Source organism: Hyperolius riggenbachi, chromosome 5, assembly GCF_040937935.1.
Source record: "Hyperolius riggenbachi isolate aHypRig1 chromosome 5, aHypRig1.pri, whole genome shotgun sequence".
Taxonomy (NCBI): Eukaryota; Metazoa; Chordata; class Amphibia; order Anura; family Hyperoliidae; genus Hyperolius; species Hyperolius riggenbachi.
In genome coordinates this window covers 282,955,257-283,213,537 of record NC_090650.1, presented here as the reverse complement: position 1 = coordinate 283,213,537, position 258,281 = coordinate 282,955,257, and the positions used below count along the sequence as shown (strand labels likewise).

General features: G+C 44.1%; 2 protein-coding genes across 4 annotated transcripts; both read right to left on the bottom strand.

Annotated features, from left to right (window-relative positions):
* Positions 1 to 26,528: 26,528 nt before the first annotated feature.
* On the bottom strand, positions 26,529 to 61,103 carry LOC137518763 (biogenesis of lysosome-related organelles complex 1 subunit 4-like). Of its 3 annotated transcripts, none has more exons than XM_068237004.1 (5): positions 60,816 to 61,101; positions 55,177 to 55,248; positions 45,366 to 45,467; positions 33,491 to 33,631; positions 26,529 to 26,830 (listed from the first exon to the last, which is right to left on the bottom strand). In XM_068237004.1, the coding sequence occupies exons 1-5, from the start codon at positions 61,056 to 61,058 to the stop codon at positions 26,741 to 26,743; spliced, it is 648 nt and encodes a 215-aa protein (XP_068093105.1). In that variant the 5' UTR covers positions 61,059 to 61,101; the 3' UTR covers positions 26,529 to 26,740. The 3 variants fall into 3 exon arrangements, with proteins under 3 accessions (XP_068093105.1, XP_068093107.1, XP_068093106.1); XM_068237005.1 differs by lacking the exon at positions 26,529 to 26,830 and adding an exon at positions 31,648 to 31,721 and having other exon boundaries at positions 60,816 to 61,103; XM_068237006.1 differs by lacking the exon at positions 55,177 to 55,248 and having other exon boundaries at positions 60,816 to 61,102.
* Positions 61,104 to 115,584: 54,481 nt separating this feature from the next.
* Positions 115,585 to 227,301, bottom strand: PARD6G (par-6 family cell polarity regulator gamma). The gene is made up of 3 exons (XM_068238344.1): positions 227,074 to 227,301; positions 219,932 to 220,154; positions 115,585 to 117,956 (listed from the first exon to the last, which is right to left on the bottom strand). The coding sequence occupies exons 1-3, from the start codon at positions 227,299 to 227,301 to the stop codon at positions 117,094 to 117,096; spliced, it is 1,314 nt and encodes a 437-aa protein (XP_068094445.1). The 3' UTR covers positions 115,585 to 117,093.
* Positions 227,302 to 258,281: the final 30,980 nt, after the last annotated feature.

Genomic DNA, 258,281 nt, shown 5'->3' with positions numbered 1-258,281 from the left:
CTGGGGCTTCTATCAGTCTCCTTTAGCTGTTATGTCCTACGCCATCCACCTCCGATCACTCGTTCGCTGGCACCGGGCAATTATTCGTTTAACGAGACGAATAATGCGCGCTCGCGTCTCCGGAAGCTAACTGCGCAGGCGCGTACAAGGTTTTCTTGTACTGTGCCTCCGCGTAAAGCTCCCGGAGATGAGAGCCAGCGCAGATGCGTGACACGTGTAATTAGACCAGGACCGGCGGCGGGCAACGAATGATCGGATGGAGGACGGCACGGGACATTACAGCTAGGGGGCTGATAGAAACCCCAGGTAGGTGGCTGTTTGTTTATTGCAGGACTCTACAGAACCCCTTTAAATAGGGTGCACCACTAGCTACTTAATACTGATGGTACCTCTGGCTGCCTAATGGTAAGGGACACCTTTAGATACCTATGACGGGCAAGAGAAGTAAGGAAGAAGTGGCAGCTGGGACAGCCAGCACACTTGCGGTGCAATTTGCCGGGGGTTTGTAGGTTCATGGAGGGAAAAGTCTAGGGTGCCAAAACATCTGTGCCCATAGGCTTCTGTGATATAAATCCAAGCCTGCTTGCTTGTGAATTTAATGCAGCTTTCTTGCCACGGGGAATTGTGCCAATGAAAATTTGCAGGTGCTGTATTTGGCAATAATCCACCATGCTGCAAGCAATTTGTTTATAAATCTTTTTGCAAGCCAGAAAAATGAGCAGTTCAGTGATCATCCTTTGTGTTCCTCAGTTTTAGCTGGGTGGTGGAGAAATGGGACACGGGAGCATTTGTGTCCTAAGAAACCTGTACACATGCAATAACACATGCATGCATTTATGTTTTGGAGGGATGGGAAAAAAACTCTCTGAAAAACTAACTACTAGAATAACCTATACTAGTAAAGGTAACCAAGGAACTTAGTTAGGGCCGGTTCACACTTGCGGTTCCCTGCCAAACGGACCGGATGACCTGACCGGATCCGGATCGGAACCGTACGGTTCTGATCCGGATCCGGTCAGGTTGCATCAAGTGTTCATCAGGATGCGATCCGGATCCGTTTGGCAAAAGATAGTAGAAACCGAATAAAAATGTTGGGGTCTGGGAGGTCAGCAGAAGGTGGACCTGTGGAATCAGGCCCTCTGCTGTTTAGCACTCACCTCCACCTCCGACATACTGCCAACATCTCCAGCACGTTTAAAATCACTGCTGCTCCACTCCAAAATGCTTGCCCATGTGTCCCCATCCAAAATCGCCGCTACAATACGCATAGGAAGTGGGGTAGAACATGCGGATTTTTAGCCAGTGTGTTGTGCGCTCTCCGGTTCTCATTGGTTTGTATTGGCCAGATGGTGCAGTCCGGATACGGCTGCCGGAGGAGCCGGACCAAAAAATAGCGCATGTTGGGTCTTATGCCGGAGTCCGGATCCGGACGAAACGGATGCATGTGAACGGACGCATAGGCTTTCATTGCTATGCCGTGCGTCCGTTCCGTCCGTTCTGCATGCGGTCCGGCACGGCGATTCCGGACGGCGACCGCTAATGTGAACCGGGCCTAACCTTCCAAGTGAAGTGAATTTTAACTCTCTAAGCTGCCTGTCCGCTACCTACCACCCCTACAAGTAAGGTGGTCCTGTAGGAGTTCACCGTGGACCAGAAGTATAAATCCTTATACACACTCTAGAGGGAATTCGGCTGAGGCAGCCATCTCTTCTGAAAATGTAACTTGTGTACAGGAGGAGTCCCATGACATCAAGATCTGGCATGCCTAAGAAAAACACATTTGCAAACAAAACAAAAATTTACTAATGATTTTAGTAAGCATAGTTGTAAGTTAACCAGGTAAAATAACTTTAAAATGTTGGCCTTCTGTACTAAACAAGATGCCCTCCCCCATAGTGTTTATGTGAACTAGTCTCTGGTTAACAAAAACTCTTGTGTTAATCACCTGTATGTTGTCTACTGCTCCACCTTTGTTACGTTGTTACCAGCAGGAAACTGTTGCTATTTGTCTCAATGTTTCTTGGAATGTTCTTCACACATCCTCTCTCAAAGTATATCTTCCTCTCCTGTGGTGAGCTCTCCCACTCTATCCTGCAGCATATTCTAGCATGTTCCTTCCAGCTACTTACACCTCTTGCATTTTCACAGCTGTTCTTGATCTATAATGCATGTTTGCTCCGCTCACCTCCTGTCTGCTTGGTAGACATTGTTCTCTTTGGCCCTTCACTTATGCCTTCTGACTGATGCTTCACTGTGCCCTGAGGCTGTGCTGTGTATGGGATGGGCTTGAGCTAGATAGCTGCTGTTTCTCAAGAAGTCAGCTGGAAACTTTGGTAAAAATAGTTGTTACAGAGTTACTTGTCCTTTAACTGTTTTATTTGGACTTGTGATGTGCTACCAGATTTTTAAAGAATATGTGCTGCTCATTGAGATGTACAGGCACCTGTATCACAACTGTATCTGTTATTTTCTTCTCTACACACTTTTTCCTTTTTTTTTTTTTTTTCTTCTGTATGTGGTTTTGCTGATGCGTTGATGACACACCTTGTACCTTCCCTTTAGGTTTTCATCTGGCATTTTCAGCTCATCTGCATACTGGGTGGAGCATCATTTATGCATCATTTTGGGTGTACTTAACAAAACTATTTTTTCCAGTATGGAAATTCTGATTTCTGCAGTTCATTTTTAAATGTGATACAGGACAATTTTATATTCCTATATAAATATTATATAATTTATTAGTAACGTTGGGAAATCAGGAACCCCTAGTTGTAGAAAAGGCTTAATATGGTGCCAGTTTGGTACCATCATTTCTACTTTACTGTATTATGTCTAGTATAAAGAATATGTTGCCAATTTGGACTTGCTTTTGTTTAAAATAAACCTTTTTAAATATGCACGGAGTACAGTATTCTTTCCCAGTATGCTACAATAGTTATATACTGACTTGTATTCGGCTGTAATCTTCAGAAGCAATTGCTAGAGAGGTCTTCGATCCCCTCAGAAGCCACTAGATTAGGTAAGATGAGTGCTGGACAGCTAATTATACGGGGGGAGCAGAGAAACAAGTGGGGGGTGGGGGGGGTGTCAAGGGTTACGAACCACAAGGGGAGCAGAGACACGAGCATGTGTTATAGACATACTCGCAGGGAGCGGACCACGGGGAGCCAAGGATTTTTTTTTTTTTTTTTTTTTTTTTTTGGGTAGAAAGTTTGTTATATAGCGGAAATATGGTACTTGTCACAATGACTATAGGTTTGAAGGGAACCTGAACTGAGTAAAATTATTTAAATTAAGCACACGATGCAGCTGCAAATGGATATCACATACTAACCTCACCTTCAGTTCCTCTCAGAAGCTCACCCTTTTCTTACAGTGATCCCTTCCAGTTCTGACAATGTTTTGTCAGAACTGAAATATACCAGTTGCTGTCAGTTATATATCAGCTGCTGTCAGTTACAACTGCAAGGTAATGTCCATGCTCCCCTATGGCTCAAGTGGGTGATATTACAGTTTAAGTGTGCTGACCAGGAAGCTGTTATGGGGTTATGACCATTTTCAAACTGGAGGATAGACAATTCCATTGATAACAGTGAACAGGACGCAGGAGAGGAGAAAGAGATTGATGAGTAGACTACACAGGAGGGAAGTATGACGTGTTTGTTTATTTTGATCCATTAATTTTCTGTTCAGGTTCTCTTTAAAGGAATATTGTCGGGGGGGGGAAATGAGTCGGACTTAACCCGGGGCTTCTAATAGTCCCCTGCAGACATCCTGTGCCTGTGCAGTCACTCACCGATGCTCTGGCCCCGCCTCCAGTTCACTTCTGGAATATGTAGAGGGTGCACTTTTCTTGCAGACAGAACTCTCACGGGACCTGGTACCAGAGCTGGAGAAGAGTGAGGACAGTGGCGTGGGAACGATCCGCTGGCATGGGGCTGGAGGAAGCCCCTGGTATGTAGAAAACTTTTTTTTTTTAAATAAGTCTCTGGTTTCCTTTAACCCTAACCATCATTTTCAAAATAGTTTAGCTACAATCAAATTGTCTCACATATAATCTGAAAACTGAATGCTACTGTTACATGTATTAGCCCATTGAACATGTTTCATCTCTGGGACACTATCCAATAATACAGCTAGATTTTTCTCCAGCTGTCATAGATGACAATTGGAGATCTGTGTTTATCTCCTGTGGAAACACCAGAGCATGTAGCAGTTAAAAGCTCCCGCTCTCTAATCCTCAGGTCATCTTTGTTTTGATCCTGGAAACGCCCCAAAAAGATACTCCCTTTTATTTATCCCACATGTCAACACTGGGACCGGCCAGCGTATTACACGCTGGCATCCAGTGTGCAATATGCTGGCACGCTTGATGTCTTGTGATGTCCTGTTACCAAGGAAATGTGACACTGGGCGGTAATCAGGTGAGTTTTCAGTAACCCCCCCCCCATTACTGCTCACTCGCGACTACAGGAAAGGAGGGGGAGAATTTTAAGAGTGCGGCCCGCGGTTTGCAGCATGCGGCCTAGTCTGCTCAAAGTTTGCACAGCCCTGATCTAGAGTAGCATCAGGAGGTTTCTGTTCTGTCCATTTAGAACCAGGAATTTTTAAAATTTCCAGTTAGGGCCCTGAGACACCAGTCGGTTTTAGCTTAAAAAAAAAAACTTCAATTGACGTATCTAAATTGTGGTAAAATTGTGATGGCATTGGAATGGAAGTTTTTTTTTTTTTTTTTTTTTTTTCTCCTTTTTAATGCTTTCCAATGTGTCAGGGCCCTTAAAGGGAACCAGAGATGAATGTTAAACATATCAGTCCATAGCTTGTAAAGAATAAATGCTCTACCTGATAATTTTGCCGCTCTGGTGTGCCTTTTTTTTAGTGTTTATTTTAATTCATTATTCCAGGAAAAATCCAATCTGACCGTCCGCTCATATCCCTTCTGCTTCCGGGTTATGAGTTGTGCTCTCTAGGCTATATGAGAAAGGCGGCTGCAGCCTTTCATATGTGTGCTTTCATTTTGGTATGATTGCTCCTGCGATTTTTACTTTTTATTATATTCCTCAAAAAAGACATGAATTTTGTTTAAAAAAAGATTTTTATTTTTTTTTTTAACTTTCTGTGCTTACATTTTTCAAATAAAGTAAAATTACTGTATACATGCAGCACGAAAAATGTGGACAAACATGTTTTTGATTAAAAAAAAAAAACCCATTCAGCCTATATTTATTGGTTTGGGTAAAAGTTATAGCATTTACAAACTATGGTGCAAAAAGTGAATTTTCCCATTTTGTAGCATCTGACTTTTCTGACCACCTGTCATGTTTCATGAGGGGCTAGAATTCCAAGATAGTATAAATACCCCCCAAATGACCCCATTTTGGAAAGAAGGCATCCCAAAGTATTCACTGAGAGGCATAGTGAGTTCATAGAAATTATTTTTTTGTCACAAGTTAGCAGAAAATGACACTTTGTGACAAGAAGAAAAAATAATCTGCCATGGACTCACCATGCCCCTCTTTGAATACCTTGAAGTGTCTACTTTCCAAAATGGGGTCATTTGTATGGTGTGTTTACTGTCCTGGCATTTTGGGGGGTGCTAATTTGTAAGCACCACTGTAAAGCCTAAAGGTGCTCATTGGACTTTGGGCCCCTTAGCGCAGTTAGGCTGCAAAAAAGTGCCACACATGTGGTATTGCCGTACTCAGAAGTATGTTTTTTTGGGTTGTATTTTTTACACATACCCATGCTGGGTGGGAGAAATATCTCTGTAAATGACAATTTTTTTTTTTATTTTTTTTTTACACACAATTGTCCATTTACAGAGATATTTCTCCCACTCAGCATGGGTATGTGTAAAAATACACCCCAAAACACATTCTACTACTTCTCCTGAGTATGGCGATACCACATGTGCGGCACTTTTTTGCACCCTAAGTGCGCTAAGGGGCCCAAAGTCCAATGAGTACCTTTAGGATTTCACAGGTCTTTTGTTTCAAGACTACTCCTCACGGTTTAGGGCCCCTAAAATGCCAGGGCAGTATAGGAACCCCACTAATGACCCCATTTTAGAAAGAAGACACCCCAAGGTATTCTGTTAGGAGTATGGTGAGTTCATAGAAGATTTTATTTTTTTTTCACAAGTTAGCAGAAATTGATTTTAATTGTTTTTTTTTCACAGTGTCATTTTCCGCCAACTTGTGACAAAATAAAATCTTCTATGAACTCGCCATACTCCTAACGGAATACCTTGGGGTGTCTTCTTTCTAGAATGGGGTCATTGGTGGGGTTCCTATACTGCCCTGGCATTTTAGGGGCCCTAAACCGTGAGGAGTAGTCTTGAAACCAAATGTTGCAAAATGACCTGTTAAATCCTAAAGGTACTCATTGGACTTTGGGCCCCTTAGTACTTAGGGTGTAAAAAGTGTCACACGTGGTACCGCCGTACTCAGGAAAAGTAGTACAATGTGTTTTGGGGTGTATTTTTACACCTACCCATGCTGGGTGGGAGAAATATCTCTGTAAATGACAATTGTTTTTTTTTTTATTACACACACACTTGTCTATTTACAGATAGATTTCTCCCACCCAGCATGGGTAGGTGTAAAAATACACCCCAAAACACATTATACTACTTCTCCTGAGTACGGCGGTACCACATGAGTGACACTTTTTTTTTTTTTTTGCAGCCTAGGTGCGCTAAGGGGCCCAACGTCCTATTCACAGGTCATTTTGAGGCATTTGTTTTCTAAACTACTAACGGTTTAGGGCTCTTAACCACTTCCCGACCGCCTAACGCACAGGGGCGGCCGGGAAGTGGAGCCCTTAAGGACCGGCTCACCCACAGAGGCGGCGGTCCTTGTAAGGGCATGGGCGGAGCGATCGCGTCATCCGTGACGCGATCCTCCGCCGGCGCCTGTCACCGCTCGCCCGCCGCAACATCCCGCCGGCTATACGGAAGCGCCGGCGGGATGTTAACCCCGTGATCGCCGCATACAAAGTGTATAATACACTTAGTAATGTTTACAAAGTGTATTATACAGGCTGCCTCCTGCCCTGGTGGTCCCAGTGTCCGAGGGACCACCAGGGCAGGCTGCAGCCACCCTAGTCTGCACCCAAGCACACTGATTTCTCCCCCCCCCGCCCCAGATCGCCCACAGCACCCCTCAGACCCCTGTTTGTACCCAATCACCCATCAATCACTCCCTGTCACTGTCAACGCTATTTTTTTTAATCTCCCGCCCACTGCCCCCTCCTGATCACCCCCCCACCCCTCAGATTTTCCCCAGACCCCCCCCCCCCCCCTGTGTACTGTATGCATCTATCCCCCCCTGATCACCTGTCAATCACCCCCTGTCACTGCCACCCATCAATCAGCCCCTAACCTGCCCCTTGCGGGCAGTCTGATCAACCACCCACACTAATAGATCGCCCGCAAATCCGACATCAGATCACCACCCAAACGCAGTGTTTACATCTATTCTCTCCTCTAAACACCCATCTATCACCACCTGTCACTGTTACCCATCAGATCAGACCCTAATCTGCCCCTTGCGGGCACCCAATCACCCACCTACACGCTCAGATTGCCCTCAGACCCCCCCTTATCAATTTGCCAGTGCAATATTTACATCTGTTCTTCCCTGTAATAACCCACTGATCACCTGTCAATCACCCCCTGTCACTGCCACCCATCAATCACCCCCTGTCCCTGCCACCCATCAATCAGCCCCTAACCTGCCCCTTGCGGGCAATCTGATCACCCACACCAATAGATCGCCCGCAGATTCGACATCAGATCACCACCCAAGCGCAGTGTTTACATTATTCTCTCCTCTAAACACCCACTAATTACCCATCAATCACTCCCTATCACCACCTGTCACTGTTACCCATCAGATCAGACCCTAATCTGCCCCTTGCGGGCACCCAATCACCCGCCTACACGCTCAGATTGCCCTCAGACCCCCCCATTATCAATTCGCCAGTGCATTAGTTACATCTGTTCTTCCCTGTAAAAACCCACTGATCACCTGTCAATCACCCATCAATCACCCCCTGGCACTGCCACCCATCAATCACCCCCTGTCACTGCCACTCATCAATGAGCCCCTAACCTGCCCCTTGCGGGCAATCTGATCACCCACCCACACCAATAGTTCGCCCGCAGATCCGACGTCAGATCACCTCCCAAGGGCAGTGTTTATATCTGTTCTCTACCCTAAACACCCACTAATTACCCATCAATCACCCCCTGTCACTGCTACCTATCAGATTAGACCCCTATCTGCCCCTAGGGCACTCAATCACCCGCCCACACCCTCAGAATGCCCTCAGGCCCCAGCCCTGATCACCTCGCCAGTGCATTGCTTGCATCTATTCCCCCCTCTAATCACACCTTGAGACACCCATCAATCACCTCCTGTCACCCCCTAGCACACCTACCCATCAGATCAGGCCCTAATTTGCCCCGTGTGGGCTCCTGATCACTCGGCCAAACCCTCAGATCCCCCTCAGACCCCCTTCTGATCACCTCCCCAGTGCATTGCATCTGCATCTATTTTCCCCTCTAACCACCCCCTGAGACACCCATCAATCACCTCCTGTCACCCCCCTAGCACTCCTATCCATCAGATCAGGCCCAATACAACCTGTCATCTAAAAGGCCACCCTGCATATGACCGGTTCCACAAAATTTGCCCCCTCATAGACCACCTGTCATCAAAATTTGCAGATGCTTATACCCCTGAACAGTCATTTTGAGGGTTAGGCTGGGGGGTGACAGGAGGTGATTGATGGGTGTCTTAAGGTGTGATTAGAGGGGGGAATAGATGCAAGCAATGCACTGGCGAGGTGGTCAGGGCTGGGGTCTGAGGGCGTTCTGAGGGTGTGGGCGGGTGATTGAGTGCCCTAGGGGCAGATAGGGGTCTAATCTGATGGGTAGCAGTGACAGGGGGTGATTGATGGGTAATTAGTGGGTGTTTAGGGTAAAGAATAGATGTAAACGATGCACTTGGGAGGTGATCTGACGTCTGATCTGCGGGCGATCTATTGGTGTGGGTGGGTGATCAGATTGCCCGCAAGTGGCAGTGACGGGGGGTGATTGATAGGTGATCAGTGGGTTTTTACAGGGAAGAAAAGATGTAAATAATGCACTGGCGAATTGATAAGGGGGGGGGGGGGGGGTCTGAGGGCAATCTGAGAGTGTGGGCGGGTGATTGGGTGCCCGCAAGGGGCAGATTAGGGTCTAATCTGATGGGTAACAGTGACAGGTGGTGATTGACAGGTGATGAGGGGGGATAGATGCATACAGTACACGGGGGGGGGGGGGGGTCTGGGGAGAATCTGAGGGGTGGGGTGATCAGGAGGGAGCAGGAGGCAGTTTAGGGCATAAAAAAAAAATAGCGTTTACAGATAGTGACAGGGAGTGATTGATGGGTGATTGGGTGCAAACTGGGCAGGGGGGGGGGGGGGGGGTCTGAGGGGTGCTGTGGGCGATCAGGGGTGGGGGGAAAATCAGTGTGCTTGGGTGCAGACTAGGGTGGCTGCAGCCTGCCCTGGTGGTCCCTCGGACACTGGGACCACCAGGGCAGGAGGCAGCCTGTATAATACACTTTGTATGCGGCGTTCCGGGTGCTAGTAACCCGCCGGCGCTTCCGAACGGCCGGTGGGTTACAGCGTGAGGGGGGCAGAGCCAGTCGCCGGTGGCTGATCGCGTCACGAATGACGCGATCGCTCCGCCCATGCCCGTACAAGGACCGCCGCCAATTGTACATGCGGCGGTCCTTGCGGGATCCACTTTCCGGCCGCCCCTGTGCAGTGGGCAGTCGGGAAGTGGTTAAAGGGGCATTATGGTGAGAAAATTTTAAAAATTAAAATGTGTGCAAACAGATAAGTACATTTTTTTTTTCCCCAGAGTAAGGCATACATTTATCTTCTCCTATGTTGCTGTCCCTTACAGTAGGTAGCAGAAATCTGACAGAAGTGACAGGTTTTGGACTAGTCCATCTCTTCATAGGGGATTCTCAGCAAGGCTTTTATTCTTTCTAAAGGTATTCCCTAAAACAATTAAACTATGATGCTCGCCAGCTTCCCTGCTTGCTACAGTTTTTGAGCAGTTGGACAGAGCAACTGCCATTCACTAAGTGCTTTTGAAAATAAATAAATCCCTGAGAATCCCCTATGAAGAGATGAACTAGTCCAAAACCTGTCGCTTCTGCTGTCACTTACAGTAAGTAGTAGAGATCTGACAACTTGGGACAAAAATAAATTTATGGCTCTTACTCTGGGGGAAAAAAATGTTTCTTATTTGTATGTTTGCCCATATTTTAAAATTTTTCTGCCATAGTGTCCCTTTAATGTTGGAGATCATCCCTGGCTGAAGGTACAGTTAGCAGCTTTGCATAGTGGCTACATGTTCTAGGTGCTCTACTTTCATTAAGCACTAGAGTGGACATCCTATTTCAACAGGACTTTTCGTTTGACAGAAAGGTGCTTTAGTTTGTGATCACTCACTGAGAACTGGTTTCCACTTGAATGGAATATGCAGTATTTCCCTGCATTGGTGTCGCATGAGGCAATGCTGCTTATTCCAGCAATAGCCTGCCATCTGACTTACATGCAGCAGTTTATCACTTCAGGCCTCTGAATCCCTATAGCTGTGCATGTGTAATCACATCTCTGCAAGTGCCGACGTGGAAACTGGCCCTACGTGAGCCTTGGTTTACTTGCTCATCTCCGTAGAGTATGACAGCTGGAGAAATGCCTAAGTTGGGCCAGGGATGTTGAACTCCAGTCCTCAAGGACTGGAGTTTCTCACACACTTGGCACAGTTCAAATTGATTGGACTGAATCAGGAACAGTGTGGTTCATCTAGTACAGGGTTTCTCAACTAATCCTCAAGTACACCCAACAGTGCATGTTTTGCAGAAAACCACACACCTTCACAGGTGTGGTAATTTAGTGTCAGCAGAGCTCATTAACTCTTTCTGGATGTTGAAATCTACACCCTGTTTGGGACCTATTCTCCCTGCCAGGGTATAGATTTCAATTATTGTGCCACGTGCTACTGCTGCTCGTGCCTTTCTCCTGTTGCTATGACAGTAAAGCTCCATGAGCCATTTAACCACTTCGCCATATCTGGACGCATATATCCGTCCAGATAGGCAGTGGTGCTGCAGCCGTGTGGTGTGTGCGATCGGGCGCGTGCCCGCGCGCGCCCCCGCTGCCTCCCGCTGCCCCCCCGATCAGTGAATGGGAATATAATTCCCATTCACCGATCCAAGTCCCCGGCAGAAATACCGACGCTTTCTCATCAGAGAGCGTGGTATTTCTGCCCCCAGGAAACAACTTCTCTTCATTTTAGTTCCTAGATGCGACATCGTTCGCATCTAGGAATTTTTTGAATGTGGCCATCTTGTGGCCAAATAGTAAACTGCACCCACATACCAGTATTGAATAAAAAATACATTATATTACATCTAAAATTGGCTATTTACCTCCCAAACTAAAATTACCCAAATACATTTTTGTATTAAAAAAATAATAAAAAAAAAATTACAATAAAAAAAAAAAAACTAAATAGTTACCTAAGGGTCTGAACTTTTTAAATATGCATGTCAAGAGAGTATCTTATTAAATTTTTTAAAATTATAAGCTTGTAAATAGTGATGGACGCAAATTGAAAAAATGCACCTTTTATTTCTAAATAAAATATCGGCGCCATAAATTGTGATAGGGACGTAATTTAAATGGTGTAATAAGCGGGACAAATGGGCACATAAAATGCATGGGTTTTAATTACTGTAGCATGTATTAATTTTAAACTATAATGGCCAAAAACTGAGAAATAATGATTTTTTTCCATTTCTATCTTAATCTTCCTGTTAAAATGTATTTACAGTAAAGTGGCTCTTAGCAAAATGTACTACCTAAAGAAAGCCTAATTAGTGGCGGAAAAAACGAGATATAGATCAATTAATTTTGATAAGTAGCGATAAAGTTTATTAGCGAATGAATGGGAGGTGAACATTGCTCGGATGCATAAGATTTTCGAAGCTGTAGGCTGAAGTGGGTTAAGAGTGGATTTCATTGGCTCACCCTGTGACTGCTGTCCGAGCAATCAGTCTGTATGGTGTGATGTTGGTGAGCCCTGTTTTTGGGACAGACTGCTGGTACTTAAGTGATTAACTACTACTGTGGCTATCCACTATACATGCACTGTTGGGGTTCTTGGGGACTGAGTTGAGAAATCCTGATCCAGTAGAACACATTTCTCAGTCTATCCTAACCATTGGCATGGCTATGGCCATTGAGAACTGGAGTTAGACACCTGTGAGTTAGACTTACTGGTAAAGGTACTGTGGGCCAGATTTATCAAAGCATTGCCAACAGCTTTTTGGTCTTAAACTGTTCTAACCAGTAGAGCAACATTTCTGCATGATAATAAGAATCTTTTTAAATCCTACTTAATAGCGGCAGTTTAGTGTGGATTTCTAGAGCTGCACTACAGTAAAAAAAAAAAAATTAAATCCATCCCTAAACTGTTGCATATTCGGAAGTGCTTAATAGCAGTTCTACAGATAGTGCAGCAGAGCAGGTTAGATGTGATTTGTGAAGGGCTCCTTTCCCCTGCTTGCAGGTGTCCTGTGAAGTTGCTCTGTGCTTAACACCTTAAGTGCTGGGTATTGATGCAATACAGCAAAAGTATTGGTTACCTCAGCAACAGCAAATTCCCTCACAGTGTTCTGTCTGAAAGACCTTCCTAACTCCTATTCCTAACAGTTTAAGAAGGAATCTGCACTATTTAGTGATTTCTTAGGATGTCTGAGACAATTCTGCACGGATTTCTAAAACCCTGCCAATATTCTGTCTCAGACATTCTTGATAAATGTCCACCTGTATTTTTTGAGGTCATGGTACAAGCTCTATAATCTCATCCTTATCCTACACATCTGTTGGTATTTCTCTTCTTGCATCCAAATTTCATGTAAATTCTATGAAGCCTGATATTGGATCAATCTTTTTCGTTTTGTAGTGAGTATATCAGCTCTGGTCTGTACTACAAGTGAAAGCATCAATAACGGGAAGAGGTACCCAGGAGTGTGTACAATCCTACTATGACAGTACTTTTATGGGTGATTGCAAAATGGAAGTGTTAACACTGCATCCTCTTATGTTCACATTTCCTCCCACAGGCTGCTTATTTGTACAGTATATCCAATGCCATTCTTCTTGTCTTACAAATGTTATCAGGCATCAACTCGCCTGCAACCAGCCTGAAGAGAGCAGCAGACCATGCTCACTCACACATGCTGCACTCACCGTTCAATATATTCAGTCAGTGTCAAGAAGGGGCCAACCAAAAAAAAATGTTTACTATAACAAGTTTTATTACATCTGGTTTTACTATTTTAAAGGAATACTATCGTTCTATGAATTTATTTTTAAATGCTGTATGTTGTAGCACACATTAGGACAAGTACTAGGAGCAATTTGATTCCTCACACTGCTGTTCCTCTCAGCTGTAAAATCCTCCTTCAGTTTTAGATACAAAATGTATCTAATACTGACCGCTCCCAGAGGGCTAGACCATGTCTCTGCACAGGGGAGTTGCTATCAACTCCTCAGTTTATAGTTTAATTATCACCTTGCTGAAAGAATCTTATTGATATGGTGGTAAGGGGTTAAATATTCTAGCAATGTGTGTTTATTATCTTTTCTTCTCTTGACTGATAAAGATAGGAAGAATACTAATTGTAAACAGTGGTCTGCCCCTCTCTGCAGCTTGTAAAGTGGATGTGAATCATCCTCACAAGCAGGCAACCAGTCTGAATGTAAACACAGACTAGTGTTATAGCTAGTTGTTTCCAGGGACGGATCTAGACCAAATTACGCCTGGGGCAAGGTCAGGTTTTGGCGCCTAAACTGCCTTTCCCTATCCAGTTTTGGCGCCTTTTTAGGATTTCAACAAACTGCGCCTGGGGCAAGAGACCCGCTCGCCCCCCCCTAGATCCATCCCTGGTTGTTTCCAGCAATATTACAGCTTATTTAGTTACCTGTTACCACCTCAGATCAGCCTATTTCTCCTTATGTCTCCTGCATGCTGTGAGTGACACAGTGAAATATATTTGTGAGCTGTGTGAGAAATGAATTTTTAAACAGAGATAGAGGGAGGGAGAGATCTGGGTGAATAAATAAAGTGCCCCTAGCACTAGTGGTAATGTGTACACTAATATAGAGTATTAAAAAAAAAGTTGTTTCAATCAATAGTATTCCTTTAAGTGTTGCTCCCAGATTATAATGGAGATTGGCAGGGACCTGGAGAGGTTGTTTACTATACCAGAATTTATTATAACCAGATTATATTGAATGTCAGCACATACTCATTTCTGGATTTTAAAGGCATCTAAGCAGCAAAAGAAATTTATATTTTTTTTGAGTTTATAAATAGTTTCAGGGTTCCTTAAATAAATCTGATTTATTTTATATAAAACAAAACAGAACAGAAATCCTATAATAATCACACTGTTGGAAGAACAATCAATTAGAGAGAACACTTTGCATAGCTCTTACAGTAGATACCCAACCACACAAGGCCTCTAAATACTTGTGCAAACTGTTAATAGTGTGGAATAACTGTCTTTATGGGGTATATTCAATAAAGATCTGTAAATGTCATGTATGCACATGTCAAATGCAGTCTATGAAACACACATTACATAATCCAGGTCTATTTTAATGTGTATTGATTGCATTTTATTGTTAAAATTCCACACAGTGTGCATACATAACGTTTACCAATCTTTAGTTAATACATGACTGTCTGGTGGATTTTCTAAATAGATTTTCAATAAAGATGCTTGTTAGACAGTCCAGCTTTAAAGGCCCGTTTCCACTTGCGAAGTAATGCGAGTGCAGCTACCTAGCCGCATTGTATCACTTCCGCGTCTCCTGATGTGGAAGTGACTGGAGGAGACGATGCGGATGTGGCTGTGTGTGAATTTGTGGCGTGCTGCAGATTCTCAGATCGCACCGCTCCACATAACCAGCATGCAATGGAAACCCTTCCATTGCCATGCATTGGTTACAGTTTGGCCACATCCCAGTAACCCCGGTTAACCCAGTAACCCTAACAAAAATCCTTCGTACCACAGAATATGTTGGCGCTTTTAAATCCATAAGTACTAATGTAATCTTAAGAAATGCTGAAATGTAACAGTGCAGAGCCTAGCATTGGGTCCAATTAGCTGTAGAGGATATGAGAAGGTGAGACTGACCAAGGTGGAAGACTTCTGAGAATTAGTTTGTTTTCTTGAGACAGTAAAAAAAAAAAAAAGTAGGAACTATAGAATATGCTATTGCTATATGTGGGCTTGGTATTAGCTAGCTCTGCCTTTCACATAGCTGAATTATGTGTTAAAGCCATAAACATCATTACCTAATGATATTTCACTTAGAAGTTGATATAAGTTTACAAATCTGCGAATAATGAAAGGCTAGGAGCACCCAGTATCAATATTTTCTAGTATAAATTGTACAACACAATGCTGTATAAGAAATACAGACTAAGAATTGGTTCCCATCTGCCCCCAGACTTCCCTGCTGCAAGCAGGAGTGGACAGTGCAGCATCTGCTTTGAAGTTGTGCCTGGAGCCAGGGTAGCTGCGATATCCCCATAGGCTATATGGGGAACGCCTCCTCCTGTCCAGGAGTACCAGGGGGTGCACTTACTGCAAAGGATCCAACAGGAGATCTCAATTGTTTAGGTAAACAATATATACAGTGGCTTGCAAAAGTATCCGGCCCCCTTGAAGTTTTCCACATTTTGTCACATTACTGCCACAAACATGAATCAATTTTATTGGAATTTCACATGAAAGACCAATACAAAGTGGTGTACACGTGAAGTGGAATGAAAATCATACATGATTACAAACATTTTTTACAAATAACTGCAAAGTGGGGTATGCGTAATTATTCAGCCCCTTTTGGTCTGAGTGCAGTCAGTTGCCCATAGACCTTGCCTGATGAGTGCTAATAACGAAATAGAGTGCACCTGTGTGTAATCTAATGTCGGTACAAATACAGCTGCTCTGTGATGGCCTCAGAGGTTGTCTAGAATATTAGGAGCAACAACACCATGAAGTCCAAAGAACACACTAGACAGGTCAGGGATAAGGTTATTGAGAGATTTAACCACTTCCGGATTTCGGGTGGTTTGGCTGATCTGTGCTGAGGGGGCTCTTCAGCCCGCAGCCCAGATCAGAAATCAGGCGGGGGCAATCAGACCCCCCCTTTTTTCCCCCACTAGGGGGATGTCCTGCTGGGGGGGGGGTCTGATCGCCGCGCTGCTGTGCCTAGCGGGGGGGGGGGGACTCCTCAAAGCCCCCCTCCGCAGCCCTATTCCTCCCTCTGCCCCCTCCCTCCCCTCTTCATTATGGGCTGCGCAGGACGGAAATCCGTCCAGCGCCGCCTCAGATAGGCTTCAGCCTATCAGATGCCGGCCAATCAGAGGCCGGGGATCGCCGATCTCCTTTACGGTGCTGCTGCGCAGCAGCGCCATATATATGTAAACAGCGGGGAAGATGTTCCCCTCGTGTTTACATTTAGCCTGCGAGCTGCGATCGGAGGCTCGTAGGGTGTTCACAGAGACACCGTCCGTGAACTGACATGGAACGTTTCCATGGAAACCGCTTCAGGATTCAGGGGCGTACTTATGCGTACGCAGAATCCTGAAGTGGTTAAAGCAGGCTTAGGCTACAAAAAGATTTCCAAAGCCTCAAACATCCCACGGAGCACTGTTCAAGCGATCATTGTGAAATGGAAGGAGTATGGCACAACTGTAATCCTACCAAGACAAGGCCATCCACCTAAACTCACAGGCCAAACAACCAGAGCGCTGATCAGAAATGCAGTCAAGAGGCACATGGTGACTCTGGACGAGCTGCAGAAATCTACAGCTCAGGTGGGGGAATCTGTCTATAGGACAACTATTAGTCGTGCACTCCACAAAGTTGGCCTTTATAGAAGAGTGGCAAGAAGAAAGCCATTGTTAACAGAAAAGCATAAGAAGTCCCGTTTGCAGTTTGCCACAAGCCATGCGGGGGACACAGCAAACTTGTGGAAGAAGGCTCTCTGGTCAGATGAGACCAAAATTGAACTTTTTGGCCAAAATGCAAAACGCTATGTGTGGCGGAAAACTAACACTGCACATCACGCTGAACACACCATCCCCACTGTCAAATATGGTGGTGGCAGCATCATGTTCTGGGGGTGCTTCTCTTTAGCAGGGACATGGAAGCTGGTCAGAGTTGATGGGAAGATGGATGGAGCCAAATACAGGGCAATCTTGGAAGAAAACCTCTTGGAGTCTGCAAAAGACTTGAGACTGGGGCGGAGGTTCACCTTCCAGCAGGACAACGACCCTAAACATAAAGCCAGGGCAACAATGGAATGGTTTAAAACAAAACATATCCATGTGTTAGAATGGCCCAGCCAAAGTCCAGATCTAAATCTAATCGAGAATCTGTGACAAGATCTGAAAACTGCTGTTCACAAACGCTGTCCATCTAATCTGACTGAGCTGGAGCGGTTTTGCAAAGAACAATGGGCACGGATTTTAGTCTCTAGATGTGCAAAGCTGGTAGAGACATACCCTAAAAGACTGGCAGCTATAATTGCAGCATAAGGTGGTTATACAAAGTATTGACTCAGGGGGCTGATTAACCACTTGAGGACCTAGGGCTTTCTACCCCTTAAGGACCGGCCACTTTTTTTCCATTCAGACCACTGCAGCTTTCACGGTTTATTGCTCGCTCATACAACCTACCACCTAAATGAATTTTACCTCCTTTTCTTGTCACTAATAAAGCTTTCTTTTGGTGCTATTTGATTGCTCCTGCGATTTTTACTTTTTATTATATTCATCAAAAAAGACATGAATTTTGGCAAAAAAATGATTTTTTTTAACTTTCTGTGCTGACATTTTTCAAATAAAGTAAAATTTCTCTATACATGCAGCGCGAAAAATGTGGACAAACATGTTTTGGATAAAAAAAAACCCCATTCAGTGTATATTTATTGGTTTGGGTAAAAGTTATAGCGTTTACAAACTGTGATGCAAAAAGTGAATTTTCCCATTTTCAAGCATCTATGACTTTTCTGACCCCCTGTCATGTTTCATGAGGGGCTAGAATTCCAGGATAGTATAAATACCCCCCAAATGACCCCATTTTGGAAAGAAGACATCCCAAAGTATTCACTGAGAGGCATAGTGAGTTCATAGATATTATTTTTTGTCACAAGTGGAAAATGACACTTTGTGACAAAAAAAAAAAAAAATAGTTTCCATTTCTTCTAACTTGCGACAAAAATATGAAATCTGCCACGGACTCACCATGCCTCTCTCTGGATACCTTGAAGGGTCTACTTTCCAAAATGGGGTCATTTGTGGGGTGTGTTTACTGTCCTGACATTTTGGGGGGTGCTAAATTGTAAGCACCCCTGTAAAGCCTAAAGGTGCTCATTGGACTTTGGACCCCTTAGCGCAGTTAGGCTGCAAAAAAGTGCCACACATGTGGTATTGCCGTACTCAGGAGAAGTAGTATAATGTGTTTTGGGGTGTATTTTTACACATACCCATGCTGGGTGGGAGAAATACTTCTGTAAATGACAATCTTTTGATTTTTTTACCCACAATTGTCCATTTACAGAGGTATTTCTCCCCCCCAGCATGGGTATGTGTAAAAATACACCCCAAAACACATTGTACTACTTCTCCCGAGTATGGCGATACCACATGTGTGGCACTTTTTTGCACCCTAACTGCGCTAAAGGGCCCAAAGTCCAATGAGTACCTTTAGGATTTCACAGGTCATTTTGAGAAATTTCGTTTCAAGACTACTCCTCACGGTTTAGGGCCCCTAAAATGCCAGGGCAGTATAGGAACTCCACAAATGACCCCATTTTAGAAAGAAGACACCCCAAGGTATTCCGTTAGGAGTATGGTGAGTTCATAGAAGATTTTATTTTTTGTCACAAGTTAGCGGAAAATGACACTTTGTGAAAAAAAACAATTAAAATCAATTTCCGCTAACTTGTGACAAAAAAAATAAAAACTTCTATGAACTCTCCATACTCCTAACGGAATACCTTGGGGTGTCTTCTTTCTAAAATGGGGTCACTTGTAGGGTTCCTATACTGCCCTGGCATTTTAGGGGCCCTAAACCGCGAGGAGTAGTCTAGAAAACAAATGCCTCAAAATGACCTGTGAATAGGACGTTGGGCCCCTTAGCGCACCTAGGCTGCAAAAAAGTGTCACACATGTGGTACCGCCGTACTCAGGAAAAGTAGTATGTGTTTTGGGGTGTATTTTTACACATACCCATGCTAAGTGGGAGAAATATCTCTGTAAATGACAATTGTTTGATATTTTTTTTTTACACAGAATTGTCCATTTACATAGAAATTTCTCCCACCCAGCATGGGTATGTGTAAAAATACACCCCAAAACACATTATACTACTTTTCCTGAGTACGGCGGTACCACATGTGTGACACTTTTTTGCAGCCTAGGTGCGCTAAGGGGCCCAACGTCCTATTCACAGGTCATTTTGAGGGATTTGTTTTCTAGACTACTCCTCGCGGTTTAGGGCCCCTAAAATGCCAGGGCAGTATAGGAACCCTACAAGTGACCCCATTTTAGAAAGAAGACACCCCAAGGTATTCCGTTAGGTGTATGGCGAGTTCATAGAAGATTTTATTTTTTGTCACAAGTTAGTGGAAAATGACACTTTGTGAAAAAAACCCAATAAAAATCAATTTCCGCTAAAATTGACAAAAAAATAAAATCTTCTATGAACTCGTCATACACCTAACAGAATACCTTGGGGTGTCTTTTTTTCTAAAATGGGGTCACTTGTGGGGTTCCTATACCGCCCTGGCATTTTACGGGCCCAAAACCGTGAGTAGTCTGGAAACCAAATGTCTCAAAATGACTGTTCAGGGGTATAAGCATCTGCAAATTTTGATGACAGGTGGTCTATGAGGGGGCGAATTTTGTGGAACCGGTCATAAGCAGGGTGGCCTTTTAGATGACAGGTTGTATTGGGCCTGATCTGATGGATAGGAGTGCTTGGGGGGTGACAGGAGGTGATTGATGGGTGTCTCAGGGGGTGGTTAGAGGGGAAAATAGATGCAATCAATGCACTGGGGAGGTGATCGGAAGGGGGTCTGAGGGGGATCTGAGGGTTTGGCCGAGTGATCAGGAGCCCACACGGGGCAAATTAGGGCCTGATCTGATGGGTAGGTGTGCTAGGGGGTGACAGGAGGAGATTGATGGGTGTCTCAAGGTGTGATTAGAGGGGGGAATAGATGCAAGCAATGCACTGGCGAGGTGATCAGGGCTGGGGTCTGAGGGCATTCTGAGGGTGTGGGCGGGTGATTGAGTGCCCTAGGGGCAGATAGGGGTCTAATCTGATAGGTAGCAGTGACAGGGGGTGATTGATGGGTAATTAGTGGGTGTTTAGGGTAGAGAACAGATGTAAACACTGCACTTGGGAGGTGATCGGACGTCGGATCTGCGGGCGATCTATTGGTGTGGGTGATCAGATTGCCCGCAAGGGGCAGGTTAGGGGCTGATTGATGGGTGGCAGTGACAGGGGGTGATTGATGGGTGGCAGTGACAGGGGGTGATTGATGGGTGGCAGTGACAGGGGGTGATTGATGGGTGGCAGTGACAGGGGGTGATTGATGGGTGATTGACAGGTAATCAGTGGGTTATTACAGGGGAGAACAGATGTAAATATTGCCCTGGCGAATTGATAAGGGGGGATCTGAGGGCAATCTGAGTGTGTAGGCGGGTGATTGGGTGCCCGCAAGGGGCAGATTAGGGTCTGATCTGATGGGTAACAGTGACAGGTGGTGATAGGGGGTGATTGATGGGTGATTGATGGGTAATTAGTGGGTGTTTAGAGGAGAGAATAGATGGAAACAATGGATTTGGGAGGTGATCTGATGTCGGATCTGCGGGCGATCTATTGGTGTGGGTGGGTGATCAGATTGCCCGCAAGGGGCAGGTTAAGGGCTGATTGTTGGGTGGCAGTGACAGGGGGTGATTAATGGGTGATAGGTGATTGGCAGGTGATCAGTGGGTTATTACAGGGAAGGACAGATGTAATTAATGCACTGGCGAATTGATAAGGGGAGGGGGGGGGGGTCTGAGGGCAATCTGAGCGTGTGGGCGGGTGATTGGGTGCCCCGCAAGGGGCAGATTAGGATCTGATCTGATAGGTAACAGTGATAGGGGGTGATTGATGGGTAATTAATGGGTGTTTAGAGAAGATAACAGATATAAACAATACATTTGGGAGGTAATCTGATGGCGGGTTTGCGGGCAATCTAATGGTGTGGGTGGGTGATCAGATTGCCCGCAAGGGGCAGGTTAGGGGCTGATTGATGGGTGGCAGTGACAGGGGGTGACTGATGGGTGATAGGTGATTGGCAGGTGATTGACAGGTGATCAGTGGGTTATTACAGGGAAGAACAGATGTAATTAATGCACTGGTGAATTGATAAGGGGGGGGGGGGGGGTCTGAGGTCAATCTGAGCGTCTGGGCGGGTGATTGGGTGCCCGCAAGGGGCAGATTAGGATCTGATCTGATAGGTAAAAGTGACAGGTGGTGATAGGGGGTGATTGATGGGTAATTAGTGGGTGTTTAGAGGAGAGAATAGATGTAAACGCTGCGCTTGGGTGGTGATCTGATGTCGGATCTGCGGGCGATCTATTGGTGTGGGGGGGGTGATCAGATTGCCCGCAAGGGGCAGGTTAGGGGCTGATTGATGGGTGGCAGTGACAGGGGGTGATTGACAGGTGATCAGGGGGGATAGATGCATACAGTACATTGGGGGGGGGGGGGGTCTGGGGAGAATCTGAGGGGTGGGGGGGTGATCAGGAGGGAGCAGGGGGCAGGGGGGGATAAAAAAAAAATAGCGTTGACAGATAGTGACAGGGAGTGATTGATGGGTGATTAGGGGGGTGATTGGGTGCAAACAGGGGTCTGGGGGGTGGGCGGGGACTGATGGGTGCTGTGGGCGATCTGGGGCAGGGGGGGGGGGGGAAATCAGTGTGCTTGGTGCGACATAGGGTGGCTGCAGCCTGCCCTGGTGGTCCCTCGGACACTGGGACCACCAGGGCAGGAGGCAGCCTGTATAATACACTTTGTAAACATTACAAAGTGTATTATACACTTTGTATGCGGCGATCGCCGGGTTAACATCCCGCCGGCGCTTCCGTATGGTCGGCGGGATGTTGCGGCGGGTGAGCGGCGCCAGGTGGAGGCGGAGGATCGCGTCACGGATGACGCGATCGCTCCGCCCATGCCCCTACAAGGACCGCCGCCATTTGTCTATACGGCGGTCCTTGCGGGGTGCACTTCCCGGCCGCCAATTGTATATACGGCGGTCGGGAAGTGGTTAATTACGCACACCCCACTTTGCAGTTATTTATTTGTAAAAAATGTTTGGAACCATGTATGATTTTTGTTCCACTTCTCATGTGTACACCACTTTGTATTGGTCTTTCACGTGGAATTCCAATAACATTGATTCATGTTTGTGGCAGTAATGTGACAAAATATGGAAAACTTCAAGGGGGCCGAATACTTTTGCAAGCCACTGTAGATGGAGTTTTACACTTAGCACTAATATGTCAGTGATGGTATGGAGGATTGCAATAGAGGCTAGCCATTTATTTCTCCTCTCACTGTACAAGGCAAAGCAAGGTAATAACTTGCTGCTATGATATAGCACTGAAACCTTTGCAGGGTACATAGTCATGCCACTATTGTTCCTTAAACAAGCTCTAAATTGAATCCCCTACACCTCACAGTATAATGTCTTTAATAGTCTAATTGGGGATACAATAAACACATCAGTGGGTTGTTGAAATGCAGAAGAAAATGAGTGCTTGGAGGAAACCCATAAACTTCAAGTATAATGTTCTGAGATTTAAACCTGGAACCCTAGTGTTTTAACCACCCTGGCGTTCAGTTTCCCCAGGATTTCCGTGCAAAAAGTGTTTCAATTAATTTCCAATAATTTGCAACCATTTTTTTTTGCAACCATTTTTTTTTAATATTAAATTTAATACAGATTATTGTATTGAATTCAATTTAAAAAAAAAGTGTTTTCTGCAAGATGTTGATGACGCTGTGTGACCCTGGTGTCATCAACGCCGATCAACGGGGGACATGTGATCGCTGAGGAAGAAGCAAAATCCGCCAAGGGACATGGAAGAAGACACTGGGGAAGCTATCAGAGGTACGCGACGAGGGATCAGCATGCCAATGGTGAGTATAAGACCCAGATGTATAGGTAGAAGATGTGCAGCCAGGTATAGTTAGCCAGATGTGCAGCCAGGTATAGTTAGCCAAGTATAGTTAGCCAGGTATATAGCGAGCCAGATGTTTAGCCAGGTATATAGTGAGCCAGATGTTTAGCCAGGTATATAGTGAGCCAGGTGTTTAGCCAGATTTATAGGTAGCCAGATGTCTCCCTCCCGATCCTCCCCCCCCAGCACGCTGTGGGTAGCGATCTGTGCTACCCACAGCGTGCAGAACAAGCATCCAGCCACCCTAGGGAATCCCTGGGCAGCCAGCGGGGCAGAGAATGTGCGGGGGATCCCCCTTGTATGTGGAGGCTGTGCTGGCGGGGGATCCCCCTCTGTGCGGGCGGGGGGGAATCCCTTTATATGGTGGCTGTTGCGGGCAGGGGATCCCCCTCTGTGCGGGCGGGGGGATCCCCCTTCTATTGTGGCTTTTGCAGGCGGGGGGATCCCCCTCTGTGCGGGTGGGGGGATCCCCCTTCTATTGTGGCTGTTGCGGGCGGCCTATCTCCCTCCCGATGTCCCCCCTCCCGATCTCCTCCCCCCCCCCCCCTCTAAGCCCATTGAGTAAATAGATTTACTCACCGAGGGCTTTCTCCAGCGACGGCAGCAGCACTTCCTCCTCCATCTCCGAAGTCCCGGTCTCTGTACAGTTACATTACGAGACTTGGTGACGTCACCAAGTCTCGTAATGTAACTGTACAGAGAACGAGACAGAGAACTGTCCATGCTCGGAAGCCATCAAACCTGAATGAGCTAGAGATGTTTTGTAAAGAGGAATGGTCCAAAATACCTTCAACCAGAATCCAGACTCTCGTTGGAACCTACAGGAGGTGTTTAGAGTCTGTAATTTCTGCAAAGGGAGGCTCTATTAAATATTGTTTTCATTTCTTTTTTGTGGTGCCCAAAATTATGCACCTGCCTAATTTAGTTTAAACTGTTATTGCACACTTTCTGTAAATCCAATAAACTTCATTTCACTTCTCAAATATCACTGTGTGTGTCTCCTATATGATATATTTAACTGACATTTTTTATCGTAACAACCAATGTATACAGGAAAATCATGACGATTAACAAGGTTGCTCAAACTTTCGCATCCCACTGTATATCCATGACAATTACACAAATGTCTGAATGACGTTAAACGCCGGCCCCTGGCATAATCTTTTACCGTCATTTGTGTAATTACTGTATTCAATTCCATCAGCTCATTTTATCCTGGACGCTACATGGAGCATCCAGGATTGGCTAACCGTGGCACTTCTGTGTCCTCCTGCAGGGTTAAAAACACGTGTGTGCTGAACCGCGCCGAAGGTTGCCAATTACTTTTATGCTCACTACCAGAATAGAATTTGACAGTGTGAGTGGTTCAGACACCAATCTCAACCAGCCCTCAGGCCTGGTGCACACCAAAAACCGCTAGCAGATCCGCAAAATGCTAGCAGATTTTGAAACGCTTTTTCTTCTTTTTCTGCAGCGTTTCAGCTAGCGTTTTGCGGTTTTGTGAAGCGGTTTTGGTGTAGTAGATTTCATGTATTGTTACAGTAAAGCTGTTACTGAACAGCTACTGTAACAAAAACGCCTGGCAAGCCGCTCTGAAATGCCATTTTTCAGAGCGGTTTGCGTTTTTCCTATACTTAACATTGAGGCAGAAACGCCTCCGCAATCCAAAATCTGCAGCAGCCCGGGAGTATGCGTTTCTGCAAAACGCCACCCGCTCTGGTGTGCACCAGCCCATTGAAATACATTACCCAAGCGGATCCGCAGCCGCAAGCGGATAGCAAACCGCAGCCGAACCGCTCTGGTGTGCACTAGGCCTACGAGTCCTTTCTGCAAGAAAAACAGCTCTCCCTTGATAACAGCAATAGCAGTACAAGTTAAACAATGGACTTTATACAAGACATGGCAACAAACACCATCCAAGAACTGTTCATAAACAGCTCTTACCTGGGGTTTGAGTTCACTCATTGGCTTGAAGATGTGTTTTAACCTCCTTGGTGGTATGGACGAGCTTAGCTCGTCCATAACCGCCAAAGGGCGCCGCTCAGGCCCTGGTGGGCCGATTTTCTTCATTTTTTTTCTTTAAAACACGCAGTTAGCACTTTGCTAGCTGCGTGTTTAGGACAATCGCCGCCCATAGCTAGCCAGCACTAGGCTAGCTACATGATTTAGAAAAAAAAAAAAAATACTGCTGCACCGCCACCCTGGCGCATTTAATAGAAAGCCAGGGTGGTTAATAGCTCAAAGCCACATTTGGCCAGAGTGTTTGAGTGCACGCATTGATGGTTATAACCCCAAACCGCTTTTGGCCGACGTTTGAGTGCGCTCATTGGCTTGAATACAGGCAGCGATAACCCGAAACAAAATCTTGGCCAGTGTCTGTCGCCATATTTTGATGATGTCCATGATGTGCCTTGTGTGCTATTGTTGCTGCTAAGTGAGGAGCTGGAGCTGCTTTTCTTACAGAAAGTCATGGAAATGTATGTAGCCCAAGGAGACACGCGAGGGCACAGAATGGCTGCAGGGGGCTGGAAGATGCCCCAGGTAAGTGAAACTCATGTTTTTTTTTTTTGAGTTAAGGTTCCCTTTAAGGAATAAAGGAATACACTTGTTTTAAAAGCTGAAATACTGGCCATTGTTAAAACAGATCTTTTGTGAACATCCACCTGTGCTTGGGAGATACGTACCTATAATTAAGCCACCCTGCTCCTGCAAAAGTCCTGGCGGCATTAATTACTATTTCCCATCCAGGTCGCTGTGGAGAGTGGGGAAATACGTAATTCAGCTTCCAGCTATTGCTGGCAGTCAAATTACGCAGTTTTTAGAGTAATTTGGGTGCTGTCAGACTACTGTCCGAGCGCCGTTTAAGCCGTAATTCCTATTACAGTCTATGGCACCACCAGCTATGCAGAAATCTCCGGTGCTACTTTTACTTGCTACTTTACAGGCACTTGCTTTTACTTTACAGGCACCTGTTACAAGGAGGAAGGTGTGTGCACTAACATCTACTATTCCTCCTCATTTTTTTTAAGCCCTGAATTTAAAACACAAAGCAAATATCTCCATAGCGATGTAAAGTGGGAAATGTGTGCTCTCGTTTGTAATTGCTAATATAGTGTGTTTCCACCAAAAAGAGGCAACCAGCTAAGTGTGTATGTACTGTATGAAAACATTTATATAACAAAAATAGCTTTATAAAGAGCTTGGCTGGAAGACTTGGAAGATATTAGTGTCTAACTACAAACTGAAATTTAAAAAAAAAAAAAAAAAGAAAAAAAAGAAAAGAAGTGCAGACATATTGTCCATGGCAATGAATCCAGATGCAGAACTTCGTCTATAGCATAACTGCAGTGTTAATCAGCTGCTACTAGGAAAGTAATCTTCGGTCTTAAACATTGTGGGGGATTCATATCGGACTTGCTGTGGCCTTGGAGAGGATGCTGTTTTCTAAACAAAGAACGTCAAATGTCAGAAACAGTTATGACTCAAGACAATATTTCTGTTTTATACTAACACCCATACACGCGCACTCACACACACGTATTAGGCCTCTTTCACATTAACAACGCGTGCAGGAGCTGTTCTCCTGCACGCGTTGAATAGGCTGCGGCATGTCGTTGGGAAGCTGTGGTGCGACGCTGAGTAGTGGCAATAGTAATTAATTAACCCGACGGGGAAATGCCGATTCTCGACGATAAAATGCTCCCGGGTGCATCGTACTGCAATGCATTGAAATGCAGCATCGGGTGTGAAAGGTAAAATGGAAGTCTATGGACCTTGGTCAACGCAAAGTTTCGACTTTGCGTTGAAACGTTAAAAAAAGCTTTAGTGTGAAAGAGCCCTTATGCTGGGAATACACAGTTTGTACCGCTCGATCATGTCCGATCATCCGCCGGATCGATTCCACGCTCGATACCGCGGGCAGGACAATGGAAAAAGATAAGGAAAATGAGCGGAAGAAAAGAGAATCGCCCGCTGGGACGAGCGGGAATGGATCCGGCGGCATAATTGAGCCGCGGAAACGCACCATGTATTCCCAGCATTAGGAGTTTATGCAATGATGCTGGTCATCAGAAGTGAAAAGTTGAAAGAATGCAGTTAAGCATAATAGTCAAGTCCGCGGCAGTGGCTGCTATAGCCACTGGGACATCCATGCACTCCTCCTGGGTGCCATACATTATCGCACGTGTGCGATCCTGAAGCAGGAAATCCATGCCGGTTTAGTGAGAATTATTGCTATAACAGTGATCATTCTCTAAAAGTACATGCAGGAAATACATCAGTTCCTGTGACAATCGTGCACGTGACCCACCTAAAGCAGCACTGATTGGTCAAAATGGTCAGTATTTTAGGGTTGAGGGCTATTTCTTGTAAATTTTTAGTGACAATCTGAATCGAAAGCAATAACATTTTTTATTTTCTGTACCAAAATAAAAAGCTTGTAAAAAGTGAATTTAAAATAGAATACATAAATTGGTACCTTAGGGGCTTTTAACCACTTCACAACTGAGGGGTTTTACCCCTGGAGCACCAGAGCAATTTTCACCTTTCAGTGCTCCTTCCATTCATTCATCTATAACTTTATCATTACTTATCGCAATGAAATGAACTATTTCTTGTTTTTTTTTGCCACCAATTAGGCTTTCTTTAGGTGGGACATTATGCCAATAATTATTTTATTCCAAATGTGTTTTAATGGGAAAATAGGAAAACATGTGGGAAAATATTATTTTTCCGTTTTCGGCCATTATAGTTTTTAAATAATGCATGCTACTCTAATTAAAATCCATGAAATGTATTTGCCCATTTGTCCCGGTTATTACACCGTTTAAATGATGTCGCTGTCACAATGTTTGGCGCCAATATTTTATTTTGAAATAAAGGTGCATTTTTTTCAGTTTTGCGTCCATCCCTAATTACAAGCCCTTAGTTTTTAAATATTTATGTCAAGAGGGTATAACACTGTTACTTTATAGAGTTCAGTCCCTAAGGTAACTGATTTTTTTTTAAATCTTTTTATTACCCCCCACCCCCAAAAAACAAATTGGGGAGTGCGGGAGGTAATGAGTTAATTTATTATATAAAAACTATGTATTTATATATGGAAAATGTTTTTGAATGTAGTTTTACTATTTGGCCACAAGATGGCCACAGTAATTTTTTGTTCATGCGACCAGGAAGTACGCTTACAGGAAGTTCATTGAGGCTGGGAAACATTTTTTTTCACAATGATCGTGCAGCTTCTCACGGAAGCATGCCGATCATTGCTACGGGGAGTTAGATCAACAAACGGGAACAGGTTTCCCGTTCATTGAACTCCAGGCGAGCAGCTGGCGGCGTGCACAAGCGCAGGAGCGTGCGGGAGCGCAGTCAGCGGCGGGGGGTGCGTGTATCTACGCTCCTGGTGGGGAAAGGATGTTAAAAGGAGCGTAGATACACGCACCCGTGGTGGTAAAGTGGTTAAAATATGTATGCCATAAGGGTATATTACTGTTTTTGCAAATAATGGCTTGCAATAATTGCTAGGGTACAATAAAAAAACAAACAAAAAAAAAAATCACAATATAGGAAAAAAATATACTTTTATTTCAAAATGATATATACATACATTGCACTAAGGACATAATTTAAATGTTGGGATAACCAGGATAAAATGGCAAATACAATGCGTGGGTTTTATCAATGGTAGCATTTTAGTTTTAAAGTGTAGTGGATGGAAATGGAGAAGCTGTATTTTTTTTTTTTTTTAAATATTTTTCCCCCTTTAAAATGCACGGAGAATAACAATTACTACAAAAAAGTCACTTTAAAAAGCCTAAATTGTGGAAAAAAACAAAAAAAAACCCAAGATATAGAACATTTAGGTGTGATAAGTAATGTTAACTATTTTAGGACCGAGGTGATTGAAATCTATGCCCTGTTTTGGTGGTTACCTGGCTGGCAGGGCATAGATTTCAATCACAGCCGCAGCGTGCATCCGCCATTTTCGCCGATCTTGTCGCTAAATCCCCGTCTCAACTCACTCGCTCTGCCTGTCTCTATGACGGCAGAGCCCTGTGAGCCGGTTAGGAGACAATTTAACCACTTGAGGACCCAGCCTTTACCCCCCCTTAGGGACCAGCATGTTTTTTTTATGATCTGTGCTGGGTGGGCTCTGCAGCCCCCAGCACAGATCAGGTTGCAGGCAGAGCGATCAGATCGCCCCCCCTATGGGGATGATGTGCAGGGGGGGTCTGATTGCTCCTCAAAGCCCTCCTCCGCGGCGAAATTCCCCCCCTCCCTCTCACCCCTGGTGATCGGGGCTGCACAGGACGCTATCCGTCCTGTGCAGCCTGTGGCAGGCTGTCATCTGTCACATGGCAGCGATCCCCGGCCGTTGATTGGCCGGGGATCGCAGGTCTGCCTTACAATGTAAACAAAGGAGACAAATGTCTCCTGCGCTTACATTTAGTCTGCGAGCCGCGATCAGCGGCTCGCAGGCTATTCACGGAGACCCGCTCCGTGATCTAACAGGAAATGGCCGCTCGCGCGAGCGGCCTTTCCTGATTAATTAGGGAGGCACCTGGCGACGCAGATGTGCGTCGCTGGTCCTCCAGCTACCACTTTGCCGCCGCACGGTATGAGTGTGCGGTCGGCAAGTGGTTAATTGACTCCTGGCCGTGTCCATCAATGTAAGCAACTCCCATAGGCATACATTGATAGACACGGTCAGGAGCCAAAGTGGCTCCTGAGCGGCTCACATAACTCTGCCGGCAAACGACAGAGTGGATGTCCTGAGGATCCCGATGTACGGCGGTTGCGACGGGTATATGCGGCGATTTGTCAGGATTCCGTCGTTATTGTACCAGCGGTCTCTGCTCCTTAAGGGGTTAAAGTAATTGGTGAATGAATGGGAGAAGCGCTGAAATGTGAACTATGTTTGCATCCATAAGGTGATTCATTTGCTAGGTACTGAAAGGTGTTTTTTATAGATAAGATAAACAAGAAAACAAAAGATAAAAACCCCACTCTCTTTAGCTTAAAAACCAGTCTTTACCTCTGTTCACACTCGCAAATCGCGTTCTTAATCGTCTAGCAGTTGCATTGCGAATTTGCATTACTTTTTCAGCAATTCCAATTTGCGTTTCTCATACTAGTAAATAGGAATACAATGCAATTGCCATGAAAATGCAGCATGCAGACTGTTTGCAATGGGTAACGATCGCAAATGTACCGAAATTGATGTAGTCAGAGTAATCCCTAAGATTACTTGTGCATCTGCATTTTGCTGATCGCAGGCAATCAGCGAGTCACGGGTAAAAAAAAACACCCAGGTGTTAATGGTACCTAAGGGTTTTTTTCCCTTAAAAAACTGTAATTTTCACATATCAGCGTTGATTCCATTCATTCGCCAATAACTTTATCATTGATTATCACACCTAAACGATCTACATTGTTTTTTTATGTGCACTCTACTGTAGATAAAACTGATTTTGTTTTTGTCCATTTGTCCCAGTTATTACAAAGTTTAAATCCCATCCCTAGTACAATGTACAACAGTATTTTATTTGTAAACAAAATTGCATCTTTTCCATTGTGTTTTTAGTTTTCTCTCTGTATTGCAACAATAAATACTAGCCCTTATTTGCAAAAAATAATAGTAATACACCATCATTGCATATATACTGTAATTAAAAAGAAAAGTCCCTATTCATGTATTTTTTTTTTTTTAATTCCGCCGCTTTGCCTTTTCTTTTTTCCCACAAGTGTATTATATGGGACAAGGAGGGGTATAAGGGGTTAATGGGCTTGTAATAAGAATAGGAAATGTATTTTGTATTATTATGTCCCCACACAGTCTTCTGTCTGGTTGGAATGTTGAATCAATGCGTTCCAGCCAGCAGGAATTGACATGTAAAAACAAAGAACCGAGAGCCCAATATAGTGTAGTATGCACTGGAATTGGTGAATTGAATGTAAAAGTATAAGTGTTATACTCACAAACCAGGGTTACCGCCAAGGCAACCACTGTAAAGGCAGGTGGGGAGAACAAGCCTGTCCCCACTCAGGATTAAAACGTCGCTCTCTGTGGATAGAAGGAAAAATAGGGTGTGTCACCCTTCCACCAAGGGTGGATTCTTGATGAGTAGAATAGTACAGAGGCGCCAGTAGGATAAAATACACTAAAATGTTTAAACTTTTCGGGAAGCGGTGGTGGACCAGCAAATCCCAAAAAACAGACAATGGTACTGTCTATTATGGTCAAAGATAATTTAATCACATACTCCTAGTACAGGTTGCAACGCGTTTCACAGGCAAAATCCCGCTTCATCAGGCAATAAATAACCGGAGCAAACAACTGAAAACGACAGAGATACAAAGCGATAATCAGAACGTGTGTGGCAATAAATCATCGTCTTACACATGGTATTTTCAAAATGATCTTAAACATATGTATAGAAACTGTCATGGTTGTGATCCACATGGTATAAATAAGGAATATCCTGTTAAAATCAAATGGTGCTTCTTCTATATCAATATTAGTTTTATGTGGATTTTACACTACGAGACCACATAAAACTAATATTGATATAGAAGAAGCACCATTTTATCCTACTGGCGCCTCTGTACTATTCTACTCAGCAGGAATTGACAGTTTTTTGGTTTTTTTCCAGGACACAAATGGGGTTTAGTTCTGCCCCTGAAGCCGATAGGACAGTCAACTTATAAATTAAAAGACCCCCCCCCCCCCCATTCTTTTTCTGTCCTCGAATGGACTTAGTAAAAAAGGTGACAAGGGAAAAAAAAACCTGTTACTGTTGCTTGTTGCAACCGTGATCATTTACACATTAGACACATTGATTGGCATATGTTCCCATTTTCCAATCTGTGTACTACCGCGTGATCCTGCAGGGGCGCATGCCACTTGAAAACAGGAAGAGACAAGTATCTATGTCCCTGGGAGCTCAAGTGCAGTTTCCAGGGACGTGGATTCTCATCCCGCGGGAGGGCAAGAGGTTCAAATTTAAACAACTGTCAAGAAGCTGCAGTGAGAGAGAGTTAGATTTCAGTGTCTGTGGCTGCTCTTGGTGTCTGGAGTGCAGGATTTCCATAGTTCAGAATACAAAGGGGCTGGCACAGCAAGATTGCAGCTTACTGAATAGGCAGTGACTAGTGCCAGAACTGGACAGTGTTACCAACTATTTGCATTACGCTTTACTTGTCATGCGTAAGACTTTACGCACGTTGGTCGATTCACCACAGTTAGGCCCCGTTCAGACTTGCGTTTTGGCAAATAAACGGACCGGATCCTGACCTGATCAGAACCGTACGGTTTTGATCCGGATCCGGTCCGTTTGTATCAGGCATGCATCAGGCTGCCATCCGGATCCGTGGGCAAAAAAAATAGCGAAATTAAAAAAAAAAAAATGTTGGTGTCAGCAGAAGGTGCACCTGGTGCACCTGTAGAATCAGGTTCCTCCGCTGTAGGCCTCACCTCCACCTCCGACATTCTGCCAAACAGCTCCAGTACGTCTGTCACTGCTGCTCCAGTCCAGACATGCTTGGCCCATGTGTCCCCATCCGAAATGGCCGCTTGCATACGCATAGGAAGTGGGGTAGAACGTCAGGTTTTTGTAGGCAGTGTGTTCTGTGCCTTCCGTTCCCCATTGGTTTCTGTGTTCCTGATGGTGCTGGCAGGCTCAGGTCCGGCTCCGGTCCGGGTGGGTGGGCCGGAGATCCGGACCCAAAAAATAGCGCATGTTGGAAAAGAGTCCGGAGTCCGGATCCGATCCGGCTCCGTACTGTACGGAACGGACACGTGTGAACGTCCGCATAGACTTTACATTGCTATGCGGAACGTACGTTCCGTTTGTACAGTATGCTGTCCGGATCAGATCCGGAAAATCCGGATAGCGAACGCTAATGTGAACCGGGCCTTAAGTGAATACACCCCTATGTTCCATCAAAACATTATTATAGGAGGGCCTGGTGCCTAGTGAAAGTAAAAGTAAGTTAACATAATTCTGGTAAAGGGGATCAAATTAGAATATAGGTGTTATCCTTTATGGATGCATGAAAGGAACGATTTCCAGTTTCCAGTCACCTTATACCCCAAGATATACCTACCGTGGGAGAGAAGAGAGGTGAAGAACTCAGGTTTTGGAAGATCTTCTTAAGAGGATTTGGAAAGGTTCCTAGGTTTGTTTCAGCTTGTGTAACCTGTTCTTCCATGAGAGCAACATCGCTTCCAACCTTCTTCACAAAGGTCTGTCCATAAATGGATAACACATAATGAATGTTCATGCTCCTCTAAAAACATATTTCAAGTTAAAATTAGCAAAAGCCTGTATTGTTCTGACTCTGGAGGAATGACTAAAAAATTAGCTTACAGTGGTTTGCAAAAGTATTCAGCTCCCTTGAAGTTTTCCACTTTTTGTCATATCACTGCCACAAACATGAATCAATTTTATTGGAATTCCACGTGAAAGACCAATACAAAGTGGTGTACACATGAGAAGTGGAACGAAAATCATACATAATTCCAAAAATGTTTATAAAAAAATAACTGCAAAGTGGGGTGTGCGTAATTATTCAGCCCCCTGAGTCAATGCTTTGTAGAACCACCTTTTGCTGCAATTACAGCTGCCAGTCTTTTAGGGTATGTCTCTACCAGATTTGCACATCTAGAGACTGAAATCCTTTCCCATTCTTCTTTGCAAAACAGCTCCAGCTCAGTCAGATTAAATGGACAGTGTTTGTGAACAGCAGTTTTCAGATCTTGCCACAGATTGGATTGGATTTAGATCTGGACTTTGACTGGGCCATTCTAACACATGGATATGTTTTGTTTTAAACCATTCCATTGTTGTCCTGGCTTTATGTTGAGGGTCGTTCTCCTGCTGGAAGGTGAACCTCCACCCCAGTCTCAAGTCTTTTGCAGACTATAATAGGGTTTCTTCCAAGATTGCCCTGTATCCTCCATCCATCTTCCCATCAACTCTGACCAGCTTCCCTGTCCCTGCTGAAGAGAAGCAACCCCAGAGCATGATGCTGCCACCACCATATTTGACAGTGGGGATGGTGTGTTCAGAGTGATGTGCAGCATTAGTTTTCCGCCACACATAGCGTTTTGCATTTTGGCCAAAAAGTTCCATTTTGGTCTCCTCTGACCAGAGCACCTTCTTCCACATGTTTGCTGTGTCCCCCACATAGCTTGTGACAAACTGCAAACGGGACGTCTTATGCTTTTCTGTTAACAATGGCTTTCTTCTTGCCACTCTTCCATAAAGGCCAACTTTGTGCAGTGCACGACTAATAGTTGTCCTATGGACAGATTCCCCCACCTGAGCTGTAGATCTCTGCAGCTCGTCCAGAGTCACCATGGGCCTCTTGACTACATTTCTGATCAGCGCTCTCCTTGTTCGGACTGTGAGTTTAGGTGGACGGCCTTGTCTTGGTAGGTTTACAGTTGTGCCATACGCCTTCCATTTCTGAATGATCGCTTGAACAGTGCTCCGTGGGATGTTCAAGGCTTTTTAATTTCTCAATAACTTTATCCCTGACCTGTCTAGTGTGTTCTTTAGACTTCATGGTGTAGTTGCTCCCAATATTCTCTTAGACAACCTCTGAGGCCGCCACAGAGCAGCTGTATTTGTACTGACATTAGATTACACACAGGTGCACTCTATTTAGTCATTAGCACTCATCAGGCAATGGCTATGGGCAACTGACTGCACTCAGACCAAAGGGGGCGGAATAATTGCGCACACCCCACTTTGCAGTTATTTATTTGTAAAAATGTTTGGAATGATGTATGATTTTGGTTCCACTTCTCACGTGTACACCACTTTGTATTGGTCTTTCACGTGGAATTCCAATAAAATGGATTCAGGTTTGTGGCAGTATTATGACAAAATGTGGAAAACTTCAAGGGGGCTGAATACTTTTGCAAACCAGACAAAGAGCAGATAAAAAGAAAAGGTAATGGAGAGAGCTTTGAGTTTGAAAAAGAGATGAGGGAGGCAGTAATGAGTATGAAGAGACAGTAAGGTGTAAAAAAAAAAAGGGAGGTGTGTGACAAGAAGGAAAAGGAGAGACACAGAGAAAAAGGGGCTGTGGTGCACAAGAAAAGAAAAAAGGGATGGCCACGAATAACTGATAATTATTGCATAATTGCTAAGATAGTAGAGTGGGCAGCAAACATCTTGCAATAAGTATTAAGAGCTAGCAGCACGGGTATAATTAGGAGAGGAGCCATGGAGGCCCAGAGACTTGTGCATGAATACATTGAACACACTTGAGTACTGTCTATTCTCTATTGACAGAGCAGGCAGGTGAAAGAGCAGCAGTTGGTATTTCACTATCATTACATTGCACTCAGGACCCCTTGTATTCCTGATATATTACATGCAACAAACATCCCGGTCCCTTACTATGCTGATTGATTGCATTCTTATTACAAACCCTGTTCATACCCTGCATCTAATAGTACTTTGTATCCCTATTACATAGCAGCAGAACAACCTCTGTAGGCCCTTGATCTTCATAGCCCTGATAACCACTGCCACCTCCCCAAACGGCATCGCCTCTCAGGGGTATAATCAACAGTGGTACTTTGTGCACTTACAGGGGTAGAACTAAAACCAAGCAGGAATTTAAAGACATTTTTTGATGGGGCCTCTTCAGCTGGGATGTACAAGAATGGATTTGTGAGACGTGAAATCGACCCGGAGTGTGCAGAGGGTTCAGGGTGTGTAAGCAGGGGTTAACTCACCTAAGCAGCACACACCAGACAATCTGTGCACCGCTTCCTTAATCACTTGGTTTATTTTCCGTGTAAAACATCAGCAGGTATCAAGGCATTAGTCCCGTGACAACATTCTCATATACATTTGTATTGTGCCGGTCTGACCTGTGCCATGGACGGGTGCGGGAGGGTGACCAGGGAAAGAGGAGGACCGCGCGACAGCCGTTTCGCGCCGGTGTGGCGCTTGTTCACGTGCAGGTATCCTTGGGCGCCCAAGGATACCTGCACGTGAACAAGCGCCACACCGGCGCGAAATGGCTGTCGCGCGGTCCTCCTCTTTCCCTGGTCACCCTCCCGCACCCGTCCATGGCACAGGTCAGACCGGCACAATACAAATGTATATGAGAATGTTGTCACGGGACTAATGCCTTGATACCTGCTGATGTTTTACACGGAAAATAAACCAAGTGATTAAGGAAGCGGTGCACAGATTGTCTGGTGTGTGCTGTATATGAATTCATGTTTCAAAGTTATCTGTTTGCACGCTTCTACACGCAAAATCCGAGGTGCAGCAAGGAATAGGACGGGACTTTTCACTTTATATGGTGCAGCAGACCCTATTACCTTCCCCCTACTGAGTGCCGGGCAAACCAGCATCTTTTGTGTACTGACTTAACTCACCTAAGGCCACCGCCTCCTTTCCGATGGAAGTGGAAATGGAAGTGTCAGAAGATGGAGAGCAGCGTGGTACGAATCAGAAAGGGACAGCAACTTAGGGGAGTTGACCCCTGCATATACAGCCCAACACCACACACTCTCGGACTATTTCGCTTCTCACTCATCCCTACTCTTTAGTCAACCATGTAGGAAAAACACAGGGAATTGGACGAGGGGGCATGGCAAATGCTACAAACTACTCTGCTTTCTGCTGCTCCCTAGAGGAGGGGGGTTTGGCTTTGTGATGGTGTGATGTGGAGAGCAGGGAGTCAAGGCAATATAGGGAAGAGCAAAGTGGTCAGAAGTGAAATAGCAGTAAACAACCAACTTCAAGAATAGATACTGTATATTTGTGAAAGCTGCAATGAAAGTATGATTTACATGCAGCACTCCTGTTTATAGTGATGGGAGGGGGCAGGAAGGGAGGTGCTGCAGCAGTCACATGGAAAAAAATAATCCTAAAAAAATGATGCCATTTACCAACTTTGATTCCAAAGTGCATCATTATAATGAATGTGTTAGGGCCGTGTTTCTCAACATTTTATTGGTATGTACCCCTTTTAAAACCCTGTACTCACAAAGTACCCCCTAGCATAGTAACTATTAACACATGTACCCCTTGACAAATATATATATATATATTTCATCGTAGTACATGATAATTGGTTCTAAACCATTTCCAAGCATTTACTATTGCTAAAATACTAATTTGGTGTTGTTTAAAGAAGATTTATCATTTTCTAAAAATCTAAAATTTGTTATTCTTAGTTAAGTATATCAAGCCCGAGTACACCTTGGAATCATCAGAAGTACCCCCTGGGGGTACGCGTACCACACATTGAGAACTTAGGTGTTAGGGGATGGGGACAATATTATATATTTTCACCACTTCCCTATCACAGTTTTTTTCCCCTCCAAGACCAGAGCAATTTTCACATCACGCTCCTCACAGTCATTCGCCAATAACTTTGTTGATCACACTGAAACTATATATTATTTTTTGCGGGATAAACTAGGCTTTCTTGGGTAGTACTTTTTGCTAAAAATTATTTTATATGCATTTTACAGGGAAGAAGAAGAAAAAAAATTGCAAAAATTCATCATTTCTCAGCATTCAGCCATTGTAGTATAAGAAATAAAATGTGCTATTGTAGATAAAACAGACACATTTTAATTTGCCCATTTGTCCCAGTTATTACAAAGTTTAAATTGCATCCCTAGAACAATGTATGGCGAAAATATTTTAATTTGGAAATAAAAGTGTCTTTTTTATATTTAGTGTTTTTTTTTTAATACTATATAAATAATTATAAACCTTTTTTTACAAAATCAACAGTAATATACCCTCATGACATACATATTTAAAAAGTCCCTAAGGTAACTATTCATGTAGTTTTTTTTTAAATGTTGTAATTTTTTTTACAAGTTTTATTTTGGCAACTATGGTGTAGGGGTGGAAGGGGTTAAAAAATAATAAATATTTATTACATTTTTGAAAATAGGTGTCTTAAAGAGAGACTCTGTACCAAAAAAAGAAAAGTCCTTGAGGGGGGGGGGGGGGGGGTATTTACCTCGGTAAGGGGAAGCCTCAGGGTCCCAATGAGGCTTCCCCCTCCACTGTAGCTGCAGGCAATCCAGCGCTGGCTCCCCTGAAGTGTCTGGCAATCCTCCCTCGACAAGTGCTATCTATTTACCTTTCCTGGCTCCAGCGGGGGCGCTGTTGCGGCAAACCGTACGGAGATAGGTGGAAATACCCAATCACTGTCGGGTCCGCTCTACTACGCAGGTGACTTGTGCCTGCGCAGTAGAGCGGGCCGACCGATCGGGTATTTCCGCCTATCTCTGAGCAGAGAGCGGATACTGCGCCTGCACTGGAGCCAGGGAGGTAAATATTTACATGCCCGCTGTTCGGAGGGGCACAGCATCAAGGGACACAGGAGGCTCACATATGACTTGCTAAGGGTCACGATATGTGCACTGTATTGGTGGTAGAATAGCTGCACATGCTATGTTGGAGGACATACTACCTGCACATGCTGTGTTGATGGCATAATATCTGTACTTGCTGAGTTGGGGGCATAACATGTGCTCTGGTTAACCACTTCCCGACCGCCGTATGTACAATTGGCGGCCGGGAAGTGCACCCCGCAAGGACCGCCGTATTGACAATTGGCGGCGGTCCTTGTAGGGGCATGGGCGGAGCGATCGCGTCATCCGTGACGCGATCCTCCGCCTCCGCCTGGCGCCGCTCACCCGCCGCAACATCCCGCTGGCCATACGGAAGCGCCGGCGGGATGTTAACCCGACGATCGCCGCATACAAAGTGTATAATACACTTTGTAATGTTTACAAAGTGTATAATACAGGCTGCCTCCTGCCCTGGTGGTCCCAATGTCCGAGGGACCACCAGGGCAGGCTGCAGCCACCCTAGTCTGCACCAAGCACACTGATTTTCCCCCCCCCCCTGCCCCAGATCGCCCACAGCACCCATCAGACCCCCCCCTGCCCACCCCCCAGACCCCTGTTTGCACCCTATCACCCCCCTAATCACCCATCAATCACTCCCTGTCACTATCTGTCAACGCTATTTTTTTTTTTATCCCCCCCCTGCCCCCCGCTCCCTCCTGATCACCCCCCCACCCCTCAGATTCTCCCCAGACCCCCCCCCAGACCCCCCCCCCCCCATGTACTGCATGCATCTATCCCCCCTGATCACCTGTCAATCACCTGTCCATCACCCGTCAATCACCCGTCAATCACCCCCTGTCACTGCCACCCATCAATCAGCCCCTAACCTGCCCCTTGCGGGCAATCTGATCACCCCCCCACACCAATAGATCGCCCGCAGATCCGACATCAGATCACCTCCAAAATCCATTGTTTACATCTATTCTCTCCTCTAAACACCCACTAATTACCCATCAATCACCCATCAATCACCCCCTATCACCACCTGTCACTTTTACCTATCAGATCAGACCCTAATCTGCCCCTTGCGGGCACCCAATCACCCGCCCACACGCTCAGATTGCCCTCTGACCCCCCCTTATCAATTCACCAGTGCATTAATTACATCTGTTCTTCCCTGTAATAACCCACTGATCACCTGTCAATCACCTGCCAATCACCTATCACCCATCAATCACCCCCTGTCACCCCTTGTCACTGCCACCCATCAATCAGCCCCTAACCTGCCCCTTGCGGGCAATCTGATCACCCACCCACACCATTAGATCGCCCGCAAACCCGCCGTCAGATTACTTCCCAAATGTATTGTTTACATCTGTTATCTTCTCTAAACACCCACTAATTACCCATCAATCACCCCCTATCACCAACCGTCACTGTTACCTATCAGATCAGACCCTAATCTGCCCCTTGCGGGCACCCAATCACCCGCCCACACGCTCAGATTGCCCTCAGACCCCCCCCCCCCCCTTATAAATTCGCCAGTGCATTAATTACATCTGGCCTTCCCTGTAATAACCCACTGATCACCTGTCAATCACCTGCCAATCACCTATCACCCATCAATCACCCCCTGTCACTGCCACCCAACAATCAGCCCCTAACCTGCCCCTTGCGGGCAAACTGATCACCCACCCACACCAATAGATCGCCCGCAGATCCGACATCAGATCACCACCCAAGCGCAGTGTTTCCATCTATTCTCTCCTCTAAACACCCACTAATTACCCATCAATCAACCATCAATCACCCATCAATAACCCCCTATCACCACCTGTCACTGTTACCCATCAGATCAGACCCTAATCTGCCCCTTGCGGGCACCCAATCGCCTGCCTACACGCTCAGATTGCCCTCAGACCCCCCCTTATCAATTCGCCAGTGCAATATTTACATCTGTTCTCCCCTGTAATAACCCACTGATTACCTGTCAATCACCCATCAATCACCCCCTGTCACTGCCACCCATCAATCACCCCCTGTCACTGCCGCCCATCAATCACCCGCTGTCACTGCCACCCATCAATAAGCCCCTAACCTGCCCCTTGCGGGCAATCTGATCACCCACCCACACCAATAGATCGCCCGCAGATCCGACGTCCGATCACCTCCCAAGTGCAGTGTTTACATCTGTTCTCTACCCTAAACACCCACTAATTACCCATCAATCACCCCCTGTCACTGCTACCTATCAGATTAGACCCCTATCTGCCCCTAGGGCACTCAATCACCCGCCCACACCCTCAGAATGCCCTCAGACCCCAGCCCTGATCACCTCGCCAGTGCATTGCTTGCATCTATTCTCACCTTGAGACGCCAATCAATCACCTCCTGTCACCCCCTAGCACACCTACCCATCAGATCAGGCCCCAATTTGCCCCGTGTGGGCTCCTGATCACTCGGCCAAACCCTCAGATCCCCCTCAGACCCCCTTCCGATCACCTCCCCAGTGCATTGATTGCATCTATTTTCCCCTCTAACCACCCCCTGAGACACCCATCAATCACCTCCTGTCACCCCCCTAGCACTCCTATCCATCAGATCAGGCCCAATACAACCTGTCATCTAAAAGGCCACCCTGCTTATGACCGGTTCCACAAAATTCGCCCCCTCATAGACCACCTGTCATCAAAATTTGCAGATGCTTATACCCCTGAACAGTCATTTTGAGACATTTGGTTTCCAGACTACTCACGGTTTTGGGCCTGTAAAATGCCAGGGCGGTATAGGAACCCCACAAGTGACCCCATTTTAGAAAAAAAGACACCCCAAGGTATTCTGTTAGGTGTATGACGAGTTCATAGAAGATTTTATTTTTTGTCAAAAGTTAGCGGAAATTGATTTTTATTGGGTTTTTTTTCACAAAGTGTCATTTTTCACTAACTTGTGACAAAAAATAAAATCTTCTATGAACTCGCCATACACCTAACGGAATACCTTGGGGTGTCTTCTTTCTAAAATGGGGTCACTTGTGGGGTTCCTATACTGCCCTTGCATTTTAGGGGCCCTAAACCGCGAGGAGTAGTCTAGAAAACAAATGCCTCAAAATGACCTGTGAATAGGACGTTGGGCCCCTTAGCGCACCTAGGCTGCAAAAAAGTGTCACACATGTGGTACCGCCGTACTCAGGAAAAGTAGTATAATGTGTTTTGGGGAGTATTTTTACACATACCCATGCTGGGTGGGAGAAATTTCTATGTAAATGGACAATTGTGTGTAAAAAAATCAAACAATTGTCATTTACAGAGATATTTCTCCCACTTAGCATGGGTATGTGTAAAAATACACCCCAAAACGCATTATACTACTTCTCCTGAGTACGGCGGTACCACGTGTGGCACTTTTTTTTACACCCTAAGTACGCTTAGGGGCCCAAAGTCCAATGAGTACCTTTAGGATTTCGCAGGTCATTTTGCGACATTTGGTTTCAAGACTACTCCTCACGGTTTAGGGCCCCTAAAATGCCAGGGCAGTATAGGAACCCCACAAATGACCCCATTCTAGAAAGAAGACACCCAAAGGTATTCCGTACGGAGTATGGTTAGTTCATAGAAGATTTTATTTTTTGTCACAAGTTAGCGGAAAATGACACTTTGTGAAAAAAAACAATTAAAATCAATTTCCGCTAACTTGTGACAAAAAAATAAAAACTTCTATGAACTCACCATACTCCTAACGGAATACCTTGGGGTGTCTTCTTTCTAAAATGGGGTCATTAGTGGGGTTCCTATACTGCCCTGGCATTTTAGGGGCCCTAAACCGTGAGGAGTAGTCTTGAAACAAAAATGACCTGTGAAATCCTAAAGGTACTCATTGGACTTTGGGCCCCTTAGTGCAGTTAGGGTGCAAAAAAGTGCCACACATGTGGTATCGCCGTACTCGGGAGAAGTAGTATAATGTGTTTTGGGGTGTATTTTTACACATACCCATGCTGGGTGGGAGAAATACTTCTGTAAATGACAATCTTTTGATTTTTTTACCCACAATTGTCCATTTACAGAGGTATTTCTCCCCCCCAGCATGGGTATGTGTAAAAATACACCCCAAAACACATTGTACTACTTCTCCCGAGTATGGCGATACCACATGTGTGGCACTTTTTTGCACCCTAACTGCGCTAAAGGGCCCAAAGTCCAATGAGTACCTTTAGGATTTCACAGGTCATTTTGAGAAATTTCGTTTCAAGACTACTCCTCACGGTTTAGGGCCCCTAAAATGCCAGGGCAGTATAGGAACCCCACAAATGACCCTATTTTAGAAAGAAGACACCCCAAGGTATTTCGTTAGTAGTATGGTGAGTTCATAGAAGATTTAATTTTTTGTCACAATTTAGCGGAAATTGATTTTAATTGTGTTTTTTCACAAAGTGTCATTTTCCGCTAACTTGTGACAAAAAATAAAATCTTCTATGAACTCACCATACTCCTAACGGAATACCTTGGGGTGTCTTCTTTCTAAAATGGGGTCATTTGTGGGGTTCCTATACTGCCCTGGCATTTTAGGGGCCCTAAACCGTGAGGAGTAGTCTTGAAACGAAATTTCTCAAAATGACCTGTGAAATCCTAAAGGTACTCATTGGACTTTGGGCCCTTTAGCGCAGTTAGGGTGCAAAAAAGTGCCACACATGTGGTATTGCCGTACTCAGGAGAAGTAGTATAATGTGTTTTGTGGTGTATTTTTACACATACCCATGCTGAGTGGGAGAAAGATCTCTGTAAATGGACAATTGTGTGTAAAAAAAATTAACAAATTGTCATTTACAGAGATATTTCTCCCACCCAGCATGGGTATGTGTAAAAATACACCCCAAAACACATTATACTACTTCTCCTGAGTACGGCAATACCACATGTGTGGCACTTTTTTGCAGCCTAACTGTGCTAAGGGGTCCAAAGTCCAATGAGCCCCTTTAGGCTTTACAGGGGTGCTTACAATTTAGCACCCCCCAAAATGTCAGGACAGTAAACACACCCCACAAATGACCCCATTTTGGAAAGTAGACCCTTCAAGGTATTCAGAGAGGGGCATGGTGAGTCCGTGGCAGATTTCATTTTTTTTTTTTTGTCGCAAGTTAGAAGAAATGGAAACTTTTTTTTTTTCTTTTTTTTTCCTCACAAAGTGTCATTTTCCGCTTACTTGTGACAAAAAATAATATCTTCTATGAACTCACTATGCCTCTCAGTGAATACTTTGGGATGTCTTCTTTCCAAAATGGGGTAATTTGGGGGGTATTTATACTATCCTGGAATTCTAGCCCCTCATGAAACATGACAGGGGGTCAGAAAAGTCATAGATGCTTGAAAATGAGAAAATTCACTTTTTGCACCATAGTTTGTAAACGCTATAACTTTTACCCAAACCAATAAATATACACTGAATGGTTTTTTTTTATCAAAAACATGTTTGTCCACATTTTTCGCGCTGCATGTATACAGAAATTTTACTTTATTTGAAAAATGTCAGCACAGAAAGTTAAAAAAATCATTTTTTTGCCAAAATTCATGTCTTTTTTGATGAATATAATAAAAAGTAAAAATCGCAGGAGCAATCAAATAGCACCAAAAGAAAGCTTTATTAGTGACAAGAAAAGGAGCCAAAATTCATTTAGGTGGTAGGTTGTATGAGCGAGCAATAAACCGTGAAAGCTGCAGTGGTCTGAATGGAAAAAAAAGTGGCCGGTCCTTAAGGGGTAGAAAGCCCTAGGTCCTCAAGTGGTTAAATGGGAGACATGAGGGCTTCCCATGTTAATAGGTGCTGTCTACAATACCTAGGCACAATGTTATGTTTTTCTACATCATTTCATGAATAATCCCCCCCCCAGCAGCCTGGCCCCCCTGCAGTCTGAAGTATGTTGTCGGCCCTTGACCAAAAAAGTATGGGGACCCCTGCTCTATACAAATAGTGCATCAGTCACAATATACGGGCAGGACTCCCTCCTCTTGTGTGGTTTTTAATGTTGTGCAGTGTGGGTACATTTTTTTCACTTATGGTATATGAACGGTTAATAAGCTGAACTGTTGATTTGTGTGTTACTTTGTGTAAGGCCAGAAACCCACTAGGAGCGATTTTCTGAACGCTTTGCAATTTGAAAACTCTTGCTAATGTAATGCTATGAGAGTGATCCGACTTGAGCAATGTGATTTTATAAAAATCCCCCTATAGCATTGCATTAGCAAGAGCTTTTTCAAATCACTAGCGATTCGAAATCGCTCCTAGTGCGTTTCTGGCCTTATACCTGTACGCCATCATTTTTTTGTATCTGTATATACTCTGTGTTCTCTAATATTATTATTATTATGTACATTATACTGTACAAATCACATCCACTATATAATGCTGAAAAGCCTTGTTTCTTGTGGTTACACAGCCTTTCACACATTTCCAAATGCTTGCCACACTCCCTTCATCACACAGGTCAAAGAGACCCCATTACTACTTCACTGAACACATTATCCATGCTGAAATTAATGCAAAACCAAGATTATGCAGAGCAAACTCAATACAGTATACTGTACACTATACATTTCTTTAAAAAGTCTTGAAAAAGGTCAATTTAATTTACTTTCCTACCTCTAGGACGTCTATTTTCTGGTAAAGTCTTCTCATTTCTGCAGCTTTAGTATAAATCTGAGGTACTTTCTCATTAACCACTTGAGATGTATCATTTCGAATCTGTATAGAAAGGAAAACATCAGTTGTGCAATGGTTAGCCATAAGGACAGATTGCATATAAATATGCATCTTCAAAAGAAAGTGCGCAAAGTATGACAGTACAGTAGTACACTTACTGTATTTTTTCGGACTATAAGACGCACCTGACCATAAGACGCATCTAAGTTTAGAGGACAAAAACCAGGGGGAAAAAAATAGATCCTAAACCTGGTGCATCCATGAAGGGGCATCTTGTGGATTATGCCCCCTTTGTACCTCTTATGTCTCCCTGTGTCCTCCTCTGTCCCCCTTGTGTCATCCAGTGTCCTCCTCTATGCCCCTTTGTGTCTCCCTTATATCCTCCTCTATGCCCCTTTGTTTCCTCCTCTATGCTTCTTTGTGTCCTCCGTTTGTCTCCCTGTGTCCTCCTCTGCATGGGCACAGTACAGAGAGACCCTGACATTGCGGCACGTTGGAGGTTTGTATTGGCAGGCGTTCACAAGTGAAGAAGTCCCTGCATTTGGACTATAAGATGCAATGACTTTTTTCCCCCACTTTTGGGGGAGAAAAAGTGAGGGTCTTATAGTCCAAAAAATACAGTACATTTGTTTTGATGGACACACACAAAATAAGGGAGGAATATTAAATACTGCACATTATATGCACTGTGTATGGAAACGTTTCTATCAGAGCTGGTGCACACCAAGAGCGTTTCTGAGGGCTTTTAAAAACGCTAGCACCTTAAAAAGTGCTTGACTGATGCATTTGTATGGAACGGATCACACCAGAGCGATGTGATTTTTTTCCAAATGTAAACGCGGGTCTTGCAGCATTTCTGCTGATTTGTGAGGCGATTCAGCCTCAATGTTAAGTATAGGAAAGTGGAAATTCGCTCTGAAAAGCGCTAGATCAGAGCGATTTTCCAATTGTTTTTGTTACATAACCAGTACACTAGAAGCTGTACTGTATCTAAAAAAAAAAAAAAAAAGCTACACAAAAACATTCCAAATATCGCTAGGTGTAAATAGAAAATCACTAGTCACATGCTTTGAAAAATCACTTCACCTGAGCTTTTGCGATTACGCTAGCACTTTTCAATGTGCACTGGCCCTTAGAAAGCATTATATAGCAAATAGCGTCTGAATGGTAACCTATACCAGAGTGACCTCATGATGCTCGGACTCTGCTGGCCAGACCTCTGCAGGGATTATATCTGCAATGCACCTGTGTTACCTGGATCTAGTACTGTTTCCAGCCTCCCTGATCTATGCAATGAATTACACCTTCAGGCGTCAGCCCAAGTTTAGCTGTACCCAGGACTGCCTGCTAATGACGTTCAGTCTATTTAAAGCGGATCTTTGAACTGCAGTAAATAGCCAGGTGTTTTCTCTGGGGAGAGAGGGGAGGCGGGGCCAGGCACCGGAAGTCAGGAAATGCGGGTCTTCTAGACTGCTTCACGGGACAAGGTTTCTCAGGTAACTATAACTTTATTTTACAGGGAGGCGACAGGTTTTTTTTTTCATTTAGTCAGAAGATCTCCTTTAACCTCCCTGCCGTTCTGATTATTTGCGGCGCACGGCCGCGGGAGGGTTTTTTGCCTTTTTTTTTTTTAAGCATGTAGCTAGCCTAGCGCTACCTACATGCTTCCCCCCTCCCTTCGCTATCCCACCCGCCCCTCCGATTCCCGCCGGCGCAAATACCCAACAGGAAATCGCGTTCTGAACGGGATTTCCTGTATGGGCTTCCCCCGTCGCCATGGCGACGATCGGACTGACGTCATCAACGTCATGATTGACTGCCTATGCCTGGTTATCTGCCTCTAATACTTTTAGCCATGGACCCTGAACAAGCTTGCAGCAGATCAGGTGTTTCTGACATGTTTGCTAAATCTGACAAGATTAGCTGCATGCTTGTTGCTAGTGTGATTCAGGCACTACTGCAACCAAACAGACCACGAGGGCTGTCAGGCAACTGGGATTGCTCACTTCAGCTGTCCTTTAAAAAACAGAGCAATTTTCACCTTTCAGTGCTGGTCCTATTAATTTAGCAATAACTTTATCACTACTTATCACACCGAAATGATGTATACATTTTTTTTGCTTCAAATTAGGCTTTCTTTGGGTTGTACTTTTTGCTAAGAATTATTGCATTTTATGTGCATTTTAAAGGGAATTCTAATTTTAAAATAATATGTTCTGCTGTAGATAAAACACACACATATTACTATGCTTAAATTATGTCACTAGTACAATATATGGCGACATCATTTTATTTTGTTTTTTTCATTGTACTATCAATAATTATAAGCTCTTATTTGCAAAAATAACAGTAATACATCCTTATGGTATACATGTATAAAAAGCTAAGTCCGTAACATGACAATTTACCGCTATGTATTGTCTTTTAACCTCCCTGGCGTTCTATTAAGATCGTCAGGGCGGCTGCGGGAGGTTTTTTTTTAAATTAAAACTGAAAGTTGGCTGCATGAAAGCCCACTAGAGGGCGCTCCTAGTGCGTACTTCTGATCGCCGGAGGGTAACAAGGAAGGCCGCAATGAGCAGCCTTCCTTGTTTCGCTTTCCTCGTCGCCATGGCGACGAGCGGAGTGACGTCATAGACGTCAGCCGACGTCCTGACATCTGCCGCCTCCGATCCAGCCCTTAGCGCTGGACGGAACTGTTTGTTCCGGCTGCGCTGGGCTCGGGCGGCCCATCTTTCGCCGCTGCACACGGCGGATCGCCGCTGCACGCGGTGGATCGCCGCGCTGCGCCGGCGATCAGGTAGCACACGCGGCTGGCAAAGTGCCGGCTGTGTGTGCTCCTTTTTATTTGAAACGAATCGGCCCAGCAGGGCCTGAGCGGCACCCTCCGGCGGTAGTGGACGAGCTGAGCTCGTCCAGACCGCTAAGGAGGTTAAATTTGGTCACTTTGGCTTTTTTTTTACAAGTCTTATATGGGGAGGGAGGGGGGGGGGGAAGAGGTTACATGGACTTGATAGAAGTATAGGAAATGTTTTTTGTAATATTTGTTATTGTAATTTTTGTACATTGCGAGGAAAGGAACAGCGTTACTTAAAAACACATTGTAATTTTTGGGGGTCCATTAGTTTTCCAGCCAGCAGGAAGTGACAGGTTTTTGTTTTGTTTTTTACAGTGTAATGATCACTGTTGCTCGTTGCAACAGTAATCTATATATATATATAATAGAGTAAGTGCCTCAACCTTCAAGCAAGAAGAAGAAGTACTTTGCATGAGAAAATGTATGCGTGCTCAATCACCAAGTTTAAGGCCTCTTTTCCACGGACTGTTGAGCTGTGTGCGCAGCAAGCAGTTACCAGGCAGCAGCAAGCAGTTACCAGGCAGCAGCAAGCAGTTACCAGGCAGCAGCAAGCAGTTACCAGGCAGCAGCAAGCAGTTACCAGGCAGCAGCAAGCAGTTACCAGGCAGCAGCAAGCAGTTACCAGGCAGCAGCAAGCAGTTACCAGGCAGCAGCAAGCAGTTACCAGGCAGCAGCAAGCAGTTACCAGGCAGCAGCAAGCAGTTACCAGGCAGCAGCAAGCAGTTACCAGGCAGCAGCAAGCAGTTACCAGGCAGCAGCAAGCAGATACCAGGCAGCAGCAAGCAGATACCAGGCAGCAGCAAGCAGATACCAGGCAGCAGCAAGCAGATACCAGGCAGCAGCGAGCAGATACCAGGCAGCAGTGAGCAGATACCAGGCAGCAACAAGCAGTTACCAGGCAGCAGTGAGCAGTTGTGAGAGTTTGAGAGGCATTTCACTGCCTATCAACAGTCCATGGAAAAGAGACCTTACCCTGGCAAGTCTGACTTTGCAAATCTGGCCTAATTGGCTATTCATGAGGCAATGCTCATGCAAATGCATGCACAAACCAATACCGCAAAGCGGTCACACCCTGCTACATTAGCACTATCCAGGAGCCCCATGTATAGGATTCCCAATGCCCCCTTTTTATACAACCGGGGGGACCGCAGGGTCCCAGGCTCTCCCACTGCCTGGAAACCACAGCGGCATCCCGGAGGGGGAGGCTGGGTGGGAGGACAGGCGCAGCAGAAAAACTCACACCACCAGAGCAAGCCATCCACCACCTGCCTCCAAAGGATACAAACTGCACAAAATGCTTTCCATGAGAAAATGAATGCGCATGTAGCAGAACGCAATGGACGTTAAGGTAAGTGCCTGTTTTTAATATTAGGAGGTGGGTGCGGACGGCTCTCCCCGGCGCTGGCCACGCTGGGGGGGGGGGGGGGGGGGGGGTTAGCTGCGCTACCTAGCCTCCCCCTCCGGGGTGCCGCTGTGGTTCCCAGGCAGTGAGTGAGTCTGGGACCCCGCGATCCCCCCGGTTGTATGGGGGCATTGGGAAGCCTCCCCGTGGCGCTCCTGGATAGTGCTAATGTAGCATGAACTAATTCCCGCAGGGCGATCGCTTTGCGGTATTGGTTTTTGGACCCTGCATAGTTTGGCATGCGAAAGCAAATGCATATTTGCTTGAGCATTGCCTCATGAATAGCCAATTAGGCCGGATTTGCAAAGCCAAACTTGCTAGCGTTAAACTTGGTGTTTGAGCACGCATACATTTTCTCATGGAAGGCCTACTTCTTCTTGCTTCAAGGCTGAGGCGCGTACTCTATTAGATAGATGCGGCGTATGCTACGACGCGGGTTGGCTAGTCATTATATATTAGACATTTAAATTGGTTAAAGGGAACATATGTTCCTTACGCCCGCAGCATTGCGTGTTAGTGCATAGATTGGCTTTAAGAACATAAAGTGCCGCCTGTACACAGTAAGGGACGAGTATCTACGTCCCTGGGAGCTCAAGTGCAATTTACAGGGATATAGATATTCGGCCTGCAGGAGGTCAAGTGGTTAAGGTGAACCTTAAGTCAGATTAAAAAAATGATTTTTACTCACCTGGGGCATCCCTCAGCCCCCTGCAGATGATCGGTGCCCACGTAGAGTCGCTCCGATCCTCCTGGACCCGCCGGCGGCCACTTCCGGTTTCGCCTTCACCGGCCGTCAGGCTGGGAACGCGAGTGATTCTTTGCATTTCCAGCTACAATAGCATCCCCTATACTGCTATTGCGGCCTTCCTTGCCATTTTTTTTATCTGACTTAAGGTTCGCTTTAAAATGTAGCCAAACCTTTTGCAGTTCAATTAACTCCACTGGTCTTAGTCTTACAGGCAAGCTATGTGTTCTGTCCACAAGAACATATTGCTCTGTACTTTGAGAATGGCAGTATATCAGACCAAGCACTGAGCAGTAGTGCACCTTCGAAAAAATGTCTTCTCTCCGTCATCACTGCTTTGTGCTGTGAGGCTTATTTAAAGACATTTTCGAATGCTCCATTTCAGACCAGGCAAGGCTGTTTGTCTGTATGCTATAGCCTTAAAGGGGAACTGAAGAGAGAGGTATATGGAGGCTGTCATGTTTATTTCCTTTTAGACAATACCAGTTGCCTGGCAGCCCTGCTGATCCTCTGCCTCTAATACTATTAGCCATAGCCCCTGAACAAGCATGCAGCAGATCAGGTGTTTCAGTGGTTCAGACTTATAAGTCTGATCTGACAAGACTAGCTGCATGCTTGTTTCTGGTTTTATTCAGATACTACTGCAGAGAAATAGACCAGCAGGGCTGCCAGGCAACTGGTATTGATTAAAAGGAAATAAACATGACAGCCTCCATATACCTCTCTCTTCAGTTCCCCTTTAAAATACTTTTTCTAATCCTCATCCTCACAGCTGGTACCTTACATCACGGGTTCTCAATGAGCCTGATTTACTAAAGCTATGTACCCACCGTGCGATTTTCCCGATGACCGGCGATTTTTACAGGTTGCCAGAAGCACGATTGCGAACGTCGCACGGTGAGTAAAGACCGACACAGCGGATCTTTCAGATACCCAACGACACCATGCTAAGTACCACGATTGCTGGAAGTCTTGCTCACGCCACCGTGTGTCACGTGACCTTGCACTTAACCCACCGACAGAAATAGTCATCGCTAGCGTCTTTGGAAAATGAAAGATCACAGACCAATTTTACCCCCTTCCATGTAGTATAAGAGCCATACCTACACAGTCTATTCTATGGAGCTGAACTCCCCATCAGAAAAAAAATCTTTGCAAGTTGCTGCACACACAGATGCTGTATACCAGTGGTCTTCAAACTAAGGCCCGCGTTCCGAATGTGGCCCCCTGAGCAGTGGCGTAGGGCCCGTGGTCGCAACGGTCGCCACGGCGACCGGGCCCGGCTCCTGAAGAGGCGGGGGAGGGTCCCGGGGGGCCCATGTCCGTTTGGAGAGATCCGTGTGCGCTATTGGGAGGGGGGAGCTGCAGCCGTGGGGAGGGCAGCCCGACATCTCCCTCCCTTCCTCTCCCCGCCCCCCTCCTCCCCTCAGATGGAGAGTGAGCGGCGCACGGAAGCGCTGTAGGCAGAACTCACCTCTGTCCCTGCGTTCCAATCGCCGCTGATCTCCTCCCGCTGTATAGATGCTGATACACACTGCTTCCTGTTTAGCCGGAAGCAGTGTGTATCAGCATCTATACAGCGGGAGGAGATCAGCGGCGATTGGAACCAGGGACGGAGGTGAGTTCTGCCTACAGCGCTTCCGTGCGCAGCTCACTCTGCATCTGAGGGGGGGGGGCCCGGGGAGAGAAAGGGAGGGAGAGGTCGGGCTGCCCTCCCCCCAGCTGCGCCTCCCCCCTTCATTATGGGGGGGGGGGGGCACCTACCTACCTTCCCTATCCTGGGGGGCAGCTACCTACCTAACCTATCCTGGGGGGGCAGCTACCTACCTAACCTATCCTGGGGGGGGGGGCAGCTACCTAATCTATCCTGGGGGGGGGGGGGGCAGCTACCTACCTAACCTATCCTGGGGGGGCAGCTACCTACCTAACCTATCCTGGGGGGACAGCTACCTACCTAACCTATCCTGGGGGGGGGCAGCTACCTACCTAACCTATCCTGGGGGGGGGGGGGGGCAGCTACCTACCTAACCTATCCTGGGGGGCAGCTACCTACCTAACCTATCCTGGGGGGCAGCTACCTACTCTAACCTATCCTGGGGGGCAGCTACCTACTCTAACCTATCCTGGGGGCAGCTACCTAATCTATCCTGGGGGGCAGCTACCTAATCTATCCTGGGGGGCAGCTACCTAATCTATCCTGGGGGAAAGCTACCTAATCTAACCTATACTGGGGGGCACCTACCTCATCTAACCTATACTGGGGGGCACCTACCTATCTAACCTGGGGGCACTTACTTGTCTAACCTGTATGCAGGGCACCTAGCTAGCCTATACAGGTGGCAACTATACTGGCTACCTATATTGGAGGCACCTACCTAACTAACCTATACTGGGGGCACCTACCTATCTAACCTATGCTGGGGGCAACTATTCTGGCTACCTATATTAGAGGCACCCACCTAGCTAACCTGTACTGGGGGCACCTATCTAACTTATACCGGCGGCGCCTGCCTATCTAACCTATACTGGGGGCAACTATACTGGCTACCTATGCTGGAGGCACCTACCTGGCTAACCTATACCGGGGGCAACTATACTGGCTTACCTATGCCTGGCTACCTATACTGGGGGGACCTATAGCTGGCTATAGGGATTCGGATATGTGTGTGCGTCGGGTGTTGCCGGGGGAGGGGGGGGGCTGTTGTTGCTGGGGGGGGGGGGCCACATTTAGATTCCGCATCGGGGCCCAGAGGTTTGTAGCTACGCCACTGCCCCTGAGGCTTTTTTACCGGCCCCCACACATGTATTATAGATGCTGTCAGCTACATCTTTAAATATTGGTGGTCTGCATATAGAATGAAGCCAGAAAGCAGTAATTCACTGGTTTCCAATCAAATTCCACATCAGGTGACACTGTTGTCCAATTGGACTGCAGGTTGTCACCTGGGTATGCTTCACTGTCTGGTGCACAAAGACTTCTACATCATTTTCTGTATACCACGGCCCCCCAGCAGTCTGAAGTATGTTGACCCGGCCCCCACCCAAAATGTTTGGGGACCCCTGCTGTATACATTGAAAAGATCAGTATCTGCAAAAGATCCGTTCCTGCAAAAGATCCGTTCCTGCAAAATGCATTCAGAGTCTATGGTATCTGCAGATCCCCTACACACCTTGTTTAACAGACATTCATCTGCAGATCAGATCCACCAGGATTGATCTTCAGATCTGCAGATGAATGTCTGATCTACAGATGAATGTTCGTTAAACAAGGTGTGTATGAGGATCTGCAGATATCATAGACTATGAATGCATTTTGCAGGAACAGATCTTTTGCAGATATTGATCTTTTCAATGTGTACAGCATTTGTGTGTACAGCATCTTGCAAAGATTTTTTTCTGATGGGGAGATCAGCTCAATAGAATAGACTGTGTAGAGTATGGCTCTCATACTACATGGAAGGGGGTAACATTGGTCTGTGATCTTTCATTTTCCAAAGACTTTTATCTCAGATAAAAGTCTTTGGAAAATGAAAGATCACAGATCTTACCACCTTAAGGCATCTTCAGTGACTCAGAGATCACCTGAGGAGACATCATGAGTGAATACTAAAGGTCCGTACACACGCCGGACTTTAGGCAACGACGGGTCCGTCGTTGCCTCCCGCTGGGTGGGCGCGGATCGCTCAGAAACAGCCGTATCAGTCTGACGACAGAGCGTACACACGCCGGACTGTCGCTGGCACGCCCACCCAGCGGGAGGCAACGACGGACCCGTCGTTGCCTAAAGTCCGGCGTGTGTACGGACCTTTAGTGGTTATGTCACACAGTTACAAGCAGGATCCACATCAAGTTTTTTTGGGGGGGGGTTTGCTCCAAGATAGCTTGAGTTTCTTAAACAAATAAAATGTTTTTACTCTAGAATAGGACACTTGACCGCAACCATACAACTGCTAATTTGCTAAGCATTGAGCAATCCCCACTATGTTCTAATATGAACCAGGCAAGGACTGCACTCTGTTACCACCTAACAACAGACAATTTTTAAAATATCCAGTCTAGGTTTATTGGATCAATTTATCCTCTCTAGGGATCCTTGGGAAAGACTGGATAGGTTTAAAGGGAAACTGTAGTGAGAGTTATGTGGAGGCTGCCATATTTGTTTCCTTTTAAGCAATACCAGTTGCCTGGCTATCCTGCTGATCCTCTGCCTCTACTACGTTTAGCCATATCCCCTGAACAATGCAGCAGATTAGGGGTTTCTGACATTATTGCCAGATCTGACATTAGCTGCATGCTTGTTTCTGATGTTATTCAGACACTACTGCAGCCAAATGGATAAGCATGGCTGCTGGGCAACTGGTATTGTTTAAAAGGAAACAAATATGGTAGTCGCAGTTCTATTCGTCTAGTTAGACGAATAATTAGCCCGGTGCCGGCGGCGGGGAACGCCACATCGGAAGAGGGTGGCGCAGGACATTACAGCTGCAGGGGGCCTATAAAAGCCCCAGGTAAGTGTCAGTTTTAGCTTTTTTTAAGGTACCGGAGAACCCCTTTCAGTAAATCATACCCATTGTGTGGCACAGCTATCCTAGGAGATACTTATGAAATGCTCAAGGGTTTCTTTACCACTTCAGGTTTTGCATGCTCATTTAATGTCAAATTAAGCACCCTTTGGGTTCCTGGATGTTAATAATGTTATGAAACACTCACATGACTTGCACAAATATAGCTAAATATATGAACTTACCATATCCAACATTCCAACAAATTCATCAACTCTAACAAGCAGGTCTTCCAGACTCTTCTCCAAATTCTCAATCTGGCCAACACACACAATACAGATATTTAGGAAAGAAAATCATCCAAGAAATAGCAGCACAGTGGACTGCAGTCACAAATCTTTAACTTAAAGCGTACCTAAGATGGGGCCCCTTTAAAAATGTATAGAAACCTGAGGCTTCTTCCAGCCCCCTCCGGCCTGATCACTCCCCCTGCATGCGCAGTCCGTCCAGGTGCGCTCCCGTCTTGCTCCTGTCGCCGGGAGCATTCTGCGCCTGCACCGTACGCTCCAAGCGACGTGAACACGGCACGAGCTTGGCCTGGGCCCATTAACAATCCAATTTCCAGGACAATTTACCACCCAATCCGATCACTGCGATCGATTGGAAACAATCTTTTGGGCTCACCAACAGAGAGGAATATGATAAGCAATCTGAAGACTAAAAGAACTGCTCCAAAATTAGGATCAATGGAACGATCGCTATCACTATTGTTTGTCAATGATCTGCTCCATTAGCAGAATGCAATCGAACGCACAGTCGATCATATGGGAGACTGTACACCTTATAAAGGATGCGTTGGATAGATACAATGCAGAAGCATAAGCAGAATTAGTGTATAGCCAGCATTGATTCATGTATAAGCAGTATTAGTGTAGGCAGGGCTGTTTCAAGCTGGAACTCTAGTAGAAAACAAAAAAAAAAAATACCTAGGTTACAAAATTTTATTCACTTGCAAAAATTGAGGATATTTGTGCCCAAAATGGATTGCGTACAACATTTTGTACTAAACCCTTTCACCAGCATTGAGGCTCATTCCATAGAAGTAGGGACTGCTTTACCTATACCAGTAAGTAAGCAAGAAAACATTTCATGCTCAGACTCTGGGTCTGTTATATCCCAAGTTCATAAGATCTGATAGAGGAATGGCAGACTAAAAGGTACATGCATTCAATCAGTGTCGCCTGATGAGGATCGGAAACCCATCCCTCAGGTGAGTGACATTGCATGGCCAAGGCTGTGCAGACGCATCGCTCACTTGCAATAAGTTCTGTTGTGTGTGGGGCGGAGCGTCACTCACGGGTGGGCGGGGTAAATTTCATCTGGCATGTGTACAGCCTTAAAGGGAACCTGAATTGAGAGGTATATGGAGGCTGCCATATTTATTTCCTTTTAAACAATACCAGTTGCCTGACAATCCTGCTGATCATTCCAGCATCAGTAGTGTCTGAAACAGGACCGAAACAAGCATGCAGCTAATCTAGTCAGATTTTTTCAGAAACATCTAATCTGCATGCATGTTCAGGGTCTATGGCAAAAAAAAAAAAAAAAGTATTAAAGGCAGAGGATCAGCAGGACTGCCAAGAAACTGGTATTGTTTAAAGGGACTCGGAGACGGAAAAGTATAATAAATGTATACATACCTGGGGCTTCCTCCAGCCCCATCAGCATCGATCGCTCCCACGCCGCCGTTCTCCGCTGCCTCTATCACCGGTATCGGGTCTCGTCACTTCCAGACACGGCCAGTTGTACGCATGCACAGGGACTCCCTCTGTCTCACCGGTGCCTGCTTTACACCTGCGCACTACAGAGGGAGCGTACTGCGTTTGCGTCGACTGGCCCTGACTGACCGAAGTAATGAAACCCAGTACCGGCGATAGAGGCAGCAGAGGACGGCATTGTGGGAGATATATATATATATATATATATATATATATATATATATATATATATCTCATGTTACAGTATACTACAAGTATTTATTACATAGTGAATTATCTGCACTCCAGTCTGGGATTAGTCACAGTTTCTCAGCATGTGACAGGCAGCTCCTTCCCCCCTCAGCCTCACAAACTGCATCACAGACAAGCTGAAACTGAGAGCAGGAACGCTGTCTGTGAGGAATAAACAAAGCACAGAGCCTGGAGAGGGTGTGCAGGGGGCATGCACAACTTGTCCCCATTACAACAGAGGCAGCCCATTCCTTCCTGGGTCGACAAAGAAAAGAAGATTAGATATATTACAGCAACAGTGCAACTAGAAAAGGCTGCAGTAATCCAGACCACATTAGAACAGGTTTAGGAACTTATAGGATAGAAGAAATAAGGCTGAGCATTTTGTTACAGAGTCTCTTTAAGTTAAAGATGCAAACTCTTCAGTTACGCCAACCAGTTAAAATATACCAGAGCTGACACACATTTTAAAATGGGGAAGCAGGTATATATCTGAAGCAATCCTTATGCCCATCGCTCCCAGTTCACCTCCACCCCCTCAACACTCACCTAAAAGCCCACACGCTTATTATAAATGTTTTTTTTTTTTTAAAGTGTACCGAGATGGCAAAAATGATACATACCTGGGGCTTCCTCTAGCCCCCTTCAGGCTAATCGGTCCCTCACCCTCCTCCTTCGCTGCCTGGATCCTCTGCCCGTGCCCCCATGGCCTGGAGCGCGTCGAGGCACTCATGCAAGGCCAGGCCACGCATGCGCAGTATGCCCAGATTTGCAGAGCTAACGGGGCATCTAGCAGAGGGATCCAGGCGGCGGCGGAGGACAGCGAGGGACCGATTAGCCTGGAGGGGTATGGAGGATGCCCCCAGTACGTTTATTTTTTTTTATTTTTGCCATCTCAGGTTTACTTTAAGTTATAACAGAACATTTATCTCAACTACATCAACAAGTCCTATAAAATTGACATTAGTTATATTTGCTGCCTGTGTTGACATAGGACTCACTCACTTTCTGTTTCTGATGATACAACAGGAAGTGAAGGGAAATCCCCCTCAATTGGGACACTGGCTGCAGTTAAAAGACTAGAAACAGAAATGACAGTTTTGGCTGTACCACTTCTATATCAGCTTGCAGAGAAAATAATTCAATTACAGACTACATTTTGGTCCAGAGGTAGGAGGAGTAAATCAGAACTTTGCACTCCTGAATCTGATTGACCCCCTGCATAATTCCATAATGCAGTTAAACACTTATTTGAATTGCATGGGTTTTAAGTAGACATGCATACAAAACTGCATATAATGTGAGTTTATGGGCCGCAAAAACATTGTTACTTATTGTATGTGCGTTTTAAAAAATCACACAGCAATTTTCTTTTTTCCCCACACACCGTATGTGAATTGCATGCGATTCTCATACAATCATTTCCTTCTCATATAATACTTGTTGTGAGCTCATCGTCCACCATAGACTGCTGACACCTGCTGCCAGCCTATGGAAATCGTAGCATGTTTTGTTCCTCTAGATTTTAAGCTTTCGGGCAGGGTCCTCCTTATGTCACCTACCTGTTCATACTGTACACCCATCCTATGAATCTGAGTGAACTCGACTTGCCTAATCTCCATGCTTCCATACAGTGACTGACTAAGCATTACCTTGTACTCATACTGTGCTGTGTGATCTGGTTTGCATGTATTCCTGTATTGTCTTACTGCCGTATGTCACCCCTAAATATTGTCTGTAACCTTAAAGAGACACTGAAGCGAAAACAAAATTATGATATTATGATTTGTATGTGTAGTACAGCTAAGAAATAAAACATTAAAGGATACCACAACTGACATGTGGCATAATGAGATAGACATGGGTATGTACAGTGCCAAGCACACAAATAACTATGCTGTGTTCCTTTTTTTCTTTCTCTGCCTGAAAGAGGTAAATATCAGGTATGTAAGTGGCTGACTCAGTCCTGACTCAGACAGGAAGTGACTACAGTGTGACCTTCACTGATAAGAAATTCCATCTATAAAACACTTTCCTAGAAGAAAATGGCTTCTGAGAGCAAGAAAGAGATAAAAAAGGGTAAAATTCTTATCAGTGAGGGTCACACTGTAGTCACTTCCTGTCTGAGTCAGGACTGAGTCAGCCACTTACATACCTGATATTTACCTCTTTCAGGCAGAGAAAGAAAAAAAGGAACACAGCATAGTTATTTGTGTGCATGGCACTGTACATACCCATGTCTATCTCATTATGCCACATGTCAGTTGTGGTATCCTTTAAGATCAGATACATCAGTCTAATTGTTTCCAGTACAGGAAGAGTTAAGAAACTCCAGTTGTTATCTCTATGCAAAAAAGCCATTAAGCTCTACGACTTTCAAAGTCGTGGAGAGGGCTGTTTTCTGACTTTTAGTATCTCAACTGTTAGTGAACTATTTACTTTTTCTCTGCCAGAGGAGAGGTCATTAGTTCACAGACTGCTCTGAAAGACTCATTTTGAATGTTGAGTGTTGTGTAATCTGCACATATTATAGAATGATGCAATGTTAGAAAAAACACTATATACCTGAAAATAAAAATATGAGAATATTTTCTTTGCTGCTAATCTTCTAGTAATTATTCATAGTACACAACCAATTCACTATATCATATATTTTTTTCGCTTTAGTGTCTCTTTAACTAATATCTAGCACTGTGTAATATGTTGGTGCTTTATAAACACAATAAATAAATAGATGTTTTTATGAATGATTACTGTTACTGCCTGTACCAGTCATCATTCAAGTACCAACCACGTGAAGATGGACTGGGGGAACAGCGTTGACCAGCAATCGTGCCCCAATCCATCTTCATTACCACGGTAATGATGACAAATTATAATGTCACTCAGTGATCCATCACGATGGTCACGATTGCCGCTAAACATCATTTATCTAATTTTTGTTAAATAATGCTCTCAGAATGCAGTTCTGTGCGCATTTTTTTAGGGCTCAAGTGTGACCCCCTGCCTCAGGGTTTGCACTCACACTGTACAAATGAGTGCAGTCAGCCGCTGTGCCTACACAAACACACATATTTTAAAGAGAAACCATAACCAAGAACTGAACTTCATCCCAATCAATACCCCCTTTCACATGAGAAATCTATTCCTTTTCACAAACGGATCATCAGGGGGCTCTGATATTGTGGTGAAACCCCTCTGACAGGAAACTGTGAGGACCATGGTCCTGGCAGTTTCCTGTCTGTGAACCTTGTTGCATTGTGGGAAATAGCGGATTACAGCAGTTTCTAATTGCCAAAAAAGAAAGCAGCAACTACTTCCAGGGTCATCACCTGCCAGCAGTAAAAATGTCACCATGTGAAAAATGTCAGAATGTAAATCAGGAAGAGGAAAGCTTTTACAACAGGCAAACTCTGACTAAATCATTTATACATCATCATCATTATTGTAAAAATGAAGCACTTTTTTATTACATTATTTTCACTGGAGTTCCTCTTTAAAGGTCCTTGAAAGTGTTAACAGGTGACACCGCAAATAAATAGGCAGAAATGACAGTTGGCATGCTGGTTTCATGATTGCCAAAGAGACTGTTGGGTTCACACATTTTTCCTTCCTCAGCAGTTGATAATTCATTAGTATTAAATAAAAAAGCAAAACAGAGACCATGGATATGTATTTTTTAACAGCCTTGTATTATTATTATAAATATTATTCTAAAGCATAGCTAATAACAGCAACTTATTTAAACGGATTTCAACACTGGTAATGTACGGGTAAAGGTGTTTTCATTTGCTTTTTCTGCCCATAGTACAGAGGTTACCCATCACATGCAGTGGTTTTTCTGTCACATGACTGACTTGAAGCCCCGCCCTCACCTCGGTCTTGTGATGCGCGGGGAGGATGTATGTGGACAGCTGATTGGCAGTATTTCTCAGCGTGGAATCGGAGAAGGCTACTTCCTCATCGTATAGGAGAGCGATGGAGGCAGCGCTGCAGACGCTGTGACTCTGAGAGACATGGCCGCTGTCTCCCGGGCTCCTGTGTGCAGCCCCTTCTCCCTCCTCCATCTCCATTGCCGCCTGCGCCTCCCACAACCCCGCGCTAACATCTAACGCCATCCGTGCTGTGTCTGTCTGTGCCCAGACCACGTGACGGAGAGCTGCGCAGAGTTCTAGGGACAGGCGGCGAGCGAGGTCAAACTTGACAGCAACGCGTTTTTAAATTGCTTGCAGTTTGTTTGGTATCTAATAAAGCAGTAAATTTGTCTTTGTCGTACAATAATCTGTTTGTACAATTTATTCCCTACATAAAGTAGTGCAAAAGCACTTGATAGTTTTTCGCAGGTCTTGGAGTCGGAGTCGGGGCAATTTTGGGTGCCTGGAGTCGGAGTAGGAGTTGTGACAAAATGCACCAACTCCGACTCCTAATGAATTTAAACTGTAATTAAAATAGAAAATATGATAAAATGTTCTATTTCTCAGATAATAGTCATCATAAATAATTTATACATACAGTAATAGCTGTGCTTAGTCCACAAAAATGAAATAAACCAATCAAAATTAGTTACTTGTGCTGCTTCAGTAAAGCAGTCCCCTATTTTTAAAGTCAGATATACACATCTGATTGTGACTGTATATATGATGTGTACACAGAAATCTCTTATATATACGAAATAACATCTATGCTGTAAGTATAAAGCCTGATGTGTAGCCGTGTCACTATAGAGATGGTCAATGAGATGGAAATAATTCTGCGTTGATTCTGATTTATGCAAATGTACGCACTCTCTTTTTCTCATGAAATCAAATAATTTGATATGTTGTTAAAATTTGGTTTGGTGATTATGAATTAAATGGTACCCGAGAAGGATGAAAAGAAAAGTTTTATGCCGGGCATACACGGCACGTTTTATGCGCCGGATCGAGCCAGCGGCTCGATGCCGGCGCATCCTCGCTCGTCCGCGCGTGCGCGTGGATCGATTGCCGCTCGGAATCGAGCGGGCGCGGGTCGAGCGGCATGATCGCGCCAGCTGAATATTATCAGCTGGCCGGATCAGCTGGTCGATACACGGTACAGACACGTACCGTGTATCCCCAGCATTATACATACCTGGGGCTTCTTCCAGCCCCCTTCAGGCTAATCAGTCCCTCGCTGTCCACCTCCACCACCTGGATCTTCTGCTATGAGTCCTGGTAATTCAGCCAGTCAGCGCAGTCCGGCCGCATGCCATTTCCACAGCCAGGAGCGTTCTGCACCTGCGCAACAGTGCTGTGCAGGTGTAGTACGCTCCCGGCGGCATGCGCACTACGCCTGACTGGCTCAAGTACCTGGACTCATAGCAGAAGATCCAGGTGGCGGAGGAGGACAGCGAGGGACTGATTAGCCTGAAGCGGTCTGGAGGAAGCCCCAGGTATGTATAAAATTTTAATTTCATCTGTCTCAGGTTTACTTTGTTACACAGTAGTACAATACTCTACATATGCACTCTCCACAGAGCTGCAGGGAATCCACTGAGAATGTTGTGCACATTGAACACATAGGTGTTGTCTATCACCCATAAACCTGGTTCAGATTGTGCATGAAGAATGTGTAATAGAGGAAGAATCCCCTCATTCCCCTGCAGAGTACCTGCACATCACTCTTACATGTACCCACAGTCACATTGCCTAGGGCCTGATAGATGTTCTTTGTTCCGGCCTGTACTTTTTACAAGTACTCTTACCAAGGACTAGTTTTAGTCTATGACTAAAGGGAATAAATATAGCAGTCTCCATATTCTTCTCACTTCAGTTGTCTTTTAAAATTCCTAAGCGTTGGCAGTTATGAGACGAATTTCATGTTACATACTTTCAATCAACAAGATTGTAATATGCAAATTAGAGGAGTCGGAGGAATCCTAGACTGAGGAGTTGGAGTCGGTGGATTTTTGTACCGACTCCACAGCCCTGGATTTTTGTAGTACACACAAGGCTAGTCTAGTTGGCTAATAATTTTTAATACATTTTCTAGAAAACTAGTTCCTGAGCAGTGGCCGTACAGAGGGTATTTTACACCCAGAGAGAGCCATAAACGCCACATATTTTAAAATGTAATTCCTTGAGAGACATACAATATGTTTCAAACTGGGACAGTGCATGCGCAGCAGAGGGCTCAAGTCCCTGTTGCCATGGTGATGTGTACACAGTTGATGCTCCGGGCAGCGGAAGTGTCAAACACGTCCTCAGCTTCTCTTGGGTATCAGCAATCTTCCCGAGAGCCATACAGGAGAAATGCCGACTAACAGCTTGTACAATTAGCTAGCTGACTTGGGGGTTGATTCACATTGTAGGACGAGTTCCCTGCACTTTGGCCCAATAGGCTGCTTGTCAAGTGACAGACAGCCTATTGGGCCAATCAAAGTGCGGCGATCTCGTCCTACAAAGTCACTGGACCTGACAGGGTTCAGGGTGGGACGATTGGAGGGGTGGAGCACAAGTAAGTTAGTAGTGCATGCAGGGCCGGTCCTGTACTTTCTGCTGCCTGAGGCAAAGATCGTAAAGGCGCCCCCCCCCCCCCCCCAATATTTCTACATAACATGAGCGGCGGCTGGCGGCAGCCAGCCAGCCTTATCATCATCATCGTCACGTCGGCGGCGCTCGCTGCTCAGTGACTGACCGTGACAATCAGCCGCAGCCAGGGCAGCAGAGCGGGCGGCAGCCGCCGCCATCAAATCAGCAGGCTTAGGCACTAGGCAGCGTCACCAGCATGCAGCCTTGGAGGAGACAGGAGAGGCCGCAGAGCTCAGAGTCATCGGACTCGGAGGCCGGCGGCAACAGTGCAGTTTCTAGGCTAAAATGCACCCAGGGCGAGGGTGTAAAAATTGCGCCCCCCCCCGGTATAGGTAACCAGCTATAGGTCACCCCCGAGTATAGGTGGCCAGGCATGGGTGAGCCAGTAAAGTTGCCCCCAGTATAGGTTAGCCAGGTAGTTGCCTCCAGTATAGGTAGCCAGTATAGTTGCCCCCAGTATGTTAGATAGGCAGGCACCCCCCCCCCCCCCCGGTATAAGTTAGATAAGTAGGTGCCCCCAGTACAGGTTAGCTAGGTAGGTGCCTCCAATATAGGTAGCCAGTATAGTTGCCCCCAGCATAGGTTAGATAGGTAGGTACCCCCAGTATAGGTTAGTTAGGTAGGTGCCCCCAGTATAGGTAGCCAGTATAGTTGCCACCTGTATAGGCTAGCTAGGTAGGTAGGTGCCCCCAATACAGGTTAGATAAGTGCCCCCAGTATAGGTTAGATAGGTAGCTTCCCCCCAGTATAGGTTAGATTAGGTCGCTGCCCTTCAGTATAGGTTAGATTAGGTAGGTGCCCCCAGTACAGGTTACATTAGGTAGGTGCCCCCAGTATAGATTAGATAGGTAGCTGCCCCCAGCATAGGTTAGACAGGTAGCTTCCCCCCAGCATAGGTTAGATAGGTAGCTGCCCCCCAGTACAGGTTAGATTAAGTAGGTGCCCCCCAGTATAGGATAGATAGGTAGCTGCCCCCAGTATAGGTTAGATAGGTAGCTGCCCCCCAGTGTAGGTTAGATAGGTAGCTGCCCCCCAGTGTAGGTTAGATAGGTAGCTGCCCCCCAGTATAGGATAGATAGGTAGCTGCCCCCCAGTATAGGTTAGATAGGTAGCTGCCCCCCAGTATAGGTTAGATAGGTAGCTGCCCCCCAGTATAGTTTAGATAGGTAGCTGCCCCCCAGTATAGGTTAGATAGGTAGCTGCCCCCCAGTATAGGATAGATAGGTAGCTGGCCCCCAGTATAGGTTAGATTAGGTAGGTGCCCCCCAGTATAGGATAGATAGGTAGCTGCCCCTAGTACAGGTTAGATTAGGTAGGTGCCCCCCAGTATAGGATAGATAGGTAGCTGCCCCCAAAACAGGTTAGATTAGGTAGGTGCCCCCCAGTATAGGATAGATAGGTAGCTGCCCCCAAAACAGGTTAGATTAGGTAGGTGCCCCCCAGTATTGGATAGATAGGTAGCTGCCCCCAAAACAGGTTAGATTAGGTAGGTGCCCCCCAGTATAGGATAGATAGGTAGCTTGCCCAGGTAGGTGCCCCCTCATAATGGCGGAGGGGGGAGCCGGAGCCGCGGTGAGGGCAGCCCGACCTCTCCCTCCCTCTCCCCGGGCCGCCCTCCATGCTCCCCCCTCGGACTTTAGGCAGCAGAGTTAGCGCGCAGGGAAGCGCTGCTGTACACAGCCTGTTACTCACCTCCCTGGATCCGATCGCCGCTCCCGCCCTGCTGGTCTCCTCTCTGCAATGTAGCCGCTGCTGATACACACGCGGCTGCTTCCTGTGTAAACAGGAAGCAGCCGCGTGTGTATTAGCCGGCTAGGCAGAGAGGAGACCAGCAGGGCGGGAGCGGCGATCGGATCCAGGGAGGTGAGTAACAGGCTGTGTACAGCAGTGCTTCCCTGCGCGCTAACTCTGCTGCCTAAAGTCCGAGGGGGGAGCATGGAGGGCGGCCCGGGGAGAGGGAGGGAGAGGTCGGGCTGCCCTCACCGCGGCTCTGGCTCCCCCCGCTCAGTCACAGCCACTTCATCTGGTGCCGCCCCTCCACTTCCTGCCGCCTGAGGAACCCGCCTCACCCCGCCTCATGGGCGGGCCGGCCCTGAGTGCATGCTACTGTAGTAGCATGCCTACTTTGAAAATTTGAATTGCGCTGTCACACTAAGCTGCGCTGCTTGAGCAGTGTAGCTTAGTGAATCAACCCCTAACTGTGAGCCAGATGTAGCCATCAAAAGAGCCACATCTGGCTCCCGAGCCATAGGTTCCCTACCGCTGCCCTAATCAAACATTTTTTCAAGGGCGTGGCGCACTAAGTTTGTTGCTGGCAAATTGTAGGGAAAATAAGTGATCGCGGGTCACTACAGTGAAAAATGGGCATGGCCATGACAGGATGTGGGCAGAGCAGTGTAACGCAAAGGCACTGGGCCTGAGTTTCCTCCCAAAACACAGACAAAGTGAACCCAAGAGCCCTGACACACTAAATAGCGTTTTGTGCGGTATGATTATTTCTGGATTTTAGAGTCTTTTAAAAAGGCTTAAGACCCTAAAATCTGGAAAAATTCATGCTGCCAGAACGCCAGCAGCAGCCCCTTCTCTCACTCACCTCAGTGGGCTCCAGTGCTGCAATTTCACCTCCGTCCTATGGGTGGCGCTGTACCACTTTGGTGAGATCAATGATGGCGATCTCACCAGAGTGATTCAGAGCCTCAGAGGACAGGCTGGGGAATTGCTACCAACGTCTGGATCCCACAGGAGGTGAATAAATGCTCTCGCTTCGTGCAATGCTCTGCATAGAGCTCCCGGCAGTTAGCCCGAGCGTAGCTTGGGATTACCGCCAGGGAGGTTAAAAAAAAAACTTCCATTAACTTACATTGGAATGACGGCTGTAATTTTTTGAAAAATTGCAATCGCAGTTACTTTGCCGCAATTTTACGGGGATTTTTATGTAACTCAATGGAGGCGTTTTTTTAAAAAAAGCTGAAAACAACCTGCAAAATGCTGTTTGGTGTGTCTCACCCCATGCCCGGAAAAAAACAAAACACACATAATAAGGCAGTGTTTCATCTCCACACCCAAAAAACCCCAAGCACATAAGAAAGAAAGCAACATTTCTTCATGATGTGGTGGAACGGGAGTGTCGCATCATGCATGTGCAGACGTTAAATCTCCAGAAACTGCATGTTGCTGTTATAATTTAAGTAGGCCTCAGTTACTTGGCCTGAGTTTTATGTAAAAGGCTTGTCCGCAGTGTATGCCTTTAAAATAGATAGAGGTTTGGTGATGCAGGCAGAGGCATCTCAGGGTCTGCGTGTAGCAGAAGATACACGCAGATACTGAGAACATGTTCCTAAAGAAGGCCATCGGACTACTCTGACCTCAACCACAGGAACAGAAAACATTGGCCATGTTTACTAAACATCCACGGTCCTGCATCTGGGTCAAGTGCCTCATTGATTATTAATCGAGTAGGCGGGTATGATGACACCATGAGTGGGTCCACCAATAGACTGATATAGGGGGTGGCGAAGATGATGTCATATTTAACTCTTTCCTAGTCGGTATTAAATCTGGAGCGAGCAATGGAGAAGGCACTTCTGCTTCTTCCTTCCTCACTAGCTCGCAATACTGACTGGAACCCAATTATTTCTCTAAGCATGTTCTTCCTTTATGTAAGCTGATATAATGTATGCTATGTACATAGGTAGTTTAGTGTAACGTAGGTAGGAAGAAGGTACCTGATAGACTTCGGTAGGGAGTCTAATCAAGAGCTTGTAATGCAACATGAAGATCGGCATAGCTAGGATATGATGACTGTATCTATCTGTCTTTCTGTGACTTGAATAAATAACGGAAACATTGAAGAAGCCTGAGAAAGTCTATTTCCTGTTTGCTGTGTGGAGAGTCAAGTGATCTCACAGTCTGTGAGACGATGGTGTCGAAGCAAGGTGATAAGAACAGTTTATAACAGTGGTGCCTGAAATCCTTCCCTGCCTAACAATACAGGCAGACGGGGCCGGGGCCGAAGGAAAATGGTTTCAAGATATTCCACAGCAAAACAAGCGGAATAGACGGACACGGACTGTAAAGCTTATCAAGCTGAGACTGATAAGCTGGTGTGAGTAGTGTGTGGGAGCCGAGCACACACGGGCTGCAATTCGAGAGAACCAGCGGCGACACTCGTGGATGTTAAACTTAGACTGAAAGTGCACATCAGTCCTAGCCTAAACCGGATCGCAGGTGTCTGGAAGCTCCGAGGCCGGCTGGCAGCTGCCGCTGGAGATTGATCCGCTGAGCCAGTGTGGGTACACAGAGCTGACGCTCAGTAGTTCCAGAGATCCACTCAGTGTCGTGGAAAGTTGCCAAAAGCTGGTCGAATTCGCAGGCTTACAAAGTCTTCTGCTCAGGCAAGTATGTTTTACGTTGTTGTGTTGCATTATCTTTATTGTATGAGAGGAGGATAATGTGTTAATGTGTACATTCTGTGTTAATTGCAGCATGGTGGCTGCGGGCTTCTCTTCTCTCTCGTGCGTGGTGGGAGGGGGGAGGCTGCTTTCAGAGTTTAGGTGCTTGTTTTTTTTTTTCTTCGGATTCAAGCATGTATATTTACGTAGTGGTTATCTCTGCATTTGTCTCAGGCATGTTTTTGCTGGAAAGAAGTCGATTGGGTTTTTTTTTTCTCTTCTCTTCTCTCCCCGTCTCTACAGGGGCTGGGAAAAAAAGGGGGGGTCCCCCGCAGCAGGAGATAAGCCAGCGGTGCTTCTGTTAGTACTGGATGGGAGGGAGAGGTGATAGAGAGGAGTGTAGTGAGAAGTGCAAGCTTATCTATTTCCAGTCAGAGCTGCTAACATGCTTGTAAATATCTGCATCTGTTATGTTGTTCAGCCAGCTCGTCTGTTGTTCTGTTGTTCTGATGTTTTGTGAGGAGAGAGAGGGTTCCACGTTCCTGGGTGATGCTAGGATGTAAAATATTTAGCATTGCAGCTGTGACGCGGTTTGTCTCAAGTTTGGCAAGCATCCCAGAGAGTATAGGTAGCGGAAGGCTGACTCTCGGTAAAATGTATAGATGCTGTGTAACTATGAATAACAAATGTTTGTTCTGTCTGAGTTTTGTTTTTTCTCCTGAGGTCTATAGGAACAAGAGGCTGCTATGGGAGCAGCCATCTTAGCTGGCAGTCCAGGACTCAAAATGGCGGCAGTGGAGAGAGCCCGCCCCCGAGAGTCATGGCCCCCACACGTCATGGCAGGGGGGGAGGAGGGGCTGGGGGATCCACGTCACGTCAGGCTGTGCTCGCGGCTCTGGGCAGAGCAGCTGAAAGGGAGGGGGGTAGAAATACAGAGACAGTCTACTGTGTGTCTCGGTTCTCAAAGTATTTCCGCAGAGCTTTTCCCTGGGTCCATGGAAAGGAATGCCAGAATAGGAAGTGTTTCCCAGCTGGGTGCAGGGACACACGTAGCAGTACAGATCAGAAATGGGTCTGTACTGTGTTGCTTATGGGATTATTCCTGTAAGTGGGGCACCTTAATGGGTGGTGCAGCATGAGTTCCCAATAGAGTATAGGGGGGGACAGTGCATCAGGGGGGTGCTGGAGTTGGAAAAAAGGGAGTTGACCAATTCGGATTTCCGTCGCCGCTTCTGCAGAGCGGTAACGTTTTTTCCGGTTTTGTCGTGAACAGGGCCAGAGCTGGACTGAGAGGTCTATGCTGGGCTGGAGCTGTTTTTGTGTGCGTTTTTGTCGTCCACTGATTGGTCAAATATGTTTTTTCCAGCTCCTATCAATCGTAGCACAAAGAACAAGGACTGAAAACAGTTCATGGGGCAATTATACAGATGATAAAATTGCCGTTTACAGAGTGACAGTGTATCAGTACGCTGTTTGCCATGTGACTACCTTCCATGTGGGCATTCAGGGATCTGCATACAGGCATGTGACGCTGGTATGCTTAGCCCTGCACCCTGTGTAGTTTAAGTGTAAAGTGCTCCTTCCTACAGGGAGGCAGCCGTTTTTTTTGTGAAGTCTGGGGGTAGTGGCACGGCAAACATGGATCAGAGGGTACAACACACAGAACTTCTAGCAGAGCTGGTATCGCGATGAAGTTCTAGATAAGTAAATGCGATAATGAGTAAGAGCATTGCAGGCTCACCTGCAAAGCAGCATCAGGTGTGGCATCCGTAATCTGTGCATGCGACGGCCGCGCATGGACAGATAAGGGGGGATGTGGAGTGAGCTGCAATGGGGTGAGAGCTTCCAAAGGTGAAGCGAGCTTCCAAAGGTGAAGTCCACGGGAGCATATTTAAAACAGGTAAGTACTGAGGATAGTACTGAGGTAGGGGGGTGAAGTTTAACTCCAATCTACCAATAAGAGTAAACAGAGTTCATGAGAACCATAAAGCAACGAGATCAATTACGATATATATTGATCAATCTAAAGTGTAAAGAGTACAAGCCGCAGGGCGAATCCCAAATCATTAATAAGAATTGATTTGTTTGTATTTCGATTTCAGGTGTTTGGCAATATGGATTTGAGACAGATGCCGTGCTGGCAGCAAAGCTGGAGATGTCAGTCGGATACGCGAAAGGTTCCAGATGCCAATCTAAGCTTGGAGAACAGCGAGATTCCTGAGATTGGAAAGAGACTAAAACACGAGATTCCTGAGATTGGAAAGAGACTAAAACACGAGATTCCTGAAATGGGAAAGAGACTAAAAACCGAGGTTCCTGAGATCGGAAAACGTCTAAAAAAACTGTCTGAGCAAAGCATAGTGCAAATTGCTAATGTTTTTCTTTCCCAAGGTGGTGCTTTTATAATGAGGAGTACCGTGCTGATAGTGATCCTAGGTTGCCATTTCGTCCTAGGAGAACGAAGAGAGGACATTCTCATGTATAATAAGGGGTTAATGAGAATGCAAGGCCCAAGCATGTTAATGTTTGGTGACAAAGGTACTAATCCTTTCACACCTCCCTCCGCTTGGCACAGACGGACCATGCAGGGACGGAGGAAAAGAGCACTTGTGCCAGGAGAAAGCAAATTTCATGGCACAAGGTGGGTGAAAGGTCTGAAGGGTCAAGTGTGCGGGCAGTGGGAATTTAATGGCAGTGTAAATCTGCTATTGAATGCCACACTCCCAGAATCGATGCACCGATCCAAAGGTTTGTTAAAAGGTACATTGCAGTACAATGGGTACATGCAAAAGGTGGAGTGTGTGATTCAGGGGTACCTTGTCTTGGTTATGCAGAGTGAGATGGTTCCAGATTGGAGAGGAACGAGTAGGAGGCGTCAATTCTCTTACCAGAGAGACGCAGGGGACAACATCACACTCTGGAGCTACCAACAGAGAGTGCCTCTGAAACAACTATACACACGTAAAGGCTGGAAAGCCAAGGGTGGGTGGTTCTCGAAACAAGAAGTAAAAATCGAGATCAAGCCACATTTCCAGGTGACAAAGAGGGTGGGGAGAGCGGTCCCGGGGGAGGGAAAGCCCACACAGGGAACCCCATTCACACCACACGGGTCACAACAGGGGACGATATTACACAGTCCATATGCAACAGCTTATCCTCATGATAGTTGGGTAAGTGAAGAGGTACTCTTAATCGAACGATTGCAGAGAGTACCGTCTTCCCGACCTCAGGTACATAGTGTGCCTCAGGACATAAGGGGGGAAGAGGTCCAATCAGGACAGCTGGGGACATATTTTGTCAGCGAGAGATTGGACAAGGGGAGGTATATTAATTTTTCTGGAGAAGGATCTTTTGCATGGCAGCTTCGAGATGTTTGGGTGAACAAATGGAAACGGTGCAACATTCCTTTAGGCACCGCTACTTCCTTAGTTCCCACCTCAACCCGTGTCTTACACCAGGACCTGAGAGGTCAACCTTTTTTGGTGCTAGACGGGGAGGTGAAGCAAGTAGAGTTGTCCTCATGCGGGCAATTCTTGCAGAAGTATCTGCGTTGGCCGGGGCAAGCCAAATTTAGTGAAGAAGCCTGCAGGCTCAATAACGCAGAATGCGAGGCTACCATTCAAAAGATCCACCCTGAAGCCAAACCAATAGTTCCGGTGGCTGAAGGAAAGGTTTGGTTTTTTAACATAAGGTCTAGTGATACATTCAAGGTATATTCTCATAATTGTTCCGATAAGGGGGAGTTTCCAAGGGGAACATATTGTGTGAGTGGAGATCCCATATGGATCCTGTCATCCAGGTTTGATGACGTTGTTTCTCAGATTGTTAAGAGAACTCTAAAGGTCAAAGTTTCACGGGTAGTTCCCGTCCTGAAAGGGAACCCGACATGGGACAAAGGGGAACAGGGTTTGATCCAAGATGACCACATTTTGTTACAAAGGTTAAACAAACAGTACACTAAGTTAGAGGTAAGATTTCACCATGATACAGGTGATCTTAACGAGGTAGAACACAAAAATGAGCAGGTGAGTTCCAGTCTGCCCTGGTGGACAAAGGTTCCGGTGATGTTCCAGGGACACTCGGACGGGGCATCTGCAGTTCCAAATTTCTTTCTACACCCACTGGTCGTCTGGATGGGGATGACAACTTTAGGCATCATTGTCCAGGTGAGGTTGCGGGTTAAAATTACGTAAAATAAATTAACCTGGTCCAGAGATTGGTGCCTCATAAACAATCTACTGAACCAATAGTTTAAATTAAGGGATCTACAGGGTTACGGGTATAGGTTTAGTAGTACCTGTGATGGAGCTGATTGTATAAAGGCGCTCTTTTAGAAGGCACCTGGCACTGCTCCATCGAGTAACAAACAAACGAGTTTCACTTTTCTGTGGTCATGCAAGTTTGTGAGTGATACGCAAGTGACGCAAATGCTGAGCATGTGGTATTGAGGGACTTAGAAGTAGGGCCTCCCCAGAGAGTCTGGTTACAGGAAGACCAAGAGGTCTTGCTCTCTCTCTTCCAGGGGTAACCGCCTAGAGCAGAGAAATTGTGTGAGCACGAACATCGAAAAGTGAAACATACAAGAAAGAAACCAGGTACTGGGAGGTTCAGACGCTGGGATCTGCGGGTCAAGCCGTTTTAGGGGGGATTGTTATAATTTAAGTAGGCCTCAGTTACTTGGCCTGAGTTTTATGTAAAAGGCTTGTCCGCAGTGTATGCCTTTAAAATAGATAGAGGTTTGGTGATGCAGGCAGAGGCATCTCAGGGTCTGCGTGTAGCAGAAGATACACGCAGATACTGAGAACATGTTCCTAAAGAAGGCCATCGGACTACTCTGACCTCAACCACAGGAACAGAAAACATTGGCCATGTTTACTAAACATCCACGGTCCTGCATCTGGGTCAAGTGCCTCATTGATTATTAATCGAGTAGGCGGGTATGATGACACCATGAGTGGGTCCACCAATAGACTGATATAGGGGGTGGCGAAGATGATGTCATATTTAACTCTTTCCTAGTCGGTATTAAATCTGGAGCGAGCAATGGAGAAGGCACTTCTGCTTCTTCCTTCCTCACTAGCTCGCAATACTGACTGGAACCCAATTATTTCTCTAAGCATGTTCTTCCTTTATGTAAGCTGATATAATGTATGCTATGTACATAGGTAGTTTAGTGTAACGTAGGTAGGAAGAAGGTACCTGATAGACTTCGGTAGGGAGTCTAATCAAGAGCTTGTAATGCAACATGAAGATCGGCATAGCTAGGATATGATGACTGTATCTATCTGTCTTTCTGTGACTTGAATAAATAACGGAAACATTGAAGAAGCCTGAGAAAGTCTATTTCCTGTTTGCTGTGTGGAGAGTCAAGTGATCTCACAGTCTGTGAGACGATGGTGTCGAAGCAAGGTGATAAGAACAGTTTATAACAGTTGCTATCATGTCAATATGGACCCAAATCTCAGAGGAATGCCGTGAAGAATTAAGGCAGTTTTGAAAGCAAAAAGGGGTCAAAGTCGGCCCCACAAGACATACCTAATAATGTGGCCAGCACAATAAGTCAGTTTTCCTCTCATGGGGCCTGATTCACAAAGCAGTGCAAAGTGTTTGCACGCGAGTGAAAACCCCTTTATCACGCCTAAACTCAGTTTAGGCATGATAAGAAGAAACTCGCGCGAATTTTCCGCGCGCAAAGTTTTGGGCGCGCAAGCGCAGCACCCGGCACTTCGCGCGAAGCTCCCATTAAGCCCTATGGGACTTTGCACGTACGCGCGGTAGCTTCGCGTGAGTTGGAGCACAAGGCGGTGATAACTTTGCTAGTGCAAAGGTTATCACGCCTAAAGTCTTTTAGGCGTGATAACTGAGTTATCACCGCTTTGTGAATCGAGCCCATGGTGTTTTTATGGTTCACGTTAACAAACCATTTAGTAATTATGAGCCCCCAAAATGTTAAAAGCTGCAATAATAACCCCAAAATATCAAATGCAGCCACTATGAACGTCAAATAATAAATGCAGCAAACATTACGTCTGACACATGAAAAGCAGACAAAAATTACCTCCCACACATGAAATGCTTTATAAATACATAATAATATGGTAGGACATAAGACTATGGCCTCAATTCACTAAGATCATGCTGGAGATAATAAGGCAAGAGAAAACTTACCTCCACACAGTGAGAGAGTTATTTTATCTCTTCATTCCTTAAAGGTGGCCATACACTAGTCGATTTGCCATCAGATTTGACCAACAGATAGATCCCTCTCTGATCGAATCTGATCAGAGAGGGATCGTATGGCCACCTTTACTGCAAACAGATTGTGAATCGATTTCAGCCTGAAAATGATCACAATCTGTGGAGCTGCCGCTGCAAACACCCCCCCTTCCCTGCATACATTACCTGCTCCAGCCGGCGCGAGTCCCCGCTGTCTTCTTCTCTGCTCCGGCCACTGAACTTCCTCTCCAGGGGAAGTTTAAACAGTAGAGGGCGCTCTACTGTTTAAACTTCCTGCCGGGACAGGAAGTTCTGTGTAGCTCTGGAGCCCGAAGCGGAGAAGAAGACCAGGGGACTTGCACCGGCTGGAGCAGGTAATGTATTACCGCTGTATTGCGTAGGTCGTCGGACATTCGAACTCTGCTAACGACGCACTCCCGACCCGCCGGCAACCGAGAAAATTCTTCCGCACGGATGGGTCGATGGGAATCGACGGGAACGATCGATTTCGGACGGAAATCGATTGTTCTGTCAGCGGTGTGCGCGGCGATTTCACAGCCGTTTTGATCACTGTGATCGAAACGGCTGTATATCGCCGGGAAAATCGTTATGTGTATGGGCCCCTTAAGTTACCTCTTCTGTAGTTAATTTACCTCTTCTGTAGTTAATTTACCTCCTCTGTAGTTATTTTCACACACAGTTAATAAACAGCCTGTCTTTAACTCTGGAGTTATTTTAAGGATTGAAGAGTTAACTTAAAGACATAAGAGTTAACTTTAGGTTTGCCTGAGGTAAAATGTTTCCTGAATACGACATGCCTCATCACCATGGTGATAACTCTAGAAACATTATTAAAGACAGGAGATAAGCTTAGTGAATTGAGGCCAATGACTATGGTAGTATTACGATTGTGAGCTCCCCTGAAACCAGTCAGTGACATGACTATGTACTCTGTAAAGTTCTGCAGAATCAGCTCCATGAAAATATGTAATAATAATATTGTAGGACAATAGACTATGACTTTGGTAGGATTAGATTGGGAGCTTCTCTGATGACAGTAATATAGGGAAGGGAGAGGTCACTGGGTGCTGTTAGAGGGTGGGAGTGGTCACTGGTGGCTAATGGAAGATGGGAATAGTCAGTGGGTTCTGGTGGAGGATGGGATAGGTCAGTGGGTGCTGGTGGAGGATAGGATAGGTCCGTGAGTGCTGGTGGAGGATGGGAGAGGTTACTGAGTGCTGGTGGAGGGTGGGAGAGGAGCCTTAGCCAGAGGTTAGAAAGAGACTTAACCCACTCTGGTCTTGAGAGTAATGGGAGTATCCACAAAATTCTGTACAGCTTAAAAGCAAACCCAAGCAACAGTTTGGTGATACCCAAAGGGGGCGTCTCGGAAGATGGCACTGTTAGCACACGTTAAAGAAACTGCCTGGTGTTAGTCTTTAGCGACTTTTTGAACATGAACATGCAGGGTTCATGTTCAATTCTTGCAGGAAGAACTTTTAAACCTTAAAGTGATCCCGAGCCGAAGCTTGGGATCACAATAAGATATTTACCTGAAGAGAAAGAAGCCTCAAGATCCTACTGAGGCTTCCCTCAGTGCTCTGATGTCCCCCCATCGCCGTTATGAGTGCAGCTGTGCATGCGCAGTAACACGGAGCTGCTTGTACACAAGCGACTCTGGCTTACTGAGTGGGCGAGCTTGCGCAGTTACTGCGGGGCCATGGTATAGGAAGAGAAGGTTCGCTCAGCGACAGGGACATCAGAGCACAGAGCAAGAGATACTTACCTAAAGAGAGGGAAGCCTCAGGATCTTACTGTACTCTATCCCATTTTGTATCCGAGTTTCGGCTTGGGTACGCTCTAAGGGATACCAGAGCGAATACCAGAGTAAAATTAAGATGGAGAAACGGGGGAGCGGACATTTACTGTCAGCTGTCCTCTCTGCCCCCGCATCCTAACCAAATGCCCTATGGCATGACGTCAGGATTACGTCATGCGCAGTGCATTCCCGGCCGCGGGCACACACTGTAGGATGTGTGCAGCCCGGCCAACGCCTGCACAGTAATGCTCGACTCCGGCGGCCTGGAAGAGGCTGCTGGGGAGCATTTAGGTAGGATGCAGGGGCAGAGAGGAGAATTGGGGGAGCAGTGGGCATCAGGACAGCTGACAGTATATGCCTGCTCGAGTGATCAGAATGGTACCTAATAAAATATACATATTTATACCTGTGTAAAAAAAAAACTCAAACTCCATTACCGAAATACCCCTTTACAAAGACCTCTATAAGAATTGTAGCTCTTTCAGATCAACCCTTTGTACAGTCATCGCAGTAAATGGCATCATCTCAATCTGCAACCATTTAGTATATCCGTGGTACTTTTTTTCCGCTTAATTGACCATGAATGGCCTGTGACAAGGCTAAAATTTTTCAAAAATAATTATTTTTACCCTGTCCAAAATCAAATGGGGACTATAGTAACAAAACAATATACTCTGTACAACGCTGCGTAATATGTTGGCGCTATATAAATACTTAAATAGATAAATTTTAGAGCAGGGGTCCCCAAACGTTTTGGGTCGAGAGCCGGGTCAACATACTTCAGACTGCTGGGGGGCCAGAGTATACATAAAATGATGTAGAAGTCTTTGCGGGCCAGACAGTGAGGCATACCCAGGTGACAACCTGCAGTCCAATTAGACAGCAGTGTCACCTGATGTGGAATTTGATTGGAAACCAGCAAATGACTGCTTTCTGGCTTCCATGTGGATGTAGCTGACCACATTGTACCTTAATACATTTTGTGTTTGGGGGGCCGGTAAAAAAAGCCTCAGGGGGCCACATTCGGCCCGCGGGCCTTAGTTTGAGGACCACTGTTTTGGAGCCAAATTTGCAATGGAGTACTGTAATACACCTCAACACCACCACCTGCTGGCCAAATGTGGTTTATACTATATTAAATGATAAATGGACTCTTAAACGAGTTTCAGTAATGCTGGGTACACACGGGGCATTCCCGCACTTGATTCCCATCGATGCGCCGCTCGATTTTCGTCAATTCATTTATTTCCAACATGTCCAATTCGCGTTTCGATGGATTGTTAGGTCGATTTGCCATACTTTACATGGCATTCGACCTAACAATCATCGAAATGCGTTCGGAAATGCTCGGAAATAATCGAATCATTGGGAATCGAGCAGCGCATTTGATGCGGGAACGCACCGTGTGTACCCAGCATAAAACTTAGAGAGACGGAAGCGTTTTAAAATACCTGTTTTTATGCAGCAGGCAGCTTCAGCATTATAAGCATTTGGATTTAGAGTCACATCTTGTCTACATAAAAAACTATGTATTCTGTAGAGAACTCTAGTGATTATTGTTGAATTGGGCATTGATTATCTCACAGTGCCTTGTATGTGTTGTAGTAGCAGTAGAGTATTGTAATGTGTTAGCCATCAGTAAAAGCAAGAAGTATTGAATCAGTATGATACCATTTATTGGCAAACTTAAAAAAAAGAGTAAGCTTTTGGCTATTGTGCCTTCATCAGACTTGAATCCTGTATGCTGTAGTATCAGGGCCGGGCCGAGGCATAGGCTGGAGAGGCTCCAGCCTCAGGGCGCAGTGTAGGAGGGGGCGCAGAATTCATTCAGTTGTCATTCCTAATTGTGTTTGAAGCAAAAAGAAATAGGAAAAGGGGATACATGGCAGTGACTGCAAGCCATATAACTAGATATTAAGGTGTTGGGGAGGTTGTGGGCCCTGTGGCGCCTCTTAGCCTAATAGCAATCAGTGTGTGACAGCTGGGGTGGGAGGGATGGAGGGGCGCATTTTGGTGTCTCAGCCTTGGGTGCTGGAGGACCTTGTCCCGGCTCTGTGTAGTATCATTTACATTTTTAACTTTTTATGATGATCCATAATTTATTTAATTTCTCTACATGATAAGCATAAATAATTGATAGGTTATGGGCAGTGGTGTACCTAGGGAATCCCCCTGTAACGATCGGTGTCAGCAACCAGAGAGAGAATCTGATCCTTGGCGATCCGCAGTATCCCCAAGAATACAGATATACCCGATTATTGAGGATCTGCGGAATCGTCAATAATCAGATATGTCTAACCTCTAGACACCTGAGAGAGTGTAAGTGTTTGGTGCAACAGTAATACCTTGAGGAGGGTCCCACGTAAAGGGGATACAAGGCAGTATGGGATACTGCCTGAAGGACAGGCTCCTTCCTCGGCCTGAGGCTCCCAAAGGGGGGGAGTCAGGCTGAGTGAAGGAAGGACCAGAGTGTAAATGACACCAAGGGTGGAGTGTCACTGACAGATCTGTGCACTATCTCCAAACAGAGGAGACAGTTCTCGAGGTCGGACTAGCCAGGTCGGCAACAGACAGACAGATAAGGTACAAAGACAGAAGGCTGATTCGGTATCCAAGACAGGCAGGGTTTGGCAACGTGATAACAGATATGCGTGGTACCGAATCAGAAAGCAGAGGGATGGTCAGAAAAGCAGGTCATAACAGATAATATACAATGCCTAGTCTTGGGTGTGAGTCCTGTGATCATCAACACCCTGGAACTAGTCTGGAGTATAACATAAATGATAATACAGTTCCCTAATCTTGGGTGTGAGGGCCTTGATCTCAATACCCTGGAACTATGCTAAAGAATACACAGAAGATATACAGTATTCCTAGTCTGGGGTGTGAGGGCCTTGATCTCAACACCCTGGAACTGGTCTAGCAAATAATACAATTCAATTAGTACTTTAAGCTATGAACAGAATCTGGCCAAGTGTGAATCCCCAGGTCCACCTAGCCCAAACACACTGTAAGGATCTGACTATGGTCTGAGTGCCTTCACGCAAGTGTTAGCAATGGCAGACAACCAGCAACTGACAAGCAGCAGAATATATAGTTGCTGGACTCTGCCGCCCCGCCCGAGCCATTCAGCCAATCATGAGTCCTGCAGGAATCAGCTGATCTTCCTGATCAGCTGACACTTCCCATGCTGGTATAAAGGTCCTGAGTTCAGGCCCGCGTGCGCGTAGCTCTCCATCTGCCTATGTGCACTAACAGACCCAGCCACACCAAGCACACGCTGCTGCATGCAAACCGCCGCGTTGGGCGCGGAAACAGCCTCTATGCTGTCAGGACATGCGGCGGCTTTTCCGCATTCCACCATACTACCTGACGCGTGTCTATGCGTGTAAACCGCCGCGTTGGACGCGGAGTCAGCCGCCTTGCTCTTGGCACATGCGGCGGCTTTTTCGCATTTTCTCACAGTACCCCCCCCCCCCCCTGAGGAGTGGACTCCGGACATCTCCTTCCTGGCTTTCCAGGATGTAAGTTAGAGAATTTTCTCTTTATCTCATACTCAGGCCGGCCATCAATCAACCCAGGGAGGGAGGGAGTGGAATCCACATGCAGCGCTGACCCGGGCAGGGATACAGAAAATGATTTCTTGTCAGCCTGTTTTTTGGTGGTAGAATGGTTTTGGGTCCAAAACCCCTGTCTAAAGCGTCTGCTTTGGGGCTTTTGCTATCAGATTTATGCATGAGAGGTAACCGTGAGGAACAGGAACCATTAGAAATATCTGTACACTGTCCTGCCTTTCCTGCGATCTGTATCCTGGTTTTATCCACCTCACCCTTCTTCAAACAGTGCTCCTGACAATGGGCTGACCAGTTCAGTAGCTGTCCTGAAGCCCAGTCGATCCGCGGAGAGTGAAGTTGCAACCAGGGCATACCGAGAACAACAGCAGAGCCTTTCATCGGCAGGACCAGGAGCTGTAAACTCTCTTCATGCAATGCCCCTAAACAACATGACAGTAGGGGGGTCTGGGAAAGAAACTGGGCACTGCACATTGGAGAGTCATCCACTGCAGTGACCGAAATCTGTCGGTCGGGTGCAGATAACGGTATCCCCAGACTTTTGACAAAATCATAATCTATGAGGTTCGCTGATGAACCCGAGTCTACCATGGCTTCTGCGGACTTGGTCCGACCTTCCCACATAACCGAACAAGGAAGGATCAGCCGACCATCGTTCAGGGATGAACCCCGCTCACCTATGGTTTTGACTAATCCTAGGCGATAGCATTCGTCTGGCCTAGTGGAACCATGTAAAGCATTCCTCTTTGGGCTCCTGCGACTCTTTTCCCCCAGACTCAACCTTGTGTACCCAATCTGCATAGGTTCGCCTGGAGGTGAGGGAGACCGAGAAGAGTCGTGTAAGATAGACCTTCTGGCCACTCTACCACGAACCTGTCTCTGGTGGCGCAAACGGCGATCTATCTGTATGGCCAAAGAGATTGCCTCATCCAATGATTCAGGCTCAGGATGGCTTATCATTACCTCATGAATAGTATCTGACAATCCGGCCAAAAAACAGTCTAGGAGGGCGAATGCATCCCATCTAGCCGAGACTGCCCACCTCCTGAACTCCGCAGCATAATTCTCCACCGGACCTTTGCCCTGACGCAGAAGCCTGAGCTTCCGTTCAGAAGTCGAGGCGATGTCTGGGTCATCGTAAATCATAGCCATAGCCTTAAAAAATTCATCGACCGAGGTCAGGGCCCGATGCCCAATAGGAAGACCATATGCCCAGGTCTGGGAATCCCCTGACAACAGAGTCTTAATGAACGTAATTCTCTGTGCCTCGGTTCCAGATGAATTAGGCCTTAACTCAAAGTATGATAACACTCTTTCCTTATGCCTCCATGGCAGCACCTATGGGTAGTGGCTCCGCCCCCTAGCCCCATAGGACAGGTATCTAGTATAAATTAAAGGTAGGCTAGCCCCACCCTGTCTATTGTTTTCGTCCTTGCCTCGACAGAGTTTTCTAGTTCCAGCGTCTGCAGGCACCCCTACTCTCATCCAGGTTCAGCCTCTCCTGGTGTCACAGGGCGACTCTAATAGAGTATGCGATGCTGCCCCGTTCTGCTGGTCTTGGGGGCCGTAGGCTATACAGGCTTAGGCTGTCAGGTATATCAGAGGATAAAATCCTCTTTGCCAAATGTATATGCCTTACCGAGGCTGGCTAATAGCTGGCAGGGGTTGGGAGTCCATATCGCGGAGTGTAGCGCCGGAGAGACATTGCGGGCAACGCTGTTTGCCTTCGGGGAGGCCGGTGACGTCACTTCCGGTTGCGCTCCGCGCGACCGAAAGTAGGAAATAGAAACTGTTTCCTCTGCGTTCCACGCCTCGTCTCCGGCGCAGGGGGCGGAGGGGCTTATTGGCAAGGCCGGTAAAGCCTATTTAAGCACCAAGATGGCAGGGATCGGCGTCTTTTGCCGAAATTCTGCGTGGACCCTGCGGAAGCCGATCCCTGCCACTTGGATTTGCTATATAGCATTTTTCTCCGGAGAAGGTAAGATGAAGGACGGAATGCCCTCACCACAGTCTTTCTCTTCTTACCCCCTTGGCCGCAGCCAACCACACACATTTCATTGCTGTGTTTCTTTCACAGCATGTCGCAGGCGGATATGGACCCTTCTACGCCCAGCACAGACCAGCCTCAGCTTACCAGGTAGGGGTGCTTAAGGTAGGTTTTTTTCTTTTTCTAGCAAAAGAGTGCGAAGATTCTAAAAGGACATGTATATTCATGTCTCCTGACAGCCCTGCAGCAGCAGCATCAGATCAACCATCAACATCCCAGTCCCAGGATGGTTCAAGATCGACTAAAAGGAAGAAACGTTCCAAGAGCAAGTCGCCAGGAAGACATCACCATAAGAGACCCTCAAAGAACTGTTGGGCTTGTGGGGAAGCTACGCTACCCGGAAAATTAGTATGCAGTGCTTGTTTCAATCAAATGCCACGAGAGGATCAGCAGCCCATTGAAGTCTCACATCTAATTAGACAAGCAGTGCAGGACTCAATGGCGGAATATATTTCCAACCTGCCACAGCCAATTCCAACAACGGAACCCATCCCGTCGACATCGCGGCAGGAGGACTCGCAGGCAGAAGAGATGGAAATCGGCTTCAACTTTGCTCTAGTAGAGCCATTTGTAAATGCTGTGAGACAGGCCATAGAGTGGGAGGATGATTCAGAGGACGAATCAGCTACCGATAAAAAAAGGAAGAAAACATATTACAAACATCTTAAAAAATCATGCACTCCTTTCCCCTTTATGAGTGAGATCCAGGAAGTAATCCGGGACGAATGGGAAAAGGCGGAAAAAAGGATCCCGTTAAGCAACAGACTTTCAAAGCTATACCCCCTTCCTGAGAAGAAGGTACTGACGTTGGAGAACGCACCAGTAGTGGACGCATCAGTGATCAGACTAGCAAAACACGTAACATTGACTTTAGAGGACGCTATTTCCTTCAAGGATGTCATTGACAGGAAGATGGACATGGACATGAAGAAATCTTATACCATTTCAGGCGGAGCACTAAAGCCGGCAGTAGCCTTAACCTCGGTTGCTAAGGCCATACATGCATGGACGGACAATCTGGAAGTGGCAATTGCTGAGGATGCGGATAAGGAGACTCTACTTAATTCTCTCCAGGAGTTCAGGCTTTCAGCAGATTTTCTGGGTGAGGCATCCGTGGATATCATCCGATCTACGGCCAGATCAATGTTCTATGCTGTAACAACTAGAAGAGCCTTATGGCTAAGATCTTGGTCGGCCGACACAAACTCAAAACAGAACTGGTGCAAGATCCCTTTCGATGGCAAGAATCTGTTCGGGGAGCGAATGGATAGTGCCATCTCAAGAGTCACAGGTGGAAAATCGGGACTTATCCCTCATGACCGTAAGCAGTACAGACCAGTAGGACCCCCAACAGAATAGTCAACAGAACCGCTTCAGGAATGCCAGGTCATACCGACCGGGTAAAAATTATAAGAGAACCTGGCAAAAGGGACAAGCAACCCTGGCAAAGCTAAACAAGCAAAGAGCCACTACCACGACCTCCAAAAACCCTAAGAGCTTTTGATGGTGCGCCCGTCCGGACGTGTCCGGTGGGGGGAAGGCTTCAGGCTTTCTGGCACGTTTGGGCGGACCACTGTCGAAACCAGTGGGTGGTGAAAACTATTCGCCACGGACACAAGTGGACTTTCAAACAAAAACCTCCGGACTCCCAGTTCATCCCGACAAGAATACCGGGTACACAAATAAAACGGAAAATCTTGGAGGAATACATCCAAGAGCTACTTACAAAGAGAGCGGTCTGTCTTGTACCAACCCAAGAGAGAGGAACGGGAATATACTCCCCACTGTTCTTTGTGACAAAAAAGACGGGCGATTTAAGACCAGTACTGGATTTGAGAGCATTAAACCAACTAATAGACCTTCCCAGGTTCAAAATGGAATCCCTCCAGTCCATAATATTAGCAACCAGGGTCTCCGACTGGATGCTGTCGGTAGACCTAGAGGATGCTTATTTGCATGTGCCAGTACACAGGGATTACCAACGTTTTTTACGCTTTGCAATCGGGGAGGTACATCTCCAATTCAGGTGCCTTCCTTTTGGAATAAGCACAGCACCCAGGACATTCACAAAAATACTTGTACAGATAGTGTCTCTTCTACGTCTGAGAGGTCTGAGATTACATCATTACCTCGACGATATTATTCTCCTGGCACAGGATCAACAGAAAATTCTGGAACAAAGAGAACTTCTATTAGACATGCTCCAACACTTTGGATGGAAGATAAGCTGGAGGAAGAGTCAACTATCCCCCACACAAGACATGATATTCCTGGGAGCCAGATTCCTAACCACACTAAACGCGATAAAACTACCAGAGGAGAAAGCAAACAACATTCTCAAAAAGATTCAACATACAAGGGACGTATCTCACCTACAAGCTCGTCAATGCCTCAGTTTGATAGGGACACTGACATCAACAATTCCCATGATCAAATGGGCCCAATGGCACACAAGAATTTTCCAATGGGGTTTCCTCATGCAGTGGCAGAAGAAGGAATTGCATCAACCGATCTTTATAGATGTTATGATGAGGAACAGCTTAACTTGGTGGCAGAATACGAACAACTTGTACAGACATCAACAGATTCAGACTCAGAAGGAGATTCTAATTACAACCGACGCAAGTTCAGGAGGCTGGGGAGCCTACTTAGGGACTCAAGTCGCACAGGGGAGGTGGTCCCAGACAATAGCGAAGGAACCAGCAAATCTATTAGAGCTAAGAGCGATCTTACAGGCCCTAGAACATTTCCGGAAGCTGATAACGGGGAGCCCGGTTCTAATCAGAAGCGACAACAGGACGGCAGTCGCATACACGAACAAACAGGGAGGAACGAGGAGCTTACGTCTTCTACAACAAACGGCACCAATAATGCAGTTTGCGGAGAGATACCTATTGAGCTTGAGAGCAGTATATATACCAGGCCAGTCCAATGTGAAGGCGGATTACCTCAGCCGACATCACCTGGACAACAAAGAGTGGTCACTACATCCAGACATCTTCAAAACGGTTTGCAGGAAGTGGGGTTCGCCGGATCTGGACCTGATGGCAACAAGACACAATACGAAGTGCACGCGCTTCATATCCAGAGCATACTGTCCCCAGGCGGAGGGCACAGACGTGTTGACGGCACACTGGAACTGCAATCTAGGTTACATATTCCCTCCGACACCAATGATCAGCAGAGTAATGAGGAGGTTGGCACAAGAGAAGATCACGGTAATAGCCATATTACCTTTCTGGAGCCATCGACCGTGGTTCCCACTAGCATGGGATCTGAAGATAGCAATACCGTGGAAGCTCCCGGAGTTGCCTCAGCTGTTATCGCAGGGTCCGATTTGCCACCCAGAAGTACAGCGACTACATTTAACGGCATGGCTTTTGAGGGGGAGAGGCTGAAAGCAGCGGGTTGTACTGAGGAGGTTATTAACACAATCCTAAAGTCTCGCAAACCATCCACAAACAAAACATACCACCGGATTTGGGGGAGGTTCATCCAATATGCAACAGAGAAAGGGTTCAGTCCTTCACAGCCAAGCACTAGTAGCATTTTAGCTTTCCTTCAGACAGGACTCGAAAAGGACTTAAGTTACTCAGCTCTAAAGGTACAGGTGACAGCCCTGTCTGCTCTGACTAATGTCAGATGGGCACTGGATCCCTTAGTTATCCAATTCCTTAGAGGGGTGATGAAAATCAAGCCTCCAAGAAGGAATCCATTTCCAAAATGGGATTTACCCATCGTCCTAGAAGCACTAGGAGGACCTCCATTTGAACCTTTAGACAACTGCACACTGTGGAATCTAACCATCAAGACGGTATTCTTGACGGCGGTCTCCTCTGCTAGGAGAGTTTCGGAATTACAGGCAATGGGCATAAAAGAACCATACTTGTCTTTTTTCCCAGACAGGGTAGTCATCAGGCCCATGCAACATTTCATTCCCAAGGTGGCTACCCGGTATCACTTTAACCAAGACTGGACACTGCCTACCTTCCAGGAGGAAACCACACAACTACCACATACATTAGATGTAGGTCGAATGCTCAGGAGATACTTAGACATGACGGCAGCAATCCGGAAGACGGATAGATGCTTTATTATCCCAACAGGCTACAGAAAGGGAGAACCGGCATCATCCAGGACAATATCGTCATGGATAGTAAAGGCCATTCAGGCTGCATATACGATAGCCAATCTGGAACCTCCTAACCTCAGGGCACACTCCACAAGGTCTGTATCGACATCTTGGGCGGCATATGCCAACATTTCAGAAGACCAGATATGTCAGGCAGCAAACTGGAAGACAATACACACTTTTATGCAGCATTATCAGGTAGATCCTGCTGTAAACTCCACTGTAAATTTTGGAAAAACTGTTTTGTCTGTTCAGATTTAAGCATGCACATTTTTTTTTTGTTGTCAATTCTGCCTGTCAATTTAACTATTAAAATTTGAGTTGGGTGCACTTGCAGACCGTCTCCCGCCCAATTATTAATGTGTTGAGTGTAACTAGTTAAATCCCATAGGTGCTGCCATGGAGGCATAAGGAAAACGGAAAATTGTATACTTACCTACGGTAATTTTCCTTTCCTGATGCATCCATGGCAGCACATAGGACCCACCCGGGTCTCAGCAAGTCCGAAGTTATAGACAGGGTGGGGCTAGCCTACCTTTAATTTATACTAGATACCTGTCCTATGGGGCTAGGGGGCGGAGCCACTACCCATAGGTGCTGCCATGGATGCATCAGGAAAGGAAAATTACCGTAGGTAAGTATACAATTTTCCGTTATTTCTAAAGTTCCGAAAGTCAGATCTGTCGCCAGAAAATTTTTCAGGCACGGACATACGGATGTCCGTAACTAGAGGAGATCGCACTGAGTTCACAGCTGATTGAAGTTCCTGAATAGCTCCAAATATCTGACATATCTGGGTCTGTTGGTTCAAAACTGCCGCGGAAAGTTGGTTTACCGCGGTGGTCAGGACTTCAACATGGCTATACAGTGCGTCCATTTGGGTTCGGTCTGCCATTCTGTAACGATCGGTGTCAGCAACCAGAGAGAGAATCTGATCCTTGGCGATCCGCAGTGTCCCCAAGAATACAGATATACCCGATTATTGAGGATCTGCGGAATCGTCAATAATCAGATATGTCTAACCTCTAGACACCTGAGAGAGTGTAAGTGTTTGGTGCAACAGTAATACCTTGAGGAGGGTCCCACGTAAAGGGGATACAAGGCAGTATGGGATACTGCCTGAAGGACAGGCTCCTTCCTCGGCCTGAGGCTCCCAAAGGGGGGGGGAGTCAGGCTGAGTGAAGGAAGGACCAGAGTGTAAATGACACCAAGGGTGGAGTGTCACTGACAGATCTGTGCACTATCTCCAAACAGAGGAGACAGTTCTCGAGGTCGGACTAGCCAGGTCGGCAACAGACAGACAGATAAGGTACAAAGACAGAAGTTTGATTCTGTATCCAAGACAGGCAGGGTTTGATAACGTGATAACAGATATACGTGGTACCGAATCAGAAAGCAGAGGGATGGTCAGGAAAGCAGAAGGTCATAACAGATAATATACAATGCCTAATCTTGGGTGTGAGTCCCGTGATCATCAACACCCTGGAACTAGTCTGGAGTAAAACATCAATGATAATACAGTTCCCTAATCTTGGGTGTGAGGGCCTTGATCTCAACACCCTGGAACTATGCTAGAGAATACACAGAAGATATACAGTATTCCTAGTCTGGGGTGTGAGGGCCTTGATCTCAACACCCTGGAACTGGTCTAACAAATAATACAATTCAATTAGTACTTTAAGCTATGAACAGAATCTGGCCAAGTGTGAATCCCCAGGTCCACCTAGCCCAAACACACTGTAAGGATCTGACTATGGTCTGAGTGCCTTCACGCAAGTGTTAGCAATGGCAGACAACCAGCAACTGACAAGCAGCAGAGTATATAGTTGCTGGACTCTGCCGCCCCGCCCGAGCCATTCAGCCAATCATGAGTCCTGCAGGAATCAGCTGATCTTCCTGATCAGCTAACACTTCCCCTGCTGGTATAAAGCTCCTGAGTTCAGGCTCGCGCGCGTAGCTCTCCATCTGCCTATGTGCACTAACAGACCCAGCCACACCAAGCGCACGCTGCTGCATGCAAACCGCCGCGTTGGGCGCGGAAACAGCCGCTATGCTGTCAGGACATGCGGCGGTTTTTCCGCATTCCACCATACTACCTGACGCGTGTCTATGCGTGTAAACCGCCGCGTTGGACGCGGAGTCAGCCGCCTTGCTCTTGGCACATGCGGCGGCTTTTCCGCGTTTTCTCACACCCCCGCCCCGGAAAAAAAAAAACACTTTTCTTGATGGGAGGGTTGACAGGTTTGGTCGCCGAGCAAATTTTGGGGAAAAGGAATCGGCAGGATGTGGACGGAGCTAACCGTTATGAAACTCTGTACTCTACACAGTGCTACAGAAGATGTCAGTGCTATATAAATACACAATAATAATATAGTAGCCCATTAGACTATGACTGTGATACGATCAATTAGATTGTAAGCTCCATTGAGGACAGTCAGAAAAGGGGGACATACGAAAGAGGAGGATGAATAGGAGGAGAGGGGGATGAAGAGGTAGACAAGACACAAAGCCTTATGGGAGAGGAGAAGTGGCAGGTAGACCTCTCACCAGGACTGCAGACATCACCAGTGCTGTTTAGCAGGGACATGCTGTCAAAAGAAGCCACTAAAATCTGAAAAAAGGAAAGGGTCATGGGGGAAGACAACAGGGTGGGAGGGGGAACTGGGAAAAGAGATAAGATTGCCTGCAATCAAACTAATCTAAATTGCCTGGAGCTTGCTTCTCTGCTTACTACAGAAGTCGGCTCTCAGTACCTGTATCATTGTCTTCTGCAACAGCAGACTGCCCTGCATTATTGATTAATTACTCTGATCAGGATAAATAATCAATAGTCCAGGGCACTCTGGTATTACAGCAGCCAATGCAAATGGCTACTAATGACAGGCAACTTCTGAAGCACTTAACACATCCATCACCCTTAAAGTGAACCGAGCACCTTTTTTTCACTCAGGACATTTCTATAGCACATGAAAAATGTATGCCGACTATCTGTTTCATTATTAAAATAAACTTTAATTTTACCTTGTATTTTACATTCAAAGTTGTTAAATTGGCCTGTTTGAGCAGACCTGCCGACCGTCCCCATCCGCAGAAAGTTCAGTAACCTCTAATTGTTTTATTGCGCTAATTACCAAGAGGTAAACCATGCCTTTCATCAGCAAAGAGGGTGAATAATTAGGAGTGTGTTTTTAAAGCCATGCTTTGAAAACACACTCCTAATTATTCACCCTCTTTGCTGATGAAAGGCATGGTTTACCTCTTGGTAATTAGCGCAATAAAACAATTAGAGAAGAAGGAAGACCGAGAGCCCAATATAGTGTAGTATGTATTAGTAGAGAATGGAAGGTATAATGAAACGTAAGTAATATACTCACAAACCAGGGTTGCCTCTGAAGCAACCACTGTTAAGGCAGGTGGGGAGAACAAGCCTGTCCCCACTCAGGAGTAAAACGTCGCTCTCCGTGGATAGAGGAAGTTGTAGGGTAGATCACCCTTCCACCAAGGGTGGACTTCTAAATGCTTAAAGGTGTACAGAGGCGCCGGAAGTATAAAAGTGGCTAAAAAGTTTAAAATGTTCTGGTTGCGGCGGTGGACCAGCTAACCATAAACGGACAGCCAGGCTGTTGATTTTCAAATAAATACACAATTTATTCAATTGCTCCCAAACAATATTTGCAACGCGTTTCACGGGCAAAACACCCGCTTCTTCAGGTAATAAGAGACAGGAGCAACAACACAGCATGTAGTCTGAGTGATGCTTGGCACCTCTGTATTACTCAGACTACATGCTGTGTTGTTGCTCCTGTCTCTTATTGCCTGAAGAAGCGGGTGTTTTGCCCGTGAAACGCGTTGCGAATATTGTTTGGGAGCAATTGAATAAATTGTGTATTTATTTGAAAATCAACAGCCTGGCTGTCCGTTTATGGTTAGCTGGTCCACCGCCGCAACCAGAACATTTTAAACTTTTTAGCCACTTTTATACTTCCGGCGCCTCTGTACACCTTTAAGCAAAACAATTAGAGGTTACTGAACTTTCTGCGGATGGGGACGGTCGGCAGGTCTGCTCAAACAGGCCAATTTAACAACTTTGAATGTAAAATACAAGGTAAAATTAAAGTTTATTTTAATAATGAAACAGATAGTCGGCATACATTTTTCATGTGCTATAGAAATGTCCTGAGTGAAAAAAGGTGCTCGGTTCACTTTAACACATCCATCACCTCTCCCTGCTAATGTCCCAGCAGCTGCACAGCAATCATTCTCTTTACTCACCCTACTGCTCTGCACATTCATTTACTGCAGGCTTTGTGTAGCAAGTGAGGAGACACATTGCCCACAGGACAGGAAGGATGCTACATCTAATGCAAGAAGTAGTACAGTCCCCTGCACTGCCTGCTGCTATTTTCACGAATGCTGCCCAAACTATGAAAAAAAGTCCCAGGTGGAAGAACACTGTGGCTGAGCACCACAGCGGAACCCTTAGCCATGGCTACACCCGGTGCTGTGAGCATCTGCAGCCCTATGGTAGGTACGCCACTGGTTATGGAAATCCATACAGAGTTCTAACATTTCAGAATTCTGGTCCTGGTTATACCCCGTGCTTTAACACAACACATACCTTCTGTTGATGGCATAACTGTGGACTATTTGCAGTAATCAAAATCAAAAGATCCTTTATGAGTTGTTGAATTTACTGCGTGAGGAAGCTCATTTGCAGTATAATTTGGGTTAACTTTAAAAGGAAAGATCTTCTTCTTCATTAAATATAACTTTCTGTAAATCAGAATATGGGTTTGTAGAAATGTACTGAAGACCAAATAGCAGTGAAAAAGAGAGAGAGTGTGTGTGTGTGTATGAGCGAGCGTGCGTGCGTGCTTCAAAATCAGCAGACAGTAGCAAGTCAATAGCAGAATGCAAAAACTAAGGTACAGGTAATCAGGGTTACAAGGAAATGTGTTATTATTATTATTTAGTATTTATATAGCACCCGACAATTTCCACAACACTTTACACAATATACTGTCATTTCACTAACTGTCCCTCAGAGGAGCTCACAGTCTAATTCACCCATATTCATAGTAGTCTAGAGCCAATTTAGGCTGGTTTCACAGTGGGACGTTAAAGTCCCACGTTATTGCTGTAACGCAGCCTAACTCACAGCACTGTAAAATCAATGTGCTGTTTCACAGTGCACACGTTGCGTTAGATAGTAACGCAGCACGTTTAAACAAAGTGCTGCATGCTGTACGTTATACTGGGCTAAGCCACGTTAGACTATTTGCACATGCACAGTAATGTTGGAGGAGGAGGTCTCCCCTCCTCCTCTGCGGCCAGCCACATAGCTAATTAATATTCACTGCACTGAGGAGACTCGTGGTGGGACTGTAGTGTTGTCCGGATCATGAACGAATCGTTCATTTGATCCGGATCTTTTTTGTGAGTCGAATCATCCGGATCATCACAATGAAAGATGTCTGTCTGGAGGAAACAGGAACATACAGAATGTACAGTGCAGGGAAAGTCCTGTCCTGCTAATCATTTCACCCCTAGTCTGCTTCCCTAGTAAGATGATTAAAATGATTTGGTTCAAAGCAGGGCTGTGGAGTCGGTCCAAAAATCCACCGACTCCGACTGCTCAGTTTAGGATTCCACCGACTCCGACTCCTCGACTCCGACTCCTCTAATTTGCATATTACAATTTTGTTGATTAAAAGTATGTAACATGAAATTTGTCTCTTAACTGCCAACGCTTAGGAATTTTACAAGTCAACTGAAGTGAGAAGGATATGTAGACTACTATATTTATTCCCTTTAGACTAAAACTAGTCCTTGGTAAGAGTACTTGTAAAAGGTACAAACCGGAACAAAGAACATCTATCAGGCCCTAGGCAATGTAACTGTGGGCACATGTAAGAATGATGTGCAGGTACTCTGCAGGGGAATGAGGAGATTCTTCCTCTATTACACATTCTTCATGCACAATCTGAACAAGGTTTATGGGTGACAGACAACACCTCTGTGTTCAATGTGCACAGCATTCTCAGTGAATTCCCTGCAGCTCTGTGGGGAGTGCATATGTAGAGTATAGTACTACTGTGTAATAAAGTAAACCTGAGACAGATGAAATTAAAGTTTTATACATACCTGGGGCTTCCTCCAGCCGCCTTCAGGATAATCAGTCGCTTGTTGTCCTCCTCCACCACCTGGATCTTCTGCTATGAGTCCAATGCGATTACAGATTTAAGATTGGCACACCTTACCGTGTGTAGTCTGGGTGCTCATTCTCGATGCAAAGACAACATCAATCCAATGTCAATGATACAAGGTCGACTGGCACACCATGTCAATTCTCCAAGCAGGTTTATTGTTTGCACAGCATGACAATTGTTTCGGGGCCACGGAGGGTCCTCTTCATCAGATAAAGTGCAGACATAGGTCTGCACTTTATCTGATGAAGGGGACCCTCCGTGGCCCCGAAACAATTGTCATGCTGTGCAAACAATAAACCTGCTTGGAGAATTGACATGGTGTGCCAGTCGACCTTGTATCACTGCTATGAGTCCAGGTACTTGAGCCAGTCTGGCGTAGTGCGCATGCACACACTCTGCCGCCAGGAGCATACTACACCTGTGCAGCACTATTGCGCACGTGCAGAATGTTCCTGGCTGTCGGAGCGGCATGCGGCCAGACAGCGCTGACTGGCTGAATTACCAGGACTCATAGCAGAAGATCTGGGTGGTGAAGACAGCGAGGGACTGATTAGCCTGAAGGGGGCTGGACGAAGCCCCAGGTATAAAACTTTACATTTCATCCATCTCAGGTACCCTTTAATTCGTAGTCACCAAACAAAATTTTAACAACATATCAAATTATTTGATTTCATCAGCAAAGGGATTGCATACCTTTGCATAAATCAGCATCAGTGCAGAATTATTTCCATCTCATTGACCATCTCTATTAGTGACACAGCTACACATCAGGCTCTATTCTTACAGCATAGATGTTATTTAGTATATATAAGAGAATCCTGTGTACACATCATATATACAGTCGCAATCAGATATGTATATCTGACCTTAAAAATACGGGGACTGCTTTATTGAAGCAGCACAAGTAACTAATTTTGATTTGTTTATTTCATTTTTGTGGACTAAGCACAGCTATTACTGTATATATACTGTATATATACATTATTTTTAATGACCATTATCTGAGAAATAGAACATTTTATCATATTTTCTATTTTAATTACAGTAACAAATTCATTAGGAGTCGGAGTCGGTGCATTTTTTCCCGACTCCGACTCCAGGCACCCAAAATTACTCGACTCCACGACTCCGACTCCACAGCCCTGGTTCAAAGATCTGGATCTTTTCAATGATCCGATTCAAATGATCCGAATCCTTAAAAATATCCGGACTTCCTATCACTAACCTGGAGCGGCTGCATTGAGAGCTGCATAACGCAGCTTAATCTGACGTCCAACTTCAACACCACCAGGCATTGCGTTAGGGGCACGTTATGCGACCATAACGTCCCCTAAAACGCAACGTCTTGGTGGGAAAGTAGCCTTAAAGGAAAGCCAATTAACCTACTTGTATGTTTTTGGGATGTGGGAGGATACTGAAGTGCCCAGAGGAAACCCACACAGACGTGGGAAGAACATGCAAACTTTGTGTAGATAGTGCCCTGACTGGGATTCGAACCAGGGACCCAGTGTTGCAAGGCAAGAGCCACAAGGACCCTTCCAGCTCGCAACGTTTATCAAGTTTTACACACCTGCACTATGTACTTTTTAATAATAAAAATGTACCATTTTTAAAACCCCATAGGGCTTTTTTTTATCCTGGTTTGGACCTCGTGTACAGTATTATTTTCCCCTGGTACTACCTCTCAGACAGTTTGCAATCTAGAGTACATAGGCATGTCAATGACTTTCTTCAGAGGAATTCACAATCTAATCCTACCATAGTCCATATTATTATTATGTAATTAATACATACAAGATGCACTGACATCTTCTGCAACACTTTACAGAGTACATAGTCATGTCACTGAGTGTCCTCAGAGGAGTTTACTATCTAATTCCTGCCATAGTCATATCCTAATGTCTTATCATATTATTATGCATTTATATAGCACTGACATCATGTTTCTTTTATGGGGAAACACTTTTTTTTGGGGGGGGGGGGGGGGGGGCAGAGGATGTTAGGCGGGCCCAGTAAGTTTGCCTGGTATGAGGCCCACAAATTTCTGAAGCCGGCCTTGCCACCTGTACTTCCATTGAACCTAGTGTGCTTGCTTCACTATTGGATGGATACACTGGTTGTCACCATATACATGGAATGGGCGAGCTCTCCCCAATTACAAACTTAACAGCCATAATCCTATCACCAGTGATGAAGACTCTTTGCATGTCTACCAATTACAAACTTAACAGCCATAATCCTATCACCAGTGATGAAGACTCTTTGCATGTCTATATCACAGACTGCAATGTCAGTAATCAATGGGTTGTGAATGATTGGTCCATGCATATATGCATGAACAAGCTCCTACTGGATCCTGGTTGGGTCTGGGAGATGTGCAATTATCAATTTGTGATTGGATATTGACTGCATTGGCAGTAGTGAACAGAAGTAGCTATGGCTATTGTGGTGAACTAACAATACAATTTTTGATTGGCATGAGTCCTTGAACTTTGAACTATTGATCCCTTTTAAATATGTACGCCATGAGGGTATACTACTGTCATTTTTGCAAATAAGGGTTTGTGATTACTGATATAATACAGTGAGAAAACCGAACAGAAAAAAAATACACCTTTATTTCTAAATACAATTTAGTCATTATACATTACACATAATTTATATGTTGTGATAACCAGGACAAATTATTTTTTTTCCAAAAATTTTTATTCAGATTTTCAAATTTACCAACAGTATCATCAAGTCGTCCATTACCCAGTGATACAAAATAAAATAACTGTGATCTTACAATCACATCTTCAACAGCAATAAATCCCTCTCACCCCACCTCCTAGTTATCCTTCTTTTGCATTGAAAAATATCAAAAATAAAGAATTTCTGCAGATTATTCCGGATCATGTACAAATTTTGCTCTACCATTTTTTTATGCCTAAAGCATCAATTAGTGTGATGGCTGGATTTCCAAAGGCCCAGTGGCGTATCTGGGTACAACAGCGCCTATGGCAAACTCTAAAACTGCGCCCCCTCTCCAAGCAGAGTCTCATTCCCCCATAACTGCATCCTTTCCAACTCTCTCACAGGCAGAACAACCTCTGCTGTTAAGTAGTCACAACATGAATCCAGATAATAAATCAACTAGTCACATGACCCACAATAAAAATATTTTGTCAAAAGTATCCAGATAAAATAAAGTATTGACATTAACTTACCTGAGGCTTCTTCCAGCCCCTAGAAGTGTGTGTGTGTCCCTTGCCGAAGGTCCGTACTGCTTCACACTTCTGCTGTGAGGTCCGTAGTGGCTCATTGACTCATCAAGTTGATGGCTTCTGCACATGTGCAGACATCTTTTGCGATTGTGCTTCTGCTGCTGGGAGTGTTCTGTGCAGGCACAGTAACTCTGCACCTGCTCATAACACTCCCAGCGGTGGGAGTGGGATTGTGAAAGATGTCCATGCATGCACAGAAGCCTTCGACCCGATGAGCCACTACGGACCTCACAGCGCGGACCTTTAGCGAGGGATACACACACTTATAGGTGCTGGAAGAAGCCAGGTAAGTAAACGTCATTACTTTTTCCTCGGCTCACAACTACCATAAGTAGTTACACTCCTCCAGATAAAATAAAGTAGCCAGGTACCTCAAGATAAACACATGAAATAGACAGGTGCACCAAAATACATTAATTAAACAGCCAAGTGCCCTCTATGTACATAAATTAAAGGATACCTAAGCGAACAGTAAAAGAAAAATGGACGCTATATGTGTATGTGTGCAGTTTCTTACCACACCTCCTGTGTGCCAGTGTCCCCCTCCATGTAGCGGTAATAGGCCTTGTTTTCTTGTAGTGAGCTGGCAAGGTAGGCACCCACTGACCCAGTCATACTACCTTGCGCAGTATATCCGCTCAGCAGTCTCATGACCCTACCTATGCAACTCCAACTCCGTGCCCATGCGTTGCAGTGTCAGTCCCCATAAGACACCCCCCCCCTCCGATGGCTGCAGTTTCTGTCCCCCTGGAAGAACCCCCCCCCCCCCTTCCTGATGGCTGCAGTGTCTGTCACTTTGTAAGACTCCCACCACTCTCTGATGACTACAGTGCCTGTCCCCTGCAGTGTCTAAACCCCCCTTTCTTTCCTATGGCTGCAGTGTCTGTCCCCCATAACACCCCCACACAGCTACAGTGTCTGTCCCCCATAGCTCACCCCCACACACATGGCTGCAGTGTCTATCCCCAATCACCCCCCCCCCCCCCCAACACACACATGCCTGCAGTTTATCGTCCTGCATAAGACACACACATATATACTCAAATGTCCAGCCCCCATAACCCCCTCCTGAACTTATGCCCGCCTAGCTGCCTCACAGAGTGCGCACTCACACACTGTGTGTCACCTGACGGCCTGCCACCCTCAGCTGCATCCACGCATGGTTTCCTCTTCTCGTCTCCCCTCCCACCGCCTTCACGTAAGCGGCCAATCAGGAGGGGGATCGGGGATACAAGGCAGTGAGCGCGCCGATGTTGCTATGGTGACCAGAGACGCCGTGTGGCAGTCCCCGCAGCGTCTCTGGTCGCCATAGCAACATCGGCACAGCTCGCTGCCTTGTATCCCCGGACCCCGATCCTCCTCCTGATTGGCCGCTTAAGTGAAGGAGGTGGGAGGGGAGACTAGAAGAAGAAACCATGCGTACGGGCGGTCAGGTGACGTACGGGGGGGAGGGGGGTGGGGATGCGGCACATCACGAGCACGGCAAGTCACAAAGTGACCACACAAAGTCTCGCGGCCTCTCCTCTCCTGCGGGTGCGGGCGGGCGGGCAGCGCAGCGCTGGCGGTGAGCAGAGGGGTGCTTAATTTTCTTACTGGGGATGCGCCCCCCCCCCCAGGAAAGTGACAAGGGGCGCCCATAGCAATTGCCCTATGTGCACGCCTGTAGATCCGCCTCTGCAAAGGCCCCAAAGTTCCCGTTAGCTGCTCTGTAGCATACCAAAAGGAGTTTAGCTCCAGATAAGGTCTGAAGTATAAAAGTTTTCCACCTTTTGAAGAAAGGCTTAGTTCCTGACTTCTAGTGAAGCATAGCTTCCAATCTATCAATGTTCAATAGGTGGGAAAGTTCTTCCTTGAGGTCCCAAATGTTTGGTGTCAGGGGATAGATCCATCTATTATATATTGTTTTCTTTGCAGCTGCCAGGGTTATTTGGGCAATATATTGGCCAGTGCAGCAGGGGTCAGGGTTCCTTCTGTTGGCGTTCAGCATAATAAAGCAAGCATAACAGTGCATCGCATTTAAAAGATTTCCCACACATTTTAGATATAAATCCTGTAAGCTGAAATAAAACCGCATATATATGTTGAGTACTGTATGGGCAAGCAAATCTAAGTCACATACACGGCACTCCACCGGGATATGCCCACTACCAGGAAACACAAGCTGCCCCTCTCTGTTGTTACACTCATTAGAAGGCTGCTTGGGTCATAGAGTGTCAGTACTAGAAGTACTTTCTTCAAGGTCTTCAGCATCCACTGCATTCCTTTGGCTGCCAATATAGTTCACCACGAGCAGGGGAGGACTGGCCCAGGGGGACGGGGGGCAATTGCCCCCCGGGCCACCCAAATCTTAAGTAATTAGGGCCAGCCACTGCTATACGCAGAGGCCGCAGACATACCACAGGTGACAGGTTCGCAGTGGGGATCGCAACCTCGCGCGATATTTCCCGGCAAGTTGAAGTATCCAATCAGAGAAGGGGCTGAGGCGGCCGGCTGTGGTGTGCCCTTGTGCGTGGCTGCGCCTGCGGTGGATGTGAGCGGCACAAGGACACAAATAGCTTAGGTCCTCTCTGGCCCGGTGGGTTGACCCTGCTTGACTCCGGCCCCCGCCTGGAGCCATTGCCGACCGCAACGTGCTGCTGTGCCTGCGGTGTCATCGGAGTGAGCTGTCTCACTCTTCAGCTTTCTGTGCTGGGGGGGGGGGGGGGGGGCTGGGGGCCTGGAGCTGCGGCTACGAGTGGCTGGATGGCTGTCCTGGCTGGAGGAGTCGGACACTCTGGGGGATGGGAGTCGGAGATGCCACCTATAGCTGCTTGCTGCTGTGGAGGAGGGGAGGTGTAGGACTGAGGAGACAGGAGGATAGAGGAGGTCGGGTCCAGGTTGCCAGAGGAGAAGGTGGTTTTTTATAAAATTTTGTTTCTGTACTTCTTCTACCTTCTTGTCACTGAGTTACTCACACTTTGCTGCCTGCCTGCTACTGCTGTCAAATTCAATTCTCTGCCCAGGCCAGTGCCTTCTGAGTTTTTTTTTGTGTGATAATCATCCCCATTCTGACCCTGGCCTGAGGGGGAACGTTTTTTTCTTCTTGTGGTGTGATTGGCGGCAGGGGAGGGGGGAGGCAGGCAGTTAGGCACTGTCAAACAGGTAGTTGGAGGGGGGGGGGTTAGGTGTCAGACAAGTAGTTGTATGGTGGGTGGGCAGGAGTGGGGTTAGGCATCACCAGGTAGGTAGGTTTGTGTGTGTGTGTGTGTGTGTGTGTGTGTGTGTGTGTGTGTGTGTGTGGGGGGGGGGGGGTTGTTTAAAGGAGTTATCAGGCATTTTTAATGAAATAAGTGCTACTTACCCGGGGCTTCCTCCAGCCCCAATCTCCCAGCATGTCCCTCGCCGCAGCTCTGCAGTCAGCCATTCGCTGCCGCTGCTCCCTGTCCTCGGCGATGGCACCAGTCCGACCTGGATGTCGGCCTGTACTGCGCCTGTGCGAGCAGCACTGTCAATCACCGCCACGGTGGACCGGAGTGCACCTGCGCAGGCGCAGTAGTTCTGCGTCTGCACAGTACGCTCTGGTCCATGTGGCGGTGATTGACAGTGCCGCTCGCACAGGCACAGTCGGCCTGACGTCATCGCCGGGGGCTGGAGGCAGCGGCAGCGAACAGCTGACTGCAGAGCTGCGGCAAGGGACATGCTGGGAGCTTGAGGCTGGACGAGCCCTGGGTAAGTAGCACTTATTTTCATTAAAAAAAAAAGCCTGATAACTCCTTTAAGGTTAGACATCAGACACAGACAGGTAGATTGTGCGGAGAAATGGGTTAGGCATCAGGTACATAGTGTGTGTGTATGTGTGTGGCTGGGGCTGTTAGTCATCCACAATTTGAAGATTTGCACACAAGAAAGATATGGCTTTGGGCTGGGGATGCCGTGAAACGGGCCTCTAGTTTGTGTTGTCCCCCCAGGCCAAAAGGTCCCAGTCCTCCCCTGACCACGAGTTCTCTAAGGTTAAAAGTTTGTTTATTGAGCATACAAGTATAGCATCCAATGCACTTCTGTTAGGCAACTGCACTGCGGAAAACAGCCTGCCACTTCCGTGTTACCACTCGTGCATCGGGCCAGCTGGAACAGCATGTCTCCAAGCTCCGTCCTACACGTTTCGTCACAATGACTCATCAGGGGCTCTCATGAGTCATTGTGATGCGGTCTATGCAAACCGCTATATGTGGTTCGTATAGACTGCGAACCCGTGTCTGAATCAAACGGTTGTTAGTCGGCCCATCTAAACGCAATTTACTTTTGTTGTTCTTAGATATAAATCACATGACTTTATCCCAGTACTGTTGTATTTTCGTACAACCCCACAAAAAGTGTACCATATCTGCTCCTTGCATCCAGCATTTAGAGCAAGCTCCTGTATACCCTGCAGGCATTATTTTATATTTGTGTTGAACACATATTTTGCATGATACAGCATTAGGAGGTTTGAAACTCTCCAGGATTCATTTATAATCACTGCACACATTACATTATTCCCTTCCAATATTGTGGCTTCTATCTGCAGCTGGGGGAAATACTTATGCCAGGACTTCATATTGTGATGTGCCAGCTCCAATGCTTTCAATTCCATCAACTTAGCTTGAAGTTATGATGACTTTCTTTCCTTCCTTGGCTGTGCAAAGCGATCAATTTATATGAATCTTAGCTATATTATCTATATTTTTCAGATACTTCCTAGTATAGAATATGACCTGTGCCAGCACCAAGTCCCTTTCAAGTTCCCAAATGACAACCAAGAGTGTTTGGTGAGGTCTAATATTTTGCCCAGCTTATCAATGCCTTTACTTTCCCAATATTTCCCACCGGGCAGCACGGTGGCATAGTGGTTAGCGCTCTCGTCTTGTTCCCTGGTTTGAATCCCAGGCAGGGCACTATCTGCACATAGTTTGTATGTTCTCTGCATGTCTGCATGGGTTTCCTCCGGCACTTCGGTTTCCTCCACATGCAGATAAGTTAATTGGCTTCCCCCTAATTTGGCCCTAGGCTACAATACATACACTACACGATACAGACATATGACTATGGTAGGGATTAGATCGAGAGCCCCTTAGAAGGACAGTTAGGGCCCGTTCACACTGCACGCGTTTCCAGCCGCGTTTTGGAAACGCGTGCAGGTGGCCAAAACGCACGACATCAGACATTGTATAGAGTGCAATGTCTGATGTTCACACTGCATGCGTTCCGGACCTGTGCGGTCCGGGAACGCATGCTGCACGCAGATTTTGCAAAAACGCGTGGCTGTCCCATTCACTTTTCAGTGATGGGATCAGCCACGCAACGCACACAAACGCGGATGGCCATGCGTTCGTACGCGTTGCGGTCCGCACGCGTTCCGCACGCATAGCCATCCGCATTTCTGATCTGAACGGGCCCTTAAGTAAAAGACAATATAATCTGTACAGTGCTGCGGAAGATGTCGGCGTTATATAAATACAAAATAATAATTGAGGAACATAGCATGTAGATATGATGGAATAAAGCCAGGGTTTCCTCCCAGGAGTATATACTTGGAGACTCTTCAGGGATGTTGGAACGGTTTGCGTATTTCTTTTCCGGTCACTATGGCATTTCTAAATAAGGAATGGTACTTCAGTCATATAGGAAATGAGGCCCAATTGGTGTGAAGTAGCCAAGTTAAGACTCAAGGTTCTGCTAACAAGCATTCTAAGTGAAGCTAAAATACTGACTCTTGGCTAACAGGCAGTCCCTGACATGTCTGAAGAGGCATGCCAAACTGTATTTCCTGATGCTGGGGTTACAGTGTTTTTGCATTGGGTAGAGCTAACGTCCCAAAACTCACAATTTTATTTTACAATGCTGTTCTACCCATTACCCCAGGAGGGAGGTTAGTCCATTGTACTACTTGCTCCGTGATAATTAGTGGTGTATAGTTTTGCTCATAGAGGGGAGAGGGGTTTCATCCAATTTTCAATCCAAGATAAGTTATATGGTCTGAGGCTGGTTTTACTGGAAGTTCTGCAAACCACCTTCACATTAGAGCCGATCAAGCTCCAGAGCTAGTTACTTGCACAGTCCGGCCTCCGTCATTATTAGTGTTATTGGTGGTTCTGGGTGCCAGCGCTGGTTACGGCTGACTGAGGAGGACGGGGGAAGCTTCATTAGGATCCAGAAGCTTCCCCCTCTCAAGGTATCATTTTTTTTCTATTTATTTAACCCACAGATTATTTTTTAAAGGGAACCTGAAGCAAGACATATATGGAGGCTGCCATATTTATTTCCTTTAAATAATAACAGTTGCCTGGCAGCCCTGCTGATTCTATTTGGCAACAGTAGTGTCTGAATCACACAAGAAACAAGCATGCTGCTAATCTTGTCTAATCTGACAAAAATGCAAGAAACACCTGCTCTGCTGCATGCTTGTTCAGGGTCTGTGGCTAAAAGTATTAGAGGCAGAGGATCAGCAGGCAGCCAGGTAACTGGTATTGTTTGAAAGGAAATAAATATGGCAGCCTCCCTATACCTCTCACTTCAGGTTCCCTTTAAATACTTAGTGCCTGGAGGGAAAATAGAACTGAAGGCTCAGCCACACTAGAAGTGCTTTTCTGAGCGCTTATGATTGATTAGCGATGAGCGCTTTTTAAAAAAATCGCTCCTATTCACTTTCATTAAAATTGTAAAAATTGCGGTGATCGCGTTCGTGTAAAACTGCAACGATTCTTTACTGCGGTTTACTTAAAAGCTAAATCAATCACAAGCGCTCAGAAAAGCACATAGTGTGGCTGAGCCCTGAAGGTTTAAAATTGTGGAATGGTTTTCATAACACCTTATTTAACACTGACTGACCTTGACTTCATGAACTTCAGCCTGCTGGACTTCTTATAGACTTGCATGAGCTCACTGGCTCCCAGCTTACTGACCACCTGGCATCTAGCTGCTAAATAGTAACCAGTACAACTGTCCTGTTTGTGTTTACAATTTACCTGCATACAGTGTTTTACTTCTGCTAGCATATGCCTTAAAGCGGGGTTGTCACCATAAAAATCAAATTACAACAGCCACTGGTCTGAGTGTAATAACCACTGGGCAAATGCTCCATGCCGATTGGCGTGAGCAGCCCCAGGACCACTCCACACCGATTGACGTGAATGGCTCTATGCGGGAGATTGCAGGGGATCACATGCCGATGCGCGCGCATCCCCACTGGAATGACGGACAATCGCACTGTTAGAAGGCGAAAGATGGCTGTCTAATACGACTGTACAGCGCTGTGATCTAGGGCAGCGCTGTACTGGGGACATCCGTGTCACTCAGCTGGCCCCTCGAGAGTACTCGGCTCGGCTGTCCCATCCAGAGCCACAAAGGGGCGATACGCTGTCATAGGCTGAAGTCTATGACAGCCGATGTGTGCTGTGTTATGTGGCCCTGCAGCGAGGCCTTAAAGCTAATTGGAACCGGGTTTTAAAAAAAAAAAAAAAGTCAGATACTCACCTAAGGAGAGGGAGGCTCTGAGTCCCATAGAACACTCCCTCTCCTCTCCAGGTGCCCGCTGCTGTCCTGGCTCCCCCGTAGCGGTGTTCGACTGTTTCTTGTCAAATACCGCTGTCTTCCCGGCTCGAAGGGTGGCTTCGGAGATGCTTCGGGAGCCAGAGTGCTCCCGAAGACGGGCCGCTCTACACTGCGCATGCCCTCTATGACGCGTTCGCGTGTGCGCCGCCTGTCTTCGGGAGGGACTCGCCTCCCTAAGTTCCCTCGGCGTGGGACGAGAACGGAGGAGCCAGTGCAGCACCGGGGCCACCGGGAGAGGGATGGCTCATTAGGACCGAGCCTACCCTCTCCTTAGGTGAGTATCTGCCTTTTTTAAAAAAAAAAAACCCAGGTTACATTAGCTTTAAAGCTGCAGTGGCCGATTAAGTAAAAATGGCCTGGTCAGCGGGGGGGGGGGGGGGGGGGGGGGGGGGGGGTGTTAATGAAGGGAGGTTGTTTAACACTGTGGTCTTTAAGTGGTTAAATGATAAAGATGCTAATCTTGCATTCAAAACTTTTTCTGCTCTTAAGGTAGCCATACACTGGTCGATTTGCCATTAAGATCGACCAGCTGACAGATCCCTATCTGATTGAATCTGATCAGAGAGGGATCGTATGGCTGCCTTTACTGCAAACAGATTGTGAATCGATTTCAGCCTGAAACCGATCACAATCAGTGGAGCCGCCTGCTGGCCTGCCTGTCCCCCCCCCCCCCCCCCCCCCCCTGCATACATTACCTGAAGCTGGCTCCAGGTCCTTCTCCGCGCTGCACCCCGCACCGCATCCTAGCGTACACTGTGTCACTCCGTGACCAGGAAGTTCAAATAGAGCGCCCTCTATTTGAACTTCCTGGTCACTGGAGTGACACAGTGAAGTTAATGTACGCTGGGATGGAAGCAAGAGCGGTGCAGCGCGGAGAAAATGCGGAGAAGACGCGGAGAAGATGCCCGGGAGCCAGCGTCAGGTACTTGTATAACTGTATCGGATCGGGCCGCCGCTAGCGACCGCGCTCCCTACCCGCGGGCGATCGACGGAAGTAACCCGCACGGCACGATCGACGGACCGATCCGATTTCGGGAGGAAATCGGATCAGCGGGTCTGCGTTTAGCCGCGAACGATTGGCAGCAGATTCGATTCCAGTGATCGAATCTGCTGTCGAATCGGCGGCAAATCGGGCCAGTGTATGGGCCAGCTTTATGATTTGGGTTTATCACATAGCTTAGGAGCACTGGTTCTTTAATTGCCATTGCCATCGGCTGGCAAAAACAGTTGCATGCTGGGGGGTCTTTTTTATCTATAATATATTCCTCTTCTCTTTATTTCCCCTCCTTCTAATGACATAAGACAGTGCAATTCCTCTTATACACCTCAGTGGGAGTGTCTGAAGACTCTGGTAGGAGGGCGGGTAATGAATACACAATTAGCAAGGAGAGAAAAAAGAATGATAGAGGAAATTATGTCAAGATTAGCTTTATTCAAAGGTAATCAAGATGGAAACTGTCTAGAATAGGATTCTCTGCTTTTCCTTTATAAAACTCACAGGAATCATAAACGTGGACAGTGCAATACATTTATGTTATGTGTGTAGAACTAGTATTTATCTACTTATATATGTGGTTTTTATTTATATTTTATTCTAGGTAAGCATGGGTGTCACTTGTTCTTTAAGACGGGAACTAGTTCCCAGAAAGCTTGCATAATCTAACGTTATCAGTTAGCTATTAAAAGGTATTGGGCTCCCTGCATACTGCAATATCGATTTTCCCTGGATGCTATAAAAAAATGCAGAAAAAAAGCACTAACAACTAACAATGGAAATCGGAATCGCATGTCGTGTGCAAGAGGCCTAACTTTGGTTGTGAACTCAGCTGCATTGGTGTGGTTTGCCAAAGTCGCTACTGCTATTCAGCATTCTACTTGCCCAAAACAATGGATTCAGCATCTAATGCCGACTTGTCAGCTTTGCTGGCCACCACATCAGGTGAGATATACTTAAAGTGTACCAGAGACGAAACACCCTCATATTTTACCATATATATCAGTGGGAACATTAGAGAAACACCTACCCTGCTCTCTGTTTCATCCTTCACTGCTCAGCCTGCTTGTTATCAGCCCTAATAAAATTCCCAACTGAGCATTCAGTCTGGCTTTGCTCAGGAATCATTATAGCTGAGTTAGTCTTCTCTGATGTCTATTCAAGCCCAAGCTTGCCCCCTTAAGCTCTGCTTTCTTGTTCTGTATACTGCAACATCACAGAGAGCTGTGATGAGAGGAGCTGCTGGTGCAGAGGAAGGAGCTATGAAAAAAATGTTTTTTTTTATCTATATTTGTTAGTCATAAGAGGTTTGCAGAAATGGTGATTTCATTTTGCACACAGCCCACTAAATAATATGCTTTTCTGATGAACTGTGTTTTGCATGGAGTTTAGTTCAAAAAAAAAATCAGCACACCAGAGCAGCGAAAATATCAGGTATAGTATTTTGTAAAATTTATCAGAGTATATGTTATTTTGTGGCAAAACATTAATCTCTGGTTTCCTTTAACTTTCTATACATTATAGTGAAATGCAAAGCATTTGTAGGCCAGAGGCATTATAGGCCATTGGCTGGAGCACAGTGGCTGGGGACAGTGACTCACCATGGTTCTTACCAGGTCTCCTATTGCACTCCTACCGATTCTTTCTTCAGTGTGTTTACATGTTGCCACCCTCCTCCACATCCTGCACCCAAAGTTCCAGTAGAAACAATCAAATGTGCTTTGCTCTGCCTTTAAAGAGGAAACTCCAGTGAAAATAATTTAATAAAAAAAAAGTGCTTCATTTTTACAATAATTATGTATAAATGATTTAGTCAGTGTTTGCTCATTGTAAAATCTTTCCTCTCCCAGATTCACATTCTGACATGTATTACATGGTGACATTGTTACTGTGGGCAAGTTATGTAGCTGTTTCTAGCTGCTCTGGCTGTTACAGACAGCTTTAAACAGCATTTCCTGTCTGTGAACATTGTTACATTGTGGCAGTTTGCCCAGAGTACCGCGGTATTCAGAGCCTCTTGTGGGAGGTGTTTCAGCACAAAATTAGTCACACAGCACCCCCTGATGGTCTGTTTGTGAAAATCATTCTATTTCTCATGTAAAAGGGGGTATCAGCTACTGATTGGGATAAAGTTCAATTCTTGGTTGGAGTTTCTCTTTAAGATGGCCCGCTCCATTGCAGGGCCAATGGAAACTGTTGCCGGCACTCTGCCCCGCCCCCTCCAGGCCAGCCGCAAGTTAAGTGTTACAGGCACCGCTTTGACTGGATGAAATCAGCTTGCAGGAGAGTGGGTAATGGAGGCACAGTGGAAAATTGACAGGCAAAAAAAAGTGACTGTGTCAACATGGCTGACAGTCAAGTGAATGGCAGTCTCATGGTTAGACCCAGCAGCTGGAACAGCACTGTGCACCTCGTAGTACTGTCCAGCTGCCGTTTTAGTTACAGTATACAAAGGTCTGGTGACGACCTGAAATGGTGTTGATGCATACTTCAGAAACTGCACTGAATGCTCCTGGTAACAGCTACAGTACACAGCTGGGCAGGAATGCTGCCATAAAGGAAGCGCAGATTGAACAAAGCATATCGCTCTCTCTGTTTTCATTAAAATGTTTCTCATCAGCACCATGAATGGGGGGGCAGACCAACACTGAGGAGGGAAGCTTATCCAAACAGAGACCTTAAAGTGTAACTTAAGCCTTAAAACAGAAAAACGATACTTATCTAAGAGAGAAGCCTCTGGATCCTGCAGAGGCTTCCCACACCCCCCCCCCCCCCAGAACATATTCAGCAGCTACATGACCGCACTCCTCTTCATCCACGGGTGCCCATACTGTGCCTGCGGGAGTATGGAAGCACCTGTGCAGTAAGCTGGAGCTGTCCACAAGCAGCTCCATGCTACTGCGCAGGCACAGCTCTACTCGCATGGAGGCAGCATGGCTGCACTAGTGCATGAAGAGGAGCATGGTTTGCAATCTTCAACAGGGTCTTGGGAAGCCGTGGTGGTCTTGAGGAGGACATGAAAAACTTTTGGTGGATGCCGGGACTTCCCTCTTCTGTATCGGTTTTCTATAATTTTTTTTTCCCTCAGATTTACTTTAAATTATTATTAGGACTCCACAGTACAAAAAGGTCAACATAAAAACTGCTAGGCTAGGGGAAGAGGGGGGCACTATTGCGCTTTGCCAATGTGCACAATAATCTCTTCTTTGCCAATATATTTATGTTGGGTCCTAATACCTTGGTTGGGCTTCCCTCCCTGATGCTGCTCTGTCCCCATTCATGGATCTATAAAAAAAAAAAAAAAAAAAAAAAAAAAAAAAAAAGAGGTGGTAACATCCAAAGTGAATCTTTATTGGTTCCATACAAAACATATAGCCAACGTTTCAGAGCCCTGTAGAGCCCCTTTGTCAAAGAACAATCTGCTTTAACAATCTGTTTGCGGCTGTAATAAAGCTCTAGTAGCGTTAATGGGAGAAGACTCAAGACACACTCGCTCATAGCAATGTGTATTCAGCAGGCGGCAGCAGCACTGGGCACAAACAGGTCCTGCAACATTTCCTGATTGTTTGCGCTTCAATTCAAATTACTGTATAGAGAAATCACAAAGTGCTTGAAAAAGTGTTTTGGTGAGCGCTTTTAAAAAAAAAAAAAATACATTGCAATTTTTTCAGTTCCAGGTCAAAGAGTTAACTTCCTGATTGTCATCCGGAAGAAAAGAAAAAAAAAATAGCCAAACAAAAGCACTTAGAAAAGCGCAAATCGCTTTGAAAGCGCAGGCAAAAGCACTTTCAAAAAGTGCTCACAAAAGCCCTCAGCACTTGTGCTGGTGATTTATAATATGAACAAGTCCAAAAGGAACGTGCAAAAACACACATTCCTTTAAGGGCCTTTGAAACCAAGTCCATTCTGATAACATCACAACATAGCCAAAAATGACACGTTACTGCTGCAGTACAACCACACAGTGAAGCATATAGTTCAATGAAAGTATGCCTCACTGCCACTGCAAATACATGCGCTGCTCAGTTGCGTTGGAGCCCACCACACCCCACTTGATGTGAAATGCCCCATAGGAATATCCATGCAAGGGAGTGATTTTGTGGCCGCGTTCTAAAACTTGCTGACAATTGCATTGCAAAATCGCAATCTCTAAGCAATTTGAATTGCAGCGACTTTCATTGACCATCTATTCTGATAATCTCTATGCAGGGAAAGGAATGGTCAAGAAGATGCTAATAATTCAAGGACATCTTTAAATGAATCCTTAAAGGGAACCTTAACTCAGAGGGATAGACAAGTTACTTATTCTAGTTAGTTTTTCATCTCTGATCCACTTTAAAGGGAACCTAAACTGAGAAGGATGTGGATCTTTCCTTTTAAAATAATACCAGTTGCCTGGCAGCCCTGCTGATTCTGTGTCTCTAATACTTTCAGCCACAGCCCCTCAACAAGCATGCAGATCAGGTGCTCTGACTGAAGTCTGACTGGATTAGCTGCATGCTTCTTTCAGGTGTGTGATTCAGCCACTACTGCAGCCAAAGATATCAGTAGGATGCCAGGCAACTGGTATTGTTTAAAAGGAAACGTCCATATATATATCTTATGTTAGATGGTTTACACAGCATATCTAGCTGCAAACAGTTTATTTATTCCTGTGACACAATGACAGCGGCCATGTTGTTTGTAAACATTACACAGAGGCAGGCTTATCTGTATCTTGAGCCATCAGCCTAATCCCCTCTCCTCCTACCCTCTGCCTCTGAAATCAATGGCTAGTAACACCCCCCCCCCCCTCCTCCTGCCCAGACTGAGCTCCCATGAACCCTTGCTACTGCCTTGGCTCTCTGAAAACCTGTGGGTGGGGCTTTTTTTAGTTTATAGGGAATTAGAGCATTAAAACAAAAACAAAAAAAGTATTTGGCTTGAGGAAGGCCCTATAAACAATAGGAAAGGAACACAATTATGCAATGTGTAAAAGTTCACCTCGGATCCACTTTAAGTGAAAATAAACTGATGAGATAAACAGTTACATTGAAAGTCCCGATTGGGGATGGCTTGTTTGGGGTGAACTGTTACTGTTGCCATGGAGTCCTGCTCCACTGCTGTATTTTTTACTTCCATAAGTTAGTAAAAAAAAAAAAACCTGTCTCAAGGGAATCACTTTTTTTTTCAGTTTCTTTCAAACTTAACAGTTGCAATGCAAAATAAGTCTGCGGTCCTGTTCACATGTTTGCGTTGCAGGCTTTGAAATAATGTCTATGTCCAATCTTCATTGCAGTTCACACTCATATTGCGTGTTATGCTACGCACACAGTGTGAATCCTGCCACACTGCAACACACGACCTATGTGACATTCACAGTGCAGTGCAATGTAATTATGTGAGGTATCCTAATGCAGTGCATGCTACAAAGCAGAAAATCACTTAGCAACCTTCACTGGCACTTCCCGGTGTTTAGATGTTGCATTTCACAGTGCCAAGTGAAGCTGAAACAAGACAATGAGCAGCGTTTGCATGGACAGGAAAAGCCAACACCGACATTTAAAAAGTGCTGTCCTGTCATATGAATGGACACCATTTCAACAACAAAATGTAAAAAAAATAAAAATACAATCTGCACTTTTTCCCGTACAACGTATGCATTTTTCACTGAAATCAATGGCGACTGTAAAAAAAACACATGCGTTAAGATGCACCCTAAAATACGTTCAGGCAATAGTCTGCGATTCCCACAGCGTTACGCCGCTCAGGAGGTTTTGCTTTGTCCGTGCCCCCGCGCTAATTTATTAGTTAAAATGTGTCCTTTAGATACTAGCTAGTACTAGGCTAGCTAGTATTGTCTGCTGGCACCTCCAGAACCCTCCGATTCCCCCGGCTGGATACATTAGCATGCTGGGATCCAGCGATCGAGCAGCCTCCCGCTCAGCTCCGGTATTCACTATGAGGAGGATTGTACATGTCAGTGACATGCGCAGTCCCGATCCTCCGCATAGTAAGGACAGCAGCTGAATGGGAGGCTGCTCGATCGCTGGATCCCGTCGTGATAATGTATCCAGCGGGCGATCAGGCCCGGAACCCACTACAAAACGCTATCGCTAATCACAATCGATAGCGTTTTGTATGAGCGGTTTGTAAGCAATTTCATGAGCGTTTTAGGGAGAGATTTTAGAAAGTGTAATCAATTTGCCTGCGGTTGTGTAGCGATTAGCGTTTTAAAGTCTGATTGGTCCTTTCAATGATTTTTAATTTTGTTACAGTGTACATTAACTTTAAACGTTAGCAAAATCACATCATGCAAGTTTTGATGAGCGATTACGCCAGTGATTATATACTTTACATTGAAGCGCAAACGCTAACTAAATGCTGCATGTCCTGCGTTTGCGGTTTTGCTAATCGCAATCGCTTCTGTGGAATTTGTACCATCCATTTACATTGGCAGAGCATTTAGGGAAATCGCTAGCGATTTCTCACTCCCTAAACGCTCAAAAAAATCGCTCTAGTGGGTTCCAGCCCTCAGGGGGGATTGCAGCCAATCGGGGGGTGCCGGCAGACAATACTAGCTAACGTAGTGCTAGCTAGTATCTATAAGGACACATTTTAACTAAAATTAATTCTGGGGGGTCCCGATCGGCAGCAAAACCTCTGCAGCGGCATGCCGACAGCATCAGGCACACCGCTAAGGAGGTTAAAGTAAACCTGAGATGGGTAACAAGTTCTTTTTCACTTACCCGGGGCTTCTTCCAGCCCTCTGTTCTATTCTTACTAATTAATCATAGTGAATGAAGAAAAAAAAAATTATACATTTTTTTTCCCTCAAACATTTTTTGAATCCACATAACCGTAGATCGTAATCAACCTATTGGGCACCCCTCCTGTAGATTCACCGGAAACCCACATCTGCCGAGTTCTAGAGTGTAGCCCTGCCTCCTTGCAGAAAAAGGGCTATACCGTTTATATATATCAGATATAGAAAAGGCCAGGGCCTATTTTCTGCAAGGGGGCAGATCTATGCACAACAACCCAGGGAACATTAATGAACAGATGTGTTGGGACATTCTAACTTTTAAGCATTAGCATACCTCTGGTTTTTTTTTTTTTTTTTTTTGCATGTACACCAGAGATGCATTTTAACTAAACTTAGGATATAGCTGTAGAGTAGCTGTTAAATAGAAACATCGATCGGGTCCTAGGCAATCTAACTGTGGGTACAGAGTGATAAGATTCTGCCTCTATTATACATTTGTCATGCACGATCTAAACCAGGTGATAGACCACCTCTGCATTCAATGTGCACAACATTCTTAGTGGATCCTCAACAGCTCTGCGAGGAGTGCATATGCATAGTACTACAGTACTGTGTAACAATTTGTAGGCGCCAATCCCAGATTTAAAGAGACTCTAACATTAAAAAGATCCCCTGGGGGGTACTCACCTCGGGTGGGGGAAGCCTCCGGATCCTAATGAGGCTTCCCACGCCGTCCTCTGTCCCACGGGGGTCTCGCTGCAGCCCTCCGAACAGCCGGCGACTGTGCAGACTGTCAGTTCAATATTTACTTTTGCTGGCTCCAGCGGGGGCGCTGTGGCGGCTTTCCGTTCCGAACTACACGGAAATACCCGATCTCATTCGGGTCCGCTCTACTGCGCAGGCAACTTGCGCCTGCGCAGTAGAGCAGATCCGACGGCGATTGGGTATTTCCGTGTAGTTTGGAGCCGACAGCCGTCAGAGCGCCTGCGCAGGAGCCAGGAAGGTAAATATTGACGTCACCGCTGCACGGACTCCACGGAGGGCTGCAGCGAGACCCCTGACGGATGGAGGACGGCGTGGGAAGCCTCATTAGGATCCGGAGGCTTCCCCCACCCGAGGTGAGTACCCCCCAGGGGATCTTTTCATGTTACAGTTCCTCTGCATCAACCCAGAATTATTTACACCTTATTGACCATCCCTACTAGTGACGGAACACCACATCAGGCCCTATTCTTACAGCAGATATGCTATTTATTTAACAATATCTTCCACAGCGCTGTACAGAGTATATAGCCTTGTTCCTCTGAGGAGCTCAGTCCAATCCCTACCATAGTCATATGTCCATCGTAGTCCAGGGGTGATTTTTAGGGGGAAGCCAGTTAACTTATCAGTAGGTTTTTGCAATGTGGGAGGAAACCGCAGTGCCCAATGAAAAAACACTCACAGGCATGGTGAGAACAAACTCCTTGCAGGTAGTACCCTGGTTGGGATTTGCTGCAAGGTAAGAGTGCTATACGCTATGCCACTATGCTGCCCATATCGGTTATTGTATAAGATTCCTTTGTACCCATCCGATATGTACAGTGACTGCTTCATTTTTTGTAGACTAAGCACTGCTTTTGCATATATAAGTTATGATGACTATTAGCTTAAAATAGACCATTTTATCATATTTTCTCTTAGTTTACATTTATTAGGAATGCTCGTTATCCCCGACTCCCGGTACCCAAAGATTGCTCCGACTCCTCGACTCACTCCACAGTCCTGCACTCAAGAATACAGGTTTAGTTGCTCAGGATTAAATCTGGTAATTGGACTTGCCTCTGATGACTTATTAGGGTCCTTCCACATAAAGTCCAGTGCGTTGCAATGGGCAATATCACTGCATTGCAACAATATTCCTATGAGGCATTAGTGCAGAGGATCCCATGCATAACTGCATCAGAACCTACCACACTCTTGAGTAATGCATGCGTTTACAGTGGCAGTGAGGCATACTTTCATTGTACTGTACACACTGCAAGTTCCTAATGCAGTAGCAACTCGTGGCAGGTCTTTTCTGACTTGGTATGGAAGGGACCCTAAGCTCTGTAACTGCTGCTTTGCATACTTACAATTAAATACCCCATACATTTATTTTCTGTTCTGGTTTGCATCAAGAATGAATGAAGTTCTGAAAGATGCTCTTTATGTCATGTAGGTGGAGGGCCCTTCCACACCTAGTCAGTTATGTTGCAACAACATCTGCCACTGTAAACTCAATAGCCAAACTGTGATCACCGCATTGGTGGTGCACTGCAGTGTGGCGAGCCGTGTTACAGAGCATAGACCTGCACCCCAGTGCACCACTGGGACCAAGGCCTTAAAGAGAAACCATAACCAAGAATTGAACTTCATCCCAATCAGTAGCGGATACCCCCTTTCCCATGAGAAATCTATTCCTTTTCTTAAACATATCATCAGGGGGGTCTGTATGGCCAATATTGTGGTGAAACCCCTCCCACAGTGTGATGTCACATGGACCATGGTCCTGACAGTTTGTCTGTGAACCTCATTGCATTGTGGGAAATAGCTGTTTGCAGCTGTTTCCAACTGCCAAAAAAGCGAGCAGCAGCTTCTTCCAGTGACATCACCTGCCAGCAGTAAAATGTCACCATGTGATAAATGCCAGAATGTAAATCAGGGAGAGGAAAGATTTTACAATGGGCAAACACTGACTAAATCATTTATACAGAATAGTAAAAATAAAGCACTTTTTTATTACATTATTTTCACTGGAGTTTCCTCTTTCCTCTTCCTCACAAAATCAAAAAAGGGAACCTAAACTGAGAAGGATACGAATTTTTGCTTTTAAAATAATACCAGTTGCCTGACTCTCCTGCTGATCCTGTGTCTCTAATATTTTCAGCCTCAGCCCCTGAACAAGCATGCAGATCAGGTGCTCTGACTGAAGTCTGACTGGATTAGCTGCATGCTTGTTTCAGGTGTGTGATTCAGCCACTACTGCAGCCATAGAGATCAGCAGGACTGCCAAGCAACTAGTGTTTAAAAGGAAACATCCATATCCCTCTCAGTTAAGGTTCCCTTTGATAACCCAGTGCCTGGTCAAATCAGTCTCTGGCAACTAGTCACTAATTATAGCAGCACGGTGGCGTAGTGGTTAGCTCTCTTGCCTTGCAGCGCTGGGTCCCTGGTTCAAATCCCAGCCAGGGCACTATCTGCAAAGAGTTTGTATGTTCTCTCTGTGTCTGCGTGGGTTTCCTCCCACATTCCAAAAACATACAGATAAGTTAATTGGTTCCCTCTAAAAAAAATTGGCCCTAGACTACAGTACTTACACTACATAATATAGACATATGGCAATGGTAGGGATTAGATTGTGAGCTCCTTTGAGGGACAGTTAGTGACAAGATAGAGATATATACACATACTGTACAGCGCTGCGTAATATGTCGGCGCTATATAAATACTAAATAATAATAATAATAAAAATAATAATAATATAGCAACTACTTTCAGTGACTAGTCACTATCGCTGGGAACTCATTAAGATGTGCTGATGTCTAAGTCACTGCTACCAGGAGCTCAGAAGAAGAAAGTCTTCAATAGTCGGAGTTATTTTAACAAAACAAAAAAAAAAAAAGGCATTTGTGAGCTATTTTTGTGATTATTTTTAAGTCAGCTCCTTTTCTGTTGGCATGGCTGCATCCTCCTATTCTTTGGAACTACGGAGAATTGCACTACATCACGCCAGACACTGATAGGTCACCTCCTGTATAAAGTTAAGAAATTACATTTCAAAGCAAAAATGCATGCAGTGGGAACTGTGCATTGCTTTCCATTTGCCAAGGTTTCTATTTTTGAAACACCTGCCATTCCTGATCACAAGGACATTTTCATTTTACTGTAAAATTGCATTCCTACACTCCTGTATTTCTACTAGCGCAATCTGATTTTCACCAATGCACAAACGCAATGCATGCTGCATTTTTGCTTAAACTTCAGTTTCATTCAATGGAATTGAATGGGACTTTTAGTACCAAAAACCACACAGGAGTTGAACTCAGGTCACATATAAAAAAATATCAAGCAATGCACACAACTTTTTCCTCCCCACATTGTACACTTTCTTCAATTAAAAAAAAAAAAAAAAAAAAAAAAAAAAGGAGTACAATCATACAATATTATTTCATTATGACCTCTAAAAAGCAAATAAAATAAATTTCAGATTTACTTAGAGGCTTCTAGGGGCTAGAAGAAGCCCCAGGTGTGTCCCTCGTATCAGATCTCTTATCAGCCAGCCTCCTGGGGTCCCCTCCATAGCAGACCCCAACCCTGCCAGGTCGGCACCTCTGTGCATGGACACACCGGTCGTACTCCTGTAGCAGGGAGCGATCTACACAGGGGCAGCAGTTTCGCATCTGCGTATAATGCCGACAGCCACACCCTGGCCAGGTCAGCGGCAGCTACGGAGGGGACCCCAGGAGACTGGTTGAGAGCAGAGCTGCAGCGAGGGACACATTGGCTTCTAGGGGCTGGAGAAAGTCCCAGGTAAGTAAATCTGATTTTATTTTATTTGCCTCATGCATCCCTTAAAGCACACCTGAACTGAACACAAATATCAGCCCCGGCCATAGCCAGGGTTTCTTCAGTGCCCCCATGACCTTGGTGTCCCCTCAGTCTTCACATTTTCTACTCTGTTAAATTGCCCTGGTTGCCCCTATGGTAACGCTGGCCCTGTTCCATGCTCCCTCTTTCCAACGCTTGAATTCTGAGCATGTGCCCTTCACGCAAGGTCCGGGATAAGGGAGATCTAAGCACAGAGACAGGGGATGCCAACTAAGCTGAGCCTAAGTTATGGGGACACTTAAGATACCCAGAGTATGGCCAGCTCTGATATTTTTAGTTCAGGTGTGCCGCTTTACACAAAGCACAAACCTTAATGCCGACCTCTATGGAATGCATGTACGTTATTTGCAGTGCATAAAAAAAAAAAAAATAAGGTCAGTAACAAGGGATTTTGAAAAAAAAAAAAATATTGATAAATCTCCAGATGGTTTATTTGATATTGACGGCAATCAATTCAGTGCTGACTATCATCAACAACATGATGGAAATAATCCACAGAGTCACATAAAAACTGAACCATGACCATTTATTGTTCTGACTTTATTTATCATACCTTTTTTTTTTTTAAAGTACAAATGTATAAAAAACAAGAGCTGTCAATTTTGTATCATGCTAAATCTTAAATTAAAAACAAAACAAAAACAAAAAAAAGACAGTGGAATGTGTTTCATAGATTTCATAACTAAAGTCCTTAATCGCTTTTCAGAGAGGTATGCAGGCTCTATGAAGAACACTGTAGCATATAACAAAAAACAGCCTAACAGAGCACTGCTGGGAAGACATAGTGAGTTATCGCTACATTCCTATCGGATCATCAGAACATGACTAGTGGTGCTTTATATTCTTAGGTACCTCTAACACTTTCTAAGCAAGCATTTATGCACAAAAATCCATTCAGCTTCCCAGCCACTCCCACAATCTGAAGACATAGTACAGTGTGGTCATAAATGAAGGGCCCTGCTTCTTGCCAATTAGGACGTTGTTGCACACTGATTTTTCCCCCCCTCTTCCCTGAAAATCTATATTTAGTATAGCATTCACTAAAATAATACCATTTGTTGTATTTCACTTGTAGTATAAAGATAGTACGTTTTCACATAATTTTTTTTTAATAGCAATCATTCAACACTTCATTAAGGAAGTAGCATTTTGGCCTTCCCAAAATGTCTGACGCCTCACAGTGTATGAACTACACATACAAGGCACTGTGAGATAATGGAAGCCCGATTGAACAATAATCACTAGTGTTCTCTACAGAATACCGTACATAGTTTCTAATGTAGACAGCACATGACTGTAAATCCACGACATTGACAGACAAAACAAATGACGTTTTACTCTTTTTTCATTTAATATAGTATGAACCACATTTGGCCAGCAGGTGGTGGTGTTGACGTGTATTACAGTACTTCATTGCAAATTTGATTCTTAAAATAGTCCACAATGGATGTAGGATAGGGTAAAAAATAATTTTTAAACATTTGTAGCCTTTTCACAGCCTATTTATAGGCAATTGATTGAAAAAAAAAAAAAAAAAAGTACCATGGATATACTAAATGGTTGCAGATTGAGATTAATCCATTTCCTGCTATAACTATACTCTTGATGCTCTTTGAACATGATCTGAAAGAGTCACAATTCTTATACTGTAGAGGGGTCTTTGTAAATGGATGTTTTGGTAACGGAGTTTGAGCTTTTCTTTACACAGGTATAAAATGTCATCAAGACATAACTTTCCAGTAAATTGGTAAAACTAAAAAAAAATGAACATGTATATTTTATTAGGTACCATTCTGACCACTCAATAGTTAACCAACAGGTAAGTCTTAGGCCTCATTCACACTGTTTGCTTTGTATTAGCACATCAATGTTACAGATTGATACATGCTGCTGAAAAGCAGACAGAAGTGCACTAGTGTGAATGAGGCCCTAAGGTCTAAAAGTTCTTCCTGCAAGACTTGAACATAAACCTTGCATGTTCAAAAAGGAGCTAAAGACTAACACCAGGCAGTTTCTTTAAAGTGTGATAACAGTGCCATCTTCCTCAACGCCCCCTTTGGGTATCACCAAACTGTTCCTTGGGTCTGCTTTTAAGCTGTTCAGTATTTTGTGGATACTCCCATTACTTTCACGCCCAGAGTGGTTAAGCCCCAAGTCTCTCTCTAACCTCTGGCTAAGGCTGGTGCCATTGATCCGTGAAAGGCTGCCAGAAGGTAGACTATGAGATTTAGGAATGTTGCGAGGCTCAATACTACCTTCAATAACAATATCTGCATCATCGTCACTTTCCATCTCATCAGGGTTAAAATTTTGTAGGAGATGAGCCGACGGCAAGCTGTGGTGACTGGCTGTGCTGTCTGTTGACTGACCAGAGCTGCCAGACATTCGACTGCTCCGGATAACATTGTTTCTTTGGTTGGCCGGTTTCACTGTAATGATTAGATTGTGGCTGTTCGCTATCATCATATCTGTGACCTGGTCAAGAGTCTTTCCAGCTACTTCAATACCATTTACTTCAAGAACCTCATCATTCACAGCCAGCAGACCAGTGCTCTCTGCCAAGCCTCCTGGAACCATTCTAGAGATAAAAATTCCTGGCACCTTCTCCAAACCATGAGGGGTCACCCGAACACTAGTTCCATCTCGAATATAGAATCCTAGTGGCTTTTCACATCCATGTCTATAAAGTCTCACTCGTCTGTGTGTTTCTGGAAGGATATCCACATCAATGATGGAGGACACTGGTCTAAAATCATGAGGCATGCTGATGTTGATATGTGGTTTCTTGTGGCGGAGACTATCATTTCGTAAGGCCACCAAGGCACTTTTCTTCTTTCTATTCAAAGTGGCTGACCCAAATGTGTTGTAGTCTACTTCTTCTGCAAAAAGATGAAAAGAAAAAAAGAAAGGTGTTAAAATAATTCAGAACTAATGGGGAGTGATAAGTGCATGTCAATTACCATTTCAAGAAGCAGTTTTACTAAACAGGATTTTCAAACTCAGAAAGAAGACATTGAGGGCCGTTGCGGTTACTAGAATTCAAGTTCCTCACCATTATCTTACCCACACAGGTGGCAATCTTAAAGGGCACCTGAAGCAAGGGTGATATGGAGGCCACCTTATTTATTTCCTTTTGCTGCCTGGCATTCGATTGCTTGTCAGAAAGATCTTATCTGCATGCTTGTGTGGAGTCTATGACTAAAAGCATTAGAGGCAGATGGTCAGCAGGACTGCCAGGCAACTAGTATTTAAAATGAAATAGGTCAGCCTCCACACTTCTCTCATTTCAAGTTCCCTTTAACACCAACCATGTAGTAGGAAAGCTTGATTGAACAAACAACTGTATTCAGAACAATACAGCCATGAACATTCAACAGAAACTAGAGCTTGCAGATTCCTTATGTATGAAAGCAGACAAATACATATAGAGTAAACAAGGAAAAAGGACAACATTTAAAGAGACACTGAAGCAAAAAAAATATTTGATATAATGAATTGGTTGTGTACTATGAATACTTACTAGAAGATTAGCAGCAAACAAAATATTCTCATTTTTATTTTCAGGTATATGGTGTTTTTTCTAACATTGCATCATTCTCTAATATGTGCAGATTACACAACACTCTGCCAGAAGAGAGGTCTTAAAGGATGAAAGAATCATTTTGAATGCAGAGAAAAAGTAAATAGTTCAGGAACAGTTGAGATAATAAAAGTCAGAAAACAGCCCTCTCCATGACTTTGAAAGTCGTAGCGCTTAATGGCTTTTTTGTATAGAGATAACAACTGGAGTTTCTTAACTCTTCCTGTACTGGAAACAATTAGACTGATGTATCTGATCTTAATGTTTTATTTCTTAGCTGTACTACACATACAAATCATAATATCATTTTTTTGCTTCAGTGTCTCTTTAAGAAAACCTCTGGTTAGTAAACACAACATATCCATGCTCACGTCTATTAAAGATCCAGCAGTGACTGTAATCATATTGTGTTCACCCATTCAAAGTTATTCAAACACTATGAGGCTGTAATCTCCATTTCTTGCTACAGTCTTAATTATAGGAATACAGAATGAATGGAATGGTAGGTGGAAGTGAAGATTCCAGCAGCAAACAACAGTAGAGCTTCTGCTCCTGTAACTGAGAGGCCAATCTCACATACAGTAGATGAAGAAAAAAAAAATCCCCTATAAGAAGTGCCTCAAGGCCAGGTGCCACCCGTTAGCTCCAGCATATTGACTAAGACGACATTCTTGATGGACACTGCCCATTAAGAACAAGTGTTAACTCACTGTGTGGTCTGGAAAAATTGCAAAATTTTAAATACGTGTAAATTCATACAAATAAGAAATAGGTTTCTTCCAGAGTAAAATGAGCATTAATTACTTTTCTCTTATGTTGCTTTCACTTGCAATAGGTAATAAAAGTCTTACAGAACCTACAGGTTTTGGACTAGCACATTACCTCATGGGTGATTCTCAGAGTTTTATTTTCAAAAGCACTTAGTAAATGGCAGTTGCAACGTCCAACTGCCAAAAAAAAGTGTGCAGCGCGGGCAGGGAGGCTTGCCAGTATCTTTGTATAAATCCTTTTCAGGAACGTCTTTATAAAGCATGAAGGCCATGCTGAGATTCCTCCATGAAGAGATAGACTAGACAAAACCTGCCAGCTTTCTACTACCTACTGTAAGTGACAGCAACATAGAGAAACAAAATGTATGCCTCATTCTACCATGGAAGAAACTAATTTCTTATTTGTATGCGTTTACATGTATTTTATAATCTTTCACGATAGTGGTCCTTTAACAATTGGGAAGCCCAGTTTGACTAGAATTTATACTCAGTTTGCAAATAGAAATTTTTACAATATTAGCAGATATATAATAAGTAAGATTCCTGATTAAAATAAGAAGATCAATAAATAGAAGAACATGCAATTCTACCAATGCCTTAATCTCCATATTAGAAACCTCTTTACCATAATGTACCGGTACATTAAGGTGGGTGGTCGATATAGAGATATAGAGATAGAGATATATATAGATAGATATAGATATAGATATAGATATATATATAGATAGATAGATATATAGATATAGATTATTTTTTTTTTTAACTGTCTACAGTGTGCGCAATTCTTTAATCCCCCTCCATCTCCTCTCTTTGGTGCTGAGAATCTTATCAGTGTCAGACACACTGCATGTTTTTAATGTTTTCCTTCTGCTATTGGATAGCTGTTAAAATAAAATAGCTGATAAAGGTCTGGGCTTTCATAAACCAGGTTATTGGCAAATTACTGATCACTCAAGTGGATTTCTTTACATTTTTGCTAGAGAGAGTTGAAGCCCTGCAAATAAGCATTGTTGGTGTGGGGTGGATGGAAGGGAGGGAGTAAAAATATCAAAAGGCTGTTTGGAGATGGGGTTAGCAGCAGAGAGCAACACACCATTGTTAGCTAAGATTTTATCATCCCCCTGTCAGGTTTGGTCATGTCAGAAGCACAAAGAGGCCACACTACACAACAAACTCAAACGGCTTGCCAAAGTACCCTTTACCTAAAGCAGACAACGTATCTGATGCTACTCTGTGACAAGTATGCAATAAATAGGTGAAATCAGAAAGAAAGCAACTACTTCTTCATAGCACTGAATGTCTGTGAAACATCTCAGATAAAAGCAGCCATTCTTCCTCTCCTTTGATGCATAATAAATTTGGGCAGCAACATCTCTGAGTGAGCCTGAATAGGCCCAGCTTCATTACTGTGGCATGCATGACAAACAATCACAGCACCAGTTTCTATAAGGGGTTTTCCAAACAGGCATTTTTCTTTGTGACAGAGCGTCATGCAGGTGATTACATACTATTGCTACTGGCAGTCACTCCCAGTTCTTCTATTACTCATCACAGGCAGTATAATACATGGCAGTTGTGCATAGGCTGGAGAGGACCACACTGATCACGCAATACATCTAGTTCCATGGCTACTACAAGCAAAGCAAGGCAGGGGTCACCACCTCACAGTAACATGGTTCCAGAGCTGTTCTGAGGAGAGATCGGACTTGATGTAAAAATGATGAAACAACCTAGAACGTGAAAAATCAAGGCTTGTGTGTTTGAATACTTTTTACATGTCCTGTGCCTTTATGCAATGCAGTAATACAAACCCATCAAGATGTTCCCTGCAAGAGGTTTTAGATATATTATTAGTCATTAGAAGTCATGTTTTTCCATTGTACTATTCACAATGCTCACCAAGTATTCACACTGGGTGATACTTACAGTATAATCCAATTACATCACAAGCATACTGAATAAAATAAACTATAGTCTATCATTTATTTTGGGTCATTTTGATAAGCGTGCCATTCATAGAATGATAAAGAAGTGAACTAAAGGATGTAATGCTGAGAATACACCATACGTTTTTACTCCTGATAGATGTGCGCGATAGAAAATTCCCAACATGTCCGATATTCCTTCGGATCGTTTTTTGGCTCGATTTCTCATAGAAGTGAATGGAAAAAGATAAGAAAAATGAGCGGAACATAAGAGAATCAAGCGAAAAAAACGATCGGGTGGAAAATCGAGCAGAAAAGCGTATCGTGTGTACTCAGCATAAGGGAATCTTTTTTCCTACAATCATCTGACAGGCGCTCGACAAGGGCGGAAGACAGCCGCCCCCCTCGCATTTGCACGGTAGTTGCCATGCTTAGACATTACAGGAGACTGTTTTATGCCGCATGGTAATGCCACCGCGTGTCAGCACGACACACGTGGTGTTACAACTGCTGCCATTCGGCTGCATATAAATTGCACCCGAATGGCAGTCGTGGGGGGCAGACAGGACACCATGGAAAAGAGGCATAAAGCAGGAAAGGGATGTAAGAGAATATCCAAGGAATTGAGAATTCCAATCAGCAGTTTTCAAACTAATTAAAAAGTGGAAAATAATGGGCTCTGTTGAAACCAAACCATGGTTAAGTAGACCAACAACATTTTTAGCAACATCTGCCAGAAAAATGGTTTGGGATGCCAGGAAAAACCCACAAATTAATTCAGGTGAAATACAGGACTCTGAAAAAAATGTGGTGTGGCAGTTTCACTTGAAAAAAAGATGACAGAGTTACCATAAGAAAGCTATTACTACGCAAATGCCACAAAGTATCCCACTTACAAGACAAGCCTCAAACCTTTTGGCACAGTCATTTTGAGTGATGAGACGAAAATTAAACTTTTTGGCAACAACCATAAACGCTACATTTGTAGAGGAATCAACAAGACGTATGATGAAAGGGACACCATTCCTACTGTGAAACATGCTGGAGGATCACTGATGTTTTGGGATGTGTGAGCTACAAAGCCACAGACAAATTGGTCAGAATTGATGGTAATAGTGCCAATATACTCTGTACAGCGCTGCGTAATAGGTCGGTCGTATATAAATACTAAAATAAATAATATGAATGCAGTAAGTTCTCAAAAAATATGGGAGGAAATTGTGCACTCATCAGCCAGGAAGCTGAGCATGGGACGTACTTGGACATTGCGATGTGACAATGATCCAAAACATAAGGCCAAGTCGACCGATCACTGGCTACAGCAAAATAAAGTGAAAGTTCTGAAGTGGCCTGGTCTCCTGACCGCAGTATCATTGAGCCACTCTGCGGAGACCTCCGATATGCAGTTCATGCAAGACAGCCCAAGAATTTATGGAAACTGGAGTCTTTTTGTCGGATGAATGGGGAGATGATCATTTACAACTCTTACAAAAGACTTCAAGCTGTCATTGATGTTAAAGGGACAACACACAGTATTAAGAAATTGAGTAGGTAAACTTTTTAACACTATTTTTATTAAAAATCAATCAAAATGGACAAAGCTATGAACTGTCACTGAAACAGAAAACGCCCCCCCCCCCCCCCCCCAAAAAAAAAAACAGAAGTTCTACAGAAAATAGAAAATGGGTACATCAGCCACATGTAAAGTGTCCGCCTAAAAATACAAGTACAATCCTGGAAAAAAAAAAAGGAGTGCAATACTTTAAAGGACAAATCCCTAAAATAATTAACAGTAGGATAGACTGTCTGATGCCAACAATCATGCTGAAGTCCGGTTGTTTCAGCCAGACAATGCAATGTCCATGCAGAAAACCACTGCTTTTCCATTAACGGCAACCATTTAATTTTAACTACCACCTCCGAGAGAGTGCTACTTTCTTCCAATTAGAAGTGATAGTTCGTCTAGCTGCGGTAAATATTCTATTAATTAGTATTCTATCAAATTTGCATGCATTAGGGACTATTTTACCCAGTTTACAACGTGTCCAACAGGACAGATATTAGTAGAGAGAGCTGGGCAGTACCAAAATATATGTTCCAAAGTTCCTCTGATCCCACATCCCTGCCAACAAAGATCTGAGGTGAAAATAAACTGCTGAAAACCAAACAATTGTATCTATTCCTCACCTAAAAATGACTATTTTTTTTTTAGATATCCCACAGTTTTATTTTATATTTAAATCTAGTTTTTATGTTTTTTACTGTTTCATTGTCTCTGCTCAATTACACATGCATTGAAGTATGCCAGAGCTCAAATCCATGAATTATTGATCCTTTTTATCTCTCTTCTGCTCTCAGAAGCCAGTTACTGACAGGAAAGTATTTTATGGCAGTGAGGGTTATGCTATAGTCTGACCCAGTCCCAACCCATACAGAAACTGTCACTTGCATACCTGATTAACTCTTTCAGGCAGAGAAACAAAAAAACCTCTATGTCTACCTCATGTCACGTGTCACCTCTGTTGTCCTTTAAGCACCACCAAAATAGTATTTTATATAGGTTTTCCTTTATTTGGATGGGCAGAGGAATCCCTGGCGTTTTTCCAAATGGAGCCCCAGTCATCAACTGAAATTGGTTGAGAGATAGCCTGCTCCCATTTCGCTATATAGCCATGGGAGGGGGATCAGAGCATGGGAGTTAGTACTAAGCAATATATACATTTGGGAGATCAGAACCTTTTGATGACCTTTAGCAGAGCATAAATCCTCAAAAAAAACATAGCATGGCATAAGTCTGCTGACCTGGAGACCAAAGACCGAAGAAAATGTGTAATTTGGTTACATTCCATAAGGCGCTTCGGTGTAGGCGAAACTCGCTCACAAGATTAAGCATAATCAATAAAAGTACTTGAGTTTGGTTGCATCCAATCTTGATGTTTAAAATTCTCCAAAGAGAACCACCTTTCCATAAAATCGTAATCCAAACCCAGAACAAATTTAGGATTTGAGTCTTATGGGAGAAAAGTGCTTTACAAATGTTATTGTATTGTTTTACCCAGTAAAGGTTGAAGTTTAGAAGGAAAGGATTTCAGGATTAGCTTTCCTAAATGCCCTATTCCATATATGTAAGGTAAACCGTGTGGGTAGGCAAGCCTTTAGAGGGTAGTCGTGAACCCGAGGAACTGGACCATATGTGGGAGGCCAAGGAATGAGGAAGAGCACATGTAGCTTCTAGCAAAGCCCATTTGGTTTGTGCTCTAAAATCAGATAATTGACGCAGATGTGCAGCTTTAGGAGTATGTAAACTTTTAATCAGGGTCATTTGGGAACCTTGTGTAGTGATAATGCTTTAAAAAGAGTAAACACCGTTCAATGACAATAACTGGCTCAGTTGTTTGCCATGCCGTCAGGCCTCCTCATTCTTTCATAACAGAACTCTGACCCGAACTATCACACAATGGGTCATTGTTCTGACCCCAGTGGGCAACAGAAATTGTGCAAATGAAGTATAAACTAAGAGGGTATCAGCTACTGATCAGAATGAAGTTCACTCCTTGATTACAGTTCCTCTTAAAAGGTAACCGTATTTTTCGGAATATAAGACGCACTTTTTCTTCTCCAAAACTAGGGGGAAAAAGTGGGTGCGTCTTATATTCTAAAGGTACGGTATTTGGGCCCCAAAACATACTTACCGGTTCCTGCTGCCGCGATCCTGTCCTCCTCCGTCTGACTGCCGCCATCCAAGGGTCATCCGAGGGTCCCAGCTGTGGTCATCTGAGGGTCCCAGCCATCCCATCCAGAATCCCGGCTCTTCAGTGTCCCAGTTGCCAGATCGTCTTCACTGCAGACAGCAGTCATGCGGTAATCGCACTGCTGCCTCGCCGACATCCTCCATGGTAACGGCGTCCTCTTCCTAGTTACGGTGCCCCCTTCTGTGTGACGAGCGGCGCATGTGCGCCGGGGTCACGCATGACGTCAGGCGCACGTGCGCCGGGGTCACGCATGACGTCAGGCGCACATGCGCTGCTCGTCACACAGAAGGGGGCATCGTAACTAGGAAGAGGACGCCGTTACCATGGAGGATGTCGGCGAGGCAGCAGTGCGATTACCGCATGACTGCTGTCTGCAGTGAAGACGATCTGGCGACTGGGACACTGATGAGCCGGGATTCTGGATGGGATGGCTGGGACCCTCAGATGACCACAGCTGGGACCCTCGGATGACCCTTGGAAGGCGGCAGTCAGACGGAGGAGGACAGGATCGCGGCAGCAGGATCAGGTGAGATGCTGCAGGGGCAAAGTGTAGTGTAGTTTGTGTTGGGTGCAGGATTTAGTTAGTGTAGTGTAGTTTGGGTTGGCTTCAGGGGTTAGTTAGTGAAGTGTAGTGTAGTAGTGTAGTGTAGTTTGGGTTTCTACAGGGGTTACTTAGTGAAGTGTAGTGTAGTTTGGGTTGGCTGCAGGGGTTAGTTCGTGTAGTGTAGTGTAGTTGGTGGGGGCAGCAGGGGTAAGTGAAGTGTAGTGTAGCAGGATTTAGTGTAGATGAGCAGTTCAGCTTAGATAGAGACAGTTTTGGGGGGTTTAAAGGTCCATAAGACACCCCTGCACCATAGACGCACCTAGGTTTAGTTTTTTTTTTTTTTCCTGATTTTTACCTTCTAAATCTAGGTGCGTCTTATATGCCGGAGCATCTTATATTCCGCAAAATACGGTAAATATGACAAACTGATCACTCAGAGGCTCCGATATATACTTCTAACAAAATCTCACCATTATTACCTATTGGATTAATAAAGATTCTGTTTTCTATACTTGCTATTAATATTACTACAAGCTACGTACACTAGCCGTGTCTGTGTTCATCCTGTGTTTAAGAAAACATGTTCTGTCATGTGTACGGCTCCAGATTTGCAGACTGTAGTGGGAAATACCACTCCCACTGCTTACACAGCTGTTTTTTTTTTCCAAGGAATGGCTGTCAGATGAAATATACCACCGCACTGCCAAATACAATTCTAAAAACAGCTTTCTCCAGCGTGCCAGATCCGTTCAGCAGCACCAGCTTTCAGGCCCACACTTCAGCCAATGTTCTTCCTTTTGGGAACCAAACAGCACTAACTGACAGCTCTAAGGAACACTTCAAAGGGAGAATTGCTCCCATCAAACAAGAAAATCATTTCAGACAGCTTAAGAGGCAGCCAATACAGATGTGTCATGCTTTTAAAACTACAAATGGCAGGGCAGAGTCTAGATTAGACAGAGCTGCTCCCTGTAGTAATTGTAAATAATGCAGTCGGTTCCCTGGGTCTACAGGGGGAATAGAGTGCACCTCATACAGATCTGCTGCAAGCGGTTTATTAGCCACTTTTATGTTTTAACAACATTTTATAGGCAATACAGCTCTAAAAACTAGCTATACGCTATTCAACCTCACTGCAGACAAGACAAGACAAATAACATTTATATCGCGATTTCTCCTGGCGGACTCAAAGCGCCAGAGCTGCAGCCACTAGGGTGCGCTCTATAGGCAGTAGCAGTGTTAGGGAGACTTGCCCAAGGTCTCCTACTGAATAGGTGCTGGCTTACTGAACAGGCAGAGCCGAGATTCTAACCCTGGTCTCCTGTGTCAGAGGCAGAGCTCTTAACCATTACACTATCCAGACCTGCAATCATCATTACAATTGTTGCGCGTGACATCGGCAGAGAACCATCATTCCCAATCATGCAATGTCATCTGTGGGATGATCAAGGGGCTGTGGCAACCACGTTTGCCTAGCTAGGAAAAATACTGTGTAGTGCATCGGCAACTTAAAGAGGAACTCCAGTGAAGATAATAAAAAAGTGCTTCATTTTTACAATAATTACAGTGGGTTGCAATAGTATTCAGCTCCCTTGAAGTTTTACACATTTTGTTATATTACTGCCACAAACATGAATCAATTCTATTGGAATTCCACATGAAAGACCAACAAAAAGTGGTGTACATGTGAGTAGTGGAACGAAAATCATACATGATTCCAAACATTTTTTTACAAATAAATACCTGCAAAGTGGTGTGTGCATAATTATTCGGCCCTCTTTGATATGAGTGCAGTCAGTTGCCTATAGACATTGCCTGATGAGTGCTAATGACTAAAAAGAGTGCACCTGTGTGTAATCTAATGTCAGGACAAATACAGCTGCTTTGTGAGGGCCTCAGAGGTTGTCCAAGAGAATATTGGGAGCAACAACACTGTGAAGTCCAAAGAACACACTAGACAGGTCAGGGATCAAGTTATTGAGAAATTTAAAGCCGGCTTAGTCTACAAAAAGATTTCCAAAGCCTTGAACATCCCATGGAGCACGGTTCAAGCGATCATTCAGAAATGGAAGGAGTATGGCACAACTGTAAACCTACCAAGACAAGGCCATCCACCTAAACTCACAGGCCGAACAAGGAGAGCGCTGATCAGAAATGCAGTCAAGAGGCCCATGGTGACTCTGGACGATCTGCAGAGATCTACAGCTCAGGTGGGAGACTCTGTCCATAGGACAACTATTAGTCATGCACTGTACAAAGTTGGCCTTTATGGCAGAGTGGCAAGAAGAAAGGCATTGTTAACAGAAAGCATAAGAAGTCCCGTTTGCAGTTTGCCACAAGCCATGTGGGGGACACAGCAACCATGTGGAAGAAGGTGCTCTGGTCAGGTGAGACCAAAATTGAACTTTTTGACCAAAACGCAAAAAACGCTGTGTGGGGCGGAAAACTAACTGCACATCACTCTGAACACACCATCCCCACTGTCAAATATGGTAATAGCAGCATCATGCTCGGGGGGGGGGGGGGGGGGTGCATCTCTTCAGCAGGGACAGGGAAGCTGGTCAGAGTTGATGGGAAGATGGATGGAGCCAAATACAGGGCAAACTTGGAAGAAAACCTCTTGGAGACTGCAAAAGACTTAAGACTGGGGCGGAGGTTCACCTTCCAGCAGGACAATGACCCTAAACATAAAGCCAGGGCAACAATGGAATGGTTTAAAACAAAACGTATCTATGTGTTTGAATGGCCCAGTCAAAGTCCAGATCTAAATCCAATCGGGAATCTGTGGCAAGATCTGAAAACTGCTGTTCACAAACGCTGTCCATTTAATCTGAGCTGGAGCTGTTTTGCAAAGAAGAATGGGCAAGGATTTCAGTCTCTAGATGTGCAAAGCTGGTAGAGACATACCCTAAAAGACTTGCAGCTGTAATTGCAGCAAAAGGTGGTTCTACAAAGTATTGACTCAGGGGGCCGAATAATTACGCACACCCCACTTTGCAGTTATTTATTTGTAAAAAATGTTTGGACCGATGTATGATTTTCGTTCCACTTCTCACGTGTACACCACTTTGTATTGGTCTTTCACGGGGAATTCCAATAAAATTGATGTATGTTTGTGGCAGTAATGTGACAAAATGTGGAAAACTTCAAGGGGGCCAAATACTTTTGCAACCCACTGTATGTATAAAATGATTTAGTCAGTGTTTGCCCATTGTAAAATATTTTAAATCCCTGATTTACATTCTGACATTTATTACATGGTGACATTTTTACTGTGGGCAAGTGATGTAGCTGCTGCATGCTTTTTTGGCAGTTGGAAAAAGCTGTAAACGGCTATTTCCCACAATGCATCAAGGTTCACAGACAGGAAACTGCCAAGAGTATGTACTCAAGAGTTTATTGTGGGAGGGGTTTCACCACAATATCAGCCATATATCGCCCCCTGATGGTCTGTTTGTGAAAAGGAATAGATTTCTCATGTAAAAAGGGGTATCAGCTACTGAATGGGATAAAGTTCAATTCTTGGTCGGAGTTTCTCTTGAAGCTTCATTAAAGAGGAGTTCACACTAAAGAAACCTGAAGGAGTCGATGAATTACCGCCGTTAACATTTCCAGCATATATTACTGTTACTACCGCAATTAGCACAACCCGCAGTACATGGGTAATGTGAGCATTTGCACGGTAACAAGTTACCATAGTAGTGCTCAGGTTAATCATACACGGGTCGAATTGTGCAATGCGTGGTACACCGCTACCGTTAACGAAAATATTGCCAAATACTACCCACATCCTTTTATCCTAGGTGAAGAATGGTTCAGCAACGGCTTGGCCATGTACTGCTCCAGAGTCCTGTTTGGTAGGAGTGGTGCTTGGAAGCTTATCCACACCTCCCCCTCCCAGAAGTCTGTGCCCCTCCAACATACGCGTACAGGTTGACAAAAATCAGCAAAGCAAGTCCCATCAGCTCCCTGCTCAATAGGAGTGACATTTGGTGAAGAGCAAGAGGAGAAAAACTGCAGCTAGACTGAATTTCACCGCAATCAAAAGTGTTAAAAATGTTCTGATTTTAACAGTTTCAGTTATCAGTATTGCAAGAGAGGATAAACAATAAAAAACACGTACTTGTCACACTAATGTTCAAGATAAATGAACAATCATAAAACTGTTTCAAATAACCATTTCATCGAGAATTAGAAAAGTCAAGTATTTCAAGCAAACACACAACAGAATAATCATATGCATTTTAGGGTATGTTTCCACTAGAAGCATACACATTTACATGCATTTTTTGGATGTAAAATCGCATACTCGTGTTCGGTTTTTACATGCAAATGCGCATGAGCAACAGCCAATTTTCTTTTCTATTGGCATAACGTGAAAATGCATCTGAAATGCGCAAGAAACTGCTGCAAAAATTGAATGCAGCATCCGGAAAGTTGAGGCACTGCTATCCAGATTTTCCCTTCATACGAATTACACATTTAAAGGAAACAGGCCTATTGAAATACATTGCTATGCAAATTCTTGTGCAGCAAAACCACCACGAATTTGCATCTGGTGGAAACAGGCCTTTACTGAATGGCTTATCACTGACACAGTTAAGGGAGGCAAAACAAGTCCACCGAGGGATCATTTACATTCACACCACAGTACTGAACCATGAGAGCCTGTTCTTGCTTTATCCTCCACCATGCATTATTTCAGACAGATAAGTGGACCGAAAATGGATGGGTGGAAGAATGAAATGCTATTCTAGGGGCCTATTCACATCGATCAGTTGTAAATTTGTCTGCTGAGGAAAAATCCTACTGCATGCATTTTTCCAAAACAGTTGATTGATGCATGGTACCACTCACTTGACCAACAACATGCACTCCAATGGAGACATAAGTTAACTGGCCATTACAAAAGCAGAACAGAGAAGGTATATATATATATATATATATATATATACATATATATATATATACATACATATATATATATATATATATATATATATATATATATATATATATATATATATATATATATATATATATACATACATACATACATACATACATACATACATACATATATATATATATATATATACATACATACATACATATATATATATATATATATATACACATATATATATATACACATATATATATATATATATACACACACATATATACATATACATACATATATATATATATACATATATATACATATATATATATATATATATATATATATATATATATATATATATATATATACATACATACATACATACATACATACATATACATACATACATATACATACATACATATACATACATACAGTGGTGTGAAAAACTATTTGCCCCCTTCCTGATTTCTTATTCTTTTGCATGTTTGTCACACTTAAATGTTTCTGCTCATCAAAAACCGTTAACTATTAGTCAAAGATAACATAATTGAACACAAAATGCAGTTTTAAATGATGGTTTTTATTATTTAGTGAGAAAAAAAACTCAAAACCTACATGGCCCTGTGTGAAAAAGAAATTGCCCCCTGAACCTAATAACTGGTTGGGCCACCCTTAGCAGCAATAACTGCAATCAAGCGTTTGCGATAACTTGCAACAAGTCTTTTACAGCGCTCTGGAGGAATTTTGGCCCACTCATCTTTGCAGAATTGTTGTAATTCAGCTTTATTTGAGGGCTTTCTAGCATGAACCGCCTTTTTAAGGTCATGCCACAACATCTCAATAGGATTCAGGTCAGGGCTTTGACTAGGCCACTCCAAAGTCTTCATTTTGTTTCTCTTCAGCCATTCAGAGGTGGATTTGCTGGTGTCTTTTGGGTCATTGTCCTGCTGCAGCACCCAAGATCGCTTCAGTTTGAGTTGACGAACAGATGGCCTTCAGGATTTTTTGGTAGACAGTAGAATTCACGGTTCCATTTATCACAGCAAGCCTTCCAGGTCCTGAAGCAGCAAAACAACCCCAGACCATCACACTACCACCACCATATTTTACTGTTGGTATGATGTTCTTTTGCTGAAATGCTGTGTTACTTCTACGACAGATTTAACAGGACACGCACCTTCCAAAAAGTTCAACTTTTTTCTCGGTGGTCGACAAGGTATTGTCCCACAAGTCTTGGCAATCATTGACATGTTTATTTAGCAGAATTGAGACGAGCCTTAATGTTCTTTTTGCTTAAAAGTGGTTTGCGCCTTGGATATCTGCCATGCAGGCCGTTTTTGCCCAGTCTCTTTCTTATGGTGGAGTTGTGAACACTGACCTTAATTGAGGCAAGTAAGGCCTGCAGTTCTTTAGATGTTGTCCTGAGGTCTTTTGTGGCCTCTCATCTGAGTTTTTTCTGCGCTCTTGGGGTAATTTTGGTCGGCCAGCCACTCCTGGGAAGGTTCATCACTGTTCTATGTTTTTGCCATTTGTGGATAATGGCTCTCACTGTGGTTCGCTGGAGTCCCAAAGCTTTAGAAATGGCTTTATAACCTTTACCAGACTGATGGATCTCAATTACAGTACTTTTGTTCTCATTTGTTCCTGAATTTCTTTGGATCTTGCCTTGATGTCTAGCTTTTGAGGTGCTTTTGGTCTACTTCTCTGTGTCAGATAGCTCCTATTTAAGTGATTTCTTGATTGAAACAGGTGTGGCAGTAATCAGGCCTGGGGGTGACTACAGAAATTGAACTCAGGTGTGATAAACCACAGTTAAGTTCTTTTTTAACAAGGGGGGGCAATCACTTTTTTACACAGGGCCATGTAGGTTTTGAGTTTTTTTCCCTCACTAAATGATAAAAACCATAATTTAAAACTGCATTTTGTGTTCAATTATGTTATCTTTGACTAATAGTTAACGGTTTTTGATGAGCAGAAACATTTAAGTGTGACAAACATGCAAAAGAATAAGAAATCAGGAAGGGGGCAAATAGTTTTTCATAATATATATATATATATATATATCTCTATCTATCTATCTATCTATCTATCTATCTATCTATCTATCTATCTATCTATCTATCTATCTATCTATCTATCTATCTATCTATATCTATCTATATATCTATATATATCTATCTATATATATCTATATCTATATCTATATCTATATCTATATCTATATCTATATCTATATCTATATCTATCTATATCTATATCTATATATCTATATATATCTGTCTATCTATATCTAAACCAAGAAAGCTTGATACTTTTCTTAATGTATTGAGAACATTGCAGTTCAAGATAGGGCAGCTGACATATTCAGTCCTTATGTACAGCAGCCCCACAATAAACATACTGTATGCCTCGGAACAAGTCCTGTACTGGACTCAGCAACAGAGGGTGGTTTTTTGTTGTTTTCAAGGACACTTATTTCTCCTCCCTCTGGCCACTGTTGGTCGCCATTTGTTGAGCAGAGACAAATTGGAAATAATTACACACACACACAAATAAGGGTAATCACTAAAGCAACCACCGATTGGACAGGTGGGGAGATTAGACCTGTCCCCACTCAGGTTAACTAGTCACTCTCTGTAGATCAGAAAAAGGGGGATATATCCCTCTACCATGGGTGGACAAAAACTAGCAGATAATATTTGTACAGAGGCGCCAACAATATGATAATATACACTAAAATGGGAGGTAGTGGTGGACTTACCTCCCCACAAAAAGACTTGATTTTGTTGAATTCAAACAAAAAGGAACTTTGACTACTCCCCAGTGCAACACATTTTGCAGGTGTGACTCGCTTCATCAGGCAAATTAGGGAGTAACTCGAACGAGTGTGGTGTGGACCAAGCACCTACAAATATCTGCCAGTATTTGTTGAGCAGGGCACATGTTCTGTACTACTGCAAATAAGAAGTCAGTCCTACATACAAGCAGTGCCCTCTAATGCTGGATACACACCATGCGTTTCCGCGTTCGTTGCGTCCATCGATATGCATCAATTTGATTATTTCTGACATGTCCGATTCACGTTTCGATGGATCGTTAGGTCGATTTGCCATACTTTACATGGCAATCGACCTAAAAATCATCGAAATGCGCTCGGAAATAATCAAACCGACGCGTATCGATGGACGCATTCGACGCGGAAACGCATGGTGTGTATCCAGCATATAACAGACGAAGGCAGGGGAGGACTGGCCGGGGGGGGGGGGGGGGGGGAAGGGGGGAGATTTCCCCCCAGGCTGCCTCTCACTTAATGATTAAGGGCTGGTGCAGGGCCTGCTGCATTCAGATTTTTGTATAAGGCAATGTGAACCACTAGGCTGGCTGAGGGAAATAAAAGCCCAATTAGCAATTAGAGGGCGGGAAAGCTAGTAAATATACTGTACGCAGCATGATGCAGAGCAGAGGCTTGCTTGGAGGGAAAAAAAACACTGTCTGCTCTCTCACCATCATAGCTCCCAACTGTCCCTCTTTTGTAGGGACAGTCCCTCTTTGGATATTAGTTTGTGTGTGTGTGTGTAAGGGGGTGATTCTTGGGGAATTAAGGTGGCCATACATCTGTCACCACGGTTATCAACCAACTGTTTTGATAATTACTATCGAATTGGATAAAAATTAGTGATGCCACAAGCATGCCAATCAACTTTGACAGTTTTTGGGTGGAAATTGGTCGAATCTGAGATGCTGGAAAATATCAGGCTGATGTGGTTTATTTGCTGCGCACAATAATCACGAACAACAGACACAATGGAAACCCCTGGCCGTCGTCCCTCCGAATGTATTATGTGACATCTGATGCTTATGCATTTATACTTTACCTGTCACGCTGTCCTGCAAGTGTCCTTGCTGTATTTCCTTATGAGCGCCCTATGTGACTAGCGGCATATAGCAAGTGGGGTGCCTGTGTGACGCCATTTGGGCTGAGGATGCCTTGAACACGGGCCTCTAGTTTGTGTTTTCCCCCCAGGCCAAAAGGTCCCAGTCCTGCCCTGGACGAAGGGCATGCAAGCACTGGAACAGAGCAATCACTCTGTAAAGGTATTGGAGCATGGATGCACTGACTGGACCACTGCACCCCAAGACTGATAAAGTCAAGTGCATTAATCCTTCAATTGTTACCTTGTCTTAATTACCAGCCTATAATAAAATGTAAACAAATAATCAACTAAAGTGCTGTAACTTCTGTGGAGATTGACGTAATACCACTTGTTCAGTTGCTGCCTCGCTTGGGTCAGAGAAAAGTACTGATTAATTTGTGGCTGCAACAGGCAGTGTTGTGCAAGTATGAAGTTACAGCTCTGGGAAAGTGGGTGAATGAAGGTTATTTTGAAAATGTAATATCTAATTTTATAACAATAAAAGGTAAAATCATTAGTTGGGTACTGTTTATTTTGAGCCAAGCAGTTCTTACTGACTTTTGTAGCTTTCCTGTAATGTAGACAAATAGCAATAGCCATGGTGTTGCCACAGCCTGTTTTTCTTATACACTGGCATATTTCATTGAAGAGAAAAATAAAGCTCACAACCCTATGATAATGCAATTTTAAAGAAGCAACCAATAAATTATTTACAGGCTTGCAATTCTGAGAGCTGACCGAGCAAACTAATGTAATGATCTGTCCATAATCCTGAATTTAAAAATACAGCAGACAGGACAAAGTCACCATAAGAGCATCCGCTGGCACCTGCGTGCTCTCAGAAATATTGAGAAACATATTTGTAGCAGAATTGTTGGATTAAAATGAGTAGATGCCTGAAATTCAGTTTTGAGCACAATCGTTTCCACCCAGGTAAACTTGTTCCCATATATTACAGTACATACATTTCCAAATTGCTAATCCGCCCCACCTGGGGGCAGACTTTGGGAGTAGAAAATAATAGCTGCAACTGATCCAGTTACCAGATACTAAAGTAACGGTTCAGTAACTCACTGGTATACGTGTATTAAACAGAATCCTAGACATACCTCTTCTTAAAGAAAACCTGAACTGAACATTAAAAGTCAAAATAAACATACACAAGTGATACTTACCTCCTGTGTAGTCTACTCCTCAATCTCTTTTTCCTCTCCTGCGTCCTGTTTGTCCTCTGTGATCAAGGGAATGCTCTGTCCTCCATTTTGAAAATGGCTATTGCCCCATAACAGCTTCCTGGTCAACACACAGTTAAACTGTAACATCGCCCACTTGAGTCATAGGGAAACATGGACACATCAGTTCTCCTCTCAGCTATAACTGACAGCAACGGATATATAACTGACAGCAACTGATATATTTCAGTTCTGACAAAATGTTGTCAGAACTGGAAGGGATCACTGTAAGAAGAAAATGGGGAGCTTCTGAGAGGAACTGATGGCAAGGTGACTATGTAATGTTCATTTGAAGTTACCTCATGTGTTTATTTTAAATAACTGTACTCAGTACAGGTTCTCTTTAAGGAATTGCAGTGATGGGTGGTGCTGAGCGGATCAGATCATCCAGGTGCCCAATCCACAGCTGTGGCGGTGCAGGGGTGTTTCTCAAGAAATCCCTGTAATTTGTGTGCCAGCAATAGTCGGACCTCAATTACCACGCCTCCTCGGAGTTGCTACAACTTGAAGGGGGTAGTTTTTAACACGACCCTGAAGTCTCAGCGGTAGCAGGGAGAGCCCATCTTGCGGTTCACCCTGCTCCCAACTTAACGAGGGGATCACACCTACGCGCTGCTGAGTGACTGCTGGATCATGAGGGCTCAAAGCACATGAAAGTGGATTATTCTTGCAAAGAACAGGTAAATGCAACATTTTGTAATGGTGTACCGATTTTTGCTTTAAAATTCATTACTTTCAAACAATGCACATTGCCTGGCTGTCCTGCTGATCCTGTGGCTCCAATATTTTTAGCCATGGACCGTGAACAAGCATGTAGATCAGCCGTTTCTGACTAAAGTTTGGGCTGGTACACATAAGGAGTACAAAACGCAAGAGAAACAGTAGCAAGGTAGGAGTGTATGGGGTAAAGATGCATTCAAAATATACATAAAAACAAAACAAAAAAAAAAATGCTCGTTTATGTTCGGATGTTCTAAGGCAGACACTGACAATTGTGCACTCAAATACCCATTTGTGAAATCTATATATTCTAAGGGGACAGGTCACGTCAGGAAATTATGGCCCAAGGTGAAGCTGAAAAAAGGCTCACCCTACTCCTGCAAAAGTCCTGGCGGCACTAATTACCATTCTCCATCCAAGCTCAGGGGAAAGATGTAACTTGAATCCAGCTATTGCCAAATTACGCTGTTTTTATAGTAATTTGGGCTCAGTCTGTGTGAGCGCAACTATAGCCGTAATTCACATTAAGACCTATGGCAGCGCTTGGTGTAGCCAAATTTCCCTGCGCCATTTTGTTCTTTCGCACATAAGTGCTCAGAGTTAGCATTTGCCTGGCTGTGCATTTAAAGTGTACCTGAACTGAGACGTGACAGGATAAAAAAATAAAAATAAAAAAAAAACAAAACACATGGGTACAGAACCACTTAACCTCCATTTTCCTCTATCCAGTCTCCTCCCGCCCACAACCCTGCAGCACTGCCATTTTGGCAGTGGGTAAATGTCTAGCACACACGCTGTATCCATAAAGGAGAGTAGGTATTCCTATATGCTTTGTGGTTACAATATAGGAATTCTTGGTCTCTACAACTTACATTGCAGACACAAGGTGTACAAAAACCTCTGCTACTAAAACACTGCACACCTAGTCGTTATAGCTGGTAAAGCATCTGTTTTTGATCAATACACATTCCAATAGTACAGCAATAGTGAAGCCTTTGCTTTATATTGCTTACCCATATCCTACAGTATTTTATTGTCCTCTACATAATTTCTAGGGATCAGGTTATGTATGGCCAACTTTAGATCTTATACTAATTTGCAATCCTTGCAGCTTTACAGGCGTCACATGAGAAGTATCCAAAAGTTTATGTGTGTGTACAGAAGTGTTGTATTCATTTAGCAAACACAGGAAAATGCTGCAGGGTAATTGTGCAACGTTGTGAGCCAGATCAGTAGGGTTCCCACACTCCGTAATACAACTCCGGCACCTGCCCAAGAGAGTAATGCTAGAGGCGGACATCCAGCTGGCTCGCCACACAACTGGAATTCTATGCAGCCTCCAGCAGCACATGGCACACCCACAATAATGGCTTATTGGCGTGAGAAGCACCAGGGAAGACCATCAACCATTTAGCATGTATGACGTACATACACTGTCACATGTTTACCAGATTAACTCAATCTTGTTCACATTAATAAATAAGCAGGGAGCACACTCATGTCTCAGAATAATGTATTAGAAAGTTGGACACAGAGCCAGTTTTACTCTAAAAATAGAGCAACCAAACGATTCTTCCTAATTTTGGATGCAGTAGGGAAAAATTAGGATGTCTTCGCTCTTTATTGCTGTTGTTGACCCCACAGAAGAGATTGTTCTCATTTGCAGACTAATCGCTTGTCTGCTCTATGTAGGGGGGCAAAGCAGTGTGGGCATGACATGGCAGGTCAATGGCGTCTGTAAGGCCCGGTTCACACTAGAGTTTTGTGTGAAACCGGACCGCACGTCCGGGTCCGGGGGGGCCGTACGCATCCCTCAGGATCCGGTCAGGTTGCAAACAAAAAAGTATCAGTTCGGCATCTGGAAAGTAACACTTCCGGATTGCCGATACTGTACTTTAAACAGGCGCAGCAGCAGAGACAGGCATGGGGAGAGTGGGGGCCCCCATCTGTCCATGCCTGGACCCCCCATGTGGCAAAGTACGGGTGCCGTAAGCACCCGTTCCTATTGCCAGTGTGATGAGAAACTTCCGTTTCTCATCACTTCCTATGGTGCGGGGAAAATGGTCAGGTTCAGGGTCAGGTGCGGCGGGCCGGAGCTGCGTTCCGGAAAAATGCTGCATGTTGGAAAAATCCTGAACGCAGCCCGGACCCGGATCCTGACAGACGGACGGGTGTGAATGGATACATTGATTAACAATGTATCCATTCACATCCGGATCCGTTTGTACAGTATACGGTGCGTTCCGGTCCAGGGAAACCGGACCTGGAACGCTAGTGTGAACCGGGCCTAAACGGGATATTTTTGTTCCACTGCTTGACTGCAAAAGTCAAAGTTCTTTGCTCCATACTGCTCTCCCTTATCTTTCTTCAATACAGCTGGTCCTTTTTTGTATTTTCAAACTGTCTTCTGTGGACACCAAGGGCTTAGCTCATTCTTGGACGTCTTCCCACCATAAAGGACAACTGTAGTGAAAGGTATGTAAAGGCTGCCATATTTATTTCCATTTAACCAATATCAGTTGCCTGGCTATCCTGCCGATCCTCTGCCTCTAAAGGTGCGTACACACGCACTACTAAAGAGGACGGGTCCGTCTGACCCTCCCGCTGGGCGGTTGTTCTCCCGACAGTGCGTGTGTACCGTCTATCTGCAGACTGATACGGCAGTTTCTGAACGATCTGCTCACCAGACTGTACACACGCACTACTGTCGGGAGAACAGTATAATAATGAATAGTCCTCCAGTAGAACAAGAACTCAGCGCAACAAGTAACCTATCATGTTCAGGAATACAATCCAACTCGTACCGCATGTAGTATAAGAGAGTGAACCTAGTCATTTTAAACACTTTGATCACTTGCGAAGATGACAAAGAATAGAACTTTATGTTACATAATTAAGTCCTTCGCTCTGTTTTCTACAATCACTGTAATTCAGGTCAAAATTACATGTTAGTAAAAATATTCTCCCCATCTAACAGAAACAGGATACAAACGTCTGTGGTCAAGATTCCTGTGACACATTTCATGAAAAAGTCCTGCCACCAACTTGTCTATTTATAAAAGTCTGGCTTATACAGGCACATCCTCTGGCTAAGATTCACTTCTATGCATTCAGTGAGGCCAGATCCACGCTAGAAGCGCTTTTGTGAGAGTTTGTGTTCGATTAGCACGTAAAGAAAAAAAAGAATCACTTACTGCGATTTTAATGAGTGAATGGGAGCGATTTTTTAACAAGCACTCTGCAAGCGCTAATCAAAAGCAAACGCTCACAAAAGTGCTTATAATGTGGACCCGGCCTGAGTGTTAAGTACAGATGTTTGTGGACAGGGATGAGCAACGGATGAAATCCAAATGACTGATTCAAATTTCATCCTCCTAATTAATGCATGTGTGTGTGTTCCAAGCAGTGTCACATGACTACAAACACTTCACCCTTCCGGGTTGAAGGAGGAAGGCTGGTTTCACAGTAGGCCGTTAAAGTCCCACGTTACAGCAGCCATTAACGCAGCCTAACTCACAGCACTGTAAAATCAATCAATCTGTTCACAGTGCCCAAGTTGCGTTACATAGTAACGCAGCACGTTTTAACAAAGTGCTGCATGCTGTACGTTATACTTGGCTAAGCAGCGTTAGACTGCTTGCACATGCTCAGTAATGTTGGAGGAGGGGGTCTCCCCTCCTCCTCTGCAGCCAGCCACATGGCTAATTAATATTCACCGCACTGTGGTGACTCGTAGTGTTGTCCGGATCATGAACGAATCATTCATTTGATCCGGATCTTTTTTGTGAGAGTCTAATCATCCGGATCATCACAATGAAAGATTCGGTTCACAGTGGATGTCTGTCTGGAAGAAACAGGAACATACAGAATGTACAGTGCAGGGAAAGTCCTGTCCTGCTAGTCATTTCACCCAGTCTGCTTCCCTAGTAAAATGATTCAAATGATTTGGTTCAAAGATCCGGATCTTTTCAATGATCGATTCAAATGATCCGACTCCTTAAAAAGATCCGTACTTCCTATCACTAACCTGGCGCGGCTGCTTTAAGAGCTGCATAACGCAGCTCAATCTGACGTCCAACTTCAACACCACCAGGCGTTGCGTTAGGGGCACGTTATGCGACCATAACGTCCCCTAAAACGCAACGTCTTGGTGGGAAAGTAGCCAAAGTGTTTGTAGTCATGTGACGCAGCTTGGAACGCAGCGTAGGAGGCGCCATGGGACGGGTTTAAGACACCTGCTGGGTAGATTTAAGCCCCCCCACCCCCTGCACACAAACTGATTTTATCCGTTAGCATTTTGGAGATCATCACTGTTTGTGGATGAAGTTCAATCAAATCCGTTGAATATGTAGTGTATTGGAGACCTCGGCCCACATGCAATTTATTTTTTGCTTAGAATTTTTTTCAGCTTCCGTTTAAAATAACTTTTCAACACTGTTAATAATAAAACCAAAAAAAAAAAAAAAAAAAAGTACCAAAAAGTATTGTCAAAATTATTCTATTTTCTTGCTGGCTAGTGGGTTATAGGGTATTTTATGGACATGCTACCATAAAGTGAATTGCATATGGGCCCAACTCCTGCATCACACAGTATTCATTCTCAAATGGATGTCATCAGAAATGTGATGAGAAATTGATTACTCAACTATCCCGTTCCTTTTACCATTTGCTGACAGTACATGCAAGGATTCATTTATTGCACATTCCATATTAATGCATCATTGTTTCTGCCCACACATTGTTTCATTACCATATATTCCACCATATGAGACACTTTCTCCCCCCTAAAATGGGGAGAAAAAGTCCCTGCAACTTATACAGAGAATGCAGGGAATCACCAACTTATAAACGCCCACCGATATGAACCGCTGACATGTCTGGGATTCCCTGCATGTGTGTCCACAGTGTTCCCCTTTCCCTCCCCCCACATACCCCGGCTTCCTTCCCTGTGCCTGCTGCTCCCCCATGTGTGTAGTGGCAGCTAGCTCACCTAATCCATGGCGCCTGTGGGGACTGCAGACCACCTTCTCTGCGCGGCTCACGCTGATGAGGCGATCGCAAGCCGTTCACTAGGGGGAGCCGCACAGAGTAGGAGGTCTGCAATCTCCGTGGGTACCATGGATTAAGTAAGCCAGCTGCCACTACACCCATGGGGGAGCCCAGAGCAGGAGATAAGGGGGAGGGAGCACACTGCGGACACATGCTGGGACAGAAGGGGACACATGGGGGATACAGGAGGACACATGGGGGCACCATTTGGGGGAAACGTACAAGACGCTCCTGGAACATGGACGCACCAGGTTAAGTATACTTTTTCCCCCTGGTTTTTGCCCTCTAAACCAAGGTATGTCTTAGCTGGTGGCAAATACGGTAACTAAACTGATGTGAAGTTAACTGGCTGGAACTGAATAGAGTACCGGTAAAAAACAACATGTGTACAGCCATCTATACAGTAAATGATCTAGAGAAACTAACTTTCATAGCTTTATGAATGCATGAACTTTTAAAGAACAATTTACATGGGATGATTTCCATAGCCAGACATTTGGCTGAACTTTTCGGAAGGATGAATCTGTCAGTGAATGCCGGCAAAAACTCCTTATGAAGAGAGGAATTTCAAACAGAGAATTCTCAATGGATCCACATTAACCCTTTTATATACATAAACCTAAACAGATTGCATACACACAGTTAAATCTACATTTTCTACAATAGGATTTGCCTTTCTTTAGCTGTAGAACTTCAGACAGATGTATCACCTCTGGAATATCAATCTGTATTCCACATGTCTATAGAAGATGATCCTCGGCCTACACATCTGTAGCCCAACCACCGACAGCCTTTCCCTCAAACACAACCTGGACACAAGACAGTTTGTGATAATGCAAAGCATGCCCCAAATTCTTCAGTGTATTTTATCTTTCCATACTTATTGCAATTGGTTCTTGCGGTATGCTTCAAGCCATAAGTTACATTCTTACTACTGCAAAGAAATCCTGTATTTTTTCAGTTAAAGCGGACCAGAACTCAGAATTTCCTCTCTACTCTACAAAAGTTAAGCAACAGCATAATAACCTTTACAGAAAATCTTATTTGTTGCAGCCCGCCCACAGATCTCCTGCAATAAATTTACTTCCTGCTTTCACGGAGGCAGATATTAAGGGATTAAGGGTTAACATCCTGTGTTTACAAATTAACTGTGGCTGCCAAGATTCCTGTGCCAACACAGCTGAGAGCTCAAATTACAATTGTGATTACCTGGGGAATTAGACAGGCTCTTCACACTAAACTGAATCAGGCCTAGTACCCACTACAAAGAAATCGCAATCGGTAGTGATTTGTAGTAGCGATTTGCAAGCAATTTGAGAGAGATTTCCCTGCTCCTATACAATACATTAGAGTGGAAATGCTCCCATGCTGCATGTCCTGCGATTGCGATTTGCCTAATCTGCAATCTGTCCAGCATTTAGGGAAATCACTAGCAATTGAAAGGGATCCCTAAACGCTCAAAAAAAACCCAAAAAAAAAAAACCCCACTCTATTTGGGTTCAAGCCCTCAGGGTGGATTAATCTGTGTTTTCCTTGTGTCCAGTGCATGAGTTTGGGTCCACTTTAACACTTATAACGAAGGTTTCTGAAAAATTTAATTTAACCTCCCCGGTGTTCAATTTTGGCTGGATTTCTATGCAAAAAGTGGTTATTTTTTCCTTGAAAGGTTTACCTGTATCAAAAATGTGTCAAGCAAGGGTAATATGCATTAAAACACAAAATCATGTTACATTTAAATATCCTGTCTCTTGAGCTTGACAGAAAATGTGCGGTCTATTGCATGCATTTTTTTGTATTACAATTTGCGTTGAAATTTTCATATCCAGAGCATGCAAAAATGTGCATTAATATGCACATTTTAGGGATGTTTCCACTAAGTCCCCAAAAAATCTGGATTGCATGCTGCAGATTTCTGCACCAAGCATCTGTTTCCATATAATGATTAGATACGCATGTGAAAATTTGCATAGAAACGCGTGGAAATAGTCCCCATTGCAAAAAGACACATGCAGAAATAACAGAATCCTGCCTTAGGACTGCTGGACAAGCTTGATTCGGCAATTCAAGTGTCAGGCATTTTCCCTGGTTGAATCAGGCTCGTCGTTTATGCATATAAATTAAGCTAAACATTAAAGAGGAACTCCGGTGAAAATAAAGAAAAAATTGCTTCATTTTTACAATAATTATGTATAAATGATTTAGTCAGTGTTTGCCCATTGTAAAATATTTTGAATCCCTGATTTATATTCTGACATTTATCACATGGTGACATTTTTACTGCTGGCAAGTGATGTAGCTGCTGCTTGCTGTTTTGGCAGTTGGAAACAGCTGTAAACCGCTATTTCCCACAATGCAACAGGGTTCACAGACAGGAAACTCCCAAGAGTACTTACTCAGAACTTTTTTGTGGGAGGGGTTTCACCACAATATCAGCCATACAGCTCCCCCTGATGGTCTGTTTGTGAAAAGGAATAGATATCATGTAAAAGGGGGTATCAGCTACTGATTGGGATAAAGTTCAATTCTTGGTTGGAGTTTCTCTTTAATGGGAGATACTGAATGCATACAAGTCTGCGGTCTTTACTTATTGCTCATCACCTAGAGAGGGAGCTTTAAATAATACAGTACACTATAAGGAAATAGTGTTATTAAAACATGATGGCTTAAAAAAAGTGTTTTGGTATCAAATAGGTAAGTAAAGCCATAATAAGAGCTGTGCCAACGCTCATAAAGTGAGAAGTATGGAAATGCAGGGCTATGGAGTCGGTACAAAAATCTTCCAACTCCAACTCCTCAGTTTATGAAACCACCGACTCCAACTCCGGGTACCTAAAATGGCTCAGACTCAGACTCCTTAATCTATTACTTACCAGGGCTGTGGATTTTGTACAAAAATCATCCGACTCCGAAGTTTATAAAATCCCAGACTCAGGGTACCCAAAATTGCTCCGACTCCTTGACTCCACAACCCTGTGACAATGTAAGACATATCGGTTTGCCACTGTATTTTCACTGAGGTCTCAACAGCTCCCAGACACAGGAGAGGAGATGTGGGCAGTTTTTGACTCCTCGTTTATTACTTTGCCCAGTATTTATATAACATTCTAAACAAGCCAAAATAAGTCGCAAATAAGATCCAGCTGGTCCTTGATGTGGAGCTGTATCAGCAGACTTCAGGCCTATGTTGTCGGCATGTCCTAAAATAAGTTTACTCTGGTGTGCAGTTGTGGAAAGTTTTTCCGCCTAACTCATCTTCGCTCATCCGTCTATTTGGGGTTTGGGATGAGCAGCTTTATACTTACTACCAAAAGACCTTTTCTTAGTCACCTTTATTTAGCCACAAAAGCAGTGGTTCTTCATTGGATGGCAGCATTTGATTTGTTGGCTTTTATGGGTTTTTCTTGCACAGTCTCTTGTTCAATGCATTTTATGAACACACGATAGGCCCACAAAACAAATGCAAAATGTATTATTGTATTATATTCCATGGCGCTGTACAAAGTAAAACGAACATGGGGTACATAATACAGACAACGGTGTACACAAATATACAAGATGCATAGAGACAAGAATACAAAAACGATACACAATACAGAATTGGTAATAACAGTGATAAAAGTAACATGATGAATAAAGTGTATAATGATTTCCAAGACACAAAAGGGGGAGAGAAATGTGTTTTCCTGATTGACAAGATGCAAAATGTAGCCCAAGGCCGGCTTCAGACTTTACATTGGTGGCAGTGGTGCGCCCCCCACCACTAAAAACAAGCGTTCGGTGATTACCGCGTTAGTCCCCATCTGGCTCACATCCAAACAGGAAGTGACGCTTGCTTGCAGTCACTTCCGGCTTGGGAAATACAGAAGTGCACGGAAACGTATTGTAAATAATGCACTTCCATGCATGCGCGCCGCACCGCCATCATCCTTTTTAAAAACCTTGTGTCGCCATAGACCCACCCCACGTCGTTGCAGAGGTCGTGCAGTAGATCAGCGACTTCCGGCACACCACATGCTGTATGAAAGCACCCATAGGCTTTCATTAGAATAGCGGTGGGGTGCGGTTAAATGACCCACCGCACCAGTGTGAAAGGGCCCTGAAGCTTCATACGCAGGCCAGATTATTGAACTCGGCCAAAACAGGCATTCAGGACGACCTTGGTCAAAAATCTAATGTGTACAGGTGATCCTGAGCCCGTTTAAAGTGGTTCTCTGGTATGTTTAAAAAAGCTAAAACCGACACTCAGGCCCCATTCACACTTAAAAGCGCTCCGTTCCCCACCACCGGTACCCTGCTAATTATTCTTCTAACTAGACGAATAGAACTGCGGCTGCCGCGCGCTCGCTCCAGAGCGAGTCATCGGGAGCTTACTGCGCATGCGCAGTAAAAAACTTCATACTGCGCCTGCGCAGCAAGCTCCAGATGACGCGCACGGGAGCAAGCCCGCACGCCAGCCGCAGTTCTGTTCGTAAAGTTAGACGAATAATTAGCAGGTTACCGGTGGTGGGGAACGGAGCATTGGAGGAGCATTGGAGGAGGATGGTGCGGGACATTACAGCTGCAGGAGGCTGATAGAAGCCCCAGGTAAGTGTCAATTTGAGCTTTTTTTTTTTATTTTTTTTTTATTTTTTTATTAAACATACCAGAAAACCCCTTTAATCCCCCTGGCGGTATAATTCCCTTGGCTGCGCAGCCGCGGGAGGGTTTTTTTGGCAATTTTTTTTTTGTTTTTTTTTGCATGTAGCTAGCCTAGCGCTAGCTACATGCTTCCCCCCTCCCCAGCGGCGTCCGCCCGTCCCCTCCGATCGCCACCGGCGCCGCTTGCCCATAAGGAAATCCTGTTCTGAACGGGATTTCCTTGAGGACTTCTGAATGGAGTGACGTCGATTGGCCAGGCTGCGCAAGGGGTATGCGGGGGGGGGCCTGTTTCCGCAGTGGGTAGCGGCGCATCGGCGGCGATCAGAGCAAACACGCAGCTAGCAAAGTGCTAGCTGCGTGTTTGAAAAAAAAATTATGTAAATCGGCTCAGCAGGGCCTGAGCGGCACCCTCCGGCGGCTTACCCAGTGTCACACACGAGGTTACTGCCAAGGAGGTTAAGCAACAGCAATAGTGGAGTGCACTGTTCCTATCTTCACCTTGCCCAATAACACTCAGTCGCACCTCATGCCATCCTCCCTTTCACATCACAACAGAATGCATTGCTCAGCTATAGCAAAAGGATGTATTGATATGCACACATGCGTGGAACTGTCACACTATGGATTGGATCCAGCTTCCTATGCCTGACAGTTATTGAAATAGTGTAAGTAGCTAATGCTTAGGTACGGCCCTGAGTCCAGCATTAGGGCCAGTTCACACTTGTTCAGGAAACGTGTCTAAAATACGTTTTTCGGAGCGGACAGAAACTGATCCCAATGCTAGAAATATTGGCCGTATTCACTAGTACAGAAAAACGGATCTGTGAGCCCTGTGCATGAAAAAGTAAAGTCTGGATTTTGCACAGATCCCCACTGAGAAAATGAAAGCTTATACTAAAAAAACTGATCTCCTGTCACACACAGAACTTTGCACAGGACATGGGTTCCAAAATGGATTGCCTGCTTTCATCCTATTGGCCTTAAAAATGCTGAAAGGGGCATGAGGGCCCTGGGGCAAAGGTAAATTGGGGGTAGGGTTGCCACGGTATACTGGTATGACTGTATACCGCGGTTTGAGTGTGCATGGTAATTATACCATGCACAGTCACGGTTTACTGTTTTTTAACTGGTTTTTGGGTGGTGGAGCAATGTATCGGCGGGAAGCTAGAACAACGGCAGGGATAAATAAATACTTACTTGCCGGCGGGTCCTAAATGCGTGTACTGGCCTCTTCCTCCTTCCTGTTCTTGCGTCCCATTTCCCTGAAACAGCACCCCCTAGTCGATGTTACAAAGTGATGGAACGCAAGAACAGGAAGAAGAATGAAGCCAGTACGTGTGTGCAGGACCCGCGGGCAAGTGAGTATTTGTACCGCCAGCTGAGTCTCCCCTCCCCCGGCTCTCTATACTGCGGCCACCTATCCTGCCTACACCTATTTCTAGCTACCTATGCTGCGGCCACCTACTACTGGCTACACCCATCGCTGGCTACCTATGCTGTGGCCACCTACTACTGGCTACACCTGTCCCTGGCTACCTATGCTGCGGCCATCTATTACTGGCTACATCTATCTCCAACGCCACAGGACTTTTGAAAGAGCAGGGTTTACAGTTTTACCCGGCGCCCAAAATCTCCTGGCAGCTTACTGTATATACTCAAGTATAAGCCGAGAATTTGGGTCCAAAAAAGTGGGGCAGAAGTGGGGGTCTAAGGTTATACTAGAGTCAGTGCATGACATTTGCCCCCAAGTGCTTCCTTGCCCAGCCGCTTGTGTCCCGTCACATGCGGTATGAATAATGGTGTCTACAATTCAAGTGTATGTGAGCGGCTCACCCGAATCCCCCGCCAGTGTCCCCAGCCATACACTTGCTGCATAATGATGCCGCTACAATTTAACTGTACATGATCGGCTCTCCTCCCTCCGCAGAGTCTCTTACCCCCGCCGGAGAGCGATGAGTCGGTTTCGGCACTGAACACGGAGTACCGCTCTGCATATTACAGTGCTGGAACCGACACATCGCTCTCCAGCGGGGGTAAGAGACTCGGGGGAGGGAGGAGAGCCGATCATGTACAGTTAAATTGTAGCGACATCATTATGCAGCAAGTGTATGGCTGGGGACACTGGCGGGGGATTCTGGTGAGCCGCTCACATACACTTGAATTGTAGACACCATTATTCATACCGCATATGGCAGGGGACACAAGTGGCAAGGCGAGGAAGCACTTAAGGGCACATATGTACTGCATGCCATGGGGGCTGAGAGGGGGACTTGGGGGAGGAAGAAAAAAAATCAGCTGCATCGTAATACCACCAGCATATGGTGGAGGGAGCATTCAGGATGTCACTCACTTGCAGTATGGCATATTGTGATTGCAGTGCTGAGGTGAAGAGGTTTTTGTGGTGCGAGTTAAACTGCCAGCATGGTATTTTGTGCAGTAACCTGTGGTTCCGAGGTGATGGTCACTGTGGTCAGTTGCTTAATTTGCTGTTTAGCTGCTATGGTTAATTGCAAATAAGTAAGTTTGTGGTTTTACTTTTACTATTCATTTTGTAAACCTATTATCGCTATCTGCTAAGTTTATGCTGCTTTTCCTGTGTATGATCGTGGCCAGCCATGATGTGAGTGGTGTTGTAGTTGTGGCATTTCCTGCCCCCGGCTTATACTCGGGACAACCAATTTTCCCTGTTTAAGGTAAAAGTTAGGGAGTTAGCCTATATTCGGGTCGGCTTATACTCAAGTATATACGGTAATAAAATGTATGGTGGGGCACATTATTTAATGTAAGGGGGGGCCCTAAGTCCAAATTGCATAATACCATATACCGTGTTTTTTTTTTTTTTTTTTAGACTTATATCGTGGAATTTCATACTGTTGCAACCCTAGTTAAGGGGCCGCTACACTCTCCCCGACATGAGGTAGGCATGTGACATGTCAGAGTGCCACTGCGGTCCAGCAGACGGGAAGGGAACTATGGTAACCTTGACACTGGCAGAAGGAGGTTAAAGGGGAACAGAAGAGAGAGGTATATAGAGGCTGTCATGTTTATTTCCTTTTAATCAATACCAGTTGCCTGGCAACCCTGCTGGTCCATTTCTCTGCAGTAGCATCTGATTAAAACCAGAAACAAGCATGCAGCTAGTCTTGACAGATCAGACTTATAAGTCTGAACCACTGAAACACCTGATCTGCTGCATGCTTGTTCAGGGGCTATGGCTAATAGTATTAGAGGCAGAGGATCAGCAGGGCTGCCAGGCAACTGGTATTGTCTAAAAGGAAATAAACATGACAGCCTCCATATACCTCTCTCTTCAGTTCCCCTTTAAGTATGTATCCACTGCTGCTCTCCCTGCCTGCTGAGCTGACACCTCATGGTCCTCACTTCCCATAGATACGGCACAGCCCTTATCTCACCTCTGCCAAGGATGCCGCAGGTTGCAATGCGGGGTGGGGGTGGGGGGCAGCAGGTAGCTCAGGGGTCCAGGGGGCTGACTTTTCGGGGTGGGTGTAGCGGGCCCCCTATTTACCTTTTCCCCAGGGCCCCATGCCAGCCCAGGACACCCAGGAGGACACTTTTTGGCAGACGTTTTCTGTACTGAAAAACGTATGCTACAAAAGTACACCATTTTGAAAAACGGATCAGTTTTTCAGAAAAAGGAATCCGTTTCAAACGGATCCGATCTGCAACCGCAAAAATGTGAAAAGAGCAATAAGGCTCAAAGTCATTTACAGTGGAACTAAAGCCAAAAGGCTTTTATATTGCAGTCCATATTTGTTTCAGAGAAACTTTTTCCATTTATCGTCCTTGTGAAAGTTATTAGACATTAGAATGTAGTGTTCTCCGCAACAAAAGGCAGTATTGAATGTTCTTAGCCAAAAGGCTTTTGAACTGCTGCCATATTTATTTTAGAGGAACTTTTTCCAAGTACATAGCGCATCTATTGGTAGTATACACCCCTCCACTCTGCAAATAAGATGGATTTGGTTATTCTCAGGATCCACTTAACATTTGGTGCTCAGGCTTTTTCCCATGAAGCCCGACTCTATAGAACTCACACCATCAGTGCAAGAGGTCCCATCTCTGGACAGCTTTCATGAAAATGCTACAAACACTTTTCCCCCGATCCTTCAAGACTGCATAACGCAGTCACAGCGCTTTTGAGACCCCAGGCAGAAAAGCGCTATAAACAAATTCTTATACATGAGTAAAAAAAATATATATACAATTCAGGAGCCGTCATGTCCCATCTGGGAGCCAGTAGGACATTTTAGGAGCCAACTTCATTCACAATAGACAAAAACTCAAACTGTACCCCTTTTCTAGGCTTTATCTAGACCTATTTCAACTTTTACCAACTCCATCAAAAATATTGTCCTTTGTCAAAAATATTGTCTGGAATTTCACTATAAAAAGCATGTAAAAGTAGAACAGAGACTAATTGCAAAACATCAATAAATCCAGTATTTCACCGTTTCAGAACGACTACGGTTAAATGAGTGATAAGTCTTGCAGAGAACCTTAGACAGGGATTATTTATATCTGAAACAATCTAATTGCATTAAGACTCGTGCCAGGGTCTAGTAAGCCGCACATTCTGTATCCAATATAAGCCACATGATAATGCTCATTGGCTCAGAATACTGCCAAAAGTGCTTTGGCACAAGGCACATAGGACTTCCATTTTCTAGCAGAATGAGAATTCTTTAGATCAGCAGTTTCTAACCCTAACTAAAATCCAAGTAGTTTGAGGATTGGGTTATTTTATTAAACAATTCTCACTTAAGAAATTTCAGAGAAGGCAATACTGAAGTCATCAAACCTAAAAAGTTGAATTTTCTGGGAAAATAGCAGCTTTTTTTTAGCATTTGAGCTGGCAAGTAACTCTGACATCCATGCAGAATTAAAAAAACTGTATGGAGCTTGGAATTGGGCCCAACAAATGCAACACATTCCAAATATTCATTGGAACAACTCAAAGCTGTTTACAAACTGCATTACATGAGCATGCAAGTTGGAATTTTTTGCATCCCGTTGACTATCTCTATTCAGCACATCCAGAGTTAAGTAAAGCTGAGAACTCGCCACCCGACGGGTCCAGTGAAATCCCCTTGACGACAAGCGTTTGGCTATTTCTCTTCCGGCTTGCGACATCACGCAATGGCACAAGACGGGCGCAAAGAAGTCAAGCGATCGTAGTAGTTTGTGCAGAGTCATTGGGGATCTTAAAGATCCGATGTGGCGGTCGATTGGTGTGTGTCGCTAAACATGGTTTATGTGATTCGCAAAATCACGTAAACAACCACTCATCGCTCACGTGCCTGTACCTGGTCATGGGGGAAGAACAAAGAAATAAAAAAATAGCATGGTGAGTATGGGTCTTTAGTTTGGCCTCTCTGGATTGAAGCACATGTTAAAGAGACTCTGTAACAAAATGTTGAGCCTTATTTCTTCTATCCTATATGTTCCTATAGCTGTTCTAATGTGCTCTGTCTTACTGCAGCCTTTCCTATTTGCACAGTGGCTGTATTATCTCTGTTACATGATCTACTCTTCTGTCCTCTGTCGGCTATGTCGGGCTGAGGATGTCAGGCAGGAATATGCTGTGCTGCTTGTGATTGGATAGAAGCTATATACACACCCTCTCCATGCCCTCTGCACACTCTGTATGACACAGAGAGCTACTCTGCGTATCACTTGCTATGTCTTGTTTGTAAACACCGCATAAAAATGGCAATTACAAGCCAGGATTGCAGCAGGGAGAGGCAGAAACAGCACAGTGGGGCCCAGGAGAACATAATGAATAGAATGGTAAGCTTTTTATTGTAAGAATTTTACAGTACAGATTCTCTTTAAGGGGGGGAAAAAACATGCACACAAACAGTTACAAGCAAGAGCAATTAAAACACGTTGAAAAAAAAAAAAAAATATCACAAAAAGACATGTCCACCAGCAATTGCAGAAATAAATAATGCTGTCCTACAGCAGCAGCCAATCAATTAGCAGACTATTATCTCAGGACCCTGGAATGTCAACAAGAGCCAGGTCTATGGAAAAGAATCTAAAAAAGGTGCCCATGGTACAATTTTTTTTCAATAAGATCATTCAGATTAATATGATCTTTTCTTTCAATCTATCCACCCCACTTAAGAATCCAACTTGCGTCAAGGTTTTCATTATTAACCAAGCTTTAACTTGAATGGTGTCTAGATTTTATTAGTTTTTAAAGAAGAGTAATAATACAGCTTGGTTAAAAAAATAAAAAAAATAAAAAAAAAAAAACTTTTTGATCACCACCAGTTATGATCATATCAATGTTAAAAATCAACCATGCAGAACTTATTTAAAGGCAACACATGGCTTCTTTAAAAAGTGACCGAAGTGAAAAAAACAAACACAAACAAAACAAACACTGCCGCTCCTGTGGGCCACACTGGCCCACTTTCACTTTTGTGACTTCTGGGTCACAACGCTGGAGGGAGAGACTGTGCGTCTCTCATCCAGTGTGCAGGGAGATGGAGGCGCAAAGGGGCGTAGCCAGGGAGAGAGCTGCCCAATGGCAGCTCTGGAAACCCTGCAGGAATGCCCCTGGCGGGCGTTTTAAACAGGGAATCCATCTCCCCTATATTTACCTCCGAGATAGCGACAAATATTGATGCCAATCTCAGAGGGCTATAATGCAGCAGCGGTGTGGGGGGCAGAGCAGCGGTGTGGGGACAGAGGCATGTCTTCAGGCAGAGAACATGCCTCTGTGTCCCATCTGATTGAGACACACACACACAGTACTCGCAAAGGAAGGTTGCTGTAGGCAGGTGGAAATGCACAAACCCGGCTCCACTCGGGTGTCCCGCGGTGGTCCTCTCAGTAAATCATAACCAAAAGGTCAAATAATGGTTGAACCAACAACGACCAATTAGAACACCCCTCCAGAGGAGGGTGGAATCACAAGAGGGGGGGGGGGGAAGAGGCACCTAAGAATTGATAAAACAGAGTTAAAAAACAAAAACAACGAGGTGGCTTACCTCAATGAAGAGAGGTAAGCCACATTGAGGTAAGCCACCTCATTTTTTTCTTTTATGGTTATTAAATCGGTTTTATCAATTCTTGGGCGCCTCTTTCCCCCGTGTGACTGACCTGCCTGGGCATCCTAGATTGCAACTTTTCCAGTTTGCGGTGAGCATGTACATGGGATAAAGTATACAGCACAGGTTGGGGCCCCTGGTTCTTTTCTTTTACAGCAGATAACAGCACACTGCCATCTTACCCAGAAGAGAACATCAGTACAGTGACCACACAAATTTGTAGCCAATCCTCTTTATGTTCCAATTTTCAATGTCTTACTTCCAGTGAACACATTTTTGCTAGAGAAGTTACCAGAGAAAGTAAGTAGAAATTGATTTGATTTGAATATTTTAGTGCCATGAATTTGCTTGTTTTTTTCCTCTGCAGCAGTGAAATGGCAGCATTAGGCCCCAGTCTTTGCCAGGCAGGTGAGGAGGCGGAAATGTTAATAGCACAATGCACCTGAGGGGAGCCTGTCGTCAGAGGATTAACAGTGTGTTTCAACACTTTATTTAATGAATGTTTTGAAAGGAAGAGAACGCTAACCGGTAACTGCAGAGGCGGCCATGTTCAGAAGTGTAGAGGCTACAGCTACTACACACTGATCACCTTTTCCAAACCGCTTCAGTTGTGTGGATAGATTTCAATGTTTTAAGAATAAGAACCGGATGAACTGGAGGGAATGGGAGATAAGGGATGAGTGAGTCACAGTATGGTGATAAATATCACCCTAAAGCACATCCTGTAAACTCATTACTATAGAATTTTAGTATAGATGAATTCATGCAGGCAACTGAGCTCTCCTATCTCCAACATTAAACAAACTACCGTACTCCCTACTCCAGCATCCACCTCTAGATGTGCCCCTATCTTTCTTAATTAGGTCCCTTTTACTCTTCCCCTGCTGCACTTGCCTGTGGTGCAATGGAAGTGTGCTGGCATTGCAGAAGTAACGCATAAGCTGCAGTGCGTTACTTTGCGACTCCCGAAGTGCACACCAAGTCACGTTTATTTTTCTTCCGTCACACATGGGCTATAATGCGCAGTGTAACTTTTCGCTGCAGTGTGGGATTGTTCCAAATCACACTGCTACCGCAGCACATCAATGTAAAAGGATCCTACGACAACAGTGCCATCTGTCAGAATTACCTGCTCTGGAAGGCTAAATTCACAAGCATTTAAAATCTGGAAATGCCCCATTATTCTCATGGGGGTTTAACTGCTGCATACTAACAGATGATCAACACTCAGCGCTTGATCGGCATGCTGTTGTATTTCATTCGCTGGACACTTCTTGAAGCATTTTTTGGTATCTCACAGGTGTCCCATGGCAAGTTTCCTTTGAGAAATGAACATGGGTCTGGGCAGCTATTCGGAAAGAACGTACTATGTGGTGTTCTGTACTCACATACGACTATCCAGAGTGGAGTCACAAGGACAAGGGGAGCTACATATTGCTCAAAGATGGTTTTAAGGATACTGCTTTCTACCATTGGAAGCGTACTATACTGCAAAAGTATAATTTATGTTCAAATACTTGCAAGGTTATATAGCTGATCTTGTCAGGATTTTTTTTTCTCGTTAGTGAAATTGAAGTTAAAAATTTAAACCTCCTGAAGCAAGCCCTTTACAAAGTTACTTGCAAATGGTAATCAAACTTTTGGTTGGTCCACTTTTCATCTCCAATACAAATTGCAACCAAATTTGCATCAAACCACTTTCTCAATGATCACCTTCTAATCAAGGTGTGAGACAACATTTGAGGTTTATATCCAGAATGAGTGAGAAGTCTGAGAATACGTATTTCATTGCTTTCTAAGTGTTTTGGGGAGGGGCCTCACGAAAACTACTGATGTACCTTCTAATATACCAGAAACCAGCATTTCCCTTACACTAGTTCTCATTTCTTTACTAAGTCATCAGGAAGAATGCTCAGCTGAACCAACTATTCCTCTCTGGAGAGCAGATTAAAAAGCACACCTGAAGTGAAAGGAACATGGAGGCTGACCTATATTTCCTTTTAAACAATGCAGATTCCCTGGCTGTCCTGCTGATCTTCTGCCTCTGATACATTTAGCAACAGACTCAAAACAAGCATGCAGATCAGGTGCTCTGACCCAATTAGCTGTATGCTTGTTTCAAGTGTGAGATTCAGACACTACTGCAGCCAAATAGATCAGCAGAACTGCCAGGCAACTGGTACTATTTAAAAAGGAAAAAAATATGGCAGCCATTATATGCTTCTCACTTCAGTTTCTCTTTAATGAAAGAAAAGCACATAGGTTTAATAGTGCATATGCTCCATTTTCCTGGAGTCCCAGTATGATGCTTTCACTCTATGGTCAGGCTGGGTTACACAGAGCAGGGTAAGTCCGCTCCTTTTGTGTGGGCACATTTTGAAAGGTTCCATTCATAGTATTGGGAGGTACACAGTGTGCGGAAGAGAAGCAAGATGGTGTTGTCTATTAATAGTTTTCTCTCAAGGACATGGGTAAGTACCCATAATAGTTCTATGTAAGAATGGGTCTTTACATACATCTCATATCCCTTCAGGTACCCTTTAAAATTTAATGCGAAAAAAATGTGCTACTGTTCCCCTCTCAAGTGTACAAGCTCAATACTCCAGGTATGCAGGCTGCCATGGCAAGGGGGCAGCAAGACCACTGTTCTCTGCTATTTTCATCAATTAAATAAATGTTTTATCACGTATATAATTCAAAAATACAATCTTCATTTATAGCAAATCTCATACCACTACCTCCCCCCTTGACCCTATCCCTTCTGATCTACTTCAGCCTCACTTCACGGATCTGGCCCCAGTCCTCACTACCCAGTTTAAAGGGGAACTGAAGAGAGAGGTATATGGAGGCTATCATGTTTATTTCCTTTTAGACAATACCAGTTGCCTGGCAGCCCTGCTGATCCTCTGCCTCTAATACTATTAGCCATAGCCCCTGAACAAGCATGCAGCAGATCAGGTGTTTCAGTGGTTCAGACTTATAAGTCTGATCTGACAAGACTAGCTGCATGCTTGTTTCTGGTTTTAATCAGATACTACTGCAGAGAAATAGACCAGCAGGGCTGCCAGGCAACTGGTATTGATTAAAAGGAAATAAACATGACAGCCTCCATATACCTCTCTCTTCAGTTCCCCTTTAACCTCTCCTTATCCACAGGCACCTTCCCCTCAGACTTCAAGCAGGCCACAGTACTGCCCCTGCTCAAGAAACTCTCCCTCGACCCCTCGCAACCCTCCAACTACAATCTCCCTCCTCCCCTTTGCCTCAAAACTCCTTGAGCGTCTGCTTCACAAACGCCTGACCAAGTACCTCAATGCCAACTCACTACTAGACCCACTGCAATCTGGATTTCGTCCTGCCCACTCAACCGAAACGGCTCTCACCAAAGTGGTCAATGACCATGCCTTAGCTAAAGCTGAAGGTAAATACTCCATTCTCCTCCTCCTTGACCTTTCAGCAGCTTTTGATACAGTAGATCACCCCTACTCCTCCAGTCCCTCCAGTCCATGGGCATTCACGATCTCGCCCTGACCTGACTTTCATCCTACCTCTCCAACCGCTCCTTCACGACCTCCTTCAATGAGTCCTCGTCCACCCCCAACCACCTCTCAGTGGGAGTCCCCCAAGGCTCGGTCCTTGGCCCCCTACTGTGCTCATCCATGCCCTCATAATTTCCCGCCTTGACTACTGCAATGCCCTTCTATCTGGTCTCCCTATGACCCGAATAGCCTCACTGCAGTCCATCATGAATGCGGCAGCCAGAATTATCCACTCCTCCCATCGCTCCACCAGGGCGGCTCCCCTCCGTGAATCCCTTCACTGGCTTCCTATCCAGTCCAGAATCAGATTCAAGATAGTGTCTGACCTACAAATCCGTCCACAAAACCTGTCCAACCTACATTTCTGATCTTACTCAGAGATACACACCAAGCCGCTCACTCCGCTCCTCCAATGAACTTCGCCTGACCGTCCCTCGCATCACGCAGTCCCATGCACGCCTCCAAGACTTCTCAAGAGCCGCTCCAACACTATGGAACTCCCTACCTCCACCCATTAGGGCAGTCCCCTCCAACACCTTCAAGAAGGCCCTCAAAACTCACCTTTTCACTCTGGCCTACCACCCCTCACAATTGCTCTAAACCCACAGCTGAACTCTGGTCCCCTACCTCTCATGTCCCTACCTCTCCCTCTAGATTGTAAGCCTTTGGGCAGGGTCCTCCTCCTTTTGTGTCCTACCTGATCATGCACCTCCATTACTGTGCACCCATGCTATGCATTTGAGTGAACCTAACTTGCCTAATCTCCATGCTCCCATCCAAAGACTGACTAAGCATTACCTGGTACTCATACTGTGCTGTGTGATCTGGTTTTCTTGTATTCCTGTATTGTCATATTGCTCTATGTCACCCCTAAATATTGTCTGTAACCTAAATTAATGTCCAGCGCTGCGTAATATGTTGGCGCTTTATAAATACAATTAATAATAATCATAAAAATTGGTTAAAAACAAGAGCAAGCGGCAGAGCCACTACTACACATTTCTGGCCAGCAATGTGTAGTAGTGGCTCTGCCGCTTGCTCTTGTTTTTAACCAATTTTTATGATATTTGCTATAAATAAAGATTGCATTTTTGAATTATATACGCGATACCACAAACATGTATTTAATTGATTATTGGTTGTATAAAACTAGCAGAGCCAATGTGTACTATTAAGAGGCCAATGGACAGACTTATGTCTGCAAATAACTGAGCTTCATTAACATGACCTGCAGCTCTGAAGATCCTAGGAGTTTTAAACTAACATATTGCTCTGCTATTTTCATACCTGCTCACATTTGCTCTTCAATACTGGAGGTTGTTTTGAAGAGGTCTTTTGGAGATACAGTTATGAATTGACTTTATCGATCAAGCATGGCCATGGATTTCAAGAACAGTAGACAAAGTCCCGAAAGATAATGGTTAGTTTTTAAAGCAGGGGTAGGGAACCTATGGCTCGGGAGCCATATGTGGCTCTTTTGATGGCTACATCTGGCTCACAGTTTGGGGTTGATTCAATAATCTACGCTGCTCAAGCAGCACAGCTAAGTGTGACAGCGCAAGTAAAATTTTCAAAGTAGGCACGCTACTGCTGTAGCATGCACTAACAACGTACTCGCACTACCCCAAAACTAACGGCCGCTCCAATTGTCCCACTCTGGTCGATGAGATCCCTGCACTTTGATTGGCCCAATAGGCTCCTTGTCACTTGACAAGCAGCCTATTGGGCCAAAGTGCGGGGATCTCGTCCTACAAAGTGAATCAACCCCCAATTCGGCTAGCTAATTGTACAAGCTGTTCATCGGTATTTCTCCTGTCTGGCTCTCGGGGAAATTGCTGATGTTGCTGAAACCCAAGAGAAGCTGAAGACGTGTCTGACACTTCCGCTGCCCAGAGGATCAACTATATAAACATCTCCATGGCAACAGGGACGTGAGCCCTCTGCTGCGCATGCGCACTGTCCCAGTTTGAAACCTATTGTATGGCTCTCACTGAATTACATTTTTAAAAAGGTGGCGTTTATGGCTCTCTCAGCCAAAAAGGTTCCTGACCCCAGGTTTAAAGAGTAAAAGTTACAGTTTGTGTTTTTTGTGCACTTACAGGACTGTCTCCAACCAGGACATGAAATGAAAGACAGTCTCCTGTTAGTACAGGAAGTCTGGAAAATTTCTCCAGATAGGGAAATCTCAATAAATACTAAAACATTTGTCATTTTGTTTTCTTATTATCCCTCCTCTGAATGATTACAAAAAAACCTCCAACACAAACAAAACACTACTCTTCAGGCAGACTGGTGGACAGCTTCTTTTGATCCTAGCAAGCTTTCTTCAGCACGACTCATTACTTCTTGCCCGCTGCTTTCATTTTAAAGGACATTGGGTTCATCTTGGTGCCCAGAAGAGGCGAATGCCTTTTTTTAAAAAGGGTTTAGAATATGACATTTCTAGAAATATTACCGTCCCTTGCCACTATAAAGGACTAATAAGGTATCAATCGTCACAATCCTTTGAGGTCTTTAAGGATTTAAAGTGGACCCAAACTGAAAAATGTAACAGAAAAAAAAGGGCTCTTTAGCCCTTTGTTATCAGTTAGTACATTTAAAAGAACTTGTCTAGAGCAATATAAAATTACATGGTACTTTTCCGTTAGCCGGGCGCATCCGGCAGGTTGCGCTAATTACTATTCCCCCTCCAGGCGCCATGGATAGTAGGGAAAGATGTACCTCTGGTGGAGCTTTGTCGCCACCTACAGGATGCGCCCGGCTAACGGAAAAGAACCAATTACATTTTCACTGTGGAAGCTGTGGGTACAGTATTGGGGTTCTAGAGTGGCTTCCTCCATCCATGTTGCAGCTCTCACTCCTCGGGTGGTGTAAGTGGGAGGTAGGATATACTGTACATTCACAGCCACTGAATCAGTAGCCCTGTGTCGTTAGCTCATAAAAAGATGTGCTTTTAGTGCTGTCACTGGAGACTGACACTTATAGGCTGGAGCTCAGTGTATCCTGCTGCCCTGCATTAACAGGAGATTTGCTAGTTGCAGGATTTTGCTGTTCCCTTGTCCACTTTTAGCCATGGCTCCTTCTGCTCCCTGCTTGGCATAGCCCACTACTTGTACCAGCCGGTGGAGAAAGATCAGCTGATCTCCTGTGCTTACTCCATGGCCATACAGCTCCCTGCCACCCAAACATGTATACAGGCGCAGGCCCTTGTCTGGGGCTTTTCCCCATGCTCAGCAGCATAACTTGCAGGTTATTGTCCACAGTGGAACCATTGCAGGTCTCATCTCTCCAGCACTGATTCCTCCTGATACCACAGCAAGCAGCAACAGGATGAATCACAACGCTTCACTGCACACAATGGCAAGCATGGGATAAAGCACAGGACAAGGGCGCACGCCGATATACGTGAGGGGCTGTCGGGGAGCTGAATGCCCATGGATTAAGCACACTGTGGAATTCCAAGTCCATCCATGAAAACAGATCTCCCAGTTTGTATAGCTATCCTGCCGGACTGACCATGTGACTGCTGAAGCAGATGACGTTGGCAGATGGGAGAGGCTTATGCTATAATTTATGACCCACATTTTATATACTCAAATATTTTAATATGCACAGAATTTTTGGGAAGGTTTCAATTGGTACGACTTCTATTCTTTGCTTCAGGTCGACTTTAATTCCTGGTACACTATGCAATTTTCCATCAGATCGACAGGTCAAATCAATTTCCAACAGGTCCGATCAGATTTCTGACCAATTTTGCACATAAATTGGAAAATCAATCAGAAAATTGATTGGCCCTGTCAGGAATTATCAATTTGACAGGAAATTGCATTGATGTGTACCATGCATGAAGAACAACCCAAAGGATCTCACCAACGGGGAAACTGTGGCTTTATCGGCAGCACTTCATGCTAGTGTAGACGGTAATGGTGTCAGGCTCCTGATCTGCATACTCATTCTGGATCAGCTATTGAGAAGGGAGTAGAGGCAGAAGACCAGCATGAAAGCCAATCAAGAAGCATTTTCAAAAGGGAAACAGCAATGGCTCCTAAATTTCACTCAGTCTAGGTTTCTTAAAGAGACTACGTAACAAAAATTGCATCCTGTTTATCATCCTACAAGTTCAAAAAGCTATTCTAATGTGTTCTGGCTTACTGCAGCACTTTATACTATCACTGTCTCTGTAATAAATCAATGTATCTTTCCCCTGTCAGACTTGTCGGCCTGTGTCTGGAAGGCTGCCAAGTTCTTCAGTGTTGTGGTTCTGCTATGAGCTCCACCTTCCAGGTCCCTCTATGCACACTGCCTGTGTGTTATTTAGGATTAGAGCAGCTTCTCTCTTCTCTTTTACAAGCTGGATAAATCGTCCTCTGAGCTGGCTGGGCTTTCACATACTGAAGAATTACAGACAAGGGCAAAGCTGTTTGCAGGAAAAAACAAGCAGCCTGAAACTTCAGTGCATGAGAACAGGGGGAAAGAAACACACAAATGATCTCTTGAGATTCAAAAGGAAGGCTGTATACAGCCTGCTTGTGTATGGATGTATTTTCTATGTGTGGACATACTGTACATCAACCTACTTCCTGTTTTGGTGGCCATTTTGTTTGTTTATAAACAAACTTTTTAAAACTGTTTTCAACCACTTTTAATGCGGCGAGGAGCGGCGCAATTGTGTCAGAGGGTAATAGGAGATGTCCCCTAACGCACTGGTATGTTTACTTTTGTGCGATTTTAACAATACAGATTCTCTTTAAGCCCCATAAACACACAACAGCGGTCATTTATGCAGGACAATTATCAAACAACTTTTGTTGTGAAACAAGTTGGAAAAAAAAAAAAAAAGTTGTTTGCGATTGTTCAAAGAACTGATAAGACTGATAAGCCAGCAATCCAACTGTTGGATTGACGGCTTATCAGTCATTTTCCTAATGACCAGTCGTTCGGATGTCAAATCGGGCGTATGTACAAACGGTCGTTCAGTTGTCAAAATCAGCCTCATCAGCCGAACAACCGTTTGTACACACACCCATTTTGACGTCCGAACGACCGGTTGTTTGGAAAAAAAAATATCAAGCCATGTGTATGTACCTTTATCAGTTCTTTTGAACAATAGCAAGCAACTTTTTTTGGTTGTTTCACAACAAAAGTTGTTTGATAATTGTGCTGCATTAAAGACTGCTGTTGCCGAGTGTGTGTATGGGGCTTTATAAACACCTTTAAAAGACAATGATTGCAGAGTGCCTATTCTAACGCATAAACAAGACGTTCTCATATACAAGAACAAAGCAGCCATTACTATGGCCAGAGGCTCCGTATAATGCAGCTGATCTTACAAATTACTGATGAAGGCTTGCTCTAGTGCACAGCAACACATGATAATGCTTACTGCCTGCAGCTCTAATCACTCAACATGATTATATAACAATCAGTGGAGACCTTGAAATATAATGGGATTAAGGTTGTGCAGGCACAGCTAAATTAGACAAGTGTTACAAAAGCTGCATATAAAGAAATCAGAAGATGAAGGAAATGGCTCCTGGGTTTACTATACTTACCGTACACAGGCCATCCTTAACACCTTCCTGCCACTCACTGGAAATTAACACTCTAAATCATACATGTCAAACTCTGGCCCGTGGGCCAAATCTGGCCCTCCGAGCCATTAAATTTGGCCCATAAGTGGTTTCCCCACTTTGCATTATATTTGGCCCACTCTAAACCACCAGGGAAGCTATACTGGAGGTGAAGCCTTAAGGTGCGTACACACATGCGACTATAGTCGTTTGTAACGATCGTTCCCCGATCTTTACCAACGACGATCGTTACAAAAAACGAACCACCGACTATTAAGGCAAACGACGAACGAGCCAAATCGCTACAAAAGAAAGTTCTGTCTCGGCGGATTTTAACCAACGACGATCGTTTGCAAAAGTAGTACATCGTTGGAAACGATCGTTCGTACTAGGCTTGACATGCGCATTTCACTATTTCTCCATGGAACTTCTCATTTTTATGCGCAGGCGCAATAGTTGCTTTCTGTGATGTAACGTTCGTTCTAACGATCAGATCGTTACACACATTTTAAAACTATCTTTACTTAGGTCGTTCTTTCATCAATTAAAAGTTCGTTCGTCGTTCTTAACGAACGATCGTTGTCGCATGTGTGTACGTAGCATTAGAACACCAGGGAAGCCATATGAGGGAAATAATTAAACACTAGGGAACTGTATAGGGGAGGATGAGAGCTTCTAGACACCAAGAAACTATATAGGGGAGGGAGGACTACTAGACACCAGGGAACTGTATAGGGGCTAAAGGGGGGCCATTAGACACCTGGAAACTTTATAAGGGAGGAAGGTGGCCAGTAGACATTGAGGTTGGCCCGCGACTAGGTCCCAGTGTACAATTTTGGCCCACTTAGTATTTGAGTTTGACACCCCTGCTCTAAATGGTGCACACACTGTGCTGCAGGAACTTTATCAAGCATGCTTTATTATTCCAGCACTTACCGGGGACCACCATGGCGCTTGCAGCCTTGGCAACTGGCTGCAGCATGATCATAAACTAATTACAGTGGTTTACGTTAATATGGCAGATACACACCCTCACGCAAAGTAAGGGCCAGTGTCCACTTGGAGCCACAGGCATTTCCGATTCGGCCACTGCTGCAGCCCGAATTGCTAAACTGTGCCATGCACGGCTATAGGGATTCAGCTGCATCCTGCAGAAATCTGCAGCATACCATCCAGATTCACACCACAGTGCGCTGACAAAGCAAACTTTTCTGTCACAAAGGTCCCTACCTCCCAAAATTTTATTGGAAATCGCAATTCTCCTTTTGGTGGTATTCTAACACCAGTAATGATAATTCTATGGTAAACATCCATATAAAAAGTAAACAAAAAAAAAAACCTGTAAACGTTTAGTTACATGGCATTAGACTATCACCTTGTGCTCAATGACCAGCAAAGGGTGCGGCTATATTAACTGCTCTGACTTGGGGGGGGCAACAGCCAATTCTGGGGCCCGGAGCAATTTCCCAGTATGCCCCTATGGTAGAGCGGCTCTGCATCTCCCTGGCCCACCCAGCTATTTTTTCAAGGCACCCGGCTGGAAATTTATTTTGTGTTATTTTTTTTTAAAGGAGAACACCGATGTTGGGATGTACACGCAATCTCACGCTAGTCTTTGATGCCTCTTCCTGCAACCCTGGCTGAGGAGTGGACCTCTAAGTGTGCTGCAAAGAGCAAGCTTCATCTTTAATACTTCCTGACAGACATACAACCTACAGACAGCAACAGCTGTATATGGTGAGAGCTGTACAGCAGCATCACTCTAGCCAGGTAACCAAATTTTTTTTTTTTTTTTTTTTTTTTTTTTTTTTTTAGCCTTTATATGGGTTTTAATTATGCCAAAGGATGTAGCATTTTGGTTTTTTCTAATTATTCCATAAATCAACAAGGTAGGACCAAAATATAAAAATTGTCACTTTTCCCAGTGTGCATCAAATTCTTGGAAATTGGGCTAGTGAAGCCATGACAGGAGGATGAGATAAGTAAAGCTGGGATTTATCATCCTAGGAGATGAGGTAGTTTGGGTTCTGGCGTTAAGGCCAGCGAAGCCATAATGACAAGGTTTTCTTCTCCCACAGTTTATACAGACCTCCGACACTTCCCTAAACAGGACCTAGCTCTGGACTCTCCTTGTCCCTAAAGCTCGTTTTTGTGCCCAATTATCTTACCAACCATTCGTTTTTCTTATCTTTTCCCATTGTTCCCCATGCAAAATCGAGTGCGGAATCGATCGGGCCGGAGATCGGACATGTCGGAAATTATCAATGGAGCCATTTAAATGGCTCTAAAACGTATTCCCAGCATAAAGCACCATAGCGCCACACGCCCGATTAAAGTCGGCTGAGGCTGCTAATAAATGACCATCTCAGACAATCTGGCGTGTATGGTAGCTACCCCAACTGTTGCCAGCACGTGATCCGCCAAGCCGCCACGCGTGCACTGCTCCGTGGCCCCCCTGCATAGCAACTGAACATATTGTCAGCTATAAAGCCAAATTTGCGTTGGTACTGTGTTTGCCCAGCAATGGCGCCTTGCAGGTGTGTACAACTAAATCAGACCTGTGTGTGAAGATAGAGTTAAGCAAGGGTTGCTGAAAAATAAGTGAACAGACTGTTGTGTGACTGCAGTTTTAGGCAATCATCTGCCACAATAATGTCTGGATTTTTTTTTGTTTCCACAAGACAACCCACCATCACGCCCTGAGAAATAAAACTAAAACAGGCATCCATACCTAAAATAAAGATATAAGCAGATCTGGAAATTGCAGCCTAGTCAAAGAATTTGTCAAATAAGACTGCTGAAAGCTCAACATGACTGTACTGTAAAATGTACTTTTGAAGATAGGTGAACAAAAATCACAATAGAAAAGTCACTCCATAAAGTGAGATTAACGCCTTAATAACTACAGATCTATTTTTTTTTACCAGTACAGACTTCAGTGATTCTGAGTATCCACACCCACTCACTATGAAGCCATACAGCCACCAGGTTAATGCACAGACACATACAGTCTCATATTATAGCAAATCACGTGACAATCTTTGTATGGTGTGCAAGAGATTAAATCATAAAGACCAGCATCACCAGTAAAGCAACAACCTGCAATTTCAGTCAGGTTTTCTGCTAATCTCTGCTAATTGAGGCATTGTGGAATATAGGTGTGCATGTCCGATAAACTGCAGATCACATCTGATTATATATACACTCTGTAGAGTGCTGCGGAAGATGCCAGTGCTATATAAATACTAACAACAACTTACAGTAGATAATGTCAGGGCTATAGAAATACTAACAGCTTACAGTAGATAATGTCAGGGCTATAGAAATACTAACAACAACAACCAACAACTTACAGTAGATATTTATCTGAGGACTCTACCTCTAAAAAGGTGTCCATTAATGGTACAATTTTTATTAACTATTCTAAAATATACCGTAATTGATCCTTAAAATTGGAAATATATTGGACATGATTTTGCCCCTTCCACATGGGATCCGCCATCTTCTCCAGGAGTGCCCCCAGTTGCCGCATTTTAAGCTCCTGGTGAAGTCGCGCCCCTGCCACTAATGCATGCTGGGAGATTTAGTCCGTGTAGGAGAGAGTCTTGCGCCAGTCACACGACTTCACCAGAAGCTTCAAAATGGGGTAGCTGCGGTCACTCCTGGGGTAGATGGCATATATATGGTGGCTGGATAGTGTACTGGTTAAGGGCTCTGCCTTTGACATGGGAGACCAGGGTTCGAATCCTGGCTAAGGTCAGTACCTATTCAGTAAGGAGTTCAAGGCAAGACTCCCTAACACTGCAGGGTGGCCTCTTGAGCGTGTCCCAGTGGCTGCAGCTCTTGAGCGCTTTGAGACAGACAGGAGAAAAGCGCTATACAAATGTTCGGATTATTATTATTAATTATTATTATTATTTCCCATATGGACAGGAAGGAGGGGGGGGGGGGTGGCAGAGGAGCAAGTAATTAGTGACAATCACCCCCACCAGCCTACTCTAGTATGAACCCCCTTATATTATGTTTTCACTTACAGGTGTTCGTTTGCATTATTAATGATAGACACTGGGGTAGATGGGAGCCTCTGCAAGTTAAAGGCAAATATAGAAGACAAAAGTAGCTTAACTGGTTTCAAATCAAACTGTAATTTGTTTGCTTGTATGAAATAATTAAGTTAAGTGCTCTATGTATGCTAAAAGTGTAATGTGCACTTGTATTAATTATATGGATTAACAAAAAAGCAAAACCACTTATGCACTATGGGCCTGATGTACAAACCAGTTGTTGAATTTCCATGCGCATAAAGCACACGGCAACTTTACCAGTACCAATAGCAGGGGGGCAGTGTGTTACCCCATTAGCGAACACAACTTACCAGGGTAATGTGCAGTACGCCGTCAATTTCGTGCATTACGACCCAAGTGAACTTAACCTTACATTTGATAATATTCAGGTGCGGTTTCACAGCGGTTAGTTGCATAACACACACGATAGAATGTGTCAGAAGGTGAGCTTCAATGGAGACCGGAAATAGACTTTAATACAAAGCCTGCCTGCAGCAAGTTAGAACAAGATCAGTTACAGCGCAGTACTGTAAACAGGCCCATAGGATTGTATTATTCTGCAACGCAACTGACCAGGGCCTCATACAGACTTGAAATTTTCCAGGTAAAAAAGAGAATTAGTCTAAATAGAAAAAAAAAAACAGCCTTACAAAGCAGCCGCAGAGGTAATTCAGAACATGCCATGTGCTCTGGAACCACGGATCACAGGCTGAAGGTGGCCACTAACGGTCCAATTTCTAGCGAAAAATCGTTCGAGCGATCAGAAATTCTGATCGGATTGGTTGTAAATAATCTCCATTGGTGGACACAATCGATTATGAACGAGTGAAAAAAATGTCGCCCGAATGAATTTTCGTCGAACGAAAATTTGGATTTTCTTGGTGGTCGTGATAGATAGGAAGCAATGATTGGTTAGTTGATGGTGTAGTGAACGATTTTTCGTCCGATCAGAATTTCTGATCGATCGAACGATTTTTCGCTAGAAATTGGACCATTAGTGGCCAGCTTGAGGCTAATTAAAACAATAAATAGCAACTGTCAACAACAAACAGCAGACATGTAAAGTCTTCATTGCCGCCCTTCCTCAGAAGGTATTCCAGCAAGGGAGGTCTGGACATCACTGACATTCCAGACACTGGAAGGGATCAGATGAAATCCCTGCAGAAAATGTAGCCCAATTCACCTTTGTTTCTAAACAAGACAAAAACTAATAAAAGAAAAAAAAATATCTGAAGAATGTGAGGAGAGGCCCATAGACTGTATGAGAATTCAGGGGATTACTGTTAAGTGCACTGCAGTTGCCTCAGCTTCATACTGACAGGAAAACGGTCTGTTTATGTAAGACTTCAATTATCCAAAAATAAACCAGCAAAGTAACAGTAGAAACAGTACAGTCTCAGACGTGGTGATAAACCATTTGCAGGCTTCTTCGCAATCGTACAGTAAACTACACTGCAGCTAAGGACAAGCACTTTAGTTTTAGCTTTATGTATTGCATGGATTAATGACAGACCTTACTTCAGCTTGCTTAGATGCATGTAAAACAGTTATTCCAAATAATTGCTACAGTTATATGGGAGTGTCCCATTTTACTGACAGTCAATAGATTAGCTCAGGCGTGGAAAATGAGCAACAAACTCCTGTGCTGCAGCCAATGACTACTGTAGCAAGATGTGAAGTTTCTAGGATGTCTGTGTGTACTCCACAGTACAGATTGTGGGCTTTCAAAAGGAAGCCTGAAACTAAAGTGCTACATTTACGCTTCCTCCAGCCCCCTGTGGACTGTGAGCCCCCCCCCCCCCCCCTGCCTCTCCAGTCTTCCATTGGCCAGCCCAGTCTCCCTCCTTCAGTCAGCCCAGTCGTGTTGTTTTACACATGTGCACCCATCACCTGCGCAGCTAGTACTGTGCAGGCTCAGCAATGGGGTGCACGGGCTTGGGCCACGCATGCACTGTATAAAACAGAGTTCCCAAACCCTGTCCTCAGGGCCCACCAACAGTACATGTTTTGCAGAAAACCACAAACATTCACAGGTGAGGTAATTAGTGTCTCAGCAGAGCTAATTAACCACCTCTGGATTTCTACAAAACATGCACTGTTGGTGGGCCTTGAGGACAGGGTTGGGGAACACTGGTATAAAACACGACTGAAGAGACAGAACCAGGCAGCAGAGCACTGGAGAGTCAAATAAGCCAATGGCCCATAGGGGGCTAGATGAAGCCCCAGGTAAGTATAAATGCAGCACTCTGATTAGTCTCAGGTACACTTTAAATTGAAAAGTCAGCTTAAAGCAGACCTGAAGCATACATATAAGGTAAAAGTTGTAAACTTACCTCAGTAAAGGCAAGTGTCTGTATACCTCAGGGCTTCCCAGATCCTCCTGGTGACCACCGTTCTAGCAATGAGACCCAGTAAGCATATTCAACAAGAGATTGTCAAGTATGTTCTTAAGGCCACGCTCCAGTTTATGTATGAATATGGCCATACTACGGAAGTATGGTCTACGCATGCCCAGTAGCACGAAGTTACTTGTGCCCAGCTTTTCTTGCCATGCACAAGTGGTTTTGTTCTTCTGGCCCTACACAGACAGTACCCACACACATGCGCAATATGGACGTAAACTAGACGAGGGTACCAGTCAGCAGCACTTACCTGTATGCTCTCCACTACTTAAGCATCTAGCTTTTTATTTTTAATGTTTGCAAGGCCAGTTTTAAATTCATAGCTGGTTGCAAATTGAAATGGAAAGATGCATTTTAATAACGCAATGCAGAAAATACTGTGGAGCAATGATATAGGTTTGTAGCAAAAACATGTTTGAGAAGTGAAAGAGAACCAGAGATGACTTTAAAGAAAAAACTTTATGTGAAAAGTAATGTGGCCAGTTACTGGTTTCTTCCAGCCTCCTGAAGTTCTCCTGGTTCCCCACAATCATTCTGTGCTGCTCCGATCATCCACTGTCCCCCTCTGAACACTGCATACACGGCCCTGTGCCTTCTCCATCGCACTCCTGGGACTGTTCTGCGCTTGCACAGTAAGTAAAAATTGCTACTGCGCATGGCAGTGGCCAGTGACTCAGTCTCTCAGCTTACAGAGGGGGCAGGAACAGGAGGATTTTAGGGGGCTGGGAGAAGCCCCAGGTGTAATTGGCCACATTTTTTAAAAATGTATTACAGCTCAAATACAATTGATGTCAGTGCTATGTGAATAGTAATTATGATTTTGAACATTTGGAAAATGTATTGCAGCAGAACAAGTAACTGTTTTTAGATTTGTTTATATTTTAGTTTTTGTGGACTATGTGCTGCTATTACTGTATATACAAATTATGTATTTTGATTATTAGCTGATAAACAGAACAGGTTATCTTTATATTACTATAGCTTAAATTTATTAAGAATCAAAGCCAGTATGTTAAATACGCCAACTCCAGGTACCAAGTAATTGCTGTAGACTCGCTCACTTGAGTGATGTGATTTTATAAAACTCCCCATGGAATTACATTAGCAAGAGCTATTCAAATCACTTGCGCTTAAAAAAAAAAGCAAAACAAAAAAAAAACAAAAACAAAAACAAACAAAAAAAACTCTTGCAGTGTGAACCAGGCCAAAACACAGATTTCACACACAATAGCTGCTCATACATGCATTCTGCACCGAATGCCTGTATTCGGAGACAGCAATTTGTACTACACACTGCTCTGATTAATGCTACCGCTACATTAAAGTTGTACATATGAGTGACTGGTTGGGACAGTCTCTGACAATAATCTAGCTTGTATTCAGCCGCCCCCTATCCTCCCCAGTGTGTCACTGAAAGGGCCAGATCATCTCAGGTGCAGGCTCTTTTGTGCGGCACAAGTTGCCCCTCTTCCCCATACTGTAGTAACAGTATGCGTCTGTACAGGAAAGTGTTTTATAGTTGTAATTTATCAGTGAGGGTCACACTGTAGCCTGACCCAGTCCTGACTTAGACAGGACCTGCCACTTACATCCCTGATGTTTAACTCTTTCAGGCCGAGAAAAAAAAAAAAAAAAAAAAAAAAAAAAAAAAAAAAAAAAAAAAAAAGGAACCCAGCATAGTTATTTGTCCGCTAGGCACTGTACATGCACATGTCTATCTCAGGTCACCTCCGGTATCCTTTAACAGGGTGTAGATTTCTATATCTAAGCTCCATGCCTTCCTGCAGCAATCGTGCTTCTACCGCTGCTACACTCAGCTGTCCAATCACAGTTGAGCTCTGTGTGACACTTAGGTGATAGTTTCAATGGCTACTGACCCTATGATTACTGTGAGCCAGTCTCCGTGACTACAAGAGAATAAAAAAATAAATACAAAAAAAAATAAATAAAAATAAAGGCTCTGCTCCTTAAAGAGTCACTGAAGCGAAAAAAAAATTATGATATTATGATTTGTATGTGTAGCACAGCTAAGAAAAAAAACATTAAGATCAGATACATCAGTGTAATTGTTTCCAGTACAGGAAGAGTTGAGAAACTCCAGTTATCTCTATGCAAACAAGCCATTAAGCTCTCCGACTAACTTGGTCGTGGAGAGGGCTGTTATCTGACTTATTATCTCAACTGTAATTGAACTGTTTACTTTTCCTCTGCTAGAGGAGAGTTCATTACTTCACAGACTGCTCTGAAAGACTCATTTTGAATGCTGAGTGTTGTGTAATCTGCACATATTATAGGATGATGCAATGTTAGAAAAACCACTATATACCTGAAAATAAAAATATGAGAATATTTTCTTTGCTGCTAATCTTCTAGTAATTATTCATAGTACACAACCAATTCATTATATCATATATTTTTTTTCGCTTCAGTGTCTCTTTAAGGGGCCAGAGCCTGCCATACGGAATCAGTTACTCTCCAGCCCAGAGGCCATAGGTTTACACGATTTCTGTAGTGCTATTAGGGCAGCCTGCATAGCAGGACAGGAACTGTAAACTTGCAGACATCTGACATCCAAAACTTCTTTGTAAAATGTAACATCAATGAGGGAATATATTTGTACGATTCATCAAGGTTTACTTTTAGGCCTATGAAGAAAACGTTAAAAATGTACAACACAAATCAATACATAAACACTAGAAATAAACATGCATAATAACTGGCAAGTCTAGCATGCCCATCTGATCCATGTAAACACAAACAGTGTAGTGATAACCCATTCACACTAGTGCTCTAATGGGTTGTTTGTGTAAATCAGGATGAGATGTTTTTCCTGGGTGTGACAGACAAGGGTCGCCAAAGGGCCTGCTTGTAAAATAGAAGTAGCAGCATTTAGGTATGTAAACACTGTAAAGGGAAACAGGACACACTGCATGTAGGCAATATGCAGGACGGACAGCTGCGTTTCTCATCTGACAGTCAGTAGATATTCTTGTTTGGATGGGGTGGTAAATCTGACTGCATAATACTGTATGGCAGAGCTGGGACAAGGTCCTCCAGCACCCAAGGCTGAGACACCAAAGTGCGCCCCTCCATCCCTCGCACCTCAGCTGTCACACACTGATTGCTATTAGACTAAGAGGGCCACAGGGCCCACAAGCTCCCCAACACCTTAATCTCTAGTTATCTGGCTTGCAGTCACTGCTATGTATACCCTTTTCTTATTTCTTTCTGCTCCATACACAATTAGGAATGACAGCTGAATGAATTGTGCGCCCCCTCCTACACTGCGCCCTGAGGCTGGAGCCTCTCCTGTCTATGCCTCGGCCCTGCTGTATGGATATTCCTTACTGTAATGTTATGTAGCAATGTTCCCCTTGTCTTTAATTATTTGTTTCCCCTGGCCATTGCTTCAGGGTCCGCCTCCAGCCTCAATGAAAAACCATCCAAACTGATGGTGAAGATTCAACATTGACAATGCAATACAACTAGTAGCTCTTTTCTAAGCACTTGGGATTTGAAAAGCTCTTGCTAATGTAAGACTATGGGAGATAAAAAAAAATAAAAAAAAAATTGACATCCCTTAATTGGGATCACACCCATAGCATTTCAAATCACAAGTGTTAGAAAAGCACTGCTAGTGGGTTCCAGGCCTTATAGCACACCTGAAGTGAGAGGAAAATGAAGGCCGATTTTAATTTCCTTTTGAACAATGCACATTGCATTTCCCCATGCTGAAAGTATACCAGACAGAGCAGATCCCCAGGTATGCAAATCATATGATACTGGGTAGACATTTCATAAACCATCGTACCAACAACAACAACAAATAACATTTGTAAAGCGCTTTTCTCCCGTGGGACTCAAAGCGCATAAGCATGGCTCCGACCATCGTGGTACAGGGGAAGAATTTTATAAATCTGGAAATGCCAGGCTAAACAGGTGGCTTTTCAGTCTGGATTTGAATAGCTCCAGGGATGGTGCTGTCTTTACTGGGTGTGGTAGGGAGTTCCAAAGAGTAGGGGCAGCATGACAGAAGGCTCTGTCTCCAGATTTTTTGAGGTGCACTCTGGGAGTGACCAAGTTTATAGAACTTGCTGATCTGAGGTTGTGAGGGGTGTGGTGCAGCTTCAGCAAGTCCTTCATGTATCCAGGGCCCAGATTGTGCAGGGATTTGAATGTCAGCAGTCCAATCTTGAAGAGTATTCTCCATTCTACTGGTAGCCAGTGCAGTGAGCGAAGGATCGGTGTAATGTGACAGTGGCGAGGCTGGTTTGTTAGCAATCTGGCAGCAGCATTCTGCACTAATTGCAGGCGACGCAAGTCTTTTTTGGGGAGGCCAGCATAAAGGGCATTGCAGTAGTCCAGCCGTGATGTGATGAAGGCGTGGACTAGGGTTGGAAGATCCTCTGGGGGAATCAGATGTTTAATCTTTGCAATGTTCTTCAGATGAAAGAAGGAAGATTTAACTACAGATGAAATTTGGTTTCTGAAACTCAATTCCCCATCGATTAGTACGCCAAGGCTGCGCACAAGGTTGGAGCTGTTTATGTCTGAATTCCCAATCCTGATTGGTGTTGCTTTAGGATAGAGCTGTTTTGATGGCGAGCACTGGCTTTGGACAAACAGGACCTCAGTTTTGTCAGCATTCAGTTTCAGCCAGTTATCATTCATCCATGCCTGAAGCTCAGCTAAGCAAGAGTTTATTTTTGGGGTAGGGTCTGTTCCACCAGGTTTGAAGGACAGGTATAGCTGTGTGTCATCGGCGTAGCAGTGGTACGTCAGGCCATGTCGTTGGATAAGTGTACCGAGTGGCAACATGTAGATTGCAAACAGCAGAGGGGATAGGATTGATCCTTGTGGCACTCCGAATTGTAGAGGTGCAGGTTTGGACATTATAGGTCCTAGGGATACTCTCTGTGTTCCACCATCACAGCCAGCTTTGTGCTATGGAATTCCCTATGGTAAACAACCAAACATTGTTTGATAGGTCCTTCAGCTTCAGTATGTGTTTGCTAGATTTGAGGTTTTACACACACACACCTCAGAGGGGAAAAAAAAAAAAAAAAAAAAAAAAAAAAAACCACAATCGCTGTGGCAGGTTGTTTTTTTTCTAAGGTAACACTGGCCACACCCACTTGTGTCACCTCAGCCCACTACCCAGCTTGGTTGCTGAAACCCAAAAGGCAGGCTGGGGGTGAACCAGGCCAGAAGCAAGTGAGGTGGCCACAGAGTTTTGGAACACTTGTAATGAAAGTGGCCCTGGCAGTCTTGCTGATGGAGGGATGGAAGTTTCATACCTCTAATGAGTTGAGTTATTGACCCCCAACGCCACTAATCCTTGCAACTCTGGCACAGAGCTCTTTTGTCCTTATTCATGTACAATCTTTGTCCTCTAAAATGTCTGCTAGCGAACGGTCAGCATAAAACACACAAAAAAAAAAAAAAAAAAAAAAAAAAAAAAAAAAAAAGGTATAGAAGATCTTATTTACTATGAATAAGTAGAAAATATTTATAACAACAGGAGACAGCACAGTATGAATGAGTGTATACATCTCATGACACTGCACTGACTGCAATAATATACATTTGAAATAAACCATTTTGAACCCATGGGCCCTTATTAAGATGAACTTTTCTCCTGAGTTTTCTCCCAGGAGATTTTTTTCATCTCATCTAAAACATAACTTTGCAGCAAAGCACTCAAAAAGTAAGTAAAAAAATAAAAATAAAATAAACTTATTTGGAGTCATTTCTTGGTTGGTGGAAGCTTTAAAAATTTAATTTTATGGAGAAGGTTTGAAAATATCTCTTTTGGAGAAAAAAAACAAAGTTTCTAGGCATTGTCTCTAGGGTGGTCTGAAAACTAACCATCCGGTGCTAAATGACCCATATATGAATTTCTGAGAAGCCCAACTTTCTGGTGCTCGGCTTGGTTCAATCAAAGAGTATCTATTTGTTTTTCAGTCTAGGTTTAAAATGTCCCCCAATAGTGTTGTATTTGTAGAAATGGTCCACATTTTTTTCACATTCCTTTGGACGTAATCTTTAAGGTTATGTCATACTAAATTAGAAGCTTATTTAAAAAACAAAACAAACAAAAAAACAAACAAACACAGAAATGAAAGGAACCCTGCTATATACTGGAAACATCTACCCCCCCCCCCCCCCATTTTAATTCTGTCATGGGAAGGGGAGGAATTAAGAACTATAGTACACACAAACACACATGAACTCCTGACCTTCATAAGCACTCACTTGGATTTTTGCTGTACAGATACTGTAAAAAGTACATTGCAAGCACCTACAAGTCGGTACAGCAGCAGAATTTAATTTAAATCAGTGCATCATCTTGTATAATGAATACTTAAGGGAGGGTGGGACAAGCTACAGGAGCCAGGTAGCCTAGGCTCCTTAAAAATTATAGCTGGCGCCCAACTATGGAGTTTTCCTCTAATTGCTGTCAATGAAGCTGGCTGCTAAAATATCCCTGCCGGCTCCCGAATTTCATATTAATTTGGACGATAAGAGCATACTGACTGATGCAAAGTGGTAGGGCAGCTAAACAATTGTTATCAGGTTGATGTCGATTAACCTGATCTACTACTGATTAAAACTTTCAATAAATGTTTTAATAAAAATACTGATCAGCTATAGATTGGAAAAGTCAGTTCTTTGCGGGATCAATCCTGCCAGGAGGGTGTGTGTTGGAGCATGCAGGCTACTGCAGAGAGCGACCAAGGCAATGCACAGCTTAGTACTGCATCGGGTAGTACAGAGTTTGCAAGTGTAGCCACAAGATATATATTAGACAAGATTGCTGCTGAAATCTTGCCGAATATCAAATCGTGCAGATTACTAGAACAGATCGTCAAATGATCGATTAATAGCAGAAACAAAATTTATACATTGGTTCAAAGCTGTGCAGAACGGTTTGAATAAGGACAACAACTTCTTATATTGGTATGAGGCGGATGATATTTAAACTCTCTCAGCCATTCTAGCTGAACTTGTGAACTAAGAATTTACAATACCTCTGGGTCAATCCTAATCCAGGTCTGTGAGCAGGGAGTAAACAAGGATGCTTATCTTAGCTAATAACCTTTATCCCCATTTAGATGGTCTGTTTGAATTAAGGCATCTTAATGACATGTATTTATGCTTGAAAAGATTATCTGTTTTCCCTTTTGATGTTGCATGTATATAAGCTGTCTGTACCACCAGCCTGCAAACTCACAGCAGGGACGGATCTAGGGGGGAGCAAGCGGGTCTCTTGCCCCAGGCGCAGTTTGTTGAATTCTTAAAAAGGCGGAAAAATTTGGATGGGGAATGGCAGTTTAGGCGCCAAAACCTGACCTTGCCCCAGGCGCAACTTGGGGCAACTTGCTCTAGATCCGTCCCTGACTCACAGGATATAAGCCCGAAGAAGGCTGCAAGGCCGAAAGCTTGCTTATTTGTATTCATTTTAGTTAGCCAATAAATGGTATCATCCTGATTTAAAACTTCTTGCTAGAACAGATCAGTTTCTGGGACCTACGACCTATCTAGAAGTGTGTGCATATCAACAGAGAGAAAAAAAACTGAAGTTGCTTTTGTTTTTTTTTTTTGCATTAGATGCTGGTAATGACATTTAGAATTGGCAGAAGGTAAGAAGGCCGTTCTCATGAGGGCCCATTTACACTGGGACGATGCGTTGTAATATTTTTACCACACCACACTGTAGGGCAAAGAAAGTCAATGGGGGACTTTCATACCGTTTCCGCCACAGCTTTCGACGCAAGGGCAAATCTACGTTACCGTGCGGTTCTGCTTAAACCTGCGGTGGACCAGAAGTCCTGCAAGTCTATAGCGACATGTACATTTTAAAATGCCTGCCGCAAGTATTAGCAATATGCTTTCGTGCACATGATCGCTTTGGCCACAGGAAGAGAGAGTCACTTCCTGCTTGGCTGGCTACCAGATGGGGATTACCACATACTAACGCAGTAATCCCAGAAGGCATGGGCTGGGCCAATCCTCAATATGAAACTGGCCTGACACACGGATATTACATTCCCAGCTCTGGCAAGCAAGGTAACAGGGCATTGTGCATTAGTCAAGTATTATCATTTAGGTGTGTACAATTTTGCAGGGATGAGACCAAATGAAAGAAAGTTCAGGTTAATTTCCCACTGTCTCAGTAAATAAAAGGGAGAAATGAGTTTATTAGTAATACATTCTAATTTCCCTTTCTTCACTTCTGTGGAGTTCAGTTTCATTTTTTCCTGCATGGATATGGAGGGAGTTGTACTGAATCCCACAAGTTCTTTGAATATTTTGCAGATCTTGAAACCCTGTGCATACTCAGACTCTTACTATAGGGCATGTCATTTTCAATGTCGCAAGCTAGAAAAAGAAAATGCTAATGCCAAGAAATTTACAGTAGGCATACAAAACATTAACAGATTAGGGGCTTGATTCACTAAGCATAGCGCCTAGTAATAACGGGAGCTAGCTACTGTTACACGCGCTAGTGAATCAGCATGTCTTAATTCAGCATCCCTTCACGCTATACGTGCTATTGGCAGTGTTGCGTGTGTAATCGGGGAGCGGACACTCTGCGCACGCTATGCTGCTGAATTGCAACACAGTGAACGTTCGAAACTCCACTCCTTCCCCTGAGCCCCAGTCACATTAATGGACCTGATCCACGCACTCTGATTGACCCAATAGGCAGTCTATTAGGTTCTCAGAGGTGCGTTGTGGCCACATTGTTATGTGGCTTGCCACAATGGAGCACCTGTTACAGTGCGGCAGTGCGTTATGATATAAGGGCATGCGGCATCTTAGCGCACTGCACGCCGTCAGTTATCGCAAAACAAGCAACATGCGGATAACATGCAGCAATGCTTTCCTATTCTGGTACCAAAGAAACAGTTCCGGGGTTGCTGCCATCTTCCCTGATGAAAATCACTATTTTTAAACAGACACACACACACACACGGGATGCAGAAGACCTCGAGATTCCCAAAGTAGGTTACTTTTTCTGAGCACAGTCAGGAGTGTGGCAGGGACATCTTCTGTTGCAATGGGTGTGCACTGGGCGTCCCCATTGCAGCCGATGCCTCCCCTTCCTGCTTCACCCTCAAAGCTGTTGACAAGCAATATTCAGCAGTAGATGTTGGCAAACAGGGGTACGCTTGGACAGCAGAACACGTAGGGTGGCATCAATCTGTAAGTATATACTTTACAAAAACACAACCCCACAGAATCGCTTCAGGTTCCCTTTAATAATAGCTCTTTTTGAATAGGTTACAATAAACACTACATTGTTGCCATCTGTTATAACTGAATGGACACCTGTTGTGCAGCCCAGTGTCCATGTTTCCCTATTGGTCGGTTCCCATAATATGCATTTTAAAGTTTTTTTCCACAATGCACTACTGCAGGAAAACTGATCAGTTAAAACACAGTTTTTCAGCGTACAGCGTGAAAGAGGCCTAATTGTTCTCAGTTAAACTTCCCGTTTTTTTTATTAGGTATGAAGATAAAGATGATACACATAGGTCTCATAACATGGTGAAAATGAAGACAATACATAGCTTCCAACAGGCTTAAACCTTACAAGACACAGAAACTGCTGACTGTTTTCACTGAGCCAACCAGGCAGCTGGAGATCCCCCCCCTCCCCCGCACACATCACTGGGTTTTACTTCAACATCAGGAAACATACTGTACTCCGGAACTGGAAAATGAGCAGCACTTGACAGCCAAATCCCTCGCAAATAAAACAAAATGTGCACCTCTTCAGTCCAGTTTCTCTTTGCAAATGGAGAGGACAGATCCATGGGGGATGATTTATTGACAGCAATGAAAAGATAACGGGAGCAAAATAAGCTATTAAAGCATATTTCCAGCAACATCTAAATAAGACTGCACAGGTTTTTGGATTCCCTTGATGAAATCAAACTGCCTTTTACATATAATAGTTTAGATTACACAGTAATTTACGGAAAATTATTGCTAACAAGGTCCTATAGCATACATGTCAAACTCCGGCCTGCGGGCCAAACATGGCCCTCAAAGCGATTAAATATACACCCTCCAGTACTTTCCCCACTTTGCATTATGTTTGGCCCACTCTAGACCACCAGGGAAGCTATATTGGAGGTAAAGCCCTAGAATACCAGGGAAGCCATAAGGGGGGGGGGGGCACTAAACAATAGGGAGCAGTATACTGGAGGGAGGAATACTAAACACCAGGGTACTGTACAGGGGAGGGAGGCCCACTATACACCAGGGTACTGTATAGGGGAGGGAGGACCACTAGACACCAGGGTACTGTATAGGGCAGGGAGCAGGGCCACTAGACACCGGGAAACTGTATAGGAGTTGGAGGGGAGGCATTAAACAGCAGGGAATTTTAAAACCAAGTCCCAGTTTTCACTCACTTTGTATTTGAGTTTGACCCCTGTCCTATAGTATGTCTTCTGACAGAAAACTACAGCTCTTGTAGCCCCTGATAAACGGCATAGGAAGACACTCTTAGGCCGGTTACACATTAAAAGCGTGCAGGAAAACTGCTCCTGCACGCGTTGCGGCATGTCGGGAATCTGCGGTGCGACGCTGCGTAGCGGCGGTAGTAGTTAATTAACCCGAAGGGGAAACTGATTCCCGACGATAAAATGCGCCCGGGTGTGTCGCACTGCAACGCATCGAAACGCAGCGTCGGACGTGAAAAGTAAAATTTTACCTTGGTTAACGCAAAGTACAGACTTTGCGTTAAAACGCCGAAAAAGGGCTCTGGTGTGAAGGAGCCCTTACAACACCCTCTCCACTCCAACATTTAAATGGATAATGTTCATTTGTTGAGATACGCCCCTTCGCCAGGGTCGGCGCTTCCACTGAGGCATGCTGGGCAATTGCCCAGGGCTCCAGAGGTTTTGGAAGGGCCTCCAGGTCTCCCCTTCCCCCATTAATAGTAGTCACCCAGGTCTAGTTTTGCTGCAGAGTACTCACAGTGGAGCATTTTCACATGTCCAGCCTGCGTGCTCCTCCTTCCATTAACGTACTTTCAGGAGGGCCTTGGGACCTAATACTGCTATACTGAGGAGGGGTCCTTTTTATCAAGAATCTGATCATATATCAATAGAGGAAGAAGCCTTAGCAGGTTTAACCTCCCTGCCCTCGTCCACACTTGAATGCTCAAAAAAAAAAAAAAAAAAAAAAAAAAAAAAAAAAAAAAAGGGGACCACACAAGGCTGCTGGAGGTAAGCCGCTCCTAAAGCCTTAACCACTTTGTGCATTGCTACAGTATATCTACGTCGTCTGTGGCACCCTCCGAGCCACCATGACGTAGATATACTGACTTGCTTGCAGCCCTGCTGTGCACGATCGCATGCGCTTCAGAGCGCACTCCCCGGCACTGTCAGCTGCCTTGCTAATTGGTAAAAAGGGAAAAATGTTCCCTTGTAGCCAATTAGTAACCCCCCCACGGATGAACGATCACCGCTGTAACGTTGATCCTTCATCTCTCCCCCTCCACGCCAGATCGATAAAAAAAATGCCCCTGCAAGGATAATATCTCACCTTTCCTGGTTCCTGTGATCATCCTTCAGCCTCAGCTTCCATTCACCACGGTGCACGCAGCCCTGTGATGCTGAACATCCGGATCCCGGCTTGATGACGTCATCAAGCCGAAACCCGGTGTTTGGTATCACAGGGCTGAGTGCAGCGTGGTGAATGGAAGCTGAGGCTGAAGGATGATCACAAGAACCAGGTAAGGTGAGATATTATCGTTGCAGGGGCATTTTTTTTTTATCGATCTGGCCACAGAGGGGGCAGAGTAGTAAGGGGGGCACAACTGGCTACCCATAACGGAGGGTGGGGGAAGTGTTCCGAAAGGGGGAGTTGAAATGTATTTTGGGGCTCATCGGTGTAACAGGGGGTGGGGAATTAATGGGGGGCACATCTGATGGTCCTGGGGGCCATAACCTAACACTGGGGGCACATTTGGCTATAAAGAGGAGGGGCGCTAATCCTGGGGGCACATCTGGCTACAATGGGGAACATTGATCCCGGGGACACATCTTGCTATAATGGTGGGCCCTATTCCAGGGGGCGCATCTGTCTATATGGGGGGCTAGCAAATACAGGGGACAGATCTGGCTATACTGGGGGCACATCTGGCTATACTGGGGGCTGACACTGGGGACATGCCTGGCTATCTATCCTTGGGGGACGTAATACTGATGGCATGTTTGTTATCCACCGTAGCATTTTTTACTAGAATTGGTGAAACCTAAGGATTAATGCAATTTTTCGTTTTCCCCTCTTTTTCCCATTAAAATGCATAGAATTTTTTTTTTCATGGGTCACAATACCCCCCTATGAAAGTCTAGTATGTCCTGAAAAAAACGATAACTAGATCATTTAGGTGTCGTGAGTAGGGATAAAGTTATGGCTGTTTAAATAGGGACATGGCTAAAGCGTCAAAACTGCTCTGGTCCATAAGGGGAAAATAAGGTCTGGATGTGAAGTGGTTAAAGGAGGTTTCTGGGCAATATATTTCTGGAGACAGTAAGAGGACATAAAAGGCTTAGAAACCATCCATACACTTTGAAAAAAAACTACGATTCTGATTGGCTGCCGCAAGATACATGAAGCCAATCAGTTTAAATTAGATGCCAACAAGTAACAAAGTCTATGGAGAAAATTAAAAAACAAAAAACACTATACACTAGCCAAACAATTTGTTTGTAGCATCTGTATACATGCTAATTCATGGAATTATACAGTCATGTGGGATGAAAAAAAAAACAAACAAAAAAAATGGCCACACATGCACATGGAAGCACAGCATTTTCCTAAGCTGCAGGAGCAAAACACACAAACAAGCACATAATATCCTTGTGAAAAGAAAAGTTTCCACACTCCGGTCGTTTCTAGAAACGATTAACATACAGCTCAGCTGCCTGTGTAACTGCTCCTCCACATACAGAAAACCAGTTCAAAGCACAATAGATAGGTCAAGTGGGCTCCAGATTACTGCAGCAATCATTTATTCCTCAAACAATTCAGTATAGCAGTACAAGAGAATCAGGAAGATGCAACAACCATCCAGGGTACACCATACATAGAGACAGGATGGGGGGGGGGGGGGGGGTAGTAGTGGACCAAATGACACCTAAAATTACGCTAAGGAAAAAAAGGCATTGTAAAGAACTGTACAGCCTTTTTAAAACAAAGGACATTTGCAGATTTCTACTTCCATATGTTCAAAATGGAACACCTAGTGTTACAACTGGGATTGCACACCCTCAATGTTTCCTCTATGTAACGGGTTAGTTCTCACCACGCTTGTGGACCAAAACTTAGTGTCTTCCAAAATATTCCTTCCAGCGCCAGAGGAATACTTTTTTCTAGCTCATTTATTGCAAAATCTCTATCCACAAATTAGCAGCAATATGAAATAGAATTTGTAAGTACAGCCTTCAAATCAAACAAAGATCTGCTCTGTAGTTTTTGCAGTGAAGTCCATATATCTATAATCGTTGAGACTCAGCTACAGAGATAACTTACAGCAAAATCCTCACTGTCATTAGCCACATGCGGTTTTGAGCACATTGTCTGCCCTTTCTCAAGCTGCAAACTGAGCACTTTCAGCTAATACATTTCTTCACAGAAAAGAATTTCATAGACCACCTAGTTCTCCATAATGTTTAAATGGATTTCCTGTTTTAGTCCAGAATCTAGTACAACATAGGAACGTTTCTCAGAAGCATTTCATGGGGAGGAACAAGTCACCTCAGTGTGCTTAGTACTTCCACCACCAAACTAACACCATCATTGAAACCGCTCCCAAATTTTCTATGCAAAAATGCTCCCAAGTAAATGTTACACTCCTTACACATTATTTCCCTCTCCAATACATACACCAATCATTTCTCATAACACAACTATCACACAGGCATGACAGAATGATTCAAGGAATGCCACATATCAGCATATTAACAAATGTGCATTCCAACAGCGTCTATTAAATGTCCTCTTTTCTGACGTTAGGACAAGGAAAGCATCGGCACACCAAAGACGATGGACGTGTCACTGAACAACAATCTGTTTCATTAACATCCTGACTCTGAGGAGCAACACTCAAAGGTTGAGAAGGAGGATCTGGAAAAAATGCAACAGTAATTACGCTAAATCAAACAAGAGTAAAATTAAACACTCAGTGTATAAATAGTACACAATTTTATATCCCACCCTTGTACCACTTGCCAAAAGATTGTAATTGTTTCAAGTATTTTTACTGAGACAGCAACGCAACACAGAACAGAGCAGCAACGAAAACAGCTCTGTGCCTTGACCTTTCAGCACCACAGCATGAGCAAGCCTCTCCATTTAGCCTAAACACCCATACACATGCTAGATTGAATGTCGCCAGACAAGGCTCAGAAGCAATGCCTTGGGCGACATCGCTGGGCCAAAGCTGTACAGACATGTAGTCATCCTAAAGGTGGTGTCACACTCTGTTGCAATGCAAGGGGGCGGAGGGCTGACGGAGTGACGCAGGTGTATTGTCACGCCGCTAGTGTGGTCAACAGTGAGAACAAAGCTCTTGGCTGACGCTAGGCCGAATTCATCCACCTGGCCGATTGCTGGCTGGGCATCGGTCAAAGGCCGCTGCTGCACACACTAGAGTGGCGGTAATTATTGGCCACCTCAGCCGAATTTGACCTAGTGTGTGTCCATAATGGACAGGTACAATAAGCAGTATGCCTGTAATAAAGCTTCAAACATTAAAATGACAGGAAGGTGGAACACAACAAAGCCTGACTGATTCTCAGTACAGTCCTCCATTTTCTAAAGAGAAAAGAATTATAGCAGCTGACAGTATCAATTACTTGTAGTAATGGTGTACAAAAAATATTTAAGTCACTGTTTTCAGAACCAGTTTGTAAAATAATTTTTTTTCAGACTTGCTTGCCCAGTGATTGTATTATTCAGTAAAAGGTATGCATAAACTTAAGACTTCTGCCACTTACATGTAATAGATGTGGTTGAGCCCTCATTGCAAGCAACCACTTCTACTGTGTACACTGCTTAAACAAAAGCCTGAAATGCAAGTCTGCGTTATATATGGAGAACAGGTACTTTGTGCTGAAATGGATACTTCCAGCCTACATTTTAGAACAATACACACTTCCTCTTTGGTTGTCTGGTAAAAAAAAGGTTGTTCTTGGACAGCAGATTGTTTTTCCTGATGACATATCTGCTGCAGCAGCACTTTCACCTTGGGAAAAGCAAGCTTTGTGTAAAGCATCTGGAAAAACTTCAGATACTCACTAATCTATTTACTCAGCCACAAGTGAAGCTACTGCCTCCTACAAGAAAAGCTGTCAGACCTATAAATCGTGTATAAACTGGCATTAAGACCCAGTCTATGGAACAGGCCAAAGTGACTATCAAGCTGTGAAAACCAGGTATAAAACTAATGACAGCTGAATAAATTCAGTCCGAGAACTAGCCGCCCTCCCATCTTCTGATGTCTGACATAATGGGTCAGTCGAAATCAGTCAGGATACATTAAATTCAATTACACAATTATAGGCAACGAGATGCCCCCATTTCTTCTTCATAGAACAGTACATGCTGCTTATCTGAGCCCAGGGGCGTAATTACAAATCACGGGGCTCAGCAAAACTTAATGGCACCACCCAATGTTCACACTTTTTGAATCCACTTGGTGACCCTTACAGCTAGGGGACTCGTTTTGCGAAGGTCATAAAACAAGTGTGGCCATCACAATCTTCACAGCCGTAACAAGAATGGCCACAAACACACCTGATCTGAAGGATGAACATCTTTACTGGAGAAAGGGAAGGTTAGTAGTTGGTGCCCCCTCCTCACAGCTTTGTGCCAGGGCTGTGGAGTCTGAAGAGTCTGAGTCGGAAGATTTTTGTACAGTTTATGAAACCACGACTCCGGGTACCCAAAAACCACGACTCCGACTCCTTAATCTAATACTTAACAGGGCTGTGGATTTTGTACAAAAATGATCCAACTCCGACTCCTCAGTGTATGAAATCAACGACTCCAACTCCGGGCGCCCAAAATCCCCCCGACTCAAGACTTCACAGCCCTGCTTTGTGCACCCCCCCAAACCGCGCTGCTGCCCTGTAGTTACACCGCTGTCTGACTAGAGTGTGCATCGGCTGTCCATGTCTTAAAGTGGAACTACAGTGAAAACAACAAAGAAAAGGAGTGCTTCATTTTTAGAATGATTATTTATAAATGATTTAGTCAGTGTTTGTCCACTGTAAAATCTTTCCTCTCCCTGAATTACATTCTGAAATTTATCACATGGCCGCATCTTTTCTGCTGCCGGGTGATGTCTGTGGAATTAGATGCTGCTTTTTTGGCAGTTGAAAACTATTAATACAACAACCATAATACAACAAAGCTCACACAGTGTGATGTCAGTGCCTAGGTGCTGACAGACAGATGGGTTTCACCACAATATCGGCTACACAGAGCCCCCTGATGATCTATTTAAGAAAAGGTAAAGATTTCTCGTGGGAAAAGGGGGTATCAGCTACTGAATGGGAAAGGTTCAATCCTTGGTTACAGTTCCTCTTTAAAGAGAAGGTCCAAGCAAAATAAAAAAAAAAATTAGTTTCACTTACCTGGGGCTTCTACCAGCCCCATGCAGCCATCCTGTGCCCTCGTAGTCACTCACTGCTGCTCCAGTCCCCCGCTGGCAGCTTGGCGACCTCGGAGGTCGGCGGGTCGCATTGCGTACATTTTTACGCATTCCCGCTAGTGCAGGAACATTAACACATTCATTTTTACGCGTTAGTGGTGCAACGCGTAAAAATGTACGCATTGAACCACTAACGCGTAAAAATGAATGTGTTAATGTTCCTGCACTAGCGGGAATGCGTAAAAATGTACGTAATGCGGCCCGCCGACCTCCGAGGTCGCCAAGCTGCCAGGGGGGGGACTGGAGCAGCAGTGAGCGACTACGAGGGCACAGGATGGCTGCATGGGGCTGGTAGAAGCCCCAGGTAAGTGAAACTCATTTTTTTATTTTGCTTGGACCTTTCCTTTAAGGGTTGAATATCACACAACTCCTAAGCTTTCTTATATGATAGACAAATCACAAAATGTGTATGGCACTATCAGTGAAAAACAAAAGTTTGTCTTCTTAAAACAGAAAGAATTTGCAATAATTCAGGTTGGAGTGAGCTTGAGATGTCTCCCAGTGCAACACTGCTGATTATATGCAAATTAACCATTCCTCCAGAACCGCTGGAATGCAATGATGTGTCAGCTTGTTAATTTTTACAGAGCCAGAGTAATCCAACATGCATACAGACTGTTTCGGATTGTTTGATCCTCATCAATGCATGGCATGGATTAATTTGGCTCTACGCAGTAGAAACAGTGAAACAATTTCTAATCGTGGTGCAATTTCTAATCGTAGTGAAAGCACATACACTGTGTGAGTGTCTGTATGCCTCTGTGTGCTGGCAACTCTGTAGCAGTGAAACTGGAAATTTCTGGGGTATTAATTAGGTCAAACATGTTCCCCAGTGACACTATAACAACAAAGGATGTGTTCCAAGGCGATTAGAAGTGAACAGGATGACCTCTGGCTTCTAGAAGAGCTTGATGTGCTGTCACCAACAAGGAGGAAAGAGGAAGAAAAACAAAACAGAGAGAGTGCCTGACCCAGGGCACTTTATATTGCACTCACTCTCCAAGCACCAGTAACAAATCAAAAAAAAAAAAAAAAAAAAAACACAACACAACACAACACCACAAACAAACAACTTTAGAGAGATCGCCAATAAATGATATCATCCTCCCCCTCTGAGGATTTTACTATGTGCCAAGGTGACAGGAGTGTGAAATTACATGAGTAGCTTAGTTATAAAGGAGACCTGAACTGATAGAATATGGAAGTTCCTGACTATTTCCTTTGTTAAAAAAATTTCATATTAAAGACAGGCAGCCTATTGGGCCAGCGTGCGGGGATCACTTTCTTTAAAGTTACTGGACCCGAATGGTCTCAGAGCAGGAGGAATGGAATAGGCGTAAAGTTACTAGTGCTTACTATGCTGCAATACAGAAGCATAGCGTGCGCTCACGTCACTGGGGTTGATTATGCGCGCTATACGACCACTAGCACTCAATTAAAGCATGCTGTTGAAATAGTGCGAGTAACAGGAGGAGGTTACCCTCGCTATTTCTCTTGGTGAATCAACCCCATTCGGTGTTGATTCACCAAGAGAACAGAACCTAATCTTTAACCACTTCCCAACTAGTTCGAATCCCAGCCAGGGCACTATCTGCAAAGAGTTTGTATGTTCTCTCCGTGTCTGCGTGGGCTTCCTCCGGGCACTCCGGTTTCCTCCCACATTCCAAAAACATACGGATAAGTTAATTGGCTCCCCCTAAAAATTGGCCCTAGGCTACAGTACTTACAATAAATAATAGACATATGGAAATGGTAGGGATTAGACTGTGAGCTCCTTTGCGGGACAGTTAGTGACAAGATAGAGATAGAGCGATATATAGATATATATGATAGATAGACATGATAGATAGACAGACAGATAGATAGATATATATACAGATATATAGATACACAGATACACATATACCTAGCTGATATTGGGCTCATGCGAATCTTAATATACAGATGTGCCAGGGAATTCAGGTTGTCAATGACAGGCTGGGATGGTCAACAGGGTAGAATGTGACCTTTCTGGCCAGGAGCTTTGTTTTAGGGCAGAGGGCATCTTAATATAGCTTTAAAATTCCTAAGCTTTGTCAGTGAGTGATGAAATGCCTTTTATGTTACATACTGTATTTTTTGGACTGTAAGACTCACTTTTTATCCCCCAAAAGTGAGGGGAAAAAAGTCACTGCATCTTACAGTCCAAATGCAGGGTGTTCCTGACTCGAGAACGCCTGCCAATAAGAACCTCCAACCCGCCGCAATGTTGGGGAGTCCCTGTAATGTGCCCATGCAGGAGGACACGGGGACACAAAGGGCCATAGAGGAGAACACAAGGAGGACAGAGGAACACGAGGTTTTTTTTTCATTTTTTTCCTAGTTTCTGTCCTCTAAACCTAGGTGCGTCTTATAGTCCGAAAAATACAGCACTTTCAATCAACAGGATTGAATTGGATGATTTTTGTACTGACTCCACAGCCCTGAGTAGAAGTCTCAACAGAAAAATAATAGGGTAATTGATATAAATGGCAATCCGAAGTCTCAATATGAAATCTCACAGTTGAATCAGCCACCACAGGTGGTGGTAGGGGTTAGGCACCGGTAGAGGGAGAGTTAAAGATTAGATATCGGTAAACGGAGGCATAAGGGTTAAGCATCGGTAGAGGGAAGGTTCTCTGTGAGAATAGGGTTAGGTCATAGAGAAATATCAGTACAAATTATCGGAATTTAGTAGAATATCGGTAATTTTACGGTAATATCCAGGGGGGCTTTTTTAGGTGCCTTAATTACAGGTGGAGCAGTATGTGTGTGAGATATTCATATCTGTATACTGCACAGGACAGTAAGTGTGTGCTTTAAGACCAAAATAACATTTTAATGGAATGATCCATATACACAAGTAGATCTAAAAATTTCACCCCCAAAAAAAAAAAAAAAAAAAAAAAAAATTCAAACTGACCAAAGATTTTTTTCACACAAACTACTAGTACAAAGGTTGACTCAACTATAGGGGTAAATCTCAGGAATCTCCACTGCCATTCACTTGCGAGAGCATGGTATAATATTAAAGGGACTCAGAGCACTTCATGGGCATGCCTTTAAGACTCCGACCAGTACTGCAAAGTACGTAGAGTCAATGGGAACCGCATTGAAAAAAAAAAAAAAATGAAGTAGATACTTGCCTAAGGAGAGGGAAGGATCTGGGGACTATAGAGCCTTCCCGCGCCTCTCTCGGTGCTCTCGTTCCTGTGCTGGCTCTCCCGTTTAAATTCGGGTCCTCCCGAAGACCGGCAGCTCTGTACTGCACCTGCGTGATCGCGAGAGAGTGTGCCCGCGCAGTACAGAGCCACCCAGCTTTGGGAGCACTCGGGCTCCCCAAAGACTTCCAAAGTCTCCTTCGGCCAGGGAAAGCAGTATTTGACTAATTTAGTCAAATACTGCTACTGGGGGATCCAGTTCAGGAACAAGAGCACAGAGAGAAGAGCGGGAAAGCTCTATAGGCTCCAGAGAGCCTTCCTTCTCCTTAAAGTGGACCCAAATTAAAAATACAAGATTTCAGAAATAAAATCTATTTTCTAAATTATAATAATAAATAGCAGCCTTTTTTCAGCTGCATGATGACAATTATATAATAATTTACATTTATTGAAGGAACCCCTCCCTTCCTTTCATATTGCCGGGACAGAATCCGGCAAACTAGTTTAGTAGATGGTCTCCAGCAAAAGAGGGATTGCTAATGGCTGCCACCTGTATAACCCTAGTAATGAAAAGAGAAGGGTGAAAAGTATGCACTGAAATGCTCATAGGCTTGAAGGAGTGTTTATCTTTGTATGTGTCAGAGTGGTGCAACTAAATATTCTGAATTAAAAATGAATGTTTGGTTTGGGTCCGCATTAAGTATCTGCTTTTTTTTTTTTTTTTTTTTTTTTTTTTTTTTTAAGTACGGTTCCCATTGACTTTAAAGAGGAACTCCAGTGAAAATAATGTAGTAAAAAGAGTGCTTCATTTTTACAATAATTATTATGTATAAATGATTTAGTCAGTGTTTGCCAATTGTAAAATCTTTTAAATCCCTGGTTTACATTTTGCCATTACATGGTGACATTTTTACTGTTGGCAGGTGATGTAGCTGCTGCATGTTTTTTTGTCAGTTGGAAACAGCTGTAAACAGCTATTTCCCACAATGCAGCAAGGTTCACAGACTGGAAACTGACAAGAGTATGTACTTTTCTCATTTCTTGTGGGAATTCACCACAATATCAGCCATACAGCCCCCCTGATTGTCTGTTTGTGAAAAGGAATAGATTTCTCATGTAAAAGGGGGCATCAGCTACTGATTGGGATAAAGTTAAATTTTTGGTCAGAGTTTCTCTTTAACGATGCATACCTTTCTGTAGCTTGTGCTCTCTTTCATTTGAAATCACCGTTCTACGCCTGATCGCCGTTCTACACCAGATAGTTTTCGTTCGATTTCAATTTAAAAATCGCGGCTGCCATCTTGGCTATGTTATAACTTCCGGGTCACCACTGTCTTCTCTGTTAGACAAGTGTATCACTGAATGAAGCAGGAAGAGGAAGTGACACACATGGCTACTGCAAGAGGCTCCTCTAGAGGGGTCATAGCAGGACTTTGTTGCAAGTCGTCTGGCTTAAAGGCATGCCCATGAGATGTGCTCAGAGTCCCTATAAGAAAGACCATGTATGCTGTAATCACTGGAACAAAGTCCTTAGCAACTAACATGAGTCACTCTGAATGAGGACACAAGTCTTCTCTTATAAACCTCAAAATATGACTGATAAGTTATCCGGGAAAAAAAAAATGCATGTTTTAGTGCATTGGAAGGAAAAAGTAAAGCGGCTTCTTGACCTGTAATCATTTTATAAACTGCGAATGGAAATAAAAGTTCAGTTTCTTTCCCAGCAGAGAACATATGTAGGCTCCGACTCATTTTCACCAGGGGCAATCACCTGTAACCTCCCGTTCCCATCTTTATTCCATCTAACAAGCATGAAAAACTCAGCAGATATCATTAAGCAGACAGCATGCAATAAACACCTCATACAATAAGTCAGAGGATAGCAAGTGGGCTTTGTTCTAAACAAAATAGAATTTAGAAAAGAAAATCAGGTCAGGTGTATTGGATTTAAGAATAGACAAAAAAATGATACACAGGGTTTAGGAATTTAATGCACTGAATAAAATTGTATACAAAAAAGGAAAAAGAAAAAAAAAAAAAAAAAAAAAAAGGGTATATAAACAGCCTGAGAGTATTGACGCACATCAAAACAAAAAACAACCCTGTTTTATGTCGACACTTCTGCAACCTGACTCACAAGTGAATGTCTCAATAGCCCTCTAGGGCCATTTCTTACATTTTAGTCAGAAACAAAATGAACCTACTGGAATGTAGCAGGAAACCAGAGGATCTAGGAAAGCCCACAAAAAAACAGGGTATAACATGAAAGCTACAAAATGAAAGCACCAGTAACTAAGGCCCCCTTTCCCAAGAATGGCTGAACTGTGCGATTGTCAGGCAGTTCAGCTTCTTGGCTGCTGGCCATATGCACCTTTCTGTTGCAATTCCATGCAAGAAAATGCCAGTGTTTGGCAACACCACGTGTTTGACATGGCTGCGCTCAGATGCAGCTCCATAGAGGGGCTGCCATTTGAATGACTAAGCGGAGTGCTACCAAGAGCCTAGCCGATGCAGGGAGCATCTGACTGACCAAAGTTAACAGCCCTTCCAACTCATAGTATGTCTCAAATCAATTAGGAGGTACAGACTAACCGGCCAGCTCATGGTGACCCAGAACTCATTGGAGTGTGTAAGGGGCTACAATGGTCCTAAAAGCCCCCTTACTAAAATGCTATGGAAAACAAAAGTTTGCCTTCTTAAAACAGAAAGAATTTGCGATAATTCAGGTTGGAGTGAGCGCCAAGATGTCTCCCAGTGCATCACTGCTGAATATATGCAAATTAACCATTGTTGCCCTTAGAAGCTAAACACACCTCCAGAACCGCTGGAATGCAATGATGTGTCAGCTTGTTCATTTGTACAGAGCCATAATAATCCAACATGCATACAAACTGTTTCGGATTGGTTGATCCTCATCAGTGCATGGCATGGATTAATTTGTCTTTATGAAGTAGGGCTTGAAACACCCAGAGGTACAGACTAACCAGCAAGCTCATGGTGAACCCAGAACTCAAATCAATTAGAAATGGAAGTGAATACATTTCTGTCAATAGTAGAGCAAAGTGATAAAATCTGCTGGAAAAATTGGCCTGACAAGCCTTCATGCCACTCTGCTAGGAGACAAAATCCAGATACCTTCAAACATTCCGCCTGAGTTAATGATATCCTTGAACTAAATGCTTTACTGCAAAGATAATCTGTAGCCTTTTAAAATAAACAGATGTATCCAGATACCAGCAACACACACATGTCCCCCCAAAGCCAAACAAACATGCACAGGAAGCTCCAAGGGTAGTCTGCCCAACACCAAACATGGGTAAACTAGAGAGAATTTCAGTTAGTGCACATTCTGATTCACTGAAAAATTCTCACATATCCAAAGAATGAATAAGGTAGCTAAAACACAACACCTATGTTGTGGTCTAGAGGTTACAGTACCCTTACATTTCTTCTGTTCTAATTAATACATGGAAATACTAGGCAGTTTTAAAGTACGGTTAAACCATTACCTCCAGCCAACAGACTAGCTAATAGGGTCATCTGTGTCACCCATGTGTCAGCGAAGTCTGACACATGGGTGACACAGATGACAAACAAGTGATACATGGGCCAAAAACAAAAACAGGCGAAGTACAACCTGTTACTAAACACATAAATTGAATAGATTGAACAAGTACACCTGGAAGGACACAAAGCAACAAATTGGCCTTCTTGGATTGTACAAAGGATATTCAATAACACCACCAATACCCAATCTGGAATGACTGCTGGTGATAGTTTCCAGATTTAGTTTCCAGATTTATGAAAGAGCTTTACAAACCTGCTGCTGAGCAGCCTTTTCTGTTCTATGGGAGGGGAAGGGGGCTGGAGAATGGTTGGTACAGTCCCAGTTTGAGGCTTTCTAAGGCGGTGTTCCCATTTGTGCAATTTTGCCACCCAAAAAAAACTGCATTCTCATGAAAACCAATGGGTGTGAATGGCCTCATTTACTAAAACCAAAAAAACAAAAAAAAAAAAAAAGCGTGCTGCATTTTTTTTCATCACGTAAACAATTTTATATGTGTATTTCCATACAAGAATAAGGAACTTATGTTGTGACCAGGTGCGCTGAAAAATGGGTGTGGTCATGCAACAGAATGTGGGCATGGGTGGGGTAAAATATACATGACCTTAGCAGTGGTGTAAAAGGTCTGCCAGGGAGGTTTCAACTCTGCCATAGTGTTTCCTCCCAAAATACATGTAATCTGACCGCATTTCACCAAAAATTCATGCAATTTGGCAGAGGTTCCTCCAAAACACCGATAATGGCCGTTGTTCCCCCAAAATAGACGTAATGTGGCAGCAGCTGTTTCCCCAAATACACATAATTTGACAGCGGATCACCCAAAATACATAATCTGGCAGCAGTGGTTCCCCCAAAATACATATAATCTGAAAGCAGCAATTCCCCCAACATACACAATCTGGCAGTGGTTCCCCAGTATATGTAGCCAGGTGTATAGGTGTCCCCAGTATAGCCAGGTGTATAGGTGTCCCCAGCTCTATAGGTGTCCCCAGTATATGCAGCTAGGTCTATAGGTGTCCCCAGTATACACAGCCAGGTCTATAGGTGTCCCCAGTATACACAGCCAGGTGTATAGGTGTCCCCAGTATACACAGCCAGGTGTATAGGTGTCCCCAGTATATACAGCCAGGTGTATAGGTGTCCCCAGTATAATTAGATCTATAGGTGTCCCCAGTATATGTAGCCAGCTGTATAGGCGTTCCCAGTATATGTAGCAAGGTCTATAGGTGTCCCCAGTATAGCCAAATCTATAGGTGTCCCCAGTATATGTAGCCTGGTCTATAGGTGTCCCCAGGAAGGGAGGCAGCCAGTGAAAGGGAGCGATGGGCACAGTGGGAGGGTGGGGAACGTCTCCCCCCCCCCCCCCCCCATTGGGGCCCCCCTTCCTGGCTCTCCCCTCCGGGAACGTTTACGTGTTGGCGCAGCGGCTGACAGCAGACGGGGACTTACTGTTCTTCCAGCCGCCGGAGGGAGCTCTGTGCGCCTCTGGTCTTGAGTAGACCAGACTAGCGGCACACAGATCAGAGCTCCCTCCAGTGTCTAACAGAGGTAAGTCCCCGCCCGCTAGGGCTGCACAATTGTAGAAAAAAATAGAAATTTCGATTTTTTTTTTCCACAATTTTCTTCAAATCAAGCTTGAGCATTAAATTCACAATGCCCCCAGTATAGTTTAGCCAGGTAGGTGCCTGCAGTATAGTTGCCCCAGTATAGGTTATTTAGGTAGGTGCCTCCAGTATAGGTAGCGGCCAGCATATAGTTGCCCCCAGAATAAGTTAGCTAGGCAGGTGCTTCAAGTTGCCCCTGGTTCAGGTTAGCTAGGTAGGTGCTGCCAACATTGCCCCATAGGTTAGCTAGGTAGGTGGCTGCCTCCAGTATAGGCAGCCAAGCAGCATAGGAGTAGCAGTGGGGGAGAGGGGGCATAGTTACAACTTACCTTTCGGGATGAAACCGGCAGCTTCTATCTTCTTCCTTCTTCCTCTCCCAGCCATCCATCACGTTAATATCAGCGCCCACTGTGATGACTTCCGGTTTGGTCATCACAGGGGGCGCTGTAATCAACGCGACTGATGAGCCTGGGAAAGGAAGTAGGAAGAGGCTGGAAGTAGAAAGGAGAGTTGCGCTATAATTATACGTATCGGGTAGCAGAAAAACATAAGTGTCAAAAAAATAAATAAATTTGCCGCTTTAACGATTACGTAATAGTCGTAACCCACATCGCAATTTTAATTTGAAAACTATTAATTGTGCTGCCCTACCGCCCGCTGTCAGCCGCTTTGTCGACACTTAAACATTCCGGAGGCGAGAGCCAGGAAGGGGGGCCCCCAAGGTGAGGGAAGGGGGGGGGGGGGGGAGGGATGGTCAGTCTGCCCCTGCACAGGAGACCGATGCTTTAGCCTTCAAAAAGGGCTGTTTGGGGTGCTTTAAAGAGACTAACAACAAAAACCTCCCCTGGGGGGTACTCACCTCGGGTGGGGGAAGCCTCCAGATCCTAATGAGGCTTCCCACGCCGTCCTCTGTCCCACGGGGGTCTCGCTGCAGCCCTCCGAACAGCCGGCGACAGAGCCGACTGTAGCTTCAATACTTACCTTTGCTGGCTCCAGCGGGGGCGCTGTGGCGACTTTCGGCACGGAAATAGACGGAAATACCCGATCTCCGTCGGGTCCGCTCTACTGCGCAGGCGCCGGAAACTTGCGCCTGCGCAGTAGAGCAGACCCGACGGCGATCTGGTATTTCCGCCTACTTCGGCGCCGACAGCCATCAGAGCGCCTGCGCAGGAGCCAGGAAGGTAAATATTGCGTCACGGCTGTACGGAGGGCTACAGCGAGACCCCCGAGGGACGCAGGACGGCGTGGGAAGCCTCATTAGGATCCTGAGGCTTCCCCCACCCGAGGTGAGTACCACCCAGGGGCCGTTTTGTCGTTACAGTTCCTCTTTAACAGTAAGTGAGGAACAAGAACACAGGCCTAGCTAATGCTTTCCCTACCTATCTGCAGCAAGTCTGACCCTGCTCTCACTAACAGTCAGCAGCCTTTTTGATAGGGGGGGTCCAGGAGAGGGTGCTAACCGATTGACTGCCATGTGTCTGCTGACTGAGGTAAGGGGTCATAGTTTGGCTCGATGATGACATGGGTCAAACACTCCATATGTTCGTCGAGAACGCGAAAAGCGGAAATTCACCTGGAACTGATAGCCAGCGAACCGTTCGGACCATCTCCACTCCCAATTTAGTCTGCGCCCAATTATTCAACATCATGTTTAACTACTTTACTTTCTGACCCCATCTGCATGCTAATGAGTGACTTACTGTGCTTTAGTTTTTCAGTAAAATCCACAAGACTGAAGCCAAAAACAAAACTAATTGGTGTTCAAAGCAAGTGGAGCAAAATACAGCTACATTGCCCTTAATTCGGCTCTGTTAAAAGACAAAGAGTAACGGGTGATCTGGGCCCTCAAACAAAAGCTGTAATTAAATGAAGATGTGTTAGAATGGCTGTTAGAACAGAAGAGACTGCAGAAATGCACGTCCTAGCCCAAGTCACAAATACATTAATCACGTCTATTATTAATGGATGACACTACAAAATGTGATAGACAAGCACAGCCAGTAAATGTTATTTTGAAGGCTAGGTGTGGTCAGGCATACATCAGTTAAAGGCTTAGGAGGGAGTAGAGTTATTCATAGAAAATTATCAAGAGAAAACACACACACACACACACACACACACACACACACACTTCGAGCAACCTGACAGCACATTAATTGCGTAGCCTGTCATTTCAATCACCAAAATAAAAATTGTGACCCTTTAAAAACTATAGTGAGCAGGATTTCCTCACAGGAGTACACCCCCTTCCCAGTTTGCTTCAACGGACCTGAAATCAACTAGATACGTAACAGCATAATAACCGTTAAAGAAAAAAACTCTTTGTTACAGCTGATACAAATCCTACAATAAATCTGTAGTGTCTCTACTTCCTGCTTTCTTGGAAGCAGACATATTGGTAACATCCTGCGCTTTCAAATCAGCTTATCTGCCGTGACAGTCAGCTGACACGGGGAGAGTTCAAATTAAAAAACTTGTAATTAGACACAGATGAGGAGGAATTGAAAAGGCTAAACTCTAAAGGAACCAAGAGATGAACGCTTTGGCACAAAAACATATTACCTGATAGATTTTACAAAATAAATGCTATAACTGATATTTTCACTGCTCTGGTGTGCGTTTTTTTTTATTTATTTTTTTTTATTTTTTTTAACAAACTCCATGCAAAACACAGTTCATCAGAAAAGCATAATATTTAGTGGGCTGTGTGCAAAATGAAATCACCATTTCTAAAAACCTCTTGCGACTAGTATGGATTTAAAAAAAAAAAAAAAAAAAAAAAAAAAAAATTGTATTTCAATATACCCTTACATTACTAGCTCCTCCCATCTCATAACAGCTCTCTGTGATGCTGCAAGTATACAAAAAGGGGAAAGCAGAGCCAGAAGGGGGCAGGCTTGGGCTTGAAAAGACATCAGAGAAGACAGACTCAGCTATAATGGTTCCTGAGTAAAGCAAGACTGAGTGCTCAGTCAGGGATTTTATCAGAGTTGATAACAAGCAGGCTGAGCAGAGAAGGATAAAACAGAGAGCAGGGTAGGCGTTTTCTCTAATGTTCCCACTGATATATACAGGGCTGTGGAGTCAGAGTCGAAGCAATTTTGGGTACCTGGAGTCGGAGATTTCATAAACTGAGGAGTCGGATTTTGTATAAAATCCACAGCCCTGGTAAGTATGAGACTAAGGAGTTGGAGTCATTTTGGGTACCCGTGTCGGAGTTGGAGTCCTTGGTTTCATAAATTGAGTCGGAGTCTGAGTTGGAGTCTGAGTTGGAGTCGGAAGATATATGTACCCACTCCACAGCCCTGGATATATATGGCAAAAATACATGATGGTGCTTCGTTTCTGGTTCACTTTAAGGCCTGGAACCCACTAGCAGTATGTTACTAAGCCATTTCTAAGCGCTTGTGATTTGAAACGCTCTTGCTTATGTAATGTTAAGCCTCATCTACACGGTACAATTTTCCGCCAGATCAATGGATTTATTAGATAAATTTCAAACAGGTCCAATCGGATTGTGATAGATTTTGCAATAGATTTTAGGTACTTACAATGCAAAATTATCACAAAATTTATCACAACCAATCTGGACGTCTACACACAATGCAATTTCTTATCAGATCACTGGTCTATCCGATGGAAAATTGTACCGTGTAGATGAGGCTTTATGGGTGTGAATCCATTTGAGGCATGCGATTTAAAAAAAAAAATCCCCCATAGCTTTGCATTAGCAATTACAAATGACTAGTGCTTAGGAAAGGCTGCAAGTGGGTTCAAGCCCTAAATACATAGAGGGTGAATTTGTCCCGTGCAAGAGTTCAGGTTCACTTTCAGTTCCATCTTAAAGAGAACCCGAGGTGGGTTTGAAGATTATTATCTGCATACAGAGGCTGGATCTGCCTATACAGCCCAGCCTCTGTTGCTATCCCAAACCCCCCTAAGGTCCCCCTGCACTCTGCAATCCCTCATAAATCACAGCCACGCTGCTGACAAACCGCTTGTCAGAGCTGGCTGTGTTTATCTCTTTAGAGTCAGTCTGCTGCTCTCCCCGCCTCCTGCAGAACTCCAGTCCCCGCCTGCATCCCTTCCCTCCCTGCTGATTGGAGGGAAGGGACGGGGGCAGGGACTGGAGCTATGCAGGAGGCGGGGGAGCAGCTGAGACTGACACTACAGATGTAAACACAGCCTCACAGCACGGCTGTGATTTATGAGGGATTGCAGAGTGCTGGGGGACCTTAGATAGGTTTGGGATAGCAACAGAGGCTGGGCTGTATAGGCAGATCCAGCCTCTGTTTGCAGATAACATTCTTTAAACACACCTCGGGTTCTCTTTAAAGGGAACCTAAACTGAGAGGGATATGGAGATTTCCTTTTAAACAATACCAGTTGCTTGTCAGCCCTGCTGATCTCTTTAGCAGCAGTAGTAGTGGCTGAATCACACACCTGAAACAAGCATGCAGCTAATCCACTCTAAGGCCCAGTGCACACCGAGCGAATTTGGATGCAATCCACCGGCCGCATCCGCCTGTAAATCTGCTTGGGTAATGTATTTCAATGGGCTGGTGCACACCAGAGCGGGTCGGTTTTAGCTGAAACACAAACTCCCGGGCTGCAGCATTTTTTGGATTTCGGAGGAGTTTCTGCCTCCAATGTTAAGTATAGAAAACACGCAAAACGCTTGATAAAATGCCAGATCAGAGCGTTTTCCCTGGCGTTTTTGTTACAGTAGCTGTTCAGTAACAGCTTTACTGTAACAATATCTGTAATCTGCTACACAAAACGCTTCATAAGAAGAAAATCCGCTTCAAAATCCGCTAGCGTTTTGCGGATCTGCTATCGGTTTTTGGTGTGCACTAGGCCTGACTTCAGTCAGAACACCTGATCTGCATGCTTGTTCAGGGGCTGTGGCTAGAAGTATTAGAGACCCAGAATCAGCAGGAAAGTCAGGCAACTGATATTCTAAAAAGGAAACATACATATCCTTTTCTGTTTAGGTTCCCTTTAATATGCACACCGAGTAATCTGCTACATTACATTTGTGTTTGTACATAATTGTGGTAGGTGTGTTGGCCCAGCTCTCATCTACTGTGTTCCCCAGGGATTCTAAACACAAATGCAAACTAAACTTTCCTTTACCAAATTTAATCTCTACTCTGTTTTTACTTCTTAAATTGCATGGTTTTACCAAATACACACTGCCAACTAACCTTGCTGACTACAGCTGTAGAATGAGTGTCATAGGAGCTGTCATCTCGTATTCCGCAAACTTCTGAAAAGAACATTACCTGCATCTGACACTATAATGTCTATCTCTAAATGTCTGAGATATCACTGTTCTGAGACAGAGGGGGAAAAAAAATAAAAAAAAATAAAAAATGTAGAGACGGCTACTAGAGTTCAAGCACTTGTCTGTCACTGCTCTACATTCCCTACAGACACTCAGTCACCTAGAAAAATCATTGCAGGGCCGTACACTTACAGGTGGCCATCTATTTCTAGCAGATTCACACAGATTAAATTAACCAGATATGAAGGGGGGGGGGGGGGGGTGGCAAGTGTATGGCCACCTTTAGGAACAATCGCTGTACAGGCACGATGCTCACCTGCAACCAAGCTACTTTTTGTTTTATAGAGGGGAGAAGAAAGGAGGGATGACAAGTAACAGATGAGCATATGTTGCTTCCCAATAATGATTAATCTAGCACAGCTGATGGGTAAAAAATTTTTTTTCAAAAAGGACGGACAACTGTACTGGAGAGAAATCCAACAGCCATCAATGATATCTTACAAGTTTTTGAATTGTGGAAAGGAGAAAATACAAACTCTATGCAGTGTGCTGTCAACTAACTTAACTGTATCAGGGAACTGGGCTTTGTGTCTCCTAACAGGTCCTTCAAGAGGTACATAACTCAGAGAGCTGTGAGGCTTCTGGTCTTCCTCACCTGCAGTGCTGCTCCCCTTAGCTACCCAGCCTGACCAGTGAACTCTGTGCTCCACAGCTGATACCTGTGAGTCACTGCACATCTCTGCAGATTGGATGAGTAAAAACCAGAGGTGAACTGGCTGCAACTCTCTCACTGCTGTATAACAAACTATAGTGCATATGTTTACATTACATATAGGAATACCATCTGATGAAAGATTGTTTGTTTTTGCCACTAGATAAAAAAACAATAAAAAAAAACAAAAAAAAAAAACTGATGTTCAAAAATGTATTTATCCCAAAATGTTCCTTTTTTTGCAGCTTTTCAGGTTAAGAAAATTAGAGCAGTCTTTGTGAAGAGATGCTTAAACTCTAGTCAACCTGTATCCTCCAATCACTGGCCAGATCATCAACAGGATGAAGTACCAACACAGAATACTCTGTATCACAAGATAGACATTTATATTTTACTGATGACTCCTCCTACCCATCATAAAAAAGGGAGGTGGCAACTGCAAAAGCTTAAAAATTCCTTAAATTCTGGCGTTTTCAAAAGTGCTTCTGAATGCTAAGGGGCAATTTGTTAAATGTAAGTTGAGGCTTAGCAGGGCACCAGAGGCATTTTCTCTCCAGTTTTTAAGGTATTAAAGAAACCTACTGTCTGGTGTTAGAATATGGAATAGTTCTACATCTATGGGCACTCATTTTCGGAGAAAGATTAGTTGGCCGACTTGGATGTACCCAGCTGATAGCTAGCTACTACTTTCTGCACTCCAGGGACAAAGGCATATGACCGCCATCAAACTTTGGAAAAAGAAAAATTAAAAAAGGTGCGGTTCCCAGAGCAAAGTAATTTCATCTGGTCCAAAATTTTGACCTTATAACAAACATAAGGACTCTGCCTAGATGTCTTACAGTTCACACCATGGCCCATATGCAATTCACTTTTTCTCCTGAGTTTTCTCTCCTAGGTGATATTTTTACAACTTCTCATAAAATACCTTCTAAGTCACCAGCAAGCAAGAAAATACTAAAAACAAATTTGGTAGCACTTTTTCACCAACTTTTGGGTACTTTTTCAATTATAAAATGCTTAAAATTTAGTTTACAGAGAAGATAAAAATGATCTCCTAGGAGATAACCCAGGTGAAAAAGTGAATTGCATATGGCTCCATGAACGGATAATAATGACCCCTTCATGTAGGATGGAATACAGCTTGAAGACTATGTTAAAAACATTCTCTGTATCCTGGTATATAATGACTCTCTGAAGAAATAGCAACACAGTTTCTAAGCCAAACAGGAAGGAAGAGCAAACTATTCTATTGAATAAAATTGGAAAATAAGCACATGTTGTACAGATGTTCGCAAATACAGTATGCAAAGTCTACACACACACACGTAATTGCAGCTATGCTCACCTTAATATTACCAGTTTTCAGGATAAATTGGCCAAAACAACCACATTTTATGGTTAGTTTAGCTTTAAAAAGGTTTCAGGTTATTAGTAATGTGGGTGGGGGAAACAACTGTGGCTGAACTTGGGGGGGAGGGGGGGGGGTTCATGTCCTCCCAGATACCATCAGGGCTGTGGAGTCGGAGTCGTGGAGTCGGAGTCGGGCAATTTTGGGTGCCTGGAGTCGGGAAAAAATGCACCAACTCCGATGCCTAATGAATTTGTAACTAATTAAAATAGAAAATATGATAAAATGTTCTATTTCTCAGATAATAGTCATTAAAAATAATGTATATATACAGTAATAGCTGTGCTTAGTCCACAAAAATGAAATAAACCAATCAAAATTAGTTACTTGTGCTGCTTCAATAAAGCAGTCCCCGTATTTTTAAGGTCAGATATACATATCTGATTGTGACTGTATATATGATGTGTACACAGGAATCTCATATATACTAAACAACATCTATGCTGTAAGAATGAAGCCTGATGTGTAGCTGTGTCACTAATAGAGATGGTCAATGGGATGGAAATAATTCTGCACTGATGCTGATTTATGCAAATGTATGGTGCATACAGGGTGCCCCTTTGCTGATGAAATCAAATAATTTGATATGTTGTTAAAATTTGGTTTGGTGACTACAAATTAAAGGGTACCTGAGACGGATGAAAAGTAAAGTTTTATACATACCTGGGACTTCCTCCAGCCCCCTTCAGGCTAATCAGTCCCTCGCTGTCCTCCACCACCCGGATCTTCTGTTAGGAGTCCTGGTAATTCAGCCAGTCAGCGCTGTCCGGCCGCATGCCGCTCCCACAGCCAGGAACATTCTGCACCTGCGCAATAGTGCTGCACAGGTGTAGTATGCTCCTGGCTGTGGAGTGTGTGCATGCGCACTACGCCCGACTGGCTCAAGTACCTGGACTCATAGCAGAAGATCCAGGTGGTGGAGGAGGACAACGAGGGACTGATTATCCTGAAGGCGGCTGGAGGAAGCCCCAGGTATGTATAAAACTTTAATTTCATCTGTCTCAGGTTTACTTTGTTACACAGTAGTACTATACTCTACATATGCACTCTCCACAGAGCTGCAGGGAATCCACTGAGAATGCTGTGCACATTGAACACAGAGGTGTTGTCTGTCACCCATAAACCTTGTTCAGATTGTGCATGAAGAATGTGTAATAGAGGAAGAATCTCCTCATTCCCCTGCAGAGTACCTGCACATCATTCTTAAATGTACCCACACTTACATTGCCTAGGGCCTGATAGATGTTCTTTGTTCCGGTTTGTACCTTTTACAAGTACTCTTACCAAGGACTAGTTTTAGTCTAAAGGGAATAAATATAGTAGTTTACATATCCTTCTCACTTCAGTTGTCTTGTAAAATTCCTAAGCATTGGCAGTTAAGAGACGAATTTCAGGTTACATACTTTTAATCAACAGACATGTAATATGCAAATTAGAGGAGTCGGAGTCGGTGGAATCCTAAACTGAGGAGTCGGAGTCTGTGGATTTTTGGACCGACTCCACAGCCCTGGATACCATACTGCATTGTGGGATACTTTTGACTAACAAAACGTACATGCGTTACAGCAATATGAAGGCTAAAGGTGCATACACACAGACTATAGTCTTTGGAAAATGAAAGATCACAGACCAATCTTACCACCCTTCATGTAGTATGAGAGCCATACTCTACACAGTCTATTCTATGGAGCTGAACTCCCCATCAGAAAAAAATCTTTGCAAGATGCTGCACACACAGATGCTGTACAGACACAAAAGATCAGTATCTGCAAAAGATCTGTTCCTGCCAAAAATCCATTCCTGCAAATTGCAATGATAGTCTATGAGATCTGCAGATCATCATACACACATGATTTAACTGACCTTCATCTGCAGATCAGATCCACCAGGATGGATTTTCAGATCTGCAGAGGATTGCGTGATCTGCAGATTAATGTCAGTTAAATCATGTGTGTATGATGATCTGCAGATCTCATAGACTATCATTGCAAATTGCAGGAATGGATTTTTAGCAGGAACAGATCTTTTGCAGATACTGATCTTTTGTGTCTGTACAGCATCTGTGTGTGCAGCATCTTGCAAAGATTTTTTTTCTGATGTGGAGTTCAGCTCCATAGAAAATACTGTGTAGAGTATGGCTCTCATACTACATGAAGGGTGGTAAGATTGGTCTGTGATCTTTCATTTTCCAAAGACTATGGTCTTATGTGTGCGTATGTACCTTAAGGATACATACACATTGGCCAATGATTAACCAATTTAACCACTTACAACACAATCTGTTCATAGTATACAAGATGCGTACATTTGTATACGGCGCTGGTAGACTTGGGCGCAGGATCCAGCTGTTAAATGGCTGGTCCTGCTTCTGCACAAGTCCGGGGCGTTTTAATTACTATTCCCCCTCCAGGCCGACATGGATAGTGGGGGAATGAAATAATTCGGCTTCCAGCGATTGCTGGAGGCCGAATTATTGTGTTTTTTAAGCAACTTCGGCTTCGGCTCCGTCTTCTGACGGAGCCGACCTTCCTCACTGAGCGCCGCTATAGACTGATTCCCATTACAGTCTATGGCGGCGCTGGCTGCGCCCAAAGCTAGCAGCGCTGAAAAGCACTGCTCCGCTTACAACACAATCTGTTCATAGTATACAAGATTTGTTGGCCCACATACTACATGGAGGGTGTAAAATCGGCCCATCAAAATTGGATGCGTGTATGCACCATAAAGGGGCACTGTGGCGAAAAATTGTAAAATTTAAAATATGTGCAAATAAGTAGGATGTTTTTTCCAAAGTAAAAATTAGCCATAAATTACTTTTCTCCTATGTTGCTCTCACTTACAGTGGGTAGTAGAAATCTGACAGAAGTGACAGGTTTTAGACTAGTCCATCTCTTCATAGGGGATTCTCAGCAAGGCTTTTATTCTTTATAAAGATATTCCATAAAAAGGATTTAAACAATGATGCTGGCCAGCTTCCCTGCTCGCCACACAGTTTTTTGGCAGTTGGACAGAGCAACCGCCATTAACTAAGGGCTCGTTTCAACTTGTGCGGTGTGCGTCTCTCAGACGCACGCTGGCACTGAGCGGGGGTGGGTGGGATAGCAAGCGAATCCAATCAGCTGTGCCATGCACTGCTATGGGAATCGCAGCCTCCGCTGCGAATTCTGCGGGGGGTTCCGGCCATTTTCCGGCCGAATCACTACCGCAAGCGATTCGGCCGGCGGCGCCATTATACCCTATGGCAGAGTTTCCCCGCACGATTTGCCTGCGGGGAAACTCTGCGAATTCGCGGCGGAAACTGTGATAGGGATTTTCAAAAGCACTTAGGGCCCGTTTCCACTATCACAGTTTCCGCCGCGAATTCGCAGAGTTTCCCCGCAGGCAAATCGTGCAGGGAAACTCTGCCATAGGGTATAATAGCGCCGCCGGCCGAATCGCTTGCGGTAGTGATTCGGACGGAAAATGGCCAGAACCCCCCGCAGAATTCGCAGCGGAGGCTGCGATTCCCATAGCAGTGCATGGCACAGCTGATGGGATTCGCTTGCGATCCCACCCACCCCCGCTCAGTGCCAGCGTGCGTCTGCGAGACGCACACCGCACAAGTTGAAACGAGCCCTTAGTTAATGGCGGTTGCTCTGTCCAACTGCCAAAAAACTGTGTGGCGAGCAGGGAAGCTGGCCAGCATCATTGTTTAAATCCTTTTTATGGAATATCTTTATAAAGAAAAAAAAGCCTTGCTGAGAATCCCCTATGAAGAGATGGACTAGTCCAAAACCTGTCGCTTCTGTCAGATTTCTACAATCTACTGTAAGTGACAGCAACATAGGAGACAAGTAATTTATGGCTCATTTTACTCTGGGAAAAAAAAAAATGTACTTATTTGTATAATGTTTACTCATATTTTAAATTTTACAATTTTTCGCCACAGTGCCCCTTTAAGCCTGGTAAATACTTTCAATTATGATTGGCCAGTCACTGACCAATTTTTCCCACCACCATAAAGTACGAGGGTCAGATATTGAATAGGTGGTGGTAAAATTGGTCAGTGATTGGCCAATCAAAATTGAAGGTCTGTTTCAGGCTTTAGCTCTGGCAATGCATAGGGTCACTAAAAGATAGATCTGTCAACCATAAGTAGCCCAGAGGACAAATTTCAGTTTTAGTAGAATACACAATTTAAAGGCAAGTGGAAACTAGAAAGTCTGCATGTTAAACAGCAGTTAAGTTACATTTATTTAGTTTATGCAGGTTACAATGCTGACCTAGACACTATGCAGATCTTCATTACTTTCATATTCCTATAAACACCTGATGCTGGCTGATATACGTCTGTTCTCTTCTTGCACCATTCATGTGTTATCATAAGAACAGCGCCCTACAGGCTTCTGTGAAATGTTAATATTTACAAGGCTGAGCTGTAGAGTCCATGCATTCAAGTTATCTATCCCCAAGTATTCTCTCGGCTATATGCTAGAACGCAACCAAAAATCATTGTGTCTGACAAGGTCAGACAGGGTTTTTATAGTGAACGGTACTACTATCACAGGAGTACAGATTTATGATTTTCTATTAAAATTTTCTATTAAAATTCAAGACAATTACAAATAATACACGAACCTCTTCCGGGATTGAGGAAAGGAAAATTAAAACTTCAGTCTGCTTAAAAGCAACTTTGAAATTGATAAAGGGCTGGTGCACTGCGAGAGCGCATCTGTGCATTTTTAAAAATGCTAGCGCTTTGAAAAGCGGTTTGGCTAAGGTTATTGAATGGGAGTGATCACACCAGAGCAATGTTATTTTTTTTCCCCAAACCGCAAGTGCGAGTCCTGCAGCGTTTTGGAGGTGATTACACTTTAATATAAGGTACAGCAAAAGTGAAAAATCGCTCTAAAAATGCTATAAGAGTGATTTTTCTAGCTTTTTCTTCCAAAAGCCGATGACGTCTCCTAGGTCAAAGTGTAGAAGATTATAAAACTGCTACACAAAAACACTCCAAAAATCGTTAAGCATAAACAGAAAATCGCTAAACACATGCCTGGAATAGCTTAAAAAAAAGAGAACGCTTCAAAAAACACTAAGTTTGCGATTACGCTAGCGCGTTTTGGTGCGCACTAGCCCAAAGTTGTAAAAATTAACAGCCAGAACATCAAGAGATGGGTAATCAGCTAATGTGATGTACCTTTGCCACTGCTACAGGCCCAAACCCGCATACCTGAATTCCAAAAGTGCAGGTGTCAGTATTGAATGGCAGCACTTTTAAGGCAGCCATACACTGGTCGATGTGCCATCAGATCGACCAGCTGACAGATCCCTATCTGATCGAATCTGATCAGATAGGGATCGTATGGCTGCCTTTACTGCAAACAGATTGTGAATCGATTTCAGCCTGAAACCGATCACAATCTGTTCAGCTGCTCCTGCCGCCTGTCCCCCCCCCGTATACATTACCTGATGCGGGCTCCCGGGCGTCTTCTCTGCATCTTCTCAGCGCTGCACCCGCTCCATCCCGGCGCTTCCTGTGTCACTCCGTGACCAGGAAGTTCAAATAGAGCGCCCTCTATTTGAACTTCCTGGGTCACTGCAGTGACCCAGGAAGCGCCGGGATGGAGCGGGTGCAGCGCTGAGAAGATGCAGAGAAGACGCCCGGGAGCCCGCATCAGGTAATGTATTTTTCATCGGATCGGCCGCCGCTAGCGACGCGCACTTAACCGCGGGCGATCGAGGGTAATTTCCCGCACGGCGCGATCGACGGACCGATCCGATTTCGGGAGGAAATCGGATCGTCGGCAGCGTTTACCGCGAACGATTGGCAGCAGATTCGATCCCAGGATCGAATCTGCTGTCGAAACGGCCGGGAATCGGGCCAGTGTATGGCCACCTTATCTATCAGGTTTTAATGTTTTTTTTTGTTTTGTTTTACATTTAACTCAAATCAGACCTTGTTAGAGTTTTGATTCAAAATAATATTTTACATAACACAATTCAAAGTTGCATGAGGGAAAATGAGGAGGCCTTTCAAGTAATATTTTGTTCCACAACTTTTAGGAGGTCATCACTACTAGTAAGAGATTCCTGTAGTCAATTAGACTTCTGGTACTCTGGCCCACTTCCAGACCCAAATAAGAACCATGCCTTTTCCATGTTTTGCATTAGGTATGCCTTCTTTGAAAGCTTTTTTTCACTAGTGGAAAGGAAGGAAAGGTCACTTGACAAAAAAGTGCCAGTATTTTCTTATCTGTCCAAAGGACAATTTCCAATCAGAACTATCAATATATATTTTACATATTCCAGTCTAGCATTCTCATTTTTCTCTCGACAGTGGAGTCCTCCTGCATCTTTTTCCATAGAGCCTACTAGCTCCCAAAAAGCAATAGATAATACGCTCAGCTTGGACGATATTGGACGTTGTTCTAGGCTATTTGTCTAACATTATGAATCTATTTTTACATATTCCGGGCATTGAGCGTCCTGTTTTCTTTTTCTCCTAGCAGCTGCCTACAGGGTGGATGGCTACAGTTGGGCTGTAAGGCAAACCTGTAACATGCCCCCCCTCAAAGTTAACCAAGTAGAAGCCTCTCTGAGGTGCAGAGGCTTTTCATGTGTTCCATGACCCACCAACACTGGCCAGGACCTTATTCTTGTTTGTAGTCGCACTTCCCTGCAAGTACAACCATGACCGAAGTTTGCTTGGACAAGTATGAGTGCGCATGTGCAGTAAGGCGAAACCACTCATCTTGAGTAGCTTTGTGCTACCGTGCAGGTGCCTATGTACTGGAACACACACTGTAAGGCCACACTCACAAATTAAGGAGAATGTGGCCTTCAGAACATATCAGACAAGCTCTTATCAGATAGGTTCAGAGAAAACACAACAGTAGGATGGCAAATAGGAGCTTCCGGATAATCCAAAGGATTCCCTCTAAATTCTTAGATCTAGCATTTGTGTTTTAATTTTTTTTTTGAGAAATCGATATATCAGTCTGCTTGGAAATGGTAGCTTTAACATGTAGACCGTACATATATGCGTTTTTTGATGTGGCCCATAGACTCATTAGCAGCAAATACACTGGCGTTTTCCTCAATGCTATATATTTTTGGAGGCTCCAGCAAACGCTCCCCGGCCATTTCGTAATATCTTTGTAAAGTTCATTTATTTTTATACTTTCTTTAGTGGATTAAATTATTAATAACATGAGAAAGGACAAACACCCAGAGTCTGATAGATGACTTAAAGTGGACCTAAACTCTTGCACTGGACAGAAGGAAAACATATAGAAATTCACCCTGTATGTACTGCGAGAGTTTAGCCCGTCTAATTCCATCTCATCTGTGACTAAGCACAAGTTGTAACTTGCTCCCTTAATTGTGTCAGCTGACTGCCACGGCAGAAAGCTCATTTGTAATCACAGGAGGTTAGGTCTCCTTCCATGAAAGCAGGAAGTAGACAAACTGCAGATTCATTGCAGGATTTGTATCAGCTGTAACAAAAATGTTTTTTCTTCAAAAGTTTAAGGCTAATCGTGTCAGCTCAAAAAAAAAAAAATCCAGCCTTTCACTTGATTTTTCTTCCAAAGGTTCTGTAAGACATATTCGTGCCGTGATAAGCTGACATCACTGGACACAGGATTTTTTTGATGACAATCTGTTTTCCCTAATCTGACAATTCTTATTAGAAAATGGCAGACTTTCAGAAACATTTGAATACAGCCTTTTCTTTTTTCACAATAATGTGGATTTGAGGCTGGATTCACCTAGGTGTGTTGAGTTGCATAACAGCATGCTTGTTTCAATGTGATGCAACTCAACGCATCTAAGTGTGAATCAAGCCAATGTTTATGTTTTCTGAGTAGTTATACTATTAAAACTCTAGTTACTAGAAGAGGTGTTAATGATGTGAATAATGTGTATGCGATATTGTCATTGCTATTGTCGAACACTGCAGTAACTATGTATACTGGAGACACCCTCAGGCCTTTTATGTGCATGGTACAATACACAGCTAATGAATTATTTAATGCAGTGATTCCCAAAGTTTTTTTTTTTAATGTCTGTGGATCATTTTAAAGAGAACCCGAGGCGGTTTGGTGTGTGTGTGTGTGTGTGTGTGTGTGTGTGTGTGTGTGTGTGTGTGTGTGTGTGTGTGTGTGTGTGTGTGTGTGTGTGTGGGGGGGGGGGGGGGGGGGGGGACACTGGCATCTATTGGAGAAGACCGGCGGCTGACGGCGGGGAACAAGAGAGACGGTAAGTATCTAATGTTCCCTCCCTAGCCACTGCACCTGTCTTTTTTTCAGTTGTGGTATCTTAATCTCTGCATACAGTAGTACTTAACCTCCCTGGCAGTATGATTATTTCTGGATTTTAGTGTTTGAAAGAGGTGCAATTTTTTCACATGCTTTTAGACCCTAAAAATCATACCGCTAGATAGATCTGTGGCAGCCCTGCACTGACTTACTTACCTCCTGTGGATTCAGCTCGGGGTTACCGTTCTGAGCTGTGGATTTCCAGCCCCAGCCTGACTCGGGGTTACCACTAAGGATGTTAAAGGACAACTCAAGCTAGAGGTATATGGAGGCTGCCATATTTATTTCCTTAGTAATACCAGTTGTCTTGCCTGCTGATCCAATGCCTCTAATACTTTTAGCCATAGACCCTGAATAAGCATGCAGCAGATCAGGTGTTTGACATTATGGTCAGATCTGACAGGATTAGCTGCATGCTTTTTTCTGGTGTTATTTAGGCACTACTACAGGCAAATAGATCAGCAGAACTGCCAGACAACTGGTATGGTTTAAAATGAAATAAATATGGCACCTTCCACATTGTCCTTTAGGCGTCTTTCACAGTGCACGTTAAAGTCGCACGTTAGAAAATGTTTCAACGCAGACTAACGCACAGCAATACTAAGTCTGTGCGACATTCACAGTGCAGATGTTGCGTTTGTGTGTAACGTGTAGCGTTATTAGAAAGTGCTGCATGCAGTGCGTTATACACGTTATTAGCTGCAATGGACTGTTTGCACATGCTCAGTAAGGACTTGGAAGCATACTTTTCATTGCCTGTATGCTCTACTGTATGCAACGATAATGGGGCATTAAGTTGCATTGCAACTTTTTTGGGGCGTTGTAATTTGCGTTGCAATCTAAACGACGCACTGAAATGCAACGTCCTACTGTGAAAGAGGCCTTAAGATGATCTGGCATTCCGTATCTTTTGGTTATGTATCAGGGCAGCTGTACTCTGCTGGTCAGCTCTGCTGAGAATCTAGCATATCAATGTAGAGTGTAGTCTAGAGCAGGTGTACAAAACGTTATACTTGGCATAAAGCGGCTATTCTCACCAGACCCTGTTGGGCTGAAAACCAAAAAAGGTTGGAAATTCACTGGACTGGTAAGAGGTTTTCTTGAGCCAATTCACCGGGCATCACTCCTTTACATTGGATTCGGTCGGGGAGAGGAGTTTTAGTCCCAACTACATTTTGCTTTTCATCAGCCGCCTCCTTTTCTTCATTACCCTCTAAGGCTTGGTTCCCATTTTAACAGATGCAAAACAAGCACAGTGAAGGCATCCGCTAAGTGTAATGCGCTCCATTTTGCCTCTACCCGTAGCGATCACCACTCACGTGTCCTTCTGCCGCTCGGCCCCTCTGTACTCAGCCCAGATGCTAGCAGGAGCATTGGGCTCTCCATTGGCAAATTCAGATCAATTTTCACTAACCGGTCTTCTTCAGCCCAATGCTTCTGCCAGCCGGCTTGTTGTGTACAGGGAAAGAGTAGCGGCAGGACACAGACAGGGGCAGATGCGCTACTACCATAGGCTATATGAGTAGCTGTCGCTGCAAAAATAAGACCTGAGGTCTGATAACTGACATTCAGAACTTACGGGAGAGTGGTGATTATCCCAGTCATATACATACATAGGCTTATTAAAAAAAAAAAAAAAAAAAAAAAAAAAAAAGGTATTGATGGAAATTCACACCTTCAGTAACAACTTCAGTAAATAAGCTGCTGAATTGTTACATTTTGAGCTTTGCATATTGTTTGAGGCCCACAAACATCACATGTACTCTGCAGGCATAGAAACTGAAATCTAGCAACCCATGCAAAGGATGACCCACAGCCACATTCAACCTCAAGTCTTTTTCAGCCATTAAAGAGACTCCGTAACAAAAATTGCATCCTGTTTTTTATCATTCTACAAGTTCCAAAAGCTATTCTAATGTGTTCTGGCTTACTGCAGCACTTTATACTATCACTGTCTCTGTAATAAATCATCTTATCTCTCTCTTGTCAGACTTGTCAGCCTGTGTCTGGAAGGCTGCCAAGTTCTTCAGTGTTGTGGTTCTGCTATGCACTCCCCCCTCAGGGGGGAAAGAAACACACAAATGATCTCTTGAGATTCAAAAGGAAGGCTGTATACAGCCTGCTTGTGTATGGATGTATTTTCTATGTGTGGACATACTGTACATCAACCTACTTCCTGTTTTGGTGGCCATTTTGTTTGTTTATAAACAAACTTTTTAAAACTGTTTTTAACCACTTTTAATGCGGCGAGGAGGGGCGAAATCGTGACAGAGGGTAATAGGAGATGTCCCCTAACGCACTGGTATGTTTACTTTTGTGCGATTTTAACAATACAGATTCTCTTTAATAGAAAACTCACAATGGAGAAGCACTAACGCAATCAACTAAAAAACTGAGCCCGCTTCACACAGAGAATGCAACAGAGAAAACACAAAAATCTATTAATAGCAAGCGTGTTACATTTTATAGACTTGCAGAAAGATAATCTACCAATGCTTGTTACAAAGCAGACTGCAGTGCAAATCTACTAAGAGGACAGGCAACCAATAAATCATTTACCTTGATTAGACAAACTAGCAACCAAGCAAGCTAAAATTTAGCTGCTGTCAAATGAAAATTGTTGCTTGCTGTAGCATAGTTAAATGGAAATAAAGGACCACAGTATGTAGAATGTGCAGCTTAAACATAATGGATGCATTAAAGTGGACCTGAACTCTTCCACAGGACAAAAAGGAAAAAACATTTAGAAATGCACCCTTTATGTATTTAGAGAGTATAGCCTGTTTAATTCCCCTCATTCGTGTCTAATCACAAGTTGTAATTTGAGCTCTCCCCGTGTCACATGACTGCCATGGCAGATACGCTCATTTGAAAGCACAGGCTGTTAACAAGATGTTTGCTTCCATGAATCAGGAAGTAGAAATAGTGTAGATTTATTTTGAGATTTCCATCAGCAGTAACAGACTTTTTGTTTAAAAGGTTATTATGCTGTTGTGTATATTTTAGAGCAGAAAAGATTTCTGAGTTCAGGTCCACTTTTAAACTTGAGTAAGCAGCAAATATGTCTGTAGTCTAACCATAGATATTATTATAGCACTATCTAGAAAATGACAACATCCAACTGATGCATTGATAGGGTTCAGAAGTTATCTAGTTTTGGAGGTTAGCCGGCTATCTTGTGTAAGATGTTTAAAGTGACTCTGTAACAAAAATTACAACGTTTTTTTCTACCATCCTACAAGTTCCTAAACCTATTCTTAGGTGTTCTGGCTAACTGCAGCACTTTGTACTATGACAGTCTCTGTAATAAATCAATGCATCTTTCCCCTGTCAGACTTGTCGGCCTGTGTCTGGAAGGCTGCCAACTCTTCCGTGCTGGTCTGTTCCTCTATGCACACTCCAGTGTGTGTTTTATTTACATAAGCCAGCAGCTTCTCTGCTATCTTATCAGTGATAGAAGAGAGCTGGATAAAAATCCTCCTCTGTTAGGCTGTGAAAGTAGCTGGCTGACACATACTGAGGAATTACAAACACAGGCAGAGCTGTCTGCAGGAAGCCTGTAATGTTCAGTGCATGAGAGAAGAAGGGGACAGAAGGTAAACACACAAATGATCTTTTGAGATCCAAAAGGAAAGCTGTATACAGCCTGCTTGTGTATGGATGTATTTTCTATGTGTGGACATATTGTACATGAATCTACTTCCTGTTTTGGTGGCCATTTTGTTTGTTTATAAACTTTTTGTTTTTGACTACTTTTAATGCGGCGGGGAGCGGCGAAATTGTGACAGAGGGTAATAGGAGATGTCCCCTAACACCTAGGTTCTCAACGTGTGGTACGTGTACCCCAGGGGGTACTTCTAATGGTTCTAGGGGGTACTCAGGCTTGATATACTTAGCCAAGAACAACAAATTTAGAGTTTTAGAAAATGATAAATCTTATTTTAAACAACCCCAAATTAGTATTTTAGCTAATTAAAAGCAATAGTAAAGGCTTGGAAATGGTTTAGAACCAATTATAATGTACTACAATTAAATATATATTTGTCAAGGGGTACTTGTTATAAGGTTTCCTATGCTAGGGGGTACTTGGCGAGTACAGGGCTTTAACCTCCCTGGCGGTAAGCCCGAACTGAGTTCGGGCTATGCCGCCGGGAGGCACCGCTCAGGCCCCGCTGGGCCAATTTGCATAATTTTTTTTTGTTACACGCAGCTAGCACTTTGCTAGCTGCGTGTAACCTCCGATCGCCGCCGCTACCCGCCGATCCGCCGCTATACGCATCGCCGCAGCTGCCCCCCCCCCCAGACCCCGTGCGCTGCCTGGCCAATCAGTGCCAGGCAGCGCCGTGGGGTGGATCGGATTCCCCTTTGACGTCACGACGTCGATGACGTCGGTGACGTCATCCCGCCCCGTCGCCATGGCGACGGGGGAAGCCCTCCAAGAGATCCCGTTCTTTGAACGGGATCTCTTGATCTCTGATCGCCGAAGGCGATCGGAGGGGCTGGGGAGATGCCGCTCGGCAGCGGCTATCATGTAGCGAGACATTGTCTCGCTACATGAAAAAGAAAAAAAAAAATTAAAAAAAAACGTATTTGCTGCCCCCTGGCGGATTTTAATAAACCGCCAGGGAGGTTAAAAAGGGGTACATACCGATAAAATGTTGAGAAACACTGCCCTAACACACTGGTATGTTTACTTTTGTGCGATTTTAACAATACAGATTCTCTTTAAGGACCTGGGCACACAATCAGACAGTAGATCAGTGCAATGCAGCACTGCCCCATTCAGTATAATTGGATGGGATCAGCCCTGCAATGAAGAGCAACACAGGTGTGCTGTTCGTTTCTGTAAACTGCATGGCCACCTGCATTGCAGAGCCACACGGAAGTGTGCCTGGGCTCTAAGTCAAATATAAAAAGCAGCCCACCACCCAGCAAAGTTACAAAAGTAACACTGTGGAGGCAGGCATCATGAAAGATCCGCCATGCAGGATCTTTAGAGATTGTTGTGTGGCTGTTGTACACATGCTAGTGCGATTCTTGGCCATGGCAGCCTTTATTGTTCGCCCTGGCCAAGGTAAAACCAGCGTGTACCTAGTTTTAGCTCCAGATGGTTTTGTTGTAGAGTCAGTGGCTTTGGCCTGCTCAATCAAAGTTCTGCAACCCACTGACTATGGTGCTGTGGTAGTAATTTAGCAGGCGAGACTTGCTTCACTGTGAAAAGATAACAGGGAGCCAACCCTGGCAGCAATCTAATGGGCTTTAATAGGAACAATGAAGTATAGCCATTATCCATAAACACGTTGGCGAGTACACGGATGACACAGTCACTGAGTCCTGGTCTGCCACTTTCGTTTTGTAAATTCTGGTCAATTTACAGCCAGACACAACAGTGGCATTTAGCACCACTAATTTTCACCCTTACACGCCGTGGTACCTCCAGGTTAGTATGAACACACATCTATCATACATCTCTGAATACAGATGAGGGACCTCAGGTAATAAGTGTTTAAGGCTTCACAGCTTCCCATACACCTACAGATATGCAAATTACTGTATAGCTCGGTCTTCAACTTCATCATTTACTGTTGACCTGCTTAGTAGAAGCAGTAGAGTGTTGCATTGTGTTAGCCATCAATAAAAGCAAGAAGTTCTGAATCAGGATGATACCATTTATTGGCCAACTTAGAAGAAAAGCAGTAAGCTTTTGGCTATGAAGTCTTTAAATAAGTCAATAAATGGTATCTTGGGGAAAAACAAAAACAAAAACAAAACAAAACAAAAACAAAAAAAAAAAAACAACACTTCTTGCTCTTGTCCTGCTGTAAGTTAGTCCAACGCTGAATTCCTGTGCTACCATGGTCATGGGCCTTTTTTGGCTCTACCTTACAGAGGACTCAAAAGCCCTTCACCGACATCCAGAATAGTCACATATACCTTTTCTGCCACACACCACCTGCAGTAGCAGTGTGCAAATTTCGGTTTTTAATTTTGATTTCTGGAGACTGCTCCAACCTACAGTAGGACTGCTTTTTAGCACCGTCACAGTGTTTTGCTGATCACCAGCGGTCAGCTAAATGTTGTCACAATGTATTCCTGGGGTACCACTGTCACTGCAGCGTTGGTGATTGGGGGGGGGGGGGGGGCGAGTGCGGCATGCAATATTTTGGGATCATGACGCGATTCTTGATCACTGAATGAGAATCGTAAAGCGTAATTGCTGGTTATTGTAACACAAAAATCGCAATTGCATTTTGCAATCAGAATGTGAACCTAGCCTTTTAGTGAACTAAGCAGTGTCTGGAAAAGGAAATACAGCATTTAGGTGGCAGTAACCAAGCCATCATATAGATAAAGGTCGCATCAGGGTATCCGGATCTCTGGAAAAAGAGAGGCTGTGGTTTCCACACTGACAGCCACCAACTTCCTGCACCCAGGAGCAGAAGATCCAGGAATCAAGGTTCCTCCCAGCCATCATAGTAACAGTGTTCCCCTCTCAGACAGGTCATGTATTTTTCACTAAAATCCACAGCAAGCAAATACACGTTTTTAACAGCAAATCTGTTTAGATCTATAAACCAAAACAAAATGTCCTCCCTTTCTGAAATTTGAGGGATCCTGCAACATAAATCTTCTCCGTAGCTTAAAGAATGGACCACCTTATTAGTTACCAAACACCCCAAATTAATGGCCAAGTGTCTTACTGAAAGCCACAGAGTTCTTTTCATGGTAGAGGTTAGATTATTTCATGGCTTTTAAAAGCACATTATTACTTAATTGCATTGCTTGGAATCCCTCTAAAAAGGACTAATAAAGGTAATGTTTAAACTTGAAATGACTCCTAGAGTAGAGGAAGGGGGGAGATCTGTCACACAAGCAGAAGTCTTAAAACAGTGCCTTGTAAAACACTTAACATAAATCCCTGAAGTTTTGTGTAAGCCAAGGAAGCCATGAAATGAGTCTGATAGCCTTGCAGTTTAACACAGTTTAACCTTCTCTACAGTAATGATTAGGCATAAGAGGTATTCCTTCCCAGGACACTATGAAACCACCAATTGTTGCAGCTTCTCTTTATACCACCCTGCAGGCAATGTCTTTTCAACTAAACGTTGCATGCAAGTGAACAGAAATTTGTTGGCCATTCACCAAAGCTTTATTGACCCCCTCAAGCTACCATAATCCCTAAAGATAGAAAAGTGTATAATATGAAGCTATAATCTTTAATTGCATGTTCCAGAAAAGGTAGCACATATCAGAATACATGTCATGGATACAGTGCACAATATAATCCGCTGCCAGCAAAAATAAGAGATTAACTGAAAACAGTTTGCAAAGAAACTGGTAGGTACTCCCACATTAATGAGCAGAAACTGTAGTCAAAAAATTGGTGTGGCCAACAGTGGGCAGTGCCAAATGCAACATAAAAGTCATTTAGTGTGCACATGTTCCAGTGAGCCTATTTGTGTGCCCCCCCCCCCCCCCCCCCATACTTTGCTATGGCTTTCTAATGCTCTTCAAAGTAGATCCCAACTTTCCAATGTCACTATATTGAATCCCAGGCACATCTCCAGATCTCACCTAGCTTTCTAGTCCTCACTGAGGGGTGTATGCACTAAACTGCATTGAGCAGCATCCCATATGTGAAGTCTTACCACAGGATGAGTGAAGCATAATGCATTGCATTCTGCTCCAGTCATTGTGCGGTAAGACTTTACACATTACTTTTCTTATTGCAGTTACATCTGGTGGTCAAAAAAAAAAAACACTGGGAATATAAAAAATGTATTATTGGTTACCTTTCAATCTTGATAGAATAGAATACCACTAAGTCAACTTCAATGTAGTAGATTGTTTAAATTATGCTGGGCATACACGAGTCGACCCGACTCCCTCCGCATCCCCGCGGGTGGCTGGATCGATTCCCGCTCGTCCCCGCGGGTGCTCCTTATCAAACGGGGGTATCGATCCGGCAGGTCATCGGACCTGTCGGAAATTATCAATAGAGCCATCAGCGGCTCGATTGATAAGGGCACATCGGCCCGTGTATGCCCAGCATTAGAGATGGGACAAAATTCCAAATTTCCTTTAATCCCAAAAGATTAAATTTTGTCAAATCCTTTGAATCGAACGAATCCTGTACATAAATTTTTTTATGATCCATGTAAGTTCGTAGCTAGAATAGCACATTCTAAGTCTAACTACTATTCTTATGCCGGGAATACACGGTACCGCTCGATTATGCTGCCCGATCAATTCCCCGCTCGACCCCGCGGGCGATTTTCTTCTGCTCGTTTTCCTTATCTTTTGCCATTGTCCCCTATGCGGTATAGAGCGCGGAATCGATCCGGCGGGTGATCAGAAATATCGGAAATCATCAATCGAGCCATCTAATGGCTCAATCGATCTGTACAAACGTACCGTGTATTCACAGCATTACTCAGATCATACAATTCTTATGTACAGGATTCATTAGATCTAAAAGAATCAAGAAAAAAAAAATTTTGGATTCAGATTTGAAGAAATCTGGGATTTATCCCATCTTTAATTTAAGCAATCTACCTACCTTACAAATAGAGGGCATTACGATTTACATCCCTTTACTTATTACTACAGCAGTGCCATTGTATACATACATTTGAGCTGCAACTGCCAAACCAGTTTTCCTGTCACTACCATGCAAAGAGAAGCCATGACCTGCAGCCATACTAGTTTATACACTCACAGACGCTGTCAAAACCTGGTCACATTTCCACCTTGCATGAACTGACCAACACAGAAATCTGCCCCACTGGAAACCTGATCTACCTTTGCATGCTTCCTGTGGAAATTGCACTTACGGTAATCTAAAATAATTGGTGCCTGACAAACAGCAAACTGATCAGACTTCTTTGGAGGGACAGATTTCAGTGATAAAAAGATCAGACATGGAGGAAACTCATGTAAGCAGATGCTTTTGTGACTAAACCGGTGTTTAGTTTCTTTACAGGTTCTGTCAGTCTAATTTTTTTTTTCTAACAGGATTGACAGGAACACAAATGTGTGGGGGGCAGCTGTAAATCTGTCAGTCACGTGTACACAGTGGCCCTGCAGTGTTGTATGAAAAGTGGCAGGAGGGAGTAAACATTTTGTAAGCCTCTGTTGCCAGAGATTTCACCCCAACTCCCTCAATTGGTGACATGAAGTGACACCTTCATCAAGTTCTGTTTGGAGACCTACCATTCAGGCAGGGAACACACTTGACTGTTTTTGTGAGCGTTTTCTGCACAGGAAAACTGAGAACTCATGTTAATCAATGGGCTAGTTCACAATTACTGTGTTGTTCGCACGCAGAAAAAAAAACTGACATTCTGCATGATGACTCTGCAAATTTTGTCAGTTTTCTCCATCAATTACATCAGCTACTGTGAAAAAAACGCGCGTTTTCCAGCATGGAAACACACTTGGTGTGCATAAAAAGTATGCAGAAAAATGCATGCGGAAAACTGAAAGTCACGTCTGTTCCCTGTCTCAAAGATTAATTTTAGGTCACATGAAAAGGTTTAAAACTAAACACACAGCACGGCAGAACAGTTCAGACTAAAATTCCTCGGTCCTCAAATATAGCTACAGAAATTGGGAACTAATGGTCTAATTCACAATACAATTTCAATCATGTGACTATGGCAGCCAAGTTAACTTCTACTCAGTCTCTCTGGAGGCATCACGTACAGCAGCACTCCACTAACTCCTGCAGAGCCAGGACAGGGAACTTGGCTTTGTCCACTGCAGCTGGTGCTGGTCTTTTCTGGTAGTCAACTAACACATCACTACTAGCTTAATATGAATTAAACTATATTTTGTAATCTCAACTGCACATTCACACATATGACTGAAAGCTAGGTTTCCTAGTAGTTTCTCCATTCTGAAATCATGTCAACCGGAAAATGAACACCCACATATCCAGTACAGAACATATAAACAGTTTTAGTTTGGTAAGGCTTCTGGTAGCTAAAAGGCATAAAATAGCTCTACGGAATGTTGGTGCTTTTAAAATCAATAATAATAGTCTCCAGAATTATATCAGTGGCAGAGAAGGCCCCCTAAATCAGTATATCGTGTGTCATTTTTCCACTGATCCACACAAGTACTCCACTCTGGTTGCTGTGAAGCATTTAGGATTGCCGTCCAAATATTTATTGCTCACACTGAACACTTTTGTCAGCCATCTTTTTAAGACTCAACAGTACTAACGAGCCCTCTACATTCATAGCCAGCAAAAAAAAAAAAAATTCACAAATATAAATTCATGTTTCATAAATACCTTTCAGAGAAGTATAGAAATACAAAATGAAAAAGGTTTAGGACTATTGTTTAATAAAAGAGGCATCTTACCTTGTTTTTGAATAAATATTCGTAGCAGGGGGTTGGCACTTGACACAGCTTTACAGAAGTTATCATCATTATTAATAGGTAGAAGATCACCATGGATGTCTGCATAGCCAAGCATGACATCCACATTGGAGATATTATGGACTCGTAGAATAAGGTTGTAGAATTCCTCAAATGTTCCTGGTTTTAACCGATTTAAGGAGAACCGTCTGAATTCAGCTCCATACTGAAAATAAATCATAAGAGAGATCAGTAAAGGAATAGAACTGTATCCCAGTTTAACAAGGTGGATGGTTTACCCACTTCATGTCAGTGTACTGCAATAGTGAAATTAAGCAGACAGGTTACATTTTAGCTGAGTTCCACCAAGCCCTTTAGCATCATCAGACATGAATGTAATACTCAGCTATAACAGCTGCACACTTGAAATGAGAGTTCATTACCACGTGCAATGATCGAATTTAACAAAATGGTGGACAACGTAGGCATGTTGCATTAAAATGCCTTTATATCAGGCTTGAGGCTAAATTTTCACAGATTACAAGGTTGGGAGAGACCCATTGCATGTAATACCCCGTGGACCCTGGGTGAATGTTTATGCAGAGTGGAGAGGGGGACAGGTAAGGACCACACCTAGGGGACAGGCAAGTACCATCTGGTAAGTAGGAGTATAGACTCATACTTACCAGACGGTACTTTTCTCTTTCACATTCCAATCTTTTTACTTACCTATTAAAAGCCAAAAACTAAATTGGTGGCAAAGGGTAGCTTTCAAGAGATAAAGTTACAGAATATTTCTTATATTTTGAATTAACATAGTATTCAGGAAAATACTTACAAGGCTTTACAGATTTTTTTCTCTTTATGGGTTTCTTAATCAAAAGGACCATTAAAAAAACATACACAATCTCAAGGTTTCCAAAAGATGTGATTGTACGTTGTCAGATCAATACATATAAAGGGGCCCATACACTAGTCGATTTCAGCCATTGATCGATTCTATAGAATCTATCAGAAATCTATTCTTTCAAATCAGCTAATCGATCGCTTTGCGACCAATTTGATCTGACAGGATAGAAAATCTAGGTTGATCTGCTGCTGGCAGCAGATCGATGGCCCATAGAGTTGCATTGGATCAAATGGTCCAATAATGCATTTAGATCGATTTTCAATACTGGAGATTTCCAATAGATTTCTTTATAAAATCTTTTGGAAATCTGTTCCTAGTGTGTGGCACACATCAGATAGATTCCTGTCAGATTCGACTTGACAGGCATCTGACAGATTTGCAGCAGATTCTACCATCAGATTTCTAAGTATATGGCCATCTTAAAGGCTTTTGTTTTACAAATCAAATACATGCATTAGAAAGGTTATTTGGGAATGAGAGGAATTTGTACATGATGGGTTAATCTGGAGGAGCACGAGGACCGTCTCAGAGCTCAGACAACTACATATTGATTATTCACGCATCTCAGAAAGGTCAGGGCCAATCTCCTGTAATCTCCAGTAATTAGCTAAGCTTCAGCTCATTACAAATACTGCAAAGTAAAACAGAAGCTCAGAAGTGTGAACTTACTATGTTGTAACAATTCATGTATCTTAAGGATTTCACTATACAGAAAAAACACTAATCTAAACAAATGGAACCCTTCCCCGGTAACAAGGCAGTATAAGTGGCCTCTTATATGGATCATTTAAAGGTTAGCAAATCCAATTCACAACAGTGCAAATAATAATGTATCACATACATGATATAACTAAATACCAACCCCTGGTTGTAACTGAGAATGTACTAGCGCTCTGAAAACATTTAGCAGAAACAAAGGATGTTTATACTGATGGACTCCAGTCTTTTTTACACACCTGACCTCCTGCTGCATTGGCTGTGCTGGTCTTGTAAAGGCTAAGGCTCAACACACCATATGATCTAGGTTGTTCAATCTTACCACTTTCATGTAGTATAAGAGCTTATCCAATTAATCATTGAAGGTATTTTCAATCTGTTGGCCCTTATACTACATAGATTTGGTAAATCTGTACAACCAAGATTGTATGGTGTGTGTTGAGCTTTACACTTTAGGACAGTGGCCTCTGACATCGCCAAAGAGTGGCGCATAATGTTTTAAGCTGATCAACACGGATTTTAGGCTAGTTTAACCCCAGCGTTGGAAGTAAGTGAGAGCTTGAATAACATTGTATTCACATATACCAGGCATTCAACTGACAAAGGACCATTATTTTGCATGATTATTTACCATCACATTGCTCAAGACAACAGGCAAGTAACACCAAGAGACTGCATGCAGCATCCTTCATTTCAATCACAGCCTTGCGGACTTCTGGCTCATATACACGGGGCACAACTGTCGCCACAAACACATGGCACACGCATGTTGCGGCGACAGGTCCCCCGTGTGTATGAGGCACGCGCCCGTCGCTAGTCCGCGACGCGTACCGCGTGTGTATGTGCGGACTAGCGACAGCTACCCACAGCCAGAAGGGAGCTTCCGGCTGTGGGACGCATCTCTTGTCTGCAGTTGCAAGCAGACATTTGTGCCTCATGTGTATGAGGCTTAAGACTTAATTCTCATCAAGCAGCATATCCGCATGAGAACGTCATTTCCACTCACAGAAAGGGTGCTGAAGTGTGACAAGCCCACCACACTTTGCTTATTCCAGTGTGTTCAGGAGCAACACTGATGACAGTCTCAGCGCAACAGTCTGAAACCAGAACCATTGGCAATTATTAAGATAAGAGTTTTCTTTTACTATACAAATGACAGCCACTAATGAAAGGTAAAATATTGATGGATGAAGTCAAGGCTTGCCTTACTGAAACAAAACAGGCAACCGGCACAGATTGAGAGAAATTAATAGTGCATTTTGTCCACATTCAATGTAGACATAGAAACGCTAAATATCATTAGTAAGTCGAAATTAGGATAAGTCTTGTGCATGTTGACCCATCACTGTCCAAAAACCAGATAAGTAGCCATTTGCAGAAATAAACAGCTACTTGAGAAAATATGTGCTGTTCAAAGAATTTTATAAGCTCAGAGAACATACACCATAACGGCCACAAGTAGACTACACTATCCTGAGGGTTGGAACACTAAAGTTTTATATAGAGAGGGGAAAAAAAAAAAAAAAAAAAAGTTCAGCCAAGAATAGAAGATCATTGCAAGTCTGTGGATGCCAGCATTGCTGGCCCTCACTAATATAACATATTCTTATTCTGAGTACACAATAACTAGAATTACTTTCTACAAGCCATCTTTTGCAGTCCCATCATTATATACATTTTAGACAGCTTGAAGGGTATTGCCTAACCAGGTCATTATTGGTGTCTGGGCTCTTATTAGTGAAGATAAATCTCTCTGGGAGCCAATTCAATTGGGTGATAAATCACACTGCAGCAACTATTAATTGCATTTGGACTTCAATACAACTGAAGGAAGTTGCAAGCACAAGTGACTAGACTCAGAAACCAGTCACTAGTGACTAAGAAACTAGTCGCTAGCCATCCAGTCACATGTGTGACACAGTCCTAGAAGTAACAACAAACAGAGGCAACCATACTGAGGTTCTAGCTTTCCTCAAATTTGGTTATCCTTGAGGGAAAACAAACAAACAAAAAAAAAAAACACACAGAGTCAAAGAATGCAGTTTGCAGCCGGCACTACAAATGGACCATTTGAGTACTTCCGGTATGTGTTGCTATGCTACAGCATGCTAGGGATCAGTAAACAACTTAAAGAGGAACTCCAGTGAAAATTATGTAATAAAAAAAGTGCTTCATTTTTACAATAATTATGTTTAAATGATTTAGTCAGTGTTTGCCCATTGTAAAAGCTTTCCTCTCCCTGACTTACATTCTGACATTTATCACATGGTGACATTTTTACTGCTGGCATGTTATGCCACTGGAAGTCCCTTTTGCTTGCTTTTTTTAACCAGTTGGAAACAGCTACTTCCCACAATGCAACGAAGTTCAGACAGGAAACTGCCGGGAAAATGGTCCTCACAGTCTCCTGTGGGAGGGTTTCACACAATATCAGCCATACAGAGCCCCCTGATGATCCGTTTGTGAAAAGGAATAGATTTCTCATGTAAAAGGGAGTATCCGCTACTGATTGGGATGAAGCTCAATTCTTGGTCATGGTTTCTCTTTAAAGTGAACCTCCGGACTAAAAATCGACTCAGCAGCACTGAAAAGGCCTGGTGTTTCTTTAACAGTTTCACAGCGTCAGAACTTTGTTTTATTTATACAAGCCTCATTTTTAGCTGCACAGAAGAAAACTGCCCGGGCTTTTTTCCCCTGATGCTGTGCAAAGCATGATGGGATCTCTGCTGCTGTTCTTCTCTTTCTGCTGTTTTGGTGCAAGTTTTTTTTTTTTTACATTTTGAATTTGACATTTGAAGCCTAGTGTGTGCAGCTGGGAGGGGTTATCAGGACACAGGACAGTTGGAACTTTGTCTTCTGCTCCCTGTCACCTCCTTTCAACCAAAAAGATGGCTGCCCCCATGACAAAGATGGCAGCCCCCATGAATCACAAACATTTGCCTGTTCTTTTAAAACAGGGTGGGTAAGAGATTATATTACCTATCTATTCTAATTAACATAACTAATGTAACTTGATGACAGTATGTTTGTTTAGGCTGAAGTTCCCCTTTAAGTGAAAAGAGCAATCGAGCAAAGACATCTGGCACTGCCGATTATGGCAAATTATGCAGAGTTGTTTTATTCAGTGTTTACGCATGCATTATTACAACATATTCTAAGACATACCAGGTGATGACAGTGGGTGGCTGGTGCATGCAGCCTTGGAAGAAGCGCTGCAGGGTGGAAAACGGCTGCCTGGCATTGCAACAGCCACCCACTGTCATCACCCAATAGGTTTCAGAATTTAGTGTTAATTATGCATGTGTAAACATTGAATAAAGTGACCAAGCTTTATTTGCCATAATCAGCAGTGCCAGATGTATTTTCTCTATTTCTCTTCACACCATAAAGAGGAGTCAGGTGTCTTTCACTTCCCATTCCGATCCTCCTCTGAAAGCCTGGAGAAAGTAAGGGCCCGTTTCCACTTGTGCGGTGCAAATCGCCGCGGTAAAAATTTGCATGCAGATGCGAATTTCGCATGCGGGTGTATGCGAATTTTCATGCGAATTCGCACGTGAATGCGCATGGATGACGCTGTATGCCTGTTTCCACGTGTCAGTTTTCCTGAGCGTTTTTCTGTGCAGGATTTTTCTGCACGGCAGAGCCCTCAGAATTCGCCTGCATGTGGAATGCATGCGAATTGCCGCTAATGCATTTAATAGAGAAATCGCCTGTGGCTTTGGTATGCGAATTTTCATGCAAATTCACATGGAAATCAATGGAAAAGCACACCGGCACTGCCATGGTTAAATTCGCATACAGCAATATTTAATCAAAAAAGGCCTGCACACCTGATGCACAAATATGCATTATATAGCAATTAAGCATGGAGAAACTCGCATGGGTGCTGGATCGTAATAGGACAACAGTCCTGAACTGTAAAATCAAAGTAGAGTAACCCGCACACCACGTATTGATTTGATCATAAGTGTTTATATTCAAAAGAGTAGAGCACAAGACAAAAATGACAGGCATACATAGCTGTGATAGCCCATAAACATCAAGGGCTACAAACACTGGATATATACAAATTACATTGAAAATGCAACTGGTTCACAAAAGCATAGTAAATGGTGAATACATAAAGTGCTTAAGACCACTGCAATATGTGCATATGAAGCACAATAATACAATGAGTAAACAGCATACAAATGAACCAAGCTAAAGAGTCCAAAAACCCTGACAGCGCTGTTTCGAACTACCTTTCTCAAAGGGTTCTGGATGTGATGATCAGGCTGCTGTAGATGAGAGCGGCGAGGAACGCTGTTTAAATACTTCCTATTGCCCTAAATCTCCGCATTGGACACCGGGGGCCGGCCCCTGACGCGTCTGACGTCACACGGCATGGTTGCCATGGCGTCATCGCGTCACTTCCGGTAGCGCGGCCCTCGGTGACATGCCGCCAGCCACCAGGGAATGGAAACTCCAATCCCAAAATGGCCGCCAGACATGCGCACACCGAGCGGCAGGCACCGGGTGACTTCCGCACACTAAGTTGAAGAGTCGTCTTAGCAAGGAGGCGGTGCTGGAAGTCCCTTGAGTCCAATGCTGACTGTTAGAAGAGGCGGTGTCCAGTGCGGGAGGGCGCATTGTATTAATCTAAAAATAGAGAACAAAAGATTAAAAAATATGCCTGAAAAAATGACAATATGAAAAAATTACAAAATTTGTTAAAAACAGGGTAGCAAATCTTAGCAATATAAAAAGACGGACAGTGGGCCAGGAAAGAGAATGCAAACTCACATAAAGAGCCCAGAGTATACAGGCAAACTAGTCCCCGCATCTCTTAAAGGAACAGTAACATGGGTCATATTTGGAGATAGTGCAGTTTGTCATGAACAGACCCAGAAATCACCATAAGGGGACCAGATGGCCGCAAAAAGTAAACTCACGGAATCAGGAGCAAAAAGCAATAGTATCGAAGTAGAGAACCAAATGCAGCCAAAATGGAACCAAAATAGGTGGATCCGAGAATGTTCATGCACCATGTGAAAGAAATGAATTTAACGAATGAAAGGAGTGAGACTCACATCCTCATTCATACCAAGTGGAACTTTAGTTTTAAGTTTATATATCCAAAACAATTCGCGTTGGAGCAATTTCAATTCAATATCCCCACCCCTTGCTGATGGTTGCACTAGCTCAATGACACGGAACCTGAGTTGGGACACATTGTGTCCTGCCTCCATAAAGTGCTTAGCCACAGGGGAATCCACATTGTAGCAACGAATGTTGCTACGATGTTCACTAATACGTGTTCTTATGTCACGTGACGTTTGGCCAACGTACAGTTTGCCACAAGGGCAAATAAGACAATAGACAACATTCTTACTTGAGCAATTGGCAAAATCTTTAAGTAAAATAGATCGACCGCTTTGCGGGTGGGGGAAAGCATTCCCCCGACTCACAAAGCTACATTGGGCACAATGTCCGCAGGGATGCATCCCTTGCGGACGAGGAAAATTAGTAAGCCAATTACCTTCAGATACTGACGGTTGTCTATTGCTCCTGGCGTGCACCAAAGTGTCACGTAGACTTTTGGACCGGCGAAAAGCACACAATGGTTGTTCTTGGAATACATGAGCGATAGCTGGGTCACTACTGAGAACATGCCAGTGCTTCTTAACGATCTTTTGGGCCTGTAGAGAGTGGCTAAGCACTTTATGGAGGCAGGACACAATGTGTCCCAACTCAGGTTCCGTGTCATTGAGCTAGTGCAACCATCAGCAAGGGGTGGGGATATTGAATTGAAATTGCTCCAACGCGAATTGTTTTGGATATATAAACTTAAAACTAAAGTTCCACTTGGTATGAATGAGGATGTGAGTCTCACTCCTTTCATTCGTTAAATTCATTTCTTTCACATGGTGCATGAACATTCTCGGATCCACCTATTTTGGTTCCATTTTGGCTGCATTTGGTTCTCTACTTCGATACTATTGCTTTTTGCTCCTGATTCCGTGAGTTTACTTTTTGCGGCCATCTGGTCCCCTTATGGTGATTTCTGGGTCTGTTCATGACAAACTGCACCATCTCCAAATATGACCCATGTTACTGTTCCTTTAAGAGATGCGGGGACTAGTTTGCCTGTATACTCTGGGCTCTTTATGTGAGTTTGCATTCTCTTTCCTGGCCCACTGTCCGTCTTTTTATATTGCTAAGATTTGCTACCCTGTTTTTAACAAATTTTGTAATTTTTTCATATTGTCATTTTTTCAGGCATATTTTTTAATCTTTTGTTCTCTATTTTTAGATTAATACAATGCGCCCTCCCGCACTGGACACCGCCTCTTCTAACAGTCAGCATTGGACTCAAGGGACTTCCAGCACCGCCTCCTTGCTAAGACGACTCTTCAACTTAGTGTGCGGAAGTCACCCGGTGCGCGCATGTCTGGCGGCCATTTTGGGATTGGAGTTTCCATTCCCTGGTGGCTGGCGGCATGTCACCGAGGGCCGCGCTACCGGAAGTGACGCGATGACGCCATGGCAACCATGCCGTGTGACGTCAGACGCGTCAGGGGCCGGCCCCCGGTGTCCAATGCGGAGATTTAGGGCAATAGGAAGTATTTAAACAGCGTTCCTCGCCGCTCTCATCTACAGCAGCCTGATCATCACATCCAGAACCCTTTGAGAAAGGTAGTTCGAAACAGCGCTGTCAGGGTTTTTGGACTCTTTAGCTTGGTTCATTTGTATGCTGTTTACTCATTGTATTATTGTGCTTCATATGCACATATTGCAGTGGTCTTAAGCACTTTATGTATTCACCATTTACTATGCTTTTGTGAACCAGTTGCATTTTCAATGTAATTTGTATATATCCAGTGTTTGTAGCCCTTGATGTTTATGGGCTATCACAGCTATGTATGCCTGTCATTTTTGTCTTGTGCTCTACTCTTTTGAATATAAACACTTATGATCAAATCAATACGTGGTGTGCGGGTTACTCTACTTTGATTTTACAGTTCAGGACTGTTGTCCTATTACGATCCAGCACCCATGCGAGTTTCTCCATGCTTAATTGCTATATAATGCATATTTGTGCATCAGGTGTGCAGGCCTTTTTTGATTAAATATTGCTGTATGCGAATTTAACCATGGCAGTGCCGGTGTGCTTTTCCATTGATTTCCATGTGAATTTGCATGAAAATTCGCATACCAAAGCCACAGGCGATTTCTCTATTAAATACATTAGCGGCAATTCGCATGCATTCCACATGCAGGCGAATTCTGAGGGCTCTGCCGTGCAGAAAAATCCTGCACAGAAAAACGCTCAGGAAAACTGACACGTGGAAACAGGCAATTCACTTGTATTGGCTATGCGAATCTGCATGCAGGAAACTCACTCACTGGCTAGAGGAGCCAAAAGGTGTCCTTTGGCCCTTAGTACTGACACATATGCATTTTGAGTCCTATAAGAGAGAAGAGCCTTACAAATGTTATTGTATTGTACGTATGCAAGACACGAATTACGCATTTTTCCAGCATATGCTTAGTTTCTCTTGGTGTAGAGTAGACCTATAGATTATTAGATAACGTACATAAGATGTAAATCTAATGTCATGATTGTAATAGGTTAGTTGAAAGAAATATAGTTTACATTCCAGTGCTAGAAAGCCCAGCATATAATTTATACACAGACTTTAGTCAAATGTTTGGAGAATGTGGACGCACACCTCTTGTGCCAGGGCATAGTGAGGTCTTTTGTCGGCATCCAGACACACCAGCCTGCTTTCTTCTGTTTGATGTATTGGCCATTTTCTCCAGACAAAGGGATAACAGCATTAAAGGCTGATGTCAATACTCTCTAAACTCTCAGTCTGAGTTATGGCACCTCAGCTCTTTGTTCTTCAATAGTGGAGCTCTTACTTTCACAGATGAGGATACACTCCAATATATCCAGTAATTCCCTGACCACAAATGTTTATAACATATTTCAAAATATAAGAGTAAAAGACAGAAGTACTGTAGATGTACAATACGTCACAGGTACCCTTGTCTATTGAAATGGTGTTTATGCACAGGTGAGGACAGGAGACAAAACTAACATTTTTACCACTTATAAACAAACCTGGCAGAAGACACTGTTGTGAGGCAAACATGCAGACTGCCTTTTCTCTTAACGTGGCCATACATCAGGAAACAAAATTGGTCACATGATCGGACATGCTGCAAGATGTAGGGCTGACATGCTTGATTGGGTGCGTGATTGTAACATATGGCCACCTTTATAAATCACATGATCGGCTGAGCAGTCCCTGGAAACATTGAGATGTTAGCGGAGGGGCACTAGACCTTGCCTCAGAAAGCAGAAAACTATGGATTAGTAAGTTTCAGACATGACCAGTATTACACAACTACAAATAACTAGGGTACTGACATTTAGTGAAGGACATTGGAACCAAAATCTATAGTATGCAGCACACCCCTTAATTTATTGCATCTTGATGAAGGAAATGGCAGGTTTACCCAAAATGTACCCAATTAATATTTGTGAGAAAATTCAACAATTCTTGAGAAAAATTTAAATTTTCCCTATTAGTTTTCAATTTGACTATGCATTACAAGGGAAAATGGCAAACTATTTCCATCCTGACTACTTTGTTTATGTGCATGTAAAACCTAAGCATAAGAGAAGTTCAGGTTTTGAAAATCAACAAAAAAGGTAAAAGCGGATTAGAGATGAAACACTAACTATAGCAAGTAACTTGTCTATCTTATCTAAAGTTTAGATGGTTAACAGTAAATCTAGCTGCAAACAGCTTCAACAGTATAGGATTATTTCTTCCTGTGATTAAATGAGAGCAGCCATATTCTGCTCATTACACAGCCAAGCTGCTCTCTATCTCCACCCCTCAGCCTGTGAAAACTCCACTCCCCTCCCTCTTACCTCTGAAAAAAGTATATGGCAGCTACTGTTTAAACCAATCAGCTGGTAGAAGCTTTGATTTGGCAGTCCTAAGGACTGCCTCCTGGGTGGGGCTTACATTTTCAGAAGGAACTTTTCACTCAGAGAGGGTCAATGAAATGCTAGTAATTGCAAACTGATGAAAATTGGAGGTTCATTGTATTCACATTTGTGCAAATTGGATGAATCAAATGCAGTAGCTTTGATCAGTCACAATTCCAAGTTGCATAAAATGAATAAATCACTAGTGATTAAAAAAAAAAAAAAAAAAAAAAAAAAAAAGTAGCTTATATGAATTTGTTATGGAGGTAAGCCCCCTCCTGTTTCTTCATTTTAGTTTTTAACTCAGTTGTATACACCCTTGGGGACCTCATACCCACTTTGTGCTGTTCATCCTAAACGCGAGGGCTGAGTTTGGTCACCACGTGGTTGCAGCCACCTTTGAGGACCTAATCATTGATTGTTAGGAGTGCAACTGTACCCAGCTTCTTGGGCATAGGAGTGCAATCGGGTTATGCATCTCCACCTGCATCTAGAGGTTGGTTGCCCCTCATGCAACCTCACCTTTGTGGGTACCGACGTTGCCACATTTACTACTGTTCCCATTTATGTTACATACTGCACCATTTGGGCTCCTGTTGTATCAGTTTCTTTTTTTAGGGTGTTCTCATCACCCTTGTGTTGCTGTTTTTTGATTGGTCATTACGGTTGGATATGATGCTTATTATCTGAGAAATAAAACAGGTTTTCTCTTAAAGTTGAAATTAGCAGTCGATGCAATCTTCATAAGGTTTAAATGAGATTCTTTCATGGGTTTCATGACAAAGTAGGTAGAAATGATGACAGTAAAATCACCTCCTTTCAGAAGACTACAGCATGAGCAAAACGATCAGCCATAACACACATTTCTGTAGACAGAAGAGAACAATCTTGGTGCCCAGGCCAACAATAACTTGCATGCATGAACAACCATAACACAAAGTAATGAAGATGTAAATGAAGAAAAATAGTTTTCTGTAAAGAAGACATTAAATGAACATTTAAAAGACCACACTAATTACAAAACATTTTACAATCTGCATAGCTGAAGAAACAAAACTGGTAAGAATGTGTTTAGTGCAGCTAATAACAATCAATGAATTTCATGGTAGTTTCCTTCAAATTTATCTTAGGATTTAATTATGTGCACAGCAAGAAACCACATGAATGCAGGTCTCCTGGGACGGCATCAGCCAGCTGCAGAGCTATGAAGAGAACCACATTTCACAGAACTAGGACTTTACCTGCTTATCTCCTGCTAATATTTGCTAAGCGTTTGCAAATCTGATATGGCTATAGCTTTAAGAAAAAGTATAAACCTGGTATAAAAGAGATCAATGCTTTCTACATATTAATATTTTACATTGTTGCCACACAAAGATAAGAGTTTGCACCAACTAGGCCCAATTTTGCTGAAAGTCAAGAAAGGGTAAAGTCAAAAACACTTTCCCTAGGTATGCGTATTGTATACTACTCCCACCCCTCGTTTTCCCCTTTTCCTTTAGATATTGTAAGCTCGCAAGGACAGGGCTCTCTAATAATTTTTGGTCTTGAAAATTGCTATACATTGTTACAGGTGTCACTAATTACTATATCTACCAATTCTGTATTACGTACTAATGCCTAGATTATGTATACCATTGTATACACAACATCAACTCCTGTGTCTCTAAGATCATTACCACCTCCCTTGACCTCACACTTTGGCCCACCACTGCAACCCATGCTAATGGCCACACTCAACCTAATCTTCACTAAATGCCGTTTCCTATCCAACTTCATCAACTCTTCCATCCCACTGTCTGATCACAACCTACTCAAGTTTTACTCTCCTTCCATCCAGTCTCAACCTACTTCATTAGTTAATGATTTTTCTTCAACTTTGCAAATGTGGTAGCGATTTGTTTTTTGCAGATGGCAGTTTTTTTGCTGCCATCTTATCACATTTATTGATTAACAGATAAAGTGGGAAAAATCTCAAATATGTATACGACTAGATAATGCACAGATTAAGTCAAAGTGTAAAACTAGGTACCCACAATGGATGCAATTTTCTGACGGATTTACAGTCAGATCGCCTATTTCTAACATGTCCAATCTGATTTCCGATTGATTTTCCATTCACTTTTATGGGGAGGAAAAAAAAAAAAATAATAATAATAGAGTCCAAACACAATATCGCTTGTCAGAACACCGTAAAAAAAAAAAAAAAAAAAATCTGATTGAGACAAATTGTAGATCTTATTTCACCAATTCTCACTATTCCAGCCACATGCAACTCCCTCTGGAACAGCAACACACGTAAAGCTACTTAGATTTTTATATAAATAGGTAACAAAATGGTCTATTCTCAGAATGTGAAAGCACGTTGAAGAAAAGCGTACTCTTTTACTGTAAAGCAGGTGCTAAAGGAGGACTCCAGAAAATAAGTAAAAGCAATCCCTCTATAGCTATTCATCACGGAATACGTTTTACCTTCTTGCTTTTAAATCCGCTTTGAAAGCTTGCTCAAAACCACATTTTCACTTCAGAGCATCTATTCCTGGAGTGAAATAAAATGACTCACACCTATTGTTTCTGGAATGATAAGTTTGTTTTCTCGGGCATCTTTGTGAAGCTATAACGCAAAATACTCTTGCGACTCATTAAAATAAGAAAGTCTGGCAGCTGCAAAATGAATAAATAATATTTTGAAACTAAATATACTGATTCACCGCTGAACTGCTCCCAATACTGCAATTATAATGTATTTCAGTATTTTGTACCCCTCAGTGTGAGAATACACGCCTGCTGTTCTGAAGCACAATCCAAGTAACAGCAGTCCTCACAAGGCACCATTCATGTCCCTCCATGACTTGTCCAAAACTTCCCACTAGTGTCCATCCCCAACAGCTCAGGTGGCCATACACATAGATAGCCACATGATTTGACCATCAGACACAACCCCTATCCACTCACCTACCACCGACGCACTTTCTCCTGCATAATCTTTCCATCACCGGGGTGCCTGTAGCCGTGACACGCACGTTACATGGCCATCAGGTCACGAGGTACAGGTGCCCTGGTGACGATGGAGAGAAGACAGAGGAGTGCCAGCAGATAGGCAAGTGTGAGCTCTGCTGCAAAACTCACCAAGGGGAAACCAACCAGGGGTCCTTTGGTCACCCAAAAAGCGAACGCCACACTTGAGACCATTTTCTTTGAAGTAAAAAAACTTTTCAGCCTGCTCAATAGTTTTTGCCCGAAACATGACGAAAATACGATCAGGTGACCACGTTGCAGCATAGCTCTCTGGTAGATTTAATTATAATAAACAAATCTGCTGGGAAATATCGAACTAGTGTATAGGCACCTTAACTCACATCTGTCATATGTACATTATCAGCAGTTCACATGACTGTACTTAAGACCTAAACCTTTCAGATGTCGATGCAGAAAGGAAGACTCAATGGTTTCTTGACTGTGGTGAATTACTTTGCCAGGATTATCAGGTGGTGTAAACAGTGCTACAAAGAACTAGCCTCCGTAGTGAGAACACTAAAAGAAACTGTGCTTAGAAGAGAAATTCCTGTCTGAAGTGACAGGAACATGGAAAGTGCCAGTCTTGACTAATGCTGGGAATACACGATTCGTTTTTGCCTTCGTTTAAACCTTCGTTTCGATTGTGCCTTTTGTCCTTTTCGTTCCCGAAATAATTGAACGTACGGTTAATATCACCACCCACGGTTTCGTTTTTTTTTTCCGATTCTGATGGTTTTGTTTTTCCAATAATTGAAGGCTGCAACGAAACGAAAAACCCTTTTTACAGGGACGGACTAACATAAACGAACATATAATCGATCTGAACAGCCATCAAGCCTACCAATGGCTCGATTAGATGGATAAAGAGAGATAATATCAAACATGTTCGATCACTAGTCGTTCGTTTTTGGGGTCTATTAATCGAAACTATAATGAGATTATGACTATTTTCACATACGTTTTCAACACTCGATTCGTTTACCGAACGAATCGAAGGCTAAAACGAAGGCAAAAACGAAACGTGTATTCCCAGCATTACTTGCTGGGAACCTAGCTTCTGTACTGAACATGTGCCACTAATTAGGAGAGGTTAGTATTATGGAAATATATATTGTGAATCACAGACATGCAGGATGGGTATGCACCGCAGGTGACTGACTGACAAACAGCTGCAGGCTTGTTACAGGTGCGTGACTCACACAAAACTAAAGCCAAAAGATCTGTACAACAGCCAGCAAGTGGCATTTTTAAAACAGGATAGCAATATTGCAACATCAATTTTCCACCAGGTTTGCTTTTAACGCTGTTTGTTACGCCAGTTGTGAGGAGGCTCATAACCCTTCTGACAGGCATTTTCTTTCTTGCCCAAAACAGTGACCTCCATCAACCATCCAAATGGTTTTAAGGGGACAGGTGTGCTTATCCATAATACTCTTATGGCCCATACTCACGGGCTACATTTGTGGCCTGTCGCTAGCACACGTGAGCGTGTGCGCGACAGCTCATCGCCAGGTCCCTCCGCGTACACACGCGGAAGAGGGATCAGCGGTGTGACGGAAACTGTCGCCGACGTTCCTCCCCCCGCCCCCGGGAAGTGCCGTGTTCTGAATAGAGGTTGCTGTCGCTAGTCCGCATACGCGCGGACTAGCGACAGTTGCGGCAAAGTTGCAGCGGCAACTGTCGCTAGGCGATTGAGCGGCAAGCGATGGTTCGGGATGCACGCACCATACTCACAGCGACCTGTCGCCGCAACACGCGCACCGCACCGTTGTAGCCTGTGAGTATGGGCCATTAAGCTACGTACACATGGGGGACAAAAGTGGCTAGTCGCTAGCGCACAGGGGACACACGCGCGACAGCTGACAGCTCTGCCCGTGCGACAGCTGTCTACAAGTCTCTGCCCAAAGGCAGAGACACGGCGGAAGCGGTGGCCGAAGGTTCCTCTCCCCGCCGGAAGCTCCATACATTGTGTATGGAGTTGCTGTCGCTAGTCCGCATACACACGGCGGACTAGCGACAGTTGCGTCGAGGAGATTGCCCAAGTCAATCGCCCGGCGACTGCTCAGACTAGCGACGGTTCATGGCGCGCGCATTGTACACACGGGGGACTTGTCGCCGCAACAAGCTCGTGCCACGTGGTTGCGGCGACAGTTGTAACCCGTGTGTACGTACCATCACTAAGCATAGTGATTGGTTGCCAGATACAAATGGCAACACAAAACATGCAAGTGGCAGTTTGCAATTCTTACACCACAACTGCCAAATGATGGCACAAAGTAGGTACACCTCTGTCTGATATATATAACTTGGGAATGGGGCATCGCATTGACTCTGGACCCAGTGCAAATGAAAGCCGGGACTTTCAGCTTTCCAAAAATGGTTAGATCTGGCTAGGCGGATCAACCAGAACTTTAAAAAAAAGCTGCCAAATTTTCCATAAGGGATAATACGAAAGTATCAATAATTACTGTCAATGCAAAAACATTCTTAAAGTTCTTCTGAAGCAGCTTAATACTTACCTTGGTAATCCGGGTTATCGTCGTCAAATAATACTCATTTGGCTGTGCTCCCAGCCGTTTACCAGTATATTCCAAATGGGCATGTGCATGTATGCACATGCCTAATAAAACAAGGATGTGACACGCACATGCTAAGTCGGGATGCACTCGTCCACAGCCTGGAGCGTAGCGGGAAGAGGATTAATGCGACAGGCTCCAGATGAAGTTTAGAAGGACCCTTTGCTGTAACAGTGGAGTGTAAGAAACTATGGGAAGCCTCTGGACTATCCAGAAACCGTTGCAGTGGTACTTGAAAAGATAAATTGCTGTTAAGACACATACTGTATGCTGGGGTAACTCATCTGAGATGGCCCTGTACAGACTGTAGCATGTATACACAAGTAGCAACTGCCCCATCATCCCTGCTCCTCTAGCCATAAAGACAGTACATACTGGTCTGGTGTACCCTAGTGATGCCTCTGCCCACCACTTGATGCTGGTAGTGTCACCCTAAGAATTCTGCATGTGTGCACACATTTCTGCTTTGTCTTATTAAAGCTATTAAATAGAATACACATTAGTTAAAAAAAATACTGCATATGAACAATTTCTGACAAATGACTAACATCTGTGAATGATATGATGTACAAAACGTTTTTTCTAATGAACGATTGTCTGACAACCAGTCATGGACAGTTACGGTCCCCAGTGTAGCGTATGCACATATTTTAATCTGTCTCCTCGTCTCACTCTCCAACCCATTTTATCAGTAGGTGCCCAAAACGGACATACTGCATTGAAATGAGGAGTGCATCCAAGCTGAGATCACACCTACCAACAATGTGAGAGTCTCTTTATTGTTCATTAGAAGAAACACCTGCAAATATGTTGTGGTTATGTAGCCTCATTTACTCTGATGCACTATGATCTATGACTGCAGGAAGTTGTAGAATGATCACACAAAGCTTCTGCCCATACAGCTCAGGTGACATATTCAAGGGAATAAGTCACATTTACATACACTAACAATGACCTCAAAAGCCTTATGCTGCATACACACTTGAGATAAAAGTCTTTGGAAAAGGCAAGATCACAGACCAATTATACCCCATTCCATGTAGTATGAGCGCCATACTCTACACAGTCTATTCTATGTAGCTGCACTCCCCATCAGATAAAATCTTTGCAAGATGCTGCACACAAAGATGCCCGTACACACTCAAAAGATCATTATCTGCAAAAGATCTGTTCCTGCAATAGATCCATTCCTGCAAAATGCATTCATAGTCTATGAGATCTGCAGATCATCATACACACCTTGTTTAACAGGCAATCATCTGCAGATCATCTGCAGATCAGATCCACCAGGATGGATTTTCAGATCTGCAGATGATTGCCAGATATGCAGATGAAGTCTGTTAAACAAGGTGTGTATGAGGATCTGCAGATCTCATAGACTATGAATGCATTTTGCAGGAATGGATCCATTGCAGGAAGAGATCTTTTGCAGATAATGATCTTTTGAATGTGTACGAGCATCTTTGTGTGCAGCATCTTGCAAAGATTTTATCTGATGAGGAGTGCAGCTCCATAGAATAGATTGTGTAGAGTATGGCTCTCATACTACATGGAATGGGGTAAAATTGGTCTGTGATCTTGTCTTTTCCAAAGACTTTTATCTCAAGTGTGTATGCAGCATTACTGACAAGTTTACATTAACAAAAACAAGGACTTCCGCCTATTATTCATCTCTTATGCTGGGAATACACGGTTCGTTTTTGCCTTCGTTTAAACCTTCGTTTCGATTGTGCCTTTTGTCCTTTTCGATCCCGAAATAATCGGTCATACGGTTAATATCACCACCCACGGTTTCGTTTTTTTTTCCGATTCTGATGGTTTCGTTTTTCCAATGATCGAAGGCTGCAAAGAAACGAAACGAAACGAAACTCCCTTTTTACAGGGACGGACTAGCATAAACGAATATATAATCGATCTGAACAGCCATCAAACCTACCAATGGCTCGATTAGATGGATAAAGAGAGATAATATCAAACATGTTCGATCACTAGTCGTTCATTTTCACATACGTTTTCAACACTCGATTCGTTTACCGAACGAATCGAAGGTTTAAACGAAGGCAAAAACGAACCGTGTATTCCCAGCATTAGTGTCCTACATATAGAACATGTCCTGATGTAGACCAGTTTCCTTTGCTGTACTTTAAGGGGGTGATTGCACTAGAAATCAAAGGCAACTGAACGAAACCGGCACTAGCCATTTGTTATGCTTGCAACTGATGGGAACATAAACCCAATGACATTACACAGAGCAGGAGCAAGACAAGATAAAATACACAAAGTCATAAGTTCAGAACCTGTTGAAAAAAAAAAACGACAAGCATACTGTATTGATGTAAAGATAGAGTCAAGTGTATCTTCCAGGAGACTATACAACACAAAGGAGCACTATTTTTGTTCATGTTAAAAGGAAAGAGATGAAACAGCATTGCTTTGTGTTAGCCCCTAGCCCACTGCTTACAGTTAGCTGCAACTTGACAATCTGGCCGGACAAGTCACACAAGGGAATTTTTTTTTTAAGGGACACAACTGCGGCCTGCAAAGTCTCTCAATGCTGACATGCTATTAGAGTTACTGGGATAAGCAGCTGTCATCTATAAGAAAGTGGCTAACATTTATTACATTCTGAAAGCCTCTATAAGTACTGACAGATGACAGCTGCACAATTTAGCATGGAGTTTCCATATACACAATATTTTATCAGCATCACGGAAATAAGACTGACCTCAAATGGAACAAGTCACAGTGCTCCCTGGCTGGACAAATTACTGAAGGTTTGAGAAGTCAGTCTGTCCCATCAAGGAACTAATTTGAATTTTAGGACTCCTTTGTATTAAGCTGTAATTTATTTTGGAGTATCGGCTACCTGGTTCCTAGCATTTATCCTGACTTGCTTACTTTAAAGGGAACCAGAGATGAACGATTCACACAAAATAAACATATCAGTTGATAGCTTGTAAAGAATAAATGCACTACCTGATAATGTCACCACTCTGGTGTGCCTTTGAGTGTTTTTTTATCCATTATTGCTCCAGGAAAAAAAAAACCAATTTGGCCGCTGTCTCATATCCCTTCTCCTTCCAGGTTATAAGCTGTTCTGGATGTGCTGTCTAGCCTCTATGAGACTACAGACAAGCAAGGCTGCTGCAGCCTTTCATTTGTGTGCTTTCAACTTTATTATTCTGGCATGCCGTGTGGCTGCCTGTAGGAAGTGTCTCTCATAGAAATTAAACTGCATACAGTAGATAATGACAGGCTGCACAGTGCACAGAGATACACTTGTCTGTTTCAGAGTTTTCTCGGCAGCAGCAGCCCCTCCCATATCATTAGAGCTCTAAGTATGCAAAGCAGGAAAGCTGAGCCATAAGGGGGCATGCTTGGGCTTGAAAAGACTCCACAGAAGACTGATGCTGGGCATAGATGGGTCGATCCGGCGGCCGATTAGCCGCCGGATCAACTCCAGCCGCGTCCCCACTCGTCCGGATCGATTCCCGCTCGTCCCCGCCGGTGGCCCTTATCAGCCGCTCGATTCCCTGCCATTGTCCGCCGGCGGGAATCAAGTGGGCGCGGGTCGAGCGGCTTAATCGGGCCATCTGAATATTATCAGCTGGCTGGATCAGCCGATCGATACACGGTACAGAAACGTACCGTGTATCCCCAGCATAACTCATCTGTAATGATTCCAGGTCAAACCTAGACTGAATGCTCAGTCGGGGATTCTTATCTCAGCTGATGACAGAATAGGCAGAGAAGAATAAAACTAAAAGCAGGGTAGGTGTTTACTGTCATGTTCCCACTGATAAATGTAATAAAATACATGGGGGTGCTTCGTCTCTGGTTCTCTTTAATCAGATCAGATGCAGCCATGTGAACCAAATTTGTGATCATCTGTAGGAACGGATTGTTCAAAGGGCATTATTTATAAAAGGGGGAAATTTGGTTTCATGCACATTCGCCATTGGTAATCTTCCAAATTTATAATTCCTTCATTCACTAGTTAAGTTACCCATCCCCAAATCATCTGCCAGACATCTGGATTCAGTTTTTTTCCACATGTTAAAGTTGAACGCCATGGTTTTTTAATACAATATGGATCAGCCCACACCCAGAACCTTCAAGCTACAGTACCATGGTGCACTGCACCCAAAGTCCAATCTATTTTTATTATTATACAAAAAGCATGTCATGGAAATGCTTATACATGTGAGCAAATTGAGGCCAGAGACCCACTAGGAGCGCTTTTCTGAGGGCTTTGTGATTTGAAAAGCTCTTGCTAATGTAATGCTATGGGTGTGATCCCACTTGAGTGACGTTATAAAAATCCCCCATAGAATTGCATTAGCAAGAGCTTTTTCAAAATCACTAGCGATTAGAAAAGGCTGCTAGTGTGTTTGAGCACTGATAAGTAATGGCCCATACTCACGGGCAACTGTTTTGGCCTGTCGTCAGCACACGTGAGCGTGTGCGCGACAGGCCGGCGACAGCTCGTCGCCAGGTCCCTCCGCATACAGACGGCGGAGGGACCTGGCAACTGATGCGGCGGAAGCTGTCGCTGTTGCTCCTCCCCCCCGCCGGAAGCCCAATCTAAACCTATCTTGTTGCTGTCGCTAGTCCACGTACTCACGCGGACTAGCGACAGTTGTGGCAGAGTTGCGGCGGCGACTGTCGCCAGGCGATTGAGCGGTTCAATCGCCTGGCGACATCAGCGACGAGCGGCAGTTCGGGGCGCGCACCCGTGCAACGCCGCATACTCGCGGGCGACAAGTGTAGCCCGTGAGTATGGGCCATAATGAGATTGTCCCAATTTAATCCCTGGTCTGACCCCTGGTCTCACATGCTTCCCAGGTAAAAATCAAGTGGACCAACATTTCCCTTTAGGAGGTCTGATGTGTTAAGGCAGAGAAAAGTAGTTTTGCCCAGGTCTATCCAGAGTCATGACGTTTTTTGGCCTCAATTCACTAAGCTTCATCAAACTATGATAATTTACCTCATGAGAAAAAAAAAAATCTAGTTTTGAATTCACTATAGGAGTTATAGATTTGTTGAACATTTTATCGATAAAACATTTGAAAAATCTATAACACCTTAACTTAAAATTAGATTTTACTCATAAGGTAAATTATCAAACATTTGCTGAAGTGTTTGATAAAGCTTAGTGAATTGAGGACTATTATAGTCTAAACAATGACAGAAAAGTTTGACAAGTGATTGCTGTAAAATAAAGGGGCGGAGAGGATTGGGGTAAACAAAATCTTGTTACACAAACCGGAGTTTAAATTCAGCACATGTGAAATGTGCATGTTCATAAGAAGCAGACACACACACACACACACACACACACACACACACACACACACACACACACACACACACACACACACACACACACACACACACACACACACACACACACACACACACACACACACACACACACACACACACACACACACACACACACACACACACACACACACACACACACACACACACACACACCTCAACTCCAGAACAAAAATAGATTTTTATTCCATCCTAAAAAAAGATACTTAATATAACTGTAACCTGGCTAAATAAAAGCCATAAATAAGTGGCAACAGTCTTGTAAACAATTCCACGTGATACAGAAACACCATGAATTATGATTATTACAGGTTAACAGTATAAGAAGCAGTGAGTTTAAAATAACCTTTTGTAAGGACCAAGAGACAAAAAGAATTATGCCTACTAGGACCAAAAGAATGGCCCTGAAATACGCCCAATTCAAAGAGGCTAAAGATGGGTACACACATCAGATAAAAGTCTTTGGAAAATGAAAGAGCACAGACCAATTTTACCCCCTTCCATGTAGTATGAAAGCCATACCTACACAGTCTATTCTATTGAGCTGAGTTCCCCATCAGAAAAAAATCTTTGCAAGATGCCGCACACATGCAAAAGATCTGTTCCTGCAAAATGCATTCATAGTCTATGATATCTGCAGATCATCATACACACCTTGTTTAACAGACATTCATCTGCAGATCAGATCCACCAGGATGGATCTTCAGATATGCAGATTATTTTCTGATCTGCAGATGGATGTCCGTTAACCAGTTCGGCCTATCTGGACGAGCTTTCTCGTCCAGATAGGCACTGCATCTTCCCCTGCGTGGTGCGAGCGAGCGGGCGGGCGCGCGCCGCCCCCTGCTAGCCCCCCCGATCAGTGAATGGGAATATAATTCCCATTCACCGATCTAACCTCCCCGCAGAAATACCGACGCTTTCTCTCCAGAGAGCGCGGTATTTCTGCCCCCAGGAAACAACTCCTCTGATCTTTAGTTCCTAGATGCGAAATCGTTCGCATCTAGGAATTTCTTCACTGTGGCCATCTTGTGGCCAAATAGTAAACTGCACCCACATACATTTTTAATTAAAGAAAACTATTTTACATGTAAAACAAACAGTTTCCCTCCCACACCAAAAATTACCCACATACATTTTTTATTAAAAAAATAAATAAAAAAAAAAATACAATAAAAAAAAAAAAAAAAAAAAAAAAAAAAAAAAAACAAATAGTTACCCAAGGGTCTGAACTTTTTAAATATGCACGTCAAGAGAGTATGTTATTATATTATTTAAAAATATAAGCTTATAAATAGTGATGGACGCAAATTGAAAAAATGCACCTTTATTTCTAAATGAAATATCGGCACCATAAATTGTGATAGGGACATTGTTTAAACGGTGTAATAACCAGAACAGATGGGCATATAAAATACATGAGTTTTAATTACGGTAGCGTATATTAATTTCAAACTATAATGGCCTAAAACTGAGAAATAATGAATTTTTCTCATTTCTTTCTTAATCTTCCTGTTAAAATGGATTTAGAAAAAAATAATTCTTAGCAAAATGTAGCACCCAAAGAAAGCCTAATTAGTGGCGGAAAAAACAAGATCTAGATCAATTCATTGTGATAAGTAGCAATAAAGTTATAGGCGAATGAATGGGAGGTGAATGTTGCTCGGATGCATGAGATTTTCGGACTGCGGTGCTGAACCGGCTAAACAAGGTGTGTATGAGATCTGCAGATATAGACTATGAATGCAAGTTGCAGGAACAGATCTTTTGCAGATACCGATCTTTTGCATGTGTACAGCATCTTTGTGTGCAGCATCTTGCAAAGATTTGGATTTGATGGGGAACTCAGCTCAATAGAATAGACTGTGTAGGTATGGCTCTCATACTACATGGAAGGGGGTAGAATTGGTCTGTGATCTTTCATTTTTCAAATACTTTTATCTGAGGTGTGTACCCACCTTTAATCTGGTACACATGTTACAGTGAGAAGAGCTAATAAACATGCAGTATAGGGCATACAAAAAAAAATAAGACAGGGTTTTAATGCAGCTTGATGGGAAGCTGCATATCAAGCAACACACATCCTGGACATCAAAGGATAACTATTCTTCTCCCTTCAGAGGCTGCCATATTTCCTTTTAAATGATATCAGTTGCCTGGCAGCCCTGCTGATCTATTTGGCTGCAGTAGTGTGAATCACACCATAAGTATGAGGCTAATCTTATCAGATCTGAATGCCAGAATCACCTGATCTGCTGCTAAAAGTATTGGAGACAGAGGCTCAGATGGACAGCCAGGCCACTGGTATTGCTTACAAGGAAATAAATATGGCAGCCTCCATATCCTTTTTGCTTCATTTATCCTTTCATTTCAAGCCTGAGATCCAATAGCAACAGCTGAAACCCAGCATGTACTCAAAGCTTAGAGCAGAACCGAATAAAGAGTCCAAATAATACGCACTTAGTGGCAAAGTATGTACAGGTGAGCCCCACAACAAGCTATACATTTTATGCTACATATACTAAGGATGTAGAAAACATTGTAGTCCACAGAAATGAGCTCATCTGGCAGAACCTGGTATATGAGCAATAATGCATCATTTACCGTTAGCAACAGTGAAAAAACTGAGGAACAAATACTGACAGGTCAGAGTTTCTCCATGTGTTCCTTGCACACGTAAAAACAGGAGGTGTGCTCTGGCAGCAACAAATGTATACTTTAACAAACCATGTAATTCACCAATGAATAAGACTTGAAGTTATAGAAATATGGATAAATGCGCATGGATAATACTGCCATACTTGTTCTCATACTTCCTGCGACACTGAGCCAGAACATGTATGCAAATCAGGCGTGCCGATATAATCCTAACTTCAGATGCATGTTTGCTGCAGGTCGGTAACATTACTGAATTCAGAAGATCAACAAGGCAGCCAGACAGACAGAAATTTTTAACATTGAATAAGGCCTGGTGCACACCGAGCGGTTTTTGAAGCGTTCTGCAAACTGCTTCAGCCTGTGAAAAACGCTTGGCTAATGTATTTCAATGGGATGGTTGACACCAGCGGTTTGAGGTTTTTAGCAAACCGCAAACATGGGTCCTGCAGCACTTTTGCTGTTTGCAGATGCGTTTCTGCCTCAATGTAAAGTATAGGAAAAGCGCAAACTGTTCTGAAAAAACGCTAGATCAGAGCCGTTTTCCAGGCGTTTTTGTTACAGTAGCTGTTCAGTAACAGCTCTACTGTAACAATATATGAAATCTACTACACAAAAAACGCTCCAGAAAATGCTAGGCATGTTTAGAAAACCTCTCTAAACATGCCTAGAATCGCTCTGAAAATCTGCTTCAAAAACCTCTAGCGTTTTGCGGATCTGCAAGCAGTTTTGGTGTGCACTGGGCCTAAAAGTGGTAAACACAAAGTTTCTTTCACTACAGGTTCTCTTTAAAAAGACATTCTATTTCTGTTGAAAAACAATCCTCAGTGCTTTAGCTCTGCTCTATAAACTGTGTGGATTAATAGTAAACATTATTTCAGCTTGATTACCCAGTTTTTGTGTGTATAAACACACCCATTCACAATTGTTTCTAGCAGAAACTGGCAGACAAGTAGGGTCAAAGTTTGCCGCCAGTCAATTGATTAGTTTAGGGGCTTTAGGATCCAGCCTTGTGCAGCTAATTACTCCTGCAGTGAGGCGGGGGTTTCTGGACTGTCCCACGGCAGTAGCAATTCAGAATATTGTTGCCAGTGTTATGCAGCCCCCATCTTTATCTATAGCAATGATATAACGAAAGTGGAATTCCAAGATTGTTGTTCTGGTCCATCCAAAGACAGCCATATTTTAAATTTATGTTTAACTGCAGACCCATCTTTATATTATACAAATGCTAAAAAGTGAAAGTTTTCAGGATTACCGTCAAACAAGACAGACACACAGATTGAATTTCCTGTTTTTGTTTTTTCAATAAAAAAAAAAGTCTATCAGGAGTGGTGGATTTTTCTGATACATTTTTTTGAAAATTGAATGGTGTAGGGTAGATTGTCAATTTCTTGATGTACAGACCCATGCAAGTTTTTAAATCTTTTTTTCGTGTGTGCGTGCGCGCGCCATTTGATACATGCGGATCTTTGTAGTGTGTGGTCTCTGGTTTGCTTTACGATATATTAAAAGATAGCATGCTTAAAGTTCTATGCTAACCACAGCAATTACAGTTTGATACAGTGCAGGCTATCAATCTGCCGCCACGCCCAACCGCCCATTGATCAATATCTTCCATCTGGATCAATTGACCAATATAAGCTGAAAATTGACTGCAAAATTGATTGGGCCGGCCACGGTAACGATTTCTAGCATATACGATCAGAGCGATCGGATAAGCCAGATATCGATGGGAAATAATCCATAAGTGTATTGCCATCTTAACCCTGTCACAGTTTCTAGTGTGGCTATAGTAAAACCAAATAGCTCTGCTATACACTTGGCCTCGATTGTCTGACCCCCAATTATCAAATTAGTGGCCAGTGAAATGCATTTTAGCTTTTGTAGGCTATGGAGCACCCAGCTGTGAACTTAGCCAGAGAGAATCTCACCAACATGGACAATTGGAGGAGTGGAATCTTTTCTCAAAGTTTTATCACTGCTTCTCTGTGTAGATCCACAATATTTATTTATTTTCCCTTGGGTGGTGATGGAATGTAAATACTAGATTTGTCCTAAATCAACTATTTTTTTTTTCTAAAATTGTTTTAACCACTTCACCACTGAGGGGTTTTACCCCCTGAGCACCAGAGCAATTTTCACCTTTCAGCGCTCCTTCCATTCATTCGTCTATAACTTTATTATTACTTATCGCAATGAAATGAACTATATCTTGTTTTTTTCGCCACCAATTAGGCTTTCTTTAGGTGGGACATTATGCCAAGAATTATTTTTTTCTAAATGTGTTTTAATGGGAAAATAGGAAAAATGTGGGGAAAAAAATAATTTTTCAGTTTTCGGCCATTATAGTTTTTAAATAATGCATGCTACTGTAATTAAAACCCATGAAACGTATTTGCCCCTTTGTCCCGGTTATAAAACCATTTAAATTATGTCCCTATCACAATGTTTGGCGCCAATATTTTATTTGGAAATAAAGGTGCATTTTTTTCAGTTTTGCGTCCATCCCTAATTACAAGCCCATAGTTTATAAAGTAACAGTGTTATACCCTCTTGACATAAATATTTAAAAAGTTCAGTCCCTAAGGTAACTATTTATGTATTTTTTTTAATTGTAAATTTTTTAATTTTTTTTTAATTACAAAAAAAAAAAAAATGGGGAGTGTGGGAGGTAATGAGTTAATTTTATGTGTAAAAGTCATTTGTATGTGAAAAATGTGTAGGGTGTAGTTTACTATTTGGCCACAAGATGGCCACAGTAACTTTTTGTTTTAATGCGACCTCCAAGCTTCCTTCCGGAAGCTTGGAGGAAGAATAAGGAGGCTGGACACGTGAGTTTTTTTCTCACAATGATCGCGCTGCCCATAGGAGAGCAGCTGATCATTGCGGGGCTTAGATCAACGAACGGGAATGGATTTTCCCGTTCATTGATCTCTGGGCGAGCGGGCGGCGGCGTGTTTACTAGCGGCGGGCGGCGTGTTTACGAGCGGGAGCGCGGGCAGCGTCGGGAACGCGGAAAGTACGTGTTTCTCCGTCCCTGGTTTTTAAAGGATGGAAAAAGGGGCGGAGAAATACGTACGCGCGGGGGTAAAGTGGTTAAACCCTGTGAAAACCAGAATTTGATGGTTGAACCAGAACTTGGCGAGGACTAAAATAGACTCTGAAGTGGACAATCAGTAGCTCACAAATCTCATTAATGGTGCCCATACATCCCTAATCCAGTAATCTATGGGCAGATCGACCAGAGAGATCTCTTTTTGATGGAATGTGATCAGAAAAAGGATCTGTTGTCTGCCCATACACCGCAGACTGCATCCCCCTTCCCCGTGCTTTGTAAATTCTCACTTGTCTCACTGGCCTGTCTCAACTTTACCTCAGTTACTGATTTCACTTTCCATACAATGTAGTGACTTATAAAAAAATAAAAGTTTACAGTTATTCTGTAATTTCTGGATGTTCCCTCTCCACTTTCTGCTGCAGAAGAGTAAGACCTCTTTTCCACAAGTAGCCGACAGGCAGCGAATTCCCCACCCGTCAGCTGCTCCCATTCACCAGCCGCTGGTCAGGTAAACCAGCTAAAATTTGAGCCACAAACTTGCAGGAAAAAAAAAAGTTCAGGTTGCAAGGAAAACCACACAGAACTTCAGGTGAAACAGGACTCACTCTCTCTAAAGGTGCATACACACAGCAGACTATAGTCCTTGGAAAATGAAAGATCACAGACCAATCTTACCACCCTTCATGTAGTATGAGAGCCATACTCTACACCAGGGGTCTCAAACTCACGGCCCATTTGCGGCCCTCGATACAATATTTTGTGGCCCTCGCCGGCAAAAGCTTCCTTATAGTTCGCTCCCAAGTAATCCGCCACATCCCCGCCGCTAAACGAGGGCTGCAGAGCCCCAAAACGCCCGGGGGGCAATCAGCCGGCATTTCCTGGAAGGAGCAGAGCTTTCAGCTTCAGCTCTGCCCCTCCTGACATCAGTCGCCGCACGGATCTCCGCCTCTACCCGCCCCTCTCTGTGAAGGAAGAGTGAGAGGGGCGGGCAGAGGCGGCGATGCGCCGCGATTGTGAAATCACTTATGCGGGCCAGCCTCATCCTGACTTTGCCTCCTGCGGCCCCCAGGTAAATTGAGTTTGAGACCCCTGCTCTACACAGTCTTTTCTATGGAGCTGAACTCCACATCAGAAAAAAAAATCTTTGTAAGATGCTGCACACACAGATGCTGTACAGACACAAGATCAGTATCTGCAAAAGATCTGTTCCTGCCAAAAATCCATTCCTGCAAATTGCAATGAAAGTCTATGAGATCTGCAGATCATCATACACACGATTTAACTGACATTCATCTGCAGATCAAGCAGTCATCTGCAGATCTGAAAATCCATCCTGGTGGATCTGATCTGCAGATGAATGTCAGTTAAATCATGTGTGTATGATGATCTGCAGATCTCATAGACTATCATTGCAATTTGCAAGAACGGATCTTTGGCAGGAACAGATCTTTTGCAGATGCTGATCTTTTGTGTCTGTACAGCATCTGTGTGTGCAGCATCTTGGAAAGATTTTTCTTCTGATGTGGAGTTCAGCTCCATAGAATAGACTGTGTAGAGTATGGCTCTCATACTACATGAAGGGTGATAAGATGGGTCTGCGATCTTTCATTTTCCAAAGACTATGGTCTGATGTGTGTATGCGCCTTAAGTGTTGAGTTTCAAGATGCAAAATAAGGAGGCACTTGAAGAAAGATGGGCTGCATGGTTGAGTTTCCAGAAGAAAGCCATCACTACACAAATGCCACAAAGTATCCCGCTTACAATATGTATAACAGCCGTGACCGCTTCTGTAGAAGATTGTAAAATTAAACAGCAATGTAAAAAAGCCAAGAAGTTCCACAACCATGTAAACAAATCAGAATTGGAGCTTTTAGCAGCCTACTATAATCTGACTTAGAAGACCTAAACCAGGTTAAGGAACGGCACGGATTTTAAACATTGAGCGATACTGCTGATGCCCAATTCTTAAAAAAAAGAAAAAAAAAAAAAAAAAAAAGTTTAAAGATCAAGAAACTCACTTGAGGGATATATAAAAAACTGTGTGTGGCCAGCAGGAGAACATTGTTTCAACATAATGTGCTTAACTGGAAACTTTGGCATTTCTCACTGTTCTAATGGAACCAGAACTATGATATAAACGCTTGGTGCTCAAACAACCATCCTGCACAAAAGCTGCTCTCCAGATGCTGAGATTCTACTCATCAACTGCAGACCTCAGTACTCACCAAGAGAGTTTACCTCCCATGTCCTGGCAGGCGTCTATATCCCCCCGGATGCGGACACCAAGATTGCCCTGCGTACACTCAGCGACACCATATCAGTGTGGGAGACCTCCCTCTCGGACTCCCTCTTCATCATCTTAGGGGACTTTAACAGGGCAAACCTTCACCAGGAGCTGCCTCGTTACAAGCAACACCTCACCTGCCCCACCAGGAACTAAAACACCCTGGGATCACCGCTACACGGTCCTTAAGGATGCGTACAAGGCTACTCGCCGGGCTGCCCTAGGCAACTCCGACCACTGCCTAATTCACCTGATCCCCACCTACAGAAGGCTCCTTCAAACCTCCAAGCAGACTGTCAGAACTGTTAAAAACTGGACTAAGGAGGCCAAGGGTCAACTACAAGCCTGCTTTGATAGCATGGACTGGTCGGTTCTCGAGGCTCCCTGCCTAGAAGAATGGACGGAGAATGTCACCTCCTATATCCACTTCTGTGAGGAGTCATGCATCCCAACAACGAACGTCAAAGTCTTCCCAAACAACAAACCTTGGTTCAATGGCAAGCTACGCCACCTACAGAAAATCAAAGAGGAAGCACACAAATCCGGCACCCCAGAGGAGTTCTGGGAAGCCAGAAACTCCTTGAACCGAGAGCTGAAGGCGGGACTTCTCAAACAAACTAAGACAGGACATTCAGTCCAACAACACACGGGATGTCTGGAAAGGCCTCAGGGCAGCTACTAATTTCAAGCCCCCTCCCCAACACACATTTCCTAGCATTGCGCTAGCCGAGGAGCTCAACAAATTCTATTGCAGGTTCGAGCACCTTCCCACCCACTCCGAGGACCTAGCAATCTCATCCCCACCCGGGAAGCCTCCTGCCACACCTCCCCAAGCTGCCACTGCCCTCCAAGCACCGGTAACTGTTCGGGAGGCTGACGTATTACGGCACCTCCAGAAGCTCAACACCAGGAAGTCTCCTGAAAACCTGCGCAAGCCAGCTAGCCCCAAGCCTAACTTCAATCTTCAGCAAATCCCTGACAGTGAGCAAGGTCCCTTCCTGCTTCAAGAAAGCGAATGTCATTCCGGTCCCCAAGATGCCAGGTGTTACGGAACTAAACAATTACAGACCGGTTGCCTTAACTCCAATCATCATGAAAACCTTCGAAAGGCTGGTTCTCCCCTATCTGAAAGAGCACACCGTCACCAAAACGGATCCCCTGCAATTTGCATACAAGGCCAACCGGTCCGTGGAGGACACCATCAACATCAGTCTAGCACACATCATGGAACATCTGGATAAACCCAACTCCTACGCCAGGATCCTGCTCCTAGACTTCAGCTCCGCTTTCAATACCATTTGTCCAACCATCCTGTATGAAAACCTGGCACGACTTGGTGTTGACCCTAATCTGTGCACCTGGATCAAGGATTTCCTGACCAACAGGTCGCAGTTAGTCAGGATCGGCGGCTGCTATTCCAGTGCTAGAATCACCAACACTGGTGCCCCGCAAGGGTGTGCGCTGTCCCCGATTCTCTTTTCACTGTACACAAACAGCTAAACCTCATCCGCTGACTCTGTCAAGGTCATCAAGTTTGCGTATGACACCACCATACTAGGCCTCATAGACGGAAGCGGTGAGCACGAATATCGCAAGGAGATTGAGCGGATCCTCAAGTGGTGCAAGGAAAATAAACTCGTATTAAATATGGCAAAAACTGTGGAACTAATTGTGGACTTCAGAAGGAACGCTCTGTCTCCCAGGCCAGTCTCCATTGAGGGTACTGAGGTCTCCAGAGTACACAGCGCACGATTCCTTGGTACCACCATCACGGACAACCTGAAGTGGGATGCAAACTCCTCCGTAATTCAAAAGAAAGCCCAGCAGAGGCTGTTCTTTCTCAGGCAGCTGAAGAAGTTCGGGATGTCACAGGAGCTAATGATCAGCTTCTACTCTGCCACCATCGAGTCTATCCCCTGCACCTCCATCATTGTCTGGTACTCCGGGGCTAATGCAAGGGACAAACACAAACTCCAAAGGGTAATCAGAGCTGCTGAGAAGATCGGGTCACCCCTGCCTCCCCTGGACATCCTGCAGTCATCTATAAAGAGGTCCAGGGCAAACAGGATCATTCAAGACCCCTCCCACCCGGGCAGTTGCTTCTTCAACCCCCTTCTCACCAAAACCACAAGGCATAAAAACACCTTCTTTCCCCAAGCGGTTGCTCTACTTAATTCATGCACGCACTCTCCCAACTGACACCCCCTAATCTCCCTCAGCCACCCCCCTGCAGAATACGCGCACAGAAGGAACTGTCTCCAGCTGGCCACGCAGTACCACATGTCACCGTACAATATGTCTGCTTTGCATAAGATAGTCCTGCCCACCTGAACTAGGAGCTGCTGCTGTCTGTTAAACAGACGTCTGGGTGTCTCTGTAGCTAAGAATCTGTACCATATGTTTGCCAATTGCTGTTACTGTCTGTCAAACTGCGGTTGTGTCTATGTAGCCATTATCTGTACCATGTTGATGTTGCTTTTCATGCCAATTGCTTTTTATGCCAATTGCCGTGTGTCCACAAAAAATTCCGGGTGCGGCTCCCGCCGCACTTGGCGAATAAAGTTGATTCGGATTCTAAACAGTGTGCAATATGTGAAGCAACCAATCAGATAAAGCATCCAGTTTATATGGGCAGCTGTAATTCATTTACTCTAGTTTCCATAAAGCACTATGCCAGATACTACCAACTTTCAGAGCTCAAAATACAGCATGAAGCACAAACAATGAAAAAGCCCTAGTTCAAATTTTTTTTTTTTTTTTGTATGTCACAGAAACTCTACTATGCATTTATTATATTACAAGAACACTTCTTTATCAAAAATAAAAACATACAGCCGCTATGTCAACTTATGACCACTTCACCACAGACAGACCTCAACTAAGTCACACTTCCTATCCCTCCCCAGCAGTTGGCTGGCTCATGTGGTACATGTCGTGGTGGCAGGGCCAACTACAACCCCATTACCCTCACAACTCCCCAAATGAACGACAGCCAATGAATGTTAGTTGGACAGATTCAAAAGGAGGCAGCCCACTGTTTTCCCTGTGATCATTTGCAGCAGTAAATTTAGATTTTTACCTTAAAAGGAACACTATCAAAAGTTTGACATTTTTCTGATCAGAAGTTAATCATCAGGTATGCAAGTGACAGTTTGTCTGGGTCGGGACAGAGTCGGACATAACCCAGGAAAGAGATAAAAAGGGTCAATAATAGATTTGAGCCCTAGCAAACTTCAATGAAGGTGTCATTGAGCAGACAATGAAACAGTAAAAACTATTTTTTTTTTTTTAGATATCACACAGTTTTATTTCATATGTAAGGAAAAAAAGTGTGTGAGTGAGTGTGTGTGTGTGTGTGTGTGTGTGTGTGTGTGTGTGTGTGTGTGTGTGTGTGTGTGTGTGTGTGTGTGTGTGTGTGTGTGTGTGTGTGTGTGTGTGTGTGTGTGTGTGTGTGTGTGTGTGTGTGTGTGTGTGTGTGTGTGTGTGTGTGTGTGTGTGTGTGTGTGTGTGTGTGTGTGTTGAGAGGGCTAGATACCTTTAAGGGCCTGTTCAGACTATCTGCGTATGAAGAATGCGTTTAAAATCAAAGAAACGCAAGTTCTAATGCGTATTCTATTGCGTTTTGCACACACACGTGACCCATGGGAAAAAAAATTATGGGAACCACAGAGGAAAACGGACGCTAAAAACGCAATAGTACGCATTTTTGATACGCGTCCATAGACTTTCATTGCGTCCGTTTCTATGCGTAACGCACAGAACTGCGTGCAGCAATGCGGATGAGAAACGTATGCGTCTCAGACGCATACATGTGAACTAGCCCATTCAAAAGCATTAGGAGCCGTTCCTATGAGTTTTTGGTACCCAGACACGTTCCCTGAAAACGTCTAGGAACGCGCATAGTCTGAACAGGCCCTAACTGTGTCGGGCATACCGCTCTGTGGCCCCAGGAGTCCCCCATAATTAAATAATTGTCCCAAATGACTGTCGGAGGGGGGGGGTGTAATGTATAAACGGGGGAGCGGAGGGCACTTCTACTAGTTAGCCTAGTGCTAAAGGCTTTACAGTCATTTGGGACAAATATTTAATTATCGGGCAAAAAGTAACAAAACCTCCTGAGCGGCGTAACGCTCAGGAGGTTAAAGGACAACTGAAATGAGAGAAATATGGAGGCTTACATATTTATTTCCTTTTAAACAATGCTAGTTGCCTGGCATACCTGCTGGTATATTTGGTTGCAGTAGTGTCTGAAGCAAGCATGCAGCTAATCTGATCTGACAATGTCAGAAACACCTGATCTGCTGCATGCTTGTTCAGGGTCTATGGCTGAAAGTATCAGAGGCAGAGAATCAGCAGGATAGCCAGGCAACTGATATTGCTTAAGGTCGCATTAACAGTGGCACGTTGTGGAGCTGCGTTATAAAGCAGCTTACCGCACTGCAATGATAGTTCTATGGGACGTTCACGTCGCGTTGAAAAAAAATGTGTTATGGTAACTTACTGCTTGCAGTGCGTTACCTCTAAACGCAAACGCGTTGCGACTTTAACGTCACATTAAACCGCAACGTCCCACTGTGAATATGCTCTAAAAGGAAATAAATATGGCAGCCTCCATCTCCCTCTTGCTTCAGTTGTCCTTTAATACGTTTCCCTTAAAGGGGAACTGAAGTAAGAGGTAGACAGAGGCTGTCAGTTATTTCCTTTTAATCAATACCAGTTGCCTGGCAGCCCTGCTGGTCTATTTCTCTGCAGTAATATCTGAATAACACCAGAAACAAGCATGCAGCTAGTCTTGTCAAATCTGACATTAATGTTAGAAACACCTGATCTGCTGCATGCTTGTTCAGGGGCTATGGCTAATAGTATTAGAGGCAGAGGATCAGTAGGAGGGCCTGGCAACTGGCATTGCTTAGATGGAAATAAATATGGCAGCCTCCATATCCCTCTCACTTCAGTTGTCCTTTAATTCTCTTCTGAGAGCCCCAACAGTCTCTGGGCTATACAGCACTGAGCTCTCAAGGCTAGTGGGGCATGGTTCTTGGATTACCAAGAGCAAAAGATAGGACTCTATTATAGAAGGGGGGAGCATCTGTGTGCAAGCTGCACTGATAAACCTTTGCATTATGCTGGGAATACATGAGTTTTTTCCTCCCGGCAGATTTACTGGACGATTTTTTCCCGAACGATTTCCATTCACTTCTATGAGAAAATTGATCAGAGAAATGATCAAAATCAGATTGGACCGGTCGGAAATTTTTCTTCAAGCCATCTGCCAAAAAAAAAAACAAAAAAAAAAAAAACCTACCTCATGGTGTATTCCCAGCATTAAGTTATGCGGTGCTACAGAATAAACTCTACATTACATTATTATGCAAGATTGCGGCTTCCAGTCCAGCTGACTGTCAGGTCAGGGGTTAAGACTTTTCACAATAATGACATTACTTTGGGCTAAATGCAGGTAAGATAACTGAGGCCTTTAACTGTGATGCGCTAGACTGATTCCGCTTGAAGTTTAGTGAATGTGGAGGTTACCACATGCTACTAACTATAAATACCTATAAGGAGATAAATAAAATGCACAGCTGTGATTTCATCCTAAAAGTGAACTGTTATTATATACTACATAATATAACCATTACCTAAATCATGTTGCACAGGAGTGTAAGATGTTGCCCAGAAAGTCACCACCTTATAGGTAGGAGGAGGCCTCGCCTTATCCCCTGAATCAGCTTGTTTAGCCTAAAAAATAAGTATAAACAAAAGCAGACATAAGCATAACCCAAATGCAACTTAGCGTATGGCTCAGAAAGAGATCCCATACTCTCACCTTCTGAGCGGCTGGGTTACTCTCTGTCTTATCAGGTGCCGACATCCTAAAGGAATCCAGCCAAAAGACAGTTGTCTCTCCTCTGTGAGTAACAGTAATGCAAGCCAGCCCCGCACAGCGTCCTCTAAATACTTCCGCTCTGAATTCCCGGAGGCGGGACCGGAAGTGACGGAGAGACAGCCTGATAGGCTAAAGCGCGTCCTCCGGCATACCCGCCGGAAGTTACGCGTCACAGGGGACCACGCGGAGAAACTTCCGCCATGCGCCTCCCAACGCCCAGCCAGCAAGAGCCCGCCAGCGGCTTACCTGACCTCCGGCACCGACTCCATCCAGAGCGGGAAAGGACGCCATGCCCTCCACACTTGCCCTCCTACATTTAGGAGCAGAAAGGTAGGCAAACTTCACTCGGGTGTCCAGCGTGAAGTGAAGGCTAGATGGCCTCAGTACCACCATCTCAGCCGCCCATGGAATCAAAACCTGCAGCCCAGCACACAGGCTCAATCCCTAGGGGAGATGCCGACCTGCCTGGACGCAGGAACAAACAGCACTGAGGGTGGACTAACTGTTTCAATGTTTTATAGGGGAAGTGCTGTCTGTTCCTGCGTCTGGGAGGGGCGACGTCTCACCTTGCCCTGAAGGATTGTGGGCAAAAAATGAATTTCAGCTCACAAAATTTTGCAGAAGAACTCACGCTTACAGCATGTCTGACAGACCACCACAACTTCACTGGCAATTAACCACTTGAGGACCGCCCCCAGCCGATGGGCGGCGGCAAAGTCCAGGCCCAAACGACCGCAATACGCCCATCGGCGGGGGCGGCTGCGGGAGTGGCTATGCGGCGATCGCGTCATTCGTGTCGCGATCAGCCGCCGGGGACTGGCTCCGCCCACCGTTCGCTGTAACCCGCCGGCCGTTCGGAAGCGCCGGCGGGTTACTAGCACCCGGATCGCCGCTACACGAATGTATAATAGGCTTTGTAATGTATACAAAGCCTATTATACTGGCTGCCTCCTGCCCTGGTGGTCCCAGTGTCCGAGGGACAACCAGGGCAGGCTGCAGCCACCCTAGTCTGCACCCAAGCACACTGATTTCCCCCCCCCCCTGCCCCCCCTGATCGCCCACAGCACTCAGACCACCCCCCTGCCCACCCCCCAGACCACTATTTGCACCCAGTCACCCCCCTAATCACCCATCAATCACTCCCTGTCACTATCTGTCAACGCTACTGTATGCATCTATCCCCCCTGATCACCCGTCAATCACCCCCTGTCACTGCTACCCATCAATCAGCCCCTAACCTGCCCCTTGCGGGCAATCTGATCACCCACCCACACCAATAGATCGCCCGCAGATCCGACATCAGATCACCTCCCAAGTGCAGTGTTTCCATCTCTTCTCTCCTCTAAACACCCACTAATTACCCATCAATCACCCCCTATCACCACCTGTCACTGTTACCCATCAGATTACACCCTAATCTGCCCCTTGCGGGCACCCAATCACCCGCCCACACCTCAGAACGCCCTCAGACCCCAGCCCTGATCACCTCGCTAGTGCATTGCTTGCATCCATTTCCCCCCTCTAATCACACCTTGACACCCCCATCAATCACCTCCTGTCACCCCCTAGCACACCTACCCATCAGATCAGGCCCTAATTTGCCCCGTGTGGGCTCCTGATCACTCGGCCAAACCCTCAGATCCCCCTCAGACCCCCTTCCGATCACCTCCCCAGTGCATTGATTGCATCTATTTTCCCCTCTAACCGCCCCCTGAGACACCCATCAATCACCTCCTGTCACCCCCCTAGCACTCCTATCCATCAGATCAGGCCCAAAACATCCTGTCATCTAAGAGGCCACCCTGCTTATCACCGGTTCCACAAAATTTGCCCCCTCATAGACCACCGGTCATCAAAATTTGCAGATGCTTATACCCCTGAACAGTCATTTTGAGAAATTTGGTTTCCAGACTACTCACACAGTTTTGGGCCCGTAAAATGCCAGGGCAGTATAGGAACCCCACAAGTGACCCCATTTTAGAAAGAAGACACCCCAAGGTATTCTGTTAGGTGTATGATGAGTTCATAGAAGATTTTATTTTTTGTCAAAAGTTAGCGGAAATAGATTTTTATTGGGGTTTTTTCACAAAGTGTCATTTTTCACTAACTTGTGACAAAAAATAAAATCTTCTAAGAACTCATCATACACCTAACAGAATACCTTGGGGTGTCTTCTTTCTAAAATGAGGTCACTTGTGGGGTTCCTATACTGCCCTGGCATTTTAGGGGCCCTAAACCGTAAGGAGTAGTCTAGAAAACAAATGCCTCAAAATGACCTGTGAATAGGACGTTGGGCCCCTTAGCGCACCTAGGCTGCAAAAAAGTGTCACACATGTGGTATTGCCGTACTCAGGAGAAGTAGTATAATGTGTTTTGTGGTGTATTTTTACACATACCCATGCTGGGTGGGAGAAATCTCTCTGTAAATGGACAATTGTGTGTAAAAAAAAAATCAAAAATGTGTGATTTACAGAGATATTTCTCCCACCCAGCATGGTTATATGTAAAAATACACCACAAAACACATTATACTACTTCTTCTGAGTACGGCGATACCACATGTGTGACACTTTTTTGCAGCCTAACTGTGCTAAGGGGCCCAAAGTCCAATGAGTACCTTTAAGATTTCACAGGTCATTTTGAGACATTTGGGTTCAAGACTACTCCTCACAGTTTAGGGCCCCAAAAATGCCAGGGCAGTATAGGAACCCCACAAGTGACCCCATTTTAGAAAGAAGACACCCCAAGGTATTCTGTTAGGTGTATGATGAGTTCATAGAAGATTTTATTTTTTGTCACAAGTTAGCGGAAATTGATATGTATTTTTTTTTTTCACAAAGTGTCATTTTCCGCTAACTTGTGACAAAAAAAAAAAAAAAAAAAAAAAATTCTATGAACTCACCATACTCCTAACAG

Coding starts and splice junctions, on each gene's coding strand:
- LOC137518763 (XM_068237004.1), bottom strand. CDS start 61,058: ATGGCGTTAGATGTTAGCGCGGGGTTGTGGGAGGCGCAGGCGGCAATG. Junction 33,632..45,365: donor AGAAAATAGACGTCCTAGAG/GTAGGAAAGTAA, acceptor ATTTATGGACAG/ACCTTTGTGAAGAAGGTTGG. Junction 26,831..33,490: donor CACCTCTCTTCTCTCCCACG/GTAGGTATATCT, acceptor TTCTTTGTTTAG/AAAACAGCATCCTCTCCAAG.
- PARD6G (XM_068238344.1), bottom strand. CDS start 227,301: ATGACACGGAACCTGAGTTGGGACACATTGTGTCCTGCCTCCATAAAG. Junction 220,155..227,073: donor ACAACCGTCAGTATCTGAAG/GTAATTGGCTTA, acceptor ATTTATTTTCAG/TATGGAGCTGAATTCAGACG. Junction 117,957..219,931: donor AATATTTATTCAAAAACAAG/GTAAGATGCCTC, acceptor ATCTTTTTGCAG/AAGAAGTAGACTACAACACA.